General features: G+C 50.2%; 2 protein-coding genes and 1 non-coding gene across 6 annotated transcripts; 2 read left to right on the forward strand and 1 right to left on the reverse strand.

Moving 5' to 3' along the window:
- Nucleotides 1-78,326: 78,326 nt before the first annotated feature.
- Nucleotides 78,327-85,532, forward strand: ODC1 (ornithine decarboxylase 1). Its single transcript, XM_052648413.1, has 12 exons — nt 78,327-78,446; nt 80,948-81,092; nt 81,178-81,311; nt 81,572-81,745; nt 81,900-82,072; nt 82,297-82,431; nt 82,573-82,654; nt 82,835-82,918; nt 83,857-84,019; nt 84,148-84,260; nt 84,349-84,563; nt 85,050-85,532. The coding sequence occupies exons 3-12, from the start codon at nt 81,210-81,212 to the stop codon at nt 85,192-85,194; spliced, it is 1,386 nt and encodes a 461-aa protein (XP_052504373.1). The 5' UTR covers nt 78,327-78,446; nt 80,948-81,092; nt 81,178-81,209; the 3' UTR covers nt 85,195-85,532.
- On the forward strand, nt 79,706-79,838 carry LOC128057092 (small nucleolar RNA SNORA42/SNORA80 family). The gene has a single exon (XR_008200274.1). It is a non-coding gene; the product is annotated as a small nucleolar RNA SNORA42/SNORA80 family (small nucleolar RNA).
- An 8,484-nt stretch (nt 85,533-94,016) lies between the features above and the next one.
- HPCAL1 (hippocalcin like 1) lies at nt 94,017-218,382 on the reverse strand. 4 transcript variants are annotated; one of them, XM_052648513.1, is made up of 5 exons: nt 218,136-218,382; nt 124,594-124,679; nt 100,092-100,486; nt 97,114-97,219; nt 94,017-94,890 (listed from the first exon to the last, which is right to left on the reverse strand). In XM_052648513.1, exons 3-5 carry the CDS (start codon nt 100,467-100,469, stop codon nt 94,793-94,795), a joined length of 582 nt encoding a protein of 193 aa, XP_052504473.1. In that variant the 5' UTR covers nt 100,470-100,486; nt 124,594-124,679; nt 218,136-218,382; the 3' UTR covers nt 94,017-94,792. The 4 variants fall into 4 exon arrangements, with proteins under 4 accessions (XP_052504473.1, XP_052504474.1, XP_052504476.1 ...); XM_052648514.1 differs by lacking the exon at nt 124,594-124,679 and having other exon boundaries at nt 218,137-218,382; XM_052648516.1 differs by lacking the exons at nt 124,594-124,679; nt 218,136-218,382 and adding an exon at nt 136,262-136,374.
- Nucleotides 218,383-288,358: the final 69,976 nt, after the last annotated feature.

Raw genomic sequence — 288,358 nt, forward strand, 5'->3', positions numbered from 1 at the left:
TGAATCTACCAGCACCTGGATCTTAGACTTCCAGCCTCCAGAACTGTGGGAAATCAGTGTCTGTTGCACAAGACACCCTGTCTACTGTATTTTGTCGTAACAGCCCATGCAGACTAATACATGGGTGAAATGCCACAGTCACACAAGCAAATAGAAAATGGCCTTATATGAAGTACACCTGCATTGAGTGGACAACAGGCATATACATCCCCAGATATCCTGGGATGTGCCCACAATGGATGCTCTGGGCTCTGGGACTGACCATGCCCTGGGATCTCAGAGGAACCTTCCAAGGCTTCATGGCCTTTGCTGAAGCTGTCAACTTCCCAACTTACTCCTCTATCCATCCTCACTGACCTGATGCAGCTCTGACCTTGTATCAAACATGCCCCAAGCTTAACTCAAGTCTCCTCATATCCAGTCCATTGAGGAACTTCTTTTATTTTTACTTTTGAGAGCAAAAACATACATTTGAAAATTATAGAAAATATTAAAATTACTTGTAGTCACACAATTTGGAATTAGTTACGGTTAAATTTTGTTGTATTTCTTTCCGTTTTGGTCCCAATATTTACCTATGGGCATTTCCCCACAAATTGTATCATGCTATAGGTGTGATGTCATGCTGCTTCATTCTTTGGTGTGATTGCTTAGCTTAACTTGTACCGTGAGTGTCTTCAGCGTGTCGGTAGCTGTTCTTCCTTTAGTGGATTTTGATGTTTCACTCTTTCATTCATTCAGCAAAGGCTGATTCTGGACCAGCTGAGCTGGTGCTGGACCAGAATGGAAAGAAATACAACAAAATTTAACCACAACTAATCAAACAGATGCGGTTCCCACCCTTGAGCAGGTTCCTGTCCAGCGGGAGAGCTGAGCGGTACATGGTCATTTGAAGGGTGACAAGCATTATGAAGGTGGATGTTCTGGGTGCCAAGGAGAGGCGCACCCACCTGTCAGGGGCTTCTGTCAGGAACCAGTGTTGAACGGAGACCATCTGGAGGCTGTGCTGTATTAGTCACTCAGTCATGTCTGACTCTGTGACTGTAGCCCTCAGGACTCTGGGACTGTAGCCTGCCATGGACTGTAGCCTGCCAGGCTCCTCCGTCCATGGGATTCTCCAGGCAAGAATACTGGAGCGGGTTGCCATGCCTTTCTCTAGAGGATCTTCCCAACCGAGGGATTGAACCTGGATCTCCTGCATTGCAGGCAGATTTTTTTTTTTTTTTTTTTTTACCACTGAGCCACCAGGGAAGGCTGTGGAGAAGTATCTAAACCAGTGTGTGCCTGGTAGGTAGCCCAAGGTCTGGGATGTGTGTGGTACATAGCAGGGGCCAGTTGGCCCCTTCCTCCCTAGAACACCACGACAAGGATGGTCTGCTCATCCATACACTCTGCCACCCCCCCACCCCAACTCACCAACTTCAGAAAGCCCTGACCTCCCCTCATCAGGCCCCCAGGACTGAAGACCAGAGATTCTTTGCCTGTGTTGGAATATGAAAAGAGGATTTCTGTACAATCACCAGTGGGCTCCCAGATTGAGGTCTCCAAGGACGGGCCTGTATATAAGTCCAACAAAGGCAGGTACAGTATCTACCCAGTGGGTTTATTGACTATGCCACCGATACCTATCAGACTTCATCTTCAAAGTGCGGCAGGTGTGTCCTCTTGGAGCCTGGCCCTATCTGATGCTTCAGCTAAAAGAGAAAATACTAGGGTGTGACTTGCCAAAGGGATCATGAATAGGGAGGAAGCTCCTCTGATTCCAGTATCACCATCTACACCTCTTTCTGGCATGGAAAGAACAAACCCTAATGAGTTTCATCACCCAGAGGCCTGGCCTGGAAACTGCATGCTGTCTCTACCATGACAACATCTGGACTTCCCTGTCGTCATCTGCATCCAAGCAGAAACTTTCTCAAGGGCAGTCATCTCTCCAAGGCATTTTGTGGATTAAAAACAAAAACAAAAACTATAATTAAGAAAACCATCCTCCAGCTTAGAAGCCCACTGTTGGAGGCTCCCCCAGCAAGGAAGGCTCTTAGGTTCAGTCAGTTGAGTTCATGATGCTTTGCTGAGAGGTAGGCAGTGGGACAGTGAGATCCCAGCGTGACAAGCACTGGCTGCCTCGCCCCAGCCTGTCTCCTCTTTTTCCTCTCCAATGTGATCCTGACTGTAGTCAGAGTAAAATGTGCTCAGTCCTAGGGGCGAACCAAGACTGGTCTAAGGAATCATGAGGGAGCCTGGGGAGGAGGGGGTGGTTGGTGCTCTGGCCTCCCTGATTGAACAGACTGATGTGACTAGTGCTATCTTGTTCCTTTTTTCCTGCCTTGAACACAGACATGATCTTAAGAGTTATGGTGGCCATTTTATAACAACAACAAAAAAGAGATGATCAGCACAATGAAAAGTCACCACCAAAGAAGAGAAATACAGAAAAAGCCAGGACCATCCCCCAACCCTGATGGCATTCTTGAGCAGATGCCCCAATACCACTGACTGTTTACCTCTAGACTTCTTATTTTCTAAGAAAAAAAAAAAAAGCCACTGTTTGGCATGATTCTACCACTTGTAGTTGAAAGCTTTCCTGATTTATCTTCTAGGTCTAAAATCTCTAAAATTCCCTAAAGCTGGTTTTGTAACTTTTAAAGTTCCAGGGGGTTTAATCTGAGTAAGTACAATTGCTGATGTGGCAGAAAGAATGTCCTGTTTCAAGGAAATTTGAAATTTTTTGAAAAAAAAATTTTAATTTGAAATTTCATTTCATTTCATAACTTTCTGAGACTTAGCACATAGATAGTAGACTTATTACTGTGCTTGGAAGAGGAAAATTAACCCACCAGAATTCAAAATCTCAGAGCCCATGGAAGGTAGGGAATCTAGTAGATCCGCAGCCCATTATGCTAAAACGCTAAAGGGTTATACACCCAGGAGGAGTGTGATCAGAAGCAAATCACCCAGGAGGAGTGTGATCAGAGTGTGATCAGAAGCAAATGTTCCCTTCTTTGCCCACTTTGGAGGCTATAAAGACTGGTTTCTGGATGCTGAGGAGGTCAGGGGAAAAGTTCATCTCTGTGAAGTTGTAACCACATGCCAACCCTTGTGCAGACTGGTAGCCTGCATCACCTGAAGGGACCAAAAAAAAACCTCACGAAACAAGTTTAGAATAAAGTGATGCTGAAGGGGACATGATCCAAGGTACATGGCAGAAGCAAGTGCAAATCCTTTCTGGAAGAATTCATATTCATCCCAGGCCTCAAAAAAAAAAAAAAATTCCCACTAAGTAATTTTTCAGTAATAGCAAGCCACAATCAATGAAATATAAGGAAGGAAATGAGGCAACAAGAACAAGAAAAAGCAGGGGAAAAAAAAAATACAGCTAAGCTGACCCTCAACTACATCATATGGTAGGATGATAGGGAAAACAACAACTGTTTATTATGTTAAATAAAATGTAAGCTTAAAAATACCTGCAGGAAACAAACTATAAAAAACTGATCTGATAGATTTTTTTAAAGAACGAACATTTAAAAATATAGATGAAAAATACAATAACTGAAGTTTAAAATCTAATGAATGGATTTACTAAGAAATTAGATACAGACAAAGAGAGAATCAATGAACTGGAGAATGGATCTGAAGAAATCATCCAAATAACTGCACAGAGGGACAAAAAGATGAAAATCATGAAAAAGAGGTTCAGGGACTAGAAGGATAGAGTGAGGATGTCCAAATACACTTAACTGAAATTCTGAAAGGAGAAGTAAGAGAGAAGGGGCAAGGGTAATGTTTGAGGAGACCTTGTCTGAAGATTTTTCAGAACTGTTAAAAGATGCCAATCCAAAAATTTAAGAAGCCCAGCAAATGCTAAGGTTGAGCAGGGAAAAAGGAAAAGCGGAAATTTAGATTTTGAGTGCCCATGATTGCCTTGTCTCTTACTGGTGGTTAGCCCCGTGATGTGTCCATGGGGCTGTTATTACTTGGCCAGTCCTGAGACATGGAACTCCTGCCAGAGGATGAGCAAAACAAGTACAATAAAGGTATCTGCAAAGCTCTTCCTTTTTTCCTGGCCTAGGTCTGCTGAGAACCATGATCACAACAGCAGCTGAGGTGCCAGTATATCCAGATCCTCCACTGCTTATTATTTATGACATAAGAGAGATGGATAAATACTGGGAACCCCATTCCTCCAAGGCTTGATTAACTTATTATTAAGATATCTATTATGAATCCACTGTTTTCCCCACCCTGCCTTTTAACTGAGTTTCCACTTCTACCTTTGTAGTGCCATGCTCTGAGGATTTGATAGCAAACACTCTGGGAACTCTTGTCTAGCAAAAAAAAGACATGTTGAGAAAAGTTTAATCTTGTAAATTCCTTGAATGTCATAGCTTAGGTTTGATGTGATCTAATATCTCATTTTAAGGTGGAGAAACTGAGGCCAGAGAAGATAAGGAACCCAGGGGAATCTGGTCCAGGGTCTCCTGATTCCCAGTCCAGGGTACCGTTCACCTTCCAGTTGCTCCCTTCTCAGAGAATAAGGAGGTAGGAGATTTCTCGAGGATGTCATTTCAACAATGGTTTGTTATAGCATGTACTAGGGTGTGTGAAAAAGACTATTCCCCAGAACTTCCCAGGGGTGACATTGAAATACAGAGATAGACACCTCAGATCAAAACAGCTCCAATTACATAACTACGACAGCAAATGGTGAATCATTGCCATGTAATGAAAAAATCAGATTGGTCACTAGGAAAAGTAAAAGGATCACTGTGGTGAGTCACTGGGCCCACCCTCCTGCAGAGTCTCCAAAACGCTACACCTACTGGTTGATTCAGAGTCTGGGCTTTGTCTTCCTTTCTTCCACATCGATGTTTCGATGTTTCACAATGGAGATTCACAAGCGATGTAAATTTCCAAAGAAGGTTGGGCCAAAGTGCCACAATCTGTCTCTGGATTGTCCTGATGGGTGGGCTCTGCACCTACACCTAAGGGATGATAGCTTAAAAGATGATAATAATAGCTAAAGTTATTGGGTGCCTACTGTGTTTCAAAAAGACACTCTTGAGATTTGTAATCCTGACTAGTCCTCACAACAGCTCTATGAGTATGTAGGCATTGTCCTCATTTCACAGATGAAAGAACAGAGGCTAAGAAGAATTAAGAAACGACCCAAAACCTTACAGTTAGTATGAAATGTCAGAGGTGGGATTCATCCCAGGCAAATCCATCCTAAGATCTACCCTCTTTCTACCAGAAGAGAAGACTCCTCCAGTATTAAGGCTGCCCTTGTGATGTAGAGAAAGGCAGATGCCCCCCACCCGCGGTTGTCACAGGAAAGGACAGTGAGTGGAGGGGGCCCTGCTCCACCTCCAGGGCTCCCAAAGGCTATGTAGGAAGGATGGGCTTCTGCTTTTGGTAGACTAGAAGAGTTGAGGTGGGGGAGAAGAAAATCAACCACAGCTCTTGGAAAAGACCTTTTTTGTTCAGTGGAGAACAAGGCTTCGATTGATCTGTTGCTTCTTTGTGGACCATGTTTTACGTTAGCCATGCGAGACCAAGTGGAAAGTTCTGGAAGGCAAACTTCAAGTCAACATTGATGAGGAGCACTTAGAGGGAGGTCTCCAGGCAACCCCCTGCTCTGGCCTGTGCCACATTGTGGAAACTCCTGTGAATAATATTTATCAAAGCAGCTGTCCACTTGGCAGGCTGGGTGTGGAGTGTCACCTCTTCCTCAGGAAATGCCAGCTGAGCCACAACAAAAAAAACGACTGTTTTGATGGTTTGAAGGGTGATTCACTTATTTATATAAGTTACTGGCATGACCCACTTCCTCAGGCACATCTCTTTAGCATTCAAATTAGTCAACTGAGCGTGCCTCTAACCAATTTCCTGAGAGTCACAGAGACTCAGTCCGAAAGGGCCAGACCCTCTGCCTCCACTTGTGAAGTACGAACCTGAGGCAGTTTCCCTCTAACAGTGGGTTCATCGTGGCCTTGAAGGGTCGTCAAGGCTTGACAGGTTTCCCCTCAGTTGGCCTGGAGGTGGTTCTGCAGGAAGGATGGAGGGGTCTTTGCCTGCGTCCACTCAGGCATGGCCGCCCCGACCTTCCTGGCAACAGGAGCACCCCGGCCTCCCTCAGCAGCAAGCCAGACCAAGGCCACCCGAGCCAATGCTCACCTGAGTCTCTGACTCCCAGCCCCGTCCACCTCTTCATAGCCTCAGTCTCTTTGGGAAGCAGCCAATGTGTTCTAGCTGGAGACCCATGCAGAGCCAAATGTTCAAAAACAGTAAAGGGGGTCTTTGGTATAAGAAAGGTGGTTCCCCTTGGAAGAGCTGGTGACTGGGAAGGGCCATGAGGTGACTTCTGGAACATTCTGCATCTTGCTCTGGGTGGTAGCTTCACCTCTGGAAAGTTCATGAAGTTGTTTTGCTCAGAATTTGTGCACTTACTGATGCAGTTTCAGAGTCAAAATTTTTCTTAAAAAATAAAAAAGGGAAGACATCAAGATTTCCAATTCCTTTCTTCCAGGAGGTTTCTAACTGTTTATGAGTTTGCCCACCTTCTCACCCTGCTATGACCTTGAACCCTGTGTTTCAAGGAGAGTTTCCAGGAACGGCCTTTGTCTAGACGATGAACACCTGTGGTTCTTCCTTGTGCATAATTATGGAGGTCACTCCAGGGCCTTTGCCCAGAAGAGAGGGGATGTGCTTTGCCTTTCCTGCTCGAGAAGCATCTGGCAGCTGTAAAACAACAGCTTCTCTCACCAAAGCAAGCAACAAACAAGGTTTGCCTCATATCCTGCACGCACACACACCATTTTTGGAATATCCAAGAACTGCAGACCCATAGAGAACACTTAGAAAATTTAGAAAAGAATACAGAAGGAAAAAAAAAAATCATCCATAATCCTATTACCCAGAGACAAAGGAAGTTACTATTTTGACACATTTTCTTCCAGTCTTTTTTACACGTATGTTTTAGGAATACATTTTTAATTGCTTTATTGAGGTTTACTTTATGTACATTAAATGTTGCCTGTTTTAAGTGTACAGTTCAATAAAATGAATTTTAAAGGTGTAAAGTTCAACTGACTCTCGGTAAATTTACATTTGTATAAATGTGCGTAAATGATATGCAACCACCAATCACCACAGTTGACTTTGAAAGCATCCAGCACTCTCCTAGGGTCCCTGGAGAAAGTGTGGCATTCCCACTCCAGCCCCAGGCAACCACTGATCTGCTTATTGGCTCTATAGATTTGTCCTTTCTGGACATTTCATATAAATGGAACAATACAGTATGAAGCCTTCTGTATCTAGCTCACCTCACCGTAATCTTCTTTGTATTTATTTACTTATATGTATATTTGGCGATGCTCAGTGTTCACTGCTGTGCCGGCTTTTCACCAGCCGTGACAAGCGGGGGCCGCGCTCTAGTTTCCGGGCGTGGGCTTCTCATCGCTGTGGCTTCTCTTGTTGTGCAGCACGGGCTCCAGGGCACCCGGGCTCCAGTAGTTGTGACTTCTGGGACCTAGAGCACAGACTCCGCAGTTGAGGTGCACAGGCTTAGTTGCCCCAAGGCATGTGGGGTCTTCCTGATCAGGGTTTGAATCGTGTCTCCTGCATTGGCAGGTGTATTCTTTACCACTGAGCCACCAGGAAAGCCCTGACCATAATATTTTGAGGTTCCTCTACGTTGTTTTGGTAGTTTGTTCCTTTTTTGTTGAATATTATTCCAATGTACAAATCAGCTGGTGATCATTTTAATTTCCTCCATTTTTGGCTATTATGAATAAAGATTCTGTGAAAATTTATGTGCAATTTTTTGTATGGTCATATTTTTTTCATCCTGGTTGGGTAGGTTCCCAAAGGAGAATTACTAGGTTATATGGTAAAATTATGTTAACTTTTTAGGAAAATGAAAAACTATTTCTTTGAACTTTGAAAATACGGGATGGACAAAAATGTTTGCTCATTTTCTTTTTTTTTCCTGTAAGATGACTCTAGTAGCACATAGCTGTCTAGCTTCATTTGAAGCAATTTTGTTAGACTGTGCTGTGACAGCTGTTATATCAGAATGCATTTTTTAAAAATTAGCAAAATTGGTGAATTTTTGTGTAGCCATTTTAATACTGAAGATGAAAGGATAAAAGCCAAATTTGTGGTATATTATGCTTTGTTATTTCAATAAAGGTAAAAGCACAACAGAAATACAAAGCAAAAATTTGTGCCGTGTATGGAGAAGGTGCTGTGACTGACCAAATGTGTCAAAAGTGGCTCATGAAATTTTGTGCTGGAGATTTCTCATGGATGATGCTCCATGGTCAGATAGATCAGTTGAAGTTGAAACCAATCAAATCGAGACACTAATTGAGAACCATCAGCGGTAAACCACGTCGGAGATAGTAGACATACTCAAGATATCCAAATCGAGTGTTGAAAATCATTTGCACCTGCTTGATTATGTTAATCACTTTGATGTTTGGATTCCACACAAGTTAACCAAAAAAAAACCTTCTTGACCTCATTTCCACATGTGATTCTCTACTGAAGCGTAAGTAAAACATCCCATTTTTAAAACAAATTTTGATGGAGGATGAAAAGTGATTGTGTATGCAGGTCAGGAAGTAACAGTTAGAACTGGACATGGAACAACAGACTGATTCCAAATAGGGAAAGGAGTACGTCAAGGCTGTATACTGTCACCCTGCTTATTTAACCTATATGCAGAGTACATCATGAGAAACGCTGGAGGGGGGATGAAGCACAAGCTGGAATCAAGATTGCTGGGAGAAATATCAATAACCTCAGATATGCAGATGACACCACCCTTATGGCATAAAGTGAAGAAGAACTTAAGAGCTTCTTGATGAAAGTGAAAGAGGAGAGTGAAAAAGTTTGCTTAAAACTCAACATTCAGAAAACAAAGATCAAGGCATCTGGTCCCATTACTTCATGGCAAATAGAGGGGAAAACAGGGGAAACAGTGGCTGACTTTATTTTTCTGGGCTCCCAAATCACTGCAGATGGTGATTGCAGCCATGAAATTAAAAGACTCTTACTCCTTGGAAGGAAAGTTATGACCAACCTAAGCAGCATATTAAAAAGCAGAGACATTCCTTTGCCAACAAAGGTCCATCTAGTCAAGGCTATGGTTTTTCCAGTGGTCATATATGGATGTGAGAGTTGGACTATAAAGAAAGCTGAGCGCTGAAGAATTGATGCTTTTGAACTGTGGTGTTGGAGAGGACTCTTGAGAATCCCTTGGACTGCAAAGAGATTCAACCAGTCCATCCTAAAGGAGATCAGTCCTGGGTGTTCATTGGAAGGACTGAGGTCGAAGCTGAAACTCCAAGACTTTGGCCACCTGATGCAGAGCTGACTCATTTGAAAAGATCCTGATGCTGGGAAAGATTGAGGGCAGGAGGAGAAGGGGACGACAGAGGATGAAATGGTTGGATGGCATCACCGATTCGATGGACATGGGTTTGGGTGAACTCCTGGAGTTGGTGATGGATAGGGAGGCCTGGTGTGCTTCAGCTCATGGGGTCGCAAAGAGTAGGACATGACTGAGTGACTGAACTGAACTGAACTGAAAAGTGAATACCATACAATAATGTAGAATAAAAGAGATCATGGGACAAGTGAAATGAACCACCACCAATCCCACCAAAGGCCAGTCTTCATCCAAAGAAGATGATACTGGGTATATGGTGGGAATGGAAGGGAGTCCTCTATTATGACCTCCTTCCAGAGAACCAAATGATTAACTCTACCAAGTACTGCTCCCAACTAGACCAAGTGAAGGCAGCACGTGACGAAAAGCATCCGGAATTAATCAACAGAAAATGCATAATCCTTCACCAGGATAATGCAAGACCTCATGCTTCTTGGATGACCAGGCAAAAACTGTTACAGCTTGGCTGGAAAGTTCTGATTCATCTGCCGTATTCATCAGACATTGCATACTAGGTATTTTGATTTTTACAAAATTCTCTTAATGGAAAAAGTTTCAATTCCCTAGGAGACTGTAAAAGTCACTTGGAATAGTTCTTTGCTCAAAAAGATAAAAACTTTGAGAAGATGAAATTATGAAGTTGCCTGAAAAATGGCAGAAGGGACTGAAACAAAATGGTGACTATGTTGTTCAATAAAGTTATTGGTGAAAATATAAAGACGTGTCTTTTCATTTTCCTTAAAATCCAAAAGAACTTTTTGACTGACCCAATACATTCCTACCAGCCATGTTGACATTTAGTATTGCAAGGTCTTAAAATTAGATCCAGTGTGAGGTGTAGCTCATTGTGAAATGGTTTCAATTAGCATTTATCTAATGATTAATGAGCCATTTGTTTATCTTTTTGGATGAAATGTCTATTCAAATATTTGGCCTCTTTTTAAATGAGTCATCTGTCTTCTTATTGAGCTATATATTCTGGGTACAAGTGCTTTACCTTAATTGACAAATAGTTTTCTCATAGTCTGTGGTTTGTCTTTTCATTTTCCTAATGATATATTTTAAAGTACAAAAGATTTTTTAATTTTTGGATGAAGTCCAATGTATCAGGGTTTGTTTTTGCTTTTATCACTTGTGTTTTTGGTGTTGTATCTAAGAACTCTTTGCTTAGCCCAAAGTCAGGATGATTTTCCCTACATTTTTTGTAAAAATGCTAAGTTCTTATACACATGTCTAGGGTCTATTTTCACTTAACTTTTGTAAGGTATCAGTTAAGGGCCTAAATTCATCTTTTGGCACATGGATATATAATTATTCTAGCACATTTGCTGAAACACCATTCTTTCCTGCCATATACATATACATATCCTTATGCCAGTACTATACTGTCTTAATTATTGTAACTTTATAATGAATTTTGAAATTTGGAAGCCTGAGTTTTCCAACTTTGTTCTTCTTCTTTTTGAAAAGTGCTTTGACTAGTTTGGGTTCTTTGTGTTCCCATAAAAATTTTAGGATTAGCTTGTCAATTTCTGCAAAAAATGCCTGATGGGATTTTTAAAAATTAATTTATTTTTTGAAGTGAAAGTTGCTCAGTCATGTCTGATTTTTTGTGGCCCTATGGATTGTAGCCTGCCAGGCTTCTCTGTCCATGGAATTCTCCAGGCAGGAATGCTGGAGTGGATAGCCATTCCCTTCTCCAGGGGATCTTCCTGACCTAGGGATTAAACCCGGGTCTCATCCATGCAGGTGAATTCTTTGTCATTTGAGCCACCAGGGAAGCCCAATTTTATTTTTTGGTTGAGCTGGGTCTTCGTTGCTGCATGTGGGCTTTCTCTAGTTGCAGAGAGCAAGAGCTACTGTTTGCTGTGGTGCGTGGGTTTCTCATTGTGGTGGCTTCTCTTGTGGAGCACGGGCTGTAGGCACACGAACTTGGCACTTGTGGTACGCGAGATTTGTTGCTCCGTGGCATGTGACAACTTCCTGGACCAGGGATCAGTCCTGTGTCCCCTGCATTAGCAGTCAGATTCTTAACCACTGGACCACCAGGCAAGTCTGCCTGCTGGGATTTTGATAAGTATTACACTGTATCTGTAATTCATTTTGAAGAGATTCAACATTTATCCAATATTAAGCCTTCCAAACCATGAACATGAAATGTGTTCGTATTTATTTGTCTTCAGCATCTCTCAGGGAAGTTTCATAGTTTTTGGAGTGTAACTTCTGTTAACTTTATCTGCAAGCATATTTTTTATGCCATGGTAAATGGAATTTCTTTGTTGGATTCTTAACTGATTTTTGGAAATTGATCTTCAAATTGTGACCTTGCTGAATTTGTTCACTGTTTCTAGGTGTTTGTGGGGGCAGGGAGGTGTATTCCTTAGGACTTTCTATGCAGGCATACCTCATTTTATTTTACTTCACAGATAATGTGTCTTTTGCAAACTGAAGGTCTGTGGCAACCCTGCACCCAGCAAGTCTATTGTCACCATTTTTCCCAGCAGCATTTGCTCACTTACTACATTTTGGTAATTCTTCCAAAATTTCAAATTTTTGGTATTACTATATTATCTTTGATATTACTATTGCAAACAGATAACTCACTAAAGGTTTAGATTGTGGTTATTTAGCAATACTTAATGTTTTTCTTTAATTAAGGTAGGATTTTTTTTTAGACATAATGCTATTGCACAATTAATAGACTACAGGGTAGTATAAACACAACTTTTATATGCACTGGGAAACCAGAAAAATTGTGTGACTCACTTTATTGCTATATTTGCTTTGCTGTGGTGGTCTGGCACTGAACTGACAATTTCTCCTAGGTATGCCTACATACACAATCATGTCATTTGCTAATAGGAAAATTTTGCTCTTCTCTTTTGAATCTGAATGACTTTTATTTCTTTTTCTTGCCTAATTGCACTGGCCAGAACCTCCAGTAGAAGGCTGAATAGAAGTGGTAAGAGTGAACATTCTCATCTTGTTTCCAATTTTAAGGAGAAAGCGGTTACCACAAAATATGTTGCTAGTTGTAAGTGTTTATTAAAGATACTTTGTTAGGTTGAGGAAATGTCCTGTTACTAATTCGGTGAGAGTTTTTATTATGAATGTGTGTTAGAGTTTGTCTAGTGCGTGGTTTTTTTTTCTGTGTCTATTAATCATGCAGTTTAGGGTTTTTATTCTATTGATATAGTGTTACATTAATTCATTTTCTCACATTCCTGGGAAAATTCCCAGCTGGTCATGGTATATACTTATTTTTTATATGTTGTTTACAGTTGATTTGTTTTACTAGTATTTTTTGAGAATTTTTGCATCTATTCTCATAAAAGATACTGGTCTGTAGTTTTATTTTCCTGTGATATCCTTGTCTAGTTTTGTTATCCCAGAATTTTTGGCTTCATAGAATGAGATGGAAATTACTCCCTCCTCCTCTAGTTTCTGGAAGAATTTGTGAAGGACTGTTGTTATTTCTTCCATAAATGTGAGGTAGATTTCACCAGTGAAGTCATCCAGGCTTGGACTTTTCTTTGTGGGAAGTTTTAAAATGACTGATTCAGTTTCTTTACAATATTTAGATTATTTCCTGAATTCATTTTGGTCACTTGCATTTCTAGAAATGTACGCTTTTCATCTTAGTTGTCTCTGTTGACGCAGAGTTTTCCTTGGTACTCCTGATAATCCTTTAACCTGGGCAGAGTCAGCCGTGATGGCCCCTCTTTCACTCCTGGTTTAGGGGATCTTGGACGTCTCTCTTTCCATCTTTGGCCAGTCTTCTTGCTCAAGGGTCAGTTTCATTAATTTCCTCTTTTATGTCGCCTTTTTCTTTTTTAGTGATTCCACTTTAATCTTCATTTGATGTGTCTAATTTTAAATGCAATTTGATGCAGACAGCTTCATTTTCCTTAAAGTTGTCATAAATATTTTCTCATCATTAAGCATTCTCTACATCCAGTTTTTAGGGACTTAAAAGGTCAGTTTTCATTCCAATTCCAAAGAAAGGCAATGCCAAAGAATGCTCAAACTATCACACAATTGCACTCAATTCACACGCTAGTAAGGTAATGCTCAAAATTCTCCAAGCCAGGCTTCAGCAATATGTGAACCGTGAACTTCCAGATGTTCAAGCTGGTTTTAGAAAAGGCAGAGGAACCAGAGATCAAATTGCCAACATCTGCTGGATCATGGAAAAAGCAAGAGATTTCCAGAGAAACATGTATTTCTGCTTTATTGACTATGCCAAAGCCTTTGACTGTGTAGATCACAATAAACTGTGGAAAATTCTTCACGAGATGGGAATACCAGACCACCTGACCTGCCTCTTGAGAAATCTGTATGCAGGTCAGGAAGCAACAGTTAGAACTGGACATGGAACAACAGACTGGTTCCAAATAGGAAAAGGAGTACGTCAAGGCTGTATATTGTCACCGTGCTTATTTAACTCATATGCAGAATACATCATGAGAAACTCTGGACTGGAAGAAACACAAGCTGGAATCAAAATTGCTGGGAGAAATCTCAATAACCTCAGATATGCAGATGACACCACCTTATGGCAGAAAGTGAAGAGGAACTAAAAAGCCTCTTGATGAAAGTGAAAGTGGAGAATGAAAAAGTTGGCTTAAAGCTCAACATTCAGAAAACGAAGATCATGGCATCCGGTCCCATCACTTCATAGGAAATAGATGGGGAAACAGTGGAAACAGTGTCAGACTTCATTTTTGGGGGCTCCAGAATCACTGCAGATGGTGATTGCAGCCATAAAATTAAAAGATGCTTACTCCTTGAAAGGAAAGTTATGACCAACCTAGACAGCATATTCAAAAGCAGAGACATTACTTTGCCAACTAAGGTCCATCTAGTCAAGGCTATGGTTTTTCCAGTGGTCATGTATGGATGTGAGAGTTGGACTGTGAAAAAGGCTGAGCACTGAAGAATTGATGGTTTTGAACTGTGGTGTTGGAGAAGACTCTTGAGAGTCCCTTGGACTGCAAGGAGATCCAACCAGTCCATTCTGAAGGAGATCAGCCCTGGGATTTCCTTGGAAGGAATGATGCCAAAGCTGAAACTCCAGTACTTTGGCCACCTCATGCGAAGAGTTGACTCATTGGAAAAGACTCTGATGCTGGGAGGGATTGGGGGCAGGAGGAGAAGGGGATGACAGAGGACGAGATGGCTTGATGGCATCACTGACTCGACGGACGTGAGTCTGAGTGAACTCTGGGAGTTGGTGACGGACAGGGAGGCCTGGTGTGCTGCGATTCATGGGGTCGCAAAGAGTTGGACACGACTGAGCGACTGAACTGAACTGAACTGAACTGAGCCTCACGTTTCACTTTCATGCATTGGAGAAGGAAATGGCAACCCACTCCAGTATTCTTGCCTGGAGAATCCCAGAGACGGGGGAGCCTGGTGGGCTGCCGTCTGTGGGACTGCACAGAGTCGGGCACGACTGAAGCGAATTAGCAGCAGCAGCAGCAGCAGCAGCAGCAGCAGCAGCAGCCTCACGTTGCAGTATGCAGCCATCTCGCTACTTTTAAACATGCTCTCATCATGAATGATGCTTAGATGAACTTCTTTCTGCTGAATCTAGTGATTGCTTTAAGGTAGTTTCTCAATAGCAGGTTTCCTGGGTCAAAGCATTTGAATACAAATTCCTTTTTGGAAAGCAAAGTGACAGTTGCTCAATTGTGTCCGACTCTCTGCAACCCCACAGAATATACAGTCCATGGAATTCTCCAGGCCAGAATACTAGAGTGGATAACCATTCCCTTCTCCAGGGCTTCTTCCCAACCCAGGGATCAAACCCAGGTCTCCTTCATTGCAGAGATTCTTTACCAGCTGAGCCACTGGGAAAGCCCAAGAATACTGGGCTTTCCTATCCCTTCTCCAGGGGATCTTCCCAATCCAGTAATTGAACCAGGGTCTCCTGTATGGCAAGCAGATTCTTTACCAGCTGAGCTACCAGGGAAGCCCAAAGGGTTTTACCAACTGTTGCTCTCACTGCTGTGTTTGAAAGCATTTATCTGATTGTGCTTCCATTATGGATGCCTAAGTAGAAGCCCTGACCTGGGTTTGCAGGGGCTCAGTGACCCTGGGGTTCAGGGCAGTTGCAGGCAGGCTAACTCCCAGCACAGGTCCCTCAAGCTGCCTTTGGTTGGGGGTCAGTGGGGAGAGAGGTGAAGGGTGTCCTCTCCCAGGTCTGACCTCTGAGGCCTGGAGACCAGCTGGCCAGGCTTCATAATTCACCACTTTGGAGCTAATGATTCTCTGCCTCAGTCTCTGCCAGTGGGAACCTCAATGCTGGTTCGTGGGCCTCTGGGAGTACGTGATTTTCTCTGGGTCAAGGGGCCTGTGTCTGCCAGTCAGTTCTGCACATACTTGTTACCCACTGGCCACCAGAGTGATCTTCCCAAAGCACAATGAGGTGGGTTCCCGCCATGCTCAAAGGGCTCTCTCTCTTTTTCTCCTTTTGAACCTTTTATTTTGTGTTGGGGTCTTCAAAGGCTCTCTTTTGTCTGCAAGGAATGGTGTGCAGGCTCTTTGGCTTGGTGGTCCCCAACTTTCCATGACCCAGTCCCCAACTTACCTTTCCAGCTTTATTCATCCTTTCATTCATATATACAACAGACAGGAGCTCCTACTATGTGCCAGGTCCTGTTCTACGTGCTGGGACATGGCAGTGGTGCAAACGGAAACCCTCGCCTTCGGGGAGCTTCCGGTGTCCCTGCCCCCCAGCGCCCTCGCTCTCCTGCACACCTGCGCTGTAACCACGCCAGTCTCCTGTGAAGCAGCTTCACCCTGCCTTCCTAAAGCATCCACCGCACCGTCTGGCTGTAAAGTTCTGCCGCCCGACGAGACCCTTTTTTACTTTTTTAAAGACGGTTACTTCTTTGAAGAAGGCTTCCCCGGCTCTGTCTGGCCAGAGCCCAGCCCTTTGCTCACGCTCGGTCATCAGTAATGTTTATTGAATTTAAGTGTGCTGGGCTGAGGGCCAGCTCCTAGCAGCAGCTTGCGTCCCCTGAACATGGGGCAGCTTTGATCCCTCAGCCCCTTCTTACCACCTGGCGAGAGTCACGGCGGGGCTGTGCAGGATGGTGGAAGCCTGGCTGGACATCAACTGTGTGCCCCTGGCAGGCTATGCAACTTCCTGGGGCTTCGGGTGCTGCTCAGTAAGACAAGGGCTTGGGCTAGACTGGGAATCCCCAGGAACTAGTGACCTGAACAGTTAGTTCTCCCTGTGAGAGTTTTGTACAAAGTCAAGACTCCTGGTCCTAGCCTCTGTTTCTGATCCAGCGGGCCAGTGGCACAACCCAGGAGCCTGTACTTTCAATGACTGACCGCTCAGACGTGAGGTTTGGTGTGTACCCCCACCGAGTCCCAGCCTGGGAGGCCCTTTAGAAGGGGCTCCTCTGGTCTACCAGGAGGCCCACCAGCCGCTTGCATCCTGCAGGGGTGGATGGTGAGGAGCTGTCAGACCCAGTGGGGCTGAGGGCAGGTGCTCTGAGCAGGGAGAGTGTGCCTCGGTTTCCTCATTTGTTCCATGGGAGATCCCTGAAGGCCTGCCCCACAGGTAGTGCTAGTGTGAGGGGCTGAGCCACCCCTTGGGGGAGCAAGGCCCAGGCTCCGCATCAGCCCTGGTGCTGGGCTTCTGGGGGGAAAGGCCAAAGAAGCAGGGGTATGACTCAGGTGGGGGCCAAGTGGAGGCTGGACCCCCAGGTGGCTGTTGGGCAGAGGTCCGAGCTGGAAGTGGGGCTGGAGCAGTGCCTGGAGATGTCTCCACGACTGCTGGGGGCTCAGGGGCCATCCAGAATGAGATTGCCCCCCGGGCTGCTTTCTGCCCCTTTACAGAGGTAGTGAGCCCAGAGACCAACCTGGGAGCACCACACCTACACAGGCCAGAGAAGGTCAAAACGAGCAAGGCCCACCAGGATGCCTGAGCTAGAGATTTATGCAAAGTACAAGCGAGGTCAGAGCACCCATGACCGTGGGCATCCTCTAGTCCAAAGAGCCCATTTTACAAATAAGCAAACTGAGGCCAAGCAGCTAAGCATGGGATTCAATGTTCCAAACCTGGGACCATTTCTGTTCAGCTATTACCTGAAGCTGAAGAGTTCAACTTCCTGTTGGTTTTTCAGTCCCTTTCTCAGGCGGGCCCGTGATTGGGTGTTCCTGCCTCAAGACAAGCATGGGAGAGGAGCTTCAGATGAAGGTTCTGGGAAGAGGGGCTGTGGGCAGGTTTCATCCAGGCCCTCAGCTCAGCCTAGATGAAACTGTACGTGTAACGCCACTGACCTCTGCTAATTATTTACTTCCATTATCTACCTCAAGGCTGACCTTGGACTGAGGGTTTCTACTTGGGGACAGCAAGGCTCAGAGGTAGGCATCTTTATCTCCTTTCCACAAAGATGGGAAGAGCTCAAAGTCACACTGCCTGTCAGCGAAGGGCTGGGATTTGAACCTTGACCCTTGGACAAAGACCAAGCTCCAGAAAAGGAAGAGAGGGAGAGAAAAGATAATATACACACACAAAAAGAAAAGAAAGAAAGAAAGAAAGAAAAGGAAGAAAGAAATCCATAATGTTTCAGTATGTCAAGCTTGACAGATGAGCCAGGAAGCAACCTCAGGTCGTGTGCTGTGGTCAATAGTTTTCCATGTGTGTGCACACTCGCCTCAATCATGTCCAACTCTTTGCGACTCTGTGGACTTCCAGACTCTTCTGTCCATGGGATTCTCCAGGCAAGAATACTGGAGTGAGTTGCCATTTCCTTCTCCAGGGGGATCTTCTCAACCCAAGGATCAAACCCTACAGGGTCTCCAGCATCTCCTGCACTGGCAAGTGGATTCTTTACCACTGAGCCACCTGGGAATCCCTAGTTTTCCTTGTATCTGTATCTAATTTTCATTTCTTAACTGTGACAATTCTGTGAGGAAGAAGTTGCTGCCTCCAAGTGCAGAAGGGCAAGCAGGTTCAGAGGGAGCCACGTCCCGTTGGGGGTCACCTGGCAGTGAGGATGGAGCCTGATGCTGTTTATCACCCCTTTCGGCCTCCGCTCAGAGCCTTCTGGCTAGTGAGTGGGGTCAGGGGTGATGCTGGGGTTGATGCTGCCTGTACCTGCCCATCCTACACTCAGGGAAACAGGCTCGGAGGGTAGGCCTGACGTGGCGAAGCTCACACCACTGGCACCGGGGTTCCCACCAGCTGACTGGTCCAAGACAGATGCATGAGAGGCCGTCTCAGGGTCTGCCCTTGCAGGGCCTTCTATGCAGACGGGGCGGGGGTGGGGGTGGGGGTCCAGGAGTGCCCAGCAGATGGGGCCATTTGATACTTTCGGCTTTTGGCAAATCTTGAAGTATCACCTTTTAATTGCTTCATTTTCTGTATTCGTTCATTTTATTTAGACTAGCCTGAGGCTCTCCAGCCTGGCGTATTAGAGAACTTCTTACTTTTTAATAATAATACTTAGCTTTTATATAGTGCGTTTCATGTTCAAAGTACTTTACAGAGTTCACTAATTAATCGGAACAGCAACTGCCGCTCTGGGCAGGTTTGACCAAGTTCTCAGGCTCCTAATTGTGTGTGTGTGGGGGGGTGATTCTTCTTGCAGTCCTACCCCCGTTCTCTCTCTGGACCCCCATTTCCTCCTGCAGCAGAGACCCTGGACCATCGGTCACAGCTTGGGCCCTGTGGGCTGGGCCATGCTCAAGCCTGGGGACTAGGAGCTGGGTCAGAGAGGCTGCCCCATCTGGGAGCCCTCCGCGCTTTGGGGACCAAAGCCTGTGTGCACACGAGGCTCATGCTGCAGTGGACACCATCAGGGAGAGGAGTCCGGAGGCCGCAGGTGGGGTTGGATGGTGGGGCAGGCACCCAGGACATGGGACCTCCTGGGCCCCCTAGAGCAGGGCTCCTGGAGGAGGAGAAATCGAGGAGTGAAGAGGAGATCTTCAGGCAGGGGAGGCAGGAATGTCATCGTTCATGGAGGGAACAGCCTGTGCAAAAAGGCTCATGTTAAGAAGCAGGAGTTCAGTATGTCAGTGGGGAGAGAGATGCAGCTGGGCATGGAGACCAGGGGCTGGGAGGTGGCGGGCGGGAAGGCCAGTCATGGAACTGGGAGGTGGACAGGAATTGGGGCAGAGGGGAGGAAGGTCAGACCTCAGGGCCACTTGATGGGAGATGAACAGGACTCAGAGGCCGGCTGGGGGCAGTGGGGCCGTGAGCAGCCAAAGTGCCCAGTCTTCAAGGGACGGACCCCAGGAGGAAGGTGGCTGTGGACTTCCCGCCAGCGTAACTGTAGGGAGACGTTTACTTACCCACTCCGCAAATGGCTCTGTGGGTCTAGACCTCTGAGGAGGTCGGAGAGAAGGTCTGGAAAGACCTAGACTTGGGGTCCGGGTGGCGTTGGAGACCTGGAGTTGTGTCTGAGCTCTCTGGGGAGGTCTGCACTTAAGGAGTGGAGGAGGACAGGGGCTGAGGTGAGGAGGACGGTGTGGGGCAGAGAGTCCAGGCAAGGTCAGCTGGGTGGAAGCGCCCACTGAAGCAGAAGAAGGAGACTTTGAGGACAAGAATGCGCGGCCAAGCCGGGAAAGGAGGACAGGAAGGGCTGATGGCACGTGGCCACAGGGAGGCGGGAAATTAGGTGGGGACAGTGTCAGAGGACGAGGGCACGGAAGAAGGGGGCCCAGCTGATGCGCGGTGGGAGGGCGAAGGGAAGAGGTGGTCAGGTTGGGATGGTGGCGAAAAGGGCAGCAGGAGGTTGTGTGCAGAGGGGAGAACAGAGAGAGGCAGGAAAGAGGAGGGAGCCAGCTTGTGGGAGTGGGTACAGAAGAGCCTGGGGCCGGGGTGCACTGTCCACGGTGCAGGGGGTGTGATGGAGCATGTCACAGGGTGGCAGGCAGGAGTGGAGGGTGTTCCCATCTGTGGACGCTGGTTGCCCTGGTGGTGTGTGCATGTGCGTGTCTTAGTCGCTCAGTCGTGTCCAACTCTTTGTGACCCCAGGGACCGTAGCCCTCCAGGCTCCTCTGTCCATGGGACTCTCCGGACAAGAATACTGGAGTGGGTAGCCATTCCCTTCTCCAGGGGATCTTCCTGACCTAGGGATCGAACCTCTGTCTCCTACACTGCAGGCAGATTCTTTACCATCTGAGCTGTCAGGAAAGCCCTGGTGGAGGAGGACAGAAACCCTTCCATGGGGCAGAAGGACCCAGCCTGGCACCAGAGTCCATGGGCCAGTCCTGGACCGGGCCAATCCTGGACCTGCCCCATCCTCTTCCAGCAGGGCCATGGGAACCCAGGGGCCATCGGGCTGGATGGCAGGTTTGCTGCTACGGAGCCTCGTCCCAGGGACCAGCCTCGCCCTCGGAGGACTCCAGTGTTCTTCCCCTCCTCCTCCAGTTGGGAAGGAGCTGATGGTCCAGCTGGGGCTCCCTGCCTTCCCACAGGCTCCCACAAGGACAGAGCTCCCCTGTTTTGCTGGGGCTCCACCCCAGCGCCTGGGCTGCTCTGTTGAGTCGCTGAGGCAAGTAGAATCAGCTCCTCCCAGTTGACCCTCAGAGTGGGGGTGAGCAAGAGGGCTCAGGCAGCCTGTCCTAACTCCCAGATCCCCCACTCTCCACCCACGCTCCAGCAAGAGGGTCGGAGATTAGGCTCGAAAACTGCGTTGTGGGCCTAGAGGGAGCAATGCCTCGGATCCCAGCTCCTGCCGGCCAGATGTACCCACAGCTGGATGCAGCCCACCCTGAAGCCAGCTTGGGCCTCAGTCCAAGGAGACGGGGGGACAGCAGAGAACTGAGGATGGGCCAGAGAGCAGGGCCCATGAGCTGGAGCCCAGGTCCTGTGCGACTCTGCCCTGGCTGGGGGCGCCGGCTGCCTGACCCTTCACCTGGTGACCAGGGGACTCAGGGACATCCAGGATGTGGAAAGACAAGGACTACAGACAGGGAGGGAGCAGTGGGGATGAGGGGAGAGGTCCCCGGAGGGGGAGAGGGGATGTCTGATTGTCCAAGACAACAACACGGTGGGGCCAGAGAGGAGGCGCTGACTCTGCTGGGGTTCTGCCAGGTCTGCGGTGACTGGGCAACGTTGCTGCCCCACAGGGAGGGAGGAACATGCGGGTCTCGTCTCCACTCAGGGCTCTGACTAAGGGGGTGCTCAGGGCCCAGGCCCAGCAGCCTGCCGGGCTCACGCGTCCCCGGGGCTGGGAAGGAGAGGAAAGTAAACTGAACAGCTAATAGGTAAGAGGCCCCAGGCCAAATAATAATAATTAACTTTTATTGAGCATTCTGCTGGCACTCCCCTTAGCCCTTCACATGGATTTTCTCATCTAAGTTTCATTGCGGCCTATGAAAGAGGAGCCAATAAGTGATGCCCCCACTTTGCAGATGGGGGAACTGAGGCAGGCATCTGTGGCCACTGCATCAGGACCAAAGCCAGTGCTGCACTCTGGATGCTGCTGTCCACCTGTGCAAGCAGGATGCCAAGACTCGGGACACGCAGAGGATGTGGAGGGTGTGGTGTGGTGTGGTGTGGGGTGTGTGTGTGTGTGTGTGTGTGCAGAACAACTTACTCGTCACCCAGTCATGAGCTTCCACATGGGCAAAATGAGCACTTTGGACCAGAAGTGAGCCCAGAGTTTAATCATAAACTCTTACTCAATGGAAATTTCACATGGGATCCCCAAGGTATAGAACAGATCTAAAAGGAGCACTTCCAGGTATGGGCCAGAGCTGAATGGACATCTTCTTTGACCTGCCCTGGATGACTCCAGACACCCAGGAAGGGCCTTAGAGATAGGAAGGGCCCCCATGCTGCCAGTCTTTGCCTTGAAGACCTCGGCTTTTGCTGAGAAATTTCTAACTTCCTTGACAGAGTTACCACCTTTGAGCTGTATGAAAGCAGTCCACAGCCACGCAGACTAGATAGGAATAGCCCCAGCACAATAAGTTAACTTTATTTTCAATAAACCCTGAATATTGGAAGGACTGGTGCTGAAGCTGAAGCTCCAATAGTCTGGCCACCTGATATGAAGAGCTGACTCATTGGAAATGACCCTGATGTTGGGAAAGATTGAGGGCAGGAGGAGAATGGGGACGACAGAGGATGAGATGGTTGGATGGCATCATCAATTTGATGGACATGAGTTTGAGTAAACTCTGGGAGATAGTGAGAGACAGGGGAGGCCTGGCATGCTGCTGTCTATGGGGTTGCAAAGAGGTGCACACGACTTAGTGATGGAACAAGAACAATTTTCAGTATAAAGACATGCAAATTAATCATGAGAAACCAGCACCGGCATACTTGACTAACGTTAACCCAGTGGTTCTCTTTGTGAAGCCCCTGTGGCCCGGCCCCCACCCCTGCAACTGCAGGAGACTTCGAGGGTAGGCCTGGTGCTTTTGAGGGGCTCCTGGGTGGAAGAGGCCCAAGGAACCCAAGGTCATAGCCGTGCTGTATTTTTCATTTTTCCATGATATTTATGCATTTAAATTCAACCTACATACACTGGGCACAGCCTGTGTAGGGCACTCAAAATTTCAGAGGGTAGGGTGGCCCGGGGAGTGCTGCTCTGCCAGCTGGTGCAGAAGTATGTCCCTATTTTAACAGCATAGACAAGCTGGGGTGCTTGGGGTGCACACCCCCAGACCCTTATTCTTCCACTACTGCCCCAGACTCTGCTCCCATGTTTCATGGGATCCAAGGTGGTGGGGGAAGCAGCTGGGCGATGTGCTGGCCATGCCAAGGACCTGCCAAGGCTCTCAGAGCAATGCTCAAACAAATCAGCTTGGCATGACAGCTGGCAGGGCTCTCTCAGAACCCTAGCTACCCCAGCTACAGCTGGTGACACACCTCCCTCCAGCCATCCTTCACTTCCTCCTTCAGGGCCTGGCCTCCTTCAATTTGGTGATTCCCATTTGCATGGAAAGGAATTCTGTGACAGTGGCTCAGTGCAGTCATCTAAATGGGTTTGTCAAACCTGAATCCTTGAGTTTCACCACTGGAAAGTCCCCTGGCATTAGGCAATCCATAATAACATGACCTAAACAAGTGGATGGCCCACAATGGGAACATCATTACCTTTAAGGCCACCCCGTTCTACTTCTCAATGGATCTTGTTAGAAACTTTTTCTCAGATGTTCCCCTTAGTCATTTGCGGGGCTTCCTTGGTAGCTCAGTTGGTAAAGAATCTGCCTGCAATGCAGAAGACCTTGGTTCAATTCCTGGGTCGAGAAGATCTGCTGGCGAAGGGATAGGTTACACACTCCAGTATCCTTCGGCTTCCCTTGTGGCTCAGCTGGTAAAGAATCTGCCTGCAATATGGGAGACCTGGCTTCGACCACTGGGTTGGGAAGATCCCCTGGAGAAGGGAAAGGCTACCCACTCCAGTATTCTGGCCTGGAGAATTTCATGGACTGTATAGTCCATGGAGTCACAAAGAGTCAGACATGACTGAATGACTTTTACTCACTCAGTCATTTTCACCCACACATCCTCAGGGCAGTCCCGACCAATGTGCATCCTTTTCCCTGGAGCATTTCAAGTGCTAGAAAAATAGGACTCAGGTGGGCAGAACAAAGCTGCCATCACTTCCACAAGCCAGTCACATGCCCCTGCCACCATGAGTGTAGGACCAGTGTCAGCCTCTGTCCCTTCCATCAAACACGACCAGCCCCTTCGCTTCAGCCCCCCAGTCCTGCTGGGTTCTTGGCTTGCTTGCTGTTCTGTAAGAGCGCTGCTAGTTTCTGTTTCAAGACCATGACTGTCTATTTTCGTTGGTAGAGTTTGCCAACGAGTCCATTAAGGTGACCTTCTCCTGTGAGAGGCCTCTGCTGGTAGAGAAAGTTGGTTTCGTGGGGAGGGAACGTGTGGCTGGCTCCCGGGGTCCCGGCTGCTCCATCCACTCAATCTCGGGGACAGATCGGGGGTGCCTGGCAAGGACCCGCTTCTTGCGCTGAGTCTTGTGTCCTGGTGGGAGGCTAGATCTCCCCAGAGGTGCAGTTGTTTCTCATTCACATGAAGACGGCTGTGAGCACCATTTCCAGCCTCGCCAGAGAAGTCAGACGACCTCTGAGCCTCGCTTTTCTTATCTGTAAAATGATGACATGTGTGCTGGTGCCTGGCAGGGGCTCAGAAATATCTGAGGGAATGAATGGACGGGTGAGTGCAGGAGCAATAGCCGTCTTACTGGGCAGTTGTGAAGACAGTCAGCCCATGCATGTGTTACGCTGCGCCTGCCTCCCAGAAGGTCCTTGGTCCCTCCTTCCTTCGTCTCCTTCTCTAGGTCAGGAGGTGAAAACCATCCTTCACACACAAGTCAGTCTGCTTTGAGGGCCTGCCCAGCATTTCTTTCTCTCCTGACAGACGCTCAGGGCCAGGACAGACCTAGCAGTCCATGTGGTCCAGGGCTGTGGTAGCGGCAGCTTCGCAGGGTTGGTGGAGGCATGGCGTCTTTGACATGGGTGCCTGGCAGGTGGCCTCGGCCGTGGGCGCTGCCACCCCCGCCCTCTCGGGCCGTGGAGGCGATTAGAGACTGTTGACAGAGGAAGAAAGTTAGTCAGCGGCCTTGCCACCCGGCTGCAGATGCGGCAGGCCTGTTACATCACAGTCCGCACACCCGGCTGCCTGTCACCCACCCAAACACACGGGAAGACGCCCAGCCCCGGCCCGGGCCCCGGCCAGTGAGCCATCGTGACGGCAACTCCCAACCGCCTCCCCACGCGGCTGCGGGCCCCATCTTGCCTTGGCACCATTGGCTTTTCTTCTCCCTGAGATCGTTACCGGGAGATTGGCGGGAATAGCCTCTCTGTCTCCCGAGGCTAGGTGGCTCAGAGTGCTTGCACAGGGCTCCATGGGATCCCTCCTCACTGGCTCCCCGGGGACCAGCCACCAGAGAGGCCCAGGGGCCAGCTTCCGATGAGTGCTGGTGTAAGCTGTGCAAACGGGCCAGGGAGGGCTGGGGTATCCGCGGACACCAGCTCTACCACTGACCTGCTGTGACTCCGTGTGCGTTTCTAGAATCTCAAAGCCCAGTTTCATCAGCTATCAAGTGGGGATAATAAAGACACCTATTCTGCACCCTGTTTTAAGTTAAAGGGGATGGGGACTTCCCTGGTGGTCCAGTGGTCATCACTCTGCACTTCTGATGCAAGAGGCACAGGTTTACTCCCTGGTCAGGGAACTAAGATCCCACATGTCATGTGGTATGACCAAGAAAAAGAAAAAAAAGAAAAGGTTAAAGGAGATGATGCTTGATCTAAGGTTGATGCAGAACCAGGATGCAATCATATAGAAAGAAAGAAAGTGAAGTCGCTCAGTCGTGTCCAGCTCTTTGCGACCCCATGGACTGTAGCCCACCAGGCTCCTCTGTCATGGGATTCTTCAGGCAAGAATACTGGAGTGGGTTGCCATTTTGGCCTCCGTTGATTGCTATAATGACACTTGACTTTCTTTCCTTTACTATTGGGCAAATAGCCAAATGCAAACATTTCACTTCCATGAGAGATAGTGGTGAAGCATAGAAACAAAAAAAGCACAATCTTTGAATTACAAAAATGATTAATAATTGAGTTGGGGACAACAGGTCATGGTGAGAAGGATAAAACAAAAATGGCAAAATGTGGATAATTATTACAGTGAGGAGATGATTATGGGGGTTCATTACATGGTTCATATAGTCTGTTTTCTTGGTATGTTTGAAATTTTTCATAATAAAATGATGAAATAAGAATCAGCCTGAGTCGGGTTGACACTTAGGTCAATTCAGGATGCATGTGCTCTCTGAAATGGAACATGGATTTAATAAGCAGTTTTATAGATTTTTATGAGGACCTGGTGGCTCAGACAGTAAAGAATCCACCTGCAATGGGGGAGACCTGGGTTCGATCCCTGGGTGGGGAAGATCTCCTGGAGAAGAGCATGGCAACCCATTCCAGCAATCTTGCCTGGAGAACCACATGGACAGAGGAGCCTGTCGGGCTACAGTCCATGAGGTCGCAGAGAGTCAGAGATGACTGAGTGACTAAGCACAGCACATTCTGCAGCTGAGGTATCAGAGACGAAGGAAAGAGGGGACCTGCTTGCTCAGTGCTTCCAGTTTAATTAGAGAGACAAAAGAACAGGTCATTTTTGAGAGATGAGCACAAGACAAGGGCTTTCCTGAGATGAAGGTTCCAGGCAGGGGTGGCCTTTTGCTGGTGAGAGCAGCCTGCATAAATGTGCAGGGCCCACAGTGACCCCTGGGATGGTCTGCATGAGGGTGACTTGTGAGGTCAGAGGTGGCAGGTGACAAAGCAGGGCAAATGGCAGGCAACAGGTGGTCACTTAGCCAGCCTGCGTACCTGGCCACTCATCTGGAGGCTGAAAGAATAACTGGCATTAAGACGTGTGTCCTAGACAGTTCATTTTCCAACTGCAATGAGATTTGAGAGAGCCAAAGACCAGCTAGGGAGGTGCTGCAAGGGGAGAATGTCTCACCCCAGGCTGGTAAAACTTGACAGGAAAGCTGGCAGGACTAAGTTTGGCTAGATGGAGATGGGGGCAGGCCACTGGTCGGGCCCCGGATTACTCACTGGGATAGTTTGCAGATTCTGGATCCTGGGCAGGGAAGTGTGTGGGATGGCTCCCCAAGGAGGACAAATTTGGCTAAAAGCAAAGATCCCAAAGATTGGAGGCAAAAGGAGCCAAGGACAGTGGAGGATGAGATAGCATCACCGACTCAATGGACATGAACTTAAACGAAACTTGGGAGATGGTGGAGGACAGGGAAGCCTGGTATGTCACAGTCCATGGGGTCACAAAGAGTCAGACACAACTTAGCAACTCAACAACAGCAACAACAAAGATCCCAAGGGACCTGCTGTTGGAGGTTTCCAGGAAGTGGACGCTTAATGTTTGTTTAGCCATGGCTGGAAATGGAGGTCGAACTTGGAAGTGATGGAGAGCAAATGGGTCACTCAGGAGGAAACCTTAGAAGTGAGAAAGGCAGAGGTCAAGTCAAGGACATCTCAACATAAAGGATGATTGGGGCAGGCAAGAGAGAGCGATGTCGTGGGAACCAAGACAGAAGGTTAGGAATCATGTGGGACGGGAATCTACCGGTAAGATGTGACATTTGCTCACTGCACTTGTCAACACAGCCACCACTGGAGACTTCTCCCAGAGTTGAGTAGGGGCTGCAGCGAGTGAGCCAGGGGATGAGAAGCAAACATGAGGTCAGTCACCGGAACCCAGATGGAGGAAGTGTGGCTCATCCCACAAGGCAGGGAGAAGGGGGCGGGGGCTGAGCAGGAGGGGTTAATTTCAGATGGGTTAAGTCCATCCTAAAGGAAATCAGTCCTGAGTGTTCATTGGAAGGACTGATGTTGAAGCTGAAACTCCAATACTTTGGCCACCTGATGCAAAGAGCTGACTCATTTGAAAAGACCCTGTTGCTAGGAAAGATTGAAGGCGGAAGGAGAAGGGGACGACAGAGGATGAGCTGGTTGGATTGCATCACTGACTCAATGGACATGAGTTTGGGTTAACTCTGGGAGATGGTTGATGGACAGGGAGTCCTGGCGTGCTGCAGTGCATGGGGTAACAAAGAGTCGGACACGACTGAGCGACTGAACTGAACTGAATTTAACAAATTTTCTAGGCAGAGAGGAGAGAGCCAGGAGAGAGGAAAGGATGAAGGTACAGCCGCATCCTTCTGCAGAAGGCTCCCACCCTCTTGTCCTGAGCGTGGGGCACATCCAGGAGGCCAGCAGCTGCCTGGATCCAGTCCTGCAGTCCTGCGGTATTGGGCTGTTTATACCACAGATACCCCACGACTCAGAGGAGGCACAACTGGTTGTGCACAGTTGGAGGCACAACAGAGATTGTCCCGAACCAAGTGTCTGAAGACTTGGGTTCTGGCCCCAGCTCCACCAAATCCTCAATTTCCTCATCAGTGAAATGGGCACGAACACATGAGGCCATTACCAAGCTTGGGCCAGGTCAGGCACGCAGAAGACCTCGGCCTATGGCAAGACACACATGTGCACAAGGGCAGGGTGCTTCTTGTGGGGTGGCACTGGCTACAACGCATGGGGAGTCCCGTGGTGCTTCCCCCCTCAGGTAAACCTTGGTGTGCCAAAGGCCAGTCTCCATGATTCCAAAGGGGCAGACTGACATGTGTGGATGCGGCCATGGGCTGCTTTCCCTCGTCTCTGTCTCCAGCTCAGGGGGCCTCATCCATCGTGTGGGCGTTTCCAGAGCTCACCGGCGTCCAAGGCACCGACTTGAGTTTTACAACAGTAAACATGGCTCAGCCTGACTGGTTCCCTGAATGGTCTGGGTGAATCAGTGGGACAGCTTGCACATCCTGTTACGTATTCACCCTCTCTCCCGGGGGTTCCCCTCTTTCCAGGAAGTGATTTGTAGAAAGTCTGCTGTCTTGGGATATGCTGTCCCATCCCGGCGTCACTGTCTAAATTGCACAAATGGCCAGCCTAAGGCAGCTGCTTCCTGCAAAAGGAAGGCAGGGCCCAGTGCAAGTAAAATCCTGGCTCCTTACACAACCACTGGTGATTCTTGCCCCAGCCCGTGTGCTCCAAAGGCCAATTCTCTTTATTTTATTTATACTTGAGTATCAAACTTAACTCTAGGGAAAGACAGACTTGTCTTCAAATCCACAAAATGGGTTTGTCATTTCCCTATTGAAACATGGTCTTCCTTGTGGTTTAAAGGGCTCTGTACCTTGACAGTGTATAAGACTTAGTGCCTAGGAGGGTCATTCATGGCCACTTCTACTGAGGTACAATTACAAATAAAGCTGTAACATATTTGAACTATACAGCACAGTGATTTTTTTTTATAATTTAAATTTTGGTGAAGTTTATTTATTTTTTATTTTTGTCTTTGATGCTTTTGGTATTACATTTAAGAAATCATTGCCCAATCCAAGGGCATGAGGACTTAGTATCTAACAGTTTTATAGTGTTAACTCTTACATTAAAAAAAAAAAAAAACCTTTGACCCATTTGAGATTTCTTTTTGATATGCTATGGGAGAATCCAACTTCCTCCATCAGCCCCAGCGCCACTGAAAAGAGTCTTCTTTCCCCCATTGAATTGCCTTGGTGCCATTGTTGAAAATCCATTGTTCATATGGGATTTATTTCTACCTTCTCAATTCTGTCCCATTGATCTCTATGTACATCCCTCTATTATTATCCCTCTGTATGTATATCGCTCGATTACAGTAGCTTTGTAATAAGTTTTGAAGTTAAGAAGTGGGCATCCTCCAACTTTGTTCTTCTTTATCCATACTGTTTTGGCTATTCGGGGCCTCTTCAATTTCACATAAATCTGTGGATCAAGCCTGTTAATTTTTGCAAAATAGCCATCTAGCATTTTGGTAGGGATTGCATCAACCAATTGCATAGGTGAATTTGTGAGTATTGCCATCTCAACAATACTATATCTTCCAGTCCATAAACTTTCTGTTTATTTAGGTCTTTCTTTCAGCAGTGTTCTTCTTCCTCTGCTCCTCTTGCCTTTTCCTTCTAGCCAAAACAGCAGCAATCCCCCAGGGTAACACATTAGAGATGGTTATAAGCCCCTCCACTGCCTGGACGGCCCTCTGAGATGTATTCCTGTTTGTCCAGGTCCCTCTGATGCTGTGGAACCAAGAACCCTAAACACAGAGGTCTCACTGGCTTGCATGGCAGCTGGGGACAATTGCACTTTGGGGGTTCCATCGCACCCTAGAATGCCACGCTGACGTCCACCCTCACACTCCTAGGCCTCAGCTTGCTGATCTTGGGTTGTTGTCTGCCTGTGCCAGGACACCAATCAAAGCAGTGACCCAAGCTTGGCCAGCTCTGTGTCTCCAGGGTTTAACTCCTGGGCTTCTGTTAATGTTTGTGGAACAAAGAAGCTCCCAGGATCTAGACAACTATGAATTTCACCGAAGAGTTCAACTGGAGATGTTCCAGGGCAGGGTTGATCCTATGGCATGTCCGGTGAATGAAAATCTTCTCTCTTTGGAATCTAAGCATTCTAAGCCTGATTGGATATTTCCATTCAGTCTCATTTCACAGCTTGCTTCCAACTGACCAGACTCAGGGCATTTAGCTCTAACTGGGAGCTTAAATGGAAGCATTGTTTGTTTTATGACTACCCAGAGGCTCACAGATGGAACACTTTAACTGCGATAAATAATAATAATAATATTAATAATAATACTCGCTTCTCCTGGGGGCTAAGTCTTTAAATTAAATGTTTCATTTGGCTGGCGCCTTCCAACACCCGCAGGCAACCTGCAGCACTTTCAGAAGGGAATTGCGAACAGTAAGAACCATGACTCAGTCGCAGGAGAAGCTCAGGAGAATGTCATCAGTGCTGCTTCTGAGATGCAGCGTCTCCAGGGACAGAAATTTCCCAGTGGAAACAGGACCAGACAGAATGGAAGACACCAGGCACATTGTAAACTATTAATAGATCCAGAGGCTGAATGAATATGAACATCATTAGGAAAGAAAGCTGTGACTCCTCTGAGAACCTGGCTCCTCACCTGGGAGGTTCTCCCCAGGTTAGCCCATCAAGAGAAACCCTGTTGACCCAGAGGCTGACATCCCACTGATGTTCAGATACCAGGTTGGTCCACACTTCTTTTGAGAGAAGTGAGTGGTATCCTCGCTGTACTTCGCTGGGGAGCTTTTGTTTGTCAGAAATTCCAAAGTAGATGCAGTGAGCGCTGCCTGGTCTGGTCCTACACTCTGGGGCGTCTTTCTTTCTTGAGGAGGGCACTACAGAAATCAGATTTTTACAAACTCCCATCAGGCTCTGCGTGAATCTGTTCTCAAATATTTGTTCATGGTATTTGGGTCCTATATGTGTGCTTAGTCACTCAGTCATGTCCGACTCTTTGCCACCCCATGGACTGTAGCCTTCCAGACTCCTTTGTCCATAGTGATTCTCCAGGCAAGAATACTGGAGTGGGTTGTCAGGCCCTTCTCCAGAGGATCTTCTCAACCTAGGTATTGAGCCTAGGTCTCCCACATTGCAGGCGGATTCTTTATCGTCTGAGCCACCAGGTAAGCCTATTTGGGTCTGTAGCCAGGCTCTAAAATGAAAGAAGTTAGTGGGGGAAAAAACCCCTAATGTATCTTTGTACCAGGCTGCCTTTTGGAGTTGCCACCGGCACCAAAATAAAGACCAAAAAAAGGAGGGGTCTAAGAAAACGACCCTCTTGCCCTGCCCACATGCCCAGGATTTCTAATCAACCTCTTAGCACGTCACTCTGTAATAGGAACATGCAATCAGGGATCTGGGACCTTGAAATACAGAGACCCAAATAAACAAATAAGCCTGAAGAGAATGTCTCTACAGGAGGAAGGGAAAATCATTCTCAGGGAACTCCTGAATAGAATGTTAATTCCATTCATGAAACAAGAAGCAAATAATAGACAAAAAGAACACTCAGAAAACAGCTAACAGTTCTGGAGGGTTAAATATTTGATATTAGTAATGAAATAACCAAAGAACAGGAAGAAGAGGTTGAACACGTGTCTCACAGGAAGTAAAGTTGAAAGGCAAGGTGAAGGTCCAGGAGAAGACAAGACCACTAACCACATAATCCAGTTAAAGACAACTCTCCCCAAAGTAGTCATGAATGAATGTGAGAGCTGGACCATAAAGAAGGCTGAGCACCAAAGAACTGATGCTTTCAAATTGTGGTATTGGAGAAGACTCTTGAGAGTCCCTTGGACAGCAGAGAACAAACCAACCAATCCTAAAGGAAATCAACCCCAAATATTCATTGGAAGGACTGATGCTGAAGCTGAAGCTCCGATTCTTTGGCCACCTGATGTGAGGAGCTGACTCATTGGAGAAGATCCTGATCCTGGGAAAGGTTGAAGGCAAAAGGAGAAGGGGGTGGCAGAGGATGAGATGGTGAGATGGTATCATCAGTCAATGGACATGAATCTGAGCAAACTCTGGGAGACAGTGAAAGACAGGGGAACCTGGTGTGCTGCAGTCCATGGGATCTCAAGCAGTCAGACATGACTTAGAGGCTGAACGACGAACAACTCAAAAAGTAATCTAGAAAGAGGAACAGAAAATAATGGGCGAAATAATTTAAGAAAAATTTCCCAAACTTAAGGGCCTGAATGTCCAGAATGACAAGTCCTCTAGCTCCAGCTCACTGGAGGCAAGTTGTCCAGTGACCAAGGCCTTCCTGGAAAGGGCTTGCTTTTATTTCTCTGAAAGCTTGTCAGCAGTCATTTTGTCCCTGAAATGTGGGAGGATGGAGACTTCTGGGAACCATTCCTAGTTCTGGTAGGTGCAAAGGCCTTGTAGCAGGAACGGAACTAAAGGGAGGTTTAGCGTGCCCAACCCCCTCCCCCCCACATGGCTCCCCTGGTAGATCAGCTGGTAAAGAATGCCTGAAACGCATGAGACCCTGGTTCCATTCCTGGGTTGGGAAGATCCCCAGGAGAAGGGATAGGCTACCCACTCCAGTATTCTTGGGCTTCCCTGGTGGCTCTGGTGGTAAAGAATCTTCCCACAATGTGGGAGACCCTGTTTGATCTCTGGGTTGGGAAGATCCCCTGGAGAAGGAAAAGGCTACCCATTCCAGTATTCTGGCCTGGAGAATCCCATGGACTACAGTCTCAGTTGAGTTCAGTTTAGTCGCTCAGTCGTGTCTGACTTTTTGCGACCCCATGAACTGAAGGACACCAGGCCTCCCTGTCCATCACCAACTCCTGAAGTTCACCCAAACCCATGTCCATCAAGTCGGTGATGCCATCTAACCATCTCATCCTCTGTTGTCCCCTTCTCCTCCTGCCCTCAATCTTTCCCAGCATCAAGGTCTTTTCAAATGAGTCAGCTCTTTGCATCAGGTGGCCAAAGTCTTGGGAGTTTCAGCTGCAACATCAGTCCTTCCAATGAACACCCAGGACTGATCTCCTTTAGGATGGACTGGTTGGATCTCCTTGCAGTCCAAGAGACTCTCAAGAGTCTTTTCCAACACCACAGTTCAAAACCATCAATTCTTCAGTGCTCAGCTTTCTTTTAGTCCAACTCTCACATCCATACATGACTACTGGAAAAACCACAGCCTTGACTAGACGGACCTTTGTCGACAAAGTAATGCCTCTGCTTTTTATTATGTTGTCTAGGTTGGTCATAACTTTCCTTCCAAGGAGTCAGCGTCTCTTAATTTCATGGCTGCAGTCACCATCTGCAGCGATTTTCGGGCCCAGAAAAATAGTCAGCCATTGTTTTCACTGTTTCCCCATCTATTTGCCATGAAGTGATGGGACCGGATGCTATGATCTTCGTTTTCTGAATGTTGAGCTTTAAGCCAACTTTTTCACTCTCCTCTTTCACTTTCATCAAGAGGCTCTTTAGTTCTTCACTTTCTGCCATAAGGGTGGTGTTATCTGCATATCTGAGGTTATTGATATTTCTCCCAAAAATCTTGATTCCAGCTTGTGCTTCATCCCCCCTCCAGCGTTTCTCATGATGTACTCTGCATATAAGTTTAATAAGCAGGGTGACAATAAGCAGAGCAAAGAAATAGAGGAAAACAATAGAATGGGAAAGACTAGAGATCTCTTCAAGGAAATTAGAAATACCAAGGGAACATTTCATGCAAAGATGGGCTCGATAAAGGACAAAAATGGTAGGGACCTAACAGAAGCAGAAGATATTAAGAAGAGGTGGCAAGAATACACAGAAGAACTGTACAAAAAAGATCTTCACGACCCAGATAATCATGATGGTGTGATCACTCATCTAGAGCCAGACATCCTGGAATGTGAAGTCAAGTGGGCCTTACAAAGCATCACTACGAATAAAGCTAGTGGAGGTGATGGAATTCCAGTTGAGCTATTTCAAATCCTGAAAGATGATGCTGTGAAAATGCTGCACTCAATATGCCAGCAAATTTGGAAAACTCAGCAGTAGCCACAGGACTGGAAAAGGTCAGTTTTCATTCCAATCCCAAAGAAAGGCAATGCCAAAGAATGCTCAAACTACCACACAGTTGCATTCATCTCACATGCTAGTAAAGTAATGCTCAAAATTCTCCAAGCCAGGCTTCAGCAATATGTGAACCGTGAACTTCCAGATGTTCAAGCTGGTTTTAGAAAAGGCAGAGGAACCAGAGATCAAATTGCCAACATCTGCTGGATCATGGAAAAAGCAAGAGAGTTCCAGAAAAACATCTATTTCTGCTTTATTGACTATGCCAAAGCCTTTGACTGTGTGGATCACAATAAACTGGAAAATTCTGAAAGAGATGGGAATACCAGCCCACCTGACCTGCCTCTTGAGAAACCTGTATGCAGATCAGGAAGCAACAGTTAGAACTGGACTACAGTCTATGGGGTTGCAAAGAGTCAGACACGACTGAGTGACCTTCACTTTCAGTCCCTGGGCCCCCAACACCCCTCAGAACATGCTCGATCCTTACCACATTGGGGGTCTTATGGGATTTTTCTTTGAAGATTTCATGGGAGGAAACATTGGACTGAAGGGGTGTCTGATCAGTGGAGAGGGTTACTAAAGTGGCACGAGGCCTGGCTTGGGTGGGGGAGTCCCACCCAGGCCGGGCCTCATTGTGGGGAGGGGTCCCACCCGGGCTGGACCTCATTGAGGGGAGGGGTCCAGGCTCCTTGATGACTCTCCCTGGGGAACTGAGGAAAAGAACCTGTTTTAGCAGCAGGTGTTGGGGCAGGAAGGGATCCTTGGTGGCTGCCACAGGGCACACCTGTGTTGGGTGGGGGACAAGTGCTTCAAAGGGATGTTGGCTGAAGGTACAGATGACGCCATAGCATCATCCCCCGCTCGGCTTTTTTTAAATCCCTTGTCTGACGGCACACCTGTCCATGCAGCAGTGTGTCAAGACTGGATGAGCAATCCATTCACATCTGGGGTTGGGTGTGAAGAGACCGAGGCAAGGATGACAACCCTGGCCACTCGTTTGCCTCGTGGGAGAAAGCGCCGAGGGCCTTTCTCCAAGCATAGGATTGATCCGTGGTCCCTGAGTCACGAGCAGGCAAGTGGGAGAGGCTTTCAAACTGAGGCGTTGGAGAGAAGCGCAGGTTAGTAATAGAAGCGTAGTGAGCTGTTCTTGATATGATTACCACTCTTGGTAATTATTGTTATTACTATTTGACCTACTCAGATGGATCCAATTAAATAAGAATTGTTTTGCAATCAGGATGTTCTGATGATGGCAAAGCACTCTATATGTGGAAGCAAGGACAATCCCTTCGGTTTATACTTCTCTGTATCTGTAGGGTTTACCCTACCTGTAGGATCTCCTTTAGATTTTGATCCACACAACCAAGGAGATCGGGCATGACTACCCCCATTTTATGAGTGAGGGATTATTTTAAGCTTCAGAGAGGCCAAGTGACTTGCCCAGGGTCACACAGCAGGAAAAAAGACAGAGCCAGGGCTTGCCTGGTCTTCTGTCCCCCCATTTTACACTTCCTCCAGTATCCCAGGACATGTTGCAGAGAACCTCTTGTCAGGTGGCACTGTCCTGAGGTAGAGGGACAGCAAGAGCTGGAAGGAGCAAGGACTTTGGGTTAAACAAGCAACTGTGATATAGGTCCTTATATTGGGACATATTGGGTGGCCAAGGAGCCCCTGAGCCTTCCAGAATCTGTAGTCATCAACTGAGCCCCACCAGGCTGTGAAAACTCTGGGTGCTGTTTACATATGAAGGAGACATAAAATTCTTACTGTCAAGGGACTTCTCTGGTGGCCCAGTGGCTGCGACTCCGTGCTCCCAGTGCAGAGGGCTCGGGTGTGATACCTGCTCAGGTAACTAGAACCCACCTGGTGCAGTCAAATAAATAAATACAAACAAATATGAAAAATTCCTTCTATTGACCGACATTTCAAAGGTAAATTATAGATTTCCTCCTGATTATAACAGCATGACAAGTTTATTATAGAAAACCTTAAAAATACAGAAGACTATGAGGAACACCCTGGAGAAGGCAATGGCGCCCCACTTCAGTACTCTTGCCTGGAAAATCCCATGAACCGAGGAACCTGGTGGGCTGCAGTCCATGGGGTCGCAGAGTCGGACAGACTGAAGCGACTTAGCAGCAGCAGGAGGAGGAACACCCAGATCTCTCTTAACACTATATTTCCTTTTGGTGGCCTCTCATGAATAGATGGGTATTTCTTTTTTTTAGAAAAATAATTAATATCTTGCTGTCTATGGTTTTGCATTCTATTTTTTTCTCCACGTTAACTTATTTCACAATTCTCTTCTTATGACAATAGTTTTGGAAATATTTATTTAGTTTTTTGGAAATATGTTATTTTAAATGATACAGTATTTCATCATGTATGAAAACGTCTTGATTTTTGTCTTTGAAAGACTATAGAGATGAATTAAAATAAGAAAGACTATGCTGCTGCTGCTGCTGCTAAGTCGCTTCAGTTGTGTCCGACTCTGTGCGACCCCATAGATGGCAGCCCACCAGGCTCCACCGTCCCTGGGATTCTCTAGGCAAGAACAATGGGGTGGGTTGTCATTTCCTTCTCCAATGCATGAAAGTGAAAAGTGAAAAGTGAAAGTGAAGTCGCTCAGTCGTGTCCAACTCTTAGCGACCCCATGGACTGCAGCCTACCAGGCTCCTCCGTCTATGGGATTTTCCAGGCGAGAGTACTGGAGTGGGGTGCCATTGCCTTCTCCAAGAAAGACTATAAGCCTATGTAAATTTCCAAACATGAAAATTTCTCCTTTAAAAGCAAAATTACAGCAATTCAAAGAAAAAAATCATACACACACACAAAATTGAGTCTAAAAAGCATTTGGAAAAACTTAGCATCCTTTCCTTAAGCTTTAAGTCCTCAATAAAGGCAAAGCCATACCCTATTCTTGAATGGGAAGGCATAATGTTTAAACTCACCCCTCAGGGCTTCCCTGGTGGCTCAGTGGTAAAGAATCCACCTGCCAATTCAGTAGATTAGATCCCTGGTCTGGGAATACCCCACATGCCACGGAGCAACTAAGCCCGAGCACCACAAGTGTGGAGCCTGTGCTCTAGAGCCCAGGAACCACGACTCCTGAGCCCATGCACTGCAGTTGCTGAAGCCTGCACACCTACAGCCAGTGCTCTGCAACAAGAGGAGCCGCTGTAATAAGTCCATGCACCACAACTGGAGGAAAGCCCATGCAGCAACAAAGATCCAGCATGGCCAAAAATAAATAAGTAAATAAACAATTTAAAAAATAGCCACCACCGCTGCTGTTGCTGCTGCTAAGTCGCTTCAGTCGTGTCCGACCCCATAGATGGCAGCCCACCAGGCTCCCCCGTCCCTGGGATTCTCCAGGCAAGAACACTGGAGTGGGTTGCCATTTCCTTCTCCAATGCATGAAAGTGAAAAGTGAAAGGGAAGTCGCTCAGTTGTGTCCGACCCTCAGCGACCCCATGGACTGCAGCCTTCCAGGCTCCTCCGTCCATGGGATTTTCCAGGCAAGAGTACTGGAGTGAGCCACCACTGCCCACCCGCCCCTGGAACTAATGTACATATTTAATGAAATTCCAAATAGTATTCTAACAGAGTTTTTTCTTTAAGGGACAGATAATGGATAAAATAAATTCTTAAAAATATCAACTTTTTGAAAACGAATAGAGGAATTTGCTTTACAAGATTAGGACATACCAGAAAGACACACTACTCAAATAAATAAGGTACTGGCATAGGAACACAAACTAGATCTGGAACCAATTTGAGAACACAGAAATAGATTTGATGTGTTTATGAATCTAACACATGACAAAGATGGTCTTTTACTAATGGAAAAGAAAGTGAAAGTGTTAGCTACTCAGTAGTGTTTGACTCTGTAACCCCATGGGCTGTAGCCCATCAGGTTCCTCTCTTCATGAAATTCTCCAGGCAAGAATACTGGAGTGGATAGCCAGTCCCTTCTCCAGGGGATCTTCCTGACCCAGGGACTGATCCTGGGTATCCTGCATTGCAGGCAGATTCTTTACCACCAAGGAAGCTCTAAACGACGGATTAATTGGTTCTTAGCCTTATGACTTACACAGGGATCAATTCCAAATAAAACATACATAAAAAGCAAGACAAAAATCTCACAAAAAGATGCTCTTTATTTTAAATAGGCTACACAATAATTTAGCAGTAGGAAAATACTTTTATCAAGAATGAAGACTTCTAATCTACTTTTTAAAAAAAGACAGACATGTTTGTCAATATTAAACCATTTAAAATTGTTTATGGCAAAAGATACCTTAAACAAGGTGCCAATTATATGTATTTGCAATTCAGAGGACAGACAGCAGCTTAGTATCTATTATTAATAGTTACAAAGACTTCTTAGAAATTGATGAGAGACAATTACCCAGTAAAAAATGGAAAAAGATGTAGAGAAGCAATTTACAGAAGAGCAAATGCAAATAACTAACAATTTTTTAAAGTTTAGCAGAACCTTTGTATTATAGAAAATACGGTTCATATTAATAGCGAGATAATTCTTCATAAGTATCAAATGAGCAAAACTTAAAAACAGTGAGAATATCTTTTGCTCTTGGGGTTATGGGGAAATGAGTACTCAATTACTGGTTACAGCTTAATTGAGAGGCAATCTGACAACATCTATCAAAACTATATATATATATATGTGTGTGTGTGTATATATATATATATTCTTCAGCTTAACAATAATTCCAGGTGTGGGTATCTAATGAACAGAAATAAAAGCATCAGTATATAAGGCTTTATACTCAAGAATTGCATTGCAGCCCTGGAAAAATTTGGGCACAAAGGGGATACATATCAATAGGAGAAGGTTGGATAAAGCATAGTTATTCTCACCCTAGAATATTATATAACCATTGATAAGAATGAATTGGAGCTACGAATGTTAACCTCTCTGAGAATGCTAGGATGCAAAAACCTGTATAAAGTATGATTCTGTTTTTGTAAACAATATTATTAAAATTTTGTATATGCTTGTGTATTATTCCATAAGGGAGAATATATTTTAGGTTGTTATCATAGATGTCCAGGGGAGTTCCAGTAAGTGTAGTTGGAAGGGGTATGAAGGGCTGGCAGAAAAAAAGGCAAAGGAAGAAAATTACCCCCTGATAAGAAAAATAAACCAAAAGGGATGGTGGAGATGGTGCATTCTGGGCCTTCTCCCTTGGCCTGGACCCAGGGGAAGTCCAGTGAAATTTGTAGTCTCTGCCAGTGGAGACACAGCATGGAGGCTTGTCTCTAGTATTTAGCAAGTAGGAGCTCGGAGGCACCAGAGAAGGCAATGGCAACCCACTGCAGTGTTTTTGCCTGGAGAATCCCAGGGACGGTGGAGCCTGGTGGGCTGCCATGTATGGTGTCGCACAGAGTCGGACACGACTGAAGCGACTTAGCAGCAGCAGCAGCAGCAGCAACTGGGAGGCACAAGCTCACCAGCTCAGCCTACAATGACCCAGTGCTGGCCAGTAAAATCATTCCTACTGTAGCTTCTTCATCAGTTAGTCAGTAGTGAAATCTCACACTGACCTGCCCCCGTATGGGTGATGAAATGTAGTCTTGTATTGCCTGTCCCACCATGAACACTTTCTTGGACAAACTTCCTCTCTAAAATGCCTATTGACCATAGGGCCATGAGACTCAGGTTTCAGCTGGATTCAGGATACACATGAGTGCAGAAGAGACTGGGCCCAGTCATTTGGTGATGATGAACTCTTACATTGAAAGGCCATGTTGAGTTGGGGCTAGGGTGACTGTTTGCGGGTGAGGAAACAGGAATGAGAGAGTGATGGGGGAGAAAGGGTAGACTCTAGTAAGAACCATCACACATCCCCAGAGAGAAATTGAGAGATTAGCTACCAAGCCCTCAGTGACTTCCTAGCCCCCAGCTTCCATTCCTATGAACTGGGCTTTGTTTCCACAAGCTTGCACTGTGCACCAGTTCTCCACTGCTGTGTAACAAACACCCCCAAGGTGTAGTGGCTTAAGACAATACTTTTATGTAGTTCATGATTCTGTGTGTCAGTGATTTGAACTGGGCTCTGTGAGGTTGTCTTTCTGGGCTGTGTTGGGGTTGGCTGTGCTAGTTGGGTCACTCACTTGTTTGGGCATCCATCTCCATGTCTCTCATCACTGAGCAGGCTAACTGGGGCCTGGCAGAGAATTTCTAGCCCAAGAGCAGAAATGGCAAACCTCTTCAGTTCTAGGCACAGAAGCCCAATGTCACTTCTGCCAAGGCCAGATTCAAGGAGTGAGGAAAAGACTCCACTGGCAATGGCACCCCACTCCAGCACTCTTGCCTGGAAAATCCCATGGATGGAGGAGCCTGGTAGGCTGCAGTCCATGGTGTCATGAAGAGTTGGACACGACTGAGAGCCTTCCCTTTCACTTTTCACTTTCATGCATTGGAGAAGGAAATGGCAACCCACTCCAGTGTTCTTGCCTGGAGAATCCCAGGGACGGTGGAGCCTGGTGGGCTGCCGTCTATGGGGTTGCACAGAGTCGGATACGACTTAAGTGACTTAGCAGCAGAGACTCAAAGTTTCATGGAAAGAGCTTTGAATAGCTGCGGCCATGTTTGCACATCTTGTATCATTTTGTTAACTACTGTCATTTCATTATGTTAATAAGTTTCTGACCCCTGAAGCCAAAGAAGTTTAGATAGAATGTGGATACAGAGTCCTTAAGGAGACCTCAAATCCTTCTTCTCTCTATATCCTGAACCCTAAGAAATAGTAATAATTCTCATTTGTTGGTCACAAGAGGGAGTAGGTAGTTCTGACACGTGGACTCTGAGGGGGCTTTGCAGCATCTGGGCCAGGCTTGGAAGGAAAGGCAGGCATTCCCCCAACTGAGATGAGGTGCCACCAGGGCCCAGTGAGCAGGCAAGGGCAGGACTGGGCAGGACAGTGCATGAGGAGTGCTGTGCATCCCAAGACTTCCTGGTCCCAGCCCTGTTCAGGCTAATGAGGGAAAGCGTGTCTCCAGGTCCCTGTGGATTCTGGAAGAGCAAGGGCCACCTGCCTCTGGTGTCTTCTTCCTTGGAGGGTATCCCAGGCAGGAATAGATTTCTATAGGTGTTGAGCATCAGTGATGACACAGATGCCTCCGTGGACCTCACTGTGCACCAAGCTCTGCTCCACGTGCTTTCCCTGGAGAACAACCCTTACACACACAGGCCACCCCAGCTCTGGACCCAGGCAGGGCTTCATTTCACTTACTTGTTAGCTGGTGGTGGCACCACATCCCTCATGGATTTCTGCTGAAGGAGGTGTCAAGCATTATGCTTAGCACAGGGTCTGGCACTCAGCAAGCACTTGAAAAACGTGTCATTATTGACGACCGAGGCAATGCTCATTCATCAACCAAACACGACGATGAATTGGCTTCAGTGACATTGCATATTTGCGTTGACTTCCTTCCTTGGCTCCCCAATAACCTGCACAGAAGTTGGCAAACTTTAGATCACTTTATTCTACTAAAAGTATCATGATATGCCACTGGATAAAGGTGTGAGTTTGGGCCATCTTGAAACAAATTGGCAGTTTGTAAATATTCTTAAATGAACATATCTATTGAGGCTAAATTGAATCAGTTTAGAGGCCTCCAAACTGCTAAATCATGGTTGTTCTTACTCAAAAATTCAAATATCAAGTTTAAATTAAGAGATGGCCCACACTCTATTTAAAATTTAAGTGATGATTGCTCTTCGCTTTAAATCCATCTTACCTTACAGTAAATTTATTTTACCTTACAGTAAATTTATTTTTACTGTCTTGAGAAGAGAGTCTCCATTTTCCTGTTCATAAAAAAAAAAATAGTGCTTTTTAAAAATTGAAATGTCCAGGAGAATATTCCACAGGCCCAAAGTTTATGACCTTTAAATAGTGGAAACTATGTTGGTTTTTTCTTACAATAGAGGTGCCTGTATTCACATTTGATAAACATTTCCCCTCTCATCTCCCCTCTCTGTGCTCATACCTCTTCATTTTTCTGCCATCACAAAGGTCAGATGAGGGTCAACAGCTCCCATGAGAAAGGAAAGCTGAACACTCCTCACCTCTTGCAGCAGAAAGACGCGGGCAAACCCATGGTGGTTTCTGATCAGGCTGATGTATGGGGCACACACCCACACACGGCTGTGTGGACTTGTTGTTCCCATGAAATGAGCCTTTCATGGTGGGAAGGGAATATTAATTTGTTTGATTGGATGCCTGTCAGCATTGTTCTGGGGGTGGGGGGAATGCCAGAAGGGCACCAGCAAACAGGCTTGACAAAGCATCAGCTGAAAATTGTTTCTCCATCCAGCTCAGCATTTCTTCACCATTACCTCCTTTTTGGCCTTGGGCCTCTATACACACACATTTCATTCATTCATTCAGTACTTATCCAGTTTCTTCCATGTTCAGGGGATTCACAGACAATGAAATCCCCAGGTCCCACCTTATGGGGCTCCCATTTAGCGGGTGGGCAGCAGAGGGACATTTCCCTGGGGGTGGGCTTCCCTGGTGGCTCAGCTGGTAAAGAATCTGCCTGCAATGTGGGAGACCTGGGTTTGATCCCTGGGGTTGGGGAGATCCGCTGGAGAAGGGAAAGGCTACCCACTCCAGTATTCTGGCCTGGCGAATTCCATGGACTGTATAGTCCGTGGGGTTTCAAAGAGTCAGACACGACTGAGCACCTTTCACATAGCAGAAGGAGAACAGCAACAAAGGGCCAGTGCCCTGGGTCCTGGGAGAGAAAAGCTCAGCCTGGGACAGGACGGCTAGCAGGGTGAGCTGACACCACAGCGGGGTCTGGAAGGATGAGTAGAATTCACCAGGAAAAGAACCGGCAGGTGGAAATGTTCAGAAGATGCACACAGAAACACCGTCATTATTTGTTGAGTTGTGCCTCCTGTCCACTGGACTATAAACATTAGGGCACAGATGGCCCTTCTTTCCTCTGTGGCCGCCCCAGCACCTCACAATGGGCTTGTTGCTGGTGGGGCCACTCGGTGAACGGAGAGTGAGTCAAACAAAGGCCATTGCTCAGTTGACCCTGCAGTGGGCGCCATCTTGCCCTGGCCCAGAGGGAACCTGGCGTCCTTTCTCCTTTTGTGGAGCCTGGAACTGGGCTTTCTGACCTCTCAGTGCTTGTTGGGTGCCTCCAAACATCAAGATTCTTTTTCTTTCTGTCCCAAACTGCAGAAAAATAATGAAAAAATGCAATTTTTGACTCTGAAATGCCAATGACGTCTCCAAAAGCAGAATGTGCTTCTCTTTGCTGGTCTATAAATTAATGTCAAAGGAAGACATACGGGTAAAACATCACACCATTTGAAAAAAAAAAAATTAATTCTGTGATCAAAGAAGATTGTTTGGTAAACTTGCCCAGAGTTTAACTAATTGGTTTGAGAGCAGATAGAATCTCCCTGAGATGTTCTACTGCGAGATTAGTATTGGTCAAGATGTTTGAAGTTCAGAGGAGGGTGAATTCTCAGAGGAGAAGCCTATTTGACTAATTGGCATCACGTGGGTTCCCAAACACTGTCTCCCAACATGCAACCCTCCTGGAGAGATGAAATAGACACCTCCCTATAACTGAGCTGACTCTGCTGCTGATGGAGACGTTCCCAAAACTTTTAAGAACAGGTGGCTTATTACTTTCTCTTGAAAACTGAGTGATTGAAGAGTACTAATAAGTGGGAAGAGAAACAGGTTTGAAAGGGGAGAGGCCTGCTCCAAAGTCTAGACCATAACGGGGTTTCTTTTTATCATTCCTTTTTTCCCCCTCCGTCTTGAACCTCCTTCCCACCTCCCTCCCCATCCCAACCCTCTAGATTTTCACAGAGCACCGATTTGAGCTCCCGGCATCGCAGAGCAAATTCCCACTGGCTCTCTAATTTTACACATGGTAATGTGTACGTTTCCTGTACCCTGCAGTGGGCGTCCCAATCTCTCCTTCCCCTACTCTGCCCACCAGTCTGTTCTCTGAGTCTGCGTCTCCACTGGTGCCCTGCAGACAGGCACAGTGAGGTCTTTTAACCTTGGCACTACTAACTTTCGGGGGTAGGTCACTCTGTCGTGCGAGCTGCTCTGTGTATCGCGAGATGTGCAGGTATCCCCAGCCTCTACCCACAAGAGGACAGGAGGACACACTCCTTCCTGGCTGTGACAACCTGAAATGTCTCTGCACACAGCTTATGTCCCCTGGGAAGCCAGAAGCATCCCTAGCTGAGAACCACTGGACTAGACTGATAAGATCTATTCTTTGGCTCTGAACAAAATTTGGTACCTGGAGCTTTAACCAAGAAGCTTCCTTTGTCAGAGAATGCTTCCTCCTCCTGATGTCTTCTTCCTAGCCTGTAGAGTGAAGATGGAGGTCAAAGTCACAGTTCTCCATGACAGATTTGCAGTATTGAAGCCTAGTCGGGAGTTGGGTCTCCTCCTTCCTCCGAGATCAAATGACCCTAACACGCCCTCTGATCTTGCAGTCTTGGTGTCCCACCTGTGAAGTATGGACGAGGCCCATTCCACCAGCATGGCAGAGATTCCAGACACTGATGGAGGCGGTGCCCTGTACGTGGTAGAGAATCCTGCTGTGTGTACACTTCTCTTGAGCCGGGGAAGGCTGGGACCATTCCCAGGCCAGAGCATCCAGCCTGCTACCAAGTCCTTTGCTGTCAGCCTAACTCCTTCACAGCCTGTCTCATACATTTAGAAAGAACCTGGAGAGAGACTTCGCTGGTGGTCCAGTGGTTAAGATTTCATGCTTTGATCCCTGGTAGGTTTGATTCCTGGTTGGGAATCTAAGATCCCACCTGCCATGTGGCATGGCCAAAGGACTTTTCAAAAACAAAAATAGGAAGAGTCACGAGACCATTCTCTCTGTGACAGGTACATAGGGGCTCTGGGGTCAGTCAGGCCACACTCAACCCCTGGCCCCACCATTGCCTCTCTGGGTCCACCATTGCCTCTCTGGGTCCAGGGCTTGGCAGTCTCACACTTCTCCTCCCCTGAGAAAGCAGGGTTAATAGTCCCTGCTTCAAGAGGCCTTGGCAGGGATGAAGCAGGGCAGCACATGTTATCAGTTTGCAACACACAGCAGGTTCAGGGACACTGCAAACCATCACGTCTGGGTCAGTCAGAGTGACAAGCCCAAACCCCAGAGGCAGGGACCAGAGCAAACACAGCCCTTGACTCAGGGAGAGTCGACCAGGCAGCATTTCGCTGGAAAGTGCAGGAACAGCTCCACCGCCCATGGGGCTCCTACGCAGCAGCACGCTAGGCACAAGTCAGTGTAAGCACGCTAGGCACAAGTCAGTGTAAGTCGGCTCGCTGAGCACCTCGTTTCCAGAACCAGGAAATGTCAGTCCTGAGGGACAGTCAGTGAGCATCTCCACTGGTGGTTCCAGACTGTCAGGGTTTTTAAAAGCCAGATAATTTTCTTTCAAACCAAGACATTTGTTCCCCCAGAGAGTATAAAGCTAGCAAAGACTGTGGCTAAGAGTCTTTGGGGTAGGTGCAGAGCAGAGCTGGGTGGAATTCTCTGGGGTCTCCCCAAGGGGCCCTCGGACTCAGAGGCACACATTTACCAGAAGCATTTACTACAACGTCTAGCTTTGGCATCCAATTTGCTTCTGCGTTCTCTTCCTCTGAGAACCTTGGTTCTTAACAGCATTGACAATATCCAGCTGTACACACTCACATGGGCTTGCCCGGTGGCTCAGTGGTAAGGGAATTCGCCTGCAGTGCAGGAGATGCAGGTTCGATCCCTGGGTCAGGAGGATCCCCTGGAGGAAGGCAGTCAACCCACTTCAGTATTCTTGTCTGGAGAATCCCATGGACAGGGGAGCCTGGTGCACTGCAGTCCATGGGGTCACAAAGGGTCGGACACGACTGACGCGACTGAGCACGCACGCACATACATTCACATATGTCACCGTTTCAGAATCGCAACACCCACATCAGCACCATGAAGACAGTCACTAAAAGCAGTCTCCGTGGGTCCTTAGGAGGCTTAGTGTCACCAAGTTGTGACATCAAGGCACCCAGCAGAGGTTATTCTTCTCTGGACATTTATGTCACCACATTGATAGGCAAACTTTTATTTAACCGGTGTGTTGTAATTAATTTTGTAGATTGCTTTGCTGGGTTGTTTTTTTTTTTAAGTTACCTTCATTTTTAAATTTATATGAAATATGTGCACATTTCCAAAATTAGCACTGTGCATCAAGAGGCCCAGCTCCCATGCCTGGGTCCCCCCTCTCCATCCATCTTGGCTCTCCCTCCTCCCTTGGGCAACCCTTTAAGAATAGATGTTTGGCTATTATATACAGAATGGATAAACATCAAGGTCCTACTCATCTAGCACGGGAAGCTGTATCACGTATCTTGGGATAAACCATACTGGAAAAGAATATGAAGAAGAAAGTATAGGTATAACTGAGTCACTTTGCTGTACAGCAGAGACTAACACAACATTGTAAATCAATTATGCTCTAATAAAATGAAAGAAAGAAAGAAACGCTTGGTTTACTCTAGCATTGTTTGTTTGTGAAAAATACGCAAATATCTCTTTTGAGTCTGTTTATACACAGAATATGGAGCGTCCCGGGTGGGTTCGATCCCTGGGCCAGGAAGATCCCCTGGAGGAAGAAATGACAACCCACTCCAGTATTCTTGCCTGAGAAATCCCATGAACAGAGGAGCCTGGTGCGCTACAGTCCAAGGGGTCCCAAATAGTCAGACATGATTGATCATACCCTGAATAGGTATATGTCGTGTATATACAAGCATATTTTAAAAATATAATATACAATATATACCGAATTTTTAGTTAGCTTGTTGCATAAGCACCATGCTTTTCTCTCAGTGTACCTTGAAGATCTCTTCCACAGCAGAATGTGGAGGTTTTTCTTCTTCCTAAAATCAACACCTACCCCCCTTTCATTCTGACAGGTAAGGACACTGGCCCAGAGCATCTCATCTGTCCACTGTGCCAGGGTCTGGGGAGTCTAGGGGACCAAAGGTCCAGACCAGGCCTTTTTCTACTAATCCTACACTAATCCAGGGCCCACTGAGACAAGAAGTCTTTCCAAGGCTCAGTCTGGAGCCCTGTCTGTGCAGTCCCGTCTCTTGCCCCAGGCCGAGGGTCAGAGCCCCGTGGGGACCTTATCCAGATCACAGTCCAGGGTACCCAGCCCCAGGCCCCAGAATGGGGGCTAGAAAAGTGTTAGGCAAGCCCTGAGTCCAACATCTCCCTGCACGGACATCTCTCTCCCTGAGGCCGGAAGAGACCCCAGGCTCCCCTCACTGACCCTGATCATGTCTCAGTCTCTGCCGGAGGAAGGGCCCGTCCCCCAGCGGGCGCAGAGCGTGGGAGTGGACCCCAGGAGACTGACTGTGCCCTCCTGTGCTGTGTGGCCCTGGGCCAACTGCCTAACAGCCCTGAGCCCTGGGGCCCGCATGTGTCAAACGAGGCTCCCACACCCAGACTTCATGGCTGGCTGAGCCAGATGGCTGAGAACTGGAGATGAGCGTTTTCCCGCACACAGTGGGGGTTCTATAATCCTCAGCCATGGTGTCTTCCGATGTGGCGCGTTCAGGACGCAGCCAAACAGAGGAGAAACCCCAGCCACCTGAAAGCCAGTGTCGGGGTAGGGTGGGAGTGGGTACCGGTCAGGGAGCAGGGGTTATCTCCCCAAACCACTTCCTTGTCCCTGAAGGAGGCCTGCCTCTGCTCAGGGCTGGGACCCCGCCCTGATTCACCCCGAGGAAGAGCCTCCAATAGAAGAGGTGATAGAAGCTCTTGGGAGTCCCCTGGGCCTCAGCGACCAGGGCAAGGCCCTGCCAAGGCCCCAGCTGCCCTCCCATGACCATTTCTCCATGAGCAGGTCCAGTAGAGGGGGAGCACCAGTGCTGCACCCTCCAGCCCCTTCCTCTCTTGGTTGATAATTCCTGGTGGCCTCCATGCTCCCCAATGGCCTCCTGCCAGACTTTCTATTCTTATGGTCACTCTGGCCTCTTACTTTTGTCCTGGGGGACGGGCAAGGGAACTACTGTTACCCTGGGTTTGCAGATGGGAAAACCAAGGCTCAGAGGCCACCAAAATCAAAGAGTCTGTGGGAAATGCAGGAAGGGAACGTTGATTTTCCCTCTCCAGGGACATATTTGGGAAGCCCCCAGAACTGAGTCTCAGCTTTTCTTATCTATAAGATTGGGTGTGTGTGTGCTAAGTCACTTCAGTCATGTCTGACTCTTTGTGATCTCCAGGCTCCTCTGTCCATGGGCAAGAACACCGGAGTGAATTGCCATGCCCTCCTCCAGGGGATCTTCCCAGCCCAGGGATCAAACCCAGGTCTCCTATGTCTCCTGCTTTGGCAGGTGGGTCCTTTACCACTAGCGCCACCTGGGAAACCCGTCTGTAAAATTAGATGATCTCAAAATCCCTTCTAACACTCAACCCCTCAGATTCTAAGAGTCAAAGAACTTGGATTTCCTTCCTCTCCCCGACCTGTGTCAACCCCTTTGTTGGAGAAGAGGGGGTGGTCTCTCCCTGCTGAGAACCTGGGCCGACTCTGCGACCCATACCTGGTGGGAAGAGCGGCTGCCTTGGCCGGGTCTGCCAGTGTTTGTCCCTCCCTGGCTCTTTGTCACCTGCCCAGGGAGGCCGGCATGCAGGGACACGACAGAGAGTCTCAGACCCTCCTGATGGCCGGGACCTCCCGCAGTCCCTGCCTCCCACTCAGACCCTCACAGAGCGCTGCTCCCTGCCCTTTGGGTGTGGGGTGAGAGGTTTCACCTCTGTGTTCTGTTACATCACATGTTCTCTTTCGCTCTTTCTTTATAGAACAGAGAATTTCATGGGAAATTTTTTTTTTTAATTTCTTTTGTTGAAGTATAGAGACTGTATGGGCTTCCTGGGTAACTCAGCTGGTGAAGAATCTGTCTGCAATGCAGGAGACCCTGGTTTGATTCTTGGGTTGGGAAGTTCCCCTGGAGAAGATATTGGCTGCCCATTCCAGTATTCTTGGGCTTCCTTGGTGGCTCAGACAGTAAAGAATCTGCCTGCAATGCAGGAGACCTGGGTTTGATCCCTGGGCTGGGAAGATCCCCCGAAGGAGGGCATGGCAACCCACTCCAGTATTCTTGCTCGGAGAATCCCATTGAGAGAGGAGCCTGGCAAGCTACCGCCCACAGCGTCACAGAGTCAGACATGACTGAGTGACTGAGCACACACAGTGAAAGTATAATGTTAATTTCTACTCTTTAGCAAGGTAATCCAGTTATACATATGTATACATGCTTTTTCATATTCTTTTCCAGTATGGTTTATCCCAGGATATTGAATATAGTTCCCTGTGCTATACAGTAGGACCTTGTTCTTGTAGGAAATGATTTACTGAAGGTAAAATTAAGATCCTAACACTTGGGACTTCTCTGGTGGTCCAGTGGCTAAGACTCCGATCTCCCAGTGCTGGGGCCTGGGTTCGATCCCTGGTCAGGGAACTAGATTCCACATGCCTCAACTGAGTTAGCACATCACAGCTGAAAGATCCCCTGTGCTGCAACTAAGATCTGATGCAGATAAAATAAATAATAAATAAACATTTAAAAAAGAAAAGATACTAAACTTGACCTCATAGATTCCCAGTGGGGAGTCACTGAGGACACACTCAGAGGAGCTGGCCCAGATCTGGGCATAGCGGGTCCTCTTGGGACCAAGAGCCTCTGTGTGGGCACTTAGCCCAGTGCTGACTGGCTGAATACTCAGCACGCTCTGGGGTTGGCGGGGAGAGGGGTCCCAGGGTTTCAGATCAGGAAGCGCCCAGATTAATTCAAACCCTCTTGAAGTCACAGACAGTGGGTAGCAAAGCTGAGATCTGAAAAAAGTGACTGAAGGGGCTTCCCTGGCAGTCCAGGGAACTAGACCCCACAAGTCACATGGTGCAGCCAAAAAACAAAACAAGCAAAAAAAAAAAAGTGACTAGAAATTATAGGACATTCACCATCTGTCACCCAGAGGCAGTGTCTTGGGAAGGCTCGACCCGGGTTCTCCATTCAGTGGTCCACACTCCTGGGACCCCATCTCCAGGCTTCGCCTTCCTCTCCATCAACCAGTCCTGCCCCTTCCCCCTCCTAGCAAAGACACCTCCTCAGACACACAGAATCATGGAGTGAGCAAGACAGATACACCTTCCTCCTGGGGCCCCATTCATTTCATGTTATAATTTTCAAGTCTAAATGTGTATATTTTCATTTTCCAAGTAAGTTGTGATATTATACGACTATTCAGTCCACCCTGCACCCTCCTATTTTTCTGTGTATCTAATATACAAAAGAATAATAAAAATCACCCTTTTCAGTATCAGATGCTTTCCAAGCATTGACTAAGGGGCCTGGGGGTTAGAGAATTCACCCCAAATTTTACACCTATTGAGGGGGGCAGCATGGGATTCCATCCAGTCTCCTTGGACCCCAGGGCAATGGTTACCCCACTCTGTCTCTGCTTCCCCCATGTAGAGAGCCCTCTTAGAGCCTGGGTTTGTCTGCTCCCCCCACCCCAGGCTCCCCAGCCTGGGACTTAATTACACTTGTGGAAAGGCTTCAAGCAGACATGAAAGGGATCAGCAATATGGAATTTTCCACACATGGGCCTCCCGTCTGAAAGCTCTATCTATCTATTTATCATCTATTAATTTTTTTTTAAAAGAAGGTAATTGACTCTCCCAACAGAGCTCGGAGGCAGGTGGAGACAGTCTTTCCTTTTTTCTTAGGAAGAAAGGAGGCTACAGACACAGACTGGGTGGTTTTCTTGGGGGACTGGTGTTTGAACATGATCTAGAATATAGGGTGGCAAGAGCTCATTTTTCCTGCAAGACACTTGATCCCAGCCCTTGCCTCAGTTTCCCCTGTGGTTACCTCTCAAATCTGCAAGGGGAGTTAAAGTGTCATCAAGCACTCCTCAGAGCCTCAAGCTAAGGCCCAGAGGGGATTCTAGAGTTAGTCCTGGAGTCCTTGTCTCGTATGTTAAACTGGAGTGGTGACATTCACCTCATGGAGTGGTCAAAGGCTTCCAGAACATAATTCATTCAGAGTCCCCAACCCAGGCCCTGGTACTCTTATTATTAGAGACTCATTATTATTAACATTTGCTGGTCTATGACTGAAATCTGTAATTATCATGCTGCATTGATTATTGGTAGGGAGAAAACATGGTATAATTTTTAAAAATTATATGAATTATCTTCTAGACCTTTTTCCCCCACTTTCTATGACTATATCTGCCTTTGTTTCTGCTTGTATGGAAATTAAGTTTTTGCCTTTTCCTGCAAAATTATCTTTTATAGCCTACTGGATTATGATAATAATACTTTGTACTTTCACAGAACCTTTTATCCGGGAATCTCAAAGCACTTCATAAACTTTAATTAATTCTTGCAACAAGCCCCGTGAGGTAGGTAAGTATTATTATCCCCATTTTACAGATAAGGAGAGCGAGACATTGAGAAGTTAAGTAATCCGCCAAAGGCCTCAAAGCAGTCAGAAGCTAAGTCTGAACAAGACCACAGAATGCCTGTCTCGGGCCTTGCTTGGCCCACTGGGGCTGCCCTGCTGGTCTTCCCCAGCCCCAGGGCATGATTGATGGGGAGGCCTTGATCAATTGCAGGGCCCCTGTTAAATACATGTTGGACAGCTTACAGGTGTTACAGGGAATTATGTAGGCTGACTCATACACTTGGCCCCTGGGTACTGGCCTATCTTCAGGTAAGCTGAGCAAAGCCTGCAAACCCACTTCTCAGATCAGGATGCTCCTGCTACAAAACTCCATTTCCCCCAGATTTGGACTCAAACAAAACATCTGCTCTGTGCCAGACAGGGTACTAGTGGCTTTTTTTTTTTTTTTTTTGCCTGCGCCATCTCTCTGACTTTATTCCTCTGGCAACTGTATGAGTGACTACTGTTATCCCCATTTTATAGATGAGGACAGTCGAGGCTCGGAAAGTGAAGTGGCATATCCAAGGTCACACAGTAGAACTGGGATTACACACCAAGTTCTGGCTCAAAGATGGGTGATCTTGTCACATACCACGTGATACTTAGTGTCCAGTTGTGTGGCAGGGAGGGTAATTGATCCTACAAGGGCATTTCCAAGGGGTAATGGTAGATGATCGAGCTAATGTCTTCTGTTCTTAGATGGGTCAACTCACAAGGGACTCTTCTGGGAAGTTTTGATTGTATGCAAGATTTCAGAAAGGAGTATGGTTCCTCCAGAGACCCCTTCCACAGGACTGGAGGGGGCAGAAGGCTCCCATTGTCTGCTGATCCCACCCCACCTTTCCTGACTCCATGGCCTCTCACCCCCAGCAGCAAAACTCCTTCCTGCAGGCCTGAGACATCGGAGAGACTCCAGAAGCTTCACTTTCTTTCCTCCAAAGTGATGACTGAAGTCAAACAAGCCTGGATATGAATTCCAGTTCTGTATTCATTCGTGGCTAATCTCGGGCAAGTCCCAACCCTTCCCCGCGCCTCAGTTTCCTCACCAGCAGAGGAGTTGCCCCAAGGATTCAGTGAGTTAATGAGCACAATGCATGAAGCACGGGTCAGGCATACAGTAAGTGCTTAGTAAATGTTCATGCCCGCTCTGCCTCCTCTTCGTGTCTGATCACTGCCCATATCCTATCTGGGTGACTCAGACCAGTGCTGACCGATTCTCTTCCTGTCCTAAGTGACAGCCACCCAAGCCCACCTCTCACCAGTCTTGGATGTCACTCCTGTCCAGCCTTCCAGTCCTGATGCCCTGGGAATCCTCTGCCCTGATCGTCTTTGAGCCACAAGTTCAGCCTCAGGAAACCCAGTAGGCCCCTTCCCAGGGCCACTAGGTGAAGGATGCTCATACGGCCTGAAGAATCGGGCTTCTCTCAGGTAGGGCAAATCTGAGAGAAATGAACAGAGTTGTCTACTGGAGGATAGCTTTGAAAAATAAGAATCTTTACACAGCAGCACTTAAGCTTTCAACAAGTTCTGAAATCCCTTTCTCTCTCCTTTCCCAGTGGGTTCCCTTTTGCTGTTTCTTTCTGCTCTTCAGGACACACCTCCTTCGGGCTCAGCTGTTGAATCTTAGTTTACTGTGAGGACCCCTTCCCCAGACATGCTCAAGGTCTTGGTCAGCTAGGAATGAAAGATTCCTTTTGGATTGGCCTTTCCTCTGCTCCCGCCACAAACAGGCTGGGTAACTTGGCCTGCTTTCCCGCTTGTGGAGCACAGCCGGCTTAACCCTGCACAAGCCATCCAGGCCGAGTGGCCTGGAGCCTGTCAGGCACCTGGAGGAAGTGGGGGGCGCCTGTAGGAGGGGGGCATCTGGCAGCAGGAGCAGGGAGCCCATGAGAGGAACCAGTGTTGCCAGAGGTGCTCTAAGGATGGCCCCCATCACTGAGGCTGGAGGGCAAGTCCCCAGAGGCTGTCCTGAAGCAACCTTGGGCGGGCATGGTGGAACCTTGGGCTTCCCAGATGACGCAGTGGTAAAGAACCCACCTACCAATTCAGGAGACCGGGGTTCGATCCCTGGGTTGGGAAGATCCCCTGGAGGTGGAGGAAATGACAACCCACTCTGGTGTTCTTGCCTGGAGAATCCCATGGACAGAGGAGCCTAGTGGGCTACAGTCCATGTGGTCCTCAGGCAGCCAGGTCACCGTGCCTCTTAGACCAGGCATCCTGGGCCACTGCCTGCCGGACAAACCCAGTGGCCGCTCTCCCCCACCCCCGACTAAACAGTGGGTCCCACAGCTCAGGGACTAGGAGGGCATGTTCCAGGGGTGGCCTGTCCATCAACAGAAGCATGGAGTCTCCAGATGACCAGCCCTCAGAGAAAAATGGCACACATGGCTACCATACTGGCCCCAGACAGACTCTGACATGTGATGCCCACAGCCTTGGAGAGCTGGGGTTGGTCACCTGCTTGCCCATAGCCATCTGGGGTCTTTGGCTCCCTGATAAACCTTCTATCCCCTAGGCCTCCCTACCTGGGTTGGCCTGAGCCAGTCCCTCGAGCCCTGCCCAGTAGGGAGTGTCTGGGCCTCCAAAGGCAAGGACCTGGCCACAGTCATCCCCACCCAAGTCCAGCCCCTGAGAACCCTGTCCTCTCCCATTCTCTGGGCCGTCTGCCTTTCTTATTTAAAGAGACGGACTTCCCTGGTGGTCCAGTGGTTAAGAGTCCACGCTCCTAAGGCAGGGAGCATGGGTTCGATCCCTGGTTGGGGAGCTCAGATCCCACATGCAATCTGGCAAGATCAAAAAATTAAAATAAATAAAGAGTAGCAGCTTTTGAACTGTGGTGCTGGAGAAGATTCTTGAGAGTCCCTTGGACTGCAAGCAGATCAAGCCAGTCAATGTTAAAGGAAATCAACCCTGAATATTCATTGGAAGGACTGATGCTAAAGCCGAAGCTCCAATATACTGGCCACTTGATGTGAAGAGCTGACTCATTAGAAAAGACTCTAATGCTGAGAAAGATTGAAGGCAGGAGAAGGGGATGACAGAGGATGAGATGGTTGGATGGCATCACCAACTCAAAGGACATGAGTTTGAGCAAACTCGGGGAGATGGTGAAGGACAGGGAAGCCTGGCGTGCTGCAGTCCATGGGGTTGCAGAGAGCTGGACACGACTGAGCGACTGAACAACATCAACAATGGAAGGACTTCTGTCCATGCCCCAACCCTTCCTAACCCCTGCTCTGCCCTCACATATGTCCTGACCCTTTCTACGCCGGGCTGCAGACCTTATCTCCCCGACTAAGAGCCTCACGTTTGAAGCAGAAACATCATATTATTAAGATGCACATGCCACTCACTCCCCCCTCCCCCACCCCTCGCAGGACTCTTTCCTTCATCACATGGTGGGGAGCAAAGTGTGGAGGACACAGCAGGGTCCCCAGTCCTCCCCACAGACAGGTTCCTCCCAGTTAGACACGCAGTCTTGCTAGTCATGGCTAGAGCGACCAGGGGCTCGCTGCTCAGGATCTGGGCCCTGAGACCTGCTGGAAGGACACAGGGACCGTAGAACTAATTTCTTATTTTAGAGGATGGATTGTGTCATTTGCAGCAAAGGCAGCCCACCTGTTGCTTTTCCGTCTCATGCAGCCCTCAGCAGCTCCCCACTTCTAGAATGGAGAGTGGGCTATAATATAAGGTTTTGTTTGAAAGCTGCGTGTGTGTATTAGACACTTAATCATGTCCAACTCCTTGTGACCCCATGAACTGCTGCTCGCCAGGCTCCTTTGTCCATGGAATTCTCTAGGCAAGAATACTGGAGTGGGTTGCCATTTCCTTCTCCTTTTGAAAGTTAGTTATTTGGAATTTGAGGTATGTTTTACTATAGACACACTACTGTGAAAGTTGCCCCAAATAACCCACAAAACCAGGTTAGCCCATGTGTTTTGAAGCACTGCACACTTATCAGCGGCCAGGGATAGAAAAGAAGGGCCCAAGAATACCAATGAGATCTTGTCTGTGCGTCCAGGTGGGTCCAAACTGACCGGTGGATGAAGACCTCATTAGCTCCCTCTCACCTGCTCTCACAGTACCTCCAGCCCTCCACGTCTGCCCTGGGTTTCTCTCTGGGGAACTCGGGCTGTGGGTTCTGGTGTGCCAGACAGCTGAGAGTGTTAAGCCAAAAGCGAACTGACTTTAGGCCCCTTGAGCAGTCTGTCTTCCTCTGGCAGTGCCACCTTGAACTTCATGACCCCTCAGGCTCCTAGGCTCCCCCGAGGCCCACCTTCCCCTTCACCTGAAGTGAGGTGCAATGGAGCCCCTTTACAACTCACCGCGGTGGACTGGAGTCAGATCTGAGAGTTGACCGCCATAGGTTGAAAGTAGATTCTTGGATGTCATTGGAGACAGACGATGCTTCGGTGCCTGGATTTTTCTACCGATGCCACCACAAGAACTTTCCCGAACTCAGGGCATAATGATCTTAAAAACGGTTAACAGCTAAACAACACGAAAAGTGAGGCCTCGTGGAAACTGCAGACTTGCGTTAACAATAATGCAGTGATATCTCAATATTGGATCACCAGTTTCAATGATACTACACTGATAGAAGAGGGCTTCCCACGTGGCGCTAGTGGTAAAGAATCTGTCTGCTAATGCAGGAGATGCAAGAGAAGTGGGTTTGACCCCCTGGGTTGGGAAGATCTCCTGGAATAGGAAATGGCAACTCCCTCCAGTATTCTTGCCTGGGAAATCCCATGAACAGAGGAGCTTGGTGGGCTACAGTCCATGCGGCCACAGAGAGTTAGACATGACTGAGCAACGAAGCACACACACACACTACACTGATATGAGATGTTAATAATACGGAAATGGGGCAGGCAAAGGAGTGCGTATTCATTGCCAACAAGTTGATTTTTTTTCCCTGTAAGATGATTCTAGTAGTGCTTCAGTTCAGTTCAGTCGCTCAGTTGTGTCTGACTCTTTGTGACCCCATGAATCGTAGCATGCCAGGCCTCCCTGTCCATCACCATCTCCCGGAGTTCACTCAAACTCACCTCCATCGAGTTGGTGATGCCATCCAGCCATCTCATCCTCTGTCGTCCCCTTCTCCTCCTGCCCCCAATCCCTCCCAGCATCAGAGTCTTTTCAAATGAGTCAACTCTTCGCATGAGGTGCCCAAAGTACTGGAGTTTCAGCTTTAGCATCATTCCTTCCAAAGAAATCCCAGGGCTGATCTCCTTTAGAGTGGACTGGTTGGATCTTCTTGCAGTCCAAGGGACTCAAGAGTCTTCTCCAACACCACAGTTCAAAAGCATCAATTCTTTGGTGCTCAGCCTTCTTTGCAGTCCAACTCTCACATCCATACATGGCTACTGGAAAAACCATAGCCTTGACTAGATGGACCTTAGTTGGCAAAGTAATGTCTCTGCTTTTGAATATGCTATCTAGGTTGGTCATAACTTTCCTTCCAAGGAGTAAGCGTCTTTTAATTTCATGGCTGCAGTCACCATCTGCAGTGATTTTGGAGCCCAAAAAAATAAAGTCTGACACTGTTTCCACTGTTTCTCCATCTGTTTCCCATGGAGTGATGGGACCGGATGCCATGATCTTCGTTTTCTGAATGTTGAGCTTTAAGCCAACTTTTTCACTCTCTTCTTTCACTTTCTGCCATAAGGGTGGTGTCATCTGCATATCTGAGGTGATTGATATTTCTCCCGGCAATCTTGATTCCAGTATGTGTTTCTTCTAGTCCAGCGTTTCTCATGATCTACTCTGCATATAAGTTAAATAAGCAGGGTGACAGTATACAGCCTTGACGTACTCCTTTCCCTATTTGGAACCAGTCTGTTGTTCCATGTCCAGTTCTAACTGTTGCTTCCTGGCCTGCATACAGATTTCTCAAGAGGCAGGTCAGGTGGTCTGGTATTCCCATCTCTTTCAAAATTCTCCACAGTTTATTGTGATCCACACAGTCAAAGGCTTTGGCATAGTCAATAAAGCAGAAATAGATGTTTTTCTGGCACTCTCTTGCTTTTTCCATGATCCAGCGGATGTTGGCAATTTGATGCATGCGTTAAAAAAAAAGTTGGTGAACTTCTGTGTAACCATTTTTATATTGAAGATAAGAAAAGCAACATTTTGGCATATTATGCTTTATTATTTCAAGAAAGGTAAAAATGCAACTGAAAAACACAGAAAAGGATTTGTTCAGTGTCTGGAGAAGGTGCTGTGACTGATTGAATGTGTCAAAAGTGGCTTGCAAAGATTCCTACTGGAGATTTCTTGCTGGATAAGGCTCCATGGTCAAGTAGATGGCTTGAAGTTGATAGTGATCAAATTGAGACAGTAATTGAGAACAATCATTGTTATGCCATGCAGCAGATAGCCAGTTTGGTGATGTTAATTGCTTTGCTATTTGGGTTCCATGTAAGTTAAGCAAAAAAAAGAAAAAACCTGACTGTATTTCCACATGTGATTCTCTACTTAAAACTAACATAAGAGTTTCTTTATTAAAATCATTTATGACAGGTGATGAAAAGTGGATATTGTACAATAATGTGCAATGGAAGATATTGTGATACAAATGAAAGGAACCACCACCAATCACACCAAAGGTCAATCTTCATCCAAAGAAGATCACACTGTGTATTTTGTGGGATTGAAAAGGAGTTCTCTATTATGAGCTACTTCTGGAAAACCAAATGATTAATTCCAAGTACTGCTCCCAATTAGACCAGCTGAAAGCAGCACTCGACAAAAAATGTCCAGAATTAATCAATAGAAAATGCATAATCTTCCATCCAGATAATGCAATACCACCTGTTTCTTGGAAAGTGAAAGTGTGAGTCTCTCTGTCATGTTCAATTCTTTCCGACCCCACACACTGTGGCCCTCCAAGCTCCACTGTCCATGGAATTCTCCAGGCAAGAATACTGGAGTTGCCATTTCCTTCTCCAGGAAATCTTCTCAACTCAGGAAATGGATTCTTTACCATCTGAGCCACCAAGGAAGACCATATCTTGGATAACCAGGCAAAAACTGTTACAGCTTAGCTGAGAATTTCTAATTCATCCGCTGTATTCACAGACACCACACCTTCAGATTTCCATTTATTTCAGTCTTTACAAAATTCTCTTAATGAAGAGACTTCCTCTGGTGGTCCACTGATTCCATCTTCCAATGCAGGGGTTATAGGTTCAATCCCTGGTTGGGGAACTAAGGTGCTATATGCTGCAGGGATCAACCAAATTTTTAAAAATAATAAAAATAATGTTTTAAAATTATACTTAAAAAATTCTCCTAACGGAAAAAATTTCAATTCTCTGGAAGGCTGTAAAAGGCACTTTGGCAAACCAATCAAGTCCCTGTGGGGCTCCCAGGCACAGAGGCCTTTCTGTCCCCCATTTCTTATAGGCAAGACTCCAGCCTCCATGACCTCCCCTGAGTTCCAAAGGGCAGACTTGAACTGTTTCTGATCAAGGGAGGACTGATGCGAAACTGAAGCTCCAACACTTGGGCCACCTGATGCGAAGAGCCGACTCATTGGAAAAGACCCTGATACTGGGAAAGACTGAATGTGGGAGGAGAAGTGGGCACTGGAGGATGAGATGGTTGGATGGCATCACCACCTCAATGGACATGAATTTGAGCAAACTCTGGGAGATAGTGAAGGACAGAGACTCCTGGTGTGCTGTGATCCATGGGGTCTGAAAGAGTCGGATACGACTTATCAACTGAACAACAACAGCCAGGGAGAAGCAGCCAAGACACCACCTGAGGCAGGATTACAGGAACCAGAAAAGCTCATCACGATTAAGAGACCAACTACCTGAGATGAGATTAAGTGGGTGCAAGCCCTGAAGTGAAGTGAAGTCGCTCAGTCCTGGCCGACTCTTTGCGACCCCATGGACTATAGCCTACCAGGCTCCTCTGTCCATGGGGTTTTCCAGGCAATAGTACTGGAGTGGATTGCCATTTCCTTCTCCAGGAGATCTTCCCAACCCAGGAATCGAACCCGGGTCTCCCGCATTGTAGACAGATGCTTAACCATCTGAGCCACCAAGCCCGGCTCACACCCTAATCTTGTTAGGGACTCCAATTTTGACTCATTGTTATAAACTCCCCTCATCAAGTTCTCCAGGGTAGACACATGGTTTTTCGAGGCAGGAGCCCTGTTATATCCCCTTCTGTGTGGCAAAGCAATAAAGCTCTCCCTTTCTGCTTCATCCAAAACTCCGCCTCTGGGATTTGATTCCTCACGGATGTACAGGGAGGCCAAGCTTTCAGTTACAGTTGGAACAGTGCTTTGCTCAAAACAATAAGAAAGTTTGGGGAAGATGAAGTTGCCTGAAAAATGGCAGAAGGTAGAGGAACAAAACAGTGACTATGTTGTTCAACAAAGTTCTTGTTGAAAATGAAAAATGTGTCTTATTTTTTTAAACTTCAAAACCAACGGAACTTTTTGGCCAAACTACAAATGAGAACTCTGGATTTTCTGAGAAATATTTCTATAAACTGAAAACTGCTCTGAAAAATCAAGTCTATCTGGTGGTTTAGATGGTAAAGAATCTGCCCACAATGCAGGAGACCTGGGTTCAATCCCTGGGTCAGGAAGATTCTCTGAAGGAAATGACAACCCACTTCAGAATGCTTACCTGGAGAATTCTGTGGACAGAGGAGCCTGGAGGACTACAGTCCATGGTGTTGCAAAGAATTGGACATGACTGAGCAGCTGACGCATTCATTCAAATAAACTGGTACCACACAGACCCTGGCGAACAAGATGTAAGAAGGGTCTCACAGGCCCCCTGAGAAACAGGTAGCAGCTCTATCTTTGCTGAATCCTGCAGGTAGACTAGGAGGGAGGAAGGGTCCCAAGGTGGGGCAGGAGCAACAGTCAGAGGGCTCAGGGCTAAGGATTTATTTCAATATATAAACAACTGGTATGGCCCTAGCATCTGAATAGCTACTCCAACTAGCACTCATATGGTTGTTATTTTATATGTGCATGCCTGCTTAGTCACTTCAGTCATGTCTGCCTCTTTGCGACCCCATGGACTACCAGGCTCCTCTGTCCATGGGATTCTCCAGGCAAGAATACTGGAATGGGCTGCCATGCCCTCCTCCAGGGGATCTTCCTGACCCAAGGATCAAGCCAGTATCTCCTATGTCTCCTGCGCTGGCAGGTGGGTCCTTGACCACTAGCACCACCATGAGTGAAAGGCAAAAATGAAGTATACAAAGAAATGACAGCCCTGGAAGGTAGATAGTGTTTCCCTGTTTTACACATGAAGAAACTGAGGCCTAGAAAAATTGCAATTGTTCAACAGAAAACAGTTCAGATCTTGGGACCTGAACAGAAGATGTTCTACCTCAAAACCCAAGCTCTTCTTAGAGGAGAAAGAGCTGTTTTGCATGAGACTGCTGCTGACTAGCTAACCAGTCACTGGTCTACCTCTCAGTGAAGGTGGGTCACGAAGCTGGCATTTGCATAATGCCCTAAGGACAGTTCTACTTGCGCACAAGCGTGGAGCTTCTGCCCGACTTGGCTACTCACTCACTGGGTAAGTCTTTCCTTTCCCTTTGCTTCACTAAGAACATGGAGATAGTCAGCATCGTAAGGACACTGAATGCTCTGTATCATCAGCCCTCTCATTTTATCGATGGGAAAATAGTGAGGTTCAGAACAGGGAGGCAAGGGACTTCACTGGTGGTCCAGTGGTTGAGAATCTGCCTGCTCATGCAGGGGACGTGGGTTTGATCCTCGGTCGGGAAACTAAGATCCCGCATGTGGCAAAGCAACTAAGCACCTAAGCTCCAACTAGAGAGAGCCTGTGAGCCGCAACGAAGACCCAGCCCAATTAGAAAGAAAGAAATAGAAAAAACAGGGAAATGACCAAATTCCCTGGCAGAACAGAGGTTAGGACACTACGCTTCCACTGCAGGGGCACAGGTTCAATCCCTGCTTAGGGAACTAAGATTCTGTATGCCATGTGGCACGGCCAAAAAAAAAAAGAACAGGGAAACAACAGAACAAGGAAGAGCCAGGGCTAGAAACCAGGCCTCCGGATGCCCACTGCCTGCTGTCTTGGCAGGGTGCAGGTCAGGACACAATAATTGTCACTCCCCAGGCTCCAGTGCACACGTGCAATTAAGCGGTCGGGAGCTGTCTCCCACAGCGGTCAGCAGGCCAGGCCACAAGGCCGCTCTGTGAGCTGCACTCGATGTCACTGGGAGTTGTCCACCTGTGACTTCACAGAGGTGTGACGGTGTCGCGTTCAGTTCCCCTGTGTTTCAAATCTGCAGCTCAGCATCTTTCTGGATCCTTCGTTCACAAAAGTGATGCTTAACTGTGAGTCCATTTCGAGTAATAAGAGGTTTGGTTTTACGACAGGAAGAACTGCCTTTGTCCAGCAGCAGGAAAAAGTGGTTTTAAAGTTAAGATGACGTCATGGGGAGGCTCTCCGAGTCTGACAATGATGACACCTCAGAGGGGTGCTTTCTTCCAAAGGCAGGTCAGAGCTGAGAGGGTACAGCCCGTGGCTTTGGGAGCTGCTCCCACTTGCTTCTGAAGTTGCTGAGTTAACAGACCGTCCAAGGAATATCCTGTCCCAGGCCAGAGTCCTGCCTCGAGGGCACAGCTCTAAAGGCCAAGTTGACGGGGGACTACGCTCCCAGCAAGGGCAGGTGGTCTTCACAATGCAAATGCTGTGGGGGTGTGTCACTATTTGCGTATCTAATATCAACGTTTGTAGCTTTGACCTAAAACTGCAGCATCTAACATGGTGACTACCAGCCAGGCATGGCTTTAAACTAATCAATATTAAATGTAATTACAAATTCAATTTCTCAATCACTCTACTCACATTTCAAGTGTCCAATGGCCATATTCGTAGTTGCCATGTGCTGTGCTGTGCTTAGTTGTGTCTGACTCTTTGTGACCCTATGAACTGCAGCCCACCAGGCTCTTCTGTCCCTGGCGATTCTCCAGACGAGAATACTGGAGTGGGTTGCCATGTCCTCCTTCAGGGGATCTTCCCAACTAAGAAATCGAACCGGGGTCTCCTACATTGCAGGTGGATTTTTTACTAGCTGACCTACCAGGGAGGCCCAGTAGCTGCCATACTGAGCAGCAAAAATAGAGAACACTACAGGGTTGAGAATCCGATGGCATTGGCCTAGAGGGGGAGCACCACTGACAGGAGTGGGTGTAAAGAGTATTTAGTACAGACCCAGGGAACCCGTCAGAAAGGCCTGAGCCATAGCGCGAGTCTGCAAGTGTAGATGCAGTGAGAAAATCTAGACCTGGGGGCCACGCACGTTATTCTCTGGTGTCAAATCAGCTCTGCCTGGAACAAGTTCCAGAATGAGCCCCTCTTAGTGGGGGGACTCACAAGAGATACAAAGGAGTCATAGGCATCTCTTGTTTTTCACTTTGCATGTCCTTTCAGTCCTAGAAATCCAATTGTGAGGAGATTATTATAAATTGAATCATATTCTTTCAGAAAAATGTTCCCATTTATTCTGAGGGCATGTTTGCTCTCAAGGAACCAAAGTGACCTAGGTTAAGCAAAAGGAGATTTCTTCTAAGGAGCTGAGGAAACTTCATGACATCTGAGGGGGTCAGGACTGCCCTGGCAGGGCTGCAAGTGACCCCTTGCAGTCCTGGGGTAGCTGCCCCCCTGCATTTACTTTTTCCTGTTCCCTTGGCCACAGGCCATGGGCTTGTTCTCCGCATGTCTACCCTAAATGGCTCCCTTAGCTGCCTGCTGTAAGCTGATCCTGGCTGGTGGGTTCCCAGGCCTTTTGCCTCCAGGATGCCAGCACTCACCTCAGCAGTCCAGGCCAGGCTATTTGACCCCTGGAATCTGGCCCCGCAGGTCTGGCTCAGGTATCTCTCCTATACCTGACCGGTTGGGCCTGAGGGTAGATTTACTCCGAGACTGTGGGAGGCCCACGTGCTCTAGGACCGCTGAAGAAGGAGGAAAGAATGGCTGCCCCTCTTCAATAGCACTTAAACCAAGAACTTCCAGATGTACAAGCTGTGTTTAGAAAAGGAGAGGAACCAGAGATCAAATTGCCAACATCCATCGGATCATCAAAAAAGCAAGAAAATTCCAGAAAAACATCTACTTCTGCTTCATTGACTAAAGTCTTTGACTATGTGGATCACAAAGAACTGTGGAAAATTCTTAAAGAGATGGAAATACCAGACCACCTTTCCCACCTCCTGAAAAACCTGTAAGCTGATCAAGAAGCAACAGTTAGAATCAGACATGGGACAATAGACTGGTTCAAAATTGGAAAAGCAGTACATCAAGGCCGTATATTGTCACCTTGATTCTTTAACTTATATGCAGATTAAATCACGTGAAATGCCAGGCTGGATGACTCACAAGCTGGAATTAAGATTTCCGAGAGAAATATGAATAGCCTTATATATGCAGATTACACCACCCTAATGGCAGAAAGCAAAGAGGAACTAAAGAGCCTCTTGATGAAGTTGAAAGAGGAGAGTGAAAAAGCTGGCCTAAAACTCAAAATATTCAAAAAACTAAGATCATGGCATCCACTCGCATCACTTCATGGCAAATAGATGGAGAAACAATGAAAACAGTGCTGCTGCTGCTGCTAAGTCACTTCAGTCGTGTCCGACTCTGTGCGACCCCATAGACAGCAGCCCACCAGGCTTCCCCGTCCCTGGGATTCTCCAGGCAAGAACACTGGAATGGGTTGCCATTTCCTTCTCCAATGCATGAAAGTGAAAAGTGAAAGTGAAGTCGCTTAGTCGTGTCCGACTCAGCGACCCCATGGACTGCAGCCTACCAGGCTCCTCCGTCCATGGGATTTTCCAGGCAAGAGTACTGGAGTGGGGTGCCATTGCCTTCTCCAGTGAAAACAGTGACAGACTTTATTTTCTTGGGTTCCAAAATCACTCCAGATGGTGACTGCTGCCATAAAATTAAAAGACAGTTGCTCCTTGGAAGAAAAGCCTTAACCAACCTGGACAGCATACTAAAAAACAGAGACATTACTTTGCCGACAAAGGTCCATATAGTCAAAGCTATGGTTTTTCTAGTAGTCATGTACGGATGTGAGAGTTGAACCATAAAGAAGGCTGAGCACCAAAAAATTAAAATTGTGGTGCTGGAGAAGACTCTTGAGAGTCCCTTGGACTGAAAGAAGATCAAACCAATCAATCCTAAAGGAGAGCAGCTGAAGCTCCAATAATTTGGCCACATGATGTGAAAAGCCGACTCACTGGAAAAGACCCTGATGCTGGGAAAGGCTGACGGCAAAAGGAGAAGGGGGTGACAGAGGATGAGATAGTTGGATGGCATCACCAAAGCAATGGACGTGAACTTGAGCAAACTCTGGGAGATAGTGAAGGGCAGGGAAGCCTGGTGTGCTGCTGTCAATGGGGTCACAAAGAGTCGGACATGACAGCGACTGAACAACAACTGGTACAATTTCATATGAGATCAATTAGAACACCCTCAATGGGACTTCCTTGGTGGTCCAGCTGTTAAGATTCTGCACTGCTGCCCCAGGGGACACTGGTTCGATCCCTGGTCAGGGAACTAAGTTCCTGCATGCTGTGTAGCACAGCCAAAAAAAAAAAAAGAAAGAAAGAAAGAATCGTTAGATGCTCAGACACAGGGTGGAAGGACCTGTGAACCCGAGACTGGCTCTGATGAGAGCAGCGTTGATGCTGACAGGGTGCTGTGGTTCTAGGGAGGGGCAGTGGAGCCCAGGTGCAGGCAATGAGGACCCACATAGCTTGTAGATAAGTTTCAAAGCAATAATAAAACTGACCCAAAAGCTGCTCTGCATATTATTATCATTGTGCCCACTAGTTGTAAACAATGTCACTGATAAAATGCTCCTCACTGAAAACAATTCCTTTGTTCAAAACAATTGCTGTGGTTGTGAGTTTCAGTAACAAAGATGGAAACTTCACCCTTTCTTGAGGGTCGTGTTTTGCACCTAAATTAATCCCCAGAACTCCCAGGTCCAGGCTGGACCTGATTCCCATGGACCAGGCCACCTGGGTTCATTCTGAGTATTGCTATCAGGGGGTGATGCTTCAGTGGGCTGACCTAGGATTTTCTGGCTTCAGCCCTGGTCATCTCAAACACGTGGATCTAACAGAGGTTGTGAAGGCACAAAACACAGCTTGAACTGTTGCAATTCTGTAATTCCACTTGTAGTTTGGGTGCTGAAAATCTAAACAGCAAAAATGCAAACTGCGAGATACCATCTTTTTGTTGAGTAGGTACAAATTTAGTTTGCATGTGAAATGCTTAACTTAATTGGAATAATGTCTTTAGAACTAAAGTTTGGTCTTTAAATTAGATTTTTTTTAAAACCCAAAGAAAAAAATCAAGAAAATAATAATTACTGCTGGTTTTTTTTTTTTTTTTTTTGCTGTTGTTGTTTTGTTTTTGTTTTACATAAGTTACTATAGAAAACAATCTTGCATCAAGGAGGGGGTATGACAAGCTTTTCTGTTTTGGGGTCAAGTCCAATAGGTACAACATTGGTGCTACAGACACTACATGACCTCATTTAATCCCCACAAGGACCTTATGAAGTGGCTTCTCTATCTTCTCCTTTCAGAGCCAAGGAAACTGAGACCCACTGAGGACTGGGGTTCAGACCCAGGCCCTCTGTGTTCAGAGCCTGTTCTCCCTACTACTGTGTGTGTGTGTGTCTGTATGTTAAGTCGCTCAGTCATGTCCAACTCTTTCTGACCCCATGGACAGTAGCCCACCAGGCTCCTCTGCCCATGGGATTCTCCAGGCAAGAATTCTGGAGTGGGTTGCCATTTCCTCCTCCGGGGATCCTCTAGACCCAGGGATCGAAACTGTATCTGCTTATTTCTCCTGCATTGGCAGGTGGGTTCTTTACCATCTGGGCCACCAGAGAAGCCCAGCTACTCTACTGGGACAGATTTAACTCCAAGGCTGAGTTCTTGCAGAGACTGCTTCTTGCTGGAGTGTGAGGGCCTAGCTAAAAATTTTTTAGCCAGAATATTACAGGTGTTTCTTTGAGTTTTGTGTGGCTACATAACAAATATCCTACACTTTAGTGGGTAAAACATCCATCTATTACGTGCACTGATTCAGTTTGTCAGGAACAGTGGTACTGGGTTTATCTCTGCTCTGTGATACCGGGCAGGGCCTCAGCTGGAGGGTTTGATGGCTGAGAGAGACTCCCTGGCCTGGGGCTAGGTGTTATCTGCAAGTGTCCACACTCACAGCCTTCGGGAGCTCAGGACCTGCACACAGGCTCTCCATGTGGCCTGCAGTGTCTCCCCTCCTGATGGCCTCAGGGTAGCCCTTACAGGGAGAGGTTTCCAAAGGTGAGCATCCCAGCCAGCAAGGCTGAAGCGGCACCATCTTCCCCACATTTTCTGGGTTTAAACAAGTCACACGCCTGTCTAGATTCCACTTCACTCCTTGACGAAGGTTGCAGCTGTCCTTGTAAATTCCAGTTCACCTCTCTTCTCGCTTCCCCTGTGTCCTGCCCAGCTGCTCCTGACTCTCCCAGCTCCGTCAGCCCTCAGCTGGGCCCTTCCAGGGACTCCTCCAGCTCCCAGCCTATCACAGGCCTGTTAGGCAGTCCCAACTCACAGAGGATTTGGGGGTGCAGCTCTGGGAGGTTCAGCAGATAAGAAGAGGCCTGTGATGTATATGGCAGCTGCTGAGTTCTGAAAGCTTCTTTCTACCAACCACCATGCAGAAGCTAGCTCCCTGGACTGTTGGTGAAAATGATTATTCAGACCTTGAAATTCCAGAGCTGACATTATTTTTTTTTAATAAAGGAAGTCCCTCCTTGATTCACTGAATCCTTTTGGTCTTGTCTCATCTCAATATCTACCCTTTACCCTTCCTCCAGGAAGGTGGGGCCTGCTTTGCTTTTCTGCCCTCCCACGCTCCAGCATCCAGAAAAGTCAACAGAATGGAGACCAGGGGACAGGTCAGGAGGGCGGGAGGGAAGCCCGGCTGTGAGGGGAGTGGCCCAGCAGGGCAAGGAATACAGGTGGGGCAGTCTGCTGAGGAAGGGAGAGAAGGTTCTTCCAGGGAAAAGAGGAAGCAGGTCCTGAGGGGTTCAATTGCTGGAGACAGAGTCCTGGAGACAGTTTAATGATAATGTATTTGTTTCCTGGTCTTCCCAGGTGACTCACAGGTAAAGAATCTGCCTGCAATGAAGGAGATCCAGGTTGGACCCCTGGGTGGGGCAGATCCCCTGGAGGAGAAAATGGCAACCCACCCCCAGTATTCTTGCCTGGAGAATCTTATGGACAGAGGAGCCTGGTGGACTACAGTCCATGGAGTTGCAAAAAAGTCAGACATGATTGAGCCACTAAACAACAACAGCAAATTTGTTTTCTCAGACTGATGTAACCAAGTTATACAGATGGGGGCTGAAACAACAGAATCGTATTTTCGCACAACTCTGGAGGCTGGAAGCCCAGGATCAATGTGTTAGCAGAGTTCATTCCTTCTGAGGGTTGTGAGGTAGAATCTCTTCCAGGGAGGGCATCTCCCCTAGCTTCCAAGGGGTTTCTAGCAATCTTTGGTGTTTCTTGGCACATGGAAACATCGTTTTGATCTCTGCCTTCATTTTCCCTGGGTCTTCAGCTCCACTTTCCTCTGTGCTTGTTTTTCTCTGTGTTGTAGCCATGCGTTCTGGGAAACAAACTCACTCAGAAGGACGATGCAGATAGTGGAGTGCAGTTTATTACACCGGCGGGCCCAAGGCAGAGTCTCCTCTTAGCCAAGGACCCAGACCAGTTTTTGTGAAAACCTTATATACCCTAAGTGTACTTGCGCAAACCCACCTCCCCAAATTCCTTGAAACTAGTCTGGACAAGGTAAAAGAGAGATACGATCAAAGTTAACCCACGATTCATGTGTCATAAGACTAGATAAACAGTGGACATTTATCAATAGGACTGTGGTCATATCCAGATAAACATAATGGAATTTACGACTTTGTTCTGTTACAGAGATAATTAGCATATTCTTTTAGGCAACGGAGAGTCCAAGTACAAGTCCCAAGGCTCTTTTACCCAGGGGGTTTTGTTTACCATTGGTATGCCACTTCTGTAGACACCGGGCACAAAGTTCCAAGTCCATTGGGAGGGTGACCATGCGTGTAGCCTAATGTTCGCAGCCGGGCCTAAGATGGGGTCCAGCTCTGTCTGTTTCCTCCTTCATCTGTGTTCAAATTTCCCTTTTATAAGGACCCCAGTCGTGTGGGATGAGGGTCCATCTTGATGACCTCCTTTGACTTGACTGTGAAAACCCTGTCTTCAAATAAGGTCCCATTCCATGGTACTGGGCTGAGGATCTGAACAGATGGATTGGGTGCTGTGTGCTCAGCAACTTCAGTCATGTCCGACTCTTCATGACCCCATGGACTGTAGTCCATCAGGCTCCTCTGTCCATGGGATTCTCCAGGCAAGAATACGGGAGTGGCCCAGAGTAATGGAAATAAAGGTAAAAATAAACAAATGGGACCTAATTAAACTTAAAATCTTTTGCACAACGAAGGAAACTATAAGCAAGGTGAAAAGACAGCCTTCAGAATGGGAGAAAATAGTAGCAAATGAAGCAACTAAAAGAATTAATCTCAAAAATATACAAGCAACTCCTGCATCTCAATTTTAGAAAAATAAATGACCCAATCAAAAAATGGGCCAAAGAACTAAACAGACATTTCTCCAAAGAAGACATACAGAGGGCTAACAAACACATGAAAAGATGCTCAACATCACTCATTATCAGAGAAATGCCAATCAAGGCCACAATGAGGTACCATTTCACACCAGTCAGAATGGCTGTGATCCAAAAGTCTACAAGCAATAAATGCTGGGGAGGGTGTGGAGAAAAGGGAACCCTCTTACACTGTTGGTGGGAATGCAAACTAGTACAGCCACTATGGAGAACAGTGTGGAGATTCCTTTAAAAAACTGGAAATAGGACTTCCTTATGACCCAGCAATCCCACTGCTGGGCATACACACCGAGGAAACCAGAATTTAAAGAGACACCTGTACCCCAGTGTTCATCGCAGCACTATTTATAATAGCCAGGACATGGAAGCAACCTAGATGTCCATCAGCAGATGAATAGATAAGAAAGCTGTGGTACATATATACAATGGAGTATTACTCAGCCATTAAAAAGAATACATTTGAATCAGTTCTAATGAGGTAGATGAGACTGGAGCTGATTATACAGAGTGAAGTAAGCCAGAAAGAAAAACACCAGTACAGTATATTAACGCATATATATAGAATATAGAAAGATGGTAACTATGACCCTATATGCGAGACAGCAAGAGACAAAGATGTATAGAACAGTCTTTTGGACTCTGTGGGAGAGGGCAAGGGTGGGATGATTTGAGAGAATATGAGAGAATAGCACTGAAACATGTATATTATCATATGTGAAGCAGATTGCCAGTCCAGGTTCGATGCATGGAGGGTGCTCAGGGCTGGTGCACTGGGATGACCCAGAGGGATAAGATGGGGCAGGGTGGGATGGGGGTTTCAGGATAGGAAACACATGTACACCCATGGCTGATTCATGTCAATGTATGGCAAAACCACTACAATATTGTAAAGTAATTCTCCTCCAATTAAAATAAATAAATAAATAAAAAAAGAATACTGAAGTGGGCTGCCATGCCTTTCTCCAGGGGATCTTCCTGACTCAGGGATTGAACCTGCATCTCCGCTGCATTGGCAGGCCAGTTTTTACCACCTGGGAGAATTAGGGGTGTGTGTGGGAGGGGGAGATACAATTTAACGCCTAACAGATAGCATCTAGGTATCATGCTCTTCATGGGAGGCCTGAGGCCACACCCAGGGCTAGGGAGTGAATTGCCATCAGTTTATCGTCAGCCCTGGAGGCCCTACTCTCCTTTCCAGGGATGGAGAAGCAGAGAGACAAGAACAGAAGTGTCCTGAGGGAAATGATCTGTTAGATAAGAGGTAGAGATGTCCTTTCCCACTTTCCACCAACCTTCATCTTCTCTGTACCTGGTGCTAAGAGTTGGGGCCATCTTGGAACCATGAGGGGAGCTGGGCCCACACTCGGGGCACAGAAATGAGAACGCTGGAAAGGTCTGGTCTGTAGCGTTGCCCTCAAGGTTCTGAGTGAATGATACTGGAAGCTCCCTTCCTTGAGCCTTCTCCTTACAGCAGATGATTAATCCTTCCTGTTGCCTAAACCAGCCTATAACTTCACACTGTGCCCTTCAGACCCTTCTTGGGAAGTGACCTCCCGAGCGGGCAGGAAGGTTCTGAGAAGCCTTTGGAAAGGGAACTGGGCCTCTCCTTGGCTTGCTGGATCTCAGACCCATTTCCTACCCCACCAGGCCCTGCTCTGTGTCCCGTGGTGAGTGGAGATGGGGGCCTACCCCGGGAAATCATGCCTGCCGGCTTTCTGGCTGACAGGTTCAGGATGGCAGGAGCTGATCTTTGCCCTCCTGTCTCTCTGCTTCAGGCAGCATCCTCTTTGTTTCAGCCCCTCGGGTCCCCACTGGACAGCCCCCAGGTCCCCTGCAGGTGGCCCTCGCTCGCCCAGCCCTGTGGGTGGTGGTGGTTCCTGCAGTTGTCAGATACCCAGTTATCTCTGGAGCTAGCTCCCGTCCCAGTTCAATTCCCTCTGCTGAACTGCCTTGCCTGCTCTGGCCTCAGTGATACAGGGCATGCTGAGGGGGGGGAGGCTTTGTACTTGTATCTGCTGGCCCTCCTTGCCTTCTAAGACCACGGGGTCCTGGGACTTCCCTGATGGTCTAGGGATTAGGACTCGACGCTTTCACTGCGCAGGGCCTGGGTTCAATTCCTGGTCAGGGAGTTAAAAATCCCACAAGTCTCTCGGTTCAGTTCAGTTCAGTTCAGTCGCTCAGTCGTGTCCGACTCTTTGCGACCCCATGAATCGCAGCACACCAGGCCTCCCTGTCCATCACCAACTCCCGGAGTTCACTCAGATTCACGTCCATCGAGTCAGTGATGCCATCCAGCCATCTCATCCTGGGTCATCCCTTTCTCCTCCTGCCCCCAATCCCTCCCAGCATCAGAGTCTTTTCCAATGAGTTAACTCTTCGCATGAGGTGGCCAAAGTACTGGCCAAAGTCTCTCGGTACGGCCGATAAATGAAAAAGTTGTCAGATCACTGGGTCCTGTTGTCAGTGAGGATCTGGCATGGCTGATGGGAAAAGGCAGGTTGGGGCCAGAGCCAGACTGTCCGCTCAGTGAGGCAATAGCCCCTGGGTGTCGGATGATACCCCTAGAGTGACCCCTGCACACCATACTCCTCGGTCCTCTTCAAGTGAGGTGGGGCCCGTGGTGGTACCCCCAGGTCCTGTTCCAGTCCTGTGTGCCCCGGGCACCTCCGTGGCCCACCTCAGCCCTGGACGAACCTCCCCAGGCCCAGAGGTCTCCCTGAGCTCTTCCTAGCACCCAGCTGGAGCTCACCCTCTGCCCTTGGGCCCCATGGTGTTTGCCCTTGGTGACCACTGTCCCAGCGACCAGACATGCGGAGCAGAAACCCTGGGATCAGTCTCCCCTCTGGAATGTCAGTGCCTTGAGGGCAGGGGCCTCCTTTGCTCATCTTCCCCACAGCGGCAGGAGGGGCCTAGCCTAGAACAAGGGCCCGCAGGCTGTCTGAAGGGAGGCGATGAGCCTCCTCTTTCGGTGTTCCTGCAGCCCCTCCTTGGGATCCCGTGGCTGTCTTGTGTCCAGGCCCCCCCGGGGCTCAGGCCGGCGTGACCCTGCTGGCTGGGTTCTGACAGCCAGCAGGTTCTGACTCGGCAGGAAAGTGATGCTCACCCCGCTCCTGGGAAGAGAGCACACACCTCCCAGATGGTTTAGGTTGTGCAAGCGCCTTCCGCGTGCTGTTCCCTGCCATGGGAGGAAGAAGTCTTGTAGACTCTGGGGATTCCCACAGGTGGGGCCCCACCAGGGTGCGGCTCCAGCAAAAATGGGGCCATGGCAAACCTAGCAGAGATGCTGCGGCATGTCAGGTCAGATGCAATCACCAGGAGCTTAAGAAAAAATAAAAGGAATCAGTTTTGTTTAAGCATTGGGGAGAAGGTCAGGTTTCATTGGGCACCCATCAGTTCCCTGCTGGTCCCCAAGAAGCCAGCCTTCCCTCACCTAGTACCTCACTTGCACGTAGCAGGCACAATATGAACGTGTATTGAATAAACGAACAGATGACCGAAGGAAAACATTCTGAATCTTTTATCCCCTGACTTTCAGAAACTCCCACCAGTTTGTCAGTCATGCAGCGGATGCACACCACAGATTTCTCAGGATGGCCCTAGTTTCAAATTAACATCAGCAACAGACTTTTGTGTACCAGGTCCTGGGCTAGACACCTAAGCAGAGAAGTAAATCGTGGTCCTGACTTCAAAGGGAGTGGGAGTGGGAGACCCAAGGAGCCTGTCCAGTGTGATCTGGGCTGGGATGTCAGGCCTGCAGGGCCTGGGACAGCAAGAGGTGGGTGAGCCTTGGGAGGTGAGGAGGGCAGGGTCAGAGGGTCCTGGGTGCCAGCCTAAGAGGTTAGGCCTTTACCCTGTGGACCAAGAGCCACCAGTGAAGGATTGCAAACAAATGGCTGGTCAGATCTGAAACCTGTCCTGCTGTGAAACCACATCTGAGGTAGGTGGAGTGTCCAAAGCTGGCCAGGCACACGCTTCCTCAGACTCTGACTTCTGTCCGCTGAAAAGGCAGGCGAGGGGAAGCAAAGCATCACTGCAATCAATGCGCCAGGCAAGTGAGTGCTTGCTTCAACCCCTGGACAGAGGCCACCTCTTCCCTTCAATGTACTGTGTGGCCACTGACCAGCCGCAGGGCCCTGCTGGGCTCCCGGAGGCCCTGACCCACTTCCTGCCAGGTGGCCCTTGTTCCAGCACCTCCCAGGGAGCCGCACCAGGGTGGAGGCTGGGTGGGGCGGTGATGCAACAAGGCTTTGTAACACAAATGTCCTGGGGTTTCCACTGGTGTCTTTGGCTTCTGACAGGTATTTTTGGGGATGCTCCATTTCTCCGATGACGCCTGTGTGGTTCAGAGTGAGGAGGGCCTCCCAGGAAGCTCCCGGCTGCCCCAGGCACATCATTTGGAAATTGGCAAAGACATACACTTTCCGCCTCAGAGGGTGGATTGGACTTTTGGAAACACCTAAAACAATTCAAGGGCAGGGCTGGAGGATTAGTGAGTGATGAACTTCCGAGCTCTATTTTTGGTCAAACGTCCACACGTGACAAGCTGTGTGCCGTGATTGAGTCCCACTTCCCTGAGTTAGTGGCACCCTGGCAGGACAGGTCCCCACATCCTCCTGTGGCCGGATGTCATGAACCTCACTCCACAGTCAACTCTTACTACACTCCCGGGAAGAAACTTGGTGTGGGATATGACCACGGACACGTGGACCGGATACAAACCCATTTTCCGAAAAGTTCTCGACGTTGATTGTTCAATATTGAGGACACGGATACGTAAATTCTTGCTGACCGTCATCTTTGATGTTACTCCTGCTCAGTAAAGGTGACTCCATGCATTTGTAATCATCATGTACCTTTATTAGTCCTTTCAGATAAATAACTTAAGAAAAAACACCTTTTGTGCCAGACACGTCCTCACTTTTGGTATCAGAAAACGTGGTCAGCAGATTTATACAGAGTTCTTTGTAAAATACGTCAGAGATTCTTAGGACATCAGAGCTTTGATCCAGTCCAGTCCAGCTAAAGAACATTTTACCAAAAGGCCTTGAGATCCAGAGAGCAGAAGTGATGCTCAGGGTTTCGTGATGAGCTAGGTGCTGAAGACAGCTTAAATAATTGGAGTTGGTCCCAGAACTGAGGTGGGATGACCAAGGGCACCGATCTTATTGGCATGTCCCACGTGCATTCGGATGTTTTTGCTTCCTTCTCTAAGTTATTGCCTCTGCACCAAACACAAAAACCTTATCTCCATGTAAGGGTAACTTCATAGTTTGCAAGGATATGCTGCTTTTCTTTAAGGAAAAAAAAAAAATTGTAAGGGAGAAGATAAAGTCTATGGAATTTATGCAGAAATACAAGAATGCCATGCATTTGAACAAGACCAGGTTTAGTCACTGTAGGTTTATCTTCTCAGATCCAGATTAGTAACTGGGTTTAATGACTCAGGCCTGCTGACTCCCAGGCCTAAGGCCAAAGTCAAGAGTCTGCCTGCAGCCCCAGGGCCAGCCCTCAGGGAACCAGCACCTCCTCCTTCCCTTGCTTCTGTTTCCCCATCTGGGTCAAGATGGGTCATCTGGGCATGGCCAGGCCTCCCCAGAGGAGAGTGCAACATACATGCAGTTTGTATGTTAGAGGTGGGCTGGCAAGAGAGGCCGTGTGTGGGGGTGACCCGTGCGGGAGTGGCACGGGTGAGTGGCAGAGAGACAGACCACCTGGCTTCCTGAATCGAGAATTCGCCTCTTTGTTCTAGTGAATACTTCTAATTCTAAAATACAATCACAGGACTGAGCTGAAAGAGACCCTAGACCAGGGCCAGACCCTTGATGGCTGGAGACAGAGAGGCTCATACAGGGTCAAGGAGATGGCCAAGGTCACAGAACAGCAAGCTGCTGGCAGGACGGGGGGGGGGGGGGGGGGGGGGGGGGGCGTCGGGGGGGCAGGGGGCTGGCTGGCCTTCCCTCCACACGAGGCTCCCACTAGGATCCCACACTCGGAGACATCCGGTTCCCCCCACTGGAAGGAAGCCCAATAGCAGGGGACAATGATCGCCACAAGGACTGGTTGATTGATGGGCCTGGGAGAGCAGGGCAGCAGACAATGCTCCCTCTTGGCCTTGGCACTGGACACGGGAGACTTCCGGAGTTTGAGGGAAAAAAATCTGCGTGTCACTGGAACAAAATGTTTCTTCACAGAGCGGGGACAAATCCCAGAGTGTTCACCACGAAATCGAAGCTGTCCCACTTAGTGCCTGGGGCTGTAATGTTCTCAGATGGGACTGTTTATTGTATTGTTAATCTCAATCCCTCCTAGGAATTAAACTTGCTAGGGTGGAGTAACACCCCCCCCTCCCCCCCGCACCCCCGCACTCCCCTCGCCACCCACCCCCCCACCCCCCACCTCCCTAGTGGTACCTGGTACTCAGTGGTTGCTCAAGGACTGTGTAAAGAATAAATTGATCAGGGTGACCAAGAGTAAAGGCAGCTGTCATGTCCCCTCACATATGAGGACTCGCTGCTCTTTACCCTCTTCTGTCATCTCTCTTCTTGATTCTGTGGAAGCCATGCATGGCCCAGGGAAAGTTAGGTTACTCATTCACTTCTGCATTCATCAAACTAGTACTCTTCACAAAGGAGGTTTTTGTAGCAGTGAAGATCCTTGGGTCTTCTAGTCCCGTTTTCTCCTGAGGCCCAGAGAAGGGAAGTAACTTACCCAAGATCATACAGCAAATTGAGATCAAGGTAGACTATAGCACTGAGTTCTGCCAGGCTCGTCCCCTTCACTGACTGTGTGGCTAGCGCTAATTTCACACCTTTTTACTCCCACTGGCAGCCCTCAGGTCAGTCACACCCTACGTTGGGACATAATGGTGTCTGTTGGACTTTGTCTACAAGGGAAGGAACACTTTAAATGCAAGGGGAAAAAAGTGCCCCACGTGCCTCCCTAAGGTCGGCAGTGGTGGTGAGGGTGGGCAGCATCTGGGAGAGGCCAGTTCTCCATCAGAGTCTTGGCTGCACTCCTGGGGACTCCCAGTTTCCCAGTTTTTGCCATATGTATTCCTCCTGTAGCCACTGTTGTTGTGTTGGGACTCACATAACTCTCCCAAAGTGAGCCAATCACAGCTGCCCTCAGAGAGGTCATTGATAAGCACCACTCAATACCCTGACAGACTTTATTATCTTAGGCTCCAAATCACTGCAGATGGTGACTGCAGCCATGAAATTAAAAGATGCTTGCTCTTTGGAAGAAAAGCTATGACAAACCTAGATAGCATATTAAAAAGTGGAGACATGACTTTGCCAACAAAGGTCTGAATAGTCAAAGCTATGGTTTCCCCAGTAGTCATATATGGATGTTGGAGTTGGACCATAAAGAAAGCTGAGCACGGAAGAATTGATGCTTTCGAACTGTGGTGTTGGAGAAGACTCTTGAGAGTCCCTTGGACTGTAAGGAGACCAAACCAGTCCATCCTAAAGGAAATAAATCCTGAATATTCACTGGAAGGACTGAGGCTAAAGCTCCAGTACTTTGGCCACCTGATTTGATGAGCCCACTGATTAGAAAAAGACCCCGATGCTGGGAAAGATTGAAGGCAGGAGGAGAAGGGGACGCCAGAGGATGAGATGGCTGGATGGCATCACCGACTCAACCAGCAGGAGTCTGACCAAGCTCCAGGAGGAGATGGTTAAGGACAGGGACGCCTGGCGTGCTGCAATCCCTGGGGTCGCAGAGTCGGAAACGATTGAGCGACTGAACAACAATACAAAGGACAGTGGATCGCCCGGTGGCTTGCAGACCTGTTACCTCCCCCCCCTTGCCCTAACGCCCTTAGACGAGTCTCTGGTTTAAGCGCAACGTGCCTCTTCGCATGTCCTCGGCTGCCTGCTACCTTCTAGGAAGACACCCGGACATGTCAGACGCGGTTCAATACGCTCAGCGGCTCGAGAGCTGCCCAGAGCTGTGCCTCTTAATTTGCCCGCTGACCGCTGCCCCTTCTGCCTCCTGCCCCACTTCTTCGTGGGGTGGAGCTGCTCCAGGATCACCTCCAGGTCCTCCCACCGGCATATACAGACGCCCCGCAGAAAGAAAGAAGGGCCCGGGGTCCGCCAGGTGGGGTCCACGTGGCCCGCTCGCGCCCAGCGATTTCCGTTCTCTGCCCGAGGGCACGCGGCATTTGATGCCAGGTGGAAGGAGAGCGCTGGCTTGGCGCACACGCTGCCATCCGGCGGGCGTTCAGAGGCAGGTTTTGCAATCCTTCGGCTGGCGTGCGAGCGGCTACCCGCCTTAGGCGGCCAGCCAGGCGCGCGGAGCCCCGGGGAGCCCGCGGCTGGTGCGCATGCGTGGGCCGGCGGCGGGCCCGGGAGGGGCGGGGTTGGGCGGGGCTGGGAGGTGCTGACGTCGATCCGCCGGCGACCCCCACCCCTCCCTCTCCCCATCCCGGGTTGGCCCCGCCCCCTCCCTGGGAGGACGCCCGGACGGAACCGATCGCGGCTGGTTTGAGCTGGTGCGTCTCCATGACGACACGCGCGGCGCTATAAGTAGCGGCGCGGCGGCGCGCCGGGCTTTGTCAGTTCCCCCTCAGCCTCCGCCGCCGCCGCCCCTCTGCCAGCGCTCCGGCGCCACCTCGGGCCGGCAGTCCTCCGCGGGAGGGAGCGAGGCGGCGGGCGGCCGGGCGAGCGGCTGACGGGGGCGGCGGGGCGGCCGGCGGGTCCTTCAGCGCTCGGCGGCGGCGCGTTGTCTCCATGGGGTTGGCCCGCCGCGCCCCTGCGCTCTGAGGTAAAAGAGGGGTCGCGTTCGGGCGGTAGGGAGGCCGGCGGGCGGGCGGGCGGGCGGGCGCGGGTGAGGGGCGGGGGGTGCCGGCCACGTGTCCCGGAGACCGGAGCATAGCGGGCCCCTGGAGCTGCGAGGACACGTGGTCGCAGAGCCCGGCCCGTCGGCCCTGGGGGTCCCGGGTGGAGCCGGACCCCGACCCCTCCCGGCTCAAGGGCAGCCTGGCGCTGGGACGGCCCAGAGTTCACCTTTTCTGAACCACGTCAGTGAGGGTTTTCTGAGCCGGAAGCTCTGGAGCTCGATCCTTCAGCCGCTATTTTTTTTAAACCCATGTGGTGGTCCGGCAGCAGGTGCAGGAGGAGGCAGGAGGCGAGACCGGCACAAGTCTCTGGGTGCCGGCCTCCCGTGCACGTGCCGTTCCGCCGTGTTGCCCTGGAATTTCCTTTTTTTTTTTTTAGTTTTTTTTTTTCCCCCCTGCTGTGTGTACAGAGCGAATGGCCCAATATAGAAAGCCACTCAGATCGCTAGAGCTGAGATAACCCGTGTGTAACTGATACTGCTCGGCCGGACTTAGAAATGTTGATGGAATCTTTGACTTGGCGATTTAGGAAAAGTCCTTAGATTATTAAGATCAGACGAACGACTAAGACGTAGGAGCCAGTCACAAGATTTTCCCCAAACGGCCGACTGTTTGAGAATCCGAAATAATGAGGGAAGATGTGGGGAGCAGAACCTTTTAGGAGTGTCTAGTAGGGAGGACAAAATGTGCTAATTTCATTCAAATCTAAAATTTAATCGATTTGTAAAATTTTCAGTTGCGGTTTGAGTTGGTACCTGTCTAACGTTTCCCAATTGGCAAAAAATAATTTCATACCAGAGAAGGCCCATGTTTTGCTAATCCATGTCATTTTAAGTAACGTAGCCATATAGAAAAAAACACCCAAAGGTGTTCTGGGGTGAACTTTCTCTGTATCAAAAGTTACTGAAGAAAAGCTTTGAAAGATACGAGGAAGCAAAATACTTAATAGTGGTGTGTTTCAGAGAAATACACACTTGTAAATTTAAGCCTGAATGTTGTCTTTTTTTTTTTTTTTAAAGACCCAGCACGGCCCAGTCTATCACTGGTGACCCTATTTAAATGTTACTTTTGTAGACAGAATGTGTGTGCTGGCGGTCTGTTCCCTTCCCCTAAGGGCAAATTAGGAAGCTAGGAGGTTGACAAAGCCAGCAAGTCACATTAGATCAAGTCTTGCAAGTTCTCCCATGCATGGGTTTGGATTTATGGCAGGCTCGTCCCCCTGGGCCTCTCATAGTGTCCCATGCCAGAGCAAACCCGGCCCCGAACCATTGCCTGGCCTCTGCCAGTAGGCTGCAGGCACTGAAGTGGGTTGCACAGTGGAAAAGATGACCTCCCTATCAGAGATTAAATAGATTAAAATAATAATTTTAAGGTAACTCATTGACCAATGTCACATTTTGTGAATGCCAAGGACAGTGGCTCTGATGGTTAAATGAGCTTTATTTTTGTTTATTCAGAAATCATTGTTTGCTAATTTTTGTAATTCATAGTTGAGAATGACTCCCAGGTGATTATCATTCATAGCCAATCATGTAAGTTAGAGTGCCTGTGAGGATAGTTGGGATTCCCAGAATCCCAAGTAGTTTAGTAGGCAGCGCTGGTTTTAGAATATCGATTGCCATTCAGATACAGCAGCTGTAATACATTCTGTTGATTTTTTTTTAATTGCATTTAAAAAAAAAACACATGCCTAGCATGAAAATTAGCTCCTTTCTCAGGAAAATTTAGAGCACTCAGTAAATTGATAACAGTGCCTGTTGGTCACTAAAAGTTCTTCTGTAAAAGACTTAGCAAATCTAGGAAATAGCAAGGTGTTTATATGGCAGCTTTGCAAAATTGCTATCATGGTGTTTTAAGCTTCTAAAGAAAAACAGGTCTGAAAGTAAGCTGTCATGAAGCTTTTTCCCTCTCAGTGGACTGAGTGCAGGAAAGTTTCTGAAACCTGTATTCTGCATTTTAGCAGGAATGTTTGGAGTGCCTTTTTTGAGGTGGACAGAACTATATATGGGCTTCATTGGTAGCTCAGCTGGTAAAGAATCCGCCTGCAATGCGGAAGACCTGGGTTCCATCCCTGGGTCGGGAAGATTCTCTGGAGAAGGGCATGGCAACCCACTCCAGTATTCTTGCCTGGAGAATCCCATGGACAGAGGAGCCTGGCAGGCTATAGTCCATGGGGTCACAAAGAGTCAGACACGACTGAGTGACTAAGTACAGTACTATATATGGAAGTTGAGTTTGAAAAACTCTAGTGTTGAATCTGTGAGGTCCTCATTCCATTGAGATTTATAGAACCATTGGACTTAAACCTAGAAATAATGGGATTTCCAAACCCAGGGAGTGAGCTGTCTGGAGGGTGCTTTAGTAGCCCTGCTTCTTGGGTGTGTGTGTGCTGTCAATACCTGATCTTCCAATTTAATGTGCTCTGAAGGTGGACAGCAGATTGTATGTTTATCGAACATTTCCAGTGCTGTACAGAGAGCACACGCATCTTCGGTGGACTTGGAATTCCTGGAGAATTGCCTTTGTGAAAAGTTGGCATAATCCCTTTAAATTCCATCTCTTACGTTTTCTACGTAAGTATTTGTGATTGTTGCAAGTTTATCTTAGTTACTAAGTATTAATAAAACTTCTGAGTAGATTTGTCTGCCCTATTTGCAGTTTGTTGTGTCTCAAAAAGACATCAAGAGACCATGAACAGCTTTAGTAATGAAGAGTTTGACTGCCATTTCTTGGATGAAGGCTTTACTGCCAAGGACATTCTGGACCAAAAAATTAATGAAGTTTCTTCTTCTGTAAGTATATATGAAGTCTGTGCTGGTAGTGCAGCTTTGAGAATGTTAGGCAGATGAATGGGAAACTTCAGAAGGGTCTTATGGAAATGTCCTGTTAGGGAATTGGGAATTTAATTGGCTGTGGATCCTCCAGTGACAATTGTGATTATCATGTCCATGATTGACTAGGGTTCATGAGAACGATGGCAAGTGAAGGGAAGGCTGTGCCTTGGTCATCTGTTAAATTGCTGATGGGTCTTCTGTAACCACTCTTACTGCAGGATGATAAGGATGCCTTCTATGTTGCGGACCTGGGAGACATTCTGAAGAAACATCTGAGATGGTTGAAAGCTCTTCCTCGGGTCACCCCCTTTTATGCAGTCAAATGCAATGATAGCAGAACCATAGTGAAGACACTTGCTGCCATTGGGACAGGATTTGACTGTGCCAGCAAGGTGAGCAAAAGCAGCAGAACTCAAATGATGTCTGTAATGGCCCTCCCAGCAGGGAAGATCAGAATTGCTTTGCTTGAGCAGAGGATGCTAAAGAGAGTGGACATGGGCCAGCTTGTCCATATATTAGCTACATGTGTAAATACCTCTTTTTCAGACTGAAATACAATTGGTGCAGAGTCTCGGGGTGCCCCCAGAGAGGATTATCTATGCAAATCCATGTAAACAAGTGTCTCAGATTAAGTATGCTGCCAATAACGGAGTCCAGATGATGACTTTTGATAGTGAAGTTGAGCTGATGAAAGTTGCCAGGGCACATCCAAAGGCCAAGTAAGTTATTCTATTTGAGGGCTGATCAGATATGGGACATGTATAATATGAACAAACTCAAATTTCCAGTTGTTAGATTTCTATACTAGTAAATTATCTGTGTACTGAGTTAAACCAAATTAGACTCAGACCACAGGGTATCAGAGCCAAGGAGTCTTATTTTAACCACGGCTGTAGGTGATCTTGTGTCGGTGGGAAATTTGATATACTTTTCTTGCTTCTAGGTTGGTTTTGCGGATCGCCACTGATGATTCCAAAGCAGTCTGTCGCCTCAGTGTCAAATTTGGTGCCACGCTCAAAACCAGCAGGCTGCTTTTGGAACGGGCGAAAGAGCTAGATATTGATGTCATTGGTGTCAGGTGAGATCTTGGTGATGGCAGGGATGGAGATGAAGTATTAGACAATGCAAGTTTTATAAGTCTTCTCCTACCATGAATAGTTATTTCCAGAAATAGTAAGAAATAGTGTATTTTTTGTGTTTTTTTTTTTTTTGACACCAGCTTCCACGTGGGAAGTGGCTGTACTGATCCTGAGACCTTTGTGCAGGCCATCTCTGATGCCCGCTGTGTCTTTGACATGGGCGTGAGTATCTGTGAGCCCCATGTGTGAGGAGGGGGGCAGGGATGGCATTAACAACTTGTCCCAGTTCTAGAATTGACCTTCATAAAACTCATCTCATATTACATATTTAACCTTAACCTGCTGTATACGTTTTTCATGACTTGTTAATCTGGCTGATGGACTTAATTTTCTTGACTCCAGGCTGAGGTTGGTTTCAACATGTATCTGCTTGATATTGGTGGTGGCTTTCCTGGATCTGAGGATGTAAAGCTTAAATTTGAAGAGGTAATTTATAACAGAATTACAGTCTGTAGCTCTTAGCAGGTTCCTTTTTGAAATATTTCAAAACTTATATGTCACAACTAATCATCAGAAGGGACTGTACAAACATGAAAGTAAATGTCTTGGTGTGGTATTTTGAATGACTTGGTCTGGTATTTTGAATGACTTCTGTGCTATTTAAAATTGTATTATGTTAGTTAATTAGTCTCTCAGTTGTGTCCAACTCTTTGTGACCCCATGGACTATAGCCTGCCAGGCTCCTCTGTCCATGGAATTCTCCAGGCAGAAATCCTGGAGTGGGTAGCCAGTTCCTTCTCTGGGGATCATCTCAAGCCAGGGATCAAACCTGGGTCTTGTGCGTTGCAGGCAGATTCTTTACTCTCTGGGCCACCAGGGAAGCCCTGTATTATCTTACTAGTTTTCTAAAATAAAATGAGACAGTATTTTCAAAAGTCTTAGGAAAATTGAGGACTGTCACTGTGGAGTTAAGAGAACCTGCTGACTTTAGTACATTTGCTAGATTTTGTGCTTCCTTTACTTAGAACGTTGTTGTTTAGTCATTGAAGGTAAGCCATTATATGCTACTTACTTATAAAATCCATACTTTGTTAAAATTTATGTGAATAGGAAGAATACAGAGTTTACCTTGTTAGTATATATTTATATGTTAGATAAAAATATTTAGGCACTGGTAATAAATTTGTCCCATTGCTTAATAAAATCATACCATAACATCTTATTAAAGAGTAAAAAGTCTTGAGGATAATCAAAATGAAACCACAGGATATGCAGACTGGTTTTCAGGGAGGTGTTTATCGTTTGCTGTTTGAAGATAAACCTCTGTTGATGGCAGCTCTCAATGTTTTTGATGTGTTTCAAAGTGCTGCCCCATGTGAGTTCCCCTTGATGACCAATTACTCTTTTCTGTCTGTCTCTGGTAGATCACCAGTGTAATCAACCCAGCACTGGACAAGTATTTTCCATCCGACTCTAGAGTGAGAATCATAGCTGAGCCAGGCAGATACTATGTTGCATCAGCTTTCACGCTCGCAGTTAATATTATTGCCAAAAAACTTGTATTAAAGGAACAGACAGGCTCTGATGGTAGGTATCAAGATTGAATCATTGCATATATATACTGAAAGTTCGTACCTAAAATGGTTAAGTGGTAGTTGAGACTATTTCTGCTTTTCTAATCATTTTCTCCTTTTTTTTAAAATTTGCTTTTCTAGATGAAGAGGAGTCTAGTGAACGGACGTTCATGTATTACGTGAACGATGGAGTATATGGCTCCTTCAACTGCATTCTTTACGACCACGCACACGTGAAGCCTCTTCTGCAGAAGGTACCTTCCGAATGTGTCATATACACCAGTGGGAAGATGGCTGGTCAGAACAAGTGTAAGCAGGTGTGTTTCTCTGTCTCAAATGTAGAGACCCAAACCAGACGAGAAGTATTATTCATCCAGCATCTGGGGACCGACCTGTGACGGCCTGGACCGCATTGTTGAGCGCTGTAACCTACCCGAGATGCATGTGGGCGATTGGATGCTCTTTGAGAACATGGGTGCTTACACTGTTGCTGCTGCTTCTACCTTCAATGGATTCCAGAGACCCACCATCTACTATGTGATGTCAGGGCCAACGTGGTTAGTGACAGTGTGTGTTTGGTTCTGATAAGAATTAGGTACCTTCCAGGGTTGATTATGCTTGTTCTTGTCCAATAGAATTAAGAAATTGCTTAGAATTAAATAATAACAATTATTTGTGTTTTTCTCCCCTTATTAAGAATATATGCTTTAGAAATTTGGGAATAATTACAATGAAAGGAAAATTCCTCCAGTAATAGTGATGTATATAGTTGCAGAATTTTAAGGCACAGTTGATTTAGAAAAGGCTGGTCAGTCTATTTCTGTACCTAGAGTACTTTAACTAGTGCATGTGACTTGTGGTTTCCTTCTTAGCAAAAAGATGGTTCTAAAGAAATGCTTGCTGTAGTACTACATTGAATTGCTTCCTGATGACATAGTAACCAGAGATGTAAATAGGCTCATGAATAAGTTACTGTGTCACACCCTGTGGAGCCGCTTGTTAGCGGTGACTCAGGGTTTCTGACTGCCGCCTGTCTCCTGTAGGCAACTGATGCAGCAGATCCGGGCCCAGGACTTCCCGCCCGGAGTGGAGGAGCCGGACGTCAGTCCCCTGCCTGTGTCCTGTGCCCGGGAGAGCGGCATGAAGCGGCACTCGGCAGCCTGCGCTTCCACGCGTATTAACGTGTAGATACCACTCTTGTAGCTGTTAACTGCGAGTTTAGCTTGATTTAAGGGTTTGGGGGGGACCATTTAACTTAATTACTGCTAGTTCTGAGATGTCTATGTGAGTAGGGTTGGCACAGGTGCACCAATGTGGAAGACTGGGAGATGGGGTCACACTTATCTGTGTTCCTATGGAAACTATTTGAATATTTGTTTTATATGGATTTTTATTCACTTTTCAAACATGCTACTAAAGGCTTCAACTGCTGAGCAAGCGTTTGTGGCTTGTGTATCAGCAGGGTGGGCCAGAAGCTTAGTGTTGTGACCGGTTTTAACAAAAAGGAATAAAGGATCTTGACATAACTTGGCATTGGGAAGTTTTTATGGTGTGTTCATTTCAGGTGGCTCACCTGAGCTTGTGTTATAGGTGGGAATTTTATGTTTTTTTTCCCTGTAGACTGAGAAAATTGCCCCAGAAGACTGAGGAGTTGACACGTTCTTAATGTTTTAAAAATCCGTGGAATACTTTTTTTCTGTTTTGACATTTTTATTTCAAGTCTGAGTCCTGGAGAAAGTCTAATGTGGCGTCTCAAAGAGTAGTGAGGGCATCTAACCCCATGGCAGGGGGAGGAAAAGGACAGGCAAGACCGTGGGCATCCTCAGCTGTTAGTGGTTCCCTACCCTGGATGCTGACTGAGCTTGGTACGCCAGAGCCCCTTGTTAACTAAGTGGTCTTTGCCTGTCACAGCAGCTGCCTAGGTGAGGTACACAGGGCCCTCTGAGCCTTGCCTCCAGAGACCAGTCTCATATTTGCACCTTGACTTCACACACAGGAAAAGGTACAGTTACAAACTAGCTTGTTACAGAGTTGCAGCTCTTATCTGACCTTGGCCTTTTGTTCTTTTTTACCCTACACCTCAGAAAAAGGGTGGCAGGCTCACATTTAAATTCCCAAGAGGGAATTGTGAATCCCTGCCGTAGCTCTGGACAGGAGGGCAGGCCACGTAAAAGCCAGAGTCTCTTGAGTAAGTCTCTCACCAGCCCCAGTCCCTGCAGGTGACATCGAGTATCTCGCCAGCTCTGTTAGAGGGACATGGGGAGAATAGCACACAGGCACAGACAGGGAGGCTGCAGCGTCTTGCCTCTCAGGGGCTGGATTAAGTACTTTTGATGCTATCAGTACCTTTACCAAGGAGTTGAGGGGAGTGACTTCGTAGTTTCTGAAAAGCCGCTTTCCCCCAGGCCTGAGTTCCACCTGGACACAGCACACTGCTGTGACGCCTGTTGCCTCCTGGCCGCTTAGCCAGACTAGGCTTTGGCTCATCACCACTCCTGGTGTCCTTGGACCTGAGAGCACTGCTCTAGTTGGCAGACCACTGAGTGAGACCTCTCAGGAGCCACAAAGAAAGTAGGTCTGGCGAAGTCTGGGCGGAAGAGGCAGAAGAACTCTGAAGTGAACAGTCTGCCCCACTTCCTGTGAGCAGATCCTTGTCTGGGTCCTCAATCTGCCCACTAAAGTTCAAGATAGAGAAATTGTTCTGTGTAGATTAGTGCCAGGAAGTACGAGCTAGACACCAAGGTTTTGGTAGTCTTTCAGAAGTTGTACCTTGTTATTCCTAAATGCTGATTATGGATTGAAAAGAGGGTTTCCCCTCAGAAAGTAGGCTGTACTGAGGGCTTAGGAACTGCTCTTCCCTCACTTTAGGTAAAGTAGTCTGACCAGCCAGCCAGTGCTGGTGGGGATGGAAGTAGTTGCAAGAGGTCCCATGACAACCACACCACAGCCTCTGAACCTGGCTCCTGAGGGTTTGGTGAAGCCACTTGGAGTCTATGGTGACATGGCCTGGGCTGGCCCAAATGACCTCACCTGTCCCCTACACCTGGGCATGAGCATGCGAGTTTGGCAAGAGGATGGAGAGCTCAGACAGCTGGGTGGGCGTCAACACTACCTCTGGGACCCTCTTAGAAGGTTCTAGGTGGCAGTGCAGACTAAAGATGGTACTGTCCGTCATTCGCAGACACTTCTAGACCTTGGTTTGAAGTGGACAGCTCAGGCCTCCATAAGATGCTGACACGGTGCTGGAGTCCCTACACAGGCCCCCACTGGGAGGGGCTCCTGGTCCAAGGTAAAGGCAAGCCAGGCAGGTCTTTATTCGAGTCACTTGGGGGCGTCTCAAAACGCAGATTGCTGGGCCCACTTCAGACGGGACAGGGGCTGTGGGGCAACAGGTAACCCCCTGGGAAAGTAGAAGGTTCTGATGTTCCTTGTACCACAATAAACCCCAGGTGTAAGTTTTCACTGTGACGGATTAGGCCACGAAGCTATTAGAAGAAAACATTTGAAGTAAAAAATGTAGGGGGCAAAGGGGAAAAAACACACATAGAAGTAGCCGATTTTATTCATAATAAAAGTTCCAAAAAATCAATAAAAGAGGAACAATGCTGTAGAAAGTGGGCAAGATGTGAACTTTTCACAGAAAACTTGAAACAAACCTTTAGAACTATGAGAATCTCAGCCATCAGTTTGGCAAAGATAGGAGAATTCACTCCCCCAACTGGGTAAGCGGGCAAGCTCACCCATGGCAGATGGGAAGGCAAGAATATGAATAATCTCTTGAGGGAATCTGGCAATTTAAAAAATTATCTAGGCTTCCCCAGGGGCTCTGTGGTAAAGAATCCGCCTGCCAGTGCAGGAGACACAGATTCAATCCCTGATCTGAGTAGATCTCATGCCGTGGGGCAGCTAAGCCCGTGTGCCACAACTGCTGAGCATGTGCTTTAGAGTCTGGGAGCCACAGCTACTGAGCCTATGTGTGCTTTAGAGTCGGAGCCACAACTGACCCCGCATGCCCTCGAGCCTGTGTGTCACACGAGAAGTCACTGCAGTGAGAAGCCCATCTCACCGCAACTAGAGAAAAAGCCGGTGCAGCAACGAAGACCCAGTAAAGCCCCAAACAAATGCACAATTAAAAAAAGAATCCACATTTTCTTTGCCCCAACAATTCTAACTTGTAAGAAATCTCGGACATGGCCGCTTACTAGACTTTTCATTGTAACAGTGTCTGTATAGCACATATGAAAAGCAAATGTGTGTTCACCAGGAGGGAACCATTGAGATGATCACTGGGACACAGCCGCTGCGAGACGCATGGGCCCTGCCAGAGCTGGTGGGGACCGTGGGTGTGTGGTGAGCTACTGTCTGTACAAAGAGCAAACCAAACTTTGTGCACACGCATACCTACCTGCATATACAGAAACTTTTGGAAGAACTGACATAGGGACGTAGCAGGAAAATGGAGGGCCTGAGGAGGCGAGTGCAGACTGACTTCATGCGCACTTTTATATGTGTCTATTGCTGACTTTAAAGGAATTATATAAAATATGCCTCCCAGGTGAGGAAACAGAGAAAAATCCTGTTATGTGGCTCCTGTGCCCATGAGCTGCTAAACAAGGGCCGGCGAGCTTGGTCGGGGTCTTGGGTGGGCTTGACCAAGGCCTCCCTGGCAACTTTTCAGGGTGAAGGGGCTCTGACTTGTGCCCACCCAGCTCCGGAGGCTAATGGAGACATCAGAGCACCTGGGGATAAGGACTTCACCCCTGCCTCTCCCTCGCCCCCACCCCCGCCAGGGAGGGGCTCTCTGCCCCATCTGGAGTCACCCCCTGGGGCCAAGGTCAGACCTGAGTCTGCACCTAGACCAGCCTGCACTGCGAGCCAAGCCGGAAGCCTGCACACAGACCACTGTCCAGGCCTTCGACAGCCCTCTCTAGCCTCCCAGCTGACCATCCTTGGTGCTGCACAGGCTCCACTCAGCCTGTCCTCTGTAGCCCTGTGCTCCTCGTATCCCTCATAGTGACCCCGAAGATGGTGACCTTGCATGTCTATGCAGACTCCATCCCTCTCTGTCAGGTTTTCTTAGGTTACTCTACTTGCTGGCTGGTCACCCTGATATTTTATGTGACAACCCTATCATCAGGGATTCCAAGTCCTGGGCACCAGGAGCCCAGCTGCACCTTCTGTTTGCTGTGTCTCACGGAAAATCAGGTCACCCCTGGGCCTCAAGCTCCTCACCTGTCAAATGGGGCAGAGAGAGAAAGCTCAGATACGAATCTGGTCCCGGAGTTTCCTAAACCAGGCTGGGGGGTTTGCGCACTCAAGCCTAGACGGCCCTCCCAGCCACGGCCACCAGAGGGCAGCAGCGCCTCGTGCTTGAGACTCCTCTGTGGTCTTGCACTGCCACCAAGCTGTCAGGTCCTGCTTCCTTGATGGCTCAGTGGTAAAGACTCTGCCTGCCAATGCAGGAGACCTAAGAGATGCACGTTCGATCCCTCAGTCGGGAAGATCCCCTGGAGGAGGGCATGGCAACCCACTCCAGTATTCTTGCCTGGAGAATCCCATGGACAGAGGAGCCTGGTGGGCTACAGTCCATGGGGTTGCAGAGTCCGACATCACTGAGTGACTAACACTAACATTTAGCCACTCAACAGATGCCACTGGTAGAGGCCTGACTGTGACAGGAGGGCTGTGGGCACTGGAACGTCGCCCAGCTCAGAGGGAGATACAGGGCCAGCTACACTGGGTATCTAGGCTCTGAGGCTCCAGACAGCTTGTCCTGGACCAGGCTGCTTCCCCGGAATCTTCCTGAGCACAGGTGAAGCCCCCCAAGGTGAGCCCAGCCCTCATTCCTGCCTCACACCCAGGGAAGAGCTGGTGGTCCCCCATAGCCTTTGTTCTCACCTCCTGCCTGTACCAGGTAGGTGATGCCCCCACCCTGGGCTCCTGAGGTGCCCACACCATGCTTGGTGACACGGTGGGCCACCCATCCCACCCTGGCTGTGAAGACAAGCCCTCCTCTCCCCCTATTGAAGCGCGGTGGTGTGGGAAGCCGAGGGGCACTGCCCTTATCTCCCCTCACCCACCAACTAGCCCTTGATGCCCAGGCCCAGGTCCTGCTTGTCCCCACATGTTGGGACCAGGGTACCAATGGCTGCTGGTGTGCCTCCCTCCCCATTTTTGCACGGCCCTGGGTCTATGCTTTTCCTACCCCAGGTGCCTGGTCCCACCCTGGCTCTGGCCCCCCTCTCTGTAGAAGCCGTGAGCTGTTCGCAGTCCTTGCTCTGAGCTAGACGGTCAGAGGGGCAGGTCTTGGCCCATAGGTATCCTTGCCCTCCCTCGAGGCCCTGCACCTGCCTGCCCCACCCCTCCACCAGCTGACCTACAGGGTCAAGGGCAGCACCCCTGGCTCTCTGGGTCCCTGTCGCATGTGTCCAGGGTCATGTGGTTATCAGTGGCCAGGCTGGGACCTGTTCCTCTGCCTCTGTGTCCAGGGCCCACTGGGTGCAGTTCCAGACCATAAGGTGGGCCCCCAATACTGACTTTTTAAAAAATTAATTTAGTATTTTGGTGGTGCTGGGTCTTTGTTGCTACTCAGGCTTTCTCTAGTTGCAGAGGGCGGGGGGCGCCTCATTGCGGGGGCTTCTCTTGTTGTCAGGCTCAGCAGTTGTGGCACGCGGGCTTAGTTGCTCGGCGGCATGTGGACTCTTCCCGGGCCAAGGACTGAACCCACATCTCCTGCGCTGGCAGGTAGACTCCTATCCACTGTGCCACTGGGGACTCCCCAACACTCTTCATTCATTCACTCACTCATTCAGAACTTCTGGTTTTTTTGCCTTTTGTTTTAAGCTGCTCTGCTCAGCTTGTGGGACCTCATAACCCCAACCAGGGATTAAACCCAGGCCACTGCAGTGAAGGCCCAGAGTCCTAACCAGGAGGCCACCAAGGGAACACCCTGAGCAGCTAATGCCAAGCCAGGCTGGGCACTGGCTCCGGGAAGGGGAAGGGGTGACCTGCGAGGTCAGTTCAAGGGGAAGAGCGCTGTGAGCAAGGCAAGTGTGGGCACTGTGAAGCGTACCCGGGAGGGGTGGGGTGACCTTCTGGAAGAGTTTTCAGCTCCGTTGGCATAGAGTCTTGAGAAAAGCACGACGTTCACAGAGGCCACAAGCTGGGGACAGGGGCCGGGGCTGCCCCCACTGTGAAAGCAGCCCGGGCCAGCCGGGGCAGGGGGCTCAGGTCCCTCCCCCACCCACCTGGAAGGAGCTGCAAGGCTGGCACCCGACACAGCCTCACACTGGTCCCCAGGGGCCACTTGCCTGCTGCTGATGCAGGCTGGACGCATGGGACCCTCAACACCCAGTGTCTATGTGGGTTGTTCCTCGTGCACGCGTCCATGGCACTGCCCCGCAGGACAGACACATATCCCTCACTGGACCCCCGAGTCCCACCGAGCCCTGCCTGCAGAAACCACACTGCCTGTCGCCCTGCACACACACACACACGCGCACACACACAGTGAAAGGGGCCATGTGGGGGGTGGGGGGTAAGATAATCTGACAGGTTCTCCTTCTGCCATTAACTTCCTGGGACCCGAGGGGTATGGACAGCTTCTAAGGGAGTCCCCGTGTCAGTGACGGGCCTGCGGGTGGTCCCTTCCCTTCCTTAGGGCAGGTCCTCATCGCCGACGACTCCCTAAGGAACCACCCTGATTTCTGTGAGCTTCTGTTGGGGCAGGGCCCACCAGGACCCCAGATCCACATCCTTCCCATTTGTGTGGAAGCACAGGGATGGTTATTTAACGTCTGTGTGGCTGGGTCATGGGTGTCCTGGCGGGTGGTTCAATGCTATTCTGAGTGTGTCTGTGAGGGTGTTTCTGGATGAGGTCAACACCGCATTAGCATACAGTACTGTAGGGCTTCCCACCAGGCTGAGGACCTCATCCAAAGGACCGACTAGAACAGGGCTGCACTGAGGCTCTGTTCTCTGCCTGGCGGCCTTGGGCTGGGACCACGGGCTCCTGCCTTCAGACCCGGACTGCAACAAATGCCGTAGGCTCTCCTGGGTCTCCAGCTGGCAAATCTTGGGACCATTCAGCCCCCATAATCTTATCAGCCAGTTCCTTACAATGCCTCTCTCTTTCCCTTCCCCCCACCCCAACCCCACCACCCATATACATGAATAAGTATTCAGAGGGAGGCGCTTCCCTGGTGGCCCAGTGGTAAAGAACCCACATGTAGGAGACATGGGGTTCAAATCCTGGGTCAGGAAGATCCCCTGGAGAAGGAAATGAAAACCCACTCCAATATTCTTGCCTGGGAAATCTCATGGACAGAAGGAGCCTGGCAGTCTACAGTCCATTGTTGCTGCTGTTACTGAGTCGCTCAGTCGTGTCCGGCTCTTTGCGACCCCATGAACTGCAGCATGCCAGGCTTCCCTGTTCTTCACTATCTCCTGGAGTTTGCACAAACTCAAGTCCATTGAATCAGCGATATCTTCCAACCATCTCATCCTCTGTTGCCCCCTTTTCCTCCTGCCCTTAATTTTTCCCATCAGGGTCTTTTACAATGAGTCTGGTCTTTGCATCAGGTGGCCAAAGTGTCGGGGCTTCAGCTTCAGCATCAGTACTTCCAATGAATATTCAGGGTTGATTTCCTTTCGGATCAGTCCGTGGGGTTGCAAAAGTGACTTAGCAACTAAACACCACCACCGAGGGAGAGAGAGACATTCTGTTGTCTGTTTCTGTGGCAAACCCCGCACCTGCAGTCACTCCCATCTATGCCTCGTCACTGGGCAATAGCCCCTGTTAGCAGCACTGCGGCCTCCTCTGCACCGCTCATCACGGCACCATCAGATGCGGCCTCGTGGTAGGAAGCGCCCCAGGTCACCTGGCCTCCCGCTCTCATCCCATCCCTGTGGACACTGCCCATGAAGGTTTGGACTTGGCGATGCCGTTGACCGCAAAAGCACTAGCAGACAGGGCTCACACTTTCTATCACAGGCATGGAGTCCTAAAAGATATTGTTGACTAAAAACAGCCAGTGTCTCTGCTGTGGGGCAGCCTACATGCTTGCCCACTTACCTCGATCACCTGCCTTTCTCCAGGTGAGACTCAAGAGCAGTCACCTGGCCCGTGGGCGGGTGTGACGGACACTGGAACCAGAACCTCAGTCCTGTCCACCCTTCCTGGTGGCACGCCCCCTGGGGGAGGGGCCCTTGTCACCCTGGGTGCCTCTAGGCACCTCACACTCCAGGCCAAGGCATCGAGAAGCCTGCCGGGGTGAGGTGGGCGGGAGAATTTTGGAAAGTTCTCTTCCCTTTTAAGGAAGAAATAAGCCAGGGCCACTTCTTGTTCTGTCTTGGAAGGCTCCCGTGTCAGCTTCACTTATCCTGCAGGGATCCCAAGGATTCAAGGGTGTGGACAGAAGCTACCTCAGAGGCCAGGGGCAGGGTGGTGGGGCAGCGGAAAGAACCAGGACATCCTTAGTGATGCCCCCCAGACGCGGTGTCAGCCAGGCTGACAAGGTGGTGCCCACCTTGCCCACAGTTAAGGCCCTTTCTGCTGCTTCTGAAACCAGAAGCATTTTGATGGCCACAGCCTGAGAAACCACGCCTGCCCGCCCTCCTGGCCCGTGCGTATGCCCGGAGTCTAGGCCCTGTCATTGCTGGGGATGTGCAGTCTCACAACCTTGCTGATTAAACCATGGGGCTGGGCTGGGGGCGGGGGGCAGAGAAGCTGGGGGAGGGAGGGAAGGAGGCAGAAGCCTGGCCATCAAACCCCCAAGAACAGTCATGTTTTATTTCCACGTATTTCTTGGCATTAGGCAGAAATGTAAGGAGAGGTTGCACAGGATTTATAGACACAGTGACGGCCGCAGGGACACAGGGGCAGCCCAGTTTACAATGAGCAGCTGGACCCACAGAGGCCACCTGTCCAGAGAGCGCTCAGGCCACGGCAGCTGAACAGGGGCTGTCGCAGGCCAACACAAGACTCAGACACCTCCTGTTTATTTGATCATTTTAATACAGGGAATGCCAGACCAATCAACAGGGAGGACAAGCCTCACAGAGACACCTGCGTTCATGACGCGGACAGGAGGGTTCCACAGCCCTGGGCATGCATGCATGTCCTTTGGAGAAGGGCAGATTGAGGGCATAAATACCACAAAGTAACCAGGCTCGGGGGGGCCAGGGGGGTGGGAATCACAGGCCACGAGGGAACCACACTTCAAAGGCAATCAAGGCATTAAATACGGAACCTACACGTTACATTTCACATCACCGTACGTATAATTTATATATTAAAAGGAGACCACAGTATATATACGTGCAAGTGGTTCTGGTCGGAGGAAACAAACGAGCTGGGTGGAGCCATGCACGGGGAGGGCTTGCCCGTCTCCTCTCCCTCTGTTCTTGTCCCCATCTTTCCCACAGAGTCACCTGCCATCACAGATCAATCGGCTGGCCTTGGCGCGATCTCAGAAAGTCCCACTGGTATCCTTGGCGTGTCCTCAGGGCTCCCTGTGGGCTGGGAGGTGCCCCGAAAGTGAGGACACCATGAGCCCTGCACGTAAACACATCCCCAGGATGTCGTCCTGGAGGGACCGGGGCGGGGTGGGGGTGGGAGGAGGCCAGGTGAGGAGTGGGGCACAGCTGCCTGGCAGGCAGGTGCAGTGACGTGTTGCCTGGCCGCCCCGGGAGAGCAGGAATGATTGAGGAGGCATCCACTTTTGCAAGCAAAGCTTAAATGGCAAGACAAGCCTGTGTTTCTCTGCACTGTTCAGACACCAACCCCTTAGAACTGACTTGCACTGCTGGGGTCACACTGTAACAACCGGACGATGGATGGGTCGCTCTTGGCACCTTTGATGAATTCTTCCAGGGACAGTTTGCCTGCAGGAAGGAGGACAGGAGAAACAGGAGTTAGCCAGTGCTCACTGTTTGCCACTCTCGGGAGAACACACGGACAGCTCCTGGGTCGGGGAAGCCTCCTGGGGTCCAAGTCTCGAGCCCTCTAGAGGCGGGATGCTGTCCAGGCTCCACGCGCTTTGAAGGCATTTCTGGAAAAACCCGTTTGGCTTTCATTGATCACGTGGTACTTCTCCCAAGATACAGATACGGGAGGGACCTAGGTTTGAAGCAGACCCTGCATTCTGGCAACCTGTGCCTTGGGGGAACCTCGGTCTTGCCTCTGTAGCTGTGAAACGAGATAGAGCCAGTGACCCCAACACAGGAGCTTGGGGCCATGCCCAGCACACTGGTGGGCACTTAGCTCTGCCTCCACAGGCAAGCGACCCACCTCTCCATGTCCCAGGGTCTTCATCTGTGTGGGGGGATCACAGCCATGCCTGTCTCAAAGGCGTGAACACCCCCAGAGCATCCCCAGCAGGAGACTAAACCACCCCAGGCAAAGGGATAGATTGGGAAGGGGAGCAGTCATCTCCCCAGCAGAAAAGGAGGCTCCTGGGATGATGCAGAGGACTACTGGGCTTTGTGACTGTTCATACGGTTAACGAAGACTTTACCCTGACCACTCAGGGCAAGGGGCTTCCCATGTAGCTCAGTTGGTAAAGAATCTGCCTGCAGTACCGGAGACCCGAGTTTGATCCCTGGGTCAGGAAGATCCCCTGGAGAAGGAAATGGCAACCCACTCCAGTATCCTTGCCTGGAAAATCTCATGGACACAGGAGCCTGGTGGGCTGCAGTCCATGGGGATCGCAAAGAGTTGGGCACGACTGAGTGATTAACACTTACTTACTCAGGGCAACGAGCTAATGAAAGCACTGGCCTCTCCTCTGGGCAGAAAGCGGGGCTGGCAAGGGGATGGGGGCCCCTGAGCACAGTCTGTCCGCAGCCATCAGGGTGCTCCTGGTGCTCCGCCAGACTCAGGACCCGTGGCCTCAGCAACTACCTGTGCTTTCTGAGGAGGGGCCGGGAAGGTGGGAAGGGTGTGGGGCAAACCCAGAGAAGGACGAGGGCTGAATTCTGCACACCCCTGCTTCACTCTCCTCTCCTCCAACACTGCCTCTCCTGCCCCCTCCCCAAGCTTCAGGGCCGATCCCGGGGCTCACAGGAGAAGTGCAGGGCCTGGTTCACGGACAGCCTGGGAAGATGCACAGAGCTGAGAGGTCAGAGCAGATCCTCTGGATCCTCACAACCACAAAAGACTGAATTATTATCCCCATTTCACAGAAGAGTAAACTGAGGTTCGGAAAAGCCAAGACTGCTGGAACAGATCTGTTGAATCCAAAGCCTGTGCCTTGCTACCCTGGAGGGTGGAAGACATGCTTTGTGAATCTGCCCAAAGGCCACACCAGGCGCAAGCCTGTATTACGTTGATCGTGTTTTGAAAACTGTCTCCACGGGTTGATGTGCTTGTAGCCCCACCACGCCCCTCCCCTGCTGGCTCAGTCATTTGCCTTCATCTGCAAACAGCACTTAAAGGTTCGGCCAGGGAGTGGGGGGCTTTCCCATGCATTAGCTTATTTTCAACCCCCAAGCACAGCGCAGCGGGTAGTTTCTCTTTTTCTTTTCTAAATGCCGCGTTTCTTTATCCTTCAAAAGCAAATTTGACATGGCTCTGGGGCTGCACTTTGTGCGGATCCATCCTGTTTCATGGTTACCCTCCCTGGCGTGGACCCCAAAGAAGCTCACAGCCGAGGCAGAGAAGGAAACACAGGGCACGTCCTCCCTGCCAGGCTCCCATGGCGGTCCCCCGCCAAAACCCACCACTTCTGCTGTGGTGTGGTCCCACCAAGCCTGGCACAGCTGCTGCAGGCCAGCACCTTCTGACAGTCGCCGGGGCCACTGGGGCCTGGAGGAGGGATGGTGGGGGGCCATCCATCCATCTACCACCCAGGACACCTGATTCCAACCCAGGTGCCATGGGCACACCTGCCTCTTCTTCCCTGGGACACGCCCACAGGCCCACAGTCTCCCCATTCTAGAAGCGAAGAGACTACCGCTCAGGGGGCAGGACACTGGTCTCCGAAGCCCAGCTCTCAGCATAGTTGCACTGGCCAGGGCTGGGCTAGGCAAGGTCCCAGAAGCTGCAGGGAAGGGCCCCAAACGCCTCTCTGCTCCCAGCAGCGCGGCACAGACATGCGGGGGTCCTACCGTCATTGTTGGTATCCATCTGCCTGAAGATCTTGTCTGTGCGTTTCTCCGGCGTGGACTCGTCCTCTGGCATCTTCATCACGGAGGACACCATTTTATATATTGCCTGCAAAGGGGCACACAGATGCGTGTGCTTAGATGTTCTGGGTGCTCCTGGGGGGATGGGGCACAGGCCTGATCTGCCCCCCTACCCTCGCCCACGGCAGGAGGAGAGGCCGGGCTGCCCACCAGCTCCAGGACCCTCCCCAGCTGGAATGTTCCAGGGCTTTTCCCAATAGCGTGCATGCATATTGCAGACAGCTCGTGAGCAAAATGAAGCCAGCCTCATTTACATGAGGTTCAAGAACAGGTGAAATGACCCACTCTGACAGCGGCAAGACTGGGGCTGTCTGGGGACGGGAAGTGGGACAGCTCTCAGGCCTTCTGGAGGGGGGTGGCTGGGGACGCCCCCTCACTCACTCGGCAACACAGACATGTGTGTGCACGGTGCATCACACGGCACGCTTAGCCACAAATATTTGACTATGGGATTGCTGTACCTCGGTGAGAAGCAAGAAAAGATAGCCTCTGCAACTCCCAGGGGAAACCACACCACCAGCCCCAGAAAGGACAGGCCCAGGGCCCATGGGTCTCTCCAGCAGGACCGAGAACCTTCTCTTCAGGATGCTGCCATCCGAGGGCTCGGCACCATGCAGGCCGTCTCTGTCCAAGAGTCCAGGCGTAGTGATGTGTGCATGTGTCTATGTGCATCAGTGTGTGTGTGTGTGTGTGTGTGTGTGTGTGTGTGTGTGTCCAGGGGGTCATGATGAAGCCGGTGACCAGCAGCTCATCAGAGTAACATGCAAGAGGGAGGGGGCTGTGCTACTTGGGATTCTATGTGGAAATGGCTTGACTGACTGATACTCTCATTCCTCAAACAACAGACCAAGAACAGCAGAAACCTGGAAGCTGTAATGTCTTAAAAAGCAGGTTTACAAAACCAAACCAGAAAGATTGACCCCAGGTGAGGCTTCTTGTATCTATTATACTCTGTACTCCTCAGCCCCTCTCCACCTGCAGGCAGGGGTGACAAGGCCTCACCGCACAGCAAGTGTGTCTTTCAGGGCCTCCTGGGACAGGCCCGCCTCCTGGGACAGGCCCACCTCCTGGGACAGCGCCAGGCACTCATCCGAGTGCGAAGGAGCCAGAGCCAAGACCCTCCCTGTCTCTGCTGGGCTGTGATGAACTTGGAGCCCAGTCTGTTTTGATGAAGGTGTAGCAGCCAGGCATCCTGCTGAGCATCTGCCGACAAGGGGGGAAGGTGCTTAGGGTTTAGGAACTCGGTCTGGGGGCCTAGCAGCCAGATCCCATCTGGACAGGAAGGCACCCCTTTCGGCTCTCACGGCTCTGCCGTGTCTGTAAGCTTTGGCCCAGCCAGTCTGCTTGGCCAGTGACAGAGGACGGTGAGGGCCAGTAGGTAGGTCGGGACAGGTGATTCCCCAGAAGCAGATCTCTTCTTTCCACTACTGCTTGTCGCTAAGAGCCAGGATCAATGGCTGAAGGACAGTTTCCCTTGAACTTGTGCTGGTTTATTCTCATGCATGCAAATCACCTGTTTGGGAAACGGGTCAGGCTACTTGCTGCTGATCAAGGAGTTCCTGAGTTTGATACCCTCTGTGTGTAGTTTAGTCCAGAAGTTTCTACTGTGTGGACTAGAGAACACCTCCTCTGAGGAATTCTAGAACTGAGTCTCCAGGCTCCAGGAGTGGGGGTGCAGGGGGTGGGGACCCAGGGAGCAGAGGCTCTGTGGCTCTCTACCACACACCTGGGAACCTGGGGAAGTGAACAAAACTTGGTTTCTTGCCAGAAAACAGCTTCCCTTGCCAGAAAACAGCTTCCCCCGCCAGAGTCATTGACAGGAGAGAAGAGCTTTCTGAAGTGGCGCTTCCTGGGCCAGAGCTTATTCCGTCACCACTAATGTCTCAGTCTGGCTTTACAACTGTGTGTTCCTGAGGACATGACAAGCTCTCTATTGCATTCTTAAATAGGGGAATATGAAAAGGTCTTGGCAGTGCCTTTCGCAAGTGTCAAGGGTCCTCTCCTTTTAATTCCCAGCTCCATTACTTTGGCCACCTGATGTGAAGAGCCGACTCACTGGAAAAGACCCTGATGCTGGGAAAGATCGAGGGCAGGAAGTGAAGGGGACGACAGAGGACGAGATGGTTGGATGGCATCACCGACTCAATGGACATGAGTGTGAGCAAACTCCTGAGAGATAGTGAAGGACAGGGAAGCCTGGCATACTGCCATCCACAGGGTTTCAAAGAGTTGGACATAACTAAGCAACTGAACAATAACTGGTAACTCTCAGGAAATCATACCCCCGCACCACCAACCCCCCAACCATACCTAGTCTCAGAGTTTGTGAAATGCTGAGAATGACACCCCCTCCCCTTAGAACTGGGAAGACCACAGCTCATCAGCTGCGTGTAGGCCAGGGCTTTGTACCACCGATGATCGGTAAACAATGGTCCTTCTCCTGCATTAGCAGGTGCGTTCTTTACCACTAGCTCCACCATAGCTCAGGCGGTAAAGAATCTGCCTGTATTACGGGAGACCTGGGTTCAATTCCTGGGTTGGGAAGATCCCCCTGGAGAAAGAAATGACAACCCACTCCAGTATTCTTGCCTCGAGAATGCTATGGACAGAGGAGCCTGCAGGCTACACAGTCCATGGGGTCGCAAGAGTCAGACAGGGCTTAGAGACTAAACCGCCGCTGCCACCACCTGGGAGGCCCAACAATGGCTTGTCTCATCACCATCTGTAAGGGCCCGCTGGTCAGGCGACAGTCAGTCATTTTCTGAAGGGCAGGATAGAGGGGCAGGCAGCCACGTGGCCCCAAAGTTCCAGAGGCGGGCCGAGGAGTCACGCATGGTCCCCGAGTGGACGCGGTCTGCTGAGGCCCCGCCCCCGGTGCCAGCCCCGCCCCCCGGGCGCACCTGCACGATCTCCAACATCTCGCTGCGGCTGATGTAGCCGTTGCCGTCGAGGTCATACATGCTGAAGGCCCACTTGAGCTTCTGCTCCAGCTTGCCCCGCGAGGTCACGCTCAGTGCGATGATGAACTCCCTGAAGTCGATGGTGCCGTCGCCATTGGTGTCAAAGGTGCGGAAGACGTGCTCGGCGAACTTGGAAGCGTCGCCGTAGGGGAAGAAGTTGGCATAGATCTTCTTGAACTCGTCCACGGTCAGGTGGCCGGTGGGGCAGTCCTTGAGGAAGCCCTTGTACCACTCCTGCAGCTCATGGTCCGTGAACTCCGTGTTCTCCCGCAGGTCCTGCAGCACTTCCGGTCGCAGCTTGCTGTTTTGCTTGCCCATGGCGGCCGCGGGGACACCTGCAAAACAGAGGCCCGGCTGGAGATGGGGTGGACAGGGTGCAGGGGAGGGCTCCCCACCTCTCACGGCCTCCCAGCAGGTCGGAGGACTGTCCCCCAAGTGTCCCCCACCAGTGGCCCGAGAGGCCTGACTCCAGCCATCACGGTGATGAGCTGTCCCCAGTGTGTGTAGGACCCCCGCAGGGAGGGGAATCCCAGAGGGGAGGGGGACCCTTAGTCTGTGTACCACGAGGAAGGTTGGGTGCTCCAGTGGAGTCAGGACCAGCCGCCTCGCACTGCAAGGTCTATCCTGACCTCCAGAATCGGAAACGTGGAGAAAACGGCCACATAAAATGAACGGGAATGAGGCCCTCATCGAGTGCCCAGCAGGGTTTGTACAAGACTGGAGGCTGAAACCCTTCTACTCATCACCCTCATCAGCTCCCAGCCAAACTGTCACCCTGACTGCAGCGCACGCCTCATGTTCTGAGCATTTCTTTCCTCTTTCAGGCACCACATTCTGATTTTATCCTTAGAACAGGCATCCAGAAACTTTTCAGGAATCCCTTCTTGTTTGGCCTCTGAAAAACCCTGTGGTTGGGAGCACTGTGTGGATCTGGAATTAGCACCAAGAGGATGTATCCAGTGTGCATAGTAAAGTCCCAGGCAACTGAAGGCATGCAAACGCGTGCTCTCCATGGAGTTTTCCCCTAATGCCTGCACAGAAGACTGACCCTGCATGCACACTACATCGCTTCAGTCATGTCCGACTCTTTGTGACCCCATGGACTGTAGCCCACCAGGCTCCTCTGTCATGGGATTCTCCAGGCAAGAATACGGGAGTGGGGTGCCATGTCCTCCTCCAGAGTTTTCCAGCTCCAGGATCGGATCCACATCTCCTGTGTCTCCCGCATTGCTGGTGGACTCTATCACTGAGCCACCAAGGAAGCCCTTTTGAAGCATACAGAACAGAAAATGAAAGCAAAGGGTTTTCTGGCTTCCCTGGTGTCTCAGCAGTAAAGAATCCCCCTGCCAATGCAGGAGACACAAGTTCGATCCCTGGTCAGAGAAGATCCCTCATGCCACAGAGCTCTGTGCCACAACTATTGAGCCTGTGCTCTAAAGCCAGGAGCTGTGACTACTGAGCCCACCTACCCAGCTACTGCAGTCTGTGTGCTCTAGAGCCCGCAACAAAAGAAGCCCGAGCACCGCCCCTAGAGAGTAAGTCCTGCTCTCTGCAACTAGAGAGAAGCTGGAGCAGCAATAAAGACCCAAATGCTGCTGCTGCTGCTAAGTCGCTCCAGTCGTGTCTGATTCTATGTGACCCCATAGACAGCAGCCTACCAGGCTCCCCTGTCCCTGGGATTCTCCAGGCAAGAACATTGGAGTGGGTTGCCATGTCCTTCTCCAATGCATGAAAGTGAAAAGTGAAAGTGAAGTCGCTTAGTCCTGTCCGACTCTTCACGACCCCATGGACTGCAGCCTACCAGGCTCCTCTGCCCATGGGATTTTCCAGGCAAGAGTACTGGAGTGGGGTGCCATCGCCTTCTCCCGAAGACCCAAAAAGCCAAACATAAATAAAATTATAAAACACACACAAAGGGTTTTCCACCCTCGTCCCAGAGGTAACCACCTTGAACTGCTTTTTTTCTTTTCTTTTTTTAACATCTTATCATCTTAAAAAAATTTTTTTTTGGCCACACTGTGCAGTCTGGGGGATTTAGTACCCAACTAGGGGACTGAACCTGAGCCCCCTGAACTGGGAGCACAGAGTCTTAACCACTGGACCGCCAGGGAAGTCTCTTGAATTGCTTCTTAACATTTATGAATCCTAAACATTATGTACTGAAACCCCATTAGGAAAGATATTCAATGCAGTTCACATATTTTCCCTGACAGTTCCTCTTTCCTCAGTTTCTTCCCAGGTACTATTAGTTTTATACATGTCACTGTTTTTACTTTATGACTTTAAGTTTACATACATTTAAATTTACAGAAATTTAAATTATAGAAAAGTTCCTTTTTAAACCCCAGGTTGGGGGGGTGGATTGGGAAGATCTTTCAAAATTACAAACGTGTTGCCATGGACACAGCAACCCTACTTCTAGAAACACATCTAGAGACGCTCCCACCTGTGCAAATAGCTTGTGTACAGCACAACCACTTCCAGGCTTCCCCAGTGGCTCAAAGGTAAAGAATCCACTTGTGACTCAGAAGACACAGGAGACCCTGGCTTGATCCCTGGGTCGGGAAGATTCCGAGGAGGGCATGGCAACCCACTCCAGTATTGCCTGGAGAGTCCCATGGACAGAAGAGCCTGGTGGGCTACAGTCCATAGGGTCTCAAAGGGTCAGACATGACTGAAGTGATGTAGCACGGCACACAGACCACTGCCTGCACTATTGTCTGTAATAATGAACAACCCAGACATCTGTCACTGTGACCAATGCAAAATAATCTTCAAGATGTATTTTTAAGTGAAAAGAAAAGGTGCAAGATAGCATGCAGAGTTTGTTACTGTTTGTGAAAAAAAGAGAAAATCTATGCGTGTTGTTCATACTCAGAATGACTTCTTGGGAAATGGTAACATTGGCCACAGAAAGAGAGATGGCTGATAGACAATGGTCATGTGGCGAGTTTTTACTGTAAACCTTTTTGTAACTTCAAATGTGGAACTCTGTGTAGTTTTATTCAAAATTAAAATAAACACATAAGAATCTTCTATGTCTCAGTCCAGTAACATGACAGGGATCTCTTGATTCTCTGGGAGATTAAGTTATTAATCCCCCTTTTAATCTCCCTCTCCTCCCCTCCCCCTTCCACAAGGGCTTCTGTCCTGCGTGGGAACCATGACTTTCACAGGGTCAGGGTTTACCCTCTCCACTTTCCGTTCCGCTTTACCTATTGGTTGATCCTCATAAGTGGAAACCAGCAAGTCACTATGTAACATGGTTGTCAGTTTCCACTGGCCCCCAGCGCCTTCCACCCCCCACAACCCTACTCCCACCCCAGGGCTCCCAGGCTTGACCTAAGACAGCCTGCAGACTGCACACATCCACCTACGTATTTCCTGGACTAAAAGGCTCATCTGTGATCCTTTGCTCAGTTCAGCTGCTCTCAAGGCTTTGTATTTGCCACGCTCCTCTCAGTTGTGAGTCTCCCAGCCAACATCTGCAGGGAGGGAGAGCTGTGGTTTGTCTCAGAGGTCTCTCCTTCTGCCTCCTGCCTTTGGCTTCCAAGGCAGCCACCCATGTGCAGAGGGGGCTGCGATGTGGAGGGTCTCACCGCACCCACCCACCCTCACTCTTCACTCCTTCCGCTGAGACCTGAGGCTGTTCTGCTGGCGGCGAGCATCCACATGTCCAGAGAGGTCAGCGGAGAGGGTCAGCTGCTGTCATGGACTGAACTACTCCCTACAAATTCACACGCTGACCTCCTAACTCCTGGACCTCAGGATGTGGCTGTATTTGGAGACACAACCCTCAGAGTGATCATTAAGATAAACGAGGCTATGGGAATTCCCTGGCAATGGTGAGGACTCTGCACTTTCCCTGCAAGGGGGCGGGGGGCAAGAGTTTGATCCCTGGTCAGGGAACTAAGTTCCCATATGGTGCGGAGTGGCCAAAAGAATTTAAAAACCAATCTGACTGGTGCCGTTGAGTAGAGGAGCTTGGGACACAGACCCAGAGGAAAGGCCACCTGAGGACACAGGGAGAAGACGCCTGTTGATGGGCCAACAAGAGAGGCTTCGGAAGGAGCCAGGCCTGCTGACACCTTGACCTCAGATGTTCAGCCTCCCAGAACTGTGAGAGAATACATTTCTGTTTTTGAAGCTGTCCAGTGTACAGTGCTAAGACAGCTGCCCAGGGAACTGAGCTGATAACACGTGGCATCAGTGTCTGTGGGGCAGAACCCCATGCTAGGGGCCGTGCGGTTCCAAAAGGCTTAACTCCTGACCTGCCAGCATCGGGGACAACCACAAGAAGGTCCCTAGACGTGGGACACTTTTGTTTTTAATCAGACACCTCGCCTGTATTCGTCCCGCTTCACCAGGGAGGAAGCCGACCAGGAGGATCTGGCGGCAAAGCCGGCCCTTGGACCCGATCATCTGGCCCCGTCTCACAACTTCCTGGGGGCAGCAAGGGGAGGAAGGGCCTGGGGAGGGCAGGAGGACAACATGGTCATGAACGTGCCCTTGCTGGCTGCCTTGATAGTCAACGCATCCTTTCCCTAAAGCATTCCTTCTCTTTTCATCATGGAAACGAGCCACCTCTGGGAAGCTCTGGGCTCTGAGAGCTCAGGGTCAGTCCTTTCACGTCTTTGTATTTTTTTTTTGCTGCACTGAACAGCCTGCAGGATCTTAGTTCCCTGAGCCTGGATCGAACCCTGGGCCCTGGCAGTGAGAGCACTGAGCCCTAAACATTGGACTGCAGCAAATTCCCAGGATCAGTCCCTTTAGAATCCATTCGCCTCAGTGAAAACCAAACCGCTGCTCAGAGCCATGGTATGAAATGGCCTCAGAACATGTTGGTGATTTGTATTCTTTAAGATCCACAAAATGCCGAACTCCTAATTCCTCCTCCGCCTGATGTTAACAAATGTTTATGGAGAGGAAGGGACCATATTGGGGATGGGACAAGGACGGTCATCACAACTGCTAGGAGGTGCGCCAGGGGCGCCGAGGTCTGCCTGGGAAGGCTTCAGCTTTCCCAGCCCTTCTCACGTGTCCCCACAGGCAGACATGCGAGGCTTCAGAGTCCTCTTCCCTCCCTTGGCCTGGCTCAGAGTGGGCATCAGTGTGGGGGGAGTGGGTGTTCCTGCCGTGGTGGTGGTGGTCCTGGTTGTGTACACAGATGTACACACACCTGCTAACACTGGAGGCAAGTAAGTGTGTTAGTCACTCAGTCGTGCCTGACTCTTTTTGACCCCATGGACTATAGCCTGCCAGGCTCCTCTTTCCATGGGATTCTCCAGGCAAGAGTACTGGAGCGGGTTGCCATTTCCTTCTCCAGGGGATCTTCCTGACCTAGGGATCGAACCCAGGCTTCCTGCACTGCAGGCAGATTCTTTACTATCTGAGCCACCAGGGAAGCGGTTTCTGGCAAAGCTGGCGTTCTAGCAGAGCCTGGATGCATCCTGGCCCCTCTGGGGGGAGCAGTGCAGGGGGGCCCTTCCTGAGGGTTCTGGGGCTCACTGGATGGCAGGACTCTGAGATGGGCGTATCAGGCATGGATCCTGCCTTTGAAAAGAGTTCCTCAAGGCTGGAGCACATGGGAGGCAGCATCGGTCCACTGCAGCATCAAAAACCCCACCACAGTCATTCTAACTGCAGCTGCAGTTCATCAAGCACTCAAGCTGGGCCAGGGGCTGCGCAGACCATTTTATAAATGGTGAAACCGAGGCCTGGGGGTGGTAAGTAACTTTCCCTGGGTCCCACGTCTGCTGGAGCTGGGATGTGACCAGGATGTGACCAGGAGTCCATCTTGAGCTTGACCACAGAGCTCAACAATCGACCTTGAACCCTGGGAGGTGGGCAGGGCAGGCCTGGCACTCCCAGCTATACAGAGAAGAAAAGCAAGGTGGGGAGAATTTGAGGGATGTGTTTAGGAAACAAAAAAGATAAATTTTACTTGGTGCGGGGGGGAACTATCAAGAAACCATGGGTGGAAAAACATGTTTTCCTGCCATTGTCCTGAAGGTTGAGTGAGTAACACCTGTGGCTGTCAAAGTCAGGACTGATGGGCATCTTTTAGGACTGTGTGGAAGGAATCCATCACTGAGTTTCCAGTCTCCTTTAGGGAGACCTCACGGCTCCAAAGTAGGGCCCCCCGCCTCTGCTTTGATTTCTTGACCATACTCAGTCAGCTGAATTAAAGGGCTGACTTAGAGCGTTACCCTTTAAAAGTCAGTAGCATGTACTTTTGCCATAGGACACTGAACGATGAACTCCTCAGATCAGTAGGTGACCAATATGCTACTGGAGATCAGTGGAGAAATAACTCCAGAAAGAATGAAGAGACGGAGCCAAAGCAAAAACAACACCCAGTCATCGATGTGACTGGTGATGGAAGTAAAGTCTGATGCTGTAAAGAGCAATATTGCATAGGAACCTGGAATGTTAGGTCCATGAATCAAGGCAAGTTGGAAGTGCTCAAACAGGAGATGGCAAGAGTGAACATCAACATTTTAGGAATCAGTGAACTAAAATGGACTGGAATGGGTGAATTTAACTCAGATGACCATTATAACTACTACTGTGGGCAGGAATCCCTTAGAAGAAATGGAGTAGCCATCATAGTCAACAAGAGTCCAAAATGTAGTACTTGGATGCAATCTCAAAAATGACAGAATGATATCTGTTCATTTCCAAGGCAAACCATTCAACAGTAATTCAACTCTATGTCCCAACCACTAATGCCAAAGAAGCTGAAGTTGAATGGTTCTATGAAGACCTACAAGACCTTCTAGAACTAACACCCCCAAAATACATCCTTTTCATTATAGGGAACTGGAATGCAAAAGTAGGGAGTCAAGAAATACCGGGAGTAACAGGCAAATTTGCCCCAGAATGAAGCAGGGCAAAGGCTAATAGAGTTTTGCCAAGAGAACACACTGGTCATAGCAAACACCCTCTTCCAACAACACAAGAGAAGAGTCTACACATGGACATCACCAGATGGCCAACACTGAAATCATATTCTTTGCAGCCAAAGATGGAGAAGCTCTATACAGTCAGCAAAAACAAGACCAGGAGCTGACTGTGGTTCAGATCATGAACTCCTTATTGCCAAACTCAGACTTAAATTGAAGAAAGTAGGGAAAACCACTAGACCATTCATGTATGACCTAAATCAAATCCCTTATGATTATACAGTGGAAGTGAGAAATAGATTCAAGGGATTAGATCTGATAGATAGAGTCCTTGATGAACTATGGAATGAGGTTCGTGACATCGTACAGGAGGCAGGGATCAAGACCATCCCCATGGAAAAGAAATGCAAGAAAGCAAAATGGTTGTCTGAGGAGGCCTTACAAATAGCTGTGAAAAGAAGAGAAGCAAAAGGCAAAAGAGAAAAGGAAAGATATACCCATTTGAATGCAGAGTTCCAAAGAATAGCAAGAAGAGATAAGAAAGCCTTCCTTAGTGATCAGTGCAAAGAAATAGTGGAAAACAATAGGATGAGAAAGACTAGAGATCTCTTCAAGAAAATTAGAGATACCAAGGGAACATCTCATGCAAAGATGGACACAATAAAGGATGGAAATGGTATGGACCTAACAGAAGCAGAAATTTAAGAAGAGGTGGCAAAAATACACAGAAGAACTATACAAAAGAGATCTTCACAACCCAGATAATCATGATGGTGTGATCACTCACCTAGAGCCAGACATCCTGGAATGTGAAGTCAAGTGGGCCTTAGAAAGCATCACTACGAACAAAGCTAGTGGAGGTGATGGAATTCCAGTTGAGCTATTTCAAATCCTGAAAGATGATGCTGTAAAAGTGCTGCACTCAATATGCCAGCAAATTTGGAAATCTCAGCAGCGGCCACAGGACTGGAAAAGGTCAGTTTTCATTTCAATCCTAAAGGAAGGCAATGCCAAAGAATGCTCAAACTATCACACAATTGCACTCAACTCACATGCTAGCAAAGTAGTGCTCAAAATTCTCTAAGCCAGGCTTCAGCAGTACATGAACCATGAACTTCCAGATGTTCAAGATGTATTTAGAAAAGGCAGAGGAACCAGAGATCAATTGCCAACATCCGCTGGATCATCAAAAAAGCAAGAGAGTTCCAGAAAAACATCTATTTCTGCTTTATTGACTATGCCAAAGCTTTCGACTGTGTGGATCACAACAAACTGTGGAAAATTCTGAAAGAGATGGGAATACCAGACCACCTTACCTTCCTCTTGAGAAATACATATGCAGCTCAGGAAGCAACAGTTAGAACTGGACATGGAACAACAGACTGGGTCCAAATCGGGAAAGGAGTATGTCAAGGCTGTATATTGTCACCCCGCTTATTTAACTTATATGTAGAGTACCTCATGAGAAATGCTGGGAGGGATGAAGCACAAGCTGGAATCAAGATTTCCGGGAGAAATCTCAATAACCTCAGATATGCAGATGACACCACCCTTATGGCAGAAAGTGAAGAGGAACTAAGGAGCCTCTTGATGAAGGTGAAAGAGGAGAGAAGAAGGAAGAGGAGAGAGAAGAGGAAAAAGTTGGCTTATAGCTCAACATTCAGAAAACTAAGATCATGCCATCTGGTCCCATCACTTCATGGCAAATAGATGGGGAAATAGTGGAAACAATGGCTGACTTTATTTTCCTGGGCTCCAAAACCGCTGCAGATGGTGACTGCAGCCATTAAATTAAAAGACGTTTGCTCCTTGGAAGAAAATTATGACCAACCTAGACAGCATATTAAAAAGCTTTGCCAACAAAGGTCCATCTAGTCAATGCTATGGTTTTTCCAGTAGTCATGTATGGATGTGAGAGTTGGACTACAAAGAAAGCTGAGTGCTGAAGAATGGATGCTTTTGAACTGTGGTGTTGGAGAAGACTCTTGAGAGTCCCTTGGACTGTAAGGAGATCCAACCAGTCCATCCTAAGGGAAATCAGTCCTGAATATTCATTGGAAGGATTGTGCTGAAGCTGAAACTCAAATCCTTTGGCTACCTGATGCAAAGAGCTGACTCCTTTGACAAGACCCTGATGCTGGGAAAGATTGAAGCAGGAGGAGAAGGGGATGACAGAGGATGAGATGGTTGGATGGCATCACCAACTCACTGGACATGAGTAAACTCCAGGAGTTGGTGACGGACAGGGAGGCCTGGCGTGCTGCAGCCCATGGGGTTGCAAAGAGTTGAACACAACTGAGCAACTGGACTGAACTGAACTGCCATAGCAAGTTCAAGGCAATTACAAAGATGTCAAAGTCCCCCTGGGGAGCCAGGTAAAAATCCAGGGTTGGGGGGATTTATGGCTGTAGAATCCCCTAGGAGCAAAAGCCGAACTTAGATGAAAAGAGTGGAGATGACTTGGTTGCGTAACAGTGTGAATGTACTGAATACAACTGAACTGGACGCTTAGAAATGGCTAAGATGGCCACGTCTATGCTGTGTCTGTGTTTTACCACAAGTTTTAAAAGGGCAGGGTGTATTTCAGAGAGGGTCGGGCGGTGGAGGGACCACTCTGGGCCCCTTTGGGGTCTGATCGTCTAGGATTCCTGCGTCTAGAGGTCCCCGGTCAAAAAACCCTGTGTCCCTCTCTGAGATGGGGAAGCCTCTCACCATATGGGCGAACACTCCCCTCCTCCCAAGAAAGGCAATGGAGTCAGAGAAGGCGCTGCAGCATTCCCTGGAAGAACCTGGAAACTCGTTGTCTACGAGCCCTGCGAGCCTCATCACACCCGGCACCCGACAAACAGGGAGCAAATTAACTGTGCAAATGCTTGTGCCCACGTGTCCACTAGCTGGCGCTCCGTCCCCGTAAGCCTCAGCCCAGGAGTGCAGGCCCCCCTCGCCTTCTGCATGTCCTCGGGGCCTGGCATCAGGCCAGGTGTACAGGGTGTGCCCAGAATACTCCAGTCCCCTTGGTCTTCCAACTGGCTGGAGACACAGGGCCTGTTCTCATGGCTCCTTGTGGCATACAGATGGGGCATAATAAGTGACACAAAAAGGTGGGGGGGGGGTGAGCAAGAGGAAGTCCACTTTCTGAAGAGGAATGCTTCATTCCCACACAGGGCCAAGGCAGTCTGCTAAGAAGATGGCAGGTGGAAGCCACAATTGAATGACAAGGAGGACTTAAGAAGCCATCAGAGGCTCGACCCCACAGGTCAGCTCTAGGGCATGTGGCAGATTCCAGGCGCTGCAGGTAGGGGTCATGCTCAACCAGGCTGGGAGGAGGCAAGGCCATCTCCATCATCTGCATCTCAGATGCATCTGCATTCATTTGGCTGTGCTGGGTCCTAGTTGCAGCATACAGGATCTTCCATCTTTGTTGCAGCATGTAGGATTTAGTTCCCTGACCAGAGATCAAACCTGGGCCCTCTGCATTGGGAGCAAGAACTGAGGCTTCTGGGGAGCAGAAGCTTGTCTGGGGCAGGTGGGGCTGGGAACTCCCCAGGGCGCTTTCAGCACCCGAGTCCATGGGCAGAGATGGAGGCCACCGAGGTGCTCCTAGCTGGTGACCACTTCCTCTGCACAACGCCCCGCCCCAACATTAAACTTCTCACCAGTATTGCAAGACAACCTTCCCCCTGGGACTCTCACTGTGAAGCCACGAAGGGGCCCACGAATGTCAAATAAAGCTCCACCAGCCCTCCCAGTCGGGCTTATTGGTGGCTCAAATGATAAAGTATCTGCCTGCAATGCAGGAGACCCAGGTTCAGTCCCTGGGTCAGGAAGATCCCCTGGAGAAGGGAATGGCTACCCACTCCCGTACACTTGGCCTGGAGAATTCCACGGACAGAGGAGCCTGGTGGGCTACAATCTATGGGGTCCCAAAAAGTCAGACACAACTAAGCAACTAACAACACACACAGCACTCTCAGTTACCCCTTGCACGGGCCTGTGTGTGCTGCCCAAAGGCTCAGATGAAATATTTAAGAAGAACCTTACTCCAGTTCTCTCTCCTGGAGGCTCTTGGCCTGAAGCAGGCAGCCTCAAGGGAACAGAGACAGTGGAACGCTGTTCCCCAGAGACCCCTCCGTTACTAATTAAGCCAGCAAACCAACTTATTGACGATCGCCTGGCTGGGAAAGATGGCTGACAAAAAGCAAGGCTTTCTGCAATGACAAAGCCAACACTCTCATTTCCCAGCAGAAATGGCCCCTTGGCCCTATTGTCAGGCAAACACCCCAGGCTTCATTTACCAGAAAATCTTAACTTTCATCTCCAGTGAAAGATGGGGTGCAGAACAGACGTGCCGGGGGAGGGCAATTGAGTCAAGCTCTTCCTGGGCTTCAAGAGCATCATGACCAAGCAGGGCTCAGATTAGACAAGCAACAGCCTTCTGAGAGCCTCAAAGATGACATTTTATTCACAGTACTGGAAAAGTGGGGGAGGGAGTTAGTGTAGCCCTAGAAGCCATCTCTCTGGTTCTCAGTTACTCTTGTTATTGTTCTTAATGTGCTAAATTGGAACAGAAAAAAAAAAAAGTAAACACGTAGCTGGGGAGCCCTGTGAAAATATTTAACCCAGTCAGTATTGTCTGCAAATTAAAGCCTTTTTTTTTTTAATGGTGTAGCTCTATCCGCCGACCAGCGAGTCTCCTGGAACTGAGGGCTCAAATGTCCCATTAATCACAGCTCAACGCCAGCTGCCGGTGTGGGTAGACATTTCATCCCATTGCTCCAAAACGCTTTCATCAACCCAGATCTCCAAAGCTTGCTAGGCCAAGCAGACTCAGAAACACTTGGAGGGGAGATGATGGGAGAGGTGGGAGGAACCAACTGCTGATAAAAGGCCAAAGCTGGGGAGGAGGCTGGAGGGGCGAGGCCGTGAATTTGCACTTCAAGGTATGGGAGGGCCCAGATGAGACTGGCTTGTTCTGTCTGGGGCAGAGCAAGACACAGGGAAGTGGAAGCAGGCAAAAGAAAACAGGCAGTCTGTGTCGTTTCTCTTGCAGCACCAGCCTTGAATCTTTCTCCCGGTGACTCGTGGACAAACACTCCTGGGCGGAGCCCCTGTCCTAGGGAGAAAAGAGGCTGACGGCATTTGCGTCCTTCCTTCCTCCAAGTAAGCAGGTGGGGAAGCAAGCCTCCTGCTGCCTTAGCTTCTAGTGTGGCTGCTCTGAGGAGGGGCCAGTCCTGTTCCAAGGCCTGTGTCAGCAGCCAGGACCCGGTGCGCGGGCGGCGCCGGCTGCAGCGAGGTTGGGTGGACGCTAGAGGGTGCAGTCGGGCAGGCTCCCCAAGAGACCCCGCCTCCCAGCTTGCTAACCACGCCCCCGCCACGCCCCCTTCACCTGGCTGGCGCTTCAGTTTTTCCACCTGTAAGCTGTGATTTGTCCAATACAGGAACCATTAGTCACATGGGATTATTGAGCACTTAAAATGTGCCTGGTCTGAATTCATATACGTTCTCTAGGAGTAAAATTTACACTGAATTTTGACAACTTAATATGGGAAAAAATATTTCATTAATAGTTTTTCTCTCCTAATTACAAGTGAAATGATAAATGATACCACTTGAGATACAGTAGGTTAAGTTAATTATGCTGGTAACATTAATCTCATTTAACTTTTCAAAGGTGGCTACCACAAAAGGTAAAATTATATGTGTAGGTGGCTTGTGTTTTATTTCTAATGACTGCTCAGCACTGGGTACATCCTAGGGGCCTGGTTTAGCGGGCCACCAAGTTCATTAGCACCTCGACTGCAGGCCCACTGCTAACTGCAACCCAGCTGGGAGAGGTGACCTGTGTTTATTTCACTCCTTGGTGCCCATGAGTGAAAGATAATGGTGTTTTGCATGTCATAATTACAGGTGAGACCCACAAGTTTCTATTTTCAGCAGCTTCAGGAATTTTTCCGGAGACCAGCTGCAATGAAGACCTAGGTCTAGTCCCTGCTACGGGTAAGGATGGGAGGAGGGGCTGAAGAGACAGGGCATTCCTCCTCCTCTTCTGAGGGTGAACACGAAGCCCAGGTAAGAACTGGGGGACGAAGGGGTCAGTAAGACCTCTGGAGCCAGCAGTTCCCGGGTGTACCTAAATCTAAATTCAGACCACAGGCCTTGGGGAGCCCATTTCCAGAGGCTTCCTGAAAGCCTATTGCATCAGAGCTTCACCAGCTGGTTGGGCTCCAAGCAGTGACTTGGTTGAGAAATCCAACTGAGAGTCCTCCTGACTCCTGGATCCACCCCAGCAGCTTAAAATCCCAAGACCTCCCAAAGCTTTAAAAAGTATATAAAAGAGGGACTTCCCTGGTGGTCCTGTGGCTAAAACTCCATGCTCCCAATGCAGAGGGCCCAGGTTTGATCTCTGGTCAGGGAACTAAATCCTACATGCTGCAACAAAGATGGAAGATCCTGTATGCTGCAACTAGGACCCAGCACAGCCAAATGAATGAATAATAAATATTTTTTTAATATATAAAAGAAAGGAGGGAAGGAGGAGGGAAAAAAGAAAGGAAAGAAGGAAAGAAAGAGGCAGGCTGGCTAAGCAAGGCAGAGAAATCTCCTCCCTATCTGAACCACTCTCCAGTTCCACTTTCCTGAAGTTGACATGCCCTCCGTGAGGCTGGGGGAAAGAAGAGGTGGAAGAAAGGGAAGGAGACTCCCCAAGAGGATGTTCTTTCCCTTGAAGAACCACTCAGTCAACAGGAAGAGGAGCCGTGTAGCTTTCCCTGAACACCTTGTGCCTCTGAAGTCACCCATTCATCCATGTGGCTGCTGGCCTCAGCCGCCCAGCAAACTCCTATTCATCCACCAAAGCCCAACTCAAATGCCACCTACTCATGGATGCATTTTCCAACCCCACCACAACTGTTCTTCCTTTCGTATTCTAGTAGCATCTTTTAACCTATGTTTCTTGTGACCTCAACTTTTAATACATCATTTACTTACGTTTTTCCCTCATTAGACTATGAGTTCCTTGAGGAAAGACTATATACCTCACTTATGCCAGTAGCAGAATATGCTAGCATGTTCTAGCCCCAAGGTCTCTGATTCTGCAGTTCCCCAAGGACAGGGAGCCAGGTCCATGGGGTCACAAAGAGTCAGATATGTCTGAGCAACTGAACAACCTGGGCTGCCCTTCCTTCCCATCCGTATCTGCAAGACACACTCCCTCAGTGTTCACGTCTTTGCTCAAGTCTTCTTGGGGGAACCTCCTCCAGGGAGACCATCTCGAGTAGCATCTGCCCTCACCCTGGCCCCTTTCTGTGGCCATTCCCATTACTTGGTGCGGTAGTGATATATGGTTGACTCCCTGCTTTTGTTCACTGCTACATCTCCACAGTGCCCAGAACAGGGCACACAACCAGGGCTCAGTAAAAATATCTGAAATAATGCTTGTGTGACCAAGGGCTTAGCACAGTGCCCAAATGAATGAAGAGACGAATCAGTGAATGGGTTTCCTCTAGGACCCTGTTGCTCTAACAGTTTGTGACTCTGTACCTGGGCTTCCCAGGGGGTGCTAGAGGTAAAGAACCCGCCTGCCAATGCAGGAGACATAAGAGCCTCGGGTTCAATCCCTGCATTGAGAAGATCCTCTGGAGGAGGGCATGGCAACCCATTGCAGTATTCTTGCCTAGGGAATCCCATGGACAGAGGAGCCTGGTGAACTATGGGCCATAGTGTTGCAAAGAGTCAGACACAACAACATCAGGGATATGGATGACTTCAAGCTCCAAGAAGGGACATTCTGGAATTCAGACGTGGTGTTCTGGAAAGTTCCATCTACCAGCACAGGACCAGCTGCAGCAGAAGAGGGGGCCTGGAGGTGTCAGACTCAAAGTCCACTCACTGGGCTGGGGCCATCTCCTCCCTCCCCCATGAACACACCCCAGCTATGCGGTCCTTTGCCTGGTGCGCCTCGCCCCGGAGTGAAGGTCACGGCTACTTGAATCCTCAGGGGAGGAGTGCTTTGAGCTACTTCCCCAGGGAAGGAAGGCAGGTTGGTGGATCAGACATAAATGAGCCTCTGTGGGAAGAACACAACAGGGAGAGGAAGAGGAAATGGCCTGGAGGGTGAGCCTCCCTCCACGGAATCGCTGACGCACAGGAAAAGGGCTCGAGGTAGGACCAAAACCAAGACCCCGTGATTTTCCTTAAGGCCATGGTCCCCGCTATGCGTCCAGCCCGAGGTGAGGCCCACGTGTCAGCAGAGGGAGCTGGAAGCCCAGCCAGGGGCACAGCCAGCAGCCTGGTGGGGGCAGGCCTGAGCGAGCCTGGTGGGGGTCAACGTGCAGAGTCCCCACAGCCCGGGCCAAAGTCCCCGAAGTTCCTCTGCCCCAGCTGAAGCCTCATTTGAAGGCAACTGTGAGGCTTAGGGGGAGCACATCCCTGAGCGCCAGGCTGGTGTGCGGAGGAAATCTGTTCCCTTTGGCCCACATTCCTGAGGCCCCTTCTGTGTCAGGCGTGGAAATGCCCGGATGAATGAGACACAGGGCCCCTCCCTAGGTGCCCCCTGTGCCCTCTAGCACACTCACAACAAGGGTAAGAGACTTGCTTACAAGGGACCAGGAATGCTCCAGGTGGGCGGACAAAGGGAACAGGGTTTGCCAGGGCGAGGGGGCCGGGAGAGAACCCACCCCACACCACCGAGACCCGGACAGGAGTGGTGAGCCTGACTACAGCATGCCAGGAACGCTGTGCGGACGGCAGAGGAGGGGGTCATAGGGAGCAACAGAAGAGGGCTGCAAGGGGGTGCTGGTAATGCCCCCCCAACCCTCCCCAGCAAATGCCCATGCCCCCTGCAAACGCTCAGAATGAATCTAGCCCGGGACGCAGGGCTCTGCCCCTGCTCAATCCAACAACAAAAGCTCTGAAGTTGAAACAAACAAATGTTGTGAATCACAGGGCATCTCCTTCTCAGGGACCCAGAGCCGGCCGCAAACTAACGCTCTTTTGAAGGAAACCTAAGAGGCCACAGCAGACTGGACACCACTGGCTGGAGGCAGGAGCCTGTCTGAGACTTCGGCCCCTTGATAGATCTGCTCCCTCTTCGGTCAGCCCCCAGGGACAGAGTTCGCGGTTGGGGGGGCGCCCTCATCCTCGTTGGCTTATTACACATGGGGGTTTGGGCCCCCAGCGCGTGCACATCGTGGAGTAAATTCCTCCCAGGGGCCTGGGCCTGGCCGGCTATGCAGTGACTCATGTAAACCAAGCCCGCGTGGGAAAGACCTGCAGGCAGGCGCAGAGTGAGTCTCCCATTCTACTCCAGTGCTCCGAGCCGGACGTGAGCTGCAGTCCTCCCGCAAGGCAACGTCCTCCCTGTGGGAGAGGAAGCAAGCGTCCCGGCCAGCGGGCCCACACCCCGCAGCCTTGATGACTGGCAGCTCTCAGGGAACGCGCTGGACTGGGTCCTGGAATCAGGCAGTCCCCTGTCTCAAGGCTCCAGACAAAGCCTCTGTTTGCTCCTCTGTTAAATGGGACCACTGTCAGTTTTGGGGAGCTGAGTAAGGATGGGAACTGTGTACAGAAGGGACGCCCCCTCGCTGGGCCGTAAATGGCCAGCCTGAGTCTCTTCCCAGGACCCCCTCTCTAGTCTTCTGGTCTTGGCTGTCTCTTAGCATTTCTGGGCCTCAGTTTCCTTGGCTGTAAATGGGAAGAACGGTCCCAGCCTGTTGATTTCACAGCATGGTGGTGAGGATAAAGGGAACTGAAGGCTGTGAAAGTGCTTTGACAAATAGGAAGCATCAAATATATGGAAGTTCTATCTCACCTTTTATGATAAAAGAAACGCGCAAAGTGCTTGATGAGCTTAATCACAGTATCGGACAGAGCCAGGCTCGGAGGTGGGTCCACACTTTCCAGCAGACCCCCTACCTTGCATGCTCAGTGCACACAAGGGTGGGCAGAGGGGCTGGGGTCCTGGGGGCTCAATACATGCAGCAGGGGCCAGTGAAAGTCCAACTCCTGTTCCTCAAGAAGAAAATGAGGGAAGAGGACAGGAGAACCCAGCCCTGCAACAGCGCAAACCCCTGGCTCACACTGCCGGGGCAAATTGGGCTCTTGTCAAAGGTCCCCAGGATCAGCACAACAGTGCACACCCACTCAGTCACTTCAGTCGTGTCTGACTCTGCGACCCCAGGGACTGTAGCGCCCAGGCTTCTCTGTCCATGGGATTCTCCAGGCCAGAATACTGGAGTGGGTGGCCATGCCCTCCTCCAGGGGACCTTCCCGACCCAGGGATCGAACTCGCGTCTCTCCTGCATTAGCAAGTGGGTTTTCTACCGCTAGCGCCACCTGGGAAGCCCTCAGCACGACAGCGGATGCCACAAAGGCCCATCCGCAGGAGAGAGGGGCCTGTCCAACCGCACGGTGTCTCCTGTGGCTTCTAGCTGGTTCAGGTCCACTTAAACCGGCTCGAGGGTCCTGTGGACACTCAGGACAGGCTCCTGAAGGACAGGGAGCTTCCCAGGAACTGAAGACCAGCCCAGAGCAATCCCAGCGTTCCCGGGGGCTGGCCGCTCAGATCTGTGTGGACAGGGTGGGCCTGGGACACACCTGTGCACGCACACACCCTACTGCACACACCGCACACGTCACACACACCCCCTTACACACAATACCACCCCACACCATACACATACACCATACCTCCCCACACAATACCACTACACACACACAGCCCCCCCCACACCCTACTGCACACACCACGCACGTCACACACACCCCCCCACACACAATACCACTCCACACCATACACATACACTACACCTCCCCACACAATACCACTACACACACACAGCCCCCCCACACCCTACTGCACACACCACGCACGTCACACACACCCCCCCACACACAATATCACCCCACACCATACACATACACCACACCTCCCCACACAATACCACTGCACACACACAGCCCCCCCACACCCTACTGCACATACCACACACGTCACACACACTGCCCCACACACAATACCACCCCACACCATATACATATACCACTCACGCACAAACACACACACACACACACACACACCCTACTGGACACACCACACCCCCCACACACAATACCACCCCACACCATACACACGCACCACTCACACACACACACATACCCTACTGGACATGCCACACGTCACCCGCCACACACACACACAGTACCACCCCACACCATACACATACACCACACACACACACAATACCACCACACACACACAGCCCCTCACACACACCCTACTGCAAACACCACATGTCACACACACACCCCACATGTCACACACACATCCCACATGATACCACCCGATACCATACATATACACCACACACAAAACACACACACCCTACTGCACACACCACACACGTCACACACACCCCCACACACAATACCACCCCACACTATACACATACACCACTCACACACACACACACACCCTACTGAACATGCTACACATGTCACCCCCCGCAGACACACAATACCACCCTACACCATACACATACACCACACACAAAACACACACATCCTACTGCACACACCACACACGTCACACACACCCCCACACACAATACCACCCCACACTATACACATACACCACTCACACACACACACACACACCCTACTGAACATGCTACACATGTCACCCCCCGCAGACACACAATACCACCCTACACCATACACATACACCACACACAAAACACACACATCCTACTGCACACACCACACACGTCACACACACCCCCCACACACCATACCACCCCACACCATACACATACACCACACACACACATATCCTACTGGACACAGCACACATGTCACACACACCCCCACACAACACACCCCCACACCATACACATACACACACATCATACTGCACACAGCACACACATCACACAGACATCCCCCACACAATACTCCCCCACACACCATACACATATACCACACAGACACACACACACTGTATTGCCCACCCCACACACATTTCACACACAACCCCCCCACACCATACACATACAGCACGCACACACACACACACTCGGCATGCCCCTTTCCTCCACACTGCTGCGGCCCCACCATGCGCTGCCTGGAAGCCTCAGTCTGTTCTCTGGCTCCAGTGGGAGAGAAACCAGGTCTGGTGGGGGGGGAGGTGGTGCTCTCGGGAGAGAAGGCCTTTCCAACACAACGGTGTATGCAACGACTAGGATTTCACCCTGGGAATTCAGTTATCTCGGAGAAACCAGTGTGGGCCACGCTTTCAATTCCTTCATTCCCGCCACAGCTACTTCAAACGCGTCCTAGGCTAGCACACACTTTATGCACCAGGACCCGAAGGTGTGACTCGTGAGCCACGCGGGAGCCGAGCTCGGCTGCGGGTGGGTCCCTGCAGTAGAGGAGGGCTGGGGCGACATGCCAGAGGGTGTCGGCGTGCGGGGAGACACAAGTGTGTGGAACTGTGTGGTGTGGCTGGAGGCATACGGCCGGGAGGCGGGCGGGGCCTCATCTGGGCGAGGCGTGCAGGGAGCCGGGGGCAGCACTGTGACTTCAGCAGCTCTTGGCCCGAGCTTCTGGGGAGACCACCAGCAAACGCCCCAGCCCTGCTCCACAGCTGGGCCTGTTACCTCGCCAGGCACCTTCCTGGGCAACAAGCAGCCTAACACATCAGTACTGAGCACAGTACTGAGTACAGAACAGCGTGGGGCAATGCAGAGCAGTGGAGGGGAATGAAGAAGAACGGATAGATTAACAAATGCAGGGTGCGGGCAGGAGGGGCAGCTGGGGAGAGAAGAAAAGATACCATCAACCCCGAGAAGTCGGAATTCGGACTAATGACCCGAAGGGCAATTCACGCTGGTAAAGTGAAAGTAAGAGTGAAGCCGCTCAGTCGTGTCCGACCCTGTGGACTGTAGCCCACCAGGCTCCTCCGTCCACAGGATTTTCCAAGCAAGAGTACTGGAGTGGGTTGCCATCTCCAGGGGATCTTCCCGACCCAGGCATCGAACCCAGGTCTCCAGCATTGTAGACAGACACGTTACCATCTGAGCCCCTAGGGAAGTCCTTCAAATTGGTAAAGTCTGAGTCAAAAAATACCTGAACAACTGCCTCTGCATTCTTTCTCAGGCAGATGGTAAAGGCGGGAATGTGGGAGAGCCCTGAGGGAGGTGAAGGGTGTTCTCAGTGAGCAGACGGGAATCAGATGTTACCAGCACCGCTGCCCTTCCCCCGCCACCCCCGCCCCCGGGGGTGGGGTCGGGATGCCTGGGCAATCTTGGGCAAGTCACGTGCCTCACAGCTTTACTTTCCTCATCTGAAAAATATGAGTTTGGACAACGTGGCCCCCGAGGTACGTTCCACCCTCAAAAATGTCCTGGAATCTACTGCCAGTGGGAGCCTGGACAGCACCAGAGACGTTCACCCACCCGGCGACAGTGTGTCTCCCTTTCCCCAGGATCCTGGTTGGCAGATGCATTCGCTTTTCTCCCTGCAGGTGGGAGAAGGCTCATTTCTGCCAGGTTCCCACCTGAGCGATGACTCAATTCTCAACCCATGGGCCCCAAACGAACCCTTTCCAAATTGTGAATTCCTGTGCCCCAGATGAATGAGGTTTGGTCACATTCTAAGATATCTTGGGTAGAAATGGAAGCAATGTCATGATGAACATTAGACTTGAGGGGTTTTTGAGACACCCGTGGCCTTCTGGGGTTTTGTGATGGTTGACACAGGGCTTCGACCTCAGGGCGAGGTCCCCCTCTGCGAGGTGCTGCCCACAGCAGAGCCCCTGGAGGCAGGGCTCCAGCCCAGTGCCGTCTGGCTTCACTTACATATGGTTCAGCACACCAATCCCGTTTTGTGTGTGTGTGTGTTTTGAAACTTGGAAGAAAACTTCCAGTGAATCATCTCATCTGCTATTTGATTCATGTTTAATGTCTTTGGAGAGAAATAAAAAACACTAAGTCATTCTCCCGAAAAGTGGCATCAGCCTGGCCAAGACGCTGGGCGCACCAACGGTGTCATGCCAGCTGCCTCTTAGTGGCCCCAGGGCTACAGTCTTGAGTTGTCATCAGAGAGTGTATTTATAATCCGAATGAAGACAGCTCCTAAACACTGCCCTTTGCCATTTTTATTCTTTAAATCACAGCACCAGAAGCCAAAGTTTCTGCAGGGAGAGCTGGCACCAAAGCACAAACTCGCACAGAAGGTGTCGGTCAGCACACATTAACAGAGCACCTACTGAGTGGGGATCATGGTGAAGAGGTGTGTGCGTGACAGGTTGTGAGCTGTGTCTGACTCTGTGTGACCCTATGGATACCAGGCTCCTCTGTCCCTGGGATTGTCCAGGCAAGAATATTGGAGTGGGATGCCATGCCCTCCTCCAGGGGATCTTCCCAACCTAGGAATTGAACTCTCGTCTCCTATGTCCCCTGCATTGGCAAGTGGGTTCTTTACCACTTAGCATCACCTGGGAAGCCCCTGGTGAGGTGTTGGTGAGGAGCTGGGGATACAGAAATGTACAAGGTGCCCCAGCTGGGAAGGAAGGAAGGTGTGAATCCCTCTTTTCTTCCTTACCCTGAGTTAGTCTGTACTCTGAGTCAAGCGTGGTGCTGGTGTGGTGGGGACAGAAAGGGGAGGGAAGGAAGGCAGCATTCCAGGCTTGTAGCTCAGGTCATTCCCCGATTCTCTTCCCCAAAGACATAGAACTGAGTTTCAGTTTCTCAGGGTGTGGCTAGCAGTAATCCCACGGCCGATTAGCACAACATCTAAAGCACAGGGCAGCGGTGTAGCTAGTGAGAGGAAGCGAGGAAAGAGGGTGAAAAAGGAGGCAACGAGGGCAAGGGAGCCCCTGGCAGGCAGCCCCAGATCCTCTGCAGGCTTACAAGTTCAATGCATCTGCGGCCTTGGTGTGCTGTTCAGCGTGCCCAAGAGCCCATCTTCCTGGCCCCTTAAGGTCTCCACATTGCCCATCAGTGCCCCTCTGACCCCGATATTCTGTGACATCCGTGAAGGAGCCAGTTTCCTGGAGATCCTCTGAGGTCCTCAGAATAGCCACCCTGTGACATGGGTGTTGCTAAGTGACCAACGTGCCCCTGGGGTCTGACCAGCCCAAGGAAATTTGAGGGGTCCACAGGACAGAAAATGTGAAATGCAGGCTGTCCCAGAAATCGTGGCCATGGGCCTGGGCCTGGGCCTGGGCTGGATGTGAAGGGAGAAGGATAAGTGTGGGCCCGATGGGAGAGGCGGATGACCTGTGGGCTCAGACCTGGCTCAGGGGCCTGGCCAGGGGCCAGCAGTCAGCGAGACCCTGGGGACATCACTTCATCATTCGTCTGTGCATTATGGAACCTCTCTCCCTGTCTCACCCCTTGGGAGCTGAGCAAAGACAGACCGGCAGGTGCCCTTCCTTTGACTCCTGCCTTTCTCCTTCCTGAGCAGGTGTGAGCCCCGGGCCAGGCCTCCCACTCTCGGCATGCATGCAGCCATCTCGTGCAGAACCCCACCCAGAGCAGAAGCTCAGGGATGTTGAAGACAGCGAGTCGCTGACCTGGGGCTCGCCATCCTGCAGGCGGGCCAGGACGTGGTCCCCATCCCTCCACTGACTGTGCAGTGGATGAGAATGCCAGCCTGTGTGCACCACTGTGTGTGCATGTGTGTGTACATGCATGTGAGCACGCATCTGCCCACAAGGCCTGTCATGCAGGGCCCGTCCCTGTGGTTGAGGGTTGGAGGGGACACCCACAGGAAGTGATATTGCAAAGTCACTGCTGGTCACTCTAAAAATAACCCTCAACGTACAACCTAGGAAGGATTTCCCTTTCCGGGTGCCCTGCCTCGAAGCCACCGCAGTTTTCACTCTGAGGCCACGTCGGGACAGCCAGGTGGACCGCATTCAGAGTCAGCTTGTGGCCTTGCTCTTCTGGCCTTTTGTCCTACAGAAGCCCTGTCTCCATTCCCCTGTTCATCCAGCATCTTTAGAGCAGTGCTTAAGTCTCTGTGAGCAACAATTATGTGTGAAGTGAGCGAAGGGCTCCCCATGTAGGGTGGTCTCGACTGCACCGAGATGCTTCTCCTTGTTGGGCTCGTGTTGTGAGTGTCCCACTCCTCACGCATGAGCTACACCCCCAGCAGCTGTCTGGCCCATCCCCTCTCCCTGCCCTTGTGCATCCCCTCCAGTGACATGGATCTCTTTGCTGCCCCGGAATCCCTCAGATGTGCTACTGCCACAGGCCCTTTGCACTGACTCTTCCTCTGATACCAAACTGCTCCCTTGCCTCCACTGCATCTCTAGGCTCAGGGCACTTCTCAGTGAGGCCTTCTCTAACTCCTCTGTCCAAAGCTGTCACCCCAATACACATTCTTATCCCCTTTCCTACTTCATTTTTTTCTCTGTATTTTACTGAATTCTCTCTCTCTTCCCTGAATATGGAGTCCCTGGGGCCAGGTTTTATTCAAGTCAGTTCTCCACTGGAAGCCCAAAGCCTGGAAGCTCTAGTGTGAGTGATCAGTACATACTTTGTTGAGGGGATGAATGAGTGATTGCTGGCAGGAGGCTGGGACCCGCAGCCTTAGCACTCAGGTGCCTACAGCAGGTAAACAGAGATGGAGGATTAGGGGGACAGGCCCTCCTGTCCATCACCAAAGGGATGGCAGAGAGAAGGGGTCCTACCACTTCTCATCTTGGTCCAGGACATCCCGACCAAGGACATTCGTTGTTAGAGGTGCCACCTGCCTCCCAGAGTTTCTGATCCTCGGGGGTGGGGGGTAAGGGTTACTGAGTCTTTGCTGGGTGAGAAATGAAACACCTAGGGGGCCTTGGGATGGAAGGAGACACCAGGGACCACCTCCTCTGCCCTCTTTGGACCCCTCCACCTGCTCCAGCTCCTGACACTCAGCTACTAGCCTCAGGAGGACCCAACCTGGCCAGGCACCGCCCCTTGTGCCCCTGTGCCCACCTACCAGCCTCCAGCTGGGCCTCTGTACACAAGTGATATCCAGGTAGCCAGAGCCAGCTCCTGCCCCTCCCCATTTCCCAGCTCCGACAGGGCTGGTGAAAGATCAGACCAATGAAAGCGGCCGTGTCTGCTTCCACATGGAGCTGTGTCTGCTTTCTTTGCGGAGAAAAGCCCAGAGACCCACTCTGAAGTCTGTCCCCAGACCCTCACCCTGGGTCTCTTGGCCCACACCGGCGAGTGCTTTCACTGCGTGAGCGGGCAAAGTGAGAGAAGGAAAGGCAGGGCAGCAGCAGAAACGCCCCTCCCTCAGGAAGTCCACACCCTGGTGTCCAAGCAAGAGAGGCAGGAAGGCCCCACCCACGGGATGTGGGGTCAGACTGCGCCATCATGGGGGTGCTGGGCAGACTGCCCCCCTAAAGCCTTACCCATTCTTTCCGCTGACTGGGTCAAGTCCCCACATGCCGGCACGTGGACAGGACCCCACAGAGAGGTAGAGGCCCCTCAGAGCCCCGTCCTCACCCCATCTCACCTGCCTCTCCCCTGCACCGGAGCACTTACCAAAGGCCAAGCAGAGGTGGAGAGAAAGCAGGGGTCAGAACCTCGGAGGCCGCTTCCACGTCCTGGCCCAGGCTGCTAGACCATGCCCCGGAAGAGAGGACAGACCGGTCACGTGCGGCGGGGCCACCCAGACCCAGAGCCCACTGACTTCCTCGCCAGTCGCTTCCATACAATCTACACACATTTCCCCATGATCCTCCCATAATACAAGGTTCTCTTCCTCCTTGGGGGCTGGCAGGGCTCTCCTTACCCCTGCAGAATGAGGGCTGCATCTCTCCCGAACTGACTGTGAGCTCCACAAGGGCGGAGAGTCTGTGCCTTCATTTCTGGGCAGCCGGTGCCTGGCTCAGAGCTTGCATGCTGCAGGCGCTCAATAAATAACCTCTGTTTGAGAAATGAGTGCCCCCAAATGCATCCAATGGACATGACTGAAAGCACAGTGCATTTGTGCTCAGGCAGAATTCTACCCTGCTTCGGCAATACAGGGCTTCATATGCCCGCTACATCACTGACACTCACTGCTGGATTCAAGACCTGGGTGCAAACACCATGCATCTCCCACCAGAAATGCTCACTGGAGGTTACTGACGTACTTTACGTATACACATATACACCTGTATATACCTACATGTAACACTCTTAATAGACTTTATTTTTTAGAGCAGTTTTTTCATTCTCAGCAAAACAGAGCAGAAAATACAGTGTTCCCACTTACCCCTTGTCCCCAGACACGGCCCTCCTCATGTTCACCGTCCTCCCCCTGCAGACTGGGATACCTATGTTACAACTGGTGGACCTACACAAATACATGTCATTGCCCCCAAGCCACAGCTCACAGGAGCTCGTTCTTGGTGTTATACATTCTGTGGGTTTGAACAAACGTATCCTGTTGTTCGGTTGCTCAGTCACATCTGACTCTTTGCAACGCCATGGACAGCAGCACGCCAGGCTCCCCTGTCCTTCACCATCAACATTATAATATTAATATCATACGAGGCAGCTTCCCTGCCCTAAAATCCCCCTCTGCTCACCTCGTCCCCTATTTCTCTATAGGTGAGTTCACGTCAATGATCTCAGCTAAGTCATCTCATGACTCTGGAGCCCTGCTTGGACACTCAGGGAAATGAAAGCCTGGACAGGGTCAAGGGCCCTCCACAAGGTCACCCTGGTGAAAACCAGTAAGTTGGAATCAACGGCAGAATGTGCTAGAAGCAATGTGTCTGGTGGTCATTTTATCTTCTTGACCTCCTATCGGCCCTGGCGAGGAGGGTGCATTCTAACCCCCCAGTTTACAGAGGAGCAAACAGATTTGGGGACGCATGTCAAGGTTACACGTGGCCAAGTGGGGTGCCCAAAATGTACACCCCTGAACCTACCTCTGCTCTTTCCAGATGCCCTCATCAATTACAGGAGCTTATAGGAGGCGTGGGAATGCCGCAGGCAAGAACCCCCTCAGGTTAGGGGGCTTTTGCTTTTCCAGAGCTGGATCATGTGTGCCCCAGGCCTGTGGTCCTCTTGCAGGTGGTGGTGGTGGGGCTGGTGCCCTCCAGCCACTCTGCACAATTAATGTCACAGGGGGGCCTCCCCCAGCTGCAGGTCGTCTGCACAAAGGCCCCACCATTTTTTAGCCTCTGGGGGACAGACCTGCATGAACATCAAGCTCAAGGATCAGCTCAGGGACGGTGACAGCATTCCTAGTTCAGGTGGACACCGTCTTGTCTCACCAGACACGCCCCAGCTCTCCCAGGAAGAGCTCTGTGGAGTGAGGACAGCAGAGGTGCTCCTCTGTGCCGGGAGGCCCCGTGACTGAGGTGGGCACTGTGACCCCCGCCATCCTCAGTGTCCCTAGCTGTGACACGGTCGACGGGCCGGATCCCTTGGGGAGGCTGGGCCAGCTCTGATCCCAGGTTTCCCAGCAAGAGGAGCCATCCTTCCAGAAGCTTCTGGCTCCCAGTCTGCTTGGGAACACTCCATTAACTCGAATTGCAAATTTCCTCCTGGCTCTATCAGCTAAGCCACAGGGGCTCCCCGGCCACCAGCTTTCCTGTGACAGATACAGATGACAGTCATCGCTGGAGACGGAATCAAGGAGCAGAAGTCATTATGCAGAAATAATTACGTTGAGTTATGTCTGGTTGCTCCTGATTTCTGTCTCTCAATTGTCTTACAAATGGTCATGCCACTTCCTCTCTAGGAGAACAAACTGTGGATGCCTGGGTGATTCAAACAGACCTCCTGGGCTCGAGCCTAGTGCTCCAAACTCCTGCCAGGCGGGGCATCAGCATCCAAAGGCTATGACGCCCTTTCCTTTCTCTGAGCACTTGGGAGAGAGGAGAGGTAGAAGACGAAAGCCTGGGGAGGGAGCACACTCCTGACTCACGCACACACACCCCCTGCATTGGACCCTCCTTCAAGGCCTGCTTCACCTGGGTCCCTTTCTCCCGGGGCCCATCCTGACCTCCCAGCCTTTTGTTCACTTTATGTCCAAGGCACCTCCTTCTCCTAGGTCTGGGGTCTCTGGGCGGGGTGGGGGGATGACTTAGGCCGTGACCAGCTTTGACTCATTTTGGTATTCCCAGCTGCTAGCACAGAGCAAGGCCCTGGGAGAGCAGAGAGGGCTCCGTAGCTGGGCTGCTTGGGCTCAAATCCTAGCTCTACTATTTCCTAGTTGTGTGACCCATTATCTACCTTCTCTCTGCCTCAGTCTTCCAGGATGTAAAATGGAGATGATGATAATCCTACCTAGTTCATCAACCTCTTAAAAGATTCCGTGAGCAAATGCACACACATACAAAATACTTGTTCATAGGAGATGCAATAAATGTCAACAATGACTAAAAGAGCAGAGAAGCCTTGAAAACATTCTGGTAAGAATCGAAGCCAACGTGAAAGACACAAACTACTGAAACTGACTCAAGAAGAAACATGTCTGCATACCTATAACGAGGCAAGAGCCTGAATTAGTAATCAAAAAACTACTCACAAAGCAAAGTCCCCACCAGGCCCAGATGGTTTCACGGCTGAGTTCTATAAACATTTAAAGAATTAATAACAGTTCTTCACAAACTCTTCCAAAAAGCAGAGGAGGAGGGAACACTTCCCAACTGGTTCTATGAGGCTAGTACTACCTTGATAGCGAAACCAGACAAAGTCTCCACAAGAGAAGAAAGCTACAGACCAATGTCCCTAATGGACAAGGATGAAAAGAAAAACAAACAAGCCCTCAAACAACAACAACAACAACAAACCCAGCATAGCAAATCCAGTAACATAAAGAATAAAAAAGTTATACATCATACCAAATGGGATTTATCTCAGGAATGCAAGGATAGTTACCATCTGAAAACAATTAATGTAGTATACCATACAGTAAAATAAAAAGCAAAAGTCACATGCTAATCTCAACAGATGCAGAAAAAGCACTTGACAAAATCCAACATCCTTCCATGATAAAAAACACTAAAACTAAGAACAGAAGGAAACTTCCTCAGTCTGACAGAGGATATTTGTAAAAAAATCACAGCCAACATCACACTTAATGGTAAAAATGCCAGATGCTTTTTCCCTTAGATTAGGAATGAGAAAAGGATGCCCACTCCTGTCACTTCAATTCAACATTATACTAGAGGTTCTAACCAGGGCAACTAGGCAAGAAAAAAATACAAGGTATCTGAATTAGAAAAGAAGTAAAACTATCTCTATTTGCAGATGACATGATCTTTTATATAGAAAATCCTACAGAATCCACTAAAAAAATGTAATAGAACCAATGACATAATTTAAGGAAGGTTGCTGGATACATGATCAACATACAAAAACTAAGTGTATTTCTATATACAGGCAATTAAAAATCCAAAATGAAATTAACAAATTTCATTATGAAAACAGTTCTAAGCAATAGCATCAAAAATTATTTTAAAATTTATAAAATAAATTTAACAAAAAAATGCAAAATATATTCTGAACACTATAAACATTGTTGAAAAAAATGAAAGAAGATCTAAATAAGTGGGAAAATATCCCATGTTCATAGATCAGAAGACTTAACACTGTTAAGATGACAATACCCCCCACACTAACCTCCAGGTTCCCCCTCAGAATGCCAGCTTACTACTTTGTATTTGGCTGATTCTAAAATTCATATGGAACTTCAAAGGACATAGAACAGCTGAAACAGTTCTGGAAAAAAAAAAAAGTAGAACTCACAGCTCTCAATTTAAAAACTTACTACAGGGGCTTTCCTGGTGGTCCAGTGATTGAGAATCCGCCTTGCAATGTAGGAGACGTGAGTTCGATTCCTGATCCAGGAAGACTCCACAGGCTGTGGTGCAACTAAGCCTGTGCCTCCCAACTACTGAGCCTGTGCTCTAGAGTCCAGGAGCCCATCTACTGAAGCCCGTGAGCCCTGGTGCCTGAACCTCACGACAAGAGAAGCCACCGCAGCGAGAAGCCTGAGCACCACGACCAGAGAGGAGCCCCCGCTCGTTGGAACTAGGGACAAGCGCGTGCAGCAACAAAGACCCAACACAGCCAGAATCAAATACATTTTTTTTAATGAAAGAAAAGATGCTCAACATCATTAGTTATTAGAGGAATGCAAATCAAAAGCACAATGAGATATCATTTCACACCCACTAAAATTTTTGGAAAAGAAAACGTCAGATCAACGCAAGTGTTGGTGAGGATCTGGAGAAATTGGATCCCACTGCTGTTGGTGATGTAGATGATGCAGCCACTTTGGAAAGCAGTCTAGCAGTTTCTCAAATGAGTGAACATACGGTTATCATATAACCCAGAAACTCCACTCCGAGGAATACACCCAAGAGAAATGAAAACAAACGTCCATAAAAAAACTTGCTCATAGCAGCATTATTAAACAACCCAAACGTTCATTACTATATGAATGGATAAATGAAATGTGGTATTTTCATACAGTGTAATATCATTTAGCCATGAAAAGAAGTACTGACATGTGCTACAATATGGATAAACCTTGAAAACATTATGCTAAGTGAAACTAGCACAAAAGGACAAATGTTGTATGATTCTGTTATAGAAAATGTCCAGAATAGGAAATCTATAGAGACAGAAAGTAAATTAACGATTTCTTAGGGCTGGGGAAAGGTGGAGAGGGGAATGAGACGTGGTAGCTAAAGGTGGTAGCCAAAATTGTACCCACTTTAGTATGTGTATAACCTATATATACAAAAAAGATCTTCATGACCCAGATAATCATAATGGTGTGGTCACTCACCTAGAGCCAGACATCCTGGAATGTGAAGTTAAGTGGGCCTTATGTATCACTACGAACAAAGCTAGTGGAGGTGATGGAATTCCAGTTGAGCTATTTCAAATCCTAAAAGATGATGCTGTGAAAGTGCTGCACTCAATATGCCAGCAAATTTGGAAACTCAGCAGTGGCCACAGGACTGGAAAAGTTCAGTTCTCATTCCAATTCCAAAGAAAGGCAATGCCAAAGAATGCTCAAACTATTGTACAATTGCACTCATCTCACACGCTAGTAAAGTAATGCTCAAAATTCTCCAAGCCAGGCTTCAACAATACGTGAACCGTGAACTTGCAGATGTTCAAGCTGGTTTTAGAAAAGGCAGAGGAACCAGAGATCAAATTGCCAACATTCACTGGATCATCAACAAAGCAAGAGAGTTCCAGAAAAACATCTATTTCTGCTTTATTGACTATGCCAAAGCCTTTGACTGTGGATCACAATAAACTGTGGAAAATTCTGAAAGAGATGGGAATACCAGACCACCTGAACTGCCTCTTGAGAAACCTGTATAGAGGTCAGGAAGCAACAGTTAGAAGTGGACATGGAACAACAGACTGGTTCCAAACAGGAAAAGGAGTACGTCAAGGCTGTATATTGTCACCCCGCATATTTAACTTACATACAGAGTACATCATGAGAAATATTGGGCTAGAGGAAGCACAAGCTGGAATCAAGATTGCCTGGAGAAATATCAATCACCTCAGATATGCAGATGACACCACCCTTATGGCAGAAAGTGAAGAACTAAAGAGCCTCTTGATGAAAGTGAAAGAGGAGAGTAAAAAGTTGGCTTAAAGCTCAACATTCAGAAAGCTAAGATCATGGCATCTGGTCCCATCACTTCATGGCAAATAGATAGGGAAACAGTGGAAATAGCAGCTGACTTTATTTTTTGGGCTCCAAAATCACTGCAGATGGTGATTGCAGCCATGAAATTAAAAGACGCTAGCTCCTTGAAAAGAAAGTTATGACCAACCTAGACAGCATATTAAAAAGCAAAGACATTACTTTGTCAACAAAGGTCTGTCTAGTTAAGGCTATGGCTTTTCCAGTAGTCATGTATGGATGTGAGAGTTGGACTATAAAGAAAGCTAAGCACAGAAGAATTGATGCTTTTGAACTGTGATGTTGGAGAAGACTCTTGAGAGTCCCTTGGACTGCAAGGAGATCCAACCACTCCATCCTAAAGGAAATCAGTCCTGGGTGTTCATTGGAAGGACTGATGTTGAAGCTGAAACTCCAAAATTTTGGCCACCTGATGCGAAGAGCTGACTCATTTGAAAAGACCCTGATGTTGGGAAAGATGGAAGGCAGGAGGAGAGGGGGGCAACAGAGAATGAGATGGCTGGATGGCATCACCAACTCAATGGACTTGAGTTTGAGTAAACTCTGGGAGTTGGTGATGGACAAGGAGGCCTGGCGTGCTGCGGTTCATGGGGTTGCAAAGAGTCGGACATGACTGAGTGGCTGAACTGAACTGAAAAGGTTTGGGGTGGTGGAGGAAATGACAACCCACTCCAGTTTTTTTGCCTAGAGAATCCCATAAACAGAGCAGCCTGGTGGACTACAGTCCATGGGGTCTCAAAGAGTCGGCGGACACGACTGAGCAACTGAACAACAACAGCTGTGTTTTAGAATATTAAGAACAGGGTATCAGTATCACATCTCAGTTCAGAAGGTGATAGTGTGTGGAATGGTTGTGGTCATCTCAAGCAAATAAGTACTGCATGAAGGTGTTATACTTCCAAAGAGTAAGAACCATTCCGCCTACCAAGCAAAATACATCCTGAAGGTTGCTTGTTTTGTAATCCTGGATCTGGACTTTTTGAGGCATCTTAAATTTATAAAAGAATAAAATTGTAGAATACTAAGCAGTGTGGCTTTATTTTGAAGTAATCTGTTACTTTAAAATTAAAAGAGAAGCATTAAGAATCAGTAAAACAAGATACAATGATATCTAGTTATTATAAATTCCATCTGTATTTAAAGTATTCTAAAATAAGTTATTGGTAGCTGTTTTTTCTTAGCAGGATGAGTAGAATTTTCTTGATTATAGGTATAGTCTTATTTTTATTATTTCTTATTTTTCAAATGTCCCATATGGTTATGAACAGGATGTGTATGGCCAGCTTCTGTTCTTTCACCAAACTTGAGATAAAAATTATTTTGACTGTCACCTTATATTAGTCTTTAAAAAATGGGAAATGTTAACTTAAAAGCAGCATATAGTCAATCAGTTTGCTGCATGACACTGATCCCAGGGAAACTTGACAAGCTTTCTTTTGTCCTAACGTACAGAAGTACAGGTCAAAGTTCTGGAATAATTCTAATTTACTTTAGTGAATTTTACCCACTTTAGTATGTGTATAACTTATATAAAGCAAAAAAAGAATTTAACTATAGTGAGCAATATAACTTTGTTCATATTATCTGATGTTCGCTAAAAGAAAAATATGAGATGAATGAATTAAATCAACAAAAATAAATAAAGAGGATGGGGTCTCCTTTTGGTATGATGGAACATTCTTTTTGGGTGATGGAACATTCTTTCTTGGTGACGGAACATTCTTTTGGGGGTGATGGAACATTCTAAAATTGACTGCACTGGCAGCTGTACATGTATTTGGTAATGTACTAAAAGCCACCACATTGTATACTTTATATGGGTGAATTGTGCGGTATGTGGATTGTATCTTAGTAAAGTTGTTAAAAAACAAACCGGAGTCTAGGCCAGCGTTCTTGTACTTCTCTACCCCAGAAGACACAAGGGCAAAGAGCAGGTTCACAGAAACAGGGGGGCAAAGCACGGGGCCTCCCAGCTCTGCAGCCGGGGGACACAGCTCTCAGAGCTCGTCACCGTGGCCGACCGTGAGAACTGGCAGCCTCAGATCTCAGCTGAGCTGCAAAACTGCCTTCGAGACACGCTCCCCACCCTGCCCCCAGCACGCACCCCACACACTTGCTGAGTGCCTGCAGAGTGCGTTAGGTGCAGGGGGCACCGGCCCGACTTTCGAGGAACCCACGGCCCAACCGGGTACCCTCAGATGTCATGTGCTGGATGTCGGGGATAGGCAGTCAAACCAAGCTCCAGGGATCGCTTGTGTTCCAGGAGGCGATCTGGTGCACTGGGGGGCGGCTGGGGAGGGGGAGTCCCTCTGGATACACGCTGGGTCCGGGTCCGGGCTGAAGGAGTTCAGTCCCTGAAACCACCCAGTCCACCACCCCAGCGCGCTGACTGCAAACCACCAGCTAACAAACCAGGGTTCTAGGGCCATTTCTGGGGCTAGTTCCTCCTCTAGGGGCCAGGCCCGGAGGGCTCAGTGCCCAGCATCCTTGCTGGCCAGTCCTTGAAAGGCACTTACACGAGCTTCCTCCTGCCAGGGCTCAACACCTCCTCTCGCCCAGACCCAGGTCTCCTGGGCTGACTCTGATCTGCCTGCTTGCACCAGGGGCGAATGTGTGCTCAAGAGATGACAAATTATTTTAATATGTCCTGAAATCCAACTTAATTAGGAAGCAAAGTCCCTGAGGGAGAAAAATACAATGGGTCTGGAGTCAGAGACGGATGGGTTTTGGATTATGACTATTTCTGAGGTGACTGTGGTTTTAGGATGACTAATTCCACCACAGTCCCCAGGTAATCGGGGTAGTAGCTCGCCGAATACTTTCACACATTTGGCACAACACAAAGGCATTTTCCTCCACTGCTCAATTCAATAACTGAGTTAGAGGGATTTCCCTGCTGGTCAGGGGCTAAGAATCCAGCTTGCAGTGCGAGTGACAGGGGTTCAATCTCTGATCAAGGAACCAAGATCCCACATGCCGCAGGGCAACCAAACCTGAGTGCCACAACTAGAGAGACGTGCATGATGCAACAGAGATCCACGTGCCACGATTAGGGCCTGATACAGCCAAATAATAAATATTAAATAAAACAAAACTGAGCTGAAGGGGCTGTGTATCCTGCAGATGTCCCCAGGGATGGGAAAGCCATGGAACATACCACGGAAGCCGAGACTTGCAGGTCAGACCACACAGCCAGAACGCTCCACGAAAGAGGGCAGAGCCAGAGAGGGCCCCAAGGCGGCAGTGAGCTAAACCCTGAGCCCTGCGTGGCCAGGGCCAGCACCTTCACCAGCCCTCTGGTCATCTGCGTCCCTGGGCGCCTGCTGCATTCCTGGCTTCCAGGGAGCGCTCATGACATCTTATTGTAGCTCCCGTGTCCCCTCCCATCACCAGGACACCTGAGCTGGGGTCACAAAACAAAAGGAACCTACGATCTCCAACCATTGTGAAAAAATGACATATTTACTAAAGATGACTACACAAACTCCATGGCCCAGAAATTCAGCTCCTTGATTTACTCCCGACAGAAAGATGGACATAGGTCCACCAGTGACACAAGCAAGAAGGCTCACAGCTGCACAACTTATAAAAGCCCCTAGAGAAAACCGTCCTCACGTCTACCTGCCATCGATGGATGACAATCTGTAGTGTGCTGGTACCTGGAGGACCACAGGACAATCGGAAAAACCCTCCACGACACACAACACAGATGAAGCTCCAAAAGGTTTCCTTTCCAGTAACAAGACAGCAACGGAGAAAGTAAGCAGGTCACCAACTGCTAGGGAAAGCAAAAAACGAAGCGGCCTGATGAAGACTGAGGGTGGCTCAATGGCCAAGAATCCGCCGGCCAGTGCAGGAGACGCAGGTTCAATCCCGGGCTGTGGAAGATCTCCTGGAGAAGGAAATGGCAACCCACTCCGGTACTGCTACCTGGGAAATCCCATGGACAGAGGAGCCTGACAAGCTACAGTTCACGGGGTCACAAAGAGTTGGACACAACTGAGCAACTGAGCACGCCAGGGTGGGTTGGGGTCGGGGCGATAACTCTTGCTTGGATGCTCAGAGTCAGGGACACATGTGAAAAGGAAAGGATAGACTTATGATGAGGGCTCTCGGCAGAAGGGGCAGCAAATGCAAAGGCCCTGGGGTAGAGCATGCTTGGCATCGTCAAGGAGCAGCAAGAAAGTGAGTGTGGCCGAAGCATGGCCAACAGGCAGAAGTGGGGAGCAGTGGGGGGTTGGGGGAGCAGGGGCTCAGAGGACAGGGCAAGGAGTTCACCTTTTTATTTTAAGCACAATTGTTGTAGAACTCTGACAACCAGAGAGTGCTACAAAAATACTGGGTACTGGGGAAAGGATGGTAAGAGTCCCTGGAAGTGAGGGTGGCAAAAAAGGGACCTCCTTAGGACCCCGCAGTGGTAGGGGCAGGGGTAGAGGTGGCAGGTCACTTCTAAAGGCGCTGCTTTTCCTTCTGACATAAAATCCAAGCTTGTTCACTCCTGATTCTCGGTGGGCAGGAACGAAAATAAAATGGCTCATTGCCCACTAATGAATTCTTGGAACCTCCGGAGCTCAGGCCACAGATCCAATCCCCACCCCCCGCCCCCGCCCCCGCCCCGACCAGCTCCTGATGCCAAAGGGACCGGGGGCCATAAAATCCCTGCCTGGAGTTCTTCCCGGCGGCGTCTGAGGCGCCTCCTGTTCCGGAGGGAGGAAGAAAAAGCAAAGCTTTGCCAACAGAGAACAATGAGGCGGCCACGGGGGAAACACCGGCTGGTCCAGGGAGGCGGGGAGTGGGGAGGAATCCAGAGCCTATGCAGCCATTTCTATGTGGGGCACGTTCTGCCCACAGACAGGCCCACTGTCGTGGCCAGTTTTAGCCGGGGCTGGGGGGTGGGGAGCCCTTACTGCACCTGCCTCCTCTGGACAGCAGGTACTAGAGCACCCAAAGTGGAGGCTGGGGACCAGGCACCCTCTTCTCATGGAAATGGTCCCAAGAGTGTCGGATTTGGACTCTGACATGTCACCATGTGGCCCCAGGCAAGTGGTCCATCCTTTGGGGCTGCTCCCATCCCATGAATTCCCGGGGCGGGGGGTGCAGGAACCACAGGAGGTAACACATTCACATGGAAGCTCCTTAAACTCCTAGCGTTTAAGGCTCCACCTCAGGATCACTGGGTGCACTCACACCTTGCCCCCATCTCAGGATCATCGTCCACCAACAGATAGGGTCAGAGAGGTTAAGCCACTTTCCCAAGGTCACACAGTCAGACAGTGAGTTCTATGCCAGCGGAGCCGACCAGCCGTGCAGGCCACAGGACCTGCCAGAGACCAAACCCTGCCCTCCAGAAGCAATAAAGGAGCAAGAAGAGTGGCACTAATTATTTAAGTGTAATTAAGCAAGACGTGCAAAGCAGGGCAGAGGGTGGGCCCTGGGGTGGGGTCTTTGTAGAGGCAGGAAGGGTGGGCTGAGGGGCTCCCAGCCAGGCTCCCCGCAGAGCAGTCTCCTCAGGTCCAGGCTCCAGATACTCACCCCTCGCCTCTCTGAAGCCCTGGTGGTCCCAAGGCCCCAGCACTTTCCATTTGAGGACCTGGGTAATCAGGCCCCAGTCCAGGTGCCCTCGGAGCCTCAATCCCACCAAGAGCGGTAGACTGAGGACATGGAAAAATTCAGAGACTTTCCCATGCGGCCTCCCCTCCTTTCTGGGGCTCCTGCGGGTCCATGAGGCTGCCTGGAAGCCGCCTGCTGGGGCTCCTGGCCCTTCTAGACTGAGCTCTGGGAGGGACGCATTCTGCTCCCACGTCTCCTATGCACGGGGCCTGGAGGCACACCGACTCTCAGTTGGTGTCTAATGAGTGAGTCAGCAAGCAGGCCGCTCAGAGGGAGAGGAGATTCTAGTTGAGGCTGCAGTGAATGACACAGCCAGACCACGGAGGACCTTGAATGCTGGGGCCAGGTGGCTTGTGGCAATAGGGAGCCACAGAGGGCTCTCGGGCAAGGGACTAGGAGGAAGATGGTTGTGGCAGCCTGGGCAGAAAGAGTAGCAGAACTGAGGCTGGAGTCAGGAAGGTCACTGGGGGAGTGGGGAGGGGCAACGTGGGAACTAGCAAGCGTAAAAATCGGGGATTCTTAAGGGTGACTGCAATCGTGTGTAGCTTTCAGCTGGTCACACACAGAAACTGGAAACCTCCCCCTCCCCCTGTCAGAACTCAACCGCATTGTTGGTGTTAACACCTTAGCTGCCGGTCCACCCTGAAACCACCACCAGGCCAGCTGGTGCCCAGGCTGTGCTTCCTGAAGCAGGTGGCCAGGAGGAAAAGTATAACTTTCCCACAAAGAAAGGAAAGCACCAGAGAGGATCTGGGCATCCCTGAAACGCAGCCTGCAAAGCAGCCTGCAAACGGGCGGCCGTGGAGGATTTAAGCAAGTCCTCCCGCGAAGCCTCTTATTCTGCAGCCAACAGAGCGCGCGCAGCTGAGCCGTCGTATCCGTGATGAAGGGATAAGTCATCTGAAAACACAAATAAATTATTCATTCCTCCGCAAATGATCAGCTTCTGGGTTGCTGCGGCAGCCGAAATGCTCTGCGAATCCTATTAGCAGCACGGCTCAGCCAGGCGACACAGAGTCCCGCCACCACCCCGGTGTAGACGGCTCTTGCCAGGAGCTGCCCACACTGCTCTCCATTCCACGTCCACGACTGAAACCAGCCCAGTGTCTCGTGGGGAGATCACAACCCCTTCGGCCCGGCCCAGGAGGCTTGGGGCTCCTGGCAGAGCATCCACACCGGAGGACTCGGTGGCAACGAGATGCCTCCCACCCACAGTCTCCCAAGACCTCCCTTCCAGGGCCCACCTCCCACCCGTCAGGACACAAGCCTGGAGCTGGCCTGCTCACTCAAATGCAGATGCCTAGGCCCTGCCCCCATACACCCTCTGGGGTTCAGCCCGGGGCACTGCATTTCTGACACCTTGGAGCTGAGAAAGTGCTGGAGTCCCTGAGTGCCCCCCTCTGATCGACCACAGCAGCTGGGCTGCCTCACAGACCCGAGTAGCCGGGGTCAAGTCTGTGGCCTCTGGGGGCCCCAGGTGCTCAAGGTGGGGGGCTCCTGGAAGGACGACAAGAAAGAACATTTGCAGAGCAACTGTCACGCACGGGTGCTAGGCGGAGCCCACTCGTGGGGCTCTGCCTGCCTCTCGTGCCCGTGTTTGTAGCTTTGATCCCAGCCTTGGCTCAGTTCATAGCGGAGAAGTCTGAGGATTCTGACTGCCAAGGCCAGACCCAGCACCGCTATTTCCTCGGTCCCCAGGGTCCCTTCCTCAGGGAAGCTTCCCATTCCCCCTGGCTCAGTCTAAACACACTCTGTTGGGACTGCTACTTGGTGTCTAGCATGGGGGAGGGGCTGGGGAGGGGACAGAGTCCCACAGAAGTGTAGGGGTGAAGCAGTGACCGCATGAGAGGGGCCACTGAGGCCCGCATCACTAAGGCCAGCTGAAAGCTGCCTCTTGTAGACTGGTCCCATGTGATATGAGCCGGTCGGGTCTGTCCCTCCGTCCCTATCCTTACACCGGGATCTTCTGCAAGAATTACACTTCTGGGCCTTCCCTGGTGGTCTGGTGACTAAGATGCCACACTCCCAAAGCAGGGGGCTCGGGTTCGATTCCTGGTCAGGGAACTGGGTCCCACATGCTGAAACTAAGACCCAGTGCAGTCAAATAAATACATATCTTTAAAAAAAGGACACTGCTCACCTCTCTCCTTGCGAGGGAGATAGGGCTTATCTGACCTGCCTGGAGAAACGACATTCTAACCTGGTCCTTCCCCACACTCTGCCCCAACGGCAGAGGTCAGCAGTGGCTCAGCCATCTGCCTACAACTGCAAAACCGATACAATATTGTAAAGTAATTAGCCTCCAATTAAAATAAGTAAATTTATATTAGAAAAAAAAAAAAGAGTGAGGCCGAGAATTCCATGGACTGTGGGGTCGCAAAGAGTCAGACACAATGGAACGCCTTTCACTTTCACTTTTTCAAGTAGCAGGACGCTGATTCTGGCCGTAGAGCAAGCTTGCAAATCCAGAACTACCAGGGAAAATGGTGTGTGTGTGTGTGTTTGTGTCTGGAGACATTCCTGGTCATTATAACTGGGGGTGGAGGCGGGGGTCATCTATTGGCACCTGAGGGGTAAAGGCAAGGATGCTCCTAAACACCCCACAGCACAGGTCACCCCACAACAAGCAGTCATGCAGTCCAAGCTGTCCACCAGGACAAGACCCTGATGTAAACGCAGTCCCCTGCGGCTTGTCACTGGGGTCCACTTCTCCACTGGTTTCAGCGTCTAGGGGCCAGAAGAGTGCAGAGCTCATGGAACCACGCTCTCACCCCCAAATGCTGGGTGGAAGGTCTTGCAGGGCACAGAGCTACCCTGCCCCCACTGCTATGAAAGAAAGTGAAGTCGCTCAGTTGTGTGCGACTCTTTGAGACCCCATGGACTGTAGCCCACCAGGCTCCTCCGTCCATGGGATTTTCTAGGCAAGAATAATGGAGTGGGCTGCCATTTCCTTCTCCAGGGGATCTTCCCAATCCAGGGATCGAACCCAGGTCTCCTGCATGGCAAACAGACGCTTTATCGTCCGAGCCACCAGGGAGGCCCTCACTGCTGTAGGGTCTCACATAAAGAAGCCCCCTTCCCCAGGCTTCTCTGAGATCTGCAGGGGCTACAAGAAGTACTCGGGTCCCAGGCCTGCTGTGGGCAGGCAGGAATAGGAGGATGGGCAATCTTTGCCGCTGGCCTGCCGTGGAGACCACACCCACGCTTTACATTCACCCCACTCAGAGGCAGTGGGCAAGGATTCAGGAAGCCCCGCTCTCGGGGTAGCATAAGCCCCGTGAGGGCTGCCTCTGTCCCGGTGACCCAGGCCAACCAAAACACCAGTGGTTCCCACACCTGACCCTTCCCGTGGGAAAGGGTGGTCTCAGAGATGAAATGGAAGTCTCATCCGTGCATCCTTTCACTCATTCAAAACACATTTAACCGAACACCTGCTATGTGCCAGGCACTGTCCCAGGTGTCACGATGCAACAGGGAATATGTATAATTCTTGCTTTCAAGGAGTTCACTCAGGTGCATCAGATTATGAGGCAAGTGACAGGTGCCGTGAGGATAGCGAGTGCAGGATTCGAGGGGGCCGTGATGAGACTTTCAGTCCTATCTAAGGATCCAGGAAGGCTTCTTGGAGGGGGTGACATCTAAATGGAGACCGAAAGATGAATAAGAGCCAGCCAGGCAGAGACAGGAAATGCAGGGGGTTGTGGACTAGGGAGCAGCTTTTCCGAGGACTTCTAAGACATTCCCTCATCCAGGCAGGGGCAACTGACACATCACAGGTCAGTGGGCAGCTGCGGTCAGCACCCGCAGCTCCCAAGTGAAAGGGGGCCTAAGAGGAGCATGACAGGGAGGTCTTTGCCGGGGGCCCACAGGCTTGTGTCCAGCAGGGCTGGCCTGGGGGGAGAAAGTCAGTCGTCTTTAAGACACAAACAGCAAACACACATCCATGCCCGCCCAGCCCACAGCAGCACCGCTGCACGCTCTCTGGCCCCTGAGAAGGCTGGCTGGCCTCTGGCGGCCTGCCCACTACCCCCTCACCATCCCCAGGGCACAGGAGCCTTGTATCCCCAGACCACTCCAGCCTCATGCACTTGCTGTCTGACGGCTGGACTTCTGAAAACTGTCAATTTACTGTGGTTAAAAGACAACATAACCCACAGGTGCACAGCTGGCTTGGCCAACACCTCTTTAGGGATGAGGCATTTGTGCAGCGAGGACAATGCCTGTCTGGACCTGCAGGTGGGCCCGGTGCAGGAAGCCCACCTTCCCTTACAAGAAGGCCCCCTGGTCCCCAGGGAGCTCTACCCAGAAGACCCCCAGCCAGGCCCGCTGCGGATGCCAGCTCAGGGGCTGCTGCACTGCCTGCGGAGACCGACCAGGAGGAGCCAGGATTGCGTGTGCACAGAAGCCTCCCACATCTTCCCATTTTTTTCCTCAAACCTGAACATTCATGAGTGAATGAATCTGTGCTCAACCGAAGTGCAAAGCTTACCTTTTACCCTGTTCAATTCACCTTACATCCCCTCCTCCTTTCAACCTACCAGCGCGTCTGGAATTTGACAGTACTCCGGTTTTGTACCCTTGGCCAATCTGATATGCATCATGTAAAGCAGTGGGCAGACTCGGTTGGCAAGAGCCACCCCGTCACTCAAGGCCTCTGGTCATCTGACTGCCGGTGAGGCCATCTAACCCCCAATATTCTGCTCCTGTTCCCAGAGGCCCAGCTGTGCCTGGCTTGAATGGCTGGGCCCACAACTGTCCTCTGACAGCCCAGCCCATCAAAAAGCTGGGGTGTGTGCCCTCATGTATGGCCACCCTCATACCTGTCTCCCAGTACCATCAACACCTCCCCCCTCAAATTAACTCCCAGACTTCCCTGGCGGCCCAGAGGTTAAGACTCCATGCTTCCAGTACAGGGGACACGGGTTCGATCCTTGGTTGGAGAACTAAGATCCCACGCGCCGCACAGCCAAAAAATAAACATAAATAAGAATAATATCAAATCTTTACAAAATTAACTACCACAAGTAACACCTCTATCATCTGCACAATTTTTCTGAGAAACACAGTGAAGGATGTTTTATAAACAGAAAGAGGGAAACAGGGTTCCGGGGCGGCGGCGGTGACGTCAAGACCCGTCTCTGGAATCACTTGCTCAGGCGGACAATCGCAGACCCGTGCGCCGGAGACACAAATGTACGTCTGGCAGATGAAGGCAGAGAGACCCAGGGAGCTCGGGCTGGGGGCTGGGGGGGCAGCTCACAGGGTCACATCCAGTCCCAACGCCCACCCTGCTCTGATGTCCCCAGGAGAGGTCAGGGACACAAAGGCCTCCTTCCATGGAACGAGAAGGCTGGGAAGAACCATTGCCAAGTTCAAAACCCTGTGATTTTGCATTAAACGTTTACAGACACTTTTTAATGACATGGATACATGGGCTGAAATGATACTAAATGACATCGATGACAACATACCGCAACGTCTCTTCACCTCTCTGTAAATAAATACTGACCAGAAGACACGGCCCCAAGTGTTAGCTGTGATAATCTCTGAACCGTAGGCCTGCGTTGCTTTCTTCTTTTGCTCATTTTTGACCCTTTCACAATGAGTCTTTCACATGTGTACTCAGAGCAAAGACACTTTGAAGGACATGCTTCTCCACAACAGATACCCAGAGGACAGCAGGCTCCCCCAGGCCCCAAGTCCTGGACCACACGGCAGGCACCTTCTTTGTGGGGAGGGGGGGTGCAGACAAGATATAAAACTGACAGCTGCAACCACATCTCTGTGATCCCCTTGGGCCTTGGAAGTGTTAACTCCTCAAGCAAATGAGCCCCATGCTCCCGTTCGAGGTAGTCCCTTCCCAAACTTCCAAACACTGAGAATATCCCTTCCTCCATTCTGTAGCTGTTGAGTCCCGGTGCTGGAATATGCCAGAGAATCCAGATAGCTGAATGCAGCGTCAAGATGCTGCTTTGGCCTAAATCCAAACCAGTTATTCCACAGGGCCAGGGTCATCCTGTCCCCCCAAAACCCAGCCCACAGGAGGGCACAGGCCTGGAAATTACCACCTTGCTCAACAAAGGCCTTTAGTCTGAAAGGAAGAGGCCAGCCCAGCCCCATACCTTCTGCTCAGGCAGCTCCTCTGCACCCGCTCCGATGCCCTCTCCCCTGGTGCCTTCCAAGGCCCCTTGGCCGCTTGTGCCCCCGAAAATGATTCTCAATGTTCCTGTGTGTTCCTGTGTTTACTTTCCACCCTGGGCTAACGGTTCTTCAGAAGAGAACTTCCTAAGAACCACTTTTGTGTCTCGGTACCAAACCCAGCACCTGGGTGGAGTGGAAGAGGGGAGAGAGGCAGGCAGGTCTGGGTCATGCATTTTGGTGAATAACCTTGGCCCTGGGCACTGCCCTGGGAGCTGCTCATCTGCTAGGGAGACCCTCAATGTGCAGGAGGGAGATGTGAGCAGAGAGGAAGGGAAGCTTCCAGCAGGGAGGGCTTGCAGGGGGTTGGGGCTTGGAGACCGACCAGGAGGAGTGGAGGGAGCCATGCCCAGGTGGGAGGGGTACTGTGTGGCCGGGCACTCAGGTGCCAGCCAGGTAGCTGCAGTGGGCAAGGCCACTTTACTAGAGTCCGCAGACTGGGACGCAAACTTCGCAGCAGCAGCAATGTGGCATCTAAAGCAATGGAGAAACAGGATAAACCCAGAGGGTCCAGCAAGTCTGGACACACGCGGCACCGGCCTTCAGCTGTGGTTCAGCTCCGCCCCCTTCCCATTCGGCCATTTAGGGCGGACGTCACCCCTGCTGTCCGGCTTCCCCCACACTTCTTGGTGTCACCTTCTGGAAGGAGCAAGCACTGAACAGCAGGGCATTGGTTTAACAAACTGTTGGGCCCTCAGAGGAATGAAACAGTAACAAAGCCTGCAAAGTCAGGCCACAAAGGATGATTTTAATAAATAGACTAACATTTTTCAGTAAACTATTCTGCTGCTTTACAACACAGTATATAAAAGATATAGCCTCATGATGGTAAACTTTCATGAAATATGCACTGTGTGACAGTCACGAAGGGGGCTGCCCTGCTCGGTGACAAGGGTTTATGTCCTCACTCATTCAGATTTCCGAGGCTGCCCCGAATTGCTCCCTGTCCGCCACGCCTGGAAGCTCCACTCTCCCGGGGGTCTGGTACTGGCTGGGCCTGAACTACCCTCCTGGACAGCGGTCCCCACACTTTGCTCACTATCACCTTCTTGTTTTTTTTAATTAATTTATTTTTAAATCGAAGGATAATTGCTTTACAGAACACATATCACCTTCTTAATGAGGTCTCCCATCACCGACTTGCCTAAAATTATAAGACCTTCCAGCAACTTGCTTCCTCTCCCCACCACCCTGCTCAAAGCCTTCCTGGGGCACATAGCACCTGACAGGTGGTACAGTTTATTCACTCATCACATTTACTTTAGGTCTCCCCAAGAAATGTGGACCTCTTGAGACGAGAGGTTTGTCATTACTTTTCAGGTGGGTCCTCAGAGCCTTAAACAAAGCTCAGCACAGAGCAGGCACTCAATAAATGCCTGTTGAATGATGAACTAATATGTATAACTACTTGTAGCAAGGAAACAAAACTGGAATATTTAAATGTCATTTTTTTCTTCATCTGCTGCTGCTAGACCTGGCTATTTTCATATGCTTTGTTGGCATTAAAAATGGGGTCTTTTTTTTTAAGTTAAGCTCTTTAAGGTATAATTCACATACTATAAAACTCACTCATTTTAAGTATATGTTTCAATGGGTTTTGACAAAGGTATATGGTTGTGTAACCACTGACATAACATTTTCAGCACAAGAATGGGATCTTTCAAAATTATATGTTAATGAGTGGTCATGGCTAATATGAATACGTATCAGCTTTCCAACAACTCTCCTTATTATTTCAGGAGAAATAATTGATAGTTAAATAGAAAAAGTAATTAATAGTTTTTCAGTTGATTTCCTCGTATTTTACCAAACACAAAAGAAGGGCAGAAAGGCAGCCAACATGTGCTTAGCACACCGTGTGCACAAGGGCTTGTCATAGACACTTTTTTGGGGTTTCACTTTCTCCTCCAATTCTCAGAGGGAGGGACTGTCCCTGACATACATAAGGGAGCCAACTCATCCAAGGTCATCTGGCTGCAAAGAGGATGATCAGGGGCTTAAATCCAGGTCAGTTCCGACTTCAGAATTCACATTCATCCCAACAAATAATGATACAGTTAATGTAAGTACCAGCAGTGATGATGACGTAGCTGTAATCTGTGTTCTTCCTCTGTGGCTTGTCTGACAGCTTTGTCTTGAGTTTCTTAAGTGATATGAAGTAGGGGTGGGGGCCATGTCCATTCTTCCTGCCACTGTGCTTCACCCAGACTGCCGTGACACAGAAAAGCGCCCCCCCACCACCCCAGCCCCAGGATGAGTAGCAGGGTGTCCAGGAAGGACAGGTTCCTTGTCGATACAGTGCTGCTAGGTGAATTGTATAAAGAACAAAACATCGCTAATGAAAACACACACACACACACACACACACACACACAGGCTCCCTAACAGTAGTTGAGGAATTATCCCACATATGAAATCACATCTGTAGGATTTGGGATCTGTCCAGGGCATCCCAGGGTAGCATGTACACCAAAGTGTTGCCTCTGCACTGGGAGGATAGGTAGGTATTCTCTCCCCTCCCCACACTGTCTTGTTTTTGTACAATTGTCTCATTTTTCTTCTCAAAAGACAGCTGACTAGGGAAGAGACCCCCAGGCCCCCTCTGGGCTCAGATCCCCCTGCAAAGACCACCCTTCTGGATTCTTCTGTTGCACAGATGTCAGCCTATCACCCCTCCCTGTCCTATCTGTCCAGGCAGTAGTTTAAGGCATCTCTCCCATGTGGCCAGTAGGCCAACAAAGTCCCATCCCTTAGGCATCCTCCCCGGAGCAGAAGAGACAGACCATCGACCAATCACAGGCAAACAGATGAGGTAATTGCAGACTGATCCTCACCAGGGAGGACGGCGGGGTTAGGACACCATCTCAAAGCTGCTGCTGGTGACATGGAGACAGGGGTGAGGGGGTGGGGTTCTGTCTGCCTCCTCTCTGTCCCACCTTAGCTCCCAGGCCCTTCCAAGAGGCCACTGCAGAACCTATAGTCAAAAGCACTCTCTCCCTCTGCACGCAAGAGCTCTTCTCCGGACTCCCTCCTGCCTCACTTGGACCCTTGTCATGTGTTTATCTTTAAACTTGATGTACCTGTGTCTCTCCACCTGCATGACCCTGGGAGTCAGGCCTCGCCTGCACCCAGCTCTGGCCAGGCAGGCACAGGGCGCTGGCTGGCTCCAAACCAGGCCTCACATCTGGAGGGTCATCCCCTAGGGGGCAGGACAGGGCCCCATCTCTGCATCCTGTGCACCATAAACAGTGAAGAGAAACAGCCCCCGCTCCCCAGGACACTCTGTAAAGACCACCAAGAACTGCCAAGTGAAGGGCAACAGGCAACCCTGGAAGGTAGGTGTCGACCCTGAAATGAAAACAAACAAGATGAGAAGGGAACACACAGAGGAGAGAGGGCCCATGCAGGGAGGCCACCATCAGTGATTTTTTTTTTTTTGCCCTGTATTCTGCCAACTTAGGTTGTTACATAACTCTTCTAATTAAAATAAGTGTGTTATGTGGTCCTGTCCCCTGGGCGCTGGCGTTCTGCCCCAGTGACCCGGAGGTCGTGGCCCAGCGGCTCAGGGGAAGATCTAGGACACCCAGAAGGAAGGAAGGGGAGGCACAGGACTGTAGGGACACGGTGGGGGGCGGGTAGCTAACCCAGCCAGGTCACCCTGAGCTTGGGGACAGCCAGTCAGGGGAGCGGGGATGTGAGGACTCATCCAGCTGGATTTTCCTAGAGGCCCCTGGGGGGAAAACACAGACTAAAATGCATCAGAAAGTCCTGCCTGCCTCCTCTCTGTCCCAGCTCAGCTCCCATGCCCTTCTAAGAGGCTGGTGCAGACCTATAGGCCAAAGCACTCTCTCCTTTCCACCCAACACGCCCCCTTCAGCCCCCAGTCCTGCCTCACCCGGACCCTTATCATGGGTTCATCTTTGAGCGAGATACACCCATGCCTGCTCCGCTGCCCTGGGAGCCAGGCCTTTCCTGCAGGACTCAGGGGAGGCAGGGTGGGGAGCTTGGATTAAGAATCCCCAGGGCCCTCTGGTTAGGAATGGGAACATCCAAACCTTCAGGGCGGGGGCGCTGCTGGGGCAGGCCAGGGCCCTCCGCTTCCCATGGGCCTGCAACTGCCCAGGGCCGGGCGGAGGAGCGTCTGCTCCCCGAGGCTGGTGTGGGGGTGAAGGGGGCTCTCAGTGAGAAGGGGGCCTCAGGTCCAAGGGGTCGGCTCTGGACCCCAGCAGGAAGGAGCCACCCCAGGGCCACGGAGCCTGCACCCTGCAACCAAACCACGGTGTGTGACTCGGCCTAGGCCTGGGACCCAGGGCACTGAAGATGGGGATCTCCTCCAAAGCCCCCCGGCCCTGGAATCAAGGGACCTTTGGTCCCCGACTAAGGACTCTGAAACATTGAAACCCACCCCCTCCAGGGGCTTTTTTGTCTGCTACCATCTGTCCTGGGACCTGCTCCGCCACCCAGTCTCCGGTTTCTAGGAACATTCCTGTCACTTGTCACTTTAGATCACTTTAAATTTTAATTTTTCTATTATCAAGTCAGATGATAACAATGCTACATCGAGGGCTCTGACCATCTCATGTCTTATTCATGGAGAAGCGGCAGTGTCTTGAATGTGCTGGGGGGTGGGGTGGGGGGGCTGGACCTGTTCCTCCCAGGACAAAGCCCGCTGCTCCAGGCCTCAGTTTCCTGCCAGTCTCCCATTCCAGTCGGCCCGCCCGCCTCTCCCAGCCCGCAGGCTGCTCTCTGTCCTGGAGCATCCTAGGCGCCCAGGCCTGCTGGCCTCAGTGGCCCGGCCTTGGCTGGAGCTCTCAGCCCCCAGTATCACACCTGTTCAAGACTGTCCCACCTGCGGGGCAAGGCCAGCGTGGGGACAATGAGGCTGGAGGGGGCCCCTGTGGTGCTGATCTGCTAACTCAGGGAGGCACTGAAACATCAGGGGCAGGGAGAGAGTCCAGGGGGCTTCCAGAGGCCATGGGGGGCTAACCATCTCCCCCAGGACCAGCTTCAGCTTACAGGCCAGGGAGCGTGGGCTCCCGCTGCCCCAGTGGCAGTGCCCACGACACCGTCTCTCATATATGCCTCCCTGCTCACCTCCCAACCCACCTGGGCTCTCGGGCATCAAGCCTCACCCATCGTGTGCCCCCCGCGTGGAGCGCAGCGTCTGGAACACAGTAGGGGGTTAATAATTGATGGAGGGCAGGGAACGGGCACTCAACACACTTAGGCAGAACCAAACTGCGCCCCGAAGAAGCACCCCTCCACCCTCACCTGAGCCACGTAGCCCGCAGAGCCACGCGGCTCGCACCCCGGAAACGCGGCACATTAGATCTTCAGCCCCAGTTGAAGAACGATCAGAACCGGACACGGAGCCAAGGGGCGAGCAGAGCCAGCTGGTGAAATGAGACTGCAGTCTGTTCACCAGACACCGACAGGTAAGCCATGGGGCTCTTGGGCTTTTTAGGTAAGAGAGCGCAGGCCCTCGAGGTACATTTCTGCATCTGCAGGCTCGTCGGGCAGAGGAAATAAGGATGGGAAGCAGCCTGTTAAGGAGCAGAGAACTGTCCAAGTGCAGTGAACCCAGTCACAGCCTGCCACCCACTGCGGCTTCCTGATCAGGACTGGGGCCAAACCCGGCCTGGCGCCATGAGGCCGCCGACACGAGGGACTCCACTCAGCTCTGAGGCGATCCAAGCCACCCGGAGGCCAGCACCTCCTCTTCCTGCCTGCAGCCCATGAACCGATCCTCAGAGAGACAGTCTGGTTCTGCACACAGGGGCCTTGAACTTCCACAGCTGGGGACAAACACAGAACAGCCAAAAAATCCTAACCCCAAAGTCCCCTGTGAGCACATGTGCACACACACACACCACACACACACACCAGGTTCCGTGCATGCAGCCGTGGACACGATGGACACACACTCACAGGTGCTGCGGCTCTGTCCTCCACCCCACGCCCCAGCGCCACTGGGATGGTTGGGAACCAGGCTGGAAGCGAACTAAGAAGAGGCGTTGGGATGGGGAAGCAGGGACTAACCAAGGGGAGAGGGGGACTCAGGAGAGAAAGAAGGAAAGGGCTCCTAGGTTCATTCCGCTCCTTCCACTGGGGCCCCCTCCAAGGACAAGCTTGGCCTGCCCTGGGCAGGCTGCCAAACATAATACCTGAGTCCCCAGCAGCCCTGGGGGCCCAGCCCAGTCGGCTCTCAAAGATAAGTGGACCAGGTAGGTGTGTGCCTGCATGTGGAGATAAGGGCTGTTGATGGAAGGAGAAAGTTGGTTTTTCCAGAATGTTTAGAAGTACATTTCAAGGAGTGGAAAGGTTTCAAGGACACACTGGGAGTGGCCCAGCGAGGCCAGTGCCTTTCACTTTTTTCAAAATCCCAAGTTGAACCTCTTAAAGCATAATTAATTCCGGTCTAGCTGAAGTCATGCTTCCTTTGAGCTCTCATGCAGCTTTCTCTGGTGGATCCAAACACAGCATATACTATTTGATTAGGGAGGAATCAAGGGACTTTCCTGGGGGGCCCAGGAGTTAATACTCCGTGTTCCCAATGCAGGGAGCATAGGTTTGATATCTGGTCAGGGAACTAAGATCTCACATGCCACATGGCACAGGCAGAAAAAATAAAAAAATAAATAAGTAACATACAGAAACAACAAAAGAGGGAATCAAACAGGTGACAACGTTGACTGGCTCAACTGCCACCTCCTCCTCAGGTCCCTCCCACGGCACTGCTTGTCACGGGAGCCGTTTCAGGACCACTGTGAGGACACCTCTCACTGGCCAGAGAGCCCCTGGGGCAGGAGCAGGTTCCGTGGTGGTTGAACCTGCTGTTCATCAGAAGGAACTGAACCAGAGACAACCAGGGGGTCCACGGGCCCTGCTCGTTAAAGCGACCACAAACAAGACCTGTGTTATCAACCTGCCTCCTGCCCTGTGCCAGCCCCCTTCTCACTGCTTGGAGCTTGGCTACACTCCCGCAGGTCCGTGTCCGGAACAGGGCTCAGGCCCCACATGGAAGACAAAAGCGGGTTCCCAGCCCTGGGAAGCCCCTGGTAGCTCAGATGGTAAAGAATCTGCCTGCCAAGGCAGAAGACCTGGGTTTGATCCCTGGGTCAGGAACATCCCCTGGAGATGGGCATGGCAACCCACTCCAGTATTCTTGCCTGGAGAATCCCATGGACAGAGGAGTCTGGCGGGCTACAGACCATGGGGTCACAAAGAACTGGACATGGCTGAGTGACTAAACAACAAGCCCTGGGCCTGGATCCCATGGAGCCTAACCCTACGCCTAAAACCACCCAAGCAAGAGGCTCCAGCTACGTCCTCAGGCTGAGAACACGGAGAGAAGGGCCCCGAAAGAGCAGAGGGGAAGGAGGGCAGGAGCCGGCATCGAGCTGTCCTTCCTGGCTCAGAACCTCTCTTCTTAAGTTCATTAGGAAAACTCACTTCTTCCTGGACACCGGGGTCTACACCTGCTCCCTGTCTCACTGCTGGGAGGGTTTCCCCCTGTCTCAGCAGACACGTCTGGGCTCACGCCCTGGACAGGGGCCAGGCCAGGGCTCAGCTCAGCTCCACACAGAACCCAGACAGGTGCCCAGGGCACGTGTCTACACTCAACCAGCCGCTGGACTCCCGGCCAGAAGGCAGGAAGGCAGATGTCCTTGAAGAGCCAAGAAGGGCGCCCTGTGACCTTGACAGGTTCACTGATACCACGAGGCTGGGAAACCCCAGAGAGAATTCCCTAGGAGGCAGAGAAAGCAGCAGTCGGCCATGGGACATGTGAGCCCCAAAGAAACAACCTGGAAGAGGCGAGATGGAGCCCAGAGATCAGGCCTGGAGAGTCCTGATGCAGCTTCAGGCACGGCGGGGTCGCCCCCGCTCCCTGGCCCATCATGCGGGAGGAACAGACCTCTGCCTTGGCCGCCACCCCAGAGCGGCACCTTCAGCCGGTCTGGGTGCTGGGTCAGCTCTGCCACACAGGGCAGGCTGGGCAATCGGGCACTAGGGGCACACAAGGTAGGCCCGGGTCCTGCCTGGAGGCAGCCTAGGGCTTCTCCCCAACCCCAAGGAAAGGCCACCGGCTTGGGAGACGCGCTCCGAGGACAATGAGGGCTTGTGGCATTCCTCTGCTGTCTCTCCCCACAAGGGAGGGATGTTGGCGAAGAAACGGAGCCAGTTGTGGCAATGACTTCCAACAGATATAATCAAATTATCTATTCCTGGATTCTGCAAGTACTGAAATGTCGTAATTCAATTCCTGAAATGTCATTTGGAGCTGCTGGTGCGGGCAGCAGGGAAGCTCAGTAAACACGCATCATTCAAACCCAAACACACACCCGGGACCCGGAGCCCCGGCGCCCCACGCTGTCCCTGGGGGCAGTGGGGGAAGGTGGCGGTGACCCAGAGGAAATACTGCGGAGACCATGGGAGGTGGGCCAGGGAGCAATGAGGACATGACACGCGGAGCTCCGGGACTGAGCGCCTGCAGCATCGTGAGGCGTCAAAAGGATCCTGAGAAAGGTCCCCAGCAGTCACCAAAGCTCCACTGACCATGGGATTAAATGCCAGTCTGGGGGACAAAGAGGAGAGGGACCTGCCCTGCGCTCGGGGCCTCCAGTCCAGTGACCATGGGTGCACACCTGTGGGCCGGCACACACTAACACACACGTGCACACGTGCACTCGCAAAGTCCCGGGACAGGCACTAAGAACCATGTGACTCACGAGGACCCTGGGCAGCGCAGGTGTCCAGGGCAGACCCTCCCCCAGCATGAGGCTCACTGCAATTCCAAGGATCCATGGGGGGCTCTAGTCAGGGGGCCGTGCAAGGGGACAAGAGCTTTTCTGGTACTTTGACAAAAATTCAGGGGTTCCTGCAGCTCTAGCCTCCTTGATTTAAGGTCAAACACTGGCGCCAAGTGCCAAGGGCTCCCTGTGCCTACCGCTGGAGGCTCAGAGATGCACAGGCAGTGTCCATGCCGAGGAGTAGAAACCAGGACAGTATACAGTCCAGGGGAGTGCAGGGCTGCGGGAGCCTAGAGGCAGGCAGGGCAGGGACCAGAGGCCACCGAAGTAAGGCTGGAGCCACTGAGGTGGGAGGCTGAGGCTATGGACGGGCCACGGAGGAAGGAAGCTTCAGATCAGGTGGGCCAAGTGCCGTCAGCTGGGGATGGTCAGACACATGTTCTCTGGGAAAACCAGAGCTGTAGGTGAGTTTTGAGATTTTGCTATTTGCAGGAGCCCAGCAGGGAGCGCTTCTGGTGCACAAAGCACCCCTCAGGGTCCACATTCCGGTCTGGTGGGCACTCAGGGCGGGCCCACAGGACACGGGTGGTGGGGACTTGCATCCAGTAGGAGAGGTGCGGCCTCGGGAAGATGGTGGGAGGAGCGGGCTCCAGAAAGCAGAAGACCCGGGTTAGGTCCAGATCGGCTTCTTGGGGCTCCCTCGTGCCGTCTTCTCAGAGCCTGGGTGAAACTTGAAGGCCTGGGGCAGGTATATGGCGAGGGCACCCGCCCAGCTGGTAAAGAATCCACTTGCCATGCAGGAGACCTGGGTTCGATCCCTGGGTTGGGAAGATGCCCTGCGGAAGGGAACAGCTACCCACTCCAGTATTCTGGCCTGGAGAATTCCATGGACTGTATAGTCCCTGGGGTCAAAAAGAGTTGGGCACAACTGAGCGGCTTTCACTTTCACTTACTGTTCAAGAGCATCACCGGGGAGGAGCAAAAGCAGGGTCAGAGGACCTGAGTTCTAGTTCCAAAGTGTGTGTGTGTGTGTGTGTGTGTGTGAGTGTGCAGGGGAGGGGGACACAAACCCCTCCCACCCAGCTCCCTGGGCAAGTCATTTTCAGGCTGGTGTCAGAGGGGCCAGGATGCACGTGCCTGGCGACACCTAGGTGACCTCCCCTAGATGGGGGAGCGTGCAGCTCAGGAAAGGGCCTTCCTGAGTTCAAGGTCCCAGCTACTAAAGGATACACAGTGGGAACACAGGGCGGTGGCAGGGGGTGGTGGCAGGACCCTCATCTCCTATAAGTAGGTGCTGCCCCTGCCGTGGGAGGGCTGCAGGCACAGAGGAGGGGGCTCAGTCCCCCCAGGAAAGGGGGAAAGGCATGACAGGAGGGGCAAGGACACTTGGGCAAGGAGGCAGTCAAGGGAAGGGAAGGGAAGTGCCGTGGAAACCAATAGGGGAGAGTGTCCTCTCAATAGCTGTCAGGTTCAGGTGGTCCTGGGGGCTCCTCCACAGGCACCAGGCCCTCCATCAGCCACTCCCAGTCTGCAGCTGCTCTGGAGAGCAGAGGATATGACGGACAACACTCGGAAAATCAGGAGCCCCAAGGGAAGGGCAAGCGTGTGGGTGCACTCCAACACCACCTCCCCAAGCAAGAAGCCAGCTCTGAGTGCCCCCAAAGAACCCCAAGTTCTGGGAGTCCGGGTACCCGACAGAGGGCCAGAGGGCACCATCTCCAGGAGTCCCTATAGGCTCTTCATAAGCTGCAGCTTCGAGGCCCTAAACACAGTCTCTTCCCCAGTCCCAAAGGCCACCTCCTCCGGGAGGCTGCTCATGGCCAGACGCCTTCCCAGTGGGCATATCCCACCACCCAGCGCCTGCACCCCTCTGCACCCCAAATCACCCTGCCCTGATCACCAGTGAGCAGGTCCACTGAAGGCCGCCACGCCCCGGGCACTGAACGTTTTCTACACCTTAGGCGATCTTGACCTCCAAGGCAGGCATGGTGTCTCCGCCTTACACACTAAATCCCAAGGCTCAGGGACTGGGAAACGGCTGATCTGAGGGCACAGCCACGGGGCAGGCTCAAGATCTGAACCTCCGTCCTGGCTCCGAGTGAGGGGCACTCACACCTTGGCTGACCTTGGGAGCTGGTTTAAAATGCAGGTCCCAGGCCTCGCCCTGGGGATTCCAATCGGTCTGGGAGGTCCCAGGAGTCTCACTTACCCAGCCAGCTCTCCTGGTGGTTCTGAGGGGAGTGGGTCACCTCTTCCAGAAACACAGAGACGCCTCAGCATCTCTCATAGAACTGAAATACTGCAGGAAAAGTTTACGAGAGAGAGCGCACGTGGACACGGCCAAGTCTGGGGGCTGCAGAACGGAGATGATGGCGGTGGGGGGACTTCCACCCACCCACGCTGGTGGGCACACTGCTCCCTTCACGCGGCCAAGCCCTCTGAAGCAGAAATGCTCTTCCTCCTGGCCATAGTGTCACACTGACCTCAGAAGAATGGCTACACTGCTCTTTACTATATTTGTCTTTGAAAAAAAACAAAAGAGAGAATCCCACTTATCTTCAAAGCCCATTTCAAAAAAAAAACCTCAAAAAACTCAGCATGAGCTAGAGAGAATGGTTCCGCAAGGCTTTGTGTGTTTGGGAAAACCACTTACCCTCTCTGAGCTGGAGAGTCCCAGCCAGGCAGTACCCTAAGATCCCTCACTACTCAGGAATCACCCGACCTCATCCTTTCTAATACAGGCCAGTGTGAAAGTGAAGTAAAAGTCGCTTCAGTCATGTCCGACTCTTTGCAACCCCGTGGACTATAATAGTCCATGGAATTCTCCAGGGCAGAATAGTGGACTGGGTAGCCTTTCCCTTCTCCAAGGGATCTTCCCCAACCCAGAGATTGAACCCAGGTCTCCCGCATTACAGGCGGATTCTTTACCAGCTGAGCCACAAAGGAAGCAATACAGGCCAGGTCTCTGCTAAAAGCCACCATTCAAAGCAGTCCCTTAAAGGAGCACTTCTATCTGACAGAGGACAGGGTAGGCAGTGCTCCCCACCCCCTTCATTGTGGGGGCCGGGGCAGGTGCCATGCAGGTGCCCCCCGAAACAAGTGGGCATTTTGCACAGCCTTGGGGCCTGCCTCCCTCTCTTTGCAGCGGCAGAAATGGGATCCCTTGTTTGCAGATAAGCACAGGGACTGCTACGCTCCCCCGTCTGGCTGCCAACTGGCTGCAGCCCACAATAGCACATTGTGAAGGCCCGGGCCTCCTTCCATCCCCAGGATCACCTTTCTTTCCCGAAGGAATGAAGGCTCATCTAAACAAGGGAAGAGCAGAAACGGTCCTGCCCCATTCTTGCCACTCTCCCCGGATGTCTCTCCATAGAAATAAACCCCCAAGAACACCAGCCTGAACTTCTCAGGGGAGCAGGACCCAGAGGCATTTGAGGCTCTGCCTGCTGCTATACTAGCCTCCCACAGGTGCTGTTCCCACCTGATGGTCCAGGCGCCACCCACACACCTGCCCGGGGCTCTTCCCCTGGCCTGAGGCTGCCACCCTCCCCCAAAGCCACCAGTCTGCCTAGCAGCTCTGCCTGCTATTGCCTGCACTCCACTCTCCCCTTTGATACTGCCTATAGCAAGCGCTCAATAAAGACTGGCGGGATTGAGAAACCTGAACTCAAGGACAGCACAGTCAAATCAAACCAGCACGGAGGTTCTGCTCAACCATGTATCAGCTATGTGACCTCAGACGCATCACTCGACCTCTCTGAGTCTCGGTTTCCTCCTTATGAAAGAGAGGCGAGAACCCCAGGTCCTGGGGATATTGCATGAATCAAATTAGCTGATGTATATGAAAGCACTCGGCAGGCTTTCAAGAGCCATGGAAATGTTAACGTGATTATCGAAAGACACAGTCACCATAAGAGAGCCCTGCTGCTGCTGCTAAGTCACTTCAGTTGTGTCCGACTCTGTGAAACCCCATAGACAGCAGCCCACCATCCCTGGGACTCTCCAGGCAAGAACACTGGAGTGGGTTGTCATTTCCTTCTCCAATGCATGAAAGTGAAAAGTGAAAGTGAAGTCGCTCAGTCGTGTCCGACTCTTCGTGATCCCATGGACTGCAGCCCACCAGGCTCCTCCGTCCGTGAGATTCTCCAGGCAAGAGTACTGGAATCAGGTGCCATCGCCTTCTCCATAAGAGAGCCCAACCTTCGGATATAACTGAGCAACATCTAACCTAACACCTAACACCTAACAAAGGCTGTGAGCAGAATGTTAATAAGCATTACACACACAGCTTAGGGAACAAAGTAACTGACAAATCGACCATCTCAAGTCCCAGATGGGACTGGCTTCACGAAAACAATGAGGAGAGAGCTGGGCTTGGCCAAGATCCTTTGCTGAGAGTTCTCCCTTCCAATCATTTGAAAGCAATTAAGGTTACTGATGTTGAAGCTGAAGCTCCAATACTTTGGCCACCTGATGCAAAAAGCTGACTCACTGCAAAAGACCCCAATGCCGAGAAAAGATTGAGGGCAGGAGGAGAAGGGAGCGACCGACAATGAGATGTTTGGATGGCATCACCAACTCAATGGACATAAATCTGAGCAAACACCAGGAGGTAGTGAAGGACAGGGAAGCCTGGCATGCTGCAGTCCAGGGGGTTGCAAAGTGTCGGACACAACTTAGCAACTGAACAATAACAATGAAAGATAACTGATTCAGATTTCAGAGAAAGCAAGATGTGAGTTCTTTTGCAAACATTCCTCACTAGATGATGGAAAGAAAATGAAACCAGCTTGTTCTTTCTTTCACCCTCCACCCACTTCTGACCAATCCCCCTATCACCTGGGAGACTATGACCATCGAATGCCCCAGGGTGGCCATGTACACCAGGGTTTCCAGGATAGTCACACCCATCCTGATCTAATATTTATAGGCACAGAGGCCCCCAGCCAACAGGCTAGGTAATGAGGTCCATGAGAGCAGGGCCTGTGTCTGGCCATCTCACTCCCACAGGGTCCCAGCTACGCACAGATGCGTGGCACATGCCTGAGTAAGCTACTGATAGACGGCTGCTGACTGATGAAAAGTGCGATGAAAGGAAGAAAGAAGAGGAGGACCAGAGGGAAGGGGAGAGAGAGAGAGGGGTGAGACCCCCAGCGAGCCACCCTGGACCATGCACAGGGCTCAGGCCTCGTGCTCGGAAGATGGCTGGTTTCCCATCAGAGGGGATTCGTTCTCCCAAGCGAAGTTTGATGAGGTCTGGTTTTATTGTCCCTGCTTTCCACTTTTCAGTATTTCATAAAAGGCCATCAGATAGGCTCCAAAAGCTCAGCCCACCCATCCTGGAGGTGGTGGTGGGGGGATGTCCATGGAACGTCTCAGCTTCTTGAACAAGGCTTCACGTGCCTGGACCCCCACCCGCCTCCCTACCCCTAGTGAGCTCTCCCCTCACAGCCCCTTCCAGGAATGCCTCCCCGACACCCCGAACCTTGAGGGAGTCAGGCCTCCCCCTTTAGCCTCCATCAGGGTGCTCCTGGGGTCTGACCGCTCTTGAGAGACTGGGAGCCTTTGCTAATGACCAACGCCCTCGAAACGAGATCCAGGGGAATGTCAGCTGAAGAACGAATGATGAAGAACAAGTGAGTGAAGGTTCAGTCCTCGTGCTAAACCGAGGGTGATAATGTGCAAGGAGGCGGAGAGCAAAGGCAGGGTCTTTCAAGATGGGGAAGAAAGAGGAACCAAACTTCCGCTGGAAAGGGTTTTCCGTGTGTGTTACTGCAACCCTAAATATGGAAACAGAATCACCCACCACTGCTGGGATTGCTGGACTTGGCCAGGGTGGAGAGAAGCTGGCCTGACATTAGGGCCACGATGGCACTGAAGCCAGGGTCCTGGGCAGAAAGGAAGTGGGTGCTGTGGATGGTGTGGGTTTGGAGGGTGAGGTCACCCACCACTGGCGGGACTGGAAGGCCGGCATGTTCACAGTTCAGAGATGTGGCTTCCTGGCCTCTGAGGCCCAGGTCTCCAACCAGGAGGCTCCTTCTGCAGAGAGACGGGCCCCAGTCGCCAGGGCTCAGGGCAGAGGGTGGGAGAAGGACGCTCCATGCTGACTCTCTGAGCTCAGCCAGGAGGACGGGGTAGGATTGGGGATGGCTGGGACACAAAGTCGCCTCATCTCAGCTTCTTAACTGCCGGTCTTCAAACTCTCTCCTGCAGGGACTACCAAGGAAAACAGATGCGGGAGAAACCAGGTAAAAGGCAGGCCTTCGGATGCAAAAGCACCCGGCCAGGGGTGGCCAGATCACCTGCCAGGCTCAACTCCATCTGGAGGAAGGGGAGTGGGCCAGCCTGCACCTCTGCCCACCAGACAGCTACTGTCGTGACCGCCAGGAATTTCTGAAGTCAGAGGAGGCTCTTCAGATGGTTCCACTACTGATTTATTCTCGATTCTCTCCTTGGATTTTCTATTAAAAGAGTAAGGCTAGACGCAGCTATCCTGACAACCTGACATTACATACCTGTCCATTATAAAGTGGGACCAGAGTCATTGCAAGCAGGACCATGTTTAGCTAGAGACGATCTTCCTTCTCCCGGCAATTCATTGTGGACCAGAACAAAGGCTTCTGGGAAACATGGAAGGAAGCAGGCTGAGAGGAAGATGAATGGTGGGTGGTATAGCTCAAGGTCACAGCTAGTGTCTGCAGGTTAGCAGGCCTGAGCAGGGGGTGGTCCACCTGGGGAGGTGCGGCCCCTCCCCACCCACCCACTCCCTCTGCTGCTTATGCTTTCTCTTCCCTGGTAACAAAACATTCTTCCTGCCTAAAGAGGTTGCAGCGATTTCATAACAGGAAGACGGTTCTCTGGTTATTGCTGTTGGGGATGGGACTGTATGGGGAACAAAAACATGATTTCTTGATTTTCTTCTCTAAACTGCAAGCGTGGAAAACAACAGGAGTAAATAACAAGCGTTCTGCAAACACCTCGTGGGAAGGGATGGTCGTGATGTTTAAGAGAACATTCTGGTTCTACGCTTAATTTACAGGAATCTAATAACGATGCAAGAGAGGGCATTTCTGCCCTCCCTAATACACTCCTTGGGGGAATCACATCACTGGCAATGATGTGAAACTGACTGGGGCAGAATTCTGTGGACACTGTGTCCCAGCCCACTAGGGCCGGCTCCCTCCCGTATCTGTCTTGGGTCGTTTATCAGCACCTGCTGCAGCCTCTGCCCACATCAGCACCACAGAAGGTGTGAGACTAGAGCTGGTATCACTCAGCTCACACAATAGATGAAGGAGTAAGATAGGAGGCACTGCGAATTAATAAGGAAAACACTTGTCCAGGAAAGAAGGATACCAGAGAATGGGTACACATGACTGGGGCTGGGCCAGGGCGCGTGAACTCCACCACGTGGCTGTCACCTGCTCCCCCGGCCACCTCCCAGCTCCTGTGGGTGCCCAGCAGTCCTCCCCGACCCCCACTCGGCCCCAGAAACTTTATAAAAGGACACAGTTGCCTGCACGGATGATGTGAGCTCATAGTAGGAGCAGGAAGAGCCCATCGTACAGGTGGAGCGCATCACTGTTTTGGCTTGTTCGTTTTTTATTTTGGCTGCATCTGGTCTTAGTTGTGGCATTTGGGATCTAGTTCCCTGGCCAGGAATTAAACTTCAGCCCCCTGCTTTGCGAGCATGAAGTCTTAGCCACTGGACCACCACGGAAGTCCCATAATCATTGTTTAAGCAGCTTTAAAGACGAGGAGGATTTACAGCTAGGATTGAGGGTTGGGTAACCAGTGAAAGTGTGAGTCCCCAAATGTGGTGGAGCTTGAGACACTCATGGGAGCCCAGGGGAGGAGCTGGACCTGGGGGAGTGGGTGAGCTGAGGTCTGGGGGAGGCTGCCGGGCCTTGGAGCCCACAGGAGGCATTGGAGAATAAAGGTGAGAGCTTCTCAGTACATTGGACGCTCGCTTAGAGCTGCCAACACTGGGGAGATAACTCGGGTGCTCTTTCCCCACTGGCCAAGCCCCAGGGTGGTGTGGCCACAGGTCATGGGCTTGCTGTGGGGCCAGACAGACTGGATCCCCATCCCATCCAGTTACTGAGCCTTTCTGAGTGGCTGCAGGTGAAGGGGACAGTGTGTGTGAGGCCCACACCCAGGGGTCCAGCATAGAGCAGATGCCTCCACCCCTGCAGTGTCTGGATCATCGGTCCCACTTGCAGCTTCTCACCCCAACCTGTCCTTTGAGGCCTAATTCAAAGCCACCCCCTAGACCCTAGGGCTAGAAGACAGTCTCCATCCTGGACTTGGGAGCTATGTGTCCTTAAGCAGGTTACCTAACCTTGCTGGGTGTCAATTGATAGATAAAGAAAGTGAAGTCGCTCAGTCATGTCCAACTCTTTGCGACCCATGCACCATAGCCCACCAGGCTCCTCCGTCCATGGGATTTTCCAGGCAAGGGTACTGGACTGAGTTGCCACTTCCTGCTCCAGGGGATCTTCCCGACCCAGGGATCGAAGCCGGATCTCCTGCACTGCAGACAGATGCTTTACTATCTGAGTCACCAGGAAAGCCGGTGGCCACGTGGGCAGAGCTGGTGCACCGAGCACATCCTCGTTTACGGGACATACCCCAGGGTCTGGGGTAGGGTATCCACTGCCTCTCTCCCCACCCTGCCTCTGAGTGTCTCCATCTGTGCCTGTCTCTCTCCCTGCCTCTCCATCTCTGCCATCGTGTCTCTGCGTCTCTCTCCCCGCCTGTCCCCACTTCCTTCTGTCTTTCTCAGTCTCCCTCCCCCCGTGTCTCTCTCCTACTTTGCACATCTCTTTCCGGCTCTCATTCCGTGTCCGTGTGTCTCTCTCTGTCTCTCCCCTCCCTTCTCTCTCGGTCTCCTCACCTCCTTCTCTCTGCAGGTCTGTCCATGTCTGTCTGTCACTCCCACCTTCTTTCTCTCTGTACCCCGCCTCCATCATCTCTCCCCCAATGTGTGGGGGGCAGCCCAGGACCTCATCTGGACTGTGGAGTCGGCCTTCGGACAGAACGTCTTCAGCCCAGTCCTCTTGCCAATTATAAGCAAGGCTATTTTGCCAAATGGCTCACACATCAATACCACCCCACTCTGTACAAGTCCTGAGGTAAATGAGTGTTACGTGACTGCTGTTCCATAGACAAGAACACAGTCTGCAAAACAGAGCCCATCGCCTAGGCCAGGGGCCCCTGTCTCCAAATAACAGAAAAAGAGGACCGATTTCTGAGACCTCAGAGCAAGGTCAAACGGAGCCAGCAGAAACCATTATTAATAAGGTCTCTCTTTATCTACCTGGAAAAAAATGTGTATGCCCTCGTGGAGTTTATTCTTCCAGCATCTTTGTAAAACTACCTTCTCACTCTCCTTGAGCCCTGGGCAGTAAGTAAATAAAGGAAGTCAAACAGTTACTGACTTTCCCAGCTGTTTCCAGGGTGTCGCCGCACACACTAACACAGACAGTCTCCAGGACTGAACACCACTGTTGATCCTCGCCTTTTAGCAATCTGCTAATTGCATGGCTGTCCTGGCAAACTCTTAGGCACCCTTCAAAACCCAATTCGAAAAAGTCCTCTCAGACCTCCCCAGTAGCAGTGGATAAGAATCTGCCTGCCAATGCAGGGAACACAGGTTCGATCCCTGGTCCGAGACGATCCTAAATGCTGCAGAGCAACCAGACCATGAGCCATGACCCCTGAGCCCGGGCTCTAGAGCTGGAACCACAACCGCTTAGCCTGTGTGCCCCAACTACTGAAGCCCACGTGCCTAGAGCCTGGGCTCCACAACAAGGGAAGCCGCCCGCTATGAGAAGCCTGTGCTCTGCAACTAAGAGTTGGCCCCCGCTCTCTGCAACTAGAGCAAGTAAGACCCAGAATAGCCAAAAAAGTTTTTAAATCTTTGCTGCCACCACCCACCCCAGGAAGGTCCCGCCCGTGGTTCCCAGTGGATTCCAAAGGCTGGGTGCACAGGCCCGCTTTATCCCCTGACCTTCTGCTAGTCTGTGAGCTCCCAGGATACAAGGTCACCAGCTCCCTCATCTCTGTCTCCCCAGACTTAACATGGTGCCTGGCACCTGCAGGAGGCTCAGTGGACCGGTCCATCGAAGGACCTATGAGGAGGTGACCACAGTTTGTGAAACAAAGGCTGCATCACAAAGTTTTCTCACTAGACCATCCCATGGGATTGGGTATTTAGGGTCAGGCGCCCTTGACAAATCTCAGGCACTTTGTACAACAAGCCCCCATGTGAATCTGCCACCCTGGGGTCTCCAGAAGAACTCAGACAGGAGCAAAAAGGAGTCAAGTAGTTGGACCCCTGGTCCCTGCCTTGACTGTATGACATGATGGAAAGAATGAGGGCTTTGAAACCAACAGACCTGGCCTTGACTCCCACCAGCCAAGCAATGAGCCCTTAAGCCTGGTTCACGCCTCTGTCCAAGGAGTGCAAGGGAGCCTCCAGAAGCCCTGGCAAGTGGTTGTGTGACATGGCTGACTCTGACCTTGGCCTTGATTTGGGCACGCGGGCCCTAGTTTCAGCCCAGAATTTCTGAGAAGAGACGAGAGGTTCTGTTTAAGAGAGCAGTGGAGGGAGGCAGCCTCTTATATGAAGGGAAGAACGCGGCCGCCTGGGGCTCCCAAGAGGCCTCTGAGCTGACTGGCAGGTAGGAGGCCCCCAGAAAACATTCATGGAATGAAGAAAAGAGGGAGCTGGCGCACGGGGCTGAGGGCCGAACATGGCGGAGAGGGTGGTGGGCCCGGGGGGACGATGAAGACCGCCTGTGAGTCAGACAAAGACGCGCGCTATATGATGTCGCTTGTATGTGAAATCCAAAAGAAGACACATGAAATTATTTACAAAACAGAGACAGACTCACAGACAAAGAAAACAGACTTAGGGTTACCAAAGGGGGCAGAATGACGGGGGAGGGATAAATCAGAAGCATGGGATTAGCAGATACACACTACTATATTCACACCACTAACCACCGAGTCCTATTGTGTAGTACAGGAAAATATATTCAATGTCTTATAATAATCCAAAATGGAAAAGAATCTGAAATATATATACCATGTACATGCATACATATAGCTGACTCATTTTGCTGTATACCTCAAACTAACACAGTATTACAAATCAACAATCCTTCAGTAAAAATAAGGAAGGAAATAAAGATTAAAATAAAATGCCCCTTCTATTATAAAAGACTAATAACAGTAGATGAGAATGTTTTAAGTCCTTATGTGAAGAAACTGGAAGCTAGAAACCCTATCTTGGCCCTAATTTTAAAAAATATAATTTTTTTTTAATCCAGTTCACAGAACCCTTAAATCTGGGAGCTACTGCCCCCTCTTTGGGCTCTAAAAACTGACTTTTCCTTCTCTTGACCCCACCCCCCACCTCACCTCTCCAGGACCCACATGAAGCACCTTTGTGATACCCCCAGGCTTCCAGCCAGCCCAGGGGGAGAAACTGAGGAGGCTGCAGCCTCACAGGAGGAGTGGCAGGGGCCAGGGGGGTGCGGGGGCCTGCCTCGCCCTGGATGTCACCTTCACCCCATGGTCCAAGGCCCCAAGACGCCTACACAGACCCTCACTGCTTGTCAAACCAAATTTCAAGGCCAACAGGGCAGACATACTTCGCACTAGACAGATGAGGAAACTGAGGTGCAAAAAGGCCAGTGACCTCTCAAAGGTCAAATCTCCCAGCAAATCAATGGCAAGCTTCACAGACTGACGACCAGCACAGGGTAGTGGGCATTATCTCTGTCCGCATCTAAATGAGGTCAAGCAAACTGCCAACCACTCTGTCTCCACAGAACCAACCAAGCACAATTTGCATGAAAAGTCTTCGTTTTCAATGATCAATTGAAATCATAAAGCATTACATGTCTAACCTGCTCAGAATTTTTTAATGTGAAGAATGCCTTTAAAGAGCTTACTATCACTACTACTAATAGTTGGGCAGAAAGACTACAAGATTCTTCTAAGGAGTAAGCTCTTTAAGGGTGTGTTCCACCTGATGCGAAGAGCTGACTCATTAGAGAAGACCCTAATGCTGGGAAAGATTGAAGGCAGGAGGAGAAGAGGACGACAGAGGATGAGATGGTTGGGTGGCATCACTGATTCAATGGACATGAGTTTGAGCAAACTCCAGGAGTTGGTGATGGACAGGGAGGCCTGGCGTTCTGCAGTCCATGGCGTCACAAAGAGTTGGACACGACTGAGCGACTGAACAACAATTCTTGACATTAAAAACAACCCCACCTCTCTTTCCCCTGGAGGCCTGTGCTGGATGCTGCAGGCTCTCCTGGCCCCTTGGCAGTGAGACCAGATTCCAGATGTCCCCAGAGGGCTACAGAGGAAGAGACAAGCCTGGGTCTTGCCGCAGCACGCATGACCTGTGCCAGTGGAACCAGCTGATGGCAGATGAAGTCAACCGCTCCAGGATAATTAACTTAGATCCAGACAGCCCATTATGAGAAAACAAGATTCAAGATTAGAACGGAAAAGTTTCAGTGATGTGTGGGTGGGGAATGAGGCGTATTCTACTTTCTAAGAAGGGGCCTAGAGGGATGGCAGGGGAGAAAGAGGAGGGTCCCAAACACTTCCAAAGGAACAGGATGCAAAAGACCTCCCTCTGCTAGAAATCTGAGATGGGCAAAGAGGGAGACTACCGGCAGTGGGGGTGGTGGGGGAGGGATGGATAGACAGCAGTGGTGTTGGTGTTTTGTTTTTAAAATAACGGCTAGTTGAGATATAATCTACGTATCACACAACTCACTAATTTCAAGCATATAACTCAATAGTTGCAGAGAGTTATGCAACCGTCAGCACAACCAACCTTAGAACATTTTAAGAAATCCTGTACTTATTAGCAGTCACTCCCCATTTGCCCCAACCTCCCAACCCCAATCCTAGGCAACCATGAATCTATTTTCAGTCTCCACAGATTTGCCATTCAGGATATTTCACATAAATGGGATCACACAATATGTGGTCTTTTCGTGACTCACTGTATTCACTCAGCAGATTGTTTTCAAGCTCTGTGTTGGGGCGTTTGGTTGTTGCTGTTTAGTTGCTAAGTCACATCTGACTCTTTTGCAACCCCGTGGACGGCAGCCAGGCTCCTCTGTTCATAAGATTTCCCAGGCAAGAATACTAGAGTGGGTTGCCATTCCCTTCTCCAGGGGATCTTTCCATCCTAGGAATCAAACCTGCACCTCCCACATCACAGACTGATTCTTTGCCACTGAGCCACCGTTTCACTCCTTTTTCTTGCCAAATAATATTCCAACGTATGGACACATCACTTTTGTTTATCCACTCATCAGCTGATGGACATGAGTTTTTTCCATGTTTATGTACAGGCTTTTGTGTGTACATCGTTTTCATTTTTGGGGGGTATATACCTGGGAGCAGAATAGCTACATCCTATAGAAACTCTGTTTAGCCATGGGAGGAACCACCTGACTATTTTCCAAAGCAGCTCCACTATTTTCATTTCTACCAGCAGTGCATGAGGGGACCAATTTCTACAAATCCTTGCCAACAGTTGTATTGATCAGACTTTTTAATTCTAGAACTCTCAGTGGTGCAAAGTGGTATCTCATTGTGCTTTTGATTTGCATCTCCTATGATGTTGAGCATCTTTTCACATGCTTATTGGGGTGTGCTAGGTCGCTTCAGTCGTGTCTGACTCTTTACAACCCTATGGACTGTAGCCTGCCAGGCTCCTCTGTCCATGAGATTCTCCAGACAAGAATACTGAAGTAGGTTGCCGTTTCCTTCTCCAGGGGATCTGCCCCATCTAGGGATTGAACTGACATCTCTCAAGTCTGCATTGACAGGTGGGTTATTTACCACTAGTGCCCCCCGGGAAAACCCACATGCTTATTGGCCCCCTGCATATAGTCTTTGGAGAAATGTCTATTCAAAATCTTCACCCGTTTTTTAATTGGTCTGTCTTTTATTACTGCGTTGTAAGAGTTCTTTACATATTCCAGATAAAAATTCTAGAAAACATATGATGTGCAAATATTTTGCTTCATTTTGTGAACTGCCTTTTCACTTTCTTAACAGCGTCTTTTGAAGAACCAAAGGTTTTAATTTTAATGAAGCCCAATTTATCTAAAGTTTATGCTTTTGGTGTCAGATTTAAGAAAATAATTGCCTAATTTAAGGTAAAGAAGATTTACATCTTTTTTTCTTCTGGAGTTTGACAGTTTTAGCTCCTATGTTTAGTCTTTGATCCGTTTTGAGTTTATATATAGGTTAATAGTGTCAGTTGTAAGTGGAGTGAGGTGGAGGTCCAATTCACTCTTCTACATGTAGCTATCCAGATGTATCAGCACCATTGGTTGAAAAGACTATTCTTTCCCTATTGATTTATCTGCTATCTTTGAAAATCAACTGACTGTAAATGTGAGGATTTATTTCTGGACTCTCAATTTTATTCCCTTGATCTATATGTCTATCCTTGTGTTGGGACCACACTGTCTTAATTACTCTTGCTTTGTAATAAGTTTTGAAATCAGAAATAAGTGTAAGCCCTGCTACTTAGTTCTTCTTTTTAAGACTGTTTTGGCTATTCTGAGTCTCTTAGGTTTCCATATGAATTTTAGAATCAGCTTGTCAATTTCTGCAAAGAGTCCAGCTGGAATTTTCATTGGGGGTTGTGTTGAACTTGCAGATTAAATTTGGAAGCAGGGCTGTCTTAACGATATTAAGCCTTCCAATCCATAAATATAGGATGTCTTTCCACTTAATTAGGCTTTTAATTTGTTTCAAAATATTTAGTCATTTCCAGAGTTTAAGTCTTGTATTTCTTTTGTGACATTTATTCCTAAGCATTCTATTCCTGATGCTCCTGTAAAAGACATGATTTTCTTAATTTAACCCTCAGATTGTTCACTGCAAGTGTACAGAGATGCGATTCATTTTTCTACCTTGGTCTCACATCCCACAGCTTTGCTGAACTCATGAATAAGCTCTGAGAGTTTTTCAGTAGCGTCCTTATACAAAAATCATCTCACCTGCAAACGGTTTTACTTCTTCCTTTCCAATCTGGATGTCTTTTATTTCTTTTTCTTGCCTAACTGCTGCGGCTGGAACCTCCAATACAAGGTCAAACAGAAGTGGATGTCAGACATCCTTGTCTTCTTCCTGATCTTAGAGGGAAAGCTCTCGATCTTTCATCACAAGCAAAATGTTAGCTGATGCACGTTTAAGTTAAAAACTGTAGCCTGGAGTTGATAACACTATGAGGCCTCTCCCAGTAGTTAAGAGGGGAAAGCACACAAAATTTTCCATATAAAAGTGAGCATAGACAGGAAAACGATTAGGAAAAAAACCCAGAGCTTCCTTAACTTTGTCCCCTGAGCTGTCCCTGGATTGCGTGAAGTGTCCAGTCCCCTCTGTGAGGCCCACAGCCTGCTGGATCTCGGGGCAGGCTGTACTCTGAGCTCACCAAGACACGGTTGAGTTTGTCCTCAAGCCTGCTTATCCCAATTGTACTTCTGTGATTACCTGACTTAATTAAACTATACATCAACTGTTGCAATAAGCGTTAGAAAGGAACTGTTTTTACGAAATGAGTCGAATATTTGAGGAAGATCACTGTTAAATTAGTCGTGAACAAAATAGCTGAATAAATTTAGAAATATATAAAAATTTGCACATACTGGGCACTCAGTTCCTACTTCACTTTATAGAAACCAAGAATCGCAGAAAAAGTATGAAAGGATGCTACAAAAAAGATAATTCAGACATCATCCAGTGGACCCATAATCCAAGAAAAACCTGCGGCTTAAATCAGAAGGATGAATGAGAGAATGAACACAGGCTTCATGTTAAAATGAAATATTTTACATTAAAATAAAATGCTCGAGGTATGCCTGTATCAGGGGCTTCCTTGGTGGCTTGGTGGTAAATACTCCACCTGCCAATGCAAGAGACACGGGTTTGATCCCTGGGTAGGGAAGATCCCTGGAGGAGGAAACGGCAACCCACTGCACTATGCTTGCCTGGGAAAATCCCATGGACAGAGAAGCCTGGCAGGCTACAGTCCATGGGGTCGTAAAAAAGTCAGACATGACTTAGTGACTAAACAACAATAATGCCTGTATTTTATTTTCATCATTTTTATGATCCTCTCTTTCATACTCTTTTGAATTAAGCAACTCATTGCCAGGGCTGATGGTAGCAGAAGAGGGCTTTTTCTGGACATGAATATACAATGGTTACCTGAGCAAGTATGACAAGATGTCATTTTTTCTCTCTCCTTCTCATCATCTAGTATTTTCAAGATGTGCTAATGAGTATGTGCTGCTTTCATAGCAGAGAAAATGTGCGATGGATTTTCCTTTTTAAGATTCAGATTCTATTACTTTCAGCTAGTAATGGGGAGAAATTCAGGAATGCCACGCTGTCCCAGCCAACACTGCCCCCGGAGGTACCAAGAAAGCACCCCGGGGCTACACAGGTAAATGAGATATGGAATGGGAACAGCATGAATCAAGGAACACGTCAGGACTCCCTGACCTAATAAGCGCTGAAATAGGTTCCTTAATTTGGTCGAAACTAAGAGGGGCCCCTGTGCTAAGTATACTGGGTCAGCAGCTGAAGAGCGAGGCTTGCTTTTGGAAATGAGGCAGGGCCTGCTGGATCAAACAGGCTTGAATAACATCATGCCACACAAATCTGGATTTCCTGGGAGAAGGCCAGAACCCAGAGTATTTCTAAAGAGACACTAGGCTTCTGGGGTAAGAGGTCGGTCTCACTGTACCTGAAGTCCTCCACTGCCGATCTGGCTTTCACACCCCCAGTACCGTGCTGGGTTTCTCGTGGGCAGCTAGGAAAGGGACGAAAGAACGAATGATGTGCCAGAAAGTGGCTCAGCAGGACACTGGTCCTTTTCTGTCAGAGCAGGCCTTCTGAAATGGCAGAGGCTGTTGAAAAACATCCTTCTGTTATACACCCCCTCCCCACACTCTCAGATGGGCTTCCCAGGCGGCGCTAGTGGTAGAGAATCTGTCTGCAATGCAGGAACCGCAGGAGATGCAGTTTGATCCCTGGGTCAAGAAGATGCCCTGGAGGAGGGAATGGCAACCTGTTCCAGTATCCTTGCCTGGAAAATTCCATGGACAGAGGAGCCTGGTGGGCTACAGTTCATGGGGCTGCCACTGAGTGACTGAGCATGCACACACACACACACACACACACACACACACACACACAAGCACATTTGAAATACAGTCTGCTAAGCCAGGACCTAGTCTGAAAGATCAAAGACATAGAAATAAAGGAACTGCGGTGCTTAAGGTAAGTTGTTTTGGACTATACATAGTGGCACATATGATGGAGGCCTCCAGGAATCTCTAATTTCTCATAGAAAGAGGCAGATAACCCAGGTGTGTTTAAATCTGTAGGGGATCGACTTTCTTGGCAGTCCAGTGGATAAGACTCTAAGCTTCAGGGGGTGTGAGTTCGATCCCCATTCAGGAAATTAAGATTCCACATGCTGCATGACATGGCCAACAAATAAATAAGTAAATCCGTAGGGGACCAGGGGCCAGCAGAAGAACCCAGAGTATCTGAGCTGGGCTTGAAGGAGAGGACTAACATCCCTAAATCAGATCCTGAAGCCCCAGGGTAGCAGGAGGCACTTCCAAATGAGCAGTGATAGGTGTGGCCATTTGAAAACTGTTTTCTTCCCCTCACCTCTGCCTGCCTCTCCTCCTGACCCCATCTACTCCTGTGGCTGCAGCTTAGCAGGAATGACCATCGTCAGTCCCTAGGAGGGACATTTTTTACCTAACATGAAACCACTGTGATCCAAGCCAGCCACCAGCTTGGGAGAAACTTTTACCAGATGCCCCGTATCCCGGGCCCCATGTGGTCCTGCCATGGCCAAGAGCCTGGCATCGAGGGGATGCTCAGAAGCGGGGGCTAGTGGGTCGAAGACCAGATCGGTGACTGTGCGAGCAAGTCCTTGTAAAGATCAGGGCCTACCACTCAGACCCCAGGGCCCAGATGGTCAGACACACTCTTTTTCATGAGGTTGGCCTGTGTGGCAGGCTGAACTCATGTAACCAGCTTTCACCACCAGCCAGCACGGGGGCAGGTGTTGCAGAGACTTCAGAAAGTGAACCCCAGTTTGCAATACTCAGGCTTATCTGTGAATGCCATGTCCCTGGACTGATGAAAACAATTTACACCCCACTTCCCCAAGCAAGGAAATACTGATTCCCCAGAAACTAGTCTGGGCAGTGGGGCGTGGTGGTGGAGAGGGGGAGAGAAGGGGAGGGAGAGGGAGGACCAGCATCCGTGTCGGGGAACCTGGGGCTTTAATAGACGTGGAAACCCGAAAGGGAGAGAAAGAGAAAGGGACAGACTGGGTCACGTTGTCAGTTTTATACTACTGTCCTGCAAATACAGTACGTTTAGTTCGGCTTGAGGGTGACCACGCTGAAGGCTCTCCCAGCACCCAGTCAACATAAACAACACTTGTCCCCGGCCTGGGGTCCTCAGTTCCATTGTCCAGCCAATGGGGGAGACTCTTCACTGATTGTTTATACCAACTGACCCGCAACTGAAGGCACAAACACCTTCAAGAGCATCTGCAGGTTTGTTTTGTTTACCTGTCTTGGGAAGACAGAACAGCCTCCCAATCCAAAGAGGGAAAAAGCCTCTTGGTGGAGTGGGGTGGGGTGCCAGACAGACAAAGCGAGCCCTGGGGCCTCCCAAGGCTGGGCCCGAAGGAGGCAGGCGGACCGTGATGGGGTCGAGGACTGGTAGGGTCGGGGCATCTGGGAATGGATTCCTCGCCCACATCCCAGAGCTGCCTGGCCTGTGCGGGGCTGGACCACCTGGGCTGCAGCATCGCTGGAAACGAACACGGAGGAGCCAGCCGTGTTCCCATAATCCCCCCTTAATACCAGCACCCCGCCTCCTCTCAGAGAAGGGCACCCAGGGGACAGAACTGGTGCTCCATCAGGGCAGCTGCAGGCCCCTACTCGGACCGAGGCCCCCCTCTGAGGACCCCAAGGCATTGCACACACATGTGAGCGTGCACACACACACACACACCCTCGGGAGCACACGCAGACGTCCCCACAGACTCATACTCCATTTATATCCCAGTTACTCCTCCTGGTTTGTGCACACAGACCATCTGTGTGCTCAAGTTACTTAGAAAACCTTCCCCAGAGCGGCCAAACGTTCTTAGTGGTGGACCCTTTGGAAGGAGGGCGTGTTACACATTCTTCATTCGTTTTCTAATTTCTTTATATTTCCTAAATATTCCACAGCGAACATGCATGTATCACATTTATATTCACGAAAAGTTCAAGTAGACAATTTTGAAAAGTCTTCCTAAGTCAAGTAGTAAGCAGCATCAAAGCAGGATGTGCTCAGATATGAATCTCACTGATTCACGTAACAGCGCTGAGCGCCTCCACGTTACAAAGGAACAAACCAAGGATGAGAAAACAGACAGGGCTGCCCAAGGTGACCAAGCTAGTAGATGGTGTCTTACTGCTGGGAACTGGCATCTCTGATGTTTCCCAAAGATGGCCGAGTGAGTGAGCGAGACAGAGAGACAGAGATGGACGGACGGACAAAAAGAGAGAGGAGAGACTAAGGAAAGAGCAAGACAGAGAGAGCGTTGGGAGGGGCATGGAGGGGACGCTGTGCACTGGGGTGTGCAAGAAACCCGTCTTACTCATTTGATTATAAAATATTTCTGAGCCACCAGATGGTATAATAGCGGCTGCAGATGCTCCGTAGCTTTTCTTCATATCTCTGCAGCAGGCTTCATTGCAGGGACCTGCAGAGCAATATTCAAGAAGCTCTTCTGGACTCCACGAAGACAGTAACTGTACAATTTGAGAAACCCTGTTTCAGGGATCCGAGTAACAGATGCATCTTCATTCCTGCTTCCCTTCGGCTGATCCTCAAGTACCTGGGGGCACCCGAGCAGGAGTCTTCCAGGGCCCCTTTGCGGCGCGGTCGCCCACCTGGGGATCTGGGCTCTGTTACATAATTCATCTTTGGCTCAGAGGGGTGGCACTGCCTTCACGGATGGATCGACTCAGCGGTGATGGCTGTGGGGAGAGTCCACATCTCCCTCCTCCTCCAGCATCAGGGTCTCAGGGCTGATGAAGTCACTGCGGCCCTGCCTGGCTGGCTCTGCTTTCTTTTTTTTGTTTGTTTGTTTGGTTTTTAATAAGGGAACTGCATCCCTGGTCACTCTACTGGTTAAAAAGCAACCGGTCAGGGCTCCAGGAAGAAGCGCTCCGCAGCCTTCTGCCCTGTTGGGTCTGTACTTCAAAGCACTGTGTACTGAGGTTCTCAATAACCTGGGAAGGAGCTCCGTTCTCCCAGAGTGCAGACCTGCCAAGGCTCACTCCAGCATTACCTGCCTAGGAAGCCTGTGGCCTTCGGCCATCTGTCCAGCCTCCAGGCTCTGCCCTTTTTCTTTCTTCTCTGGTCACTCCACTCTGTTTACCCCGCAGCCACCACACCACACACCCCCCACCCCCCCCCCCACACACGAGAGGACAGTAGAGGGACTTTATATGAGACTGATGGTCCATCTAAACGCCCCTCTGCAAGGATGTGTTTTGCTTCTGGCCTTCACACTCAGTTTTGGTTGGTTCCAGCAGGGTTACTCAGTGGGGTCCACCTTTGGCCATCCACCATCCGGGGTCTGCAGCAAAGGCAGCTGTGCTAACCCGTGTGCCAGAGGTCCCACCCAAAGCCCCTCCTCATTCTGCAAATGCCGCAGACTTCAAGGAGCCTCCGAACACAAAAGCAGAAGAAAGGACCATCCTGATGACAATAGGAAGAGCTTACATGAAAGTCTGTGGGTGATGCTAGACTGGCTCACCTGTCCCCCTGGTGGGCCATCATCCAAACTTGCCCCTCACACATACACACCCAGGGACTCTGGGGGGATATGGTGCCATCAGTCCTTCACACTCTAGTGTGAATTACCACCAGGTTGCATTCATCTTGCCCCAGAAGGAAGCCAGTACTCTGGGCATGGACCTTCCTAGTGGAGGGGATAAGTAGTAAGGTGTGTTTCGGGGGGATGGGACAGGCCTCCGTGGTTGCCCAGAGGAGAACAGTCTTGGGCAGGATGCACACAGGAGGCGAAGGGGGTACAAAGAGGAATGGAAAGGACCCAGTGTTTCCCTTCTTTTAAAAGTCTGCCAAACTCAACTTGACCTTAGTTAGGAGAAGGGAACAGTCTTCCTCCTTCCTCCTGTCCCACGGGGTTGGGGATCCCGATCAGGAACTGGCCGCCTCCAAAGCCTGTATTTCACCTGTGGTTCAGCCACACCCTGGCTGGAGCATCGGCCTGTCTGCGAAGGGGTTCGGGGGATACTTCGGGGAGAGATGCAAACAGCCACTTACATGTCACAGCCCTGGATTCTGGATTCCAGCTGCGGGATAAACAGATGGAGAGAATCCTCAGAGGCCGGGTTGGAATGTTCTGGCCAGTCTCCAGAGGGGTGGACGGCTGGGCCCGGGACAGACTGTGCTTCTCCTTGGCCCGAAACAGAACCAAACCCAACCAGAGACAGAACTGGGGGCACAGTAGGAGCTTCAGCACATCTGGCTGGGCGGCCAGATGCCTCAGCACATGCTGTTCCTTGTGCCTGGAATGCACTCACCCCAATTTCCTCCCAAGTCAAAGTCTAGCATCCCCAAAAGCCCAGGGTTGCAACTCTCTCGGCCGCACCCTGCAACAGGCCTCTCCCAACCACTCCCCTTCGCAGGGTTAATCAGTCCCTCCTGGAGCTCTCTGGGCACTTGTCCTTGTGAGCTGTTCTATTTACGTTCATCATCCCCATCAGGCTGGAGGCCAGAGGCTGAGGTGCTTTATCACTACCTCCTGGGACCCAGAGCTGCCCGGCCATGCACTTGGGCGCCTGCACAGGGAAGGGAATGGGGAAGTGAAGCTTGGGGCTTGAGCCGTGCAGGGCCTCCACCTTCTGTGACGAGTCACTGATTACTCACCAGCAATAAAAAATCTGCCTTAAAGCCTATAAAATCCCTATCTAAATCAAACAGCCCAGCTCTGCCATGAAGGACCCCTGAAACTTCAAACTCCTGGATCTTTTCAAAATATTTGAATTCTCTCCAGGGTGATCAAAAAGGCGCTGCTTTAACACAGTCACATCCTTCTGGAAGCACTTGGCCATGCCAGCTTCTGCTCTATCTGAGCCTTCCCGCTTCTCCCCCACTCATGGTCTTAGAACACAGCCTGAGCAACCCTGGAATCACTTCCTGATTTTCTAAGGGTCAGCAGCTCCCAGTTAGGCTTCCAAAGTCTCTGGGCAGCTTCCATGCCTCTAGGGGAGTTTTGTTTAAAGATCTCGCCCCACTGGGCGGTCATAGCTGAGCTATAATTAGAGAAGCACTCCTGTAGTTAAATTTCTGCCACATTTTCCATTTTACATCTAGACCCTTAGGTAGTCAACCTAGGTTTTAAGAAACTTTGCCCCAGATAGCCAATTTAAAGCACGACTCCGCTGAAAACCTCCCTCCAGATGCATTTATATGGAGCTTAGGGTGGTGAGCCGTCACGTAATTTATTTGGAATTTACTGCATGTCCAGTACAGTATCTGGAATTTATGACAGATGTTCTAAGGAGCACCAGGGGATGGAATGACTTAGCTCAGAAAAGAGAAGTCTGAGGGTTAATTTAATGACATTGTCTTAATTATAAGTGCTCTTTCTTACCCAGAGGAAAGTTAATAGGACAGGGACACAGGGACAGTGGAGGAGATGGGCTCTGGGCGCTGGTGCTGTGCTCAGTTGCTCAGTGGTGTCTGACTCTTTGTGACCCCAGGCTCCTCTGTCCATGGGATTTTCCAGGCAAGAACACTGAAGTAGGTGGCCATTTCCTCCTCCGGGGGATCTTCCCGACCCAGGGATCAAACCCGTGTCTCTTGCGTCTCCTGCGTTGGCAGGTAGCTTCTTCACTAGTGCCACTTGGGAAGCCCTGGGCATAGGAGTCAGCCAGAAACAGGTCTGTGTAAGCTTGCAGGGCCTGCAGGCTGCAGGGTTTCTTCTCAGAGGCTCTTTAGAGATCAGACTAAGTCCCAAAGGAAACTCCCCTGGTATCCGAAGTGAAAGCATAAAAGCAAAGCTTTGAAAGTGATAAAGTCGGGGTTAGAGGCCAGGTAGACTTGGTGGCCCGGCCAGTTCAGCCCCCTATGACCTGCACCCCCATGGGACAAACAACGCCACCCCTCCCTCCCCAGGGACATTCCCACATCCACTTACAGGTAGCCTCTCAAAGCCACCGCCTCTACACTTATAAGTGACATTCCAAGTTATCCAACATTAAAGAAATATCAATAACTAGATCATGTCTCCAAGGCCACCCAGCTGGTGAGGGGGCTGGATTTCACACTCAGGCCTGCATCTCTTTTCTGCTCTGCAGGTGGGCAGGGGGAGGGGGAGAGAGGGGAGAAAGCAGGGCAGACGCACACGCCCCCACCCTCAGTGGACTCCCCAATTTTTGAAAGGTCATAGTATGAGAAACAAAGCGATGTCACATGCCCACAGACTTCACCAGATCAACATAACCAAGGGCAAGTACTTCATCTGAAAGTCAGGAAGGCCAAGGTCTCTAGAAGTCCCCCTGCATTTAGGGGCAGAAGGAAAACACCTTCCCTCTTCAATCCCCAGCCTTTTATCTCCCATCTGTCACACAGCCGGGCTCTCTTGGGGGAGGGAAGAACAGGAGGTGATCAGCCAGGACTGGGTGGCAGAGAAGCCCCAGGCCTCGACGGCTCTGGCGGTAGGAAGAGCTGGTCTCAAGTAACCCCAGGAGGCCCGCTGGCCTGGCGGACCTGGTTCCCAGGTTGGTTGCTAAGGCCCAGCGTGCAGAACACTATCTCTGCGTCTTGCTGTATAACCATGTATGCTCTGCCATGATTTCCCCACATGTAAAACAGGTAATAGTGTTACTGGTTTATAAACTTTTTATTTTAAGAGAAAATTCCAATATATACAAAACCAGAGACTAGTGTGATGAACAATGGTCACCCATCACTCAGCTCCAGACGCCCCACATCTTGTCTCCTTTAGGGGCCCCCACCGCCCCCACCCGGCATTTCCTGGAAAGATCCCCGTCCATCACTAGCTCTCCCAGGAGGCCACAGGGCTGCTCTGAGAACTAAAGAGATGGGACAAGTAAAAGCACTCAGATGCCAGGAGGGGGCTCAGAGTAAGGACTCAATAAACACTAGCTTGCGCTCCTCCGCTTCGCTAAATCAATGAGTCCATGTGACCACGCTGCCACGGCCGGCACCCTGAGCCAGGCACCCAGAAGACACCCCAACAATCACAGCCACCACTCCGTGAGTGCCTGCCAGGGCCGAGCGAGACAGGCATCACCGCATGGAGTCTGCCCTCCAGCCCTGCAAACTGGGCACTGTCCCCACGTCATAGGTAGAAAGACTGAGGCTCAAAAAGAGTAAGCGATCGATTCTCTAAAATCACACAACTACAGTCCAGGCCAGTCTGGTCCCAAGTCCACACTCCGTTCCCTGATGCTGCCTTCTAGTAATTTGTCAAAATACTGTCCACTAATATTTGCATGGTTTGTTTTTAAGAGTATACAATTCAGTGATTTCTAGCACATTCATAAAGTTGTACAGCCATCACTACTATCTAATTCAGTACATTTCCATCATCCCCTAAAAGAAATCCCACACTCCGGCAGTCTCCTCCCTCCCATCCTAGCCCTGCCAACCATGAATCTATATTCTGTCTCTTTAGATTTGCCTATTCTGGCCATTTCATACAAATAGAGACATACAAGAGTGGCCTTTTCTGCCTGGCTTCTTGCACTGAGCATAATGTCTGCAAGGTTTGTCCATGTGTCAATACTTCATTCTTTTTATGACTGAATAATATTCCACTGCATGGATATACCACATTTGTTTATCCATTCACCAGTTCATGGACATTTGAGTTGTTTCCACGTTTGGGCTATCATGAATAATGCTATTATGAATATTTTAATACATGTTTTTGTGTGGACATTTGTTTTCTATCTTCTGGGAATGGAACTGCTATGTCATATGGTAACTCTATGTTTAATTATTTGAAGAATGCCAAATTGTTTTTCCAGGGTGCTTACATCATTTTAGAGTCCCACTGGCAGTGCTTCTATTTCTCCATTTCTTCTATTTCTCCACATCTTCACCACCACTTGTTGTCCAGTTTTTTAGCCATCCCGGTAAAGGCATCCATTTACATTACATGCTTTTGTGGTTCATCTTAAACGTCCGTTAAATCTCACAGGCTCCTCCCAGCAACCATACAGAGTAGGCAGAGACTTTTCTACATTTGACACATGAGTAAACTGCAGGTTCAGAGGAAATGAATAACCTACTTGAAAGATGATAGAGGGTCACTTCCATCTAAAGAGATAAGAAACAAGAAGTATGACTCTGAGCTCAGTTTCTCCTTTGCTCCAAAGACTGGCCAGGCAGTAGCAGTTCCATGAAGGACTGAAGAAGGAATCCTGCTCTTTACAGTGACGGCCCCACAAGGTTTACATAGAGTTCAGCACCTAAACATCACTCAAACCAATCCCTTTGGTCTAAAATCCACTACTCCTAAGAAAAAGCCACTCTCCTCAATGAAGACTCTCATCTCTTCAGTTCTGCCCACTTTAAGGATTTATAATGCTCCCTTAACTTTTTCTAAATATAGTAAATCCCCTCTCCAAATCCAAAGATGGTCAGTGATACAGATTAAGCCCAAGCAGCTCGTCCTCAGAGGGCAGGCTCTGCAGTGCCGCCAGGAACCCAGCCTCTCGGGCCTTCTTGGCCAGGGCCCAGCCCAAGGGCTTCCTTCCCAGGGACCTTGCACCCAGCCACTGGGCACAACTGGAAAGGGAGGTGGGGAAGGTGAAGAGGCTGCTTGGGGGTGGTGGAGGGGCAGGGGGATGGGACAGAGTCTAGCCTCAGCTTCCCCAGGCCAGAATGGCAGAGAAAGAGCCCAGGGCTGGACTGGTATCAGTCAGGGCCTCTCCTTATCACCAGCTGTGAAGCCCTAAGTAAATTTCTCAACCTCTCTGAGAACCTCAGGTATCTCATCTGTAAATAGCAATGAAATACCTGGAACACCGAACCTCCCAAGGTGGCCAGGAGAAGTAAATAAAATATGAAAACAGTCCGACAACTATCAAGCTAGATGAGTTGTTACAGTTACGGGGAGGGCTAGGGAGGGCAGTGAAGTATTTTCATGGAATAGTACTTGTTTTCTTTTTGAAAATCGTCATCGGACTGATAATTACTTATAAATTCACAGCAGACACGCAGCAACAGTTAAAACCTAGTAAACACAACGAATAGCAAAAGCTTAACAAATGTGCATATTCTGAACCTAGCAACTCTGCTTCTAAGAATTTATCCTGAGGCACAAACACATAAATTGCGGGAGGGGTAGAGCAGTGTTCATCCTCCCACATGGAAAATTGTAATGTTCAAAATAGTCACTGTCCCTCCCCCAACAGCAGGGTGGGGGGTGGGGAGGAGGTGTAGGCAGGTGGGGAGGATATTTCCCACCCCACTGACATCAAGCCTGGTGGTACCCTTTGCTTTAGCTAATGAAATGCGATGGGAACTCACGTGTGGTACATGTCAATTCTCACCTCTGAGCAGGAGCTTAAAGAATCACTGTGTTCCACCATGTTTTTTCTCTGCCCTGAGACCAGCAATGTCTCCCATGGGGGCTTCTCTGCAGGCCAGGGTCCCAGAGGAACAAGGATATCAAGCAGAGTTGCAGACAGCAGGGGATGGTGGTGTAACTTGAGTGAAAAAGAAATCCATGATGCGATAAACCATGGAGACTGGGCGGGGGGGTCATAACTTAGCTGACTGACACACAACCATGTTCCTGTTAATGCAAAACTGCAAACCACCTAAACGACCAGCTAAACAAACCCTACCTACCTATGTATTTATCATCTCTCTCCAAAATGGAAGGCCAATAAAATGATGCATACTTTTTGCGTAGAAAAGCTTTCTCAATAAGTTAATTTTAAAAAGCAGAAGATAAAATAATACTACTGACAATATACAAATATCTATAAATCAATGAGAAAAAGATAATTACTCACAAAATGAAACTGAGCAAAGGAAATGAACATACAATTCACAGCAGAGGAAACAAAAAAGGAAAATAAACATATTGAAAAGGTGTTCAGCCTCACTAGAATTCAGGACCATATAATTTAAAATAACTGCGAAATACTGTCTTACACCCATCTGTCATGTTTACAAGTCTTTACAGAATCATGAATCAAAATAAGTGAAAATATGATGTGTTGCTGTGGTTGTTCAATCACTAAGTCGTGTCTGACTCTTTGCGACCCCATGGACTGCAGCACACGAGGCTTCCCTGTCCTTCACTATCTCCCGGAGTTTGCTCAAACTCATGTCCGTCGAGGCAGGGACGCCATCCAACCATCTCATCCTCTGTCATCCCCTTCTCCTTCTGTCCTCAATCTTTCCCAGCATCAGGGTCTTCTCTAATGAGTCAGCTCCTTGTATCAGGTGGCCAGAGTATTGGAGTTTTAGCTTTAGCATCAGTCCTTACAGTAAATATTCAGGGTTGATTTCCTTTAGGAATGATTGGTTTGATCTCCTTGCAGCTCAAGGGACTCTCAAGTCTTCTCCAGCACCATGATATGATGTAATTTTTGCTAAATATATACATTTGTATTACAAGTATCTACAGGGCATCTATAAAGTCTGGACACACGACATTCTTTTGTTCCTTCATGGACTGAAGACGTTTTTGACGATGATGTATCTACCTGCCTGTCTCCAGACCTCATGGACTCCTTTATGTAGACAGGAATGGCTCTTACAGGGTACACAACAGCATGCTAGCAAGAGAAACAGGATGGACAGGGTAGTTACAGGGGACTTTTCCCCTTCTTCCTTCCTTTTCTATGTTTTCCAATCTTATCCAGGAATATCTGTGTAAAATAATAATTTCTTCAAAAAATTAAGTTAAGTTCAAAAGCAAAATGGCTTCCCAGGTGGCACCAGTGGTAAAGAACCTGCCAGTGCAGGCGATGTAAGAGAGCTGGTTCAATCCCTGGGTCGGGAAGATCCCCTGGAGGAGGGCATGGCAACCCACTCCAGTATTCTTGTCTGGAGAACCTCATAGACAGAGGAACCTGGCAAGCTACCGTCCACAGGGTCACAAAGAGTCGGACACGACTGAAGCGACCTTAGCACACACACAAAAGCAAAATGGTCACGGGTGAACACTGGACATGTCAGCTTTGAGAGCGTGAAGGAATTCCAGTTTACACGGAAGGTCTGGGTCACAGGAAAGAATACACCTGCCTCCTTGAGAAGACAGGTTCTGGAAGCTCAGTGTAGGCGGCGAACCATTCCCCGCCCCCCCCCGGGCGTGGCCAGGTGAAGACACACCTGACCTCAGGACCCTAGAGAGGCTGCAGCGGCTCCCACCCCTGGAGGGCAGGTTTCTCTCGCCTGTGCTGAAGCCAGGAGGCTGCTGAGACCGTGGGCTTGGCTCCCTTGGCTTCTGGGGCAGGCTGTGCTCTCCCAGGAGGGTTCACAGAGACAGGGGTCAGAAGGACAAACACCAAACCCTGGAGCACAAGCAGCAGGCACAGGCCTCTGCAACTCATTGTGGCCCCTGACTTATGCTCCCCTCTGCTTCCCCAGCCTCAACAGCGCGAACACACTGCTTTTATCATTGCTAAGTCACTTCAGTCGTGTACGACTCTGTGCAACCCCATAGACGGCAGCCCACCAGGCTCCCCTGTCCCTGGGATTCTCCAGGCAAGAACACTGGAGTGGGTTGCCATTTCCTTCTCCAATGCATGAAAGTGAAAAGTGAAAGTCAAGTTGCTCAGTTGTGTCCAACTTTTAGCGACCCCATGGGCTGCAGCCCACCCGGCTCCTCCGTCCATGGGAATTTCCAGGCAAGAGTACTGGAGTGGGGTGCCATTGCCGTCTCCGGCTTTTATCATAGGGGAGCAAATGCACTCTAAAAAGATAAGTAACTTTGCCTGCATCTGCCCGAAATGCTGATTAAAGACCAAGCCCCGCAACCTGGCTCATACCCGGACCTCCACTCGCACACGTCCGGCCCTCCTCTCCATGAAGCCCCTCCTGGCTTCCTGCTGCCTGGCCCAGGGCTGTTGATGGAGAATCCCCCCACCCTGGATGATATCTGAACCCCCAGTCTCTGACCACGTTCCTCATCCCCCGCCTTTGAGGTCCAAGTCATTGACCTGCCAGTAGCAACAATCCTGTTAGACTAGCTCAGCAAGACTCCCCCAGCCCCGATGTGTCCTCTTAGTAATTTTCCACCCATTGACCTTTCAACCCTGTTCCTTGTCCTCGCTACATTCTCTCCCATTTTAAAAAGGGTTGACTCCCTTTTCAATGGTCCCGAAAAACATCTCCTTACCATTTAGCAAGTGTCAGGATAACCTGTAACAGCCCACGGGCTGGCTGGGTACAGGGCCCATGGGGACAGAGCTGCCACAAGAAGTGGCGAGATCAAAGAAGGACTTGCAGAGAAAGCTAGATGGTGGGGGTGCAGAGAGTGGGGACAGTAGCTGGTGGGAGGAGGGAAGTTCTAGAAAAAACAGAATCCTGTTGGGTACAGAGACATAAACACACTTAAAAAAAAAGTCAGAGAACACGATGAACTTCGTGGTCCTCTAACAGAGTCTTTACTGGAATGAGATGGTAAATGCTTAGGAGGAAATGAGAAGGGAAGGGAGGGGGGCTGGGGGCGTGTGGAGGAGAGAAGGGAGAGGAGGAAGCCTCGGGTCCAGGGGTGGCTCCAAGTGGGTGACCTCAAGCAAGTCACTTCCCCAGGACTGCCCTCTGTCATCTTCAACAGAAGGAGGAAGGGAGGAAGATGAGATAACACTCTTTGCTTAAAGAGTGTTTAGGAACCACGGTGGCTGGGAGCCCACAAAACAAGCGATTCTGATCTCACATCGTGGTGGCGGCGGGCACTCCAGTTTGATGCTTATGGCAGGACAAGGAAAATCCATGCACCGTGGCCTGTCTCCACACATCGCAGCACCAATCAACACTCAAAACTACACTGAATTCAACACGGCTAGATGCCCTCCTTTAGAAAGCCTGCTCCTGCTCATCGGCCAGCTGCCAACTCTCAGGACAGGCTAATGGCGGAGTCCTGTCTCACCCAGCTCCCCTCCCATCTCCCGTCAGCTGGGGACCCTGATCTCTAAAGCTGTATTCAGCCCCTAAAATGCAGGTCACATTTGCCACATTGTAGGGAGGGGACAGTTGCAGCCTGAGTCAGCCACGTGGCCGGTAGCATGTCTGTACAGTGGCTGGCAGGGACACGGTGGACGCTAACGGCCAGGACGGATGCTCGGCTCCCCACCTCCATTTCACACCCAGGGGGCCACCCATCACATCCCAAACTGCCCCTCCTCTCCGCCGTCCTCACTCACCCAGCCTGGGCAGCCAGGACAGCTGTCAGGGACAGTGGGGACAGGCCCCCTCATCTTTGTGACCTCCCAAGAATACCCCCCACAGTTGTGGAGCGGATGTGCTTTATAAGCCAAAGAAGGTGAGCATTGGAAGGACCTTGGAGACTGTCTCAGCTAGTGTTTTCAAACATTTTGGCTAAGGATTTAAAAATGAAATCTTACCCAGGACCTTGATGAAATGCAGATGTGGGGTGAGGAGGGTGGCCAGGGCAGGTGAGGAGGCTCACCAGGGTTCAGGCCCTCCCACCCCAACCCCAGCATCCCCAAGGGCCTCTCTGCAGAGCGGGTAACAGTGATGGCTCAGCCCACCCCCACTGCGCCCGTGGCAGTGGGCACAGGTGAGAGCCAGGTTAGAGCCCAGCCAACCATCACAGGGCATGACAAGACGACAGGTGACACAGCTCCCCCAGGGGAAATGACAACAGGTGATACAGGCCTCCCTCACGAAATGACAACAGGTGACGAGAGCTTCCAAGGAAAATGACAGCAGGTGACACACGGCTCCCAGTGAAGTGATGACAGACGACACAGGACTCTCAGTTAAATGACGACAGGTGACACGGGGCTCCTAGTGAGATGATGACAGGTACACACAGCTCCCAGCAAGACGACAGCAGGTGACACAGGGCTCCCTCCCCCAGCCCTGCCAAAGGCACACCACCAGCACGAGCCAGAGCTCAGCCAGGGCCCACCACGGTGTGCCCAGTGTGGCTGAGAAAGGGATGGAGGTTTACTGACTTCCAAGTCCAAGAAGATCAGAAACATCATGTCAGACGGGGAGAAGAGAGCATCTGGAGATGACACAGCGCCTGGAGCGATCGAGGAGACGGACAAGGTGCAGAACACGCGAACTCGCGAAAGTTAACTATCTCCGGCTCCCCAGGAGCTCATCTGACAAGGAAAGCTGTCCAACCCAGCTTTTTCAGGGCCCATGGTGCAGCCCCAAAAAAGGCACTGGGAGTTCAGCGCCTACCCTGGACAATCACTCTGCATCCACTCAGCCAACAGAGATTTCCTGAGGGTCCCCGGGTTCGGGGGACACTGCCCGGTACCCTAAAGGGCATGAAGGAAGCCTAGTGCAGTGCTTGAGGACTCAGGCGGGAGGAAACGTAGGAGGAGGGTGACAGGCGGGGCGCTCCGGGTGACAGCAAGGGCATGTGGAAAGCCCAGGAGGGAGGGGAGGCTGACACTGTTCCAGAAGGCTGGGGCCACGGCCCCTGGGGAGGGGCGGCAGGGTTGGGGGGCAGGAGGCAAGTAATCCCAGAATTGGAGGTGCTCCCTGCAGATGACCCGCACATCCCCAAAACGTGGACCAGGATGGTGGAGCAGTCATGTGTGGCTTTATTTTCTGTTCCTCCTGCAGTTGGGAGACTAGATGAGAGTCTGCCCGGGGAAGTGGGACAGCGTGGTCCACGGAAGGGGCCGCGCTCACGACGAGACAGCAGGCAGGAGGGGTGTGGACTGCAGAGCGCTTAACAGTCAGGATCGACAGGGCTTCGGGCAGCGGTTCTCCGACTGCAGTCCCTGTGCTTGCAATATCTATTTAAGAGGCAAGTGCCCAGACCCCAACCCAGCAGGTTCTGACTCCAGGAGCCCGGCGTGGGGCCCACATGTCTGCATTCTCAGGTACAGAGTCAGGGTCCATGCTGCAAGAAACAGGCAGGGAAAGAGGCTGCTCTGTGCCTAAGCGTGGGATGGCCCAGCAAGGACCCTGACCCAGCATAGAAGAGGCACTAGAGAAAGAGGCCTTTCCCGGGTCCATAGTGACTGCTGGCTGCTACCTCCTGAGTGTGCTAAGCACTTAAACACATCATTGCTGGAATCAATCCCTTACCAACCGCTGAGTTATGTCCCCCAAACTCCTATGCTGATATCCTAACCCCCCAACCAGACCTCAGAATGTGACTGCATCTGGAGACAGGCTCTTCGAAGGTGATTAAATTAGAACGAGGTCATATGGGTGGACCCAACTAATTCCACCTGACTGGTGTCCTTCGAGGAGGTGATCAGGACCCTGACATGCACAGAGGGGTGACCAGGTGAGGATACAGTATAAAGATGGTCATCCACAGGCTAAGGAGAGCCCTTGGGAGGAGCCGACCCTGCCAATACCCTGCTCTCAGACTTCCACCTGTGAGGCCATCAGGCTCTGTCGTTTAAGCCTCCCAGCTGGAGGAAACATAGAGAGAGGTGTAGGTAAGGAACGGAGACCAGGTGGTCCAGTGGTTAGGGCTCTGCACGCCCACTGCCAGGGACCCGGGTTTGATCCCCATTCCGGGACATCCCACACGCTGCTGCACAGTGGAGAGGTGGGAGGGATAACTTGGGAGCCAAGTCCCCCAGCCCCTCCAAAGCTGCTGCTCCCAACCCCCACCCATAAAGGGCCAAATGAGAATCTGCCTGTGAAAGCATCCCAGAAATGTAAACACCTGCCCCAAAGTTCGGGATTTGCCATCGTTCCTCCTGCTCAGAGGTGGCCACCCTGGGACCATCCCGGCCACACAGAGCCCCATTACAGGCCCTCATCACACACGCTTGAGATCACGGGGCCACTCTGAACAGGAACACGCCTCTGGCTCACCACAGACACTGCACAGAGTCTTTAGTTTAAAAGGGGGAAAAAAATCAAAAGAACCAAGATTTAAACAACAGGAACTATTCTGCAGGTGGGAGGCCCTGCACAGCTTGGCTAATCCCAGAACCAGACTCTTGGAACCGAGCGCCAAGCAGTGCAGCCACTGCCCGCTCAATCCATGCAGACCAGGTGGACAGGGCTCGTTGCTGCTTTAATAGGAAAAAAAAAAAGTGGCAAATCTGAGGCTTAGTTTGTGGGGCCAGCATCATCTCAAACGCACAATGTTAGAGGAACTGCAAGGTTCCTGCAGCTGGGAACTGTGCCAGCCCAGGACCTGCCTGGAGTCCAGGATCCTGCAGGGAGTGGGCAGGGGGACCAGTGGGCCAGGGGGAGAGGGATGTGCTGGGGGGAAAACATGGAGCGATGTGGGAGAGATGGGCTTCACTGAGAGGCAGGTGTCGCTGGGCTACATAGTTCTGGAGGCCCCAGGGGAGGATCCGTTCTCTGCCTCTTCCAGCTTTCACCAGCCGCCCACAGCTCTTGGCTCATGGCCCCTTCCTCCATCTGCAAAGCCAGCTGCAGCACTGCACTGCGTCTCTCAGGTCACAGTGCCACAGGACTGCCGACTGCTGGGAAAGCCTCTTGCTTTTTAAGAAGGCACCCCTGGTCCACCCTGGCCATGCCCTGGTCCACCCTGGCCACCCACTCTCCCCACGTCAAGGTACTCAATCTTAATCCCATGGCAAAGCCCTTTACTGTGTAAGGTATCATAGTCTCAGGCTCCAGGGACTAAAACACGCATCCCTTTTGGGGGCCCCTACCCAGCCTGCCACAAGGCTGAACTGGATTCCACAAGGCTGGAGCTGAGCATTTCTAACTTCCGGGAGCACGAGCCCCACCCCCACCCTGCCACCTGCCCACCCCCATCCTGCCTCAGTTCAGTTCAGTTCAGTTGCTCAGTCGTGTCCGACTCTTTGTGACCCTATGGACTGCAGCACACCAGGCTTCCCTGTCCATCACCAACTTCCAGAGTTTGCTCAAAGTCATGTCCATTGAGTCAGTGATGCCATCCAACCATCTCATCCTCCGTTGTCCCCTTCTCCTCCCACCTTCAATCTTTCCCAGCATCAGGGTCTTTTCCAATGAGTCAGCTCTTCGCATCAGGTGGCCAAAGTATTGGAGTTTCAGCTTCAGCATCAGTCCTTCCAATGAATATTCAGGATGGATCTCCTTTAGGATGGACTGGTTGGATCTCCTTGGAGTCCAAGGGACTCCCAAGAGTCTTCTCCAACACCACAGTTCAAAAGCATCAGTTCTTCAGCACTCAGCTTTCTTTATGGTCCAACTCTAGAGTAATCTTCCCTGAGGTCCAGTAAAGGTTAAAGACTCTGTGCTTCCAACGCAGGGTTGGGAGGGGGGCAGTGGGTTTGATCCCTGCTGGGTGAACACACTGTGTGTGGTGTGGCCAAAATATTGAAACAATCATCATCCCTAGCAATTCCCCCACAGGCCAGAAAGTCTGGGCGAGAAAAGCCAGGTGCGGGAGTCACCCAGATGGAGGGGGAGGGTTACCGAGCCCCTTCTCCACACCAGGCCCTGTTGCAGGCTACTGTCAGAGTCACCCGAGTTCCCACGCAGAGCTGTGACCCCTCAGAGAAGTTAGGTAACCTCCCTGGGCCTCTCAGTACCGTCCTCTGTGAAATGGGGTCCTCCCCAGCACCCAGCTACTGCAGAGGGTGCCCAGGAGACAAAGGAGACCAAGCGTGGAGCCAAGTGCGGGCGCCCCTTGTCTGTCCCACCCATCCCAGCGGGCCAGGCGGCCTCATACCACACGAGCAGAGGACAGAAACGGCCTCAGTTGGAGTCTTTTTACACTTAGGAAATCCACCAGGCCCATTACAGATGAAGCTTCTGCTACATCAGTCAGGAAATGAAAAGTTATGGGTCTGGTGTATAGCCATAAATCACCCACTTGTGAATACATATATAGTAAGTCGTTAGCACTAATGCCATCTGCAGAGAACGCCACCCAGAGAACCAAGTCCCGAACGGTTCGGCTCTGAATAGCACCATTCTCTCCTGGAATAAGACAGAGCTCTGGGCCAAAATTAAGTCCTGGCTGAAGGTGAGACCACTTACACCCACAGATGACTCTGGCAAATTGGTTCCTGTCCAGTTTTAAAACAAAAATAAATCAGAAAAAAAAAAAAAAAAAACAACCTTGAGCCCCAGCGTTACCAAGATAACTCACGTGAATATAATAGCACTTAAAGATACCCTCGCTGGTATAATCCTCCTGACAGCCCTCTGGGGTCAGGATCATTTATGGAGGCTCAGAGCAGTGAACGGACCTGCCCCAGGGCTCACAGGGCCAAGAAACCGAGAGAGCCAGCAACTCACCCACCACCAGCCATCACTCACGAGGAGAGAAGCGACTGACCCAGCACCCCCAACCCTGCATCTCTCCCCTAAAAGCCTCCTGGTGAGCTGCCTTACACATTTGGGGGTAGCAACTGCTGTGCACAAAACACCCGTTTGGAAATTGCATCTCACATGACGTAGAAGAATACTAAGTACTTCTCTAACTCTTGGCTGTGACTGCCAATCCCAGGGGTCAGGGGGGGAAGGTGAAGCTGGATTGCAGGTGGACATGGATGACAGGAGCCTTGTCACAGCAGCACAGGGTCTTGGGCCACAGGGAAGAAGGGCCCTGGCCCATGTCCCATACAGGCTCATCTTGGAGGACACTGCCATGGTGAAGCTCTTGCCCTCTCTCCCTCTAAGACATGTAAAGTGAGAGTAATAATGAAGTCATTCAGTTGTGTCTGACTCTCTCCAACCCTATGGACTGTAGCCCACCAGGTTCCTCCATCCATGGGATTTTCCAGGCAACAATACTGGAGTGGGTTGTCATTTCCTTCTCCAGGGAATATTCCCGACCCAGGGATGGAATCTGGGTCTCCCGCATTGCAGGCAGACTCTTTACCATCTGAGCCATCAGGGACGTGTGCTCCACATCAGAGCCAGGGTCAGCTGCATGTGCTCCGGACACCCAGACAGAGAGCTGGCTCCAGCTTGGGGAAGGAGGGCGTCCCAAAGGAGCCAAGTCCTGCTGCTGAGCCAAAGGACAAATAGCTGGAGGCCAGAAGGTCCATCTAGTCAAAGCTATGGTTTCTCCAGTAGTCATATGTGAGAGATGGACTATAAAGAAAGCTAAGTGCTGAAGAACTGATGCTTTTGAATTATGGTGTTGGAGAAGACTCTTGAGAGTCCCTTGGACTGCAAGGAGATCCAACCAGTCCATCCTAAAGGAGATCAGTCCTGAGTGTTCATTGGAAGGACTGATGCTGAAGCTGAAACTCCAATACTTTGGCCACCTGATGCGAAGAACTGACTCACTGGAAAAGACCCTGATGCTGGGAAAGATTGAAGGGAGGAGGAGAAGGGGACAACAGAAGATTTGATGGTTGGATGGCATCACCGACTCAATGGACACTCCAGGAGTTGTTGACAGACAGGGAAGCCTGGTGTACTGCAGTCCATGGGGTCGTAAAGAGTCAGACACGACTGAGTGACTGAACTGAACTGAACTGAGAAAGGGATACATTTGGGGGATGGTCATGGTCCAAACCAGCTGGAGCTCAGGGTGGACCTGGGGTGAGAGGCCACAGTATCCAGTGGCCCCAGCTAGAAGCCCAGAATATCTGTCAGAAAGCCAGGTCAGCTTCAAAGTGCATGGGGAGAGGGGAAGGGAGGCAAGCGCTATACGAAAGACAGAAGGTATCAAGAGAGACCACCCCAAGTCTCCCCAAAGAAAGAAACCACACCTGTCATAAGTGCTGCTGCTGAGAAGGAAAGTGAGGCCCTCACGGAGGGCTCCACAGGCAGCAGCCTGCCTCTCTCACCCTCTCCCCTCTGATTTGCACCCTGACAGCAGCAGGTACAGACAGGGTGGCTGAGGGTACAGAGGCAGAAGGCAGGCAGGCCTGCCACCACCAGGCCACTCACTCTCTGCCCAAGAGTTCTGCCAATACCACCTGACCTTCACCCCCATATCCAAAGAGGAAAGTGTGTTTGTCACTCAGTCATGTCCTATTCTTTGCAACCCCATGGATTGTAGTCCACCAGGCTCCTCTGTCCATGGAATTCTCCAGGCAAGAATACGGGAGTAGGTGGCCATTTCCTTCTCCAGGGGATCTTCCCGACCCAGGGATTGAACCCAGGTCTCCTGCGTTGCAGGCAGACTCTTTACAATCTGAGCCGCATACACAAAGAGTGGCCATCAGAGCTCTGAAAGCAGTACCCGCCACAGGGTTCCGACTGTCTGCTTTAAGAGCCCGAGGAGGACGGGGATCACGTGCCAGCCTCTTTCAACACATGCTGAAACCAACCTCCTACCTGCCCCGTGATGTGCTGGGGCAACCAGGCAGCATTTGCTCAGTCCCAGTGGCCAGCAGCCCGTGAGGCAAGGAAACGCCCTCTGTACTCACTGTGAGAAGCAACCTCGAGAGCGCACGGCTCAGGAAATTCACCTGTACACCCCCAAGCAGGCCTGGGAGGGAGGCTGTCTGCTGCCCCTGTTGTATGCTTGTTCTGTCCAGGATGTATTTGGGGGAGCCCCCAGCAAGTACAGGCACTGAGGTGGAGTCCTGCCACCACAGGCCCATGGCAAACATCCAACTTCACCCCCTCGTGTTCCCCTGGGCCTCACCTCACTTTCAAGGGGCTCTACAGCAGGTTAGACATTAGAGCAACAACCTGTCTCTTGCACAGAGTTTTAAAAATCCCCAACTGCCTCATTTCCCAGGAACCGCACCCCAAAAAGGGGGAAAAAGCCCAATGCGATCTCATTCAACAAGGACCCAGATCGCAGCCCCGATTTAGCTGGGAGAGTGGGACTGCAGGGCAGGGACAGTGAGTCAGGTGGTTGGCACTTGAGCAGCCCATCCTGGGCCTCCTCCAGCCAGGAGAGTTGATACTTAACACACACCTGCAATTCCGACTCATGACTTCCTAAAACCATGCATGGTGAGGAAGCTTCTCTTCTCTCCAGCGAAAGTTGGCAATTTGATCTCTAGTTCCTCTTCCTTTTCTAAACCCAGCTTGGACATTTGGAAGTTCTTAGTTCACATAATGCTGAAGCCTACCATGCAAGATATTCAGCATGACCTTACTAGCATGGGAGATGAATGCAATTATCCGATGGTTAGGACATTCTTTGGTACTACCTTTCTTGGGAATTGGGTTGAGGATTGACCTTTTCCAGTCCTGTGGCCACTGCTGGGTCTTCCAGATTTGCTGACATGAATGCAAAACCTTGATGGCATCCTCCTTTAGGGATCTGAATAGTTCTGCTGGAATTTCATCGCATCCACTAGCTTTATTAACAGCAGTGCTTCTTAAGGCCCACTTGACTTCACAAAGCTTCTCTGCAGGACACACCAAAAGACACACCATGGCAGCTCTGGGCCCAGCGCTGGTGACTGAGGCCTGGTCAGCCTGATGCTGGGAAGGGAGGCCCACTGGGACCCACTCTGAGCAGTCCAGTTTGGAAACAGGTGCAGGGAAAGGTCAAGAACCCTGGGTTCCCAGAGGCCCCACAGAAACAGCCCATCCTGGCCCAGCACCCCGGAGCTCACATCCGTCCTGATCTGGCCTCCTGGAGCCAGAGAACTTGGACAAGCCTCCTTCTGAATCCCCGTGTCCTCATCTGTAAAACAGAGGTGGCCCCAGAGAAAACTCCCTGAGAAATGTGATAATGGCAGCCAACGGGTTAAAAGCACTGAGTTCAACCCAACAACTCCCCACCCTCCACACACACACACACGCGCACACACACACACACACACACAGAACAAACAAGACCTGGGCAGTTATTCACCATCATGATAAAGAATCCTATTTTCACCAAAGGTCAGTTAGACAGGTGAGGAAGGAACAGGAAATGTTTCTTTACCCTCCCTGCCTCTCTGGGAGCCGGGACCTGAATACCAGACCACTGGAGCCAGAGTGCTGTTGTCGTGGCAACCAAAGTCTTAACAACTTTGGCATTTCCACAACCTGTGATTGATCCAGCTCTCAAAATTAACACTGTACAATGAAACGGCATTTGCATTTAATTTATTTTAATTGGCTTTTACATAACTAAACATCTTGGTTTCCGCCCTTAATAACAACAGGGTAAGTGAGTTCTGAATAGTGGGACCCTTTAAACAGCAAGATGAAAGCAAATAATTTAAAATTTTTGTGTTTGGAAAAATATTGCACTGATTTGCTAGCAGCACCTTTTTGCTTAATTTTCCTCTTTTTTTCTGAGGACAGCAGGACCTTCTGCATCTTGAAATTCATCAACTGAAATTCAAACTGTTTCTGCATCACATTTAAAAATTAATGATTGGAATGTTTTTGGTGCATTAGTGCAAGGTGTGGAAAGCAGCAACAAGAGAAGTATATGTGAGTTCCATGGGACAGAATCTCTTTTTTTCCCCCATTGATGTACCCCTCGTGCCTAGTAGAGTCTCTGGCACACAGTAGGCCTGAGATAACCATTTGTTGAATGAGTGTGTACGTGTTCAGTCGCTCAGTGGTGTCTGACTCTTTGCGACCCCATGGACTATAGCCCACCAGGCTCCTCTATCCATGGGATTTTCCAGACAAGAATACTGGAGTGGGTTGCCATTTCTTCCTCCAGGGGATCTTTCCGACCCAGGGATCAAACCCACATTTTCTGTGTTGCAGGGGCAATCTTTACCGCTTGAGCTATCTGGGAAGTGAAGACCAACTCTCATTACTGAGATGAAGTGTGTATAGCACTCAGCTCAGTGCTAGGTACTTGAGCTTTTAGTAATACTATTTTCATTATTATATAAGTGAGCTGAGGCTGCTGCCCGCAGGCGCTGCTGGGCCTGAAGATACACACAGGTGGGAGAGTAGGGACCTCACCTAGGGGCCAACACCTGGAACTGTCTCAGGCGCCCACCACCTGCAACAAGTCCAGCTGCAGATCCATCTACCAGAAGGGCTGCTTACAGGCCTGATGCAAAGCCCAACATGGACAAGACTCTCTAGCGTGCTTAGTCATGTACAACTCTTTTCAACCTCATGGACTTTAGCCCTCCAGGCTCCTCGGTCCATGGGGATTCTCCAGGCAAGAGTAGTGGAGTGGGTTACCATGCCCTCCTCCAGGGGATCTTCCCAACCCAGGGATCAAACCCAGGTCTTCCGCATCTCCTGGTGGCTCATTACCGTCTGAGCCACCAAGAAAGCCCAGACTCTCTAGACCACGCATGTTTGATCTCTGTTCTCTGGGGAATTCTGTCTACTGGGAAGAAAGACGTATTGTTTTTTTAAAACTGAGGTCCCCCCCACTTCCCCCAGAGATGCTCTGACACAGACAAAAGAGTCAGGTGCACAGGGAAAGGGATCAACTGACATGAAAAGCCCTGCTCGATTCTTGAAGGATGTGTGGGTGCCTCCTGGGGGAGGAGGCAGTCAGGGATTCCCAGCAAAGGGAACGGCAAAGGCCCAGAGGAGTGAATGGTGACAAGGACCTGCCAGTCAATGGAGTTCAAGACCTCACGTACTGAATGAAGGGTTGGTCAAGAGGGCAGGCAGGGTTGAGGGTCACAAGGAGGGCTTCTCAGGCCATGCTTAGCATTTGGACTTTGCAAGCAAGGATTTGAGAGCATGGAGCAACGCAGAGAAGGCTCGTGCTGGGCTGGAGCTGGTGGGTAGGTAGGTCTGGAGGGGTGTGGGGAAGGCTGGGTCAGGAGAGCCACCAGAAACTGACCATCACGCATGCAGGTGGTGAGTGCAGCACAGACGATGAAGCTGGAGAGACTGGGATGCACCTGGGGCATCTTGATGACTAACTTAGAGACCAGCTTGAAAGGATGGAGGGAAAGGGAAGCTGAGAAGGGGCTAAGATGTCTTCCAGCCCTTTCCCCCTCCGCCCCCACATATCTGAGCAGCAGTGGTCTATCTGGGGGCTTGGGAATAGTAGATTCCGTTTTGGACATCCCATGAAAACAACCTAAAACCCAACAAACTGTGGCTTAAACAAGAAAGGCTTTTCTTTGTGTCCAGGGTGTGGGCAGCAGTTCAAGAATGCCATCAAGGACCGAGAGTCTTTTTCTGCTCCACCATCCTTAGCACATGGATTTCAGCCTCGTGATCACAGGATGGCTGCCCTATTTCCACAAATTACGTCTGCTTTCCAGGCAGGAAGATGAATGGGCCAAAAGCTTCCTGTCTTGGGACTCTGGCTGTTTATTCAGGAAGGGAGCGGGGATAGAAGCGCAAGCCAATGGCCTTGAACTCATCTCACTGGCCAAAACTCCCTGGGTTCTCCTGGCTGGAAGGTGGCGCCTTTCGTTGTCCAGTCTCTGAGCACAGGGGCCCTCATATTCGCTATTCGCTGTGCCTGCCACCCTGCTCAGCTTCCACAAGACCAGCTCCCTCATCTTTTCCAGTCTTTGCTCAAATGTCACCTTCTCATTAGGCTTTCTCTGATCACTCTACTTAACATTTCATTTCTCACCATCCCTCATCCAATACCTCTGGCCCTTCGCTCCACACCTCCTTCTTTTTCTTCTTTTTGGCTGTACCATATGGCTTGGGATGTTAGTTCCCCTGGGGATCGAACCTGCGTCCTCAGCACTAAATGCCCAGAGTCCTAACCACTGGACCGCCAAGGAATTCCCCCTTTGTTCCCCCCACATCTTCTATTATCACTATATTATACTAAATCACCATATTTTATGTATATACTATATTATACTCTGCGCTTACCAGGTGGTGCTAGTGGTAAAGAACCCACCTACCAATGCAAGAGACATAAGAGACGTGGGTTCGATCCCTGGGAAAATCCCCTGGAGGAGGAAATGTCAACCCGCTCCAGAATTCTTGCCTGGAGAATCCCATGGACAGAGGAGCCTGGTGGGCTACAGTCCATAGGGTTGCAGAGAGTTGGACATTTCTGAAGCAACCTAGCATGCATATTATACCATGTACTACAGTATTACAGTATTATGCTACATATTGAAAGTTTACATATAGTTTACATATAAAGTAAACTTTAGTTTACTGCTTCTTGTGTCCAGCTAGAAACATAAACCCTGAGAGTGCAGGATTCCCACTGGATATTCTCTAGTGTAGAGTCCGGCACACACTGGGAGCTATGTGAATGAATGAATGAGGGTCGGCTCGTGAGAGAGCACTTTTCCCAACCTAGGGATTCTCCCCAAGCCCAGTCTCTGCTTCAAGGGAGACTACTCGGTACATGGTTCCTGCCCTTAGGAGCCCCAGGCTGGGAGGTGACTGGCCAGGACCAGAGTTTTGCATATGGTGTGGCTGTGTGAGCCAGAGCAGCAGTGCCCCAGGAAGAGCAGATGCCTGAGCAGGCCCAGGGAACTTCTTGGAGAAGGCAACCTCTGAGCAAGGCTGGGAGTTGTGAAGGCAATCTCAGGGGGTACAAGGGGCAAGCAGAAGGGTGTAGCAAATGTTCCTCTCCTCAAATGGTAGCATCGAGAATCATAACCCCAAACCCTAGCACCAGCTCCCTTAGCAAGGAGGCCAGATATGAAGAAAGTCCCTTTCAAAAAGAAGAATAAAGAACAATGTCCCTGAGAGTTTTCTACCAAGTCCCCCTCCCACCCCTCTGTCACAGACAAAGGTGGACCACACAGCTGGCTGTAATCCAGGAGCAGGTTTAAGGGGAGTTGCTTGCTCATATATGATCTGACCTGAGCCAAGCTGACTGCCCATATTTCAATAAATATCTTTAATCTGAGCAGTAAGTTCCCAGGCTGCCCAGCACACAAACAGCCAGTCACTCCCCTGCCCAGCAGAGGACAGGAGCAAAGACAGAGCAGATCCAATGTTCCAGAAGGATGGAGGAGCAGATACAGATTTCCACGTCCATTGTGAGGCTCGGACAGTACATTCCCCAGCTCTCTTCTATGGGCTAACATCTTGCAGGTGGAAAATGAAAACCACAGGTTAATCCCACATGAGAGAAGGAAAAGGACATAAGACTGGGAATTCAAATTCCACAGAGGGAGCCAGAAAGACCCTGCTCTTTTAGGCAATCATGTGTCAGGGGCAGCAGGATGTGAATAAAAAGGTTGGTAATGATGATGATGGTGATGGTGGTGATGATGGTGATAATGGTGACGTGGTGATGATGATGGTGATAATGGTGACATGGTGATGATGATGGTGATGGTGGTGATGATGATGGTAATGGTGATGATGATGATGGTGATGGTGGTAATGGTGATGGTGGTGATGATGGTGATAATGGTGACGTGGTGATGATGATGGTGGTAATGGTGATGATGATGATGATGATGGTAATGGTGATGATGATGATGGTGATGGTGGTAATGGTGATGGTGGTGATGATGATGGTGATAATGGTGACATGGTGATGATGATGGTGGTAATGGTGATGATGATGATGGTGATGGTGGTGATGGTGACAGTGGTGATGATGATGGTGATAATGGTGACAGTGGTGATGATGATGGTGGTAATGGTGATGATGATGATGGTGATGGTGGTGATGATGATAGTAATGGTGATGATGATGATGGTGATGGTGGTAATGGTAATGGTGGTGACGATGACTGTGATGTGGTGATGATGATGGTGATGGTAACAGTGATGGTGATGGTGATGATGATGGTGGTAATGGTGATGGTGGTGGTGGTGATGGTGGTGATGATGATGGTGATAATGGTGACGGTGGTGATGATGATGGTGGTAGTGGTGATGATGGTGATGGTGGTAATGGTGATGATGGTGACAGTGATGGTGGTGATGATGACAGTGATGATGATGGTGGTAACGGTGATGGTGGTGATGATGATGGTGATGATGATGGTGGTAATGGTGGTGATGATGATGGTGATGGTGACAGTCCTTACATTTATACAGCAATTTGGAGTTTATAAGAAATGTAATGGCTATTTTTACAACAATCCTAAGAGGGAGGTTCTATACTTCCCATTTCATAGATGAGGCAACAGATGTTCTGGGGCAGTGCCTGGCAGACCCAAAGGGGACCTGCATGAAGAAGGTGAAGGTGGGTGGTGTTTGAGCCTCAGGGAGGAGAACAGGACTGAGACAGAGTGATAGAGGTGGCTTTTTTTCCTTTGAAAAGAATGACTCTGTTCCCTATCCATTAGATGGGAAGGAAGTCAAGGCAGAATCAGGAAGAGACATCTCCAGTTCCTTTCAAATTGGAGCTCAACTAGGCAGGATGTCCCTAAGCCCAAGGCATGTGGGGCCTGTTTCTCTGTTCAGATCACAGCATCCTCTGAGGCTATGAGACTGAGATCTCTGTTCAAATCACAGCACACACATAGAGTGGAGTCTGCCACTTTCTCAGCCTCACCGACACCCAGCAGAGTCACCAACTCTGTTCCATGACCAGGTGCAGCCTCTTCAGGTTCTGACAATCCCAGTCAAGGTCCCAACCAGTTAAGGAGCTTGTGCAAAATGGGCTGTCCAGTGGTGGGGCTGCAGGAGGCCTGTGCTCATTACCAACCTGCAGAAGGGAAGGATAAGAGAGGATGTGCCTCTGCTGAGGAAATGACTGCAAAGAAGCACAGGGTGGGAGAAAGAGGTTGGGATGCTCACCATGGGCCTCCAGCTGCTGATGCTGGGACAGGGGCAGGGTGCTCTGTTTTAGTGAGATCAGAGAATGCTGAAGCCGAATGGGATGAAGCAAGGAAGGAAACTGCCAGGTTTTTGACAAGACCCAGGGGGTACAAGGAGCTTTCTACACAGTTAACCATCAAGCGATTGCCTTTAGAAACTGTTAGATGGAGAGAGACCCAAGAATAGGCATGAATAGAATTTTTTCATGTATAAAATTATGATAAGCAGACTGATAAAGCACTGTTGCACATTCTGGAAAATGCTTGTGAATAAAAACAGCTCAAACAAGTCAGCAGCTATGTCATCCCTCCAACAAGCCCCAGCCCCCTCACCCTGTGGAACAGTGAGCAGGGTTCAAGGCCCCTGGTTTGGCAGTGGCTGACAATATAAACCAGGGCAGCTCAGACCAGGGCCCCCCTTGGCTTCCAGTTGCCTTGGGTCACAACCTTAATATAAGCTGCACAAGGGCAGGCCCACCACCATCTTGCTCATCAGTGTATCCCCCAGCTTGGCTTATGACACAGAATTATCAAACTAATTTGTTCAACTGTCAGGGGCAATCACATTCGCACAGAAGAGAGCATTCTTAGCTTTATTAAAAGATTTTTTTTCCAGTTGCTGTTTCGGGATGTGTGTTCCTTCAGTGCATTTTAAGCATTTCAATAGGAAAAGAAGGGTTATACAGCATTACAAATTAAGCAAACAGAACGAAGGGCAAAATTATGTCAGAAATCCCCTTGTAAGTCAATAAAACATCGGACCTTTGTTTAGAAAAATTTAATTCACAAACACAATTTCAGGAATATCACAGAAAGTGAGGTTTATTCCTTCTCTAGGACAAATGAGATACCCAGGAAACCAGTGGGACACACCCAGTCTCCATGGTAACCTACCTGTTTCCAGTGACAGGAGAGCTTCCTTCCTGCCGCCTTGTGGAATGACACAATAACCTGACAACTGGCTTTCAAAAATAACAATTTCAGAACACAGGAGCCAGACTAATTTTTTTTAAATATGATTTCCTCATGGTGAGTATTCTGAAATAATTAACCAGATGTGCATGTAATTTTGCTGGCAATTATATTTTTTCTCAAGATCATAAATATGGGCACTAGATTATCCAAGAAACTATAAGCCAGCACTAAGCGAGTAGCAGAGGCAGCCTCTGATTTCTCACATTTTATAGCAATATTATTTGCCTAGAGAGACAGCCCAGCCCCCAAGCATCCCTCCCCTTCATTCACTCTGAAATTAATCTTATATTAGCCAATTTCTCTGATGGCTGGCTTCGCCTTCATAACTTTCCACTGCTGACTCAATATCCTGGACTCAGACAGATTAAACCCCTGAAAAATGATGGGAATAACAGCCTAAGAAGCCTTTGGGAGGGACGCCACTGAAAGTCAGGCATGGCCCTAAGAAGTATTAAGATGGCCCTGCTCACCAGCCCATAAGTAAAGACAGTCAATCCAATGAGAGCCCAAGGTCAGGTCAAGTCAACCCAACATCAACCCAAATCCAAGGCTGGAGCAGCAAAGGCAGGGGGCAGGGGGCAGGACCATCCCTGGGAGTCCTTCAATTCACAGCTGAAGACCAGCAGTTCCATTTGGGGGGAGTCAGGAAGGAAGAGCCCGGATGGGGTACCAAAAGAGTTATTTTCAAAAACAGGAGCTGAAAAACAACCGCATGAGAGACAAATAGTAAAGGAGATTATTCCTGGAAGAAGGCCACTGCATGAGCACTCAGTGATGAGAACAGAGAAGGAAAAGCGGGGACAGGTAGGTCTGAGGACATCAAACCACCTCATTAAAACACCCAGCGTCAACACAGCAGGATGCTCGAAGCCTCCGTCCAGGTCAAGACACAAAGTGAATGCCCAGATCCAAGCAGCACCTGCTAGATCATATACAAACTCTACCCCTGCCATGTTGAAATGGTGAATTCTTTTGGAGACTTGGAATGAATTTTTTATATCCAAGTTAATAGAGTTACTCAGTATTGAATTTAGATGAGATTAACAAATTCTAATAATGTAGTATGATAGATTTCCATTAATTCAAATCATCACAAGTATGGAATTTATGGGTTCCAGCCAGTCTGACTATAAAAAGAAACTTTGCTAAGTAAATTAAGAGGATAAACAAGATTATCAGAGGAATGCCTTCTTGAGGTTCCTTTTTAAAACCTTTTTTTTTCCTTCCAATTGCAAAACAAATATAGGCCCATGGGTGAAATTTTAGAATGTAGAGCAACACACACAAAAAAAAAGAAAAGAAAAGAGAAACTCATGATCCCATGGAGCTTCCCAGGTGGCTCAGTGGTAAAGAACCTGCCTGCCAATGCAGGGGACACAGGTTCGATCCCTGGGTCAGGAAGAGCCCCTGGAGGAGGAAACGGCCTCCAGTATTCTTGCCTGGGAAGTCCAATGGACAGAAGAACCTGGCAGGCTACAGTCCATGGGGTCACAAAACGCTGGACATGACTGAGCGACTGGGCACGCACGCACACACAATCCTGCCAGACTCACCTGCTGTTAACAGTTCAGCATCCTTCCCTTCCATTTTCTCTGATCTTTTTTCCCCTCCTAAACATAATGGGAATGAAGTTGTCGGCACAGTTCTACATCTTGCTTTCCAGCCCTGTATTTAGACAACACATTTAAATTGCTTGTTTTCAACCCCTTTAGCAAACACCTACTAGCTTACTATCAGAAATGTGCTCATTTCAAAGAATTCTCTGTAACTCATTAAAAAGACCAATCTGAGGTGAAAGCCAGTCAAGAATTTACATCAGTACATACACTCTCATCTGAAAATAATACAGTCACTTGTTTTCTACAAGACTCCCTACTTTTGACATCTCTCTGGTTCACAGTTAGTCAAAATATGAAGCTCAGTTCACCAGTTTCTTAGATCGTGAGTGGCATGACCTCCCAGAAAAAAATAGAAGTGCCCCATTACACCCAGGAGGGCAACATCTACATCCTCTAACTGGCTTTTCTTGCCAGCATGTCCTCTTAAAAGAACTGTAAACAGTTTCCAAGAAAGGCACAGATCTAGACCCTAAGATCTCAGCTCAATCACCAACCTTCTTCCGTGCTCCCACAGCAAATACCCTGCTGAAATCAGGCTCCTCCTTGGTACCAGGAGTCCTTGTCTTCTTAATCTGTTTCCTTAAGACATGGCACCATCCTGGGCACAGGAAGTTATAAAAAGGCCTTGAATGGATGGATGGATGGTTGGATGGATGGATGAAATACAAGTCCTCTCCCTAATCCCAGTACCTTCTGCCTGACCCCTTCCTTCTAGTTTGTGCTCCACAAATGTGTTCTTCCGTATTCTCAGTCTCTCTGAATGGTAATGCCAGCTCCTCACATAGCAGCTGCATCTGTTTCCTAAAAGGTTTTTATTTGTCTGTGTGGAGGGGGCTGACTCTTCCTTGTAGTGTGTGGGCCTCTCTAGTTGGGCGTATGTCCTGAGACATGTGGGATCTTAGTTCCCTGATCAGAGATCAAACAATATCCCCTGCAGTGGAAGTGAAGAGTCTTAACCACTTGACCGTTAGGGAAGTCCCTCATGTTTACATTTTTAAGCATTTTTTCCTGGTTTGTAGAGTGGGCAGAGAAGTTAGAGGCTGTCTAGCCCCGAGCTGCTTTGACAAATGAGGAAACTGAGATCTGGAGAGGAAAAACCTCTCACACCAAGTGAAAGCCAGACAATAACAGGATGGGTGGGTGGGGGTTGGGGGGGGTGGGCCGGTGTTTCTCTCCACCAGCCCACGAAGCCGCAATGCCTTTCAGACCTCTGTCCTGTAGTTTTCATGAAAGTGTAAAACACTCGCCACCAGTGACCGCACAGAAAGCAGCATTAGTACACCAATCACACATTCAGGCCTGCCAAGCAGGCCCCTTAGCCAAAGTGCTAAGTTTTAAATAATTCAATTCACTCACCACCCTACAATTGAGAGAAGAGGATGATGGTTCAGCCACACATCTGGACATCCACTGTGTCCCAGGCTCAGTGCCAGGAACGGGGGCGCCATGGAGAAGAAACCCACAGGTCCTGGCCTGCAAAGAGGCCCACTGCCCGGGGAGAGGCAGACAGCTCGGTACTCAATCTCCAAGGTCAGGCCCTGGAGATGCTCATCAGCAAAGGACCTGGAGAACACACCTGGGAGCCTGAGCTGTCCTCCCAAGAAGGGCAAGGGTGACACTGGCTCCCCACTGGGCCTAAAAGAATGAGGGGTGAATCAGCCAGGGCCCTCCAGTTAGACAGATAAGCATACATCTTATATCTTGTGCATGCACACACATATGTGTGTGTGTATGTACACACACATACACTAGTCCCCCTTATCAGAGAGGGATACATTCCAAGACCCCCAGTGGATGCCTAAAACTGCAGTCAGTACTGAACCTTATATATGCTATATTTTTTTCCTATGATAAAGTTTAATTTATAAATTAGGCGCAGTAAGAGATAAACAACAATAACTAATAATAAAATAAAACAATTATAACAATTCACTGGAATAAAAGTTATATAAATACAATCTCTCTTTCTCTGTCAAAATATTGTCTTATACTGTACTCATCCTTCCTATGATGACATGCGATGATAAAATGCCTACACGAGATAAAGTGACTGAATGACATAGACACTGAGATGTCACGTTAGGCTCCTACTGACCTGTTGATGTGTCAGGAGGAGGGTCATCTGCTGTGGGTGGTCCTGGATCACTGACCCAGGGAATCCCAGGGGGACAGAGTGGGACAGCGTGAGATTTCCTTATGTCACTTAGAATACCACGAAATGCAAAACTGGGGAATTGTGCCTTTCTAGAATTTTCCATTTAACATTTTTGGGCCACAGTTGAGCACGGGTAATTGAAACCATGGAAAGTGAAACCATAGATGAGGGGAGAAACAAAGTAAAGTCGCTCAGTCGTGTCCGACTCTTTGCGACCCCATGGACTGAAGCCTACCAGGCTCCTCCATCCACGGAATTTTCCAGGCAAGAGTACTGGAGTGGGTTGCCATTTCCTTCTCCAGGGAATCTTCCCAACCCAGGGATCGAACCCAGGTCTCCCGCATTGTAGGCAGACACTTTACCGTCTGAGTCACCAGGGAAGTCAATGATGAGGGGAGACTACTTTCTAAACATGTATAGATTGATTCATTATAGAAATTGGCTTACACGGTTTGAGGCCAAGAAGTCCTAGACTCTGCCATGTACAAGCCAGACAGCAGTTCAAGTTCAAAGGCCCAAGAACCAAGAACACTGAAGTCCAAGGACAGGAGAAGATACACATGCTAGCTCAAGAGAAAGAGCCAATTCTTCCTTCCTCCGTCTTTCTGTTTTACTCAGGCCCTCAGTGGATTAGCTGACGCCTCCCCACATTGCTGAGGACCATCTTCTTTACTCCATCTACTGAATCAAATGCTAATTTCTTTCAGAGACACCCTCACAGACATACCCATACATAATGTTTTACCAGCTACCTGGGCATCTCTTAGCCTTGTCACATAAAATTTAAAAATAAAATTTAATCTGACACGTAAAATTAATCATCACAGATGAGATCTTTCTAAGCATAGTCCCGAATAGTTATTCTCCGAGGCCACTTTCAGAGTAACATTTCATCATCCACCCATTCGGGGGCTCTGTGCCTACCATCCTGTCGTAACTCTGTTCATTAACCCCCTAATAGGAGGGGGCATCCCCCAAAGAACAGCTAATATAGCAGAAACAGGCTAGGAGCTGCAGCAGCCAAAAGCTGGGAAGCAATGCTGAGATTGGGTAATGATGATAGTTATAGTGATGCTAGTGATCATGATGGTGATGATGAGGATAAGGATAATGTGGTTGAATTAGAGAGCCGACAACTGGCCCAGGACAACACACGGAGGAAGGAGCTATGAGTCGGGGGGGACACAGTGAGACCTTGACCCTGCTTGAGTGTCCTCGGTCCAGAGAACCTGGAATCCCTTACCTGTGCTACACTTTCCCCTCCCCTACTCCCACCAATGCTGAAATAATTCCCAAATGCCCAAGTTTTCACTTTACAGCTAGCTCTGAGAACGATCAGCCAGGCCATATTGTTTTTAGGTCAGGTAATAGCGAATTGCCCAGAACATATGCTAATAAAAAGCCGCGATCCTTTATCCTTTCTTTAGAGAGAAAGAAGAGGAAAATGCAATCCCCAGAGAAAAAGAAAGACTAAGTTTTGGCCAGCAAGAGAGCGGGGGCCTCAGCATCTGTCCCAGGCCTGCCTGTGCCTTTACTTACCAGGAGGAACCCCGGTCACTGAAGGATCTTTAATAAAGCCTGGCTCCTGCCATCACCCCACGCTCTGGGGAGGGCTGGGAGGGACAGAGAGGACGAGCCTACCGCCAGTTCTGTCCCCCTTTCCCTCGGGGGACACCGCCTGCCACCCCACTACAACTCAGCCACACCGGTAAATACAGAAAATTGCACGACGTTGTCACAATCATCTTGAAACCCAGGCGATTGATTCGGAGAGGTTCTCAATTCTCTAGAAACACAGGCAATTGATTCGGAGAGGTTCTCACTTCCTCCAAAAGTAGATTACAGAGCAGAGAGGAGAGAGAGGATGGGAGTGACAGGGAAGGGTGGGGAGCTGCTGTCAATTCTGTTTTCTGGAAAAGTCCTGTTAAAGCACAGGAAGAAAGCAGAGACCTGAGCATTTTGCTGATGGAGGGAAAACGGCGCTGTGATCCATACCCATGGCTGCTTGGAACCACAGTCCTGCCCACATTGCCAGCAGTCCCCTTCAGCCCATCGGCACCCACCTGTCCAAACTAATAAATGCTTTCCAAGCGCCCCAGGGGGAAAAGAATTGGGAGGGTGGGTTGTGTTTCCTAATGGCTGCAGAAGAACCCACAGCCCTTCAAGTTCAGGGTCACTGTGGCTGCATCAGGGACCCTGAGAGACTCTACAGAAGATGCAAGCTGGGACAATCCAACGTGGCAGCTCCCCAAACACCAAATCATGACACCCCTCCCACCCCGCACACCCAGCTCCCTTCCACACACATTCACAGGCTCTCACATCACATGCCTGGTGACCTCAGTCTGGGTCAAAATGTGCCTAATGAAACCAAATTTGGAAAGAAATCCTCAGTGCCAAGGAAGAACTGCAGCCTCCTCCATTTCTGCAGACAGGTGACCAGCCCAACGCAACAGGTCTTCTATATCCAGGCTTCATGAGATTGTCTGATGGGAGGCCCAGAACCCCTTCTTGTTTCTGAGTAAGTTCAGGCTCAGAAAGCCTCACTTGGCCAACAAACCACAGAGCAGAGACAGACCGGAACCCCCATCCACCTGACCCCATCCCTGGTCTTTCCACCTGACCCCATCCCTGGTCTTTCCACCTGACCGCACCCCGACCCCACCACCTGACCCCATCCCTGGTCTTTCCCTGGTATATTCCTGCAACAGCCCTGATCTCTCAAGAAGAAACAAGACACCACCACTGTCCACTGTGAAAGTTCTCTGCATCAATGGGGGAGCAAGACCACTTGTGACCTGGGGGTCTACACACCAGGCCCACGTGGACCCATACACACTGGGTGCACAGTTTCCGTGTCTCGGGCTGCCCACCTGTAAAATGAAGTTTCCTTCTTCTGCTCCTTCCCTCAGAGAACAAAAATGATGCAAGAAGAAACTTCTGAAACGCACAAGGCGTGAAAATGCAAGTATTCCCTCCCTCCCCCAGGGCCTCCCTCCATCTACAGACCAAGAGACCTCTCTGCGTGTCTCACACTTACACTGAGTCACTCCTACCTGGTCAGCTGTGAACCAGGCATGAAGGAGTTTACATTGCTTGAGAGGCGATGGCAGGAAAAACTGCAGGGCAGCCCCTAACTAGCAAATATGCATGGAAAAGAAAGTAATTCTTGGTTCCTCTATTTTCTGATTTGGGCATTCTCCCTCCACATTTTTATTTCAAAAAATGGGTTTGATCCCACTTGCCTCACATGTACCTGCTGAACTAATCCAGTGCAGCAGGGCCTCACACCACAATGACACATGCTGTATTTTTTTTTTTAATATTTATGTTTATTTACTTCCTATTGGCTGCACTGGGTCTTCATTGCTGTGCACAGCGTGGGAAGGTGGCCTTTCTGTAGTTGTGGAGAGTGGAGGCTGCTCTCTAGTTCCGTTGCTTAGGCTTCTCATTGCAATGGCTTCTCCTACAGCACAGCGCAGGCTCTAGGGCACATGGGCTTCAGCAATTGCAGCACACTGGCTCAGTAGTTGTGGCTTGTGGCTTTAGTGGCCCGGCGCAGGGGCGATCTTCCCAGACCAGGGATCAAACCAGTGTCCTCTGCATTGGAGGGCAGATTCGTAACCACTGGACAAACCAGGGAAGGCCACCCTGTACTTTAAATTCCAATTCCTTGCTGGATACTCAGGAGTTCACACAAGAAACTTAAGGGAGGCAACTTCATTTAGGCCAGTCAACATGCTCTGGGCCTCCCAGGTGCCCGGTGCTGTGCTAGGTGACAGACAAGAGGCCAGTGAGACCTGAGGCTCCTTCCAAGAGCTTGCCAACTCCAAGGGAGAGAGCACTGGCTCCTTCAGAAACCAATTCTAATTGGAAGACTCCAAGAAGGCCTCCCGGAAGAGGCCCTCAAGCCAGATCTACAAAGCAGGGAAGAAAAGGCAAATCAAGAGACAGAAAGCCAGAGGATGATTGCCCGGGGTCAGGGGTGGGAACAGGGAGTGACAGCTTGTGGGCATGAGGGAGCCTTCTGGGCAAGGGAAACATTCTAAAACTGGGTTGTGGTAGCCATTGCACAACTCTGTAAGTTTACTTAAAAGTATCAAATAATACACGATTTTTGGCTGTGCAGTGAGGCTTGTGGGTTCTCTAGATCCCCAGTTCAGTACAGTTCAGTCGCTCAGTCGTGTCCGACTCTTTGCGACCCCATGAATCGCAGCACGCCAGGCCTCCCTCTCCATCACCATATCCCGGAGTTCACTCAGACTCGCGTCCATCAAGTCAGTGATGCCATCCAGCCATCTCATCCTTGGTCGTCCCCTTCTGCTCCTGCCCCCAATCCCTCCCAGCATCAGAGTCTTTTCCAGTGAGTCAACTCTTCGCATGAGGTGGCCAAAGTACTGGAGTTTCAGCTTCAGCATCATTCCCTCCAAAGAAATCCCAGAGCTGATCTCCTTCAGAATGGACTGGTTGGATCTTGCAGCCCAAGGGACTCTCAAGAGTCTTCTCCAACACCACAGTTCAAAAACATCAATTCTTCGGTGCTCAGCTTTCTTCACAGTCCAACTCTCACATCCATACATGACCATAGGAAAAACCATAGCCTTGACTAGACGGACCTTACTTGGCAAAGTAATGCCTCTGCTTTTGAATATACTATCTAGGTTGGTAATCACTTTTCTTCCAAGGAGTAAGCGTCTTTTAATTTCATGGCTGCAGTCACCATCTGCAGTGATTTTGGAGCCCCTCCAAAATAAAGTCTGACACTGTTTCCACAGTTTCCCCATCTATTTCCCATGAAATGATGGGACTGGATGCCATGATCTTCGTTTTCTGAATGTTGAGCTTTAAGCCAACTTTTTCACTCTCCTTGTTCACTTTCATCAAGAGGCTTTTTAGCTCCTCTTCACTTTCTGCCATAAGGGTGGTGTCATCTGAATATCTGAGGTGATTGATGTTTCTCCAGGCAATCTTGATTCCAGCTTGTGTTTCTTTCAGTCCAGCGTTTCTCATGATGTACTCTGCATAAAAGTTAAATAAGCAGGGTGACAATATACAGCCTTGACGTACTCCTTTTCCTATTTGCAACCAGTCTGTTGTTCCATGTCCAGTTCTAACTGTTGCTTCCTGACCTACATACAGGTTTCTCAAGAGGCAGGTTAGGTGGTCTGGTATTCCCATCTCTCTCAGAATTTTCCACAGTTTATTGTGATCCACGCAGTCAAAGGCTTTGGCATAGTCAACAAAGCAAAAATAGATGTTCTTCTGGAACTCTGTTGCTTTTTCCATGATCCAGCGGATGTTGGCAATTTGATCTCTGGTTCCTCTGCCTTTTCTAAAACCAGCTTGAACATCTGGAAGTTCACGGTTCACGCATTGCTGAAGCCTGGCTTGGAGAATTTTGAGCATTACTTTACTAGCGTGTGAGATGCGTGCAATTGTGCGGTAGTTGGAGCATTCTTTTGCATTGCCTTTCTTTGGAATTGGAATGAAAACTGACCTTTTCCAGTCCTGTGGCCGCTGCTGAGTTTTCCAAATTTGCTGGCATACTGAGTGCAGCACTTTCACAGCATCATCTTTCAGGATTTGAAACAGCTCAACTGGAATTCCATCACCTCCACTAGCTTTGTTCGTAGTGATGCTTCCTAAGGCCCACTTGACTTCCCATTCCAGGATGTCTGGCTCTAGATTAGTGATCACACCATCATGATTATCTGGGTCGTGGAGTTCTTCTGTGTATTCTTGCCACCTCTTCTTAATATCTTCTGCTTCTGTTAGGTCCATACCATTTCTGTCCTTTATCGAGCCCATCTTTGCATGAAATGTTCCCTTGGTATCTCCAATTTTCTTGAAGAGATCTCTAGTCTTTCCCATTCTGTTGTTTTCCTCTATTTCTTTGCATTGATCACTGAAGAAGGCTTTCTTATCTCTTCTTGCTATTCTCTGGAACTCTGCATTCAGATGCTTATATCTTTCCTTTTCTCCTTTGCTTTTCGCCTCTCTTCTTTTCACAGCTATTTTTTAAGGCCTCCCCAGACAGCCATTTTGCTTTTTTGCATTTCTTTTCCATGGGGATGGTCTTGATCCCCGCCTCCTGTACAATGTCATGAACCTCATTCCATAGTTCATCAGGCACTCTATCTATCAGATCTAGGCCCTTAAATCTATTTCTCACTTCCACTGTATAATCATAAGGGATTTGATTTAGGTCATACCTGAATGGTCTAGCGATTTTCCCTACTTTCTTCAATTTGAGTCTGAATTTGGCAATAAGGAGTTCATGATCTGAGCCACAGTCAGCTCCTGGTCTTGTTTTTGTCGACTGTATAGAGCTTCTCCATCTTTGGTTGCAAAGAATATAATCAATCTGATTTTGGTGTTGACCATCTGGTGATGTCCATTTGTAGAGTCTTCTCTTGTGTTGTTGGAAGAGGGTGTTTGCTATGACCAGTGCATTTTCCTGGCAAAACTCTTATTAGTCTTTGCCCTGCTTCATTCCGCATTCCAAAGCCAAATTTGCCTGTTACTCCAGGTGTTTCTTGACTTCCTACTTTTGCATTCCAGCCCCCTATAATGAAAAGGACATCTTTTTTGGGTGTTAGTTCTAAAAGGTCTTGTAGGTCTTCATAAAACCGTTCAACTTCAGTTTCTTCAGCGTTACTGGTTGGGGCATAGACTTGGATAACTGTGATATTGAACAGTTTGCCTTGGAGATGAACAGAGATCATTCTGTTGTTTTTGAGATTACATCCAAGTACTGCATTTCAGACTCTTTTGTTGACCATGATGGCTACTCCATTTCTTCTGAGGGATTCCTGCCTGCAGTAGTAGATATAATGGTCATCTGAGTTAAATTCACCCATTCCAGTCCATTTTAGTTCGCTGATTCCTAAAATGTCAACATTCACCCTTGCCATCTCTTGTTTGACCACTTCCAATTTGCCTTGATTCATGGACCTGACATTCCAGGTTCCTATGCAATATTGCTCTTTACAACATTGGATCTTGCTTCTATCACCAGTCACATCCACAACTGGGTACTGTTTTTGCTTTGGCTCCATCCCTTCATTCTTTCTGGCGGCAGCTGGGAGGAGCCACCCACAGCCAAGGCCAGGGCCAGCGGCCAGGAGGAGCAACCAGAGGAGCGGTGGCTGCACAGGCACAGGAGGGCCTAGAGGAGCTATCCCACGTTGAAGGTCAGGAACGACAGCAGTAAGGAGAGACCCCTCGTCCAAGGTAAGGAGCAGCAGCTGTGCTTTGATGGAGCAGCCATGAAGAGATACCCCATGCCCAAGGTAAGAGAAACCCAAGTAAGATGGTAGGTGTTGCAAGAGGGCATCAGAGGGCAGACACACTGAAACCATACTCACAGAAAACTAGTCAATCTAATCACACTAGGACCACAGCCTTGTCTAACTCAATGAAACCAAGCCATGCCTGCAGGGTAACCCAAGACGGGTGGGTTATGGTGGAGAGGTCTGACAGAATGTGGTCCACTGGAGAAGGGAATGGCAAGCCACTTCAGTATTCTTGCCTTGAGAACCCCATGAACAGTATGAAAAGGCAAAATGATAGGATACCAAAAGAGGAACTCCCCAGGTCATTAAGTGCCCAATATGCTCTAGTTCCCCAACCAGGGAGTAAATCCTTGCCCTTGGCAGTGAAAGCATGGAGTCCTAACCACTGGACCACTGGGGAAGTCCCATCGAACAATACAGTTTAAATGGGTACACTTTACGGTACGTAAATTACACCTCAATAAACTTTTTAATAACTACCTATATATAGAAAACTATAAAACACCGGTGAAGGAAATCAAAGAGGACACTAATAGATGGAGAAATATACCATGTTCATGGATCGGAAGAATCAATATAGTGAAAATGAGTATACTATCCAAAGCAATCTATAGATTCAATGCAATCCCTATCAAGCTACCAACGGTATTTTTCACAGAGCTAGAACAAATAATTTCACAATTTGTATGGAAATACAAAAACCTCGAATAGCCAGAGCAATCTTGAGAAAGAAGAATGCAACTGCAGGAATCAACCTGTCTGACTTCAGGCTCTACTACAAAGCCACAGTCATCAAGACAGTATGGTACTGGAACAAAGACAGAAATATAGATCAATGGAACAAAATAGAAAGCCCAGAGATAAACCCATGCATCTATGGACACCTTATCTTTGACAAAGGAGGCAAGAATATACAAGGGAGAAAAGACAATCTCTTTAACAAGTGGTTCTGGGAAAACTGGTCAACCACTTGTAAAAGAATGAAACTAGAACGCTCTCTAACATCACACACAAAAATAAACTCAAAATGGATTAAAGATCTAAACGTAAGACCAGAAACTATAAAACTCTTAGAGGAGAACATAGGCAAACACCCTCCAACATAAATCACAGCAGGATCCTCTATGACCCACCTCCCAGAATATTGGAAATAAAAGCAAAAATAAACAAATGGGACCTAATTAAAATTAAAAGCTTCTGCACAACAGAAGAAATTATAAGCAAGGTGAAAAGACAGTCTTCAGAATGGGAGAAAATAATAGCAAATGAAGCAACTGACAAACAACTAATCTCAAAAATATACAAGCAACTCCTGCAGCTCAATTCCAGAAAAATAAACGACCTAATCAAAAAACAGGCCAAAGAACTAAATAGACATTTCTCCAAAGAAGACATACAGATGGCTAACAAACACATGACAAAATGCTCAACATCATTCATTATCAGTTCAGTTCAGTTCAGTGGCTCAGTCGTGTCCGACTCTTTGTGACCCCATGAATAGCAGCACGCCAGGCCTCCCTCTCCATCACCAACTCTCGGAGTTCACTCAGACTCGCGTCCATCGAGTCAGTGATGCCATTCAGCCATCTCATCCTTGGTCGTCCCCTTCTGCTCCTGCCCCCAATCCCTCCCAGCATCAGAGTCTTTTCCAATGAGTCAACTCTTCGCATGAGGTGGCCAAAGTACTGGAGTTTCAGCTTCAGCATCATTCCCTCCAAAGAAATCCCAGAGCTGATCTCCTTCAGAATGGACTGGTTGTATCTCCTTGCAGCCCAAGGGACTCTCAAGAGTCTTCTCCAACACCACAGTTCAAAAACATCAATTCTTCGGTGCTCAGCTTTCTTCACAGTCCAACTCTCACATCCATACATGACTACTGGAAAAACCATAGCCTTGACTAGACGGACCTTAGTCAGCAAAGTAATGTCTCTGCTTTTCAATACACTATCCAGGTTGGTCATCACTTTTCTTCCAAGGAGTAAGCGTCTTTTAATTTCATGGCTGCAGTCACCATCTGCAGTGATTTTGGAGCCCCTCCAAAATAAAGTCTGACACTGTTTCCACTGTTTCCCCATCTATTTCCCATGAAATGATGGGACTGGATGCCATGATCTTCGTTTTCTGAATGTTGAGCTTTAAGCCAACTTTTTCACTCTCCTCGTTCACTTTTATCAAGAGACTTTTTAGTTCCTCTTCACTTTCTGCCATAAGGGTGGTGTCATCTGCATATCTGAGGTGATTGATATTTCTCCAGGCAATCTTGATTCCAGCTTGTGTTTCTTTCAGTCCAGCGTTTCTCATGATGTACTCTGCATAAAAGTTAAATAAGCAGGGTGACAATATACAGCCTTGACGTACTCCTTTTCCTATTTGCAACCAGTCTGTTGTTCCATGTCCAGTTCTAACTGTTGCTTCCTGACCTACATACAGGTTTCTCAAGAGGCAGGTTAGGTGGTCTGGTATTCCCATCTCTCTCAGAATTTTCCACAGTTTATTGTGATCCACGCAGTCAAAGGCTTTGGCATAGTCAATAAAGCAGAAATAGATGTTCTTCTGGAACTCTGTTGCTTTTTCCATGATCCAGCGGATGTTGGCAATTTGATCTCTGGTTCCTCTGCCTTTTCTAAAACCAGCTTGAACATCTGGAAGTTCACGGTTCACGCATTGCTGAAGCCTGGCTTGGAGAATTTTGAGCATTACTTTACTAGCGTGTGAGATGCGTGCAATTGTGCGGTAGTTGGAGCATTCTTTTGCATTGCCTTTCTTTGGAATTGGAATGAAAACTGACCTTTTCCAGTCCTGTGGCCGCTGCTGAGTTTTCCAAATTTGCTGGCATACTGAGTGCAGCACTTTCACAGCATCATCTTTCAGGATTTGAAACAGCTCAACTGGAATTCCATCACCTCCACTAGCTTTGTTCGTAGTGATGCTTCCTAAGGCCCACTTGACTTCCCATTCCAGGATGTCTGGCTCTAGATTAGTGATCACACCATCATGATTATCTGGGTCGTGGAGTTCTTCTGTGTATTCTTGCCACCTCTTCTTAATATCTTCTGCTTCTGTTAGGTCCATACCATTTCTGTCCTTTATCGAGCCCATCTTTGCATGAAATGTTCCCTTGGTATCTCCAATTTTCTTGAAGAGATCTCTAGTCTTTCCCATTCTGTTGTTTTCCTCTATTTCTTTGCATTGATCGCTGAAGAAGGCTTTCTTATCTCTTCTTGCTATTCTCTGGAACTCTGCATTCAGATCCTTAATTCTTTCCTTTTCTCCTTTGTTTTTCGCCTCTCTTCTTTTCACAGCTATTTTTAAGGCCTCCCCAGACAGCCATTTTGCTTTTTTGCATTTCTTTTCCATGGGGATGATCTTGATCCCTGTCTCCTGTACAATGTCACGAACCTCATTCCATAGTTGGCTCAATTGGTAAAGCATCTGCCTGCAATGCAGGAGACCTGAGTTCAATCCCTGAGTCAGGAAGAACCCCTGGAGAAGGAAATGGCAACCCACTCCAGTACTCTTGCCTGAAAAATTCCATGGATGGAAGAGCCTGGTGGGTTACAGTCCATGGGGTTGCAAAGAGTAGGAGAACAGTGTGGAGATTCCTTAAAAAACTGGAAATACAACTGCCTTATGACCCAGCAATCCCACTGCTGGGCACACACACCAAGGAAACCAGAACTGAAAGAGACACGTGTACCCCAATGTTCATTGCAGCACTGTTTATAATAGCCAGGACATGGAAGCAACCTAGATGTGCATCAGCAGATGAATGGATATGAAACTGTGGTACATATACACAATGGAGTATTACTCAGCCATTAAAAAGAATACATTTGAATCAGTTCTAATGAGGTGGCTGAGACTGGAGCTGATTATACAGAGTGAAGTAAGCCAGAAAGGAAAACACCAATACAGTATACTAATGCATATATATGGAATTTAGAAAGATGGTAACAATAACCCTGTATGCGGGGAGAACAAAAGAGACACAGATGTATAGAACAGTCTTTTGGACTCTGTGGGAGAGGGCGAGGGTGGGATGATTTGGGAGAACGGCATAGAAACAAGTATAATATCATATAAGAAATGAATCGCCAGTCCAGGTTCAATGCAGGATACAGGATGCTTGGGACTGGTGCACTGGGATGAGCCAGAGGGATGGTATGGGGAGGGAGGTGGGAGGGGGGTTCCGGATGGGGAACCCGTGTACACCCGTGGTGGATTCATGTTGATGTATGGCAAAACCAATAGAATATTGTAAAGTAAAATAAAATAAAATATAAGGAAAAAATAATAAAGTTGTTAATTTAAAAAATCTTTAAAGACTGAAGTAGGAATTTAGTGGATCCAGTCTGGGTGGGAGGAGAAGGAAGACACCGTGTCCACTGGCCTGCCTCACCCTCGGAGTCCCACTTCCAGCCTCCCAGGGCCCCCACCTGCCTCCAGAAACACGTCATCCTTCAGCTCAAACAGTGCTTCTCCCCAGGCCTGGGGCCAAGGCAGGAGCTACTCTCCAGGCACCTGTCAACTCCACCAGCTCATTGGATGGTCTCCCCACCCCACAACTGTAACCAAGCTCTCTGGACAGGGATGAAGCCCAGGCCTAGCTTTCAGAGCCAGGCTTGGAGCAGGGCTACAGGAGGTGTTTAGCAGTGGGCTTCTCTGGTGGCTCAATAGGTAAAGTGTCTGCCTGCAATGCAGGAGACCTGAGTTCAATCCCTGAGTCAGGAAGAACCCCTGGAGAAGGAAATGGCAACCCACTCCAGTACTCTTGCCTGAAAAATTCCATGGATGGAAGAGCCTGGTGGGCTACAGTCCATGGGGTTGCAAAGAGTTGGACACGATTGAGCGACTTCACTTTTACTTTTCACTTTCACTGAAGAAGAGAATGAACCTAGGGGGTGGTGGGATGGAAAGGGAGATGAAGAAATTGAAAAACTGACCTGAGGACAGCATGCCTGCAGCAAAGGAATGCAAGCCGAGCTCCAGCCTGAGGGATGAGACTTGGGAAGAAGAGGCATGAGGGTGGGGAGAGGGATGGGGCAACAGAGGGCTGACCCATTAGATGGGTGGAGAAAGAAGGGAGAAGGGGCCAGAAACACAGGGTGGGGTGGGAGGTATGGAGGGACTCTAGGCTCTGGTGTGATGTGTGGTAGCACGGAGCACTTCAAACCAGTCCATCCTAAAGGAAACCAACCCTGAATACTCACTGGAAGGACTGATGCTGAAGCTCCAATACTTTGGCCACCTGATGCGAAAAGCTGACTCATTGGTTACGACTCTGATGCTGGGAAAGATCAAAGGCAGGAGGAGAAGGGGACGACAGAGGACGAGATGGTTGGATGGCATCAAGTTCATGAACTTGGGCAAACTCCTGGAGATGGTGAGGGACAGGGAGGCCTGGTGTGCTGCAGTCCATGGGGTTGCAGAGAGTTGGACACTACTTGGCGACTGAACAACAATGAAGTGTGAAGCACACGCAACAGCATTGGGTCGGAGTAATGGAGAGCTCACCGAGGTGACAGCAGGTGCCCGACCAGGAGGACACCTCCCTTGCTGAAGGGGACACACAGCAAGGGAAGACTAGCTAGGATAACAGGGTATTCTGGCAATTGGGGAAGACTTCCCTGAGGGGAACGACACATCCCTCAAAACTTTATTCCTGTGTCTAGGATCATGGCGGCTTTATCCAAGGAGTAAGAGTTGAACAATCCTGAGTGTTTCTTAGCCAAGGGCCAGAAACCCGTCACTAGCTCCTCAAAGAAGACTTCTCATCTAATGAGGCAGGCCCACCCCAGTCTCCTGGCCTCCTGCCAACTTGGGTTGTACCTGAAACTATAAAAAGAAACAAATACCCAGAAAACACAGCAGCTGGATTAGCAAGTGGGGGTGGGGGTGAGGGGTGCGCTGGGATTATGAAGGAATGTAAGTACAGCAAGCGAAAGTCGCTCAGTCGTGTCTGACTCTTTGCAACCCTATGGATTGTAGCCTGCCAGACTCCTCTGTCCATGGGCTTCTCCAAGCAAGAATACTAGAGTGCAAAAAAAATAAAAGAATACTGGAGTGGGTAGCCTAATCCTTCTCCAGGGGATCTTCCCAACACAGGAATTGAACCAGGGTCTCCTGCATTGCAGGCAGATTCTTTACCAGCTGAGCTACCAGGGAAGCTCCTATGAAGGAAAATGAAAAGGTAAAAAGAAAGCATCTTGGCCACCCCAATGCAGCAGGGGAGGGAACCTGAGGCCTTTCAGAAAGTGTCTTTACTTAGTCACGTGTCACGAACACCAAGATGTGAACCTTTGCCTCTGAAATTCAATTTGACTTGAAATGACACAGCCAAGGTGAGGCTCTCTGAAAGGATTCACTGTGCTTTTCAGATGATTTTTTTAAAGATTCTTTAGACTTGCACCTTGCTCAGTGCCTAATACATGTTCCACCTGTCAAACTGTATGGATTACTTCAAGTTACATGAAATACATACTAGTAGATTCCAACACATTTTTTTTCTTTTTTTTGGTGGAAAGTGATTTGAAAGAGTTTTTTTCCATGGGACAAGTGGCACCAAAAGACCCTAAGTCCGCTCTGCTGTCTCCATACATGATTACCCTCCGTCATCCTGATTGGAAACTGAGCCCAAAGAGAAGAGGATAAGACCCACACGAGATGCACAGATGTGCAGCCTTGCGGGTGGGCATGAAAACATACAAGGAACCCGACGAGACTACAGGAGAATGGTGAGTCCCAGAGTAGAGCGTGATTAAGCCTCCAAGGGCTCTCTTTCCCCAGCACAATGACATCAGGGGCTGACAAACTAGCAAAACACACATAATCCTCCATCAAGTCTGAGCTGGCAGCTCATAAACTGGAAGCATCAACCTGCAACAAACAAGCACAGTTTAGTTCTTGCTGGAACGCTAAATTCTCATACAAACCCAATCCTCAACCTAGATAAAATGTCAGCTGCTGAGAGGCTTACTCTCCGGTGCCAAATAAACTCTGGGGCTCCTTATTAATTTAGTATCCTGGATTATCAGACCGTGGCACTTCACCACTTCCAAAGGGGCAAGGCAAGTTCTTGTGAGTTTGGGGGAAGGTCTGTTGGAGGAAGGGGAAGACAGACTACTCCGATGAACAAACACTCACCATCGTATTTCATGGCAATGTTGAAATTATGTGTGAGGAGCCCTGAGGGCAGGAATTGCAAGCCCTGGATGACACCCCTACCTCTGCACCAGATGAAACTCCACAGAAGCTCCAGGTAGAAAGGTGGCTTGGTGAGGGCAAGGCCGGGGCTAGGGAGTGTGGGCCAAGAGACCCCACTCCTTGACCTTCTGTTTTTCTAATTCTGCACAGCCCTGCGGCCAGGAAGGGACTTTAGGAGAAATCCTGAAGAAATTTGTTCAAGCTTTTTATTTGTCTTGGAGTCTCTCTCGAGAAGGGCTTGTTGAAAATGAGTGGGTCATTGGCTAGTGTTGGGGCAAATCTCTGTTCTTCTGGGCATCTGACTCCCAAAGCCAGGTCTCCCAAATGATTATCACACATTGACGTATGCCTCCCAGCTTACAAAAATCGGAACACAAATGGAGCAGGCAAGGCAAGAACATGGCACCACATCCCATGGCAAGCGAGAGGCAGAGTCCCTGGCCTTCCTTCCAACACATTATCCAATAAAACCTCAAGAGCTCAGTAATTACAGGCGCTTTCAAAAGTGAAACAGAAATAGATCTAAGTCCATAACACTGGTTTCCTTAAGACAAAGGCTGGTTTTAACTCAGGGGGAGGGGGAAATCCCAGCTTTTGGTCTGTCTTCTGAGCAGACAAAGTCAGACTGATTTTTTTTTAATATTATTGTTGAAATCTGATTATGGGGATGAGAATAGGATTCAGATCAAGAGCCCTCTTCTCCTCTAGGATATAAAATCTTTTTATGGAAACACGAAAAGCAGGTTGCATTCTAAGTGTGCTCCTGACATGAACTGAGGATGACAAATTAGCTTATTATTTGGTTCCCCTGGCTTGCAATCACTGTGGAGATCTCAGGGCTTGGGTCCCAACGGAAGGCAGACCAAAGGAACCAAGCCAGAGGTTTCTGCTCCTGTGTCATAGAAGCCTGCGGAAGCTTCCTTGAGAACACCAGAGGAGAGCATCAGACACTTGGAAAGGCAACCGGACCCAAACGCAGCCTCTGCTCACTCCATGCCAGCGTTTCATTTTGAGACCCACATGTACCATGAGGTCAGCTGCTCCCTTGGTGAAAGTTGTTTTTTGGTTTTGTGTTTCTTTTCTTTCCCCCTGTCTGAGAAGGGTCCTGAGAGGAAGAAACCAGAGATGAAGGGGAGGAATTCCGGGCTATGGCAGAAGGCAGGCGGCAGAGCAGCCCTGGCCAGCTCGCCCTGCTGGATCTGAGCAAGCGCTCTGGTGTGGCTGGCCGGACTCCGCCTGAAAGCGAATGCTGGTTAGAGCTGCGTGCACAGTCACTGCGGTTCAATGAGCAGCAGGTTTGACACTAAACATAAAAAATTAAGGCGTGAAATTAGGAGAAAAGAGTCTCACGCAGAACCTCAGCTTCCTGCACAAGGCTGATCAGAGGGAGAAGGGATATTGGAGGGCGGGGGGTGCAGAACGTAGGGCGTTCGACGTCAGCGCCCAAGGCAGGACTCGGCATCCTGACAATCATTCTCCTCTAGGGGGTAATGGATGTTGGCGGGGAGGAAAAGAGGGCAGCCTTCCGCGTGACCAGACCTGGTCAGGGATGCCCCGGGAGCCCGAGATGCGTCTCTGCGGGGAGTGCCACTTTCTCACCGCTGGGCTCCCAGATGGCAGATCCGCACGCCCCCGAGGAGTAGGCACTTGTTGAACAAAAGGGCTCCTGACTCCCGCAGCCTCTGCTTTCGGCCAGGAGAGGGACCCCCGCTCGGGCGCGCCAGGCTTAGCGGCTGGAGAAGGGCGGGCGCCCGGCGCTGCGCACTCCTGCACCTTACAAGCGGCGCCGGCCCGGAGCAGCGGCGGGGAGACGGCGCAGCCGGCCGCCTAAACTTTCTCGGGTCTCCGAGCCTCGTGGCTAAGTTAGGGCGGCGGGAGAAGCACACGACACACAGGGCGGGGGGTGGGGAGGGGGGTGGAACAGGAGCCTCTCCCAAGATAAAGGGGGAAAGAAAGGATTTTTTCAAAGTGAGATGCTAATCCAGTTAACATAACACCTACTGTGTGCCGGCACGCGGCCGAACGAGAGAGAGCTTCGGTGTTTCTCATTTTAACCGTCAAGACAGACCCCGAGGGAGGGGGGAACTGTCCCCATTTGATAAGAAAACCGCGATCCGGGATGGTGGCGTATCGGGCACAGGCGGCGCGAGCGCGAGTCTCCGCGGTGCCCCGGCTCCTAACTCCGCCGCAGGGCTCTGCCCGCCACCCCTCCGCCTGGGAAGGGGCGAGCAGATGGCCGCCGCGCCGGCCCCCTCCCCTTGCCAGAGGGCACAGGCGACTCACGTGGGCCGCGCGGACCTGTCCCCGGGTGGGGGTCGCCCGGCTGTCCCCGAAGCCCGGGCTAGCCACCCCCCACCCCCGGCCTCGGATCCCTGCTCTGTCTGTAGCTCCGCACTGCGCCGGCCGGCCGGGACCCGCGCGGCTCTGCGCTCGGGTCTGGTCCGCCCACGCCCACCTTGCCCATCCGCACCCCGACACGCACAGCCGCTCACACACGATACACACTCCGCGCACCGGTCCCCACCAGCAACTGCGCCCCGACACGATTCCACAAACGCAACCCCAAAATGTGCCGATTCCAGCTGCACACACGGATGCCCCACGAGGACACGCCATTCCAGGGACACACCGCCGTACTCAGTCAACCACAACTCCACAGAGCAGAGAAACACAATCAGCGCCGGCACACGCGCACACAAGCACACACGCGCACACACACACACACACGCAGAGAGCCCGACCGCAGCACACGCCCCGTACCACCCGCAGCCCAACCCCTTTCCTACCTGCTCCGTCGCAGGACTCGATCTGCCGAGCTCCCCGAGCCCAAGTTCCGCGCCGCCGGCGCTGGGGGCGGGCACGGGCCGCTGCGAGGGACTGGCGCGCCGAGGCCGGGGAAGGGGTGCCTATGAGCGCGGGCCTCCGTGCGCCCGCAGCCGCCGCGTTGGCCCTGCGCTCATCGCCTCGCGGAAAGACAAAAGGAAGCCGGCAGAGAGGGAGGGAGCGAGGTGGAGGCGCCCGCGCGTCCGCAGAGCCGCCTGTCCGCCGCCTGCAGTAGCCGCGGCCCGCCCGCCAGCCCCGGGAAGGAAGGGGACGCGGAGGCGGGGCCCGGAGGCGGGGAACGGAGGCGGGGCGCGAGCTCAAGTTTCCTGAGGACCCGCCCCCGCTCGACCCCGCCCCTCCATTTAGCCCCGCCCACCAACCCACGGCGATCCCGCCCCCTTCTGGCCCCGCCGCGCCACGCCTCCGCCCTCTCCACGCTGGCCCCTTGCTGTCTTGACCGGGTCGCAGCCCTGAGTGGATCTCGAGGCAGGGGGCGGAGCCAAGCTCCAGCTCCGCCTTCCTAACCTTTGGCCCCCGGCCTGAGGGTGTGGGAGAGGCCTGTGGGGCGGTGCCCCGGAGAGGACCGCCCCGCGTCCTCCCAGGTTCTCTGCCAGGAAGTGTGGCCCCGGTGGCCCAGGAGGGGGAAGAAGCCTCTCAAGTCGCCTCCGGCCGCTGGCCAGGCCCCTTCTGGTACCACCCCCCTGCCCGTCCCGCAAGCAGAGGGCACCAGCCTTCCCGCGCCTGGTTCAGGGAAGGAGCCCGGGGCCCTGGCGGAGGGAGGCTTGGGTTCCAGTTCTGGTTGCCTTTGCTGACTCGAGGCCGTTTGGACAGGTCCATGGACTCCTTCGGGCTTCCCTGGTGGCTCAGCTGGTAAAAGAATCCGCCTGCAATGCGGGAGACCTGGGTTCGATCCCCGGGTTGGGAAGATCCCCTGGAAAAGGGAAAGACTACCCACTCCAATATTCTTGGGCTTCCCTTGTGGCTCAGCTGGTAATACACCTGCAATGCGGGAGACCTGGGTTCGATCACTGGATTGGGAAGATCCCCTGGAGAAGGGAATCGCAACCCACTCCAGTATTCTGGCCTGGAGAATTCCAAGGACTGTACAGCCCATGGGATCACAAAGGGTTGGACACGACTGAGCGACTTTCACTTATTTCACTTAGTATAACATCCTGAGGTTCATCCACGTTGGAGCATGTGACATGATTTCCTCCCATATTAAAGCTGAATATTATTCCATTATATGTAGAGGGCTTCCTTGATAGCTCAGTTCATAAGAAATCTGCCTGCAATGTGGGAGACCTGGGTTTGATCCCTGGGTCAGAAAGATCCCCTGGAGAAGGGAAAGGCTACCCACTCCAGTATTCTTGGGCTTCCTTTGTGGCTCAGCTGGTTAAGAATCTGCCCGCAGTGTGGAAGATCTGGGTTTGATCCCTGGGTGGGGAAGATCCCCTGGAGAAGGGAATGGCTACCCACTCCAGTATTCTGGCCTGGAGAATTCTATGGACTGTACAGTCCATGGGGTCACAAAGAGTCGGACACGACTGAGCGACTTTCACTGACTTGGACTCCTTCAGCCTCGGTTTCCCCACCTGTAAAATGGACAGGAGCAGGCTTCTTCCAACCCCTCACTCCCTGACATTCAGTGGGTCTTCGGTCTCTGCTGAAGAAGGGGCTTGGTTGCCACCTCATCCTCTGGGCTAAGAGCCCCTAGGTCTCAGGGGGAGGTGGACCCGTGTTTCACGCAGACTTTCTCGTCTGCCTGCCATGTGGTGAGCAGGTAACAGGCAAAAATGGGGGTCTGTGCCTCCCAAGGCCCCTTGCCAGTGGCTTCAGAAAATCTGGGTTCTAGAAGAGCAGATATGCACACGCCCCCACCTCTACCATCACCGCCTACCCCAAACATCCCCGAAGAAAGGTAACCACAGAAACAGCCATAAATGTGGAGCTGGGCCTTAGTGTTAGGCTGAGACAAACTGTCTTCCTAGCGTCTCCAGGGGAAAACTCAAATCTCCATCAAATCCTCCTCCACAAAAGCACGGTGAGTGGAACCCCCACCACGCAGGAGACTGCAGAGAGAAATGGTGGTGGGTGGTTTTGGGGGGAATTGGCTGGTGGCAGGGGGCTGGCAGGCAAGGTGGTCTGAGCGCAGACCCCTCTTTCTGCAGGCAAATGACAAAACTGTACCCAGAGGGAGTAAGTCTCTTAGGCGGCCCTGAGTGAAACCTTAAATGCTGCAGGAGGGCTCTCCCTGCTGGTGCAGTGGGCAGGATCCGCCTGCCAGTGCAGGGAGCACAGATTTGACCTCTGGCTCTGGATGATTCCACATGCCACCAAGCAACTGAGCCCAGGAGCTACAACTACTGAGCCCGCATGCCACCCTTACTGATCCCTGCTGCCTAGAGCCTCTACTCTGCAACTAGAGAAGCCACGCAATGAGAATCCCATGCACTACTAGGAAGAATAACCCCAACTACTCTTCCTAGATAAAGCCCACATACAGCAACAAAGACCCAGTGCAACCAAAATAAATAAATAAACGTTAAAATGCTGTAATGACAGCAGGAACAGTACCGGGCTGTGATGACATCATCGGAGCCAGCTGTGGTACCCAGGGTCTCCATCTTTCCTTCTCAGCAGAGACCAAGGTCTTTACAGGCCTCTTGCCTAGCTTCCGTAGCTTCGGGTGTCCCTTAGCTTGTAGGTGGCTGTCTTCTCCCTGTATCTTCACATCACCTTCCCTCTGCGTGTCTGTCTCTGGGCCAGGTTTCCCCTTTTATAGGAACTTAATAAAGGAGATCAGTCCTGGGTGTTTTTTGGAAGGACTGATGCTAAAGCTGAAACTTCAGTACTTTGGCCACCTCATGTGAAGAGATGACTCATTGGAAAAGACTCTGATGCTGGGAGGGATAGGGGGCAGGAGGAGAAGGGGATGACAGAGGATGAGATGGCTGGATGGCATCACTGACTCAATGGACGTGAGTTTAAGTGAACTGCGGGAGTTGGTGATGGACAGGGAGGCCTGGTGTGCTGCAATTCATGGGGTCACAAAGAGTCGGACACGACTGAGCAACTGAACTGAACTGAACTGAATCAACTACAAATACCCTATTTCCAAATAAGGTCACAATTCCAGGTACCAGGGGGTTAGGACATCAACGTATTTATGGGGGATCTATTGGACCCATACAGAGAAGGCAATGGCACCCCACTCCAGTACTCTTGCCTGGCAAATCCCATGGATGGAGGAGCCTGATAGGCTGCGGTCCATGGGGTCGCTAAGAGTCAGACACGACTGAGCGACTTCACTTTCACTTTTCACTTTCATGCATTGGAGAAGGAAATGGCAACCCACTCCAATGTTCTTGCCTGGAGAATCCCGGGGACGGGGGAGCCTGGTGGGCTGCCATCTATGGGGTCGCACAGAGTCGGACACGACTGAAGTGACTTAGCAGCAGCAGCATTGGACCCATAACAAGTGTCATATAATTTGTCTTCCATTCGATGGCTGTGAAAACTTCAAGTCAGGAATGATTCTGATTATTCTTAATGATATTTGACTTACTTTTGTGCTTTTTTTAAATTGAGGTATAGTTGATTTGGCTTTCTTGGTGGCTCAGACAGTAAAGAATCTGCCTGCAATGCAGGAGACCAGGGTTCAGTCCCTGGGTGGGGAAGATCCCCTGGAGAAGGGAATTGCTACCCACTCCAGTATTATTGCAGAGAAGGCAATGGCACCCCACTCCAGTACTCTTGCCTGGAGAATCCCATGGGCGGAGGAGCCTGGTGGGCTGCAGTCCATGGGGTTGCAAGGAGTCAGACATGACTGAGCAACTTCACTTTGACTTTTCACTTTCTTGCATTGGAGAAGGAAATGGCAACCCACTCCAGTGTTCTTGCCTGGAGAATCCCAGGGACAGGGGAGCCTGGTGGGCTGCCGTCTCTGGGGTCGCACAGAGTTGGACACGACTGAAGCAACTTAGCAGCAGCAGCAGCAGCCAGTATTATTGCCTCGAGAATTCCATGGACAGAGGAGCCTGGCAGGCTACAGTCCACGAGGTCACAAAGAGCTGATAGAGTAACTAACACTCTCACGTCAGTAGGTAGTTGATTCACAATGCTGTGTTAGTTTCAGGTGTACAGAGAATTCCCCGGCAGTCCAGTGGTTAGGATTTCACTGCCAAGAGCACAAGTATATGTGTGTGTGTATTCTTTTTCAGATTCTTTTCCTTTATATGTTATTACAAAATACTTGCCTTTTTTGTCATTATTTCTAAGATCTCCTTGGAAATGAAAATTTCCATTCACCTTCTGCATAAGACAGATATTAAATATTTTCATCTATTCTATTTTGTATGTACAAAATTTGTTTTTAGAGTCTATCTTCTTTTTTATTTAATTTATTGAAGTATAGTTGATTTACAGTGTTTCAGATATACAGCAGAGTGACTCAGTTTTATATATATATGTGTGTGTATATTGTGCCCGGTCACTCAGTCGTGTCTGACTCTTTGTGACCCTATGGACTGTACTCCAGGAGTCTCCTCTGTCCATAGGATTTTTCCAGGCAAGAATACTGGAGCAGGTTGCCATTTCCTCCTCCAGGGGATCATCCTGACCCAGGGATCAAACCCAGGTCTCCCGCATTGCAGGTAGATTCTTTACCACTGGGAAACCCTTATGTGTATATACATACATATACATATATGTGTGTGTTTATGTGTGTATATATATATATATATAATCCTTTTTCAGATTATTTTCCTTTATGCTGCTGCTGCTGCTGCTGCTAAGTCGCTTCAGTCGTGTCTGACTGTGCGACCCCAGAGACGGCAGCCCACCAGGCTCCACTGTCCCTGGGGTTCTCCAGGCAAGAACACTGGAGAGGGTTGCCATTTCCTTCTCCAATGCATGAAAGTGAAGAGTGAAAGTGAAGTCACTCAGTCATGTCCGACTCCTAGCGACACCACGGACTGCAGCCCACCAGGTTTTTACAAAGTATAGTTCCCTGTGCTGTATAGTAGGTCCTTGCTGGTTATCTGTTTTATATGTAGTAATGCGCATCTGCTAATTTCAAACTCCTAACTTATCCCTCCCCACCCCCTTTGCCTTTTGGTATTCATAAATTTGTTTCCTGTGTCTGGGATATGATGCTGTTTTTGAAGCACTCTTACATATGCTATCTCTAACATTCTTGAGATTCTTTCCCCTGTTTATAGATGAGGACACATCTGCTTGGAGAAATGAGGTCTCCAACGTTGCATATACAATCAGTGATAGCCAGGTTTAAAGCCAATTCAAAATGTTACTGTGCTGGGCCCACACAGGCATTGGGGAAAAAAAAAAAACTACTTAAATAAACTATTTGTAGTACTTTGCTGAACTTGAGTGCCTGTCTTACTAGGGAGGTTGTTTCAAATAAATGAAGTTCTAGCTCACAAACCGCTGCTCCTGAATGTTTGAGAAAGTGGAGGCCAGCGTATTTCCAGGTCCTCTTTTGATTCATTTGTAATTACGATGTAGCTACCAGGAACAGAGTGGGCAAGGTGGCTCCTCTGGCTGCCCGCCCTTCTCCCGACCCCAGAAGCTCAAAGCAGAGGAAGCAGGCGGAGCACTTGCTGGCAGCACCACCAGGAAGGGTCACTGGATTCTGCCTCTGGTCAGCAGTGATCAGAGGTGCAGAAATGAACCCTTAACCATCTAGCTTATCCCTGAGGTCCACCGGTGTTCATGACCGCCCCTGAGGTGGATGCTGCGACCTTTGGGGTCACCCAGGGAATGTGACTCAGGGGCACGTCGCCATGGGTCTCCCTTTCTCTTTTATCCTTGCAAGCTCTGGGGCAGTGGTGGGTGGCGGTCAAGACTAACTAGAGTGTCCCTTCCCCTAGAGCAACCACCCTTCTCTGGACTGAATCAGGTCCCTCCACCCCCCGCCCCCCGCAATTGATACCCTGAAGCCCTAACACCCCCAAAGTGCCTGTTTTTGAAGCTAGGCCTTTTAGAAGATAACTAAGATTAAATGAGGTCATAAAGCTAGGATCCTAATCCCTTTGGGTTGGTGGCCTTGAAGAAGAGGAGAGAGAATGTGATCTCTCCCTCAGTCCCTACAGGCCATGTGAAGACACAGCAAGAGGGAGGCCATCTGCAAGCCAAGAAAAGAGTCCTCACCAGATTCTGAATCAACTGACGCTTCCTCCTCAGACTTCTGGCCTCCCAAGCTGTGGGAAATGACCGTGTGTTCTGTAGGGCCCCTAGTTTGGGGTCTTCCGATATGATCCCCTGAGGTGCCTCAGACACGCCTTACATATCTTCCCATCTTCTATTTCCCATCCATCTGCCCTGCTGTCCCTCTCTAATCCCAGGGATGGGAGCCCAGACCCCAACCTCAGGACCAGGGGCTTTCAGGACCTCGTTCTGTTCCTTGAGCAGGGCGTCGGCCTCTAGCCCTGCTTCCTGAGCCCTCCCCAAGCTTCTAAGGAGCAGGGTAAGGGTGTGGAAGGGAGACTGTCTGCTGTGAGGGCTCGGGGGCCGACTCCTCTCCCATCATCACCAAAGGCAGGCTCTGAGGAGCAAAGGGAAGTCGACAGATTCCAGGTTCCTGCAGCCACCCTCGTCAGGACCCTGCAGAAGTCTTCTCAAACCAGAAATGGAACCTGTGTCCCCTGCAGTGGGAGCACGGAGTCCTTATCACGGGACCTCCAGGAAATTCCTGGGAGATTCCTTAAATTCACTGAATCTCTCATTGGGGAGGTTGAGAAGCTTAAATGAGCAACATTAAATGTGTTTTAAAAAAAATTAACCCCTCCCTCCTTGACTCCTCTTTCTTCCTTCTCTCTCCTTTAACAATCCTAGAACATTCTCTTCAATAACCCTAATGGAGCCCTAATGCAGAATCCAGGGTTCTGATCTCCTAATTTGTAAAATGTGGATATTAATGCCTGCCTTGGACTAAAAGAGGTGATGTGTGCACAGAGCCTATGGTAGGAGAGAAACTCGATAAATGATCAGCACTTTCCCCTCATCGGCTTAGGTATCATCACACTGAAGGCTGGCTGACTCAGAACAAAGGTGTAAAGAAAACTATGCAGCGACTGTCAGGAGACCTGGGTCCTGATTCTAGTTCCAACACACATTGGTGTGTTGCATGAACAAGACGCCTACCCTCTCTGAGCTATCTCCTCATGAGCGCTCTGCCCTCAGGTGGCTACAGGAAAGGGGCCCACGTATGCGGCAGAATGGGAAGTGGCTTTGACCCCTGTTCCAGTGCAGGCCGGGGACCGAGTGTGTCGATCTTGAAGCAGTGGCCCCACCAGGAGAGGTGGGCAGGCTCATCTGGAGCCCCTAGGGCAGACGCTCACTGGGGGTTTGTGGAGCAGGATGGACCAGGCCATGTGTTCAGGTGCAGCCTGCCATTGGATGTCATGACTACCCATTACCGGAGGGAGCTCGAGGCCGCAGTCTGCCAGCAACCCCTGCCCCCGAGGTAAAGCCGAAGCCCCCAGCCCTGGGCTGACATCTTTTCTATAGTGGTAAAGGAGGAGGGGAGCAGCCCAGAGTCTGTTTGGCTGCATAAGGCTCGATCGAAAGCACAAAACCTGAAGCCAGACTCAAATAGTGGCTTTGACCGCTGTTTCAAACCAGTTCAAACCGGAAAAAGCTGCTTGCCTTTCCAGCACTGCTCCTAATGGCTTCTTCTCCGGGAAACAGAGTTCCTGGTGCCTGAGAAATTGGTCCATGCCCGAAGCAGGAGGATAGGTGTCTGCCTGAAACAGTTCCACGACTAAGGTGGGGTGGAAAGAACAGCTCCGCAGCCCTTTATGTCTTTTATTTCTTCTTCCAAGCCAACATTGTCCAAATCCTGACAGGAAGAGGGCACAACCCACATGTGTAGGCCCGTTTTAAAAAGTAAAATGACCCAGATGAAATTAATTTTAATGATATGTTTTATTTAATTCAATCTATTTAAAACTATTACTTCAACATGTAATTCATCTAAACATTATGATGTATGATGATATATTTTGGATTCTTTTTATTTCACACTAGGCCTTTGAAATTCAGCATGCATCCTGTACTTGTAGCACATCTCAGTTCAGATTAGCTGCAATTCAAGTGCTTAACAGTCTTTTTGACAAATGGTATTGGAACAAGTAGGTAGCCAAATTGGAAAAGAATGAAGTTGGACCCCTACCTCCCGCCATTTGCGAAAGTGACTCAGAATGGATCAAAGGAGCTTCCATCAAATGGAAGCTCCATTCTTTACCACAGCTCAGTGGAAAAGAATCTGCCCGCCAGTGCAGGAGACATGGGTTCAATTCCCGGTCCAGGAAGATCGCACATTAGAAGGGATAATGAAGCCCGCCCACCATAACTACTGAGTCAGCAGTCTAGAACCCATGCTCTGCAACAAGAGAAGCCACCACAATGGAAAGTAGTCCTACTCACCACAGCTAGAAACAACCCATGCGCAGCAACGAAGACCCAACACAACCAAACAAATAAATAAATGAATCTCTTTAAAAAAAAATAAAAAAGGATGGATCAAAGACCTAAATGTAAGAGCTAGAACTATAAAACTCTTAGAAGGAAACATAAGCATAACTCTTTTTGATTGGATCAGAGGATGTTTTCTTAGCTACAGTCCCAAAACACTGACAACCAAAGGAAAGGCTGACAGGTTAGACATCATCAAAATTAAAAGCTTTTGTGCTTCAAAGGACACTCTCAAGAACATGAAAAGACAGCTGTCAAAATGGAACAAAATATTTGCAAATTAAATATCTGATAAGGAACTTCTGAGATAAAAAGAATTCTTACCACTCAACAATAAAATTTCAGCCCAATTTAGAAATGGAAAAGGGTTTGAATGGCTGTTTCTTCAAAGAAAATATACATAGAACCAATAAGCACACAGAAAGAAAGATGATCAACATCATTAGTCATCAGGGGAGTACAAATCAAAACCTCAGTGAGACTACTCCACACTCACTAGGGTTGCTACAAAAAGATGGACAATAACAAGTGTTGGTGGGAGTAGGGGAGGTGATATAAAATGGTATGATGGCTGTGAAGAACAGTTTGGCAGTTCTTCAAACAGTTAAACATAGAGTTAATGTGTGTGTGTGTTCACACTCAGTTGTGTCCAACCCTTTGCGAACCATGGACTGTAACCTCTCAGGCTCTTCTGTCCATGAAATTTTCCAGGCAAGAATACTGGAGTGGTTGCCATTTCCTCCTCCAGGGGATCTTCCTGACCCAGGGATCCAGCCTGCATCTCTTGTATTGGCAGACGAATCCTTTACCAACTGTGCCACCTGGAAAGTCCAGGTGTTACCATACAACCCAGCAATTCTGCTGCTGCTGCTGCTGCTGCTGCTAAGTCGCTTCAGTCGTGTTCGACCCTGTGCAACCCCATAGACGGCAGCCCCCAGGCTCCCGCATCCCTGGGATTCTCTAGGCAAGAATATTGGAGTGGGTTGCCATGTCCTTCTCCAATGCATGAAAGTGAAAAGTCAAAGTGAAGTCGCTCAGTAGTGTCCGACTCTTCACGACCCCATGAACTGCAGCCTACCAGGCTCCTCCATCCGTGGGATTTGCCAGGCAAGAGTACTGGAGTGGGGTGCCACTGCCTTCTCCGCAATTCTACACCCCAGCATATAACCAAGAGAATTGAAAATAAATGTTTACCCCAAAACTTGTGCATGAATGTTCATAGCAGCACTATTTATAACATCTACAAAGTAGAAATAACCCAAAAGTCCATTTACTGAGGAACGGATAAATAAAATGTGATCTTGGGGATTCCCTGGTGGTCCAGTGGCTAGAACTCTGAACTCCACTGCTGAGGGCCCGGGTTCAATCCCTGATCAAGGAACTAAGATACCACAAGTCTTGCACCACAATATGGCCAAACAAGAAAGACAGAAAAATGTAGTTTATCCATAATAGTGGAGTATTATTCAGCCCTAATGATGCACTAATACATGCTACAGCATATTGAACCTTGAAAACATCATGCTGATTTTAGCGCACTACAGGAAATGTCCAGAATAAGCAAATCCATACAGACTGACAGTAGATTAGTGGTTGCCAGAGTCTGAGAATTGAGGGAAGGCTGACTTTTGTGGGCACAGGATTTCTTTCTGGAATTACATAGGGATGATGGTTGTGCAATCTTGTGAATGTACTTTCAACCACTGAATTGTACACTTGAAAAATGAATAAAATTTAAAAATCAGAGCAGAAGACATTTAACCCAAATCACACAGATAATAATATCCAGGTGGAGCTAGACCCCATCGTAGCCTCCTATGTGAGATTTTCTTCCCATGGCCTCACATGACCTGTGGGGCTACACTTCTTTCTTTCTTTCTTTTCTTTTTCTCCCCCCCCCCTTTTTTGTACTGGAAGAACATGACATTAAAAGAAACTTAGGACTTCCCTAGTAGTCCAGTGGTTAAGAATCCACCTACCAATGCAGGGGACCCCTGGTACAGGAAGATTCCACATGCTGAGGGGCAGCGAAGCTCGTGAACCCCAACTGCAAGCTTGCGTGTGCCTAGAGCCCATGCTCTGCAACAAGAGAAGCTGCCACGGTCAGAAACACACACAGGGCAGCTAGAGAGTAGCCCTCGCTTGCCTGCACACTGCAACAAAGACCCAGAGAAGCCAAAAATAAATAAAGACTGAAAACAAAAGAAACTCGAAGGGCAAAATCCTTTGATAAAGTGAAAAAAGAATTGACCCAGGAGAAATAATCCAAGTGGTCAGTATGAAAGATGTCCAACGCTTTCAGCAGCTGAGACAAAATAAAGTAACCTCGAGACAGAGTTACCTCCCTAGGTAGGTACCAAGTAGGGAAAAAGGTTGAGTCAGGGGGACTTGAGTATGCTGAGGGGAAGAGGGTTAATTGCAACAATCACTTTAGAGGGCAATTTGGCAACATCTAGTAAAGCTGAGAGGCAAACGTCCCTCTGCTTATACACCCCAACCAAACCTCTGTGCAGAAGCCAGAAGGCCTTCTGCAAGAACATCACTGCAGCAAAGGAGGATGAAAATTGAAAGCAGCCTCAGTGTCTAGCGTTTGAGGGAAGGAGTAAATGAAGCATTTACTTCATTTACTTTTGGAATGCAGCCCTCACACGATGGAATATAAAATAAATGACAGTTAACATCAAGTAGCTAGATATTTCTGAATTAACATGGAAACTGTGGTACATCACTGTTTAGATTTATTTAAAACATACAATGCGGTGTACATCTGTGTAAATGTATATAAGTGTAGCAAAAAGTATCAAAATGGACTGAAAGAAAATCCCGCTCATTCACATTAAGGGTTGTTTCTGGGACAGGGCATGGTGGAAAAAGACTGGAGTGAGGAAGCAGGCTTTGCCAACACAGTTCAGTTCAGTTCAGTCACTCAGTTGTGTCCAACTCTTTGCGACCCCATGAACTGTAGCACGCCAGTCTTCCCTGTACATCACCAACTCCCAGTTGCTGCTGCTGCTGCTAAGTCGCTTCAGTCATGTCCAACTCTGTGCAACCCCATAGATGGCAGCCCACCAGGCTCCCCCGTCCCTGGGATTCTCCAGGCAAGAACACTGGAGTGGGTTGCCATTTCCTTCCCCAATGCATGAAAGTGAAAAGTGAAAGTGAAGTCGCTCAATCGTGTCCGACTCTTAGCGACCCCATGGACTACAGCCTACCAGGCTCCTCCACCCATGGGATTTTCCAGGCAAGAGTACTGGAGTGGGTTGCCATTGCCTTCTCCACCAACTCCCGGAGTTTACCCAAACTCATGTCCATTGAGTCGGTGATGCCATTCAACCATCTCACCCTCTGTCATCCCCTTCTCCTCCTGCCCTCAATCTTTCCCAGCATCAGGGTCTTTTCAAATGAGTCACCTCTTCACATCAGGTGGCCAAACTATTGGAGTTTCAGCTTCAACATCAGTCCTTCCAAGGAACACCCAGGACTGATCTTCTTTAGGATGTACTGGTTGGATCTCCTGGCAGTCTAAGGGGCTCTCAAGAGTCTTCTTCAACACCACAGTTCAAAAGCATCAATTCTTCTGCACTCAACTTTCTTTATAGTCCAACTCTTACATCCACACATGACCACTGGAGCACAGACATGCATTATTTCTAAAACTATGAAGCCATCACGTCCTGACAGCCACTCTGTTGGGAATCCGTATATGTTTGATATTCTCTGTACTTACCTGGACTTTAAACAGTTTTCATTAAAAAGTAAAATGAATAGTATCCCCTGACCCTCATTTAATCTGATAAGTCTCCATTCTGACTTATGGGATTGTCTGGCTAATCTAAAAGTCAAAGTGCCAGGAACCTCAGCCTTTTGGAATGCAGCCCTCAAACCTAAGAGAAGAGCTCTTAGCACGGAGGAAACATTGTTATAACGCCCAGGTACCCAATTCAGGTAGAAACTTCAGGCTTAGTTGGTAAAACAAGGCAGAATATTAGAAACAGTTCTCACAGAGGAGGAGTTGTGAGTAGCCCAGGAAGCTGTTAAGTTTCATGTCTTTCTAGAAGGGGCAGTGAAGTCACTGTAAAGCTCACAATTAAGGAAGGGCTGGACAGGGCGGGGGCGGGGGTGCGGACATTGCCAAAGTCAGGGTGTGCAAAGACAGCCCCTTCCAGGGGCAGCTTAAGAGATAGGAAGAGAAGGCGTCTGCCCCCACAACCTCCCAGGTGGGGGCCTGCCTAGACAGAACCCAGGAGGAGGAACCCAGGGAAGGTCCTGCAGAAGCAGAGCAGACAGCTTTGTGGGGAAACAACTTCTTTGACAACTCACGGCCCTGTCCCCAAGATCAGGCCTCTGCTGTTCGGAGAGCTTCAGGGCCCCCAGAGCCAGGCATCTGCCCAAGAGGGACATGAGGTCTTTCCCGGCAGGTACATGCCACTCCTACGCTGCTGAGCTGCCCTGAGGACACCATGTCCTCGGATCCTGAGGAACTCATGTCACCGTGGTGGCCGTGACATGCCTCCCAGACTCTGCATCAGACCCGAGACACTGCTGGAAGTACTGACTACTAATAGCTTAGTACTAACTACTAAGACTGACTACTGACTACTGATAGCGCTCCCCATGCCATCCTGGGAACTGCCCTCGAGTGAAAACAGCTGCCTGGGGCTTCCCTGGTGGCCCAGTGGGGCTAAGAATCTGCCTGCCAGAATGTAGGGGACTCGGGTTCGATCCCTGGTCCAGAAAGATTCCACATGCTGCGGGGCAACAACTATGGAGTCCTGAGCTCTAGAGCCCACAAACCGCAGCTACTGAGCCCAAGAGTCACAACTGCTGAAACCCGCACGCCCTAGAGCCCGTGGTCTGCAAACAAGAGAAGCCCCTGCAATGAGAAGCCGAGCACCGCCATGAAGGGCAGCCCCCACTCTCTGCAACTAGAGAAATCCATTGTGCAGCAATGAAGACAACCGAAAATAAATAATGAATAAGCAAAATAAATTTTTAAAAAAGAGAAAGAAAAGAGCTGCCGCGTCTAAGTTTCAACACTCCCCAGGGATAGCCCAGATCCAGGAACTGGTAGCTTGGGGACCCAGCTTGGGATGTCTCTGAAGATCTACCCAACCTCAGAGCTCCCTGTGGGAATAGCTGAGGCTCTTTTATAAGAGGCTTTCTTATAAGCTATTGCTGCCTTATTCTGTGTCTCTTACTTACTGCAGAGGTGTGTCCCCAAGGATGCTCCCTAATAAACCTCCTGCTGAAAATCTCCTCTCCAAATCTGTTTCCCAGGGAACAATCAAAGACACAGGATATCTAACAATGGTCTGAAGTTACCAAAAATGCATTACAATGTCTTTAGGAGCCTCTATCTCAGACCGTGTGTAATATATCTATATTCGGTTCTGCATTAGAATCAGCTGCAAACAATAAAGCCCCCCCCCCCCAAATATTGCCTTCAGCAAAATAGACCTTTAGTTCTTTCTCATATAAAAGTAGCCCAGAGCAAAACTAATCTAGAGGACAGAAAGCAGATAGAGTAGATATATGGGAGAAGGGGATGGGAATTGACTACAAAAAGGCACAAGGAAACTTTTGGTGGTAATGGGGAAACACTCTATTGGGATGGTAGTTGCATATGTCAAACCTCATTGAACGGTACACTTAAAATGGGTACATTTTATTTCATGTAATTTATGACAGTAAAGTTGAATAGCCCAGAGACAGGAAGTCTGGGATTAAAATGCTCCCAGGTGACAGAGACTCATTTTCTTGTGTTTCTCTTCCTTGCTGCATCTTTAGTCTCAAAATCACCTTATGGTCCAGAATGGCTGCAAAAGCTCCAGTACTTACATACTTTAATTAGGCAGAAGGATGAAAACAGGGGAAAGAGCTGTCTCCCTCATTTCTAAAGAAGTAAGTGCCGCACAATACTTCTGCTCACATCTCATTGGCCAGAACTTAGTTATATACAGCTACACCTTCCAATAGAAGCTGGAAAATGTGTGGTCCTTAAATGAGATCTTTGCAGCTCCAAATGAATTTGGGATCCTATAGGTAAAGAACAGGAGGAATGGCTACTGGGGCAATTCTCAGAATATCTTAGAAAGATTTCAATGAAAAAGTAGTTGAAATAAAAATACTTTGTATACTTTAAGCGGAGAGCATCAGGCTGGAACACTGACTAGGGGAGTCTCAGGCTTTCCCAGTGAAGGGAAATGTCAGAATGTCAGCACACTGACGTATCTACACAGTAAAGACAAGTTTAGGATCTGCAAAGACCTAATATGCAACATAAAAATCATTTTATTTTCTTGGCAGATTCGTGGTTTCCTAGGGTTAGAGGCAGTGTTGGAGTGAAATGGGCAGTGGCTGCTAAAAGTTTTCTTTTTGGGGTAATAAAACTTTTCTGGAGAATTCCCTGGTGGTCCAGAGGTTAGCACTTGGTCCTTTCACTGTTGGGGCTCAGGTTCAATCTCTGGTCAAGGAACTAAGGTTCTGGAAGCAGTACAATGCATCCCCCCCTCTCAAAAAAAAGTTCTAAAATTGGTCCTGGTGATGGCTGCCCAACTCTGTAAATAAAGACCATTATTTGGATACTTTAAATGGGTGAATTGCGTAGTATCTGAACTACATCTCAATAAAGCTGTTACCATACACAAGGGCACAAAAGATTTTCTTGTATCCTCCTGGCAGGTCAACTGAACAGCATTCCTGCCTCCAGGCCTTTGCATACACCTGTGCCCCCGACCTGGGACCCTCCCTCCCTTGCTCCCTCCCTTGCTCCCTCCACTTGTAAGCCATTTTAGCCTTGAGAGTTCCTAAGAAGCCCGAGACATGCCTGAGCATCAGGCTGAGGGAAAATACACAGTGGTTAAGCGGTTAGGATGGTCCAGCGGTTAAGATGTCTTTTCCTGATTAGATTGTCATATAATATTGAGCAGAGTTCCCTGTGCTATACTGTAGGTCCTTGTTATGCTCTGGGCTTAGTTGCTCAGTCGTGTCCAACTCTCTGCAACCCCATGGAATGTAGTCCACCAAGCTCCTCTGTCCATGGGGATTCTCCAGGCAAGAACGCTAGAGTGGGTTGCCATGCCCTCCTCCAGGGGATCTTCCCAACCCAGAGATCAAAACCAGGTCTCTTCTGGATTGCAGGCAGACCCTTTACAGACTGAGCCCCCGGGGAAGGCCAGGTCCTTGTTGGCTATCCTTTAAATACAGAAGTGTTACCTGTCAAATCATGTCTTTTGACTGTAGGACTTCTGCTTGCGTCTCACTTGGTTCAGATACAGGAGGTATTTGGATGAATGTACAGAGGAATATACCAGCAAATTTGGAAAACTCAGCAGTGGCCACAGGACTGGAAAAGGTCAGTTTTCATTCCAATTTCAAAGAAAGGCAATGCAAAAGAATGCTCCAACTACCGCACAATTGCACGCATCTCACATGCTAGTAAAGTAATGCTCAAAATTCTCCAAGCCAGGCTTCTGCAATACGTGAACTTCCTGATGTTCAAGCTGGTTTTAGAAAAGGCAGAGGAACCAGAGATCAAATTGCCAACATCCACTGGATCATGGAAAAAGTGACATAGTTCCAGAAAAACATCTACTTCTGCTTTATTGACTATGCCAAAGCCTTTGACTGTGTGGATCACAATAAACTGTGGAAAATTCTGAAAGAGATGGGAATACCAGACCACCTGACCTGCCTCTTGAGAAATCTGTATGCAGGTCAGGAAGCAACAGTTAGAACTGGACATGGAACAACAGACTGGTTGCAAATAGGAAAAGGAGTACATGAAGGCTGTATATTGTCACCCTGCTTATTTAACTTCTATGCAGAGTACATCATGAGAAACGCTGGACTGGAACAAACACAAGCTGGAATCAAGATTGCCAGGAGAAATATCAATCACCTCAGATATGCAGATGATACCACCCTTATGGCAGAAAGTGAAGAGGAACTTAAAAGCCTCTTGATGAAAGTGAAAGAGGAGAGCAAAAAAGTTGGCTTAAAGCTCAACATTCAGAAAACGAAAATCATGGCATCCAGTCCCATCACTTCATGGAAAATAGATGGGGAAACAGTAGAAACAGTGTCAGAGTTTATTTTGGGGGGCTCCAAAATCACTGCAGATGGTGACTGCAGCCATGAAATCAAAAGACGCTTACTCCTTGGAAGAAAAGTGATGACCAACCTAGATAGTATATTCAAAGCAGAGACATTACTTTGCCGACTAATGTCCGTCTAGTCAAGGCTATGGTTTTTCCTGTGGTCATGTATGGATGTGAGAGTTGGACTGTGAAGAAGGCTGAGCACCGCAGAATTAATGCTTTTGAACTGTGGTGTTAGAGAAGACTCTTGAGAATCCCTTGGACTGCAAGAGATCCAACCAGTCCATTCTGAAGGAGATCAACCCTGGGATTTCTTTTGAAGGAATGATGCTAAAGCTGAAGCTCCAGTACTTTGGGTACCTCATGCGAAGAGTTGACTCATTGGAAAAGACTCTGATGCTGGGAGGGATTGGGGGCAGGAGGAGAAGGGGATGACAGAGGATGAGATGGCTGGATGGCATCACGGACTCGATGGACGTGAGTCTGAGTGAACTCTGGGAGATGGTGATGGACAGGGAGGCCAGGCGTGCTGCGATTCATGGGGTCGCAAAGAGTCAGACACGACTGAGCGACTGAACTGAACTGAACAGAGGAACTACACAGGGGCTTCCCTGGTGGTCCAGTGGTTAAGACTCTGAGCTTCCACTGCAAGGGACACGGGTTCCATCCTTGGCCAGGGAATCAAGGTCCTGCATGCTTCTGCTGTTGTTGTTTAGTTGCTCAGTCATGTCCAGCTCTGTGATCCCATGGACTGCAACACACCAGGCTGTCTTTCACCATCTCCCGGAGTTTGCTCAAACTCCTGTCCGTTGAGTCGGTGATGCCATCCAACCATCTCATCCTCTGTCACCCTCTTCTCCTCCTGTCCTCATTCTTTCCCAACATTAGGGCATGTCTCTCGATGTGGCCAAAAATTAAAAAAACAAATAGTATCTGTCTAGATGACAGAGTTGTGTTTCATTTTGTATGTGAGGTGAGTGCCTTGCTCTTCTCACCTTGCCCCCAGTCCCTGAAGTCTCGAGGCCCCAGTCTCCCTGCCTGCTCCTCTCCATTTCTGGAGAGTAACACAGAGCAGTCATCTGAGTCCATTTTGTCTCCCAGAGAAAGTTGGGGCCTGAGAGCCTCGGCAGGCCTGGGCTTATCCTTGAGGATATCTCAGGCTGATGGGCAGCTTCGTGTCCCGACTTGGGGAGGAGATGGTTCCTTCTCTGCCCGCTGCCCCTGGAGTTCAGACCCGCTGCCTGCAGAATCTGCAGAATTACTGCCAGCCTTTCAGGCACAAGGTCAAGAGGCTCACAGGAGGCTCCAGGGGTCCAGGGTCTGAAGCTTCCCCGCCGCATGTCAGCCACTGGTGGAGGGAGGTGAGAGCATGGCAGGGCCGCACCGTGAGCTGCAGAACCTCATTCTTTGGACTGCACCCCAATCTCTGTTGGTCCCTCCCTCTTTTGCTTTGCCTGGAAACCACCGGGGCAGAAGCTATCAGTTCCCCTGTCTTCAGGTAGGGGGAGGGGGTGGCCTGGACACCAGCAAGGAAAGAGAGCTGAAAGCGCTTTGCAGACAGTAAAGCACCTAGCCTAGTGGTTCCCCTTGTCAGGGTTGAGGCCGCAGGAGTGCTGCGTGGGGCTCGGCTTTGGGAGGAGGAGGGGGTTGGTTGATTGGTTCCAGGGCTGCTCCCACCTCCACCACCTTCCTGGGAAGGCTGTCCTGGTTTGCCAGAGAAGACTGCAGTTCAGAAGGAGCCGGGGCAAGTGAGGGCCAGGCCCCGCCTACAGGAAGCCAGGTGAGGCCCCGACAGGCCCACTGTCCAGAAAGGACTCCCCGTCAGAGCCCAGCATTTGGGTTGGAGTGCACCTGCTCAACCAGACCTCCATCTTCCAGTCTCTGTGAGGACGTGAGATGCTGGGCCCTCTCAGGCACCCTTGCCACCAGCCACTCCCAGGGCAGGACCCCTTGGCCAGCCTTGCCTGCTGAGAGTGCACCCAGAGCCTGATCAAAGTAGAGCCTCCTGAGAACTCAGGGACCCCACGAGTCAGCCTCCACTCTCCCTGCCCCACCCCCTGCAGGCCAGTCTGCAGGGGCCACCCTGGGGGTCTGTGTCCCCACGTGCCCACCCTGCCCTTGTGGGGAAGGCCCTTCTCACCTTTCTCCACCCACCAGGCACTTTTCATCCTTCAGACTCATCTCAAGGCTCAGATGTGGCCTTCCTAAGCACACGCTGGCCTCCAGCTCCGGCTCCCCCAGACCCTCGGGCCCGTGTCCCTCTCTCAGCCCTGTGTCCCTCCTTCAGCACTACGGTCAGTCTTCCAGAGGAGGGGTTACCTACTGGTGACACCCCCAATTCGAGAGCACCCTGAGGGTGCTCCAACTCGCCGTGGGTCAGCCCTGCCCACGCACGGGTGACGAGGGAGGGTCAGGGGTAGTGGCCTGGGAGTTGGCCAGTCCGCAACTAGACAGGCCACTCGGGGCTTCTGGGAACCTGGGGGAGCGAAGGAAGCGGTTACCACGGCCCAGGCAACCACCTTCCTCCTGCCCACACCGGCCAGGGGCCAGAGTGACTCAGCGCAGGGGGCCGGCTTCCTGCTGAGAGCCCCGAGAGCTCTGCTGCTTCCTCCAGCTGGCCAGCCAGCAGAGAGCTCATGCTTACCAGGGCCTGGGCCAGCCTTTCTGAGATGCCATCTCCAGACCAGGGTTCAGACTTTGGGAACTGGGCTTCTGAGTATCCATTCGCAGCTGTGTAGCCTTGGGGATGTTGCCCAACCTCTCTGAGCCTGGGTTTCTTCATCTCCAAGAAGTTGGGATTAGAACTCAGCATTCTCCCCAAAGCAGATATGAGAAATTATCAATAAATAAGAGTGACCTCTCTCCCTGAACATCTGGCCCCTTGTCTGCAGGCCCCACTCTCTCTTACCTCTCAGAGCTATTCCTGCTCTTACCTGGTCAGGGTTGGACCATAAAGAGGGCTGAGAGCCAAAGAACTGATGCTTTTGAAATGTGGTGCTGGAGAAGATTCTTGAGAGTCCCTTGGACTGCAAAGAGATCAAACCAGTCAATCCTAAAGGAAATCAACCCTGAAGATTCATTGGAATGACTGATGCTGAAGTTGAAGCTCCAGTACTTTGGCCACCTGATGCAAAGAGCAGACTCATTGGAAAAGACCCTGATGCTGGGAAAGACTGAGGGCAGGAGAAGAAAGGGATGACAGAGGATGAGATAGCTAGATGGCATCATCGACTCAATGGACATGAGTCTGGGCAAACTCCAGGAGATAGTAAAGGAGAGGGAAGCCTGGCAGCTGCAGTCCATGGAGTCACAAAGAATCAGACATGACTGAGCCTGAACAACAACCACCACCTGTTTAGATAGTACTTTCTGCTCCTGATGCCTCCTCAAAGCTCCCCACAGGAGGTCAGGCCTCTCAGCTCTTGGCACACCTCTCAGTGTTGGCACTCAAGGCATGCAAGGTGGCTGTGTGCTCCCCCACTTTCTGCTCTGTGAGGGTCTTACAGGGTCCCCAGGGATGGCCCAGGGAGGTGCTCAGCAAGTTTTCCTTCTTGCAAGAGAAGTGCAGTGGTGGTGTCAGAAAAGCAAAGGACTCCAGGTCCCTGATAGAAGTTCAGACACAAATCCCTGCCCCTGCTGCATGCCCCGAGGCAGCTCCCTGACTCCTCTAGACATCTGCCTCTAGACATCTGCCTCCAGCCTCGGCAGGCAGGCTGTCCGTCTGGGTTTCTCTGCAGGACTTCATGGGGAGTGAAGGAATCCACCCATGGGAAGTGCTCCCTGTGATGGAAGCTTCCAGATGTTAGTACAGCTGGAGAGGACAGATCATGAAGGTCACACGTTATCTGCATCCCCGCCGACATCTTGGGGCTCAAGCTGGCATGGGATTGGTGGTTGTGTTTTCCAAGTCAAAAGTCAGGAGACCCAGACTGACGGTGGGATGGATGCTCTTTCTGGAGCACCTGAGTCCCGGAGCAGCTGCAAGTGGGTCTGCCAGGTGTGCAGGGGGGCCAGGGAGGCTACACATCACCCCCCACATGGAGCCTGGGTAGGCATTATCCACAGGACGTGAGTTCCCTGCAGAACTCTGCTTGTTTTCAGCTGGCCCCTGAACTGAAGTCGCTCAGTCATGTCTGACTCTTTGTGACCCCATGGACTGTAGCCTACCATCCATGGAATTTTCCAGGCAAGAGTACTCGAGTGGGTTGCCATTTCTTTCTCCAGAGGATCGTCCCAACCCAGGGATCAAACCTGGGTCACCTGCATTGCAGGCAGATGCTTGCATCTGAGCCACCAGGGGAGGCAAGCTGGCCCCTGAGGGTCTGTTAATACCTGCCAGAGGACACATGTGGCTATGTACTCAATCCGGCATCTTCAACAACCTCTGACAAAAAGACCCATCACAGGCCTCTGGTCCTCACACCATCATGACAGAGGGCCTGGAGCTTTGGTGGGAGGGTGTCTCAACTCAGCCTCCTGTGTCTCTGAGTTGCAGAGGTGTGGGGCTCGGTCTTTCTGAAGGGGATGCCTGGGTGCCCTCTCCCTTCTTCCCAGGGGCCTGAAGCCCCACTCCCTCCCCCTGTCCCACCCCATTTCCATGCCTCAAGGTCTGGATCATGGAGCAGCACCTGGGAACCATCCCCTTTTCCTTGTAGCTGCCGCCCTTGCCCCGAAGTCACCAGGGGCCCTGCGCACACTTCAGGCCAGCACCTCCTCCGCTCTGTGACCCGATCTTTGCTCAGACTCCATCAAGAAGCGCTGAGGGCAAGAATCATCTCATTCTTGTCTGCATCCCAGGCTTCTCATTGGTGCTGGACAACAAATGTCTCCACAGCGTAAGATGGAAAACGTCTCCATGGTGTGCAACTTGGCTTGATATGGAAACTATCATTTTTTTCCCCCTTGTTCATTTTCTATGTTGCCGAAGAAAGATCCAATACATTCCAGTGTCGAAGGCACCTCCCAGGAGAAAAATGCAAATGTTTTCCTTTATATCCAGGAAGTATCTGGAAGTTAAGCTAGTTAAGCCTTTGCAGAAAGGATCTAACATGAAAGAGAAAGAGCACGTTGGGGGGTGGAAGAATAAAGAGGTGAAGGTAAAGGGGGAGGGGGGCCATGCTCTCAGCTCTTCAGGCTGGGAGCTGGTCCTGCTAGGAAAGTTCCATTTTGGAGGGGTGTGCAGGGATGAGCAGTTGCTTGGGAGTGGCTGTGAGAGGGCCTTGAGAAGGACAACTGGGGGCAACATGGGGGAGGGCATCAGCAGCCAGCTATGGAGTGAACCCTTGTTGAACAAACCCCTCCCTACAGGCTGGCATCTATGGAAGCCTCCAGTAATGTCCAGGGTACCAGCAGCCAGAGAGGGGGCTGCGGGGCTCTCAGGGGTGGGCATGTGATGGGAAGCCTCTGAACTGGGTTGTGTTTGGTGACACCCAATAAATACTGAATCAGTGGGGAAAGGGTGAATTCCTTGGTGGTCCAGTGGTTAGGACTCCATGCTTTCACTGCCAGGGGCCTGGGTTCAGTCCCTGGGTTCAGGAACTAAGATCCTGAAAGTCATGTGTGTGTGTGTGTTTGTGTGTGTGTGTACACACAAGTGCACGCTCAGTCATGTCCACCTCTTTTGCGACCCCACGGACTGTAGCCCACAAGGCCCCTCTGTCCACGCAATTTTCCATGGAAAGGATACAGGAGTGGGTTGCCATTTCCTCCTCCAGGGTATCTTGCCCTGACCCAGAGACTGAACCTGCATCTCTTGTGTTTCCTGCATTGGCAGGTGGGTTCTTTACCAATCACGCCACCTGGGGAGATCCTGAAAGTCATGTGGCACAGCCAAAAAAAAAAAATTGGGGAAATGGTGGTGTAAAACCATAGACTTGCTAGCCCCTGGAAGTCAGCCAAAGGCTCTGTTTGTTTCAAGGTCAAGGCCGTGACACCCCGTCCTCCCCTACCCTTTCCAAGCTCCTCTGCCAGCTCCATCTGAGCCGAGGATCTCCCCCATCAGGTGTGGGGTTGAGAGCCCACAAAGACAGGGGACCACCAGCCCTCACTGTCCTCAATGTGCAGGGGGTGAGGGCTCCCTCCTCCCCGGTCGTCCCATCACCTGGGGACGCTGACACAGAGGGCTGTGCAGAAAGAGGAATTTCACTTGCTGCTCATGGTTTGGGGCACAAACCTGGCCTGTGAGTCTGGTCTAGCTGCATCTGGGGAAAACTCCTATGTTCTGTTTGCTGCACGCTAAGTCACTTTAGTCGTGTCCGGCTCTTTGTGACCCCAGGGACTGTAGCCCACCAGGCTCCTCTGTCCATGGGGATTCTCCAGGCAAGAATACTGGAGTGGGCTGCCACGCCCTCCTCCAGGGGCTCTTCTGCACCCAGAGGTAGAACGTGTGTCTCTTGCATCTCCTCAATTGCCAAGCACGTTCTTTACCACTAGTGTCCCCTGCGGTGGCCCTACAGAACATTCTGAACCCCACATGTACTGGCTTTCCCAGCACATAATCCTGCAACCCCAGCTGGGTGCCGTACAATACCATTCTGACACTGTCTTCCTGGAGGGAGGGGGGAAGTCCAACAGGGGAAGGGTTCAGTCCCCCGACACCACTCCCCACCCCCTTCAGAGGCCAGTCACAAGTCCAGACTGTGTCCTGTGCTTCTCACCATCAGCGATTGATTGGAGGTTCCTGTGACCCTCCTAGGATTTGACTAATTTGCTAGAGGGACTCAGAACTCAAGAAGGCAGTTTTGACGGTCAGCTATGTGTTAGTCACTCAGTTGTGTCTGACTCTTTGTGACCCCATGGACTGTAGCCTGCCGGGCTCCTCTGTCCATAGAATTCTCCAGGCAAGAATACTGTTGCCATTTCCTCCTTCAGGGAATCTTTCTGACTCAGGGATCGAACCTAGGTCTCCTGTATTGCAGGCAGATTCTTTATCATCTGAGCCACCAGGGATGTCCAGATTACCAGTTCATCATCAAAGGGTGTAACTCAGGAACAGCCAGGGTCAGAGATGCTTGGGGCGAGGTTCATGGGAAGTGGGGAGAAGTCTCCCCGCCCCCTCCAGGGGTTCCACCTCCCAGCACCTCCACTAGGAAGCTCTCCAAACCCAGAACTTTGGGGATTCTTATAAAGCGTCATGATTCATTAAATCATTGGCCGTTGGTGGTTGAACTCACTCTCCAGCCCCCTTCCCTTAGGCTAGGGGGAGGTGGGATGAAAAGTTCCAACCCCCAACCACTCTGTGGGTTTCCCAATCAGCTAATCCCTCCTGTGGGGGCTTTCCAAAGTCACCTCATTAATATAAAACTCAGTCTTGGTTGAAAGGGCATTGTTATAAATAACAAAAGATACTTTTATCTTTTAGGAAATTCTAAGGGTTTTAGGAGCTCTGTAGCAGGAAGTGGGGGCGGGAGGGAGGAAGATCAAATGTGCGTATGCTAAGTTGCTTATGTCAAGGCTGTATATTGTCACCCTGCTTATTTAACTTATATGCAGAGTACATCATGAGAAATGCTGGACTGGATGAAGCACAAGCTGGAATCAAGATTGCCGGGAGAAATATCAATCACCTCAGATATGCACATGATACCACACTGATAGCAGAAAGTGAAGAAGAACTAAAGAGCCTCTTGATGAAAGTAAAAGAGGAAAGTGAAAAAATTGGCTTAAAACTCAACATTCAGAAAACTAAGATCATGGCATCTGCCATCACTTCATGGCAAATAGATGGGGGAAACAGTGGAAACAGTGACAGACTTTATTTTGGGGGGCTCCAAAATCACTGCAGATGGCGATTGCAGCCTTGAAATTAAAAGGCTCTTACTCCTTGGAAGAAAAGTTCTGACCAACCTAGATTGCATATTCAAAAGCAACAAAGGTCCGTCTCATCAAAGCTATGGTTTTTCCAGTAGTCATGTATGAATGGGAGAGTTGGACTGTAAAGAAAGCTGAGCACCAAATAATTGATGCTTTTGAACTGTGGTGTTGGAGAAGACTCTTGAGAGTCCCTTGGACTGCAAGGAGATCCAACCAGTCCATCCTAAAGGAGATCAGTCCTGAATATTCATTGGAAGGACTGATGTTGAAGCTCAAACTCCAATAATTTGGCCACCTGATGTGAAGACCTGACTCATCTGAAAAGACCCTGATGCTGGGAAAGATTGAAGGTAGGAGAAGGGGACGACGGAGGATGAGATGATTGGATGGCATCACCAATGCGATGGACATGCAAGCTCCGGGGGTTGGTGATGGACAGGGAGGCCTGGTGTGCTGCAGTCCATGGAGTCACAAAGAGTCGGACACAACTCAGCGACCGAACTGAACTGAACTAAAGTCGCTTCAGTCTTGTCTCTTTGTGACCCCATGGACTGTAGCCCGCCAGGCTCCTCTGTCCACGGGATTCTCCAGGCAAGAGTACTGGAGTGGGTTGCCACACCCTCCTCCAGGGTATCTTCCCAACACAGGGATCGAACCCGCGTCTCTCATGTCTCCTGTATTGAAAGGCAGGTCCTTTACCACTAAAGCCACCTACCTGGGCAGAGGGAGATCAAATATATATTTCTTATTAAAAATCACAAGTTGCCGTTACCAAATACCACAGTCTGGGTGACTTAAACCATAAACATTACTTTCCCACATTTCTGGGGGCTGAGATCACAGTGCTGGGGGATTTGGTTTCAGTGAAGTTCTCCCTAAAGCTTCCAAGGGACCAGAGGAGGCGCCCTGGTCAGGGGAGCTTCCGTGGAGTGACCTGCACTAGCACGAGATGAGAGGCTTTGCAGGGAGATGGTGAGTTTGCAGACACATGTCCTTCCTCACTCTCTCTCTGGGCTATGCCCGGTGCCGGGGAAACCACTGCTGTCTTCTAGCGGCAACTTGGGGAGGCACAGTCATCTCACTTCTTGTGTCTCCTCACCCTTCCCGCCCTGGGCTTTCACTTCCCAAATAAAGAGGCAGCCCTTGACTCTTTGCTCCAGTTTCCAGAGCCTGTGGCTAGGGCACATGCTGCGCCTGCCCCTGTGTCCAGTGGCGGGAGAGCGACAGGAGGCGGTGATGATAGAGACAGCCATGCTTGTGAGACGCCGGCAGCGCCCGGGAGACTTTCCAGGCAGAAAGACAGACATGAGTGGTCACTACCGCTCCCACCCTGGATGGCAGCCTCTAAACAGCTTTCTTGACAGAACAACCTCTTGTGAGATGGTGACCCTGTGGCCAATCTCTGAAGCCGTCGGCTTGGGCTGCTCTTACAACATGTCGTGGCATGGGTGGCTTAGACTATAGACATTGGTTTCTCGCACTTCCGAAGGCTGGGAAGTCCAAGATCATGATGTCAGCAGATTTGGCTCTTGGTGAAAGCCCTCTTTGTGGCTTGCAGATGGACACCTTCCCACTGTGTCCTCACAGAGGGAGGAGGGACGGAGAGGGGAAGGGGAGGGAAACGACCCTGGCCTCTCTTCTTCTTATAAAGGCACTATCCCCTTCTTGGGGGCTTCCTTGCTGGCTCAGCCGGTAAAGAATCTGCCTGCAATGCAGGAGATCCCTGGGTGGGGAAGATCCCTGAAGAAGGGAATGGCTGCCCACTCCAGTATTTTTGCCTGGAGAATCCCATGGACAGAGGAGCCTGGCGGGCTACAATCCACGGTGTTGCAAAGAGTCACAACTGACTAAGCATGCATATACAATCCAGTTCTTGAGGGCTCCACCGTCATGACCTAATCAACTCCCCAACCCTCCCCACCCTCCAACCCACACCGCTCCCCCACAGAGCCCACCCCGCCTCCAAACAGAATCACAGTGAGACTGAGGCTTCAGCATATGAGATTCAGGGGAGCAGTCACTCAGTCTGTAACAAGCTCACAGCAAACCCAACCGTAAGGGATAAGCACCCTCTACTATCCCCCATCTGAAGAAAGGGTAGCAACATACCCTTCCCAGAATTCTACGCTCCTCTCCATTTACTACCCTCCTTCTCTTTTCAAATGTCTTATAATTTGAAAGGACTCGTGGTTTCCACCCACATGGTCATGCATCTGCACTTCCTCTTGCTCCTGGTTCAAACTGGCATTGACCTTCACCTTGAATGTGGGTGTCATCTGTGTTCCTTCCCTCTCTCTCACCTCCTGCATCCAGTCCACCACCAAGTCCTCATGGTCCACTTTCCAGAATTTTCCTTACATCTATCTGCTTCTTTCTACCTCCACGACAACTGCCAGCATCTCAAACTTGACCTTCAGGAAGACCTTCTCTCTGGTTCTGGCGTCCACTCCACCCCGTGGAACAGATCAGCTCTCAGGTCATTGATTAGATGACTTTGCTCCCCTGTGTCAAACCCCTAAAGTCTCTCATTGCTCTTAATAATATGGTCCATGAGGCTTTGCCTGAATACCCACTGTGACCTCACCAGCTTCATCTCCCCACTCTGGCAAGGCAGAGCCCATGTCGCCCTCTTCCTGTTCCTCCAACATCCCATAGTCAGCCTCAGGCCATCCACAGGCACCATGGTCTCTGCTGAAATGCTGTGCCTTCACCCCAGGATCCTCCAGCCTGGCCCCTGATCCTTAGATGTCACCTGTCAGGTGGCTTGCTGGAACCTCCCTCCAGTAGGTAGGATCCACCCCCTTTTACATGTCAGTAGCACCCATGCAATTGTGATCAATCAACCAGGTAGATGGTTATCCGATTAAATGCACGTTCCCCACCAGGTGTGAGCTTCCTCCGGTGGGGACAATTCCTAGGACAATGCCACCACACAGATGTCTGCTGAAGATGTGAATGCATTCTTAAGTACAGAGACATTGAGGGTTGGTGGAGGGAAGTGGTCAGCCTGAGGTCCTCCAGCTGGTGCCCAGCTGAGCAGAAACTGGGATCCAGGTGTCCTGGCCCCCAGGCAGCCACTTTTGGTGGGTACTTGAGCCTTGAGAGCAGAGAAGGAGAGGAGAGGGAAGACGGGACGGGCAGGACTCTGTCTCTGATTGGAAGGGAGAGGAGTAGGGGAGAGAAGAGGCAAGAAGCCCAGGCTCCTGGCTTAGGAGAGGGGTGGGTGCTGGCACCATTTGCCAGGCAAAGGGCTGGGGAAGGAGGAAAGGAGGGCTGGGGAAGGCGAGCCGTGGGCATCCACAAGATGCCTGCAAATGGTGGGATGACTGGGCGAGGGGCAATTTGGGGTGGCAGCCAGGAGGAGGCAACTGAGCCTGGTGAGCAGAAGCACCAGGGAAGATGCAAGAGGGAAGCAAAGATGGAGCCATGCGCCTGTGAAACCAGCCACAGCCGCCCTCCCGGGCTGCGGGAGCTGCCAGGTCTTTTCTCAACCCCTTTCAGTTCATGAAAACTCAAGGGAAGAAACATACAGTTCTCTCCAAGCCGACAGCTGAGCGGAAGGACGGGCGCGGGCAACCACACCAGCAGATGAAAGCCCTCCGTGGGAACTCTCTTCTTACTGGTCTGGCCCACCTGTGTTACTAGTTTACTCATTTAAGCCACTTTAGGACTTGAACCCAGATTAGGTCAAAGAATCTATTGTGGGCCCTTTTGGTGTAAAGCTATCTAATTAGACATTTAAAGTATAATTTGGGGACTTCCCTGGTGGTCTGTGTTGTGCTGTGTTACTCAGTCATGTCTAACTCTTTGCAACCCCATGGACTGTAGCCCACCAGGCTCCTCTGTCCATAGGGATTCTCCAGGCAAGAATACTGGAGTGGGCTGCCATCCCCTCCTCCAGGGGAATCTTCCCAACCGAGGGATGGAACCAAGGTCTCCCACATTTAAGGCAGATTCTTTACTGTCTGAGCCACCAGAGAAGCACCCCCCAAATGATTTAAAACCACCAGGCTCCTCTGTCCATGGAATTCTCCAGGCAAGGATACTGGAGTAGGTAGCCTGTCCCTTCTCCAGGGTATCTTCCTGACCTAGGGATCGAACCGTGGTCTTCTGCATTGCAGATGGATCCTTTACCATCTGAACTGCCAGGAAAGTCCCCCCTGGTGATCTAGTGGTTAAGAAACCATGTGTTTGATCCTGGTCAGAGAGGATCCCACATGCTTCGGACAAGCCTAAGGGCTGAAACTACTGAGCTCACGCGTCACAATGAAGAATCCACCTGCCACAACTAAGACCCAACACAGCCAAATAAATTATATATATATATATATATATATATATATATATATATATATATATATATAAATTAAATGTTTTGGTGTTTGATTGACAGTCAACCTTCCAGGTCATTGCACAGTGGGCCATCCACTTGTATATACAGAATCCCATGGACACTCTCTCTCCCCAAGCTTTCTGGACTGGTGTTGGTTTGGTTCATAACAAAGTGAGTCCCAGTGGAAAACAGTTTTTGAAAATTCAAGCGCACCTTAACATCTTTATCTTAAAGCATGTAACAGTACATTCATCAGTCGAGTGACACGAGGGCAAAGCCTCAGATGCCGGGTCACGAGGTTGGAGCGTGAGTCGCCTTCTCACACCAGTAGCGCCCACACCACACTGCTTATGACTCCTACTTCCTGCCTCTTTAAGGCAGAAGAGCTCTTAAAACAACCTGAGTGCAGATGCTCCAGACTGTCACGATTTTCCTCGGTTGCCTATCAGAGCCCGTCCCTGTGGGTGCCGGTTGCTGTTGCTCAGCTGCTCAGTCAAGCCTGACTGTTTGCAACCCCATGGACTAAAGCACGCCTGGCTTCCTTGCCCTTCACCATCTCTTGGAGTTTGTTCAAAATCATATCTACTGAGTCGGTGATACTATCCAACCATCTCATCTCTGCCGTTGCCTTCTCCATCCACCTTCAATCTTTCCCAGCCTCAGGATCTTTTCCAATGAGTCAACTCTCTGCATCAAATGGCCCAAGTATTGGAACTTCAGCTTCAGCATCAGTCCTTCCACTGAATCTTCAGTGTAGATTTCCTTTAGGATTGACCGGTTGTCGCAGTCCAAGGAACTTTCAACAGTCTTCTCCAGCATCATAGTTCAAAAGCATCAGTTCTTCAGCCCTCAGCCTTCTTTACGGCCCACCTCTCATATCTGTATGTGACTGCTGGAAAAATCATAGCTTTGGGTGTTGGCTATTCATTGCTGTTACAAATCCCTTCAGTCCTCAGTGGCTGGAAGCAATGAGAATCGTTGTTTCTGTCTCAGTGTCTGTGGCCAGGAATTCAGGAGCAACTGGACCGTACTAGTGTCGACTGGGAAAAAACGGACAATATAAAAGTTTTGAGTTATGTTTTATTGGGGGAACTTCCTAAGGACTGTAGGCTTCCCAGGTGGTTCAGTGCGTAAGAATCCGCTTTCAATGCAGGAGACACAGGAGATAAGGGTTCAGTCCCTGGGTTGGGAAGATCCACTAGAGGAGGGCTTGGCAACCCACTCTAGTATTTTTGCCTGGAGAATTCCATGGACAGAGGAACCTGGTGGGCTACGGTCCACAGGGTCACAAAAAGTCAGACATGACTTAGCAACTGAGCATGCATGCACACACCAAGGACCATAGCCCAGGAGGCAGCCTCTTGGAAAGCTCTGAGGGACTATACCAAAGAGGTAAGGGAGGAGCTAGGACATATAAGAGTTTTTACTGAAAAAAAAAACATAACCAAAGTATTGCTACTGGTTGCCAAAAAACCGACATAGAAAAGCTAAGGAAAAGTATACTGCTGTTCTGTATATGGGCAGAGGCAAGAGTCTGGGCTACTGACATTATTCCTTTCATATGTATCTTATCTTAGGCCAGTATCCTACTTTTCTCCATCCTGAAGTTCCACCAGGGTGCATGTTTGCTGATGGCCTGATGGAAGGTAACATTGTTTGTTTGCTGAAATAGGGGGCCACGTTTCTCATCCACATACGTCTGCTCAGGATTTATTTTTCTTTTTTTCCGCTCAGGATTTCTTATGAGGCTGCTGCCCAATGACAGCTAAGGCTGCCCTCATGGGAAGGATGGGGGCACTGCAGGGTCCACCCCGCTATCTGCTCCCTCAGAGCCCAGGGGCCGGCTGGCAGTGGGAGGCTTCAGCCCCACTCTCCGCAGGCCTCTCCAAGAAGCTTGAGTGTCCTTTTGGTAGGACGGCTGCCTCCAGAGCAAGTGACCCAGGAGAAACCAGGCAGAAGCTGCAATGCCTTCTGTGACTTCACCTCAGAAAACACTCAGTGTCACACCGTTGCCCCTCAGTCTCACAGAGCAGTCTTGATTCAGTGTGGGAGAGGGTCACACAAGATGGGAACACCAAGAGGGCCCTCCTGGAGACTGGCTATGGCAACAAGCTTAATTCAGGAGCAAGACAGTGAAAGCAACTCACCTAGAATTAATCCTTTTCAAAGCATTTAACTTAGCATTCAGAGAAACAACTCTTTAAATCCACATTTTAGCATTATATGTATGTTTATTACACCATGTATTTTTAGGAAGAAGCATAATGGACAGAAGTGGATTCAGGGATGTAATGGATTCACACGAAGACAGGTACTAGCAGCTGTCACAGCCTAGTGATATAGGGACACCGGGGAGGCTGTGGCCAGGGACCGGTGGTACCTGAGGGCGTCACCCAGGACTGCAGAGCATCAGTCAAAAGTACCATCAGATGCCCCTGGAACTCTCGAGAAGGCTGAAGAATCTGTGTGCCCAGGCTCACTATTCATTTCTTCTGTGACCCTGGGAGCTGTAGAAAGTGTGTGTGTTTGAAGAAAAACTTAGTTCCCGCCGATAAATAATCTGGGAAGAACCTAGACATCTGGACCCTGAGGGCGAGATGAATTCTTCTCCGGGGAAGTCAGCGTCCAGAGAGGGAGACATCAGGGTAAAGGGTGCATTTCAACACAGGGCTAGCTGGCAGGGCAGGGGTCGGGGAGGCGGGAGGGCAGAGGGGTGTGTTAGTCTCCTGGGGCTGCCATAGCAAATGAGAGAGGGGGGCTAAGTCCACAGCTGGGGGCTTACACCACAGAAATGTCTTCCCTTACATCTCTGGAGGCTGCAAGTCTGAGACCAAGGTGTCACGGGCGGGGAGGCGGGTGGTCCCTGGGGTCTCCCTCCTTGGATTGGAGTTGGCCGTCTTCTCCGCATGTCCTCATGTGGCCATCCCTCTGTCTGACTTCTCTGCAGCCTCATCTCCTCTTCTTACAAGGACACAAGTCATGTTGGCCTGAGGCCCATTCACATGACCTCACTTCACCCTAATTACCTCTTTAGGGCCCTTTCTCCAAATCCAGTGCCATTCTGAGTTACTGGGGGTTAGGACTTGATAGTATGAATGCGGAGGGGGCACCGTTCAACCCTAACAGCGAGGGAAGGGTGTCTCCTCCAAATTGGGAGCCCCCAGTGGGCTTCCAGAGCAGGCCCTGCCTGCACTGAGTCCTGACGGATGAGTAAATTTTCCTGGTAAAGAGGCGGCAGGGTGGGGAGATGAGCTCTGTGTGGACAGTCGGAGGGGCGGGGGCCACGGCCATTCAGTGCGGCGTGTGGGGTGGGGCAGGAGAAGCCCTCTTTCCTGCAGACCGGGTGCCCGGTCCGCCCCCCAACCCGGCCCCCAGCCCTGCCTTCTCCCTCTCAGAGCTCTGCTCCTGCCTCTGGGAAGGAGGTTGGGATTTCCCCACTCAGAGCCCGGCCTGAACCAATGGCTGCCACTGCATCTGTAGGGAGTCGCTAGTGTGTAATTTGGCCTTGAGCGTGGAAAGTTAAATCAGCTGGAAAGAGTAAAAGGAAGTTAGAAAAAAAAAAAAATTAACCCAGCCACAACCACAAGAGATGGTGAGGTCACTAGGGTTTTTGGAAAATATGAATCGGCCAGACGGTCTGAAGGAAAAAGAGAAAAGCAGGGCTGGGTGAGTCCCACCCAGGCCTGTGTGTGCAACCCAGGGGGTGGGTGTGGGGAGGCTGTCTGCCTGGCTTGTGTGGGGTCTGGCCCTGCGGGATGCTGTCCCTCTTTGAAAAGAACCTGCCCCATCAGGCAGGGGTCTCCAGGTTTTCTGCCACTGGGGTCTGACTCCAGTTCCTGGGAATAAGGCAGGTCCATCTGTGATCCTTCTAATCTAAGCCTCACAAAGGAAGGAAGTTGCTCACAGGAAGCAGCGGGGGTGGGTGAGACAGGAGGGGAGGGAGCAGGGCACAGCCTTTACAAGAATACATCCAAGGACACAACACAAGCTGATTAGGATCAAAGTATTCCACTCATGGAGTCATGGGATGGGGCATACAGCCATGAAGTCTACTTTGACAGGGACTTGGTACTACACATAGAGCAGAAGCCCAGCAGAGTCTTCAGCTGCTATGTTTACCAAATGGCATGTGACCCCGGGGAAGAAGAAGAAACCACAGACAAAAGGAGTAAAACAGGTCACAATAATTTTAAAATTTGAGATGTAACTTATGAGACTTCTAGCCAAACACCCCAGGAGCCATGTCCAGTCCTCTTTTTTATCATCTGCACAGTATATTCTCCAGTGTTTTCCAGAAAAGGTCTTGTGTTGACTTCAGATGATTGTGACTTCTTTTTTAAACTCTGGCCATATAAGGTGGTGAGGACTTCACTTTATATAAAGGTTTTTACAACAACATCCCAAGAAGCCTAGCATTTTGCAGTTTTTTAGGTGGGTAGCGATGCAAATATAAAATACTAAAGGTCAGAGAAGGAAAGTTAATTCTAATTATTTGGAGGTCATTGAATAGGGGTTGTTTAATGGCACCCCACACCAGTACTCTTGCCTGGGAAATCCCATGGATGGAGGAGCCTGGTGGGCTGCAGTCCATGGGGTCGCACAGAGTCAGACACGACTGAGTGACTTCACTTTGACTTTTCACTTTCATGCATTGGAGAAGGAAATGGCAACCCACTCCAGTGTTCTTGCCTGGAGAATCCCAGGGACGGGGGAGCCTGATGGGCTGCCGTCTCTGGGGCTGCACAGAGTCAGACACGACTGAAGCGACTTGGCAGCAACAGCAGCAGGTCCAAGATGGCAGCAGAGTCAACTTCCAGGAGATGGTGAGCCTCAGCACACGCTCACTGGAACACGTCAGCAAGCTAAGTGACAGGCCCATGGGCTTCGTGATGGCTCTGAGGCCGACCAGAGACCCAGAAGTGGGCAGTGGCCCAACTCCTGGAAATCCCCGCCCCTTCCCCCAAACTGCTGAAATGCTCCTCCCACTCATTAACCTATAAAATTCCCCCTCTTGTAACAACGGAGGACCCCATACCCTGGTGTCACTCTCACCAACTGAGATGGTCCGCACCCTGTCTGTGGACCGTGTGTCTCCCTTCTTACCCATCACTTTGTCTCTCACCGATTTCTTTCTGCCATGAGACATCAAGAACCTGAGCTTCATTAGGTCCTAAGACCAAGTGTGTGATCTCAGTTAAAGGACTGTGGATTCAGGTCCCAATCTGAGTTACATGGTTTCATAGGTGTACCTCTGCACGCACACACACACACATATGCATACACACATATGCACACACCCACACCCACACACATACACATACACACATGCACATACATAAATACATACACACACACACACATGCACACAGAGGAATGGATTCAGCTTCCTGAGGTCATGGTCAAGTTCCCCTCATTACCAAATTCCCTGTACTCTGGTCCCCCCACCTCTAAAGTGGGGCTGGACCATTAAAGCCTGACTTGGGGGCCTCCTTCAGGACTAAGAGTTCCTGGCAGACTGCCCACAGGGGACAGCCAGGATGCGGGCCAAGTAAAGGCTGATGCTGCCAGCAGGGAGACAAAGCCTGAGCTCAAGGGTGAAGGATGAAGAATGGATCCCTCTAAAGTTTTAAGCAGAGCGTAGACCCCCTTGGGGTGTTGTGGGTTGGGGACAGCCCACTGATAGTTAAAAACCAGCTCCTTGGTGTGATTTGATTCATCCTTTTAAAGTTTCTATTTGGGAATCATTTCATAATTTACATAACACATCAGCACAAGAACCCTTGTATATAACGAGAATGAATAAACGTGCACACAATGGGGTGCCGGCTTGCAACCTCTTTCCTGCAGAGGAGCATGGTCGTGACACCCCTGCCTGGCACTCAGGGCTCCAGGAAAGCACGTCCTGTAGTCCACCCTCCTGTGAGGTCTCAAGGGTGAGCCCTCCTTCAGGGGCGGGAGCTAAAGGGGTGTTGGGAGCGGTCTGACTCTGTCCTTTTCCTGAGGTCAAGGAGGAGCCAAATAGATAAGTCCTTCTTGTATAAACAGAGGCAGGGCATACGCATGCACATACACACACTTCCCACTCAGCCTGGGATGCCAAGTTTGCAAGATCTGGCTTGGGGCATCTTGGGTGAGGCTGACTTGATGAGGCTCCTTGCTGACCAGAGGAAGGGGACTGGCACCAGGTAGAGCCAGGCAGCTTTGTGGTCTGGATTCCTGGGCACCTTCCCTCTGAGAGAAGCCCTTAGAAACCTGGGCAAGGCACCCCATGGAAAGTCCAGACCCCACAGCAGACTCTCTCATTTCATGGCTGGTGGACTGAGGCCCTGGAACAAGAAAAGACATGCCCAAGATCACCCAGCCAATCAGCCACAGCTTCTTCCATCCTTGGCCCCCTGTGCCCGTATGTCCAGCCTCACGTGCCCAAGGATCCTGGGGGTCCACCCAGGAGATGACAGGGTGGGGTCCTTCTTGCTGCCAGTCTTGTCCCAACTCCACTTGCTTGGGAACAAGACTGAGGACCAGCAGAGAGGAACAGCCTTGTCCTGCCCTCCACCCTCAAGCCCTCCCCACCTTTCAAAGTCAGAAAACCTGTCTCATCTGACTTACGCCAAAGCTGGGGGCCAGAAACAGGCCAACACCAGAGTGCCTCCCACAGCAGGTGTGCACGTCTATGTGAGTGTACGAAATCACTCCCTGCCTGCCGTTTACACAGCTTCTGTAGTTTTGGCTTCTTGTTAGTGACACACCCCTGATACCCAGGGAGCAGCATGTAAGGTGGTAGAGTCAATATCTGCATGGAGCTTACAGCTTCGAAGCCATGTGCCCCTTGGCCATACTTGGCGTCCTCTTGGGTCCTCACTGGTTCTGGATTTTCCTTCCCTTCCCCAGATCTCCCTGGGTGTGGGGAGGAGACGGTAGGGTCCAGAGAAACCACATGATTTGCCCAGAGCCACGTGGGCCTGGTGCGGCCGAGCCTGCCCACGAGCCCTGTCTCCTGCCACAGGCTTAGAGCTGTCTGCAGCATCCCCACGTGACACAGCAAAGCTTTTATGCTCTGGCGGGGCTGGCCTCGACCAGCATTCTCAAACTTTCTGGTGTCAGGACTCCTTCCACTCTTCAAAATTATCAAGGACCCAGGACTTCCCTGGTGGTCCAGTGGCTAAGACTCTGAGCTCCCAGTGCAAGGGGCCGGGGTTCAATCCCTGGTCAGGGAACTGGACCCCACATGTCACAACTAAGTCCTGGTACCGACAAATAAATAAACAAATAAATAAATACATATTTTAAAAAATTATTGAGGACTCAAAAGATACTCTATTTGGGGATTATATTTATCAATATATTGAATTAGAAATTAAAATCTCAAATGTTTTTATTAACTTAAAAATATGTCTGTTACATAGTAACATTTTAAATTTTAAAAAGCCTATATTTTCTAAAATAAAACACATTTAATGAGAAGAGTGGCAGGCATTCTTTTACCTTTTTGCAAATGCCTTTAATGTCTAGCTTGACAAAGGATTAATATACTTGCCCATTTAATTTACTATAATCGTGTACACATTTGGGAAACATCACTGTACCTTCAGGAGAGAACTAGAGTAATGAAATCGAATGTGCCATACTATCGCTATGGTAATAGTTTGGATCTGCAGATCCTTTGTAAAGGTCTTGGGGAACCCCGGGTGTGCCCTCAGACTTTGAGAACCGCTGCACTATGCTCTCTGAGATATGGTTCACCCCATGCTTCATATTCATTCACTGTATCTCCTTAGTTCTAAGCTGCATCCTCAACCCCTCAGCCCATACACGCATGATAGTGCGTGTGAAAATCTAGTGGATCTCCTAATTGCATGTGGTTTGGCCCCTCCCTTCATGATCTTTTGAGATCGCGGGTGCATCTTTCTGTGTGTGTTAGTCGCTCAGTCGTGTCCGACTCTTTGCGACCCCCATGGACGATATCCTGCCAGGTTCTTCTGCTCATGGAATTCTCCAGGCAAGAATACTGGAGTAGGTTGCCATTTTCAGTAGGTGGCCTCTTAGAATCAGGGGCGTGGATAATAATCACTGGCAGGGAGATTCAGTGGGGTCCTCTCAGCGCCAGTGCTGGAAAACGCTAGCTGGAATGTAAAGGCTGGAGCGCAGGCCCTGGGATGGAGGTGGAGGGGGCCCCTGACCAGGTGGGCATGCTCACCTGCAGGCATGCTCACCAGCCCCAGCCTCGCTTCATCGCCTCCCTGGACACCTCTTCTCCCACCACCCTCCAGCGTGTGCGTTCAGTCTGGGGACAGAGCCATGGCACTTTGTCCTGGAGTCTGCCTCCCACCTGGCTGAGGTCTTTTGCGTCCTTACAGCCCAAGTCCTGGCACTGAGCCATCCCCCACCGCCCAGATGCAGGAGGAAGAAGGCCGTCAGGTTCCACCCTGACAGCTCAGGAAACCTTAGTTCCCAGAGACTAATTCCCAGGAGCAGATGGAGAGCAGAGCCCCGAGAGGGGTTGGTCCACTCAGGGCAGCTGCTACGCGGCCAAGCCAGGGTGTAACTTGACCCAGAGTGAGGTTCTCTCTTGGCAGCATCTCCAGCCTTTGAAGATGAGCTGGGTGGTGCCAGCAGGCAGGGAGCTCCGCTCCACACAGAGCTGCCAGGTGGAAATCCTGCTGAGTTCAGCCAATTCAGGAAGGTGATGGCTCCAGGGACGTGCAGGGGTGTCCTCTGCTGGGCGATGGCCCCTCCCTGCCCGGGAAGCAGCTCCTGCCTTCTCAGAGCCACAGGAATCTTTCTCTGGGGCCCCCAGCTCGGTACCCATCCCAGCGCTTGGCACCAAATAAGGGTTTGTGGGACTGAAAACTTTATGCACCAGGAAACATGTGTTGAAAAGGATCTGCAAGGTGGCTTGGCTGCCAAGTCCAGTTTTCATCTGGCCTGGGAATAGCGGCTGACTCATGTGGGGTTTTCTATATTGGGTTTGCTTAAAACGGAGCCCACTGGGTACTTGTAGCTAAGGCTGCTGGAATGTTCAGGAATTCTCGGCAAATCTGGGCAGAACGTCTTCAGAGAGGTGAGCTGGACTCCTCCTCCAGGGGAGGTGACCCCTTGAGGAAGACCCTGAAAGCCCAGAGGGCCAAGCCCTGGGCAAGGCCAGAGGAGTGTGGGGCAACCCCAGCTCTTCGGAGCCTATTGACTTTATTTTAAAATTAGCATTCCCATATATTTTTAAAAATTTTTGTTATTTATTTAGACCATGTGGCACAGCATATGGGATCTTAGTTACCTGATCAGGGATGGAACCTATGCCCCTTGCACTGGGAGCCCAGAGACTTAACCACTGGACCACCAGGGAAGTTCCTGTTATGCTTCTATGTGGCCCAGGCCCCTGTCCACGTGTGGTCAGCTAATGCTCCCACCACCCAAGGCATCCACCCACCCATCCACGTCCTAACCCCTAAGCCCATAAACGTGATCATATATGAAAACAGCGTCTTTGTGGGTGTGATTAAGTAAGGGATCTTGAGATGAGGAAATTATCCCGAATTACTAGGTGGGCCCTAAACACAGCTACAGGTGTCCTTAAATGAGAGAGAGAGGGGGGGGGGGAGCTTTTGCCAGTGAGGAGAATGCAACGTGAGACAGAGCAGAGAGGCCTGAAGACGCTTCACTGCTGGCCTTGAAGTTGGAGGGGGGAGGCCCGAGCCAAGGCAAGCAGCTCTGGAAAGAGAAGAGGCCTGGAAATGGTTCTTCCCCAGATCCCCGAAGGTGCCTGCGTTTCAGCCTTGTGAAGCTGATTTCAGACTTCCCACCTTCAGAACTATAAGAGAACGAAGGTGCGGTGTGCTTGTTTTCTGATAGACTTTATTTATTTATTGACTTTGGCTGCCCTGGGTCTTCACTGAGGCAGGCTTCTCACTGCGGTGGCTTCTTGTGTTGCAGAGCATGGGCTCTAAGGCTCGTGAGCTTCAGTGGTTACGGCCCCGTGGGCTCAGTAGTCTTGGCTCCTGGGCACTAGAGCACAGGTTTGGTAGTGGCCCACGGGCTTAGTTGCTCCCAGGTACGTGAGGTCTTACCAGACCAGGGATTGAACCCATGCTGTCTGCATTGGGAGCATGAGTCTTAACCACTGGACCACAAGGGACCCGAGAGACCTTATTTTTTAGAACAATTTTACATTCACAGCAAAACTAAGCAGAAAGTACAGAGATGTCCCACAACAACACAAATTCTCTGCCCCCAAATACAACCTCCCCATCTGATGGTTCAGATGGTTAAGAAACTGCCTACAATATAGGAGACCCAGGTTCAAACCCTGGGTCGGGAAGATTCCCTGAAGGAGGAAATGGCAACCCACCCCAGTATTCTTACCTGGAGAATTCAGAGGAGCCTGGCGGGCTACAGTCCATGGGTTTGCAAAGAGCTGGACATGACTGAACGATTAACTTTCACTTTCATCAGCAGCATTCTCTCCCCCAGAGTGGGACATTTTTTTACAACTGATGAACCTACGCTGATGCATCACTGTCACCAGTGTTCATAGCTTACATTAAGGGTCACTCTTAGTGTTGCCCACTCTATGGATTAGCACCAATGAATAACATATATCCACCTTACTGGAGCCCACCAGGCTCCTCTGTCCGTGGAATTCTCCAGGCAAGAATACTGGAGTAGGTTGCCATGCCCTCTTCCTGACCCTGGGATCAAACCCACATCTCCTGCAACTCCTGCATTGCAGGTGGATTCTTTACCTACTGAGCTACCTGGGAAGCCCATACAAAAGATAAACCTAAAAGAGAAAGCTTCCATTAACCTGAGTCCAGACCAGCCCCTCCTCTCCTGAGTTCTAATGTCTGACGACTTCTCTTAAAGAGAATCCTTTCACTGGATTTAGCTTTAATCAGGAAACAAAAACTGTCAAGGAAAGGAATACGCTTCCTCGTGGGATTAACAAGAAGAACCCCTTCCCCATGAGCTCGGGGAGCACTCCTTTAACCTGGCCCAGGCCTCCTGACCCTCCCCCTTCTAGCCCCACTGTGCCCCCAGGGTAGGTCTTCCCTTCAAAAGGCTCTGGTTACTCCTCCACGCAAATGTCCGCCATGGGTCCCACTGTCCCCAGAATGCAGGTCACTGTTCCTTGGACTTGAATTCTCAGGCTCCTGCCCAAAGTCCTTCCTCTGCTGACCGCTGCCTCGGAGGTCTTCCGCCCCAGGTTTGTCACCTCGGCTTTGTGCACTATTAGCACAATTCCACGTAGATGCACACTTAGATGTCCCCCAAGATTCAACTCATTCCTCCCCACACTTCCTCGCCCTGCAGTCTTCCCTGCCGGATTCCCCTAGGCCCCAAATCCAGTGTGGCACAAGCTAACCACCGAGTCCACTGCCTCTTCTTCCTGGACACAGAGTTTGGACTGTGTTTCCCAGGCTCCCAGGTGTGAGCATGCAAAGGAGATAGAGCTTGAGAAATTACAGCAGGAGTGATTTATGGATCTTCTAGGCTTGGTCCGCAAAACCTTCCCCCACCTCTTCCTCCTTTAATTTCTAGTGGGTGGAAGGAGTCACCCCCAGGGTGACCTCGGGGAGCCACGCATTATAGTGAGTGACTCCCCAAGAAGGAAGAACCCTGGATCCCCAAGTCTCTGCAGCCAGCAGCCCAGGAGAGCTGCCTCCCAGGACACCCTGATGGACCCCTGCTTGAGCGGGAGACAAGCTTCATGGTGGGAACCACTGAGACGCATGAGCTGACTGTCCTTATCTGGGCACTTGGTTCCATTCTGGACTCTTCCTCTTGTTCATCTCCCATCAGAGAGAAACCAGTTCTTGTCCTTAAACAGTGCGGGATGTCTCCTGACTTATTCCCTCTTTGCGTCCCCTCTGTACTAGTTCCAGCTTAGCAGCTCTGTCCCCTAAGGGTCTCCAGTTTTTGCACCAGCGCCCCCCCCCAACCCTCATTTATCCCCCAGGGTGATATCTGTGCCACCTGCCTACCGGCTGGTAGGATCATATCACACCCCTCCTTAAAGCCCTTTACTTGCTTGCTGCTTAGCCGCTCAGTCATGTTCGACCCTTTTGCGACCTCATGGATTGTAGCCCGCCAGGCTCCTCTGTCCATGGGGATTGTCCAGGCCCTGCCCTCTTCCAGTGGATCCTCCTGACCCAGGGACTCTGTCTCCTGGGCCTCCTGCCTTGGCAGGCAGATTCTTTATCCACTGAGCCATCAAGGAAGCCCTTGAAGGATTTCCATTGCCTTGGGGATAAACTCCAGACCCCTTTACCCTCTGCGTCTGCCTGCGGCCTGCCCACCCCTACCCTGGCTGCAGGCACTCACCTCCCTGAACAGAGGTCCGCCCCCTGCTTGCTTGTGGACAGCTGGTTCCCTCTGCCTGCAATGCACCTCCTCCCTTAGGGCTCAGTTTGGGTGCCTTATTCCAGAAAGGCCTTTCCTGGCCACTCCAGGTTGCGTTGTCCCCTCTGAGTTCCCGAAGCCTTTGGTGGTGGTTCACATCCCTTGATGGCCTCTGTCCCATGGAGGCCATTACTAGCCTTCCTGCTTGTAGAGGAGGTTGTGGGGTCTTGTCTGCCCAGAACCCTTTTCCAGCTGGGGAGCTGTCCCCTCATTCTGGTATTCCATGTGGTTTGGGGGCGCATCTGTCAGAGTGTCTGACCCTCCCCCTGGCTCAGGTGTGGGTTTGTCATCCAGACCTAACCCATCATAGCGGGGAGGGCTGTGTCCATCGGGGTCAATCCGAGCAGCGGTCAGTGCGTGACTGGCCCCAGCCCTACCCTCCTACATTCACGCCTCTGCCGTCGGACTTTGAGGTTTCTCCATCACACGAACCCTTTGGGTATGGCCACGTGTCTCAGTCTGTTTGAGCTGCTGTACTATAGACCAGGTGGTTTATTGACAACATAAATGTATCTGTTACATCTCTGGAGTCTTGGAAGTCTATGGTCAAGGCACAAGCAAATTTGGAGTCCAGTGGGGGCCGGCATCCCGCATTGCGGATGGTGTGTTTTCTCTGAAACCTGACACGGCAGCAGGATTCCCTCTGGGCACTAATGGGGGCCCCACCTTCACGACCTGGGCGTCTCCTGAAGGCCCCGGCTCTTAGTACCATCACCTTGCATGTTAGGATTTTGGGGCGGGGGTAACACATGTGGCCCACCACACTGTGGAACTTGCTTCGGGCTGTGAAATTAGGTGGGGGAGAGAGGAAGGGAGTCCTGAGCGTTGGCTCCAGAGGCCTGGCAAGCAGCCATTCAAGCTCTTGCATACCCACATCAGTGTGAAAAGAGCCTCCTCCAGATGGCAGCGGGCTTCCCCCCTGGTCAGCAGTAAAAACAAACAAACAAACAAACAAACAAATCTGCCTGCCATGTAGGAGATGCAAAAGACCCGGGTTTGATCCCTGGATCACAAAGATCCCCTGGAGAAGGGAATGGCAACCCACTCCAGGATTCTTGCCTGAAAAATCCCGTGGATAGAGGAGCCTGGTGGGCCACGGGGTCACAAAAAATCAGACGTGACTGAGTGACCGAGAATATACACATACATCAGGCGGCGGCTTCCCCTCCAGCCAGGGCCCGCTCACACAGACACAGGGCGAGGGCCTGAGCCCCAGACCCAGAGAGGAGCTGCATGCAAAGATGCAAGAGACCACCAGCCAAGCCCGGCCTGGGTCAGCTGACGCCTGCTGAGCCTTCTGCCACGTGGTGTGGAGCTTTGCTCTGGATGTCCTGTGTGTTGGTCTCAGTCGTGTTTGACTCTCAGCGAACCCGTGGACTGTAGCCCGCCAGGCTTCCTTGTCCATGGGAATCTCCAGGCAAGAATACTGGAGTTGGTTTCCACTTCCGCTAAATGGTGCAGCGCTTCTCTTCTGAAATTCCATACAAGCCTGCTGAAAGAGGGCTTTCTTATTCTTTTGGTATTTTATTTGGCTTAGGGCTGGGAGCAGCCATCTTTTTCTCTAAGTATAGGGCGTGTCTGAAGCAGGAGGGTGTGAAACTGACATACAAAGGGCAGCGGAGACATGCAGAACCGGAATAGGAGGAGACAAGGGCCCAGGAGAGGTCACCTAAGGCCTGCACCCCTCTTCTGGACTCCCCACTCATGAGAGCCCAAGACAAGCCCTTTTTAGTTTCTTCTTGATTTCTTCCACAGGCAACTGAAAGGCTCCTGGCTCTTGAGACATTTCTATATTTCTTAAGACTGCTCCCCATATCCTTAATTTCTCAGGGACAATGATTTAGGTTTCTTATTATTGTTTTTAATTGAAGTATAATTGATTTACAATGCTGCATTAATTTCTGCTGTATGAGCAAAGTAATTCAACTATACATACATGCACACACACACATATATGTATATATTCTTTTAAAATTTCTTTTTCATCATGATTCATCACAGGATATTGAATATAGTTCCCTGTACTGTACAGCATAGAACCTTTCTGTTTATCACAAAGACTTATTTTAATTCACCAATGCATCTCCAAAGCATAGCATGGGGCTGACAAAGAGCTTGTACTTACTAATATTTGTAAATTTTCCACAAGTGTCCAGAGACCAAAAAATGGCCCAGTGCTATCTGATTTAATCAAAAAAGTCACAGGCTCCTATGATTGATTGTCAAAGGGCATTTTCTAGAAAAATCCAGGCCTCAGTGGGTCTCTTGATTCTCATTCTAGTCCAATTTGCTTTCTGCTATGCTAGGGTTTTTGATCAATAAACCCAAAGCCTGCATTCTCGACATAGCGCAGTTCACCGAGGCTTGACTACAAAATCAACAAAAATGTCCACTGGCAACTGGGTTAGGGTGGTGAAAAATGGCAAAAGAAACAAGGAACGGGAATGGGGAAGCCAGGCAAAGTGCGATTTATTGACAGGGAAAGCACTGCACGGGAAAGCTTTGCAGAAATGTAGGGCTGTTTAAAAGGCGATAATTTGTTCAGCTGTAATTGCAGGTCTCTCTGCGGATGGAAGGTCTTTGTGTTTCTAGAGAAATTTAATAGAGCAATAGCAGCTTTAATAACACCACTCCCAATACTGTTCACCCCACCCCTGGGTGCCAGACAGTGAAGGTGTGCCCAGAAAAATAAGCATTAATCATTCTTCTGGCATGGCTGTGCCCCAAAGCCCAGAAGGCTTGTTTCCATTTTTCTCTAAGTCTTCAGAGGTGGGGTAAACTGAGGCAGGAAACGTCCACTGCACTTTGGAGTGGGAGGTCAGGGGGACAAGGCTGATGTAGAATATGACCTGGGTGTTCCTGCCAGGGCAGCCATGATGAACATGAGGGGGTCAAGGGCAGAGGTCAGGAGCAAAGACACAGAGCTTGTAGCCCCAAAAGGAGTCGCTGGCCTTTCCCACCAGCAGGAACCCTCGATCCACTCCTGGGCTCTGCTGAAATATATGGTCATGCAGGCAAAGCGCCCGCTAGCAGATGCACACGCACCCACACCACACACATACACACACATCACACAACACAGAGAATCATAGACATACACACACGCACACCCCACAGACCACACATGTACACACCACACACACATCACACAACACAGAGAATCATAGACATACACACACGCACACCCCACAGACCACACATGTACACACCACACACACATCACACAACACAGAGAATCATACACATTTATAGACATGCACACCCCACAGCCACACACTTGCACACACCCCAGCAAACAGCTCCCTGATGGAGAATTTCTCAAGGAAAACCATGTATTTCCCCTATCTCCTCCCCAGTCTCCCCAGTGCCCCAGCCCAGCTGGCATCAGAGCTGCTGGCAGGTGACTGGTGGACACCTGGCTCCTATGGCCCAGCAGTGACTCACCCTGTGGCAGTTGGCACAGCCCTGCCCATTAAGGGAGATGAAAGCCATCCTGAGGCCGCAGAGACAGATTGGCCAAGATTGGAGGGGCGGGATGTCAACAGACCACTTTGAGCCTATACCCTATCTGGCAGGACAGCAACCCCTGCCCAGGGAGGGGACACTGGGCAGGGCCCAGATCCGCTCTCATCAGGCCACAGGGGTTCTTCTAAGACCTCACTGGTCCAGGAAAGGGCACTGAAAGCAGAGGCTTTCTGATGGGTTCAGAATACGGGCTGGCACCTGGGAGAGAGGGGGACGGCTCCCTTCAGGCCAGGGGTGGCCTCCTGGAGGCAACTAGGGATGTCAGGACCACCTCCTCTTGGGACATGGCAGGCAGATGCTGGGAGTTCCCCCTAGCTCTGTACACCACTGCCTTTCCTTGTTCTAGATGTCAGCTTCTCAGGGGGACTTCCTCGACCCACCCCACCTGACACCCCACCTGCTCCCTCACCCCATCCTGCCCATTGCCTGGCACAGGGACAGTGGTACCTCTCACTCAGAGCAAGCAGCTTTCAGGCAACCCTTCCTTCCCACCACAAACAGGCTCTGCCCCCAAGGCCCTGACCTTCCCTGGATTCTGGAGCTGAGCAAGCAGGGAACCCTGAGCCCTGTCTGTCCACCTGTCCAGTGTGCACGAGGCTCAACAGGCACAGGTCCTGGCGCTCCTTTGCCTGAAACCCTCTGGAGGCTCCCATCTCGCTCAAACGAAACTCCCTGCCAGGACTGGCCCTGCTGCAGCCTCTGCCTGCCATGACCTCTCCCAGCACAGCCTCCCCAGGGCCTTTGCACACGCTGTTCCCTCTGCTGGGGTGCCTCCTCCAGGTGTGCTCACCTCTGTTCTGTTTCTGCCCAGAGGACCTCCTTCTGCCCCATGTAGGCCAACAACAGTGTGTGCTAGGTTGCTAAGTCATGTCCGACTCTCTGCGACCTCATGGACTGTAGCCTCCAGGCTCTTCTGTCCATGGGATTCTCCAAGCAAGAATACTTGAATGAGTAAGTCATTCCCTTCTCCCAGGGATCTTTCCAATCCAGGCCTCTTGGATTGCAGGCGGATTCTTTACCGCTGCCACCAGGTTAACCACAGAGTTCCCCCCAATCTCCCCCAGCCTCGTTTTACCCAGCCTTCCCCAGCCTCCTTTCCCCTTTTACCCCTGACATTCTATTTTCGCTTGTCTCTTCACTTCTCGCTGCTCCCCCACTCTCCGCAAACGCAAACCCTAAGGAGACAAGGTCTGTTTCTGTTTTGTTCCCTGCGGAATCTCTATCTCCCCCTAAACAGTCCTAGTACAGAATAGGTGCCCAGTCAGTATTTATTAATAGAACGAAGAGCAGAAAATGTCTACTCAGCAGAGTACTTGGCATATCTAAAGGTGATCAATAGATGCCCTGGCACATATGGTTGCCAGATATAGCAAATAAAAATACAGGATCCAGGCATTATTTGGAACACATATGAAAAAATTAGTTGGTGTTTATCCAAAATTCAGAGTGAACTGGGTGCCCTCTATTTTCTCTGGCCACCCTGCTCACGTGGCCCCTGCTCTGGTGGCTAGCTCCTTGCCTTTCTCTCCTTGGCACCAGTGACCCATGCTGGTGGTGACCCAACGCTGGGAAGCTCTGAGTCCTCACCAGGGCAACTGCCCAAGCAGAGCAGCAGCCCTAAAGGAGGTGCTGGGCCTACTCTCTGGGACCTGGGGCAGTCACAGCACTCTGCCCCATTCATGCCCGGTGGGCTTAGGCCCCGCAGCCAGCCGTTCAGCTGTCCCCAGCACTGTCACCCTGCTTGGAATGTGGGATGATAGATGTTCCATTCAAGGCTTCACTGATAGCACAGTCTGATGAATCCACTGGCAGGAAAGTCCTGGAAGCTGGAAGTCAACCCTCCTCCCTGGTGAGAGGAAATTGGTGGTCACCCTGGAAACCTGCAAGGCCTTTTAGGGGCACTGCGCCCCTGCTCTGCTTCCTGTCTGCTCTTGCTGTCCCCAAGGGCACTGAGGGTGGTGTACTTCTCCACTAAGGATAGACACCCCCCCACCTCCTCTCCCTCCACGAGCCCCTGGGGTGCTTCTCTGTGACCAGGGCCACCTCGTGGGCCTCAAGGCTCTGGCCGTCTCCTCCAGGCCTCTGCAGCTGGCCAAGACTGTGTAGGAAGACCTCGAAGACCCCACTCAAGGCCCGCCTGCACTGGACTCACCTTTAAGTCAGTTAAGCCTGCAGAGTCCTGACCCCACACACATTTCCCAGGGCAGAATCCCCAGGCCTTGGGGCCCAGATTGCCCCAGGAAGTGTCACACTCACTGGAGCTGGAGAGCCTCCAAGCAGGGGAAGAACAGCCAAAGGGCACACAAGGACAGGGTGCCCGAGGCCAAGGCCACTTCCTCTGAGAAGCCCTCCAGGGCTGTCCCTGGGGAGACCTCACTCCTGGTGACCTCTCTCCGTGACTCTCTCCTGAGTCATGGCTCTTGCTGAGCTGTCTTTCTCCCCCAGACTGTGACCCCTGGCTGGGGTCTGACTGGCTTCTGCCTCTCCATGGCACCAGCAGGGAGCTGGCACCGGCGTTAGTTGGTTTGTGGGATTGACCAATGGGCCAAGCACCTCAGCAGCCTGTCGGTCACTGGGACCCAAGTCCCAGGTGGGAGGATGGCTTCAGGCGCCCAGGAGTGGCCAAGCATGCGTGTCATCACCACTGTGGAACAGCTGGGCCAGTACTTCCTGTATCTTCAGAGCCCAGGGGCAAAGCCCAGCCTGGGAGCTCAGCCCAGCTTCCATCAGCTGGTCCAAGCCCTGCAGGGCTGAGTCCTACGCCCACAGGACACCTCTCACGAGGGCTCTGCCCCAAATTGGGATCGGGAAAGCCCTGTGTCCCCAGAGAGAGGGTGAGGACGTGTTCTCCCCGGCAGCTGAGAGCAGCCCTCTCCTGCCAGCAGGAGGGGAGGGCAGCGCCCTGAGGCCTGCCGAGAAACAGCCAGGGCCCCTCCAGCCAGCCCTGAGACGGCTGCGTCTGGGCTTTTGTTTTGTCTCCTTTTTTGTTCTATGAAATGTTTTTCCCCTCCAGTATTCAGCTTTGTGTTTGTATTAGGAAATATTTCAAATAGATAGACCAATACTGTGAATGGACTTCATCATGTACTCAGTGCAGTGACTTAGCATGCATGCATGCATTGGAAAAGGTAATGGCAATCCACTCCAGTATTCTTGCCTGGAGAATCCCAGGGGCAGAGAAGCCTGGTGGGCTGCTGTCTGTGGGGTCGCACAGAGTCAGACACAACTGAAGTGACTTAGCAGTAGCAGCAGCAGTTGTTTGGTTACTTTCGGGGGAAATCACCCCAGTACAGTTCCAGATTATATAGACAGTCAGTCAGAGCCCAAAGGGGGAAAGAGCCACCCCCTAAACCTTCCCCTCTTTGTTCTTGTGCCCTCCGCCTCCATGTCCATCCCCCGGAGCCCTGGGGATGGGCTGTCTGGTGGGTCTGAGCCCACAAGGGCTTGGATCCTGGGCGGGTGCCCGGGCCTACCAGCATCCTCTCCATGTCCCTCCCAGTCTCTCTCCTGTGTTGTTTCAGGGCGGGGGGCCCAGCAGCATGAGGAGGACATCACATTGGGATCAGAGTCCACCCAGGCCTAGGGAGTCGGCCGGCAGAGACTCCTGGGCTTGTTCCCAGCCGGAGGCATTTTGGGAGTATTCAGTGCCTCCAGTCATGGATGAGGAAGCCAAGGCCCTGTACCAAGGCCTGATACCCAGCCCCCTTCCTGAACCAGGAGAACCACCAAGCAGAGATCACTCGACTTCCCATCTCAAGACTGGGCCAGGCTGGCTCCTGATTCAGGGGAGGCTTTGCAGGCAAGCAGTAGGCGAAAGGCGGAGGCTGGGTGGGGGGGTGGGGGGGTGGGGCGGGTGGCGGGGGGAGGCGAAGCTGCCTAAGAGCACATCAAAGGGCACCAGGCATGTGTGGGAAGCAAGGTGGGAGCTCTGGACGAAGCTCAGGACTGTCGGGGGCTTTCTGAGCCCAGGGGTGTCTTATCTGGGATGTTGGCTGGGTTATGAGGTGCTAACTTAGTTGTTGCAAGGGCTGTGGGATACGCCAGCCAAAGCCCAGCTGTGTGGGCATGTAGTAGCTGCTGTGGTGAGCGTGTGTCTGGGAGCCCCCCGCCTCTCGGCCTCTTTCACCCCCTTGCCCCCCACCTCCCCTCCTGCTCCTCCTCGGCAGCAGCCCCCCAAGCCCCCACCTGGCACACACGCTGGGACTCCCCTGGAGGGGCCAGTCTGGCCTTTCTCTCCCTGCCTACCTGCTGCAAACATGGCTCTCACGTCACACCACTCACTGGTCAATATTAATACAGAAAGTAATAGCTGAGATTTATTAGGCTCCTTATATGCTGGGCAATGTGATAAGTACTGTGTAACAATGAGGGTTCATTGGGAGGACTGATGCTGAAGCTGAAACCCTGAAACTTTGGCCACCTGATTCAAAGAGCTGACTCATTAGAAAAGACCCTGATGCTGGGAAAGATTGAAGATGGGAGGAAAAGGGGATGACAGAGGATGAGATAATTGGATGGCATCAATAGACGTGAGTCTGAGTAAACTCTGGGAGTTGGTGATGGGCAGGGAAGCCTGGTGTGCTGTGGTCCATCGGGTCGAAAAGGGTTGGACACGACTGAGCGATTGAACTGAACTGAACCATGAGGGAACCCTTCCATGCCCCGCTCAGTTGGGGTCGTTCCGGGGGCACTGCAGGGTGGGGGGTTGGCCCCAGGTGTCCCTCCTTCTGGTCCACTTTCCGGTGGGATTGGTTGGCTCCATATGATTATTGCAGCTGGGTACTGCTCTGTGTATGGCCTCAGACACATCACCACCCTCCATGGACAATTTTCCAGTCTGTAGGATGAGGGACGTGGTGGATCAGGTGCTCCTCGGGGCCCTTCCAGCCCCACAGCCTCTGATCCTGGACTAAAATAATGACGGTAGTGCGAGGGCTTCCTGGGCCTATCGGAGCCTGATTTTCACCACTTCCATTAATACGCACATATTTTTAACATCTTCCGATGCCCTCAATTTGCTTTCTCACTTTCATCCTCATTTCTATTGCCCCCTGGGTCTTGGGACCTAATTTTAGCGAAGGTCAGATGCAGTTTCTTGGGCCGCCCCCTGGATACCCACCTCTGCAGAGCAGAGCGGCAGCCGGTGCTTCAGGCCTTTCATGCTGCCTGCATTTGCAGGCAGCGGGGACCAGGCTGGACCAGGCCAGGCAGGGCGAGGGTGCAGGGCTCTCTGCCTGGCAAGGGATTGCTCAGCCCGCTGCCACATGGAAGCCTGGCCAGCAAACGCTAGACTCTGTGTCCTTCAAGAGGCCCAGAGCTTCGAGTGATCTCTGCTTCAAGCTTCTCACTTGTGATGGGGGAACCGAAGTTCCAGGAGGGGCTGGTATAACCAGGCCAGGATTCGGCTAAAATTCATCAGGCGATTCAGCACCAAAGGAGAATGAAAGCACACGCAGTCACTCCCTGTCCACCTACAAAAGTCATCAATGGCAGCATTTGCATGCGGCACTGGGAACTCTGTACTTGAGTCTGAGTGTTTCTTAGAAACCCAAGGTTGAGTCAGCAGTGCCCTTGGCTGTGTGGGTGAAGAGATCCTTGTGCCCCAAGAAGAAGCCACCTGAGTGGGTGCAAAGATGCTTGTGGGGGTGGGGGGTTGGGGAGCTGGTCACAGGGGAGGGTTTCCAGGGCACCGGTTTCCTCAAGCGGCCAGTGGGGCTTGAAAGTGGGTTTGCTTGCCCACAATCTCCGCTCCCCCAGTCCCGCTGCAAGCCCCGCCCCTGGAGTGGTGGTGGGGGTGTGGTGGGGGTGGTGAGGTTCCCCACCTCCTCCTAGGCCTGTTCTGGCACCTTTAGAAGCCGCAGAGACCAGCATGCCGGCCTTGCGCCCTCGCGGTCTCAGCCTCCCTTTCTCTGCTTTGCCAGCAGCGCGGTTAACACCCCACCATGAGCATGAGTGGGTGGTGTTTGCAGATGACTGAGCTCCAAGGCCAGGCCTCTGGAAAGTGAAAACTGTAGGCCTTGGGCCGGGCTTCTAGCCCCTGGGGACATTAAAGAGGAGCAGGCAACACTTCCCGGAAAACACTCCGGGCTCTGGACCCCGGCCCGAGACTGGTCACCCCCTCACCCCGTGCTGGGTATGTAGCGGTCTCCCCGAGGTCTCTAAGGCAGGATATTCCCTGGCACGGCCTTGAAGAGAGTACTCAGAGCCCTAGGGGAACACAGGCCAGGGCAGAGGGGCGAGAGGCCCCGGGAAGGGACCCCGCAGCCAGCCATGCCCGGAGCCTCTCCCTTCTCCAGAGCCACGGCCATCACGCCCTGGGCACCTTCAGAGGGGTTCAGCACGGAGCCCCTCTCCCTCAGGACCCCTCACGTGGACATACACCATGACGGGGAGGAGAGAGCGTCATGGAAAATTCTGCCAGTGGCTTCGCCTCCTCCCGGCACTCAGACCATTTCTCTCAGCCGCCTGCCTAATTGCTCAGAGCCTGTGAAAGCCTTTCAGAACTTCTGGGACCTTCCCTTTGCTATTTTCTCCTTCCATTTGAAGGAGAATTAAGTAGGTGTGGGAAATGCAGCCTGAGCACCTTGGGTTGGGGGTGGGGTGGAGGACCTCGGAGACCCTACCTCCCCACCCCCTCGGCCCCTAGCCCGGGGTCACCTGGAGACCCTGCACAGGGCAGGGCCATGGAGGAAGGGCGCTCTTTGGGGCTTTATGAGCACAGATCACAGATGTCTCATCAGTCTTCTCCCCCTTCCAGCCTCCCTGGTGGGGGTGCAGTAGAAAGACCTGGTCCCAAGGCCTGGTTGTGGGGCAGGGCAGTGAGCACCATCCTTCCTGCTTCACCCCACACCAGGCCTCCCGTTGGTCCCTCTGCAAGGCAGGTGATGGAAGAGGCAGGCACAGTAGTGCCGAGGACGCCCGGACACTCAGGCTTCTCCTGGGCTTGGAACGGATGAGGGAGCCGTCCTTAGAAAAACCAAGGTCAACCATGCAGCCCAGGAAGGTGCCAGGGTGGACACGGCCATCAACACCCATCATGGTGCATCTCTGTGACTGATCCAGCCACACATCCAAGATGGTAGAACTGCTGGATGGCTCTGTCACCAAGTCTGGGAGGTCTGGGGCAAGTTCCTGCCCACCTGGGCCTTAGCTTTGTCACCAGCAGAGAGAGGGGGTGGAATGAGATGGCCTCAGACATCTGAGAGGCCGCAGCCCTCACCCTCACACAGCGATGGGAGGGAGGCACTCTCGTTGCTAGGCAGGGGGCAGTGGGCTCCTTGTCTGGCTTCCGTGGCCTCCCCTGGGCATTCGAGTGTGACCATACCTCCGGGCAGCCTCAGATGAGGCAGGGACCTCAGGGACATCAGACATGACAGATGAGGAATATCCAGTGAGTGGGAGGCTATGTGCCCTTGCTTTGTCAACCCTGCGGGGCTATCCAGAGGGATCAAGGGCTTTTCCATTGGTGCTTTGGGGGTCCTTCTTCCAAGGACTGGCCTCCTGCCTCACCTCCCCCCACCCACCCCCAGAACACCAAGAGAAGCCACAACTGCAGGACCCGGAGCATTAGGACCTAGAGACAGACCATCATGACCTCTCTTTGCCCTGCCCATAGAGGGCCTGGGAGAAGGGGGTGCCCACCCGAAGGTCAGCAAGAGCCTTTAACTTGTCCGGGGAAGTAAGGCCAGCCCCAGGAGGAGCCCAGCCCAGAGGGCGGTCAGCAGGGCAGCCCCCGGGTACATGCAGGGAGAGCGGGCCTGAAAACATCAAGGTCGAGTGCTCGGCACAGGCGGGCAGAGGAGGGACGTGGCCCCAGGTCTGCCCAACACCAGCTGGGTGACCTTGGGCAAGGAAACACTCATGCTTGTAAAATGGGAGGAAGCCAAAATCTACCCTTTTAGTTAAACAGTACAACCGTAAAAAGCCTGGCCTGGCACATGGAAAGAGGGCAGTAAACATCCCTATTCTGCCATGCAGGGGGTGGGGGGCACCCAGGGCCTAGGAGGGGAGCAAGCTGATTCTTGAACATTCACTCTGGAGCAGGTGGCAAGAGGGGCTGAGCTCTGGGTGGGATCTCAGGGCTGATGACTCTGGCTGTTGTGGGCAGCTGGCAGCACTTTATCTCAGGGCAGCTGCAGCCCACTCGTCCCAGTGCCTCCCAGCCTGGTGGCCAGCACACAGGGACGGCAGCAGGAAGGCGGCCTGGGTGTTTCCATAGATCTGTGTGCAATGCCCACCCCCATCGCCGCGGATGCAGCCTTCTTTAGAAACAGAGAAACAGAGAGGCGGAAGAGGATGCACCAGACCTGGGTTTACATCACACGAGGCCTCCAGCCCCCTTGCTGCTCCTTTGCTTCTGGAGGCAAGAGATATGGCATCTTCTCCAATCAGATCATTCAGCTGCATGGGCCTGGCGGGGCCGGCCACATTGTCTACAAAGAGAATTGTCTATGTGTTGGGGGAATAGAACCAGAGAGCACTTGATCTGATAAATGTCACCCACCGGAGGCATTTTCAGAAATGGATGCTGCAGTGGCAGTCCAGCCACAAGCAATGTCAGAGGAAGCCAGCATCCTGCTGCCTTGTAAATAATGGCTTGTACTTTTCCAGGACACTCACTCCTGGGAATCTGGACCAGAATGACGCTTGACCTCCCGGCACCACCACCACCAAGACACACCCGCATCAGCCCATCACCTGAGCTCAGCCAGGAGCCAGGCCATCCACAGGACCCTTCCTGTGCGTGAACAGGATTTGGGACTCATCTGCCACAACAGTCTCAGGATCTGTTAGAGGCTTGGGTAGCAACCCGAGGGCCCCTGTTCTTCCCTTCTCCAGCACCCCCGGACCTAGAATATCTATCTGATGGTCCATTGGCACTATGGGACTGTGAGCGAGTTGGACACAGCTGGAAAGCAGGGAAGGGAGCGGCACCTGGAGATGCCGGGCTGACTTGGCTGGGGGTCCTAGAGCTTGGCGTCTGGATGAGGATGGGTCTCCAGTGCTGAGGGACAGGGGGGCAGGTCAGAAGCAGATGGACCATACTGATACCTTTAGACAGAACTGTCCCTGGAGAATGCCCAGTGAGGGCACCTGTGGAGATGCCTGCCTGTGGACTCTGGGGAGCTGTGGGGAGCAGGTGGTTAAAGCTTCAGGGAGCCTGGTGGGGAGGGTGGTGGTAAGGCAAGCACCAATCCGGGGCTGGGAAAGGCCAGACTGAGGACCACCACCTGAAGCAGAGGCAGGGGGCAGCAGGTCATCTGGGAACAGAGCACCTCCACGCTTTCCCACCCCCCAAATTCTACATGTGGGCTGTAATCCCCCACGTAGGCTGAACCCCTTCAAGTCAGCTGGAATGTAGTAGAAACCATCATGACCTTCTTTTCAGACCATGTGATTTAGAATCCAACAGGGGGCTTTTGAGAGTGAAGAGGGTGCTTTTAATTATCCTGGGTGACAGACACACACCAGAACGTTTAGAACAGTGTGCCCTGTTCCAGAAGCCCTGGTCCACACAGAGTCAGCACTGGTCGGCTGTGCGCCCCCAAGCACAGCATCTGACCCCTCCAGACCTCAGTCTTCTTGTGTGAGAAATGGGTACAGTAAGCTGTCATTAGTGGACATCCAAGGGCACGATGAGAGATGTGGCTTGAACTGGAAACATTAGAGCTGTAATCAGAAGTCCCAAGTCACTGCCAAGTCCTCATGACCAGGCGTTCCCAGGTGTAAGGATTGGAAGTTGAGTATGGGAGCGATTCTCCTACTCTTTCAACCGTGGTCCTGGGATGAAAGGGGGGTCGTTTCTAAGGACAGTGAGGTTGTGAGGGGCTGTCTGGAAAATTCTCATGAGAATTGAATCCCATCTCATCTCTGCGGATACCCCAACAGCCCCGCTGGGTAGAGCTGGCACCTCCCCACTGTAGATGAGGAAACTCAGTACTGAAGGAGTCACAAGGCCTGCCTGCAGCCCCACAGCTGGGGTGCAGACCTTTGGAACCTCTTCAAGGCCTACCCACTCCACCCACAGCTTCCAGGCACCAGGAACCACCGAGCAATTCCTAAGGGTCAGGCACTGCCTAAATTTCTCAGCAATCGTCCCATCTGACTATAAGAGCAGGTATCACATTCTCCATTTTCAGAGAAGGAATTGAAGGCCCCCAAAGTCAACTCCCAGCTCTAGGATCAAGTGGAATTAGAACCCTCTTCTGCCTGACTCTACAGTCAGCAGCCTCCCGATAGGTTGTTCCCAGGAGAGTAGACCCGATCTGGCCTGGAGCCCAGCTGACAGGAAGCAGCCAGAGGGACGCCTACGTGGATTAGTGTTTCCTTCGAGCCTGATAAAATGAAGTCTGCAGGCCCTGCTGGCTAGCTGGGAGAATTTATCCCTCCCCCGAGGGCTCCAGGGGACCCGGGGATCTGGGTCCTGCCCGTGCAGGTGTGGCTCAGAATGACCCATCAGAAAAGGTGTCTCTCACCCTGGCTCAGCTTAGCCCTGACCCTCCCTGGGTAAGAACCCCCTCCCCCACCCTCACCTCTGCTGGTCCTCAGGCCCCGGAGCCCAGCTCTCATCAGGAGAGAGGGCCCATGATGGGAACAGTGGCTTCAGCCTCCCCAGAGTGGTGAGACCAGATCCGATCAGAAGTTTGCATTCCAACCCTGCCCTTCGCATCCTCGTGTTCTTCTTCTTGGGGTGAGTGGTCAGCACCCCCCATAAACCCGACCAGTCTCCTTTATCATGTCCTGATTTTCTCCATAGCACTGATCACCTGACTCACTCATCGCGCCTGTGGTTCAGCCCCTGCCTGACTCTCCATGACATGCCGACCCTCCAAGGCAGGGTCTCATCCCTGCCTTGTTGTAGGGATCTGAAGACATTCACTGAGGGGCCTCTGCAGAGCTCCAGTTAAGGGCACCCTGCCATCAGCTCGAAGGCAGGCACATCCGAGGTGGGGGGGGGCCTTAACCCTACCCCCCAAGTGTGCACCTTCCCTTCCCTGCCCCCTACTTGGGTCATGAAGCTCCCTCCGCCCCTTGCCCTTGCAGCTTCCTGGGCTGAGCATGGTCATATCTGTTTAACGTGCTCCTATGTGCAAAGCTCCATCTCAGTTACCCTCATCTGATCTCCTACAAGGAAAGCGTCAGCACTCCTTTGGGACAGATATGGATGCTGGGCCCGGGAGGCCGGTTGGCCGGGCTGGTCCAGGCAGAGCAGCGAGTCGCTTTCCAAGTCAGGTTCCTGGCACCTGCTGCAGCACCCCTCCAAGCTGTGCCCCTCGCAGCCCAAACATTGCTCACCCTAGTCCCCAGACAGCCCTTCCTGCCCCAGGGCCCTCAGGCAAAAGGCGCTCCCCTACCTGTCCAGTTGCTCCCTGCTGGAACCGTGGGGACCGCCGACCCAGGCTCCTTGGCAGAGGCTGAAGATGGCTCTCAGCACCTCCCAAGTGTCCCTCCTCCAGCCTAAAATTTTCTCTGTCCCTTTAGCTCGTTCCCTGTGGTCTGGTTTTCCGTCTGACTTGCATGCAGGGCAGGAGTAAGAGGGTGTCTCTGGTGTTTTTATGAAGGGCCCAGAGATTTCAGTAAAACTGCCCCATGACGAGAGTGGCAGAGCCTCAAGTCATGCAGCCAAATGTATGACGCTCAAAACGTAGATGTGTGCGCAGTCGTGTCTGACTGTATGTCCCCCATGCACTGAGCCCACCAGACTCCTCTGTCCGTGGGATTTCCCAGGCAAGAATACTGGAGTGCGTGGCCCTGCCCTCCTCCAGGGGATCTTCCAGACCCAGGGATCAAACCCACATCTCTTGCGTATCCTGCACTGGCGAGTGGGTTCTTCACCCCTACCACCACCTGGGAGGCCCAAAATTTAGATATCCACCCCCAAAGCGCAGTATTTGGGAGAGAGACAGTGCCTTCTGAGTTGGGAGGGTGTGACTGAATGACAGCTGTAGACCAGCCTGCCCTCCTCACGCGAGAACCTTCTTTGGAATAATCTGTGAGACCAAGGTGCAGCCACACCTGCGTGACACATTGTGAGCCTGTCCATCGCTACCCGGGTATTTACTGATGGTTCAACTGTTTACTTTGTTGAAGCCGATTTGAAATAGTTTTCTGTCACTTGCAATCCGGAGCTGACTGCGAAAGCTTTGTGAGCACAAAGTATCCTGTGGTGGCACTTTAAAACTAGGTTCCTCACATTTGAGTCAGTTCTAATGAGGTGGATGAAACTGGAGCTTGTTATACAGAGTGAAGTAAGTCAGAAAGAAAAGCACCAATACAGTATATTAACGCATGTATATGGAATCTAGAAAGATGGTAATGATGACCCTATATGTGAGACAGCAAAAGAGACACAGATATAAAGAACAGACTTTTGGACTCTGTGGGAGAAGGCGAGGGTGGGATGATTTGAGAGGATAGCATTGAAACATGTATATTACCATCTGTGAAATAGACCACCAGTCCAGGTTCGATGCATGAGACAGGGCACTCAAAGCCGGTGCGCTGGGACAACCCAGAGGGATGCGAGGGGGAGGAAGACAGGAGGGGAATTCGGGATGGGGGACACATGTACACCCATGGCTGATTCATGTCCATGTATGGCAAAAACCCACCACAATATTGTAAAGTAATTAGTCTCAAATTAAAATAAATTAATTTTTTTTAAAAAACTGGGTTTCTAGCAACTAAGCTTATATTAATTATAAAATAATTACAATTGTATATGTTATATTCATACTAATTAATAATATAAATTTAAAATAACCTACATCATCCAACCAGAGTCTTAGAAATGGTCTGAGGCCATGTTTGTCCACATGCTTGGCAACAATTAATATTAATTAAGAAAGAAATGAACTGACATCTAGTAAGGGCCCCCACTTTCTGTGTTTCAGGCATGTGTCTTTCATATGCATTATTTCATCTCCCCAACATCTGTGAGGCAGTATGATACTTAGGATAACTCTAGGTGCTATAACAAATAGGCCATAAACAAATGATGGCTCCATAGCAACAGTCTGCGGAGAGGCTGGGCAGCGTATCTAGGAAAACCAGGAAAGGGACCTGGGAACAGCCTGCAGTGTTCCTACTGTGGTGGCACGAGCCCTAAGATGAATAACGAGCGCCTCAGCTGGTGAGGAACTCAATCTGAATTTGCAGTCAGTCCTGCCTGGGGGCTCAGCTGTAAAGACTTCACCTGCCAAGGCAGGAGACATGGGTTTGATCCCCGGATTGGGAAGATCCCCTAGAGAAGGAAATGACAGCCCACTCCAGTATTCTTGCCTGGGAAATCGCATGGAGAGAGGAGCCCGGTGGGCTACAGTCCATGGAGACACAAAGAGTCACACAGGACTAAGTGACTAAACAACAAACCGCCACTCACTGGCCCTTCCCCTGCGGCCTGAACTGGTTGGGAGAACAGCTGTGGTCTTCCTGTGGGGCTTGCGGCCCCAAAGAGAAACGCTAAACGCTGGGAGAACGATCCCCAGCAGAATGTAACAGAGTAGGGCACGCTACACAGTGAGAAGGGTCAGAAGGTGAGGCCGTGGATGGGCTGGTCAGTGGGTGATGCGTGGAGGAGGGACAGTGGCCTGGTGCTCACATGCATGAAATAAGCACAGAGCAGGTGCATGAGCTGGGCTCTAGTGATAACCTCTGTCTTACACCTTTGAAAAATTCCACAGGCAGGAAGGAGGAAGGAGGTTTGGCCTTGATATCAATGTGGGTGCAGCTCTTTTCTGGGAGTACGTTGGAGGAGTGATTGCCTGTTGGTGATCAGGACTCATGTCCCCAGTAAAGTCTCCCACCTCCATCAGGTCATTTCAGAGGAAGATGGAGCTGACCCCACCCAGATCTTCAAGGTCCTGCCAAAAAGAAGGGGCCAAAGTATTGCAGGAAGGGGATCCCCTTCCAGTGCCCAAAAGGGAGCTCTTGTCTAATACTCAGAAATGAATTATCCAAGGAGACACACGTGCAGATAAAGCAAGAGACTTTGTTGGGACCGGTCGCCCAGGTAGAGAGCAGTAGGGTAAGGGAATCCAAAAGGACTGCTCACAGTCTTGGGTTTTATGGTGATGGGATTAGTTTCCAGGTTGTCTCTGGCCAATCTTTCTGCCTCAAGGTCCTTCCTGGTGGCACCCACATTGTTCAGTCAAAATGGATTCTAACGAGGAGGATTCCGGTAGGACACGTGGCATCTCCTTTTGATTTTTCCCAAGTTCTTCCAGTTGGTGGTGGCTGGTTAGTTCTGTGTTCCTTTCCAGGGTGGCTGGTTTCAATCAGTGCTTCCCCTAACAAAAGCATCCTAAGTAGTGGGCTTCTGACAGGCTCCCCCAATCCTCCCACCCCTCATGTTCATACCTCCTCCCCTCTGGGCCTGCAGTCACAGTCTTGGGGCTTTCTCACAGCCCCCGAGACAAGGATCCTGGAGCCCACACTTCAGAGGGAATAAGGTGCAGAGAAGGCCTGGCTCCAGGCCCAGGCCTGCCTCCCAGTTAGGGATTGGGACTGGCCCCACCCTGCCCCACCCTGACAAGGGCAGAGGCCCAGGAAGGGGCCAGCCTCACCCAAGGTCTGCAGGCAGGTTCACAAACAAGCATGTTTGTGCTTCCCAGGAAAGTTTTGCCCACCCCCACAACCCCACAGGCAGAGTTTCCATGGTGCTTTGTATCCACCGACCGGGAGATAAAGAGCCAGTAAGTTCAGTTCAGTTCAGTTCAGTCTCTCAGTCGTGTCCGACTCTTTGCGACCCCATGAATCGCAGCACACCAGGCCTCCCTGTTCATCACCATCTCCCGGAGTTCACTCAGACTCACGTCCATCGAGTCCGTGATGCCATCCAGCCATCTCATCCTCAGTCATCCCCTTCTCCTCCTGCCCTCAATCCCTCCCAGCATTAGGGTCTTTTCCAAAGAGTCAACTCTCCGCATGAGGTGGCCAAAGTACTAGAGTTTCAGCTTCAGCATCATTCCTTCCAAAGATATCCCAGGGTTGATCTCCTTCAGAATGGACTGGTTGGATCTCCTTGCAGTCCAAGGGACTCTCAAGAGTCTTCTCCAACACCACAGTTCAAAAGCATCAATTCTTCGGCGCTCAGCCTTCTTCACAGTCCAACTCTCACATCCACACGTAACCACAGGAAAAACCATAGCCTTGACTAGACGGACCTTAGTCGGCAGGGTAATGTCTCTGCTTTTGAATATAGTAAAGTCTTGGTAAATACCAGACTTGGAATCAAGGGCTGGTCTGTGACCACACTTTCTCCACTTAAGGCGCGGCCTCTTCTGCTTCCCAGACAGACCTTAGTGCTGCCCTGGGAGGGGGCAGGCCTGGGTCAGAGTCGGCCTGTCCATCTAGTTCACTGGGAGTGAATGGCTCTAAAGAGAATGTTCCAGTCTTGCTTCTCAGCCTTGGCTGCCCATTAAAATCTCTAGGGAATTCCAGGCCCTGGTCCCAGAGACTCTGATTTAGTTGGTTTGTCATGGGGCCCAGGTAACTACAATGTGAGCCAGGGCCAAATCCCCCTGAGCTAAGCAGGAAGGCCAAGGCCACGGGAGCTCCAACACTGTAAATGCGGCCAGACAACCCCAGTGCAGGATGTCACTCCCACCAAGCTGCCTATCCAACAAGTTCAGTTCAGTTTATTCACTCAGTCATATCCAACTCTTTGCGACCCCATGAACTGCAGCACACCAGGCCTCCCTGTCCATCACCAACTCCCGGAGTTCACTCAAACTCATGTCCATTGAATCGGTGATGCCATCTAACCATCTCATCCTCTGTTGTCCCCTTTTCCTTCTGCCTTCAATCTTTCCCAGCATCAGGGTCTTTTCAAATGACTCAGCTTTTCGTATCAGGTGGCCAAAATATTGGAGTTTCAGCTTCAACATCAGTCCTTCCAATGAACACCCAGGACTGATTTCCTATAGGATGAACTGGTTGGATCTCCTTGCAGTCCAAGGGACTCTCAAGAGTCCTCTCCAACACCACAGTTCAAAAGCATCAATTCTTCTGTGTTCAGCTTTCTTTATAGCCCAACTCTCACATCCATACATGACCACTGCAAAAACCATAGCCTTGACTACACAGACCTTTGTTGACAAAGTAATGTCTCTGCTTTTTAATATGCTGTCTGGGTTGGTTATAACTTTTCTTCCAAGGAGTAAGCTTCTTTTAATTTCATGGCTGCAATCACCATCTGCAGTGATTTTGGACCCCCAAAAATATAAAGTCAGCCACTGTTTCCACTATTTCCCCGTCTCTTTGCCATGAAGTGATGGGACCAGATCCCATGATCTTAGTTTTCTGAATATTGAGCTTTAAGCCAACTTTTTCACTCTCCTCTTTCACTTTCATCAAGAGGCTCTTTAGTTCCTCTTCACTTTCTGCCATAAGGGTGGTATCATCTGCATATCTGAGGTTATTGATATTTCTCCAGGCAATCTTGATTCCAGCCTGTGCTTCCTCCAGCCCAGCATTTCTCATGATGTATTCTGCATATAAGTTAAATAAGCAGGGTGACAATATACAGCCTTGACGTGCTCATTTTCCTATTTGGAACCAGTCTGTTGTTCCATGTCCAGTTCTAACTGTTGCTTCCTGACCTGCATACAGGTTTCTCAAGAGGCAGGTCAGGTGGTCTGGTATTCCCATCTCTCTCAGAATTTTCCACAGTTTACTGTGATCCACACAGTCAAAGGCTTTGGCATAGTCAATAAAGCAGAAATAGATGTTTTTCTGGAACTCTCTTGCTTTTTCCATGATCCAGTGGATGTTGGCAATTTGATCTCTGGTTCCTCTGCCTTTTCTAAAACCAGCTTGAACATCTGGAAGTTCACGGTTCATGTATTGCTGAAGCTTGGCTTGGAGAATTTTGAGCATTACTTTACTAGCATGTGAGATGAGTGCAATTGTCCGGTAGTTTGAGCATTCTTTGGCATTGCCTTTCTTTGGGATTGGAATGAAAACTGACCTTTTCCAGTCCTGTGGTCACTGCTGAGTTTTCCAAATTTGCTGGCATATTGAGTGCAGCACTTTCACAGCATCATCTTTCAGGATTTGAAATAGCTCAACTGGAATTCCATCACCTCCACCAGCTTTGTTCATAGTGATGCTTCCTAAGGCCCACTTAACTTCACATTCCAGGATGTCTGGCTCTAGGTGAGTGATCATACCATCATGATTATCTGGGTCGTGAAGATCTTTTTTGTACAGTTCTTCTGTGTATTCTTGCCACCTCTTCTTAATATCTTCTGCTTCTGTTAGGTCCATACCATTTTTGTCCTTTATTGAGCCCATCTTTGCATCAAGTGTTCCCTTGGTATCTCTAATTTTCTTGAAGAGATCTCTAGTCTTTCCCATTCTGTTGTTTTCCTCTCTTTCTTTTTATTGATTGCTGAGGAAGGCTTTCTTATCTCTCCTTGCTATTCTTTAGAACTCTGCATTCAAATGGGTATGTCTTTCCTTTTCTCCTTTGCTTTTCGCTTCTCTTCTTTTCACAGCTAAACCAGATTGCAAATGCCTTCAGCCAACTTGGGCTCTGCGGCAGGACCCATCACCCAGAGCGCACTTGCCCAACAACCTCTCCTGACAGCACGTGGCACAACAAGAAGGGAGGCTTCCAGGCTGTGAGAAACATCCATGAACCCATGGCCTAAAGATAAGATTCAAAGAAAAACAAAAGAGAGACAGAAAGGAATTGTGCTGACAAGGGAAGGCAAGAGAACGAACCACGAGATGGGACAGGGTCATTTAGTGCTAGGCAGAGCGGCTCACCTGGAAACAGATGGGAGGCTCAGCACAGCCAGTGGCATGCCAGGTGGCGCCTGGGGCAGGCAAGGTAAGAAGATGAGTCTAAGGAGAACCTCTCAGGAGACAAAACAGCAACATCCTAGAAGATGCTGGAGATGCCTCCAGACTCTTAGGCCAGCAGAGGTTACAGGAGCGAATTTCCAGCATGTGGGTCCTGTGTCTTCGGCTCCCCTTCCTCCCTATAGTCAGATTGACAGTTCTTTTTCTTTTTTTCAATATTTTTTGTAAAATGTTCATTTATTTGGCCAGGCCAGGTTTTAGCTGCAGCATGAGGGATCTTTGGTCTTCATTGAGGCTTGCAGGATCTTTAGTGACAGCAAGTGAACTCTTGGGACTCAGAAGTAAAGAATCCACCTGCCAATGCAGGACACCTGGGTCCAATCCCTGGGTCAGGAAGATCCCCTGGAGAAGGAAATGGCAACCCATTCCAGTATTCTTGCCTGGGAAATCCCTGGGGGCGCCCCCAGCCATAGAGGCCCTGGAACAACACCCATATAAGGCGAGGCCAGTGTGGGCTTCCCAGGTGGCGCTAGTGGCAAAGACTCTGCCTGCCAATGCAGGAGACACGGGTCCAATCCCTGGGTCAGGAAGATCCCCTGGAGAAGAAAATGGCAACCCCCTCCAGTATTCTTGCCTGGAGAATCCCAGGGATAGAGGAGGCTGGAGGGCTACAGTCCATGGGGTCGCAAAGAGTCAGACACTACTGATGAGACTTAGCACATGAACTCTTAGTTGTGGTATGTGGGATGTAGTTTCTTGACTAGGGATTGAACCCAGGCCCCTTGTATTGGGAGCACGGAATCTTAGCCACCAGACCACCAGGGAAGTCCATGTTAACAGCTTTGATGGGTTTCTATCTATTAAGATCGGTACATTGACTGGATTTCCGTTGAGAGGGAGCAACTGAAGCTGAGAGCAAAGGGAGAAGTGCCAGTCGGGAGCTGGCCTGGCAGAGGATGCCATCAGGAAACTTGATCTTGGAGTTCTGCCCTACCCCTGAGGAAGAGGGGCTCTGATGGCCTGACTGTGGCGACACGACAAACGTGTTCATGGGCGACTTTTCTAGAGCCAGGTGTGAAGTTCTGGCCTTGTGCTGAGACATATAAAAGCGTCCTTTCTGCCATGAAATGATGGGAGAGTGGATTGTTATTGCTTATTTCTTGAAATGTCTTCTTTATGTAATGAGAAAATGGTGCCTCTCTGTGGGTCCTGCCTGGCCGGGGGAGGGAATGTTATAGTTGGGAATTCCAGAATCTGGGGACAAGGGATGTGGTTCAAGTCCCTCACTTACAGGCAGGATGACTGAGGGGTGGAGGACAGAGAGCCTTGCCGGGTCCTACAGTCTGGAATCTGGGTTCAAGGAGTACTGTCCCCACTCCCTGCCCAAGTCCCCGCCGGGTCTCCAGACCTGAAATGTCCCTGGGGCCTGGGTGTATCAGATTCCACAGGCTTCTCTGACAAAAGGCCACCAACACAGTGGTTAAAGATGACACAAACTTATTCTCTTAGGTTCTGGAAGGCAGGAATCTGAAGTGGGGTGGCAAGCTCGAAGGAAAACTCCATTTCCTGGAGGGTTTCCAGCCTCCACAGTTGCCCTGACTCTTGGCTCACACCCTGCTCCTCTCTGATCTCTGCTTCTGTCCTCACCTCTCCGGCTCTGCCTCTGACCCTCCTGCCCTCTCTTCTCTTGCTTTTCTTTTTTTACTGCACTGTGCAGATCAAACCCACGCCCTCTGTACTGGAAGCGCCGTGTTGCAACCCCTGGACTGCTAGGGAAGTCCCATCTCTTTTCTATAAGAACCTTGTGATTACTTAGGACCCACTTGGATAATCGAGGATAGGACTCCCTCCTTAATTTAATCACACCTACAAAGTGCCCTTCACCATGTCAGGTAACATTCTCAGGTTTTAAGAATGCTGACATGGGTATATTTGAGCGGTGTTATGGGTTGAATTGTGTTTCCCCAAAGGATGCTCTCAGATGCTCAGTCCTGTCTGTCTCTGTGACCCCATGGACTGGAGCCTGCCAGACTCCTCTGTCCATGGGATTCTCCAGGCTAGAATACTGGAGTGGGTTGCCATTTCCTCTTCCAGGGCATCTTCCCAACCCGGGGATCCAACTCACGTCACTTATGTCTCCTGCATTGGCAGGTGGATTCTTCACCAGTAACATCATCTGGGAAGCCACCCCAAAAGATATGTTCATTTTAAAATAATGGTTGGAGACTTCAATATCCTACTCTTGATAATGAATAGAATATAGAAGACACGTAAGGAGACAGGATTGAACAACAAAATTAACCAACTAGATCTAACAAACATACACAAACCAGCGCACATTCTTCTCAAGGGCACATGGGATATTCTCCAGGATAGGCCATAGAGCAAGCCACAGACTAAGTCTCCAAAGGTTTTAAAAGGAAAATATTGTGCAAAGTATCTTCTCTGACCACAACAGGATGAAGTTGGAAATCAAGAGCAGAAAGAAAACTGGAAAATTCACAAATTCATGGAAATTAAATAACAAGTCTCAAAAAACTAATCAGTCAAACAAGACATCATCAAAGAAGTTAGAAAATACTTAGAGACAAATGAAAACAAAAATACAACACATGAAAACTTGTAGAACGCAGTGAAAGCAGCGCTTAGGGGGATATTTGTGGCTATAAACACAGTAATAAAAGAAGAACGATCTCAAATCAACAACCTGAATTTACAATTTAAGGAACTAGAAAAAGAAAAACAAACTAAACCCAAGGCTAGCAAAAGGAAGAAATGATAAAGATTAGAACAGAGAATTCCCTAGAGGTCCAGTGGTTAGAACTCCACATGTTCACTGCCAAGGGCCTGGGTTTGATCCCTGGATGGGGAACTGAGAGTCCACAAGCCTTGTGGTGAGACAAAACACAGAAGGAAAGAAATAAAAGTCATCTAAGATTGAAAGAAAGGGGTAAGATGATCTCTGATGAGGTGATCTTCTATGTAGAAAACTCAAAAGATTTTGCAAAAAACTGTAGAACTATTTTAACAAATTCAGCAGGATACAAAATCAACACAAAAAACAGTTGTGTTTCTATACACTGGCAGTGAACAATCCTAAAAAGAAATTAAGAAAAAAAGAGGAAATTAAGAAAACGGGTGTGTGTGATTAGCTCCGTGATGAGGACCCAGTTCTGGGGCTGATACCCTCACCCTAGGGTCAGAGCAACAAGAACCAAAGTGTGTTTCAGCCCATCATGGGCTCCAGCTTGTGTTCCAGGGCTCCAGCGCTCCAGCTTACGTGTGTTCTTTCCACCTGACATCCCACGTCCCTCCCACCTTTCTGTCCGGAGGACTTGAAGGTTCAGCATCATCACATGAAGATAACAGCCTTACAGAGACTGTTTAACCCGCTTCCAAACCCCTATAGCATATCTCTTCATTTACATGCAAGCACACACACACATATGTACATACTACACAATATCTACATGCTCCCCACACGCTTACACACAAGCACACATAACTGCATATCTACTACTCCCTACTTGTAGGCATGCATGTATAGCACATGGCTGTGTGGTTCTGCTTCTCCCATTGACCCTGACTGAAACTCCTGGAGATCTTTTAAAAATTCCAAGCATATCCTTAATGGCTCATTGGTAAAGAATCCACCTGCCAATGCAGGGGACACAAGTTCGATCCCTGGTCTGGGAAGATCCCTCGTGTCGCGGAGCAACTGAGCCCGTGCACCACTATTGAGCCTGTACTGTAGAGCCCAGGAGCCATAGCTACTGAGCCCAGGCACAGCGAATACTGGAGCCTGAGTGCCCTCGAGACTGTGCTCTGCAAGAAAAGAAACCACCCCAGTGAGACGCCTACACACTGCAACAAGGAGTAGCCCCTCTTGCTGCAAGTAGAGAAAAGCCCTCACGCAGCACTGAAGACTCAGCACAGCCATAAAGAAATAAATACAACTATTTTTTAAAAACCAAAAAGCATCCAAACCCAGATCTCACCCCAAACCAACTGAATCCCAACCTCTGGGTGGGACCCAGGCATCGGTATCTTCAAAGCCGCGCAGATGATTCCAGTGTGTAGACAAACTTGTAACCACCAGCTAAGCTACAGAGACCCCAGGCTGCAGCTCCAGAGCCTTCTGGGAGGTCCAGCTGGGTCCAGGAAGGGAGAGTCCCTCCCTTTACTGAAAGTTTACAAGGTATTCTCTGGGCAGATCCAGAGAACAAAGCCTCCTGTGGCATCCCAGCTCTGCTCTCCTGCGGCTTCTGTTTTCATCACGATACCTGTTTGTTATTAATATGCAATCAAAACCTCCAACTCCCCCATCACCTCAGAGGGTTAGTTCACCTGCCGAAACAGTAGGGAGTGACCAGGGCTCTGGGCAGCAGGCAACCCCGTTTACCCATAGGCTGCCCAGGCCAGGTGTTGAGTAGCTGGGGATTCTCTGAAGGGTCGTGGGGTCAAGGTGAAGGGTGCCCTTGGGGTGTGGCCCAGTGGTGCTCTGCCTACGCTCACCACACCTGCTGGAGCTCCCACCACAGCCCCAGAGCCATAGGATTCATCTTTATGGACCCTGCAGTCCATAAATACCGACCTAAGCCTCGGTTAGCCCGTGCGTACAACAGAAATACGTACATTTATGTACCAAAAATATACACTGGAATGACTTAGCAGTGCTATTTGTATTAGCAAGAAGGGAAATGACCCAAATGCCCATCAAAAATAGAACAGGAGAATGGAAGAATAAACAGAAGGACAATCAATCATACAACAAACAGACTACAGAAATGGGAATAGTAACCTGCAGCCCCATGCGACAGAGCAGAGGAGTCTCACAAACCCGTGTTGGTGAAAGAATCCAGACAGGAGATAAACACGTAGAAAGAGTATATACTGTGTGATTCCATGTAAGTTTAAAAAACAGGTGAAACGAAGATGATGCACTAGCAGCCAGGATCGTGGTTGCACCTGCACTTCAGAAAAAGAAAAGAAGAAAAACAGCTCATGGTTAAAGAACTTAAAGAATGTTCTAGAAGCCTGCGATTAAGGAAGGAGAGAGACATAGGGCCAGGGGCTTCCCTGATAGCTCAGTTGGTAAAGAATCCGCCTGCAATGTAGAAGACCTAGGTCCAATCCCTGAGCTGGGAAGATCCCCGGGAGAGGGGAGAGGCTACCCACTCCGGCATTCTGGCCTGGAGAACTCCACGGACTCTACAGTCCATGGGGTCGCAAAGAGTCGGACACGACTGAGCGATTTTCACTTTCACTTTCATAGGGCCAGGACAAGACACACACCACTATTTCCCCAGCCGAGGCACCAGCGACGGCAATTACGGGAGATGGTTGAGAGCCCAGAGGCTCCCCTGGAGAGTCACCCTGTGCTCAAGCTCACCTTCCACAGAGTATGCCTATCTTGCCCCAAACTCCTGTAGTCATTTCTCACCAGTTTCCACTTTGCTCCTTGGAATATGTGTTCTTGAGGCCCTCAGACACCATATAAGTTGCTGAACTACCATGAGGTTGCCATGTTGAGAGAAAACCCAGACTCACCTGTGGGGGGACTACGAGGAGGGGCCCGAGAATCCCATGGACAGAGGAGCCTGGCGGGCTACAGTCCATGAGGTCGCACAGAGTCGGACAGGGTTGAGCGACTAAGCACAGCACAGCACCTGGGAAAAGAGAGAGATGCCTGGTCCGCCCCAAGGGCCTTCAGCCCCTACGCATGTCTGACTGCAGCCACATGAGTTACATGCAACCTTTTAGCTGGACTCTTTTCAAATTCCTAAACCGCAGAAACCGTGAGAGCTCATAAAATGATTCATGGTGTTTTAGACCACTATATTTTGGGGTGATTTCTTACAGAGCAATATATAACTGGAACACCTTGTTTGAGTGACTTGTGGAATGCTGGCAGAAACCCCAAGTCAGATGGCTTTGGGCAAAAGAGAATGCTAGGGTGCAAGCCCTACAGGGGCCAGATCCCAAAGATGAAGGTCAGGGGTCAGAGCTGTGCCACTGCGGGGGTCACTGATGCTCCGTAACTGCCTGCCAGGCTCTGTGGCCAGGTGAGCAGTAGTGTGGCTCAAGTTTGGGACTGGCAAGTACTCACTGGGCTGTAAGGACAGTAGCCAAGGGCTGAGGGCAAATGAAGGAAACCAGGAAGGCACCACTCACAATCCTGTCTCACTGTAGAGGGAGGTAATGGCCACCATCCAAAATGGATTCATGAAACCAGAGGAAGTCAGTGGACTCTACAGCCCCAGAGAAGCTCAGGAGCTGATGGGGTTTTAATATTTCAGCAGCTTCTGGGTCACAGATGACATGGTGTTCCAGAGGTCTGCATAGTCCAGGGCCATAGCGAACATCACCCAGCTGTACATTTCAGAGGCACAGAAGACGCCCTGGGGTCGGACTCCAGAGCTGCCCCCTGACCTTCATGGGTGAGATGCCTAGGAGTTGACATAAGGTCCAGCAAACCCGGCTGGGTCCTGGCCATCCTCACCTGGGTCGGAGCAGAGGCTCAGGAGAGATTTCCAGTGGAGCAAAGAAACAGAACCTGGCTCAACAGGCGCGATGGGAATCGGGGATGGTGGTCTTAGCCCAGGACCTTCCCACAAGACAGCAGGAGCTAGGCCTGGGACAAGGGGATTTGGTCTTGGGACAAAACAGCCTCTAGCAACCGCAGGGGGAGGTGAGGGGAGCGAGAGAGGTGGATTCAATGCCTGGGGGCCAGGCCTCTCACATTATGCCTGTTCAAACACGCGTGCTTCAGAACCAACAAAATTGACTTAAAAAAAAAAAACCTCTTAATGTAGCACAGAAAGAGAGGAGGAGAATAGGACTCTATGCAATGAAGTTGGACAGGCCCCCAGGGCATCGCAGAAGGAGCCGTGGAAGATTCCCAGTGTCCTGCTTCACTCTCCTCTCACTGCAGGCCCTGACACCGCTGGAGGGCAGGGGTGGGGATGGAGGCGCCAAGCTTTGGGGTCAGGCAGGCCTGGGCATGAATCTGGACTCCCTTGTCCTTTAATGCTGTTAAGCTTGCCGGAGTTACTCTCTGGGTCCTGTTTGCTCATTTGTTAATTGCTGAGGGGGAGGGGTGGAAGTAGGGTAGGGTAAGGGGTGGTAAACCTCTTCCCCCTAAGAATTATGGGAACCAAATGGCCCTGATTGGGTGGGCAGTAGCCCCAGCCCCTGGCATGGGGAAGGACTCATAGCTCAGTGGGCATCCGCTTGGGAAATTCAAAGCTAAGGGAAATTACCTCTTAATTCAGACCATAATCTGGGTTTCAGACACAATGTGTGGTCGTCATCATCTGTGTTCTTCCCTCTTTGCTGAGTCAGACAGAGCCAAGGCCCGCCTTAGCATGTGACTCATATGCCCTGATCCCCTCCTCACCTGGCCTGGGGTCAGAGCTCACCTGGACCGGGACCAGTGATCTCTCTCCCAGCCTGCGATGGTGATGACGGTGATGCACCGTCTGTCTCCCAGATGGCATCTGGAGAGACCTGAGGGCAGATGTGGACACAGAGCTGGGCACAGGGAATGCAGAGAAGTGTTCACAGAAAGAAGGACAGAGGGGAGAGAAAGGAAGGAGGAAGGATGGAATGGAGGGGGCCTCTTTCGTGGCTTCTTGGTTTCCCTGCTGGCTTCCGGTGACAGCCCCTCAGCCTTCCCTCCCTCCAGCCCCCACTGCCACCAGGATGCTGTTAGCT

This window comes from Budorcas taxicolor, chromosome 11, assembly GCF_023091745.1.
Source record: "Budorcas taxicolor isolate Tak-1 chromosome 11, Takin1.1, whole genome shotgun sequence".
In the NCBI taxonomy this organism is placed as follows: Eukaryota; Metazoa; Chordata; class Mammalia; order Artiodactyla; family Bovidae; genus Budorcas; species Budorcas taxicolor.

Excerpts from the sequence above, each read along its gene's own strand:
- ODC1 (XM_052648413.1), top strand. The coding sequence starts at position 81,210 with ATGAACAGCTTTAGTAATGAAGAGTTTGACTGCCATTTCTTGGATGAA. Across the intron at positions 82,919-83,856 it reads TAAAGCTTAAATTTGAAGAG|ATCACCAGTGTAATCAACCC; the intron begins GTAATTTATAAC and ends TGTCTCTGGTAG. Across the intron at positions 84,564-85,049 it reads GTGATGTCAGGGCCAACGTG|GCAACTGATGCAGCAGATCC; the intron begins GTTAGTGACAGT and ends TGTCTCCTGTAG.
- HPCAL1 (XM_052648514.1), bottom strand. The coding sequence starts at position 100,469 with ATGGGCAAGCAAAACAGCAAGCTGCGACCGGAAGTGCTGCAGGACCTG. Across the intron at positions 97,220-100,091 it reads AGATGTTGGAGATCGTGCAG|GCAATATATAAAATGGTGTC; the intron begins GTGCGCCCGGGG and ends GCCCCTTTGCAG. Across the intron at positions 94,891-97,113 it reads GATGGATACCAACAATGACG|GCAAACTGTCCCTGGAAGAA; the intron begins GTAGGACCCCCG and ends TCCTTCCTGCAG.